The sequence below is a fragment of the Rhodamnia argentea genome, chromosome 4 (genome assembly GCF_020921035.1).
Source record: "Rhodamnia argentea isolate NSW1041297 chromosome 4, ASM2092103v1, whole genome shotgun sequence".
NCBI lineage: Eukaryota > Viridiplantae > Streptophyta > Magnoliopsida > Myrtales > Myrtaceae > Rhodamnia > Rhodamnia argentea.
In genome coordinates this window covers 21,573,152-21,807,560 of record NC_063153.1, presented here as the reverse complement: position 1 = coordinate 21,807,560, position 234,409 = coordinate 21,573,152, and the positions used below count along the sequence as shown (strand labels likewise).

Here is a 234,409-nt window from a genome sequence, read left to right as displayed (position 1 = left end):
TATCCGAAAATGAATATATATCTATGGGCGCAAATTGATTCAACCCATGGCTTTTAGTTCATTAATTACGTTTATCGTTCTATCAAGGTGTTAATATTTTAATTGCATTTAGCAAAATGGGCATCGGAAAAAAACAAAAATACATAATTAAAAAAAAAAAAAAAAAGAGGCAGGAAAAGAAATGTGAAAATCGGCACGTTTACAACGAGCCTGGAATTTTGGGCAGGCAAGCCCCTACTCATCAGCTTTGCTAATGACACGATTCGGGAAATCATTGCGAGTTGGACCGACACGTGTCGGTCTCTGGTTGGCGAGGGAAACGTGCTACCGGCAACTTGCGCCTTTTTTTATTTTTCTTTTTTTCTGTCTCTCGATTAATGAAATTCCCCAGCGGCTTGCGACGACTTGTCGTACTGTCCCCACCACGGACCAATCGCCCCCGCTGGCTTGACGCCGTTTCTTCCCGACGGCTCCTCGCCGGTGGGCCCGTCCGCCTCATTTGACTTTTGCCATGCTGCCCAGCGAGGAAAATGAAATATTTACGGCCCACCTACAAAAACTCGTGGCGGTGACGTGGCACGGAGAATTTAATCGAGCCGGGTTGATCCGATATAGAGTGAAGCTCGAGCTCGACTCGATTCACTAGTTCGATAATCGAAATTCGACTCTTCTCGATCGAGTATTAAGCTCGTTGGGATCCGTCGATCGCAATACGGTCATAGACAAGCTCGAGCTCAGCAAGCACGAAATATCTTGTGACTGTGAAATACTTTTTGGTAAAATAGCAAAAGTTTGATTAGCTCAATTGAGCTAAAGCGTTGGCAATCTCAAATTCGACTTTATTCCGTACACAAGCAATTCAACCTCGAACTCTCCTAGAAATCAACCGAGTTGATTCCAAAGTAATCATCAAACCATGTTCGAACTATCGGGTAATAGCTCAAGTTATTTTCACTATTAAGTTATGTTTCAAGAGAGAAAAAAAAAAGATAACCAAATATTCGTAATTGACAAGTAATAAGGCTTGAGCATTTAATTCGGGATTGAAGTGAACCAATGAATTCAACGAGAGTAGAACAATTCATAATATGTTGAAAGGTCATCAATAAAGATAAGAAGTAATCGAGATCGTGGTTGACCAATGAAGCCTATGGATGATCAGTTGTAGCGAATTTTGCTAATCGTTGGACATGAGAAAAGTGAGTGCCGTAGACTTTTAAATACCCTTCGGATCTTTCTTCCGACGATGTCACGATCAAGAGGGTCGCAACTCTCGATAGCGGCGATTACGATTGGGAGACCAATAATACCGTAAATTAGTCAAGTGCAGGAATTTTGTTTTTCAATTAAAAAAAATACATAGAGAAAGTGTCTACACAAATAAAACGAGCTCGACAACTCATCTGCAAAATCGTGAAAGTAAACATCGGGAAAGTCTAGATAGACTTTCATTTTATGCTTGTTGCTTAATCCGATGCCTTCAGCTCGCGCACCTCCTCTCGAACTTTACGGTCCATTCAAATATCGACACTCAAATCTCGAAATTTTTTTTAAGCTCGGAAGATAATTTAAATTTTGACGGTAAAGTAATTAGTATATATATTATATACCTTAATAGTCAAAACGTGCTTATCTACATCCAGGGGCATCATTGGAATTTAGACAAGGAGGGAGCGAGGGGGAGAGAGAGAGAGAGAGAGACTCGCCTTCCGTCAAGATGGAAGGCGTTAGCCAGGGACAGAGGAGGGGGAATCGACAAACGGCACGTGCTTTAAAAAAGAGCCACGAAAGACATGGGAAGCTGCCACGAACTTGTTCACCAGAAAATTAAGATTAGAAAAAAAATTATAAAAAAAAATGAAAAAGGAAAAGAAAAAAAAAATGTTGTCCCCCACATATTCCTCGTGCTTCATCTCAACCCCCCCCCCACCACTCGCGTTCCTGACCGTCGATCCCGATTTTCATTTAAAAAAAAAATACATATTCTTTTTCAATTAAAAAATAATTGTATATTGACTTTCGTGGTTAAATACAGCCCGAGCTTTCACGCCATGGGCTCTTCAAATGTCACATGCGCAGGAACAGACTCCGACCTCTCCAGAATCCCCCCGAGCGCGTCTTCTTCTTCTTCTTCTTCCTCCTCCTCCTCCTCCAATTCGGAATCGCCGCTGCGGTTCTGGACCTGCGGAGCTGTCTCTCGCCGCTAGCGGAGCATGTCGATCTCGCCGGAGCATTCGGATTCCGGCTCCTTCGCCGGCAAGAGCCAGGCCAGGCCGCTGGAGAAGTCCAGCTTCTCCCACACCTGCAGCTTGCTGAGCCAGTACCTGAAGGTGAAGGGCTCCCTCGCCGACCTCAACCTCGGCGTGTCGCCCAGCGCCGACGCATCCGGTAGGGTTCCCATTCGACCTGTCGCAGCTATTAATTAAGAGTAATCGACCAGTTTAAGGATGCCGGAAAGATATGATTGTGATTACTGTGGATCGACTTCATGCTAAAAAAGAAAAAAACAAAAAAAAATAACCTCATTGTGGCTAGACTGTGGATGCAACTGCTTGCAAGGGCCAAGGCTAGATCCGCCATAATCTCCTGCGATTTTTTGGACGTATTTCGTGGTTAATTTTGATTGCACTACGGTCAGAGAAACGTGCGAGTTAATTTCTCCTCGAGGCATTCCGAAATTGGACTTTCCTTTGTTTCTGCTTTGTGTGTGAGTGTTCTTGTCGAAATTCTGTTGCTGTAATTTCTGTTCTTTCTGAGACTAGATCCGATTGTAGATCTTGTACCGAAGGCCGCTACGTAATCGCATCTACATGGCCACCGTAGAAACATATGCTGCTTTGAGGTCTTAGAAATCTGTGTCTTTTTTCGTCGAACGAGGCGGAGAAATGATTTATTGGTCGAGGCTGATGTATAGGAACGTTACAGGTGCACCTGGGATGACCACCATGAATTTGTTCCCGATTAGCGAAGGCCGCGCTGATGTGGTCGCTCGAAACCCCGAATCTCGGAATGTTAAGTTCATGGATTTGTTCCCGCAGCAAGCTGGCTTTGGTTCCACCAAGGAAGACGTTTGTAAGATGAACAATTCCAGGTGGGCTCACTTTTCCTTCCCTGTTTACTGGAAGGAGGGTAGGTTTAGGTGGTTGTGCTTCTTACGGATGATGAATGACATGGTTAATTAACTTCTTAATTGCTGCGGGTGAAGCTTTGCTTTTGTAAGATTCTCATGGCAGAGTTCGATTAGGAGGGCTGCTGCGAAATATTGTTTCACCAATTGACTGGAATTTCTTGATAAATTTTGCAGCTTGAATAAGAAGGAACTTGAAACTGCACAGATGACTATTTTTTATGCTGGGCAAGTGATTGTCTTGAATGATTTTCCGGCGGATAAGGCAAAGGAAGTCATGCTTGCAGCTAGCGAGGCAAGTTCTCTGAGCCAACATGTGGCAGCGGCGGCGCCTAACTCAGCAAAGTCAAATCCTGCTTTTGCCCCTAACTCTGCCAAAAATCCAGTGGAATCCGGGATTGTAGTTTCTTCGAGTCCCATTCCGGTTCCTGCTCTTGGTGCAAATGCAATCCAAGAGCACATCCATTGCCCCACTGAGCCTCTCGCTTGTGGTAATTTTCCAACTAGTCTCTAGTAGATTGTAGATCTCTGTGTTGCAGAGTTACGACTATGCCTTTACGAACCTGTTTCTCACCTGGTCCATTTCTGTTATGGTTTTGCAGATTTACCAATTGCTAGGAGGGCTTCTCTGCACCGGTTCTTCGAGAAAAGAAAGAACAGGTAATATTCCAAGGCGATTATTCTGTCGCGGGTTCTTATTCTCCCTCATGTCGTACGTAGCATTTAGCGAATCCTTGTCATCTTGACGTGTTGGAAATGTTTTATGCGGAATCTGCTTAATGTTCTCGAGAGAACACATGCCGGGTGTCGGTAGTTAAGGAAAGAATCGGGGAAAAAGCTTGTGTTCAGTCTGGTCTCTGGTGTCCTGCAGCTTCTAAGCAAAGCGCGTCCGATCTTAGATTGTTACGTTCTATTCATTCAGACAATTGATCTCCTCGTTGAATTCCTGCAGGCTAACAGCAAGAGCACCGTACATGACGACCAGCTCAGGGTCAGCAGCAGCTCCTCCTAAGCCGGCGGGAACCGAGCCGTGGCTTGGCTTAGCTGCTCAACCCACGCAGTAGTCGGCACGAGCAGAAGAGATCAATCCCCAAAGTTCTTCTTTGGGGATATTCTTATCTTATAGATACAGATAGATCGGAAGATTAGCAAAGCCGCCTACCTTATCTCGTCCTTCTGCTTAGTAAAAGAATCTTTCTCACTCCATAGCTCAGCTGTATAGGGAGCCTGTCACTAAGGACCCTTTTAACTCTCTCTCTTGCTGCTAAATTTTTGCACTGCAAGACTCCATTCGATCTTCATCGGATGTAATCTTTCCTTCCCCTATTCGTGAATCTAATTTGCTGTGAAGAATCTGGTCTCTCGTTGCTGTCTCGAGCAGCAGCAGATTAAAGATCCTCTGTGTCTGTCCTAATTCAGCTTCGTGCGAGAGAAGAGAGATACGCCTTTCAGCTGCTTTTGAAAAGGGACCTAATCATGATTTACCCAAGAAAGGCAGACATTACTTAAATAAGAATTCAAGCGGAAAACTCAAGTTCATCCCATTTAATTAATTTAGAATCCCAAGTGTTTTTCCAAAGCACGCGTCTTTGAAGTTTGAACGCACGGGGGGGAGTGGCCGACACTCCATGGCTTCGGTCCACGTTACACGACAGAGTCGAGAGGTTAGGTGGCCTCGCGGGCATCTTCCCCCCAAAAAAAAAAAGGTTCGCTTACCAAAGTGGGGATCAAATCGTAATTTCATACCCCTCTCAAATTAAATAGTCGATGCGGATGCGAAAGCAAAAGCATCAAGTCCGATTTCGTTCACATTGTTCACGTCTCGGGACTTTATACTCAAAATTTCATATCTTCGTGGGCACGCCCGTCCAAACCGAACGTGCTGCGTCGGCAATCATTCGACCTTCACATGCCGTGTTCGGACGTGTTGGGGGCACGCTTTGATTTAATCCTATATTTCAAAGGGCTTGTAAAGATTCCTCTTTCGTTATGCATTAGTAAAGAAAAACTTGTACCTTTTCGAGTCTCCTTCCCTTCGCATAAAAAGTACATTTTTAGCTTAGCATTGCGTGTTTTTTCCTTTTTAAAAAAGGACCCACGTTTTTTCTTTTCAGAAATGGGAAGAATTAGGTGGGGGTCGTTCTTGTTTCTCTGTTTGGTCTTATGTGTTCGAGTCCCCTTTCCTTCGCATTAAAGCAAAAGCTTCGCATTGATTTTTTTTTTTTTTTTCAAAAGGGCCCACGTTTTGTCTTTTCAGAAATAGGAAAAATTAGGCGGGTGTCGTTCTCGATTCTATATTTGGTCTTCTGTGTCTACTGGCGAGCCCTACCACGCCAAGCTTGACCCATTCACGGGGTGGAGGGCAAGTGGGGTTTAGAGACAGGGGTGTGTAACCGTACCGGCTAGAATCGAGAATCGGTTTTCAATTTCAAATTTCAAATTTCAGGAATCGGTTTGAATAGGTCCAGTTTTGTGTTCCAAGTGAAGAACCATCCGAGAACTGGTTAACTGGTCTGGTTTTGGAACCGGTCTTAGTTACGGTAAAAACAATATAATTTCTCTAAGTTGAGTCCAACCCTATTTGGCCTCATTTATTTCTTTGTCGTTCTTTGTCGCCTCTCTCTTTATTCTTTGGAGCAATATTTTTTTTAGATGAATGCATAATGGAGACTAAAAATTTACTTTGATGAATAGGGAACGGAGTTTTGTAATTGATTTTTTATGTTACTGTTTGAACTTTTTATTGTTTATAATTGCACGCGGCTACGTATTTGCACTTTTCATCATTTAGAGTTATACATGACCACATGTTTGGTGGACAAGGATTTAAGTTAATCATCTATTACTTTGAGCCTTTTTGTCGCTATAAAAATTAAAAAAAAAAAGGTTCTCAAGTAGACCCTAAAATCGAACCCAAAAATATGGTAGGTTCAAAAACATGTTCCATAGAAACATAGTAGGTTTCGGGTTTCGTAAATTGAGATTCGGATATAACGGGTAAGTACCAAGTTCGGTACTTACCCACCCTAGAATCAATCGCCTCTTCTTAGAGGGGCCGGCGGTGTGGTTCGTTAGAAGCAAAGGACCTTGTGCGAGTGTATTCGGATTGGTTTGTCCAAGCTTCTCTCATCGTTTACGTGGAAAGAGAAGGTCCCAAGGCCGACTTATGTCTTTGATCACGGAAAATTTACTAAAAAAGTCATTAACTTATTGTCAATTCAGTCCTAAACATTTTATTTTGGCCAATTTACCTTTCAACAATTGGCTAATTCATTTTTCTAGCCAATTTTGGTTGAAAATAGTTGACATTAATGCGGATCGTCCTACTTGAAATGGTTAGTGTTGACGTTGACTGTTTTTGTAATTTTCTATGATTTTCTTAGCTTTTTATTTTATTTTTTATTCTCCTTTTTTTTAGTGTTGAAATGCTCAGAAGGTCTCGCCCGGGTAGGGCAAGGGCTGCCTCGCCTGTTGGAAAACAATCTTAGAAGATTACAAAAGTTATTCACATCAACGCCCGCCGTGCCACATAGGACGATTAACGTTCACGTCAAGCGACTTTCGGCCAAAATTGACTCAAATGACTCGATTAGCAAATTATCAAAAGTTTAAGACTAAATTGGTAAAAATGCAATAGGTTTAGGACTTTTTTGGTAATTTTCCCAATTGATCGTAGCACCCCTCGTGCATTTTTATTTTTCTCATAATGCATTACAACACGGTCAAGAATCGCAGAGAACATTTTCGTGTGTTGTATATGGTGTTGAGAAATTTCATCGGGAATAAAATGAACAATAGAATCGGGCTACGAGGCGTGATAGCACTTTATTTAAGGAATTATTTGCCCCCACAATGTTGCTAATGGTTACGGGCAAATATCTTCCTAGATACAACAAAGTCTCAAGCGAGATTATTAAGTAGCAATTTTAATAATTCTTCAAGAACTTCTAGGAAACAATAAAAAAAGAAGGCCGTATCTTTTTGAAATAAACGAAAATATTTTTTGAAAAGAAACAAAAATATAAAATGAAAAAGTGAAGTTTTGAAAAAATGAACAGAAAGTTGAATATGTAATGAGAATATAACAAACCTTTTTGCGTCCAAAAAGTAGTTAATTCTCACACAACTTTTGGTATTTGAAAAGAGTTTATTCGATCACACCTTTTCATTATTCGAAAACAATTTTTTTGATGCGAAAAGTGTTGAATTTGGTTTCAACTCTTCATGTCCAAAATTACTCACCCGCACGCGGGTATAGCAGGGGCCTAGTCCACTTGCCCATTTCAATTTTATTTTGAAAGTTTATATTGGCTTTATAATTAATGAAGAGACTTGCACTTTTCTTTTCATCCTATGTGGGATTGGAAGAGACAACTTTTTATTTGTTTTGCAAACAAACTTCAACATATAGTACTAAGTGATGATCGATCGGTCAAACGATAATTTTGAAGTGTTAGGGAACGAGATAGGTGCGGTTAAATTAAATTTTAAACGTCTGGTTCGTTAAGTGTCGGATGGATACTTTGGAACCTATACCGGGCTCCCTTCAAGTGATAGGGTTCATATGATAAAAAAACTCTCAAAATTAGATCAATTGAGAGACTTTATCGTCCAAAACTCAATCTTGATCTTGCCATCTCAGCCTCGTAACGTGTATTGAAAAATGGGTTTATTTATTGAAAAAAAAAGAGAAGATAAATAGGTGCTATCTTTTTAACTTTATTAGGTGCAAAGTCGGGTCGGTCCACTCTGGAATACAGTGGAACGTCTTGAAAATTGCAAGTTCACATGTCTGAGTAAAACCAACCCCGACCTTTTTATGCCTTGCACGACACTAGACAAGCCAAAGTCAACATCTTCGGGAAAAAATAATTAAAAAAAAACCAAAATATTCCCGCACGAAATGACCATTTAATTGGTTTTTTTAAAGTTAAAACACGAAATCTTGGATTAATTTAACTGTCCAAGTCATATCTCGGACCTTATCCTTGAATATCATGCGAATTGACACACGACTCATATTTCGATTATCCTAATACCTCAATTTACGGAGAGCAATTACAAGCCAAGTAATTTATCCAAAAATTCCAGGAGTTACTTAACTTAATACCCGTCCAATCTTAAGATTGCGTCCGGTCGTTTGGATTCGGATTGAGATATGATAATATAGGATATGAAGAGGTATGATGAGAGAGTTCCCTCAAAATTCCTAGAAATTGTAGAAAATCTCATTATATGTTCGATGCAGCCTGCGATAGGATTGGAAGTCTTTCGGAATACCATTGTCGTGTCCAGCTGCTCCGGCCTCAACCTCGATGCTCCTCGTAGTGCCCCAAGCTCACCATCACATCCATCGCCCTCTTGATCGGCTCCCTCGCGGTCACCATTGACTATGCAACCCTCGCGTGAGAGTCATAGCCCCCGTTTGCATCACAGAGATGGAGAGGTAGCGCTCGACAGGATCGATTAGGGTTGCCAATTGGTCGAACAAACTCGAGTAATTACTCATTCTCTTCTGTGTAGCCGATTCACAAGTCTCCAAAGTAATGAGCACCCAGATTAGGCTAAAATTCATGGATTGCTCATTGTCTTTTGTGTAGCCGATTAAGAGGATGTCGTCAAACACCGAACATGATAGTTTGTTATCTTACGCAAACTCAAATCCGAACCGCCAAACGTAGCTCAAATGCAGAAACTAGAAAGCCTCAAAAGCAAGCACAAAAGCAAATTTTCCTTCCTTCTGGATTATTTAGCCCAATCTTTTGGTCCAATTGAAAACGGTAGCGTGACTTTAGACCACGAAATCACGTGAGAACAATTTATCCACATGCTCCGAATTAGATGCAACGCAAACATAATTGACTCCACCTCGGCGGACGTCGGTTCTGTTTTTAAATAGATATTTATCGCGATAGGCAAAATTGGACCGATTATCGAGATAAGCCGCGAATTGCCTTGCGCATAATGTCTTTTAATTTGTCTGGTGAAAACCTTTTTTTCACTTTCACAAACTATCTAATCAAGTTCCTCCGACACCAGATCCGACCAAATCGAGCCGCCGCAGCGGTCGGACAACGAATCTGATAATGGATCGCTTCCCATGAAGCGATTATTCACTTGGCGAAGGATTTGTGTCTGGGCCGACCTTGTTCCTGCAAGGACTGGGCCTAAGGCTAAGGCCTTGTAAGGTCCATCAAATCAGGACCAGGCCCACTCTCAGGCTGAAGCTAGCACCTCCAAATTTGGGCATGGGCCAAAATTTTCGGGCTTGGGCTGGCTCACTCTTCAGCAACCTGGTCAATATGCCATCGTTACATCATATTTGTAAAAAAAAATTATAATATTTGTCTCGCAGAAATAAGCAAGTCAATATTTTTTTTTTTGAATAGTGATGTAAATGACCCTTAACTTTGACCTAAAGTGCAATGTAATTCATGAACTTTATTCCAATGTGTAATGTTGTCTCCGAACTTTTAATTTGTTCGATGTGACCCCCCAAATTTTGGTTTATGTTCAATCTAATCCTTGAATTGTAGGTGAATATTCAATGCGGTCCGTGAATTTTAATTAATGAAGAAAAACATTGCAAATTTTTGTATAGAGACCACATTGGATATTCCCATGTGGTTCAAGAACCAAATTGGATATGTACCAAACATTCAAAAACTACATTAGGTTAATTTAAAGTTTAGGAGAAACACTGCACATTGGATTAAAAATTTCGAGGATCACATCGAGCAAATAAAAAATTCATAAACCACATTTCGGATTAAGCTAAAGTTTAGGAATCATTTGCGTCATTTTTTCTTTTTTTCCTTACTTTAAAAAAAAGTGAGCCAATGGAAAATTACCTTCATTATCAGTAAATATTCATCCGTACATAGTCAATGCTTTAACTTTTTTTTTTAAGTGGTATGAGTAATTCGAATATTCTTCTTTTTTTAAGTTATTGATATCTTACTAACTACAACAGAGTTAAAATTTCATCGTCCCTTTTTCTCTATGGTCTCCAATTTGAGCGATTCCTTTCTTTGGATCCGTGTACACATTCAGATTCGATCACGAAAAGACGAATCATGAAATTTTGCTCCATAATTCATCACGCAACAATTCTTGCAAGGCTCGGTTTGTTTTCTATAGGATGAATCATTTGGAAAATACAAGTCAATTTAAAAAAAAAAATTCACCGTTTCCCAAACATGTTTAAAAATGAATTATTATTGATAATGAAATTATTTTTGATTAACTAATTATGTCTAAAATTTTTCAAACGATAATTGTTCGGAAAATATTAACGGACAAAAAGGCCATTAGAAACTTCTGCGCTAGCTCGAACTTCCCCCCTCCCACCTCTCTCTTTTTTATTTTTAATAAAATTTAAATTTATTTTGACAGGACTTAATGGAAATGAAAGGTCTGATAAGATCCGCGAGAGATAGCGACTTCACAGCTTTCTCTTCACTCCCTCTCTCTCTCTCTCTCTCTCTCTCTGGAATCCATCTCCTCCGAGGGTTTCATCTTCATCTTCATCTTCATTTCCTCTCTTTCTTCTCCTTTCTTTGTGATTTTCTTCTTCTTCTCCTCCTCCTCCTCCTCCTTTCCTCGGCTCGAGGCCCTAAAATCCCCGACAGGAGCTAAGCTATCTCCCCGTAACTCGAGCCGAAGATGCAGCAGCAGAGGCTGAGACAACAGGCGATGATGCAGCAGTCGCTGTACCCCCATCCCGGCCTCCTAGCTGCTCCCCAGGTTCCTCCCTTCTCTTCGATTTCCCTCGCCTCCGATTCGCGCTTCCTTTTTTTTTTTTTTCCTTCTTACCCCGGGTTTTCCTGCTCGACTCGGCCCTGCGATGTCGCGTCCTCTTTGTTTGATTTGCGGTTACCCGGAGCCCCGCTTTGGCGTGAGGATGGGCGTGTGTCGTCTCGTCGGTGTCGTGAAATGCGTTTGCTTAGGAGCTATGAAATGATGTTGTCGGAAACCATCCCGCTGCTCTTGATCATCCTCGCGGTCTTTATGTGATGGCCGTGCATTTGGTACCGATCGAGTTCATTTGCGAATCACGCGTTACGTATTCCGAGATTTTGATTTGGAATGCTTTTTGTTTTTTCCTTTTTGTGGCATCATTGGTTACTTATGTAATATTATCAGCGCCTCGAAGTTTAGATACATATATATCGTTTCTAATTCATTGGTAGTGATTAGAGAGTGAGCGTATGGATTGTTTCTGAGGGTGATGATAAAGCTGGTGTTTTTAATATTGAGGAAGTAAGGAAATCAATCTGCGATGGCGGATATCAGGATTTTAGTGCAATATATTGCCATAAATGGTAATGAAAGTGAGGAGGGCAAACATCCATTATTCACTAAGAGATACATATGGTTTGTGGGGGGACTTCGCACTTAAAAGTCTGGGAGTCTAGATCTTTTAAAATTTTTGGGTACTTTTTTTCCTTCTTGTTTTTTTACTTTTTCATTTTGCAGATAGAGCCTATCTTGAGTGGGAATCTGCCTCCTGGCTTTGATTCAAGTACATGCCGCAGTGTGTGAGTGCTGTATAGAAATTTTCTTTCCTATTTTTTTTAGTTTGTTTTATTTCTTCTTCTTTTTTGGTCTTGTTCTTAATATTTGTAGCTCTCCCTTTTCCTTTCACGCCTTTGGTGAGGAAAATGATCAGCCAAATTTGTTGTTTCCAAGAACGAACCATCGATTCAAGGGAGAGCAGCATCAACAGTCAGCTTATTTGCATACTGCAAATTGTTCCCACTGCAATCTTTGGGTCTTATCTATAGAAACTATTGTTTTATTGACAGTAACTTTGTCAGTTCAGTGGATCTCGCCAGCATACTATAGTCAACTTTTCTTGTTATCTTGAGTTTAACGCCTGTTGCTTTTTGTGATGAAATTCAGGTATGTGGGAAACATTCACCCTCAGGTTACAGACCTTCTTCTTCAAGAGGTTTTCTCTAATACTGGTTCCATTGAAGGATGTAAACTCATCCGGAAAGAAAAGGTCATTTTCGCCTTTCTGAGAATTGATTTAGGATCTTTTCAATTTTATAGAAAACTTTAATCGTCTTTTGTACCATAGCTTCGGGTACGGTCCATTTCATAGTACATGACTTCTTATTGGTTCTATAAATTCTTTCGGCACAGTTAAGCAGTCGATGTTAATCCTATTCTGATTGCTTTTGCTTATTAAACTTCCGGTGTATACAGTCGTCCTATGGATTTGTGGACTACTATGACCGGAGATCTGCTGCCCTTTCGATAGTGACTCTCAATGGAAGGCACTTGTAAGTAGAAAAGGTTGCACTATACTGCTTGACCTTTACATTATCCTGGATCCTAACACCATGTTCGCAGGTTTGGTCAACCTATCAAGGTTAATTGGGCATATGCTAGTAGCCAGAGGGAGGACACATCAGGTTTGTCGACATAAATGTGAAATACTCTTCTAATTGCTGCTCATTTTGCACAGACATATGCTGCTTTTTTGGTCGGGCTTCTAGATAATGGTTTTGGACCTTTCCACTCTTCAATGCAGGGCATTTTAATATTTTTGTTGGTGATCTAAGCCCAGAGGTTACAGACGCCACATTATATGCGTGTTTCTCTGTTTATTCTACTTGCTCGTAAGCTCCATTCTCCTTTTCCTTAATTAACTTCTGAACAGTTGTGCTGCAAGGATCTTATGATCATGATTGAACTAACTTGATCTGTGTATTAACACAGAGATGCTAGGGTCATGTGGGATCAGAAGACTGGACGTTCAAGGGGTTTTGGTTTTGTTTCATTCCGAAATCAACAGGTGCTGGAGCAGTTTAATTAAAGTACTTTTCTTTTTGTTTCTGGTTGCATTAGTCATTTTTTATGTACTGATGATGAATTTCTTTGAGCAGGACGCCCAGAGTGCAATAAACGATATGAATGGTATGGTCTTCATCTATGACACAGGATCTCTCTCAATATATGTACCACTGTTGAGATTGCATATTTGTTTTTAATTATGTGCGAGATATATTCCTCACAACTCGTGCGGTCATATTCACCTGCCTGTGGTCTAAGCTAGCTAACATATGCAAGCAAAAGCGACGAAGATTAACATGACCGATGCAGTATTATGAATGTATAGTGTGTTTGGGAAATTTTCACACGGGATGGGTAGTCAAGAGTCAGCTCGAGCATACAATGAATGCTTTTTTGTCTTCGTTCATCATTTTAGAACTGATTGGAATGGGATGGATTGGTTGATATTGAGTAAACAAGGAGATTGCTCAACAATGAAAAGCCGAGTGTGTTGATGCTTCTATGTCTGTTTGAAATCCATTTACTTGTTGATAGCTCCAAGTTCATAATTTTAGAGCTTGTTGCAGTGATATTTATTGGAGGCTTGCTTGTACTGCTCAGAGTCAATAGCTTCCTTTACTTCGGATTTGATTGTGAAGATGGTCGATTATTATCATCTTTCCCTTGTTTTCAATCTACTGACTAAACAAGTTTTTAAAACTTTCATGATAGTGTAACATTATCATTAGTTCATGTTGCCTGAACCTGCAACTTGTCTTTAATCTCTAGGGAAGTGGCTTGGAAGTCGACAGATCCGATGCAACTGGGCAACAAAAGGTGCTAATTCTGGTGAGGATAAGCAGAGTTCAGATGCCAAAAGTGTAGTGGAGCTAACAAGTGGAACATCAGGTGAAGTTAGTATGGATGCTGAACTTCAGTAACTTCTTGTGGTATTAATCTTGTTTATTTGACGTCCCATAAATCTGAAGCGATACCTAGCTAATGAATATAGATATAATTGGTGGTGCATGCTTGTTATACATGTTGACATTGTCTTCATTGCAGATGATGGTCAAGAGAGGACTAGTGATGATGCTCCGGAGAACAATCCCCAATACACAACCGTCTATGTTGGCAATCTTGCACCAGAGGCACGAATTTGCTTCTCCCTAGTTTTTGTAACCATGATATAGTTACTTTTTCTGTGCTTGATGTGAGGCATTTCAGAAAATGCATTAACTTTTTACTGAATAGCTTGCTATTTCCATGGTTTCTTTCTTTGATCAGTGAGCGAACAATAGCTCGGCTGTAAATTTAAACTTTGCAGCCTAACGTCTTCGCTGGCTGCATTTCATCGACAGTCACACCCATCTTCACCTGTTCTCACTAATAACTGGCTTGTATGGATTGATTCCTTTTATTTAGATACTTCATCTGCTTCTGTTATCTTGCAGGTTACTTCTGCTGACCTGCATCGACATTTTCATTCCCTCGGTGCTGGAGTTATAGAGGATGTACGGGTGCAACGTGATAAAGGTTTTGGTTTTGTTAGATACAGTACACACGGTGAAGCAGCGTTGGCTATTCAAATGGGCAATGCTCGTCTTCTCTGTGGTAAACCAATTAAGGTAGATTGTTATGGAAACTCTTTCTTATAGCAAGCTATAGGTGGTAAAATGTGGCTGGAAGTTTGATTGTCTACATGTGATTGGCTTGTTTTATTCACTATGTCCTGAGTTTTAAGCATCTAGATGGAAATGGCAAAATTTGTCAAAGTGGAATTGTTTTACCCGACTTAGATGCCTGGTGAAATGCCTGCGGGCATTCCTTTAGCACTCACAAAGCTTTTGGTAAAATGTTTTTGGAGTGGAATAACATGGCCAGAGAACCGGGCTTTGGTTGATGGTAATGAAATGGAATTCGTGAAAAGAGTTCAAATGCATTTTCTGGAAGGCTCTGTCTAAGGGTAGGGGACTGATTGAACAAAGCTAGTACCCTAAAAAAAATTAGGGCTTTTTTCTGCAGGATGCATCCTTCCTGGTTCTTTGTCTTGGAAATCCTGGAATCATCTTTTCAGTAGGAGTCTTTATGTGCCTGTTAAGTTTTGCCATCGCATTTATGTTAAAACAGGTCAAAGGAATGTGCGTGTTTCTTGTCTATACTTTGCTAAAGAGTGTTGGTGGTTACTGTAATGTGATGCCCATGCAGCGTCTTCACACTGATATGAAATCATAATATACTATGGATGTGCTCGTTTGTTTGCAGTGTTCGTGGGGTAGCAAACCTACGCCTCCGGGAACGAGTTCCACTCCTCTTCCGCCGCCAATGGCCCCTCAAATGCCTGGTTTCTCGGCTGCGGAGCTTGCTGCCTACGAGAGGCAGATGGCGCTGAGCAAAATGGCTAGCATGCAAGGCCTCATGCATCCGCAAGCACAGCACATGCTTAAGCAGGCAGCCATGGGAATGGGTGCTGCTGGAACTAGTCAAGCAATCTACGACGGTGGATACCAGAACATAGCAACTAGTCAGCAGCTTATGTACTATCAGTAACTATGGTGAGGTGGTCCTTTTTCCCCCTCTTTTTGTTATCATGTAGGGAGGAGGAATAAGCCTTGAAGAGCCGGGTGATTGATGTCGGACCGGCTTATTGTATGCATGTATGGTTAAACGGTGTGCTTTTCCTATACTCTGTTGTAAGACTCTTTTAACTTGATTTGCCTATTTGATGATTGGTTATGGGGCTTCTGTATTTATATTATGTAGAATTTCTTATGTGTCACGGCAAGACAAGGTAAAATAATTCGGCATCGTCTGAGGAGATGAAAGATGCTACTGCTCTAGACCACTTGGGGGGAAGGTGGAAGCAAAATATGATCATCATTGTGTGATTCTGATCCCTTTTAGTCGTGAAAACCCAACGGTTTAGGCTTATCAATACCCAACCTATTCGACCCAAAAAAAAAAAAAAAAAAAAGTGCCCAACCTGAAATGTGATTTTTGTGCGGTTATTGTTTCGGTCTCGGTTCGGTACGGGTATCACGGTAACCCAGATTGAACTGAACCGGTCCTCACGATGGTTTGTCTTTCGAAAATGCATTGAATGCTTGTGGTATGATAATGGAGATGACTGAACTGTTGTGGTTAGCACCGGCAAATTGTTATTATTCAAAGGTGTTATTTGTTTCGCGAAAAATAAATAATTTGGAGTTTTTTTTTTTAAATAATCGCTTGTAATGAAAAAATATTTCTGTCGTCCACAAAAATGTGTAGATATAATTTATTATCAACAATGAATATATTTTCATAAATGTTTCTGTTGTTCACAAGCCATTATTTTTTGAAATGTGTTTTTTAAATTATTTATTTTTTTATGACATAAACGGAGCCTTGCGTATCTGTGAGACTGTGGCGGTTAGAGATGAGCAAAGGTAGCAGGCTTATGATCCATCCTCCCGGCCATCTAAATGAGACCGCCTGTTAATTTCCGAATATCAATAATCTCCGTCTTAGGGCTCTTTAAGAAATTATAATTCTATAGTGTCACCAGGCGTAGAGGAGGAAGGTTTCGAAAAACATTCGAGAGTACCTAATATCATGCTTGATGATTTTCTCTTTTTCGTTTAAGGGTAATACGAACATTTTTTCGTGGCGATACTAGTGGCGATTGGCGAGGAATATTACGGAGTTATTAGACCGCTAGAAATCGAAAAGATTCCATATGAACTCACTAATACAAAAGAATTGGGATAATTACCAAAAAAAAATTCTAAACTTGTTAAACATGCACTAATCAACTTTTCAATTTGATTAATTTAGTTTTGGACTTTTTGATGATTTGCTGGTGGAGTCTCTTCCACCAATTTTAGCCAGAAATCGGTGACGTGGATGCTTTTTCTGTGGCATGGCTAGCACTAACACCAACAATTTCTATAATATGTTAATTTTTTTCTTTAAACTTTTCATTATATTTTCGATTTTCTTTTTATTTTTTTCATTGTGTTCAATGAGAGTAAAGGCCTGGGCTGGCCTTCATGGCCAGCAAGGGCCTGGATTGCGGTCTTGCTTACAGCCGGTGATGGCTATGGTGATGGTGGTGATCCTTGCAGGGGGTGGTAACCCTTGCTAGTAGCCGGCGAGGACTTCTAGGCCCTTGTCGGCCATAATGAAAATAGAAAGACAAAATAGAAAAGACAAAATAAAAGAATACATAATTTTTTAAAGAATTTTAGAAAATGTGAATCTCAACGCCGATCCCGCCACGTAGGAAGATTGGTGACCTTATCAATAATTTCCGGCCAAAACTGAATGGAATAACTACATTTGTAAATTGTCATAAGGTTTATGACTACATTGGCCAAATTGAAAATTCAAGATTAAATCGACATACATACATAAAGTTCTTGACTTTTTTGATAATTTTCCTTAAAATTTACAACTTTAATTTCAGTAAAGTAGTCATGTTAATTCTCAAAGATTACCTCACTTATTATGGGTTTATGATTAGGGTTGAGATTATGATTTAATCAAAGCTAAAAGGCGGAAGATAAGATCCTCCGAAGTTACATGGATCTTGAGAAAATCCATTGGCTTTGATTGATTCGCTTGTGTTGGTCAAATCCACGGTGGATAAAGTGGCATGATATGCGTGGGAGTGAGTAATCATCCCATGCAGTACTAGCCAATAAAAAACTTTTGGAATAGTTCGATTTTCTTAGCATAGGATGTGGGGGCCTAAATTTTCTACCCGATCAGGATTAGACATAATCGGGCCTTGATTAACAGTTCAAGCGACTCGGGGGTTAATTATTTTGTGCGGTGAATTGCTTAAGCTCACGTTTGGCACAGGAGCTTCTCGCCGCCATCATCCACCGCCTCCGCCCTTCATCATCTTCTGTTTTCCTCTTCGGCAACAACACCAAGCGAGGCCTTCAAGCCTTCGCCCTCTCGCCCGTGCGCTCCCTCGGTCCTGCAGTTCGTGGCCATCGAATCGTCCCAAGCTCCGAGCTCTAGGAGGCATCGTGTGAAGTCCCGAAATTTCGATATCTATAGGAAAAATTATAAATTCCAGCATGGATAATAAATTTGGATTTTGAAAATTTAAAGGACGATGATTGGTCGTTCGGGGACGTTTATAAAAAAAAGTCAAATTTGAATAGTCAAACGTTAACTCGTAATGTCGAGACTCTTCATGCGCAAATCCAATTTCATCTGAATCCTAAATGCCAAAATTTCATTTTTGTCCTCAGTCGGTTGAATCAAATAACCATCCGAGGTCCATTCGTTAAATTACCATTTTGCACTCGATTTTTATTCACAAAATACAGAGGAATTAATTTGAATCTAAGTGGGTCCCCTCCCTGTCACTTTTTCAGCCACTTGCTCCCCAAGTCTCCTTCTTTTTCTTTTCTTCTCTCTCTCTCATGCGAACAGACCCGACTCCATCTGCTACTGTTCTTCTTCTTCACTTTTCTTCTTCTTCATAGGTCTTCTGTTTGACAGCCCCCACCTCCTCTGCTCACACCCGACGCCGACAACCACCTCCGTCGCTCGAGCTCGTCGTCGCGCCTCGCCCGCCGACTGCCGCCGCTGTCCCTCTCGGCCTCAAGGCCACAACCCACCTGCAGTCGAGCCTCCCTGCATCGGCACCACCAGCTCGGCCGCGCCTTGCCTTCCGTTGCTCGAGACCAGCCGCGACGGCCAGCCACCCCCCAACCGTCACCTCCTCTGTCGGCTGCCAGCAGCCGCGACCTACAGCCTCGAGACCCACGAACCTCCACGCACGAGCCGAGCTCCAGTCATCGCCTCCGCCGCTCAGCGCCGCGCCAGCCTCCACCCCAACGACGTCGCGCCATCTTGGACCCGCGGGATCTCAAGGACCGAGAGCCAACGCGGCTCGTGCCGCCATCCTCCGTCCCCGACCACTTTCACAAGACCTCGCCACATCCCGACGACGTGCCCAGCTGACCCCCGGCTCTGTCCGACGCCTCTTGAAGCTACCTGGAGCCCCGACACCTCAAGATGGCTGCCATCCAGTGAACTCGAGACCACCCGACACCCTATCCGACTCCATCATCCCCTGTTCAGTGCAACCCGAAGCTGCTCAGCCTCCCCGATGCTTTTGCTCAGCCCCCGACGCCACTGTTTGGCCTTGGTTCACTGACCCGACACCCCCATGTCGTGAACAGTGCTGACCCGAGCTCCCCAACGTTCTCCGGAGCCACCACCATTCCCCGTAGCCCCAAAACCGAGCTGATCTTTTGCCGTTGTTGCCAGCTCACCACCAAACCCGAGCCTCCAGCCGCTGCCTGTGAGCTGGGAGCCCCATCCGAGGTCCGAAACCCCAACCTGTGAGTTTGAATCGGCTCTAATCGATGCTAGAACCATAACGCTGCGCCGATTCGAGGACCCGATGTGTGAATATCGTTGGTCGCCGCGGACTTGGTCTTGAACTCGTGTCGCCATCACGCCGGACTCTACATCGAATGCAAGAGTTGTGAGTTAACCGCTAAACTATAAATAGAGAATTAACTGCATTTAAGGATAGATTTAATATTATTAACTGTCAATTAGAATAATTAGCTGGGGCTGGATAATTTAATTATCTACGATTAAATTATTCATTTGAAATCGAGTTCGCTAAATATTTTAGGTAATATTAACTAGAATTTGGATTAATTAATCGAGTCGAATTAATTAAATATGGCTTGGTTGAATAATTAATTGTTAATTAATCATTAGATTATTATTATTGGGTAATTACTGCGTTATTATTGGATGATTTCCTAATGACTGTTGAGTACATGATTGATGTACATTTGACGATTGATCATCCCGTGTCTATATGCAAAGTCTAGTGGATAATATGTGTTTATGTGACCATGTGTGAGCTGAAATTTGAGCATGAAAATGGCTTGGAGCCAAATTTTGGGCACGATTGTTTGTGTATGTGCATTGAATTAAATGCAAAAATTTAAATTGGTTTGGTTATTTGGCGTGCTTGTGTGGTCACATAAGGGTTAACCCGATAAGCTCGTCTTGTGACGATCGGAACCACACGATTTATTGGATGCAGACAGTTCGTGATGCCGGACCGATCGGATGCCGGTTACGGCTTGTGACGGACCGACGCTCCTTACAAGAATGCTTGTTAGCCATGCCGTAATGACCGGAATCATACGGCTTAATAGTCGTTGTCGCCGAAAGAATGGGACGATGCCTGGCCATGCCAGTAGAGTACCAATCGACTAGTGTGCCATGCACCAATCGACAAGTGTGCCACACCTAATGGTCTCTAATAACCGGAACACCGTGCGGTGCATTGTTTATGCGAGTTGTGATAAGTGTTCTAGTTATTTGCCTTAGCCGTACGCAATTGATAGCATGTATACATATGAACTGTTCGTAGTGTGGACCAAGACAAGTTAAGTTTGCATGTGATTGAGGATTCACCGTGATATTGTACCTGGTCATGTGATAGTTATAGCGTGGTGTGAGTTGCACGCTATTAACCCGCCATCGATATTATCTTGCATGTTTAGGATGCCTTGAGCGAGTCAATGTCATACTCGAACTTAGGTATTGACTCACGAAGATTTTATATCTCACCCCGTTGTTGTTAACCATTTTTCGGGCCTTAGCTATGGAAAGTTGGAAGTGAGCGTGGCTTCTTTTTGAGTAGCATGGAGTAGTGTTAACCCTCAAACTTGAACTGGTATTTTTGTGAGAACTGTAGAAAGTGACCCGTAGATAGGGCTTGTGTATATGTATTTTACCGGTGTTAACAAGATAATTAAATAAAAATGATTTTTGGTTGATGTTGATTGATTTGACTTCCTACTGTTCTATCCCCGCTTTTAATTTATTGTTCGGAGAAATTACACGTTCCGTATATGTTAATAAAAGATAAAATAATGGATCAATGGCGTGCCCGGGACGTCATCCGTTTTTTACCCGAGGCGTTTTGGTAGGATTGTTACTGGCCCGGGGATCGGGGCATGACACATCGCGTCGTCCTCTCCCGCCCTCGCTCCGGTTCGTGGTCGAAGCAGTGGATGAGCTTGGATTGTGCGACGAGATTCGCGACGACCTCGATCCACACGAGGACTAAGGCTAGTAAAATTCTGACCCATCAACCGTCGGATTGTTGATTTCGATTGCGCGTCGCTTGTAATAGCTTTATTGTTACCTTGGCGAGTTGGGCGAGCAGATTCGATGGATTGACCGTCCAATTTGAGCGGCACAAATAAAAAAGGTTGCCAAGGGAGAGCAGGTTCGGTTTGAGCGTGCGGGGCGTTGGGTCATTGAATTGAGCGGCGAAGCGAGAACGATTATTCTGGTGGTGGCTCGGCCGTGAGTCCAAAGGGAGGGATTGGGTACCCTCGCGTCACACGGGTTGGACTTTCGAGCATGAACGATATCCTTGTTGCTCGAGCTTTCATTGTTCACGACTGAGATTCGGTAAAGCCGTTGCTAAGTAGTGAGATGTGCACGGCAAGTACGGCGGTTGAGAATCCCAAGGGTAGATTTCTGGTTGTTCGTTGAGGTTTTGGAGCTATATAGCCTTTCGAATGCCCAGTGTATCGTTAAACGTGGAATTATTGGTGCCTGGTTTGTCGTCTCCGGTTGTGGTTGAGATTGGCTTTCTCGCAGTTGACGTGTTAGAGATTTTACTTGCGGAGCTTCGGGGTCATTTTCGTTGGATTGGCTCTTTTCAGATTTTAGCTAGGCCATAAGGATGGTGGTGAAGAGTGCCGGGCATACCATGGCGGCATCGATGGAGTACTTCGACGAAGGTGGCAGCCGATCTCCTTTCGATGTTATCCCCATGTATCGGTTCATTTTTGTCTTTATTTCGGCCTTAAATGATGTAGCCCAATCCATTATTACATATAAAGGTAGGTATTTTATAAATTTGCTGAATAATCTTACTGCCCGAATGCTTGAATAGGTACTACAGGTTAGGAAATCCTATGAGTAAGGCCGTACCTCTTAGGCTTCATGATTGTCGATTGTTTTACATGCACTTGTATTTTTGCCCAGTCTTCCGTGTCCCCCATTATATGTAATGACATATGAAAATAGAATGCGATAAAAAAAAAAAAAGCGTTTAAGGAACGGTCACTCACAAGTTGGTACCAGAGCAAGAATATCGAGGGCCGCTCCTTACATATGATCCTCTGATATTTTTCGATATTCTTAATGAGTTTCTCTGAATTTGCTCCCCGAAAGGTTTGTACACAATTTGGCAACATGATAAGGACAAACTGTTCAAGGACCTTGACAAAATGCTTAAGATGATATTTCTGAAAACCTTCGGGAAGAAAGGCGGTAATGATTGTATGGACGGTCGCTAGGAAATTCAATAGCTATGGTATAGTTGTGAAGTTAAATACCATTATTACCATTTTAATTCCACTGGAAGATTGGTGATGCCGATTGTGAAGACATGAACATGACATTACGAAGAAATGGCCACTGATCAGATGGGAATTGAATTTCTTAATTCCACATTTGATCAAGCACACTTGGGGAGATCGCAAAAGGAAAACTTAAGTTCGTGCTCATCGACATATCTAGTTTTAAAAAAAAAAAAAAAAACATATGTAGTTGAACATTCGTTCACTCAATCATGGGTTAAAGAGGACATAATAACTACTTTACATCACATTAACTCTTCGGCAAGGGATTTTTTTTTTTTTTTAACATAGGTATGAGCTCAGTGAAAGGTTGCTACTACACCACAACACGCGCACCTTCTCTTTTGCTAGACCGATACCTATTCAGATGTGGGTCATCAATCAACTAATTATTGGAAATTCAATACGTTGCTAACTAAGAGTGAGCCTAAGTATCCAATTGAATCACGTTCACTCAAAATGTTGAGTCAACGAGTTATGGGTCAACTAGACATATTAATCGCTCCGCACCATGCCAGTTTTTTTATGTGAAACTTTTCCAATACAACTCACACATAAATCTCAGTAACGTTCTCCTTGAACACTTAATATCCTCATATCGGAAGCACGATAACGATATCGTCTGATTGTTATTGACAAAATTCAGAAGAACATCTTCAGCTCCGGGCAAAGTGACGTATTTTGAATCTTTGTGTCATCATATAAAGAGCAGTTCCTATGCAATCTGGAGAGTAAATAGAAACAAATAATCTGCGGCTGGACTTTTAATGCTGGTACGATGGTTTGGAGGGGGCCTGAAAGTGCCCCGTCGAATTTGGAAATGGAGTTACAAAACACATTTTTAGTATTCAGGGTCGTCCTCGAATTGTATCGATATACCATACTGGTAATCAAGAAAGTGAGTATTGAGTATTGAAGATGGGCGTATCGCTGATGTATTCATAATATGAAATTGGGGAGGGCTTCGGGGAGCATACCAAATTGCTTAGTTTGAGCAGCTGGAATTGGATGTCGATCTGATCTAATCGATCAGACATATTCCTTAACTTCTTGGCATCATATCGAGAATGAGTTGTTTCATGGATTTATGGGTGATAAAGGGTCGGGTCGAGCAAAGTCGGAATGCGGACATACGAGCGAAAGAGAAGTCTACATGAATCATTTCTCATCTTCATCGATACAAGAAATTTCGTAGAGATATTCCAGTCGATCACGGACAACCGTGGTTCAGAGTCGCCACTGTTTCGTTGCTCCGTACTGTGATCCCTCATGGAGCCGAGGCATCCATATTAAATAAAACAACACCAGCCCGCACGTCGAGTCATCGTGATCAAGGATTGCTTATTTATGTTTATTTGTTTTTCTGTTACAGAATCCTAAACTATAAGGATTGTCAATTTTCTATTTTACGTGGGATCCTAATTTGTAGGGGTTTGTTTCTACAGATATTTTAGTTAGTGGGATATGTTAGTGGGTTTTTGTTATTGCTATTCTGTTGCTATTTTCTTGCTAAGTGGTTTTGGATGTTATGCCTATTTAATAGGTTTTTTGATCCGATGAATAAAAAGTAACGTGAGATAGAGCAGAAACTCTCTCTACCGTCTTCTTCTCCAAAGCTTATCAAATTATTTTGTGGCCATTGAACCATTTTTTGTTGCTTGCTCGTTCAACAATCTGGTATCAAAGCCTTCTTCCGGGCGTTCGGTGAGCATCTCTGTTGTCAAGATGGGTGATCTTCAAGTCGTTGGCGGAATCAAGAAACTCAACAACTAGAGCTACAATTCTTGGTCCACTTGCATGATGTCTTATATGCGGGGCCGGGATTTGTGGGAGGTTGTGAATGGAAACGATGTGAGACAACCGGAGGCTAAAGATGCGAATGGGACATTGCGAAAATGGAAGATTAAAGCGGGCAAAGCCATGTTCGTTTTGAAGACGACGGTTGAAGAGGATGTGCTGGAGCATATACGAGATGTGGATACTCCCAAGGAAGCTTGGGATACATTTGCCAAGTTGTTCTCTAAGAAGAACGACACGAAGCTCCAACTTTTAGAAAGTGAGTTGTTGTCGGTGATGCAGCATGACATGACGGTCGCACAAGATTTTCACAAAGTGAAGACGCTATGCCAAGAGATCACCGAGTTGGATCCGGAGGCTCTTATTGGCGATACCAGGATGAAGCGAATCATCATCCATGGTTTGAAGCCAGAATTCAGGAGTTTTGTCGCTGCCATACAAGGATGGCAAATTTAGGCGTCGCTTGTCGAATTCGAAAATTTGCTAGCTGGTCAAGAAGCCTTAGCTAAGCAAATGGGAGGAGTCTCATTGAAGAATGAAGAAGAGGCACTCTATGCCTACAAAGGCAAGTGGGATTCTAAGCAGCATGCTTACGGTGGATCTAAAAAGAATGATGACAAGGTGAGAAGTCATCAAGGTGAAGGGAGCATTCGCTCATGGAAAGGTTCTAAGAACCGTGGCAATGGCCAAAAATTTGAAGGGAAGTGCTACAACCGCTAGAAGAAGGGTCATATGGCGAAGGATTGCTGGTCAAAAAAGAAGGCCGTCGAGAGTAATGCTGCTACTTCCAAAAGCGAAGAATGATGGGATGCCGAGGCTTTCCTTGCTGTAGATGAGGAGGAGTTAGCCCTTACGGCAACAACATTCAATCAAATCGATTATGAGAATGATTGGATCGTTGACTCAGGCTGCTCAAACCATATGACCGGTGATAAAGAGAAGCTGCAGAACTTGTCGTAGTACAAGGGAAGTCGGGTGGTGGTGACGGCGAATAATTCAAAGTTACCGATAGCTCATATTGGTAATACGGCCGTCTCTCCTCAATGTAGTGATGCCGAGGTGCCACTCCAAAATGTCTATCACGTTCCGTGTATGAAGAAAAATCTTCTCTCGGTAGCACAATTAACATCGTCCGGCCATTTTGTCCTATTTGGTCCACGAGATGTGAAAATATATCGAGACCTTGAGATTACGTAAGAGCCAAGAATGAAGGGACGAAGAACGGAGTCTGTCTATGTGATGTCTGCGGAAACTACATATGTGGACAAGACGAGAAGGAATGAGACGGCAGACTTGTGGCATATGCGGCTAAGTCACGTTAGCTATTCTAAGCTAGATGTGATGATGAAGAAGTCGATGTTGACGGGACTTCCACAACTTGAAGTGAGAACAGACAGTGTTTGTGCAGTCTGTCAATATGGAAAAGCGCACCAACCGCCGTACAAAGAGTCAAAATTCAAAGCAAATGAACCATTAGAGTTGATTCACTCTGATGTGTTCGGACCAATTAAGCAAGCTTCCATTAGTGGAATGAAGTATATGGTGACCTTCATTGACGACTTCTCAAGGTACGTATGGGTCTACTTTATGAAGGAAAAATCTGAAACTCTTTCAAAGTTCAAAGAGTTCGAGAAGGTAGCAAAAGCGGAGATTGATAAAAGAATCCGTTGTTTACGCACCGACAACGGGGGAGAGTACACCTCGGATGAATTCACAGATTTTCTTCGAGAGTACGTAATACACCATCAGTTCACATGTGCTAGTACTCCGCAGCAAAACGGGGTAGCGGAGAGAAAGAACAGGCATTTAGCAGAAGTATGTAGAAGTATGCTTCATGCGAAGAATGTTCAGGGGCGTTTTTGGGCGGAAGCAATGAAGACGACGGTTTTCGTAACCAAAAGGCTTCCTCAACAAAGGTTACGTTTCCTCTCACCTTTTGAAAAAATATGGAACATGAAGCCCGTTGTTGGTCATTTTCGAGTTTTTGGATGTGTATGCTATGTATTTGTACCCGATCACTTACGTAGCAAGATGGAGAAAAAGGTCATTAGGTGTATCTTCGTAGGATACGACAATCAAAGGAAAGGATGGCGATGTTGCGATCCAACAACTGGGAAGTGCTACACATCTCAGAATGTGGTGTTTGATGAAGCTTCCTCATGGTGGTCCTCAAATAAGGAAGTACTACCGGATTCGGATGTTTTTAAGGAAGTGTCGGGAATTTCTCAATTCCAGTTGAGTTCAAGTGAAACGTAAGTCGTAGATGATGATGTAGATGTTGCATAAGGCACAGCTCAAAATCCTTGGCAAACAGGTGTATACCAAAGACCAAGCGAAGAAGATGAGCCGAATGGAGCAGGTACACCAACTACACTTAGAAGATCAACAAGAGCCAGAAAGCCAAATCCCAAGTATGCCAATGTTGCCATTGTTGAAGAAGCGGATGCAAAAGAACCAGAGACATTTGAGGAAGTGTCTCAAAGTTCGGAGTTGATTAAAGCTATGGAAGAGGAAATTGCAGCATTAGAGCGAAATCGGACTTGGGAGCTCGCACCAAAGCCAAGAGATGTGAAGCCTATTTCTTGTAAATGGGTGTATAAGATAAAGTGCCGTACATATGGATTAGTAGAGAGGCACAAGGCTCATTTGGTAGCCCGAGGGTTCTCTCAACAATATGGACTAGACTATGATGAAACATTTAGTCCAGTTGCAAAGTTTACAACTGTAAGAGTCCTACTAGCGCTTGCAGCGAGCACAAGTTGGAACCCGTGGCACATGGACGTGAAGAATGCATTCTTGCATGGGGAGCTGGATCGGGAGATTTACATGAGTCAACAAATGGGCTTTCAGAGTCAAGATCATCTTGAGTATGTGTCTAAGCTCTGAAAGGCTCTCTATGGGTTGAAACAAGCACCAAGGGTCCGGTATGGTAAGATTGCTGAATTTCTTACTCATAGTGGTTATTCGGTGACATGTGCGGATTCTAGCTTGTTTGTCAAGGCTAAAGGAGGGAAGGTAGCTATTGTGCTGGTGTATGTGGATGATTTAATCATCACAAGAAATTGTGAAGAAGAAATTCTTCAAACCAAGAAGAATTTGTCAATTCGCTTTCGGATGAAAGAACTTGGATAGCTCAAGCATTTTCTTGGTTTAGAGGTTGACTATTCCGAGGAAGGAATATTTCTCCATCAGCAAAAGTATTCCAAAGATTTGTTGAAGAAATTTGCAATGCTTACATGTAAGCCAATCTCGACACCAATGGAGCCAAATGCTAAAATGTGTGCTCATGAAGGGAAAGATTTAGAAGATACTACCATGTACCTGCAATCGGTAGGTAGCCTTATCTACTTAACTTTAACAAGATTGGATATTTCTTTTGCAGTTGGTGTGATGAGTCGCTACATGCAAAATCCAAAAAAGACTCATTTGGAATCAGTTCGCCGAATCCCGAGATATGTGAAGAGCACACTTGGCTATGGCATTATGTATAAGAAAGGTGGAGCTTGCAGACTAGTTGGCTATTGCGATGCCGACTACGCGAGTGATCATGATACCCGACGCTCAACTATCGGGTATGCTTTCATGCTTGGGTCCGGAGTAATTTCCTGGTGTAGCAAAAGACAACCAACAGTGTCTTTGTCAACCACGAAGCAGAGTACCGAGCAAGCAGAAGAATGGCAGCTCAAGAAAGCACTTGGCTTATGCAATTATTGAAAGACCCGCATCAACCAACAAAGTTTGGTATTTCTTTATATTGTGACAACTTGTCGGCAATACGTTTAGCAGAGAATCCAGTTTTTCACGCAAGGACTAAGCATGTGGAGGTGCATTATCATTTTATCGGAGAAAAAGTCTTGCAAGGAGAAATTGACTTGGAGCATGTCGGAACGGAACATCAAGCTGCAGATTTGTTTACGAAAAGTTTGAGTAGCAATAAGTTCGAAAGTTTTCGTCATCAGCTCGGTTTGGTGAAAAGAGTGGAAGCTGGTGTTGAGGGGGAGTATTAAATAAAACAACACCAGCCTGCACGTCGAGTCATCGTGATCAAGGATTGCTTATTTATGTTTATTTGTTTTTCTATTACGTAATCCTAAACTATAAGGATTGTCAATTTTATGTTTTACGTGGGATCCTAATTTGTAGAGGTTTGTTTCTACAGATATTTTAGTTAGTGGGATATGTTAGTGGGTTTTTGTTATTGCTATTCTGTTGTTATTTTCTTGTTAAGTGATTTCGGATGTTATGCCTATTTAATAGGTTTTTTGATCTGATGAATAAAAAATAATGTGAGATAGAGCAGAAACTCTCCCTACCGTCTTCTTCTCCAAAGCTTATCAAATTATTTTGTGACCATTGAACCGTTTTTTGTTGCTTGCTCGTTCAACAATCCATGGCATATTTCCGGGGCCGTCAGCTTCTCGCCGCAACCAATACTACCGCCGGATTGTTCAATGAGATGATGATTAGCAGAAACATTATGCAGAGACCTCATCTTGGTTTATTATGAACGTAGAGTTATACAGCTTAATCCCATTCTTCTCGCATCACATGCCCTCACGGCTCATGTAGGCTATGAATATTCTCATCCGAGCAAAAATTTGTTTGGGTTCTTTTGTTCTTCTTCTTCTTCTTCTGTTTCTTTAACAAGAGTAAGCTGATTATATTCTCATATGTGTAAAGAGTAGCCGCAGCCGGATATGTGACTTCCTAAATCGCCAGAATGCTGGTCGAGAAGATCAGACCCTCGGAGTAGGGCGTTCCCGAGCGATCGGCAACTCTCGGAGCTTCCGATCGGCACTGTTCTTTACGTTCGTCCTTCATTATTTGCGTCGACCGGCACTCCGCGCTGCAGAACGCTTTCTCCCCTCTGCAATACGATTGCAATTCACATGAAAATGAATTTTAGTCAGCCTGATCGAATTCGCCTCCATAAGTAAAAAGGGTACTCGCTGAAATTCAGAGTGGATGACCATCTTTCTGAAAGGTCAGATTTTTGTACAGAGAAGTCAAGAGCAGGAAAAACAGGGGACTCCAATGTTGGGAGGTTCATGCAAATCCAGGATGTCAAGCAGGTCAATCAAATGCCAGAACTTGACTCACGGGTCAACAATACCCACACTAATTCAACTCTTCAAACTCATTGGAACTGTGTTGAAGATTCAATCTCTGATCATTTTCGTTCGTCCTTAGCGAAATTTGTTTCAGAACTCAGAGGACAGATCAGCGTTTCACACCCAGAGCAACTCTTGAGCCAAGATTGCCCAGAGCCGCCTCTGTAATGGATGAAACCCATGCCCAGAAAAGAGGAGGAAGAGAACCTCCGATGAAGATTGCGAATCAAACAAGGAAGGAAGGAATTTGCGATACCTGTACATGTATATGTCTTCGCCGTGGAGCTTCTTTCCACACAACTCACAAGAATTGAGGAAGTCCAAAGTCTGGAAAACTGGACCCTCCCCTCCTCCTCCTCCTCCTCCTCCTCCTCCGACGCCGCCCGCTGGTCTCATCGACTCACCGAGTCCCCCACCACTTTTGCGGCACCCGCCGTGACCTATCCCATCGCACTCGCCCTCCCCGTCATACACCATCGTGAACGACTGGTTCGGCCCATGGAAGGTCACGTAAGTGTAGTCCTCCATATCGTCGTCCACCGCCGCCCCCGCGCGGACTCCGGCCGCGGAGGGCCCAGCCCTCTTCGGGCCAGGTCGGGCCGAGCCCGGGCGGCAAGCACAGTTCTTGGGGAGCAACAAGATCTTGGCATCCCCGGGCTTCTCGAGAGCCGCAACGATCCCCAACCCAACCCCGCCGAGATCGTAGCACCTGGGTCCTCTCGGCGATTGAATCCTGAAGTTCAGCGGGCTCCTCGGGCTCGCCGCGGCGGCGGCGACGGCGGATTCCAGAAGCCCGGCGCTGCCGGAGACGAGCAGCTCCGACAGCTTACCGATCACCGACCGCGGCCTCTTGCCCAGCATGGTTCGAACCCGAAGGTTTTGAGGTTGGAAATGGAGGAGTCAGGAGTGGAGCGGAGTGTGACAGAGAGAGAGAGAGCGAGTGGGGGGTGGTCTGGAGAAATCCTCCCACTGAGTCGTGACTCGTGAGCTGACAGATCTCTCAGCAATTTATGACGGGGTGAGTCAATCTTATAACAATTGCCAATCTCTCTCGTTTTTTCCTTTTCTTTTCCTTTTTTTTTTAAATTACCAAAGTTGCAAAAAAGTCAGTTAAAAAAAAAAAAAAGCCTTGGGATTTGTCATGGAAAAAAGTGGGGAAATCGAAAATTGCAATCTTCGTTTACTTTTTCCTTTTCATTTAAGCATAATATATTATTCTTGCACTGCAAATATATTTTTCACTTTTTTTTTTCAAAAGAAATAGAACAGTCGGAAGCCTTTCCGACTGCTCGACCAATAACTCGTCGATTGTGTGAGATTTTCCCATTTCTGAGGTGCACACAATAATCATTAAAGCATTTAAGTTTTCGCTTGCACGAGTTATAAAAGAAAACACGCGAACGCAATGAATCCAAATTGAGTCCCAAATCAAAGAATGCGTAAGTGCTTGTGGATCGTTTATCGAACAATTAATCGAGGAAACTTTTACAATTTCCAATAAATCGACAGCCGCTCGGTGATTTTCGCAAAAAATGCTTTCGGGAATAAACCGCCGCATCATTTTGTTCTTTATTCACCATTTGAAATAAATAATTTTTAAAAAAATAAAAATAAACGGAGGGTGGTATGATAGTTCACCTACAAAATTTCATTGGTGGGGTTAGCTGAAAAAAAAAAAGAAAAAAAAGAAAAAATAATTAAATAATTAAATAAAAAAAATTCCGGCTTTATTAATTAATAAATATAATGGAGCGGTTGGACCAAAAGGCCCCCCCGAGCGAGAAATCAAATCTTTGCCCCTCAATTTCTCTATTCCATAATTCAGATTCCACCCCCGCACGCACCTATTATTATTAAGGGTCGCTTGTCAGTGGGCCCCACCCCCCCAACCCACAAGGAAAATAATTGTTTTCTTTGTTTTGATGGCGTCCTCACGTCCCCATCTGTGGGACCCGGTTCCCCTCGCCACATTTGCTGGCCCCCCTGGTGGAGGCCCACCGTGGGGTCGGGTGGGGAAAAAAGATTCCGAGCTCATCAGAGACGTTGGTCGCGGGTGGGGGGCCACGTGTCGACGATCTAAGCACGGTCGAGGGCCGAAATGATTGCTCCTCCCTGCCCCCACTAAGTAGTGGGGCCCCGCTCGGTAGACGTGGGGGTGGGCCCCCCGGTTCTTCAGGACATGGGGGCGGAAAGCGACGGTTTCTTTTGGACCCGGGCATGGGATCGTGGGCCCACCACCCAAGGGCGTTCCCTTATTTGGTGATGGCGCTTTTGTACCTATCATGGTTTTAACTTTTAATAATTTCAATCCTAATTCTCATTTTGACCAAAAAATAAAAAATAAAAAAAATCCCTATTCTCATTAAAGCACCTAATTTCGATGGACTAAGCGATATGTGCAAACGAAAAGGGCACTAAATACAGAATCCGGATAGCTTAAAATTGAGATTTTCTTAACACGCGTAACATTACTCAAATCAGACGGTCCAAATGAAAATGAACGACTTGATTTGAACCACGTTTGTGATTCAAAATTTTTCAAATCCCAAAAAAATTTCCGCCCATATTTTTTTTCCTCTCTTTCAACACATGACGTGGCTCAAATCGGGCCGTCTTCTTTTATTTGAACGGCCTAATTTGAGTAATGTCACGTATATCATGAAAATTCTAATGTTAGGCGATCCAAATATCTAAATACACGCTCTCGTGCTTTTTTTCCAAACAAGAAATTCGCTGGTAAAAAAAGCTATGGATGTCGAGGAAACTGACGACGAATGACCTAGAAAAATAAGGAGCGGGGGGCGGAGAGCCATTATTCCTTGTCTATGTCCGAAACGCGTTTAGTGTGGAGTCGAAAAACGAACGGTAGCGCTTCGAAACGTCGCGACTTTTATAGTGATTGAAGCGGACGTGTTGGAGCGATGGAGCCCAATGGCTTGGCGAAAGCCAAAGGAAAAAAAGGTGGATCGGCACTGATTGGCAAAAGAGAAAGTGACTTGAGGGCAAGAATAGCAATTTTGCATTTTGCCGGGTGACCCCTTTCTCTCTTTTTTTTTTTTTTTTGCCGCTTTTAGGGGGGCAACACTTTGTGCCTTCTTCACTTTTAGCGGGAAGCCAATGGCCCCCTCCTCCAATTTTGCCCCTCCTTAAACAGTCAATTGAAAGCAATGGCCTTTGTAAAACTCTCTCTCTCTCTCTCTCGGAATGCATACCCATCTCCATTTTGCTAAAAGTTTTAAATTTATTGCATTGATGTCGAATTTTCCTAAATTTTGACATTTTATTGGTGCCAGTTTCAGTTTTAAATCTTTTGCGTTCGTGACGCTTTAGTACATTTGGCCGGTTTTGGCTGAAAATTGCTAACGTGAACATCGGTATCCTATGTGGCAAGGGTGGCGCTAGCGTATTTTTAATGATTTTTTCAATTTTTTTTCTTCTTTTTATTTTTTGTACAATTTTTTTTTTTATTGAGGGTAGGCAACCCTTGTCGACCCTCAATAAAAGTATATAAAAATATCCATGTCATTACCAGTAGTGTCACGTGAGACGATCGGCATTCAAATCAGTAATTTTTGGTCAAAATTGGTCGAATGGACTTAATTGGCACAAATGTAAAAGGTTTAAGATTAAATTGACATCAATGCAATAGGTTTAAGACTTTTTTAATACTTTTTTTGAAAAAATCCAAAAGTTGAAAATCCAAGCTAATTCCAATTTTCTACGTAGCTAGGGTTTGATGCTCTACCGATATCATAACCATGATCTATTAGACTTTTCTCCGCATTACTTCTGTAATCCGTGAACAGTCATTAGTTATTGGATCGTAACATATACCGATCACTGTTACGATTTTTCTTTTTAAGGAATCACGATAAAAGACGTACGATTATGACCGATATGACGGATCACATCAAGGAATTGATCGCTCGAGAGAAATGAACAATGCCCTAGCACTATTACAAGACAATGTGCGGGACTCTACACGAACAACCGTGAAAGGTGCTTTACACGTTACAAGGCGAGCTAAAATTTTCATTTATGGCAAAAGTACAGTATCGGTCGATTTAAAGTTGGACAAGGCAGAATTTTCTTTAATTCACACGTGACATATATATTTGTTTTCCTACTCTTTTTTTTTCCATATTTGTTTTCCTACTTGCCTTGTCATCTTTTGCTTTAAAAATGACTTATAGTAGAAACGCTTCCTTTCCAAGATGTCCAAAAAAAAAAATGTATATATAAAAATATCCGACGTGAGTTTCTTATTCTTTTATTAGGAATTTACAATTAGATTTTTTTTTGGAGATGATTGGGTATATTAATTTTGGAGTGATTGAATATATGATAGATTTACACGTCGACTCCTAATTTATTGAAAATGTGTAAAATTAACCTTATGCGTGTCAAAATGAAGTGTCGGGATGCTGGACTCTCGTGTAGCTGGCGTGTCCGGATCGTTTGATCACATGTCGGATGTCTGACACATGTTGACCACTTGTCGATGTCGACGTTAGTCCGACACGACACGGGGTCCCCCCTCCCGGAGAATATCCGTGCAGCCTAAGCCATACATGTGGTAACCCATCACATGAGGAGCGAGGACCATTTTAAGGACACTACCCACCTATATGATAATAAAAATAAAAATAAAAATTCAACATATTCTGTGCAATAAATTAAAAACCGGGGGCCAGAATTATTATAGTTTTTTTTTTGGTCGGAATATTTATATAAATTCAGTTTCCTTAGGGAAAAAATCCAAAATCTGAGGTGTCGTGATGTTGATTGCGTATTTTTGAATTTTTATTTTATTTATTCCCGGATTAAAAAGTACTTGTAGTTGTATTGTAGTGGAAAAGGAAATCGGCTTCATCGCCAAACTTGTTGGGTGATTTCGACAATTGCACTAGACTCCAAGTTAATAAAACCATTTGGTCTATTTTTGGTTCAACCCACTTCGGCCAATTGATAGCCAAACTCATCTTATGTGCTGTATATACACACATACTTATCTCTTTATGTATACGTGCGTACGTACGTATGTATGTATTATTTGGAACTGTATATAGAGTTCTAAAATTTTTTTACGAAATGATGTTACTCGACGAATAATGGGAGATACGGATAGGAGTCGAAGTCCAAAACTAATTTGAGAAGTCGATGTCATTAGTTTTTATTTTTTTATTTTTGGTTGGTAGAAAATTTTTCGTTTCATTCGAAAGAGAAGTACATCGGATGCAAATAAATCCGAAAGATAAATCAACGTGGTACAACTTGCAAAGACTTGCTCATCCCGTAAAGACGCATCAAAGCATAATCGGCAGCCAATCTCCAAATCTCATATTAACATCGGTGATGAGCACACGCCAATGATTTCCTTCTCCACCGACTACGGCTTTGCCAAAAGATGGTGCGCGCCTAGATTCGGCGTCTCCAACACCATCGCCGTATGGAGACAGCGAGAACAACCCCCGACAGGTTGAAATGGAACTTACGACACATTGTGAATTTCAGATCTATTTCTATATTGGAATAGAAGATCACCCAAATCTAAATCTAACTCTAGATCGGAAGAGAAGACCTACAAAACAGGTACCAATTTACAGCTTTTAATTTCGAAGGAAAAGTTTCTTATGTTTCAAGATATTTTCCATTTCATTCTTAATAGCAAATGTGATAAAAAAAAAAAAAGTGACGCGCTTATATACGTAACAAACCTTCTCGTAGTTTGGATAAATAACACACGATGTCCAACATACATTCCGGAAACGCCCATGATCCAAAGTGTCTCCGTATGTACATTTACGAGTTCTTATACATGTATTTATGTATACAATTCATATGATTTGGTCATTCATTACGCGTTGCGGGGCACATTCTTAAGAAGGGGATGGATCGATAGACATAAAATTACGATCCGAAGTATAATGTTAGTTTCTTATTTTCGTTTTTCTAAGCATTTACCGCCGGATATGGTCGAGATATTTAAATGCTCTACGCAAAATATCGTATTCGCATCTTATTTATCAGGGTGATTTTCGTTACGGAAGGATCACACTTATAATTCCGTCGGACACGATTTCGAACATTGGATCGTCTGAAAATGAAAAAAAGGGAAAAGCTGAAGGGGAAAAGAAAAGTCAATTCGAAAATCATTTCAAGCCTGGAAATTTTGCTATGGTAGAATCGTACTCGTGGCCCATGGTCTTCGGCCCAAAGAATAAGCCCAAAAGGCTTTGTCATCCCCATATTATATCCTAAATCCAATCGTTAAATTCAACTACTTTTTTTTTGCCTTGTCCTTTTCTTTTGCCACTTTGTACTTCGCATCTAAGTTCTTATGTATATGTAGATACCCGTGAGACTATTGGATTTAGACTTGTCGATAAGCTGAGCTCTCATACCAGTATTGGGTGATCTTGAACTTCTTTCATCTCAAACGCTAGTTTCTTCACACTTATAAATCGACTACCGCTCTTTCCACGATCTATATGGGATAACCCCAACAACTACGCGATTCGATTGTGGTGTTTTTAATTTCGTTTCGGTACATGGTGAATAGGTTATTTGATTGTCGTGTTTTTAATTTCGTGCAAGGCAAAGTCTCGCGCGGTGAACAACTCTTGCAACAAAGAGGATGAAGATAAGATGGTGGTGATCGGGATGCACAAGGAAAGCCGAAAGATGATCGTAAAAAAATTCAAGCCGAATATACTGAATTGACATGAATATAAAATGTTTATAACTCAATTGCCCAAAAATTACAGTAGATTTACGAATTTTTTTTTTAAAATTTCAAGCATTGATTTTTGGTTTGCAATTGACAATTGGGGGGAGGGTTTGGATATCAAATCTAATTTAGCAACAAGTCCTTACATTAGAGGCAAGAAATATCTTAAACCGCATCGTTTAAAACATATTTTTCCATATCACCATTAACGAGTCAGACGATATAATATTAAAAAGTATGATTGTTAGGTAAGACAAATCGCGACACCACGTTATCATTGGTCGACCAAATGGAATGAATGGACATAATTACGAAAGGTCTACGACTCAATTGACGCTATTCGGACTTAGTCTACTTGTCACAGTCCAATTTAGCATGTCTTGGACCTAGTTCGCTTTCGAACTCAGTGATGTTTTCATATGTTTGGTGTTTGGCGCCAGATTTTTTTTTTTTTTTTTTGGAATCGTGTTCTCGGCCCATTATCATCGGCCGACGAACAAGCAAGGCTTTGTCATCATTTTATAGCCTAATCCTATCATTAAAATGCAATTATTTCTGTAAAAATGGGCAATGAGGCAATGATCACATTGATGTTAGAGTTTCCTTGTTTATTGCTTTTTTTTTAATTAGGAAAATTACCAAAACAATCTTAGACCTATTGCAATTATACTAATTTAGTCATTATTTTTTTTTTTTACAATTGAGTCTTAAACCTTCTGCATTTATGTCAATTCAGTCTATTTTGCCAATCGGCATCGATGTAGCCAATTTTTAACATTATTTTTAATTTTTACTTTAATTTTTTATTTGTTCTTCCTTTCTACTATTTGTGGTCGACAATGGTCGTTGGGCCTCGCCACCACTAGGCGAGGGCCACCGAAGCACGAGGACGAGGCCACGTGCGCCGGCGGCGGGCAAGAGCTTTGCAGCCCTGGCCAGCCACAAATAGAAGCAAAGAAGGAAGAACAAATAAAAAAATTAATTAAAAAATTTGAAAAGAATATTAAAAAATTAAAATACTATTAAAAATTAGCCACGTTAGTATCGATCGGCTAAATGGACTGAATTGATACAAATGTAAAAGGTTTATTACTCAATTGGTAAAAAAAACTTTATGACTAAATTGACATAATTACAATAGGTTTATGACTGTTTTGATAAAATTTTCTCTTTTTTATTTATTTATTTAAAGGAGAATTCTCCGTGACAATAACCTCTTGACCTTCTTCCAATTCACATAATTTTTCAAATCGAACTCGTGATCTTAAACTCTTCATATCTTCTTTTGCTTTTTTTTTTTTTGGTCAAAAAACTCTTCATACCTTAATGTTGCGAAGTTCTGGAGAAACGCATGTTCTAATCAACGTCTAATCTAACTTTCTAATTATTCATTGAAAAGCAAGAATAGTAGGCTAGTAATCCTATATGGATTTTTACCCATATGGAGAGTGGAGAACCACATTTGAGCCGAACAAAAACTTGTCTAAGTTTTGTTACCTCAACAAATTTTTTATTACTGCAAAACCACCTCTACTTAGTGCGAAGCAAATGAGGAAGCTTTAAAGGAAAAACGTTGACTTAATATACAATGTAATTCTTAAACTATTAATATGTTCATCGCGATCCCCCAACTTTGAATTTGTTCGATGAAGTCCCCCTGAACTTTTGGTACATGTTCAATCTAATCCCTGAACTATATGAAAATGTTCAACTTGTCCTTGAACTTGAATTAACGGAATGACAATATTGAGCATTTTCGTATAGTTCAAAGACTGCATCGAACATGTACCGAAGGCCTAGTTAGGGACCGCATAGAACAAATTAAAAGGTTAGGGGCAACATTGCACACCCGGGTTAAAGTTCATGGATCAAATTTGACGAATTAAAAGTTATAGGACCACACCGCACATTCGGCCAAAGTTCATTGGTGCAAAACTTTCCCAGGTTTTTTTCTTTTTCTTTTTCTTGGCTACACCTAAAAGCTCCTAAATAAAACAACGCAAAGAGAAATTCTTCTAGAAAAAGCTCCTATCGATACACATGTAAGTCAAATTTTCAGATAAGAAAGACTACTTCCTAAGTAACAACTAAACCCCAAAAAACGGATTTGAAATCGAAATGTGCAGTTAAAATCTGCAAAAAAAAAGGATTGAAATCGGATCCTCTAACCGCATTTCTCGGTTGCTAAGGATAAACCAAATATCTATCTATAAATTTGGCTATCTTCTGTTGAGGAAGGTGGTAGAAATTTGTTCAGACAACCACCCTAAAATCAACATATGTTCAAATAGAAGACCGAGTTCGAATTAGTGGAGGATTTGGTAATTAATCTCCATCCCTACAAGGCGGGCAGATCGTCTTTTCAGGGATATGAGATTTGAGATTAAACACTTTTGAATTCCTAAAACCATCGGCAAAGTTTTCGTGGAATCCCTTTTCTTTTACCCAGGAAAAAACTCGTCGACCGATAAATTTAAATAAGAAACCGCGTAGGAGTCTCTCAAACTTAATTTGCGCGTCAATACAATCAGGTCGTTCCGAGAGCTCGCTAATTCTTTCCCTTTTTCCTACTTTCCGAGAGTAAAATGCCATGCAAATTAAGCATTTCTTATCCCAAAAATGACGGTAATAATAACAATAATAACAACAACAATAACGATAATAGACAGACGAAATCTATCGGACGATATCGAGGATCAGTCATCCGGAAGGAACTGGATAAGGTTGTTCATTTTTCTCTACATGGAATGAAATATCCTCCCATGGTAATCTTTTTTCCATTACCGGATAAGATTTTCTTTTCTTTTCTTTTTTCTTTTTTTCCGAAAATGAGAACTAAACTGCTTATATAAGCACGAATTTCTCAACGAAAGAAGGTGTACTCTTCTTTTTGAAAAAAAATGGGGCCTCTGAAGACCATGCTCTCTCTTCCTACTCCGCTCCTCTTCCTCTTCGTCTTCCTCCTCCTCCATTCATTTGCATGCGCCGTGGACGTCTCCCACGACGGCAGAGCCATCACCATCGACGGCAAGAGGAGAGTTCTGCTGTCCGGCTCGATCCACTACCCCCGATCCACGGCTGAGGTGATGCCCGCCCCGGTCCTCTCGTCCGAGTTCCGCCGATTCATTCGCGTTAGCTTTTGGTTTATTTAGTTGTTATTTTTATTTTTATTTTGTGGGTGCAGATGTGGCCCGACTTGATCGGGAAAGCGAAGGAAGGGGGGCTGGACGCGATAGAGACGTACGTCTTCTGGGACGTCCACGAGCCAGCCCGCCGCCAGTACAACTTCGCCGGGAACCTGGACCTCGTGAGGTTCTTGAAGACCGTGCAGGACGCGGGTCTCTACGCGGTTCTCCGGATCGGACCTTACGTCTGCGCGGAATGGACTTACGGGTAAATCTCGATAAATCTCGATCTCACATGCCCGAGTGTCGGTGCATAGATAGATCCCTAATGTTCGGAGATTAAGGGCCTCGGATTTTTTTTTTCTTCCTCTTTTTCAACATAGTATTGATCATCTTATCGAGCGTAACTCTTTCTTTAGAGGATTCCCCGTATGGTTGCACAATCTGCCCGGTGTTGAGTTGCGAACTGCCAATGATGTTTACATGGTCAGTTTATGTTGTTTTTTTTTTTTTTTTTTCCTAATACAAATATTTTTCGACACAATTAATGTTTTTTAATTCTCATGTTAGTTAAAAAATGTTTTTTGCATCTCCATTTTCAGAACGAGATGAAGAACTTCACGAGTTTGATCGTGAACATGATGAAGCAGGAGAGTCTTTTCGCATCACAAGGAGGTCCCATCATCCTAGCTCAGGTTTGCATGGATTTTATTTTATTTTATTATTTTTTTCCAATTTTCTGAATTGGATATGAGTAATGTTGCTCGTAAATTATAAATTATTAAGCTAATGAAATCTCTCTCACTGTTTTTTTATTTTGGCTTGTCAAAATTTCATTAGATTGAGAACGAGTACGGCAATGTGATGTCTGCCTATGGAGATGCCGGGAAAGCTTATATCGATTGGTGCGCGAACATGGCCGTGTCGCAAAACATCGGCGTCCCGTGGATTATGTGCCAACAGAGCGATGCTCCACAGCCCATGGTAAAAACCACATTTTTACTTACATTTTGGCAACTTTCGCAAAAAAAAAAAATGGTAAAATATTTTCTAATTTTTTACTTATCTAGATGCCATATTCGCACTGATTTTCCCTATGATAAAGGCATGGCTCGGTTTAGTAGGAAGAATCAGCTCTAAAGCATTCCCTAGAATTTGCAAAAAAAAGGGATTACTTTGCCAAAAAAGCCAGATGCCATTATGTTGTAATACTTACCATCATTAGGCTTATTAGCTAGTTTAATGTATTGATTGTTTTGACATTTAAATTTTGTGTTTATTCCTTAATCTCAAACTTAAAAGGATGATTAAGGCTTTGTTCCATCGTAAAGGGGTTGGTGTTTTATTTGAGATTCATCTTGAATTATTAGCTCTTCCATATGTTTAATGGCTAGATCTCAGTGTCCTCTCAATTATATCGAGGATCGTGAATTTTCTGCGATTTATTCGATGAAATAAGACTCTTTAATTATCCTTTGGCTAATAATCTATGGTTTGTTCGATCAGATTAACACGTGTAATGGTTGGTACTGCGACCAATTCACTCCTAATAGCCCGGATAGCCCTAAAATGTGGACGGAAAATTGGACCGGCTGGTGAGTCTACTCGTCTCAATTAATTGGTTTTTTGCATTTTCTTGTCTTTAATTGAATAAAAATCTTATGTTTTCGCCATGTGATTTTTTAGGTTCAAGAATTGGGGCGGACCGGACCCACACAGGACGGCGGAGGACGTGGCTTTCGCCGTCGCTAGGTTTTTCCAAACCGGCGGCGCATTCCAAAATTACTACATGGTTAACCCTAATAAACGACCATTTACATAATTCTTTCTGTGTTTATAATCGGATTTTCACCTAAATTGTGTATTTTTCTCCCCCTCGCACATAAGTATCACGGCGGTACCAATTTCGGTAGGACGGCCGGGGGTCCATACATCACGACCTCTTACGACTACGACGCACCTCTCGACGAATACGGTAAGCATATTGTTAACTTGTAATTATAATTATCCGTGCAGCAGAATCAAATTAATCACTCACTAATCTTTTGTCTTCGAATCAAAATAAATTGCATTATTAGGTAATCTAAATCAGCCGAAGTGGGGTCATCTAAAAGAGCTTCATGCTATGCTGCACTCGGTCGAGAGCACTCTAACCAATGGCAACATTACCAACGTTGATCTTGGCAACTCAGTTTTTGTAAGATTAGCAGCTACTTTGTATATTAATTAATTGCTAAAACATACGTGTGTATATATTTATATATTGAAGCATCACTAATTTGTTTTAATCGCCGAAATTTAGGCCACGGTTTACGCGACGCCGGAGCAATCAACCTGCTTCCTGGGGAACACGAACGCGACTTCCGACGCCACCTTCGTCTTCGAGGGCAAGCAGTTCACGGTCCCCGCGTGGTCCGTCAGCATCCTCCCCGATTGCCAGAACGAAGGGTACAACACCGCGAAGGTGATTTAGCTCCCGAAAATGGAATCGATTTATGTACATGCATATGTATATTTATATTATACGGCCACAGTATTTTGTTGCAATTAATTTTGGCTTTCATTACGAAAACAAAAATTTCAGGTGAACGCACAAACTTCAGTGATGGTGAAGGAGCCAAACAAGGCCGAGAGCCAACCCGAGTCTTTGAGATGGACGTGGAGGCCGGAGATGGCGGATGAGCAGCTTGTGCTCGGGAAGGGACATGTTGCTGCCCATCGACTTGTGGACCAGAAAGATGCTGCCAATGACGCTAGTGACTATTTATGGTACATGACCAGGTAAATTGGTCAATTCTAATGTAATTCGAATTAGTTTTTCCGCCGCAACTTCCCCGAGGGCCGGTTCGATCGCGACGCTGCTCTTTGTCGTGACAGCGTTCACCTGAAAGACGATGACCCGATTTGGAGCGACAACATGACGCTCCGAGTGAATTGCACCGGCCAGATCCTTCATGCCTACGTCAACGGAAAATACCTCGGTAAAGCAAAATGTCGCGCGGGTTTTCTAACTGCTTCCTATCGATTTGGATATTAGTAATTTCCTCACTCTTTGACGAAACATTAGGTTCTCAATGGGCGAAATATGGAGTTTTCAACTACGTTTTCGAGCAGGATGTGAAGTTGAATCGGGGAAACAATCTGATCGCCTTGCTTAGTGTCACCATTGGACTCCAGGTACCATTCGTAGTCCGTGAACAACTTAATCTTATCAAACCCCGTGAATTCAAGTTTCAAACTCTTCCATTACGTGCTTTTAATCCCTAACGATTCACAATCCACTCGGAAACAGAACTACGGTCCGATGTTTGATCTGGTTCAAAACGGGATCCCCGGTCCGGTGGAGATCGAGGGAAGGAAAGGCGACGAGAGAGTGATCAAAGACCTGTCGGGTCACCTGTGGTCCTACAAGGTCGGGTTACACGGCATTAGCCACAAGCTCTTCAGCGTCGACTCAGACTCGGCGTCGGCCTCAAACTGGCAAAGCCAGGCCCTCCCCATCAACAGGACCATGACTTGGTACAAGGTATTAAAAAAAAAAATTCAATTGATCCCCAGTCATAACCCTTTTATTTTTTTTCTTTGCACACTTTAAGATTCAATTAATTGAGTTATTAATTGCTAATTATCTTGGTATAATAGACCACGTTCAAGGCTCCGCTAGGGACCGACCCGGTGGTGGTGGACTTGCAAGGGTTGGGCAAGGGCGAGGCCTGGGTCAACGGCAAGAGCATCGGTCGCTATTGGCCCAGCTACGACGCCGGTTTGGATGGTTGCAGCTCCGACCCTTGTGATTACCGTGGCCCTTATGACAATAACAAGTGCGTCTCCAAATGCGGTCAACCCACTCAAAGATGGTGAGGAAACGAAAATCCCCCAAAAATAAATAAATAATAATTTGCTTTCCTTTAATTTTAATTCCAAAGAGAACTTGTAATTAGGTACCATGTCCCGAGATCATTCATGGAAGAGGACGTGAACACGCTCGTGCTGTTCGAGGAATTCGGCGGCAACCCGTCCCTGGTGAACTTCCGGACGGTCACCGTCGGGACCGTCTGCGCCGACGCGTACGAGAAGAAGACCCTCGAGCTCGCGTGCCAGGGCCGCCCCATCTCCGCCGTCAAGTTCGCCAGCTTCGGCGACCCGCAAGGCGCGTGCGGGTCCTTCTCCAAGGGCAACTGCGAAGGGAGCAAGGACGCGGTGTCCATCCTCCAAAATGTAATTTCTTCCTTCCCTTCGCTTTTCACTCTAATCTTTGTTTTTCGCAAAATTTTAACTTGGATTCAAATGTGCGATATTTTTTCTAACATAACCATGTATAAAATGTTGGGAATCTTGTAGGCTTGTGTCGGCAAGCAGAGTTGTTCCATCGATGTCTCCGAAAATACCTTCGGGTCGACGACTTGCGGGTCCATCACCAAGAGGCTGGCCGTGGAGGTCACCTGCTAGCACTTTGGTTTTTAGTCTTTTTCCTTGGGAGTAAATGCCATCGTTAGTCTAGTCAATCACGTTGACTTCCCTGGTTTCTCTTCCTTCTTAGTCTAGTTTCTATATTATGTTCCCATCAGATTTCGAACTTACAATACTTGTCAGAGGAGACTAATGTCTCTCAGTGGTTAGGGTTTCGCGAGTAACTTTGGTAATTTTTCTTCTCTTATTCTCTCTTTTCATGTGCTCGTTCGATCCAGTGAATGATGCAACAATAATCCTTAATTTGAGAGAAAATCACCACGACCAATTTGAGGATAATACAGGTGCAACATATCCTGTCAACTTCAGCACTTTGCCTTCTTATTTGTCGTGGAAGGATAAAAAAGACAAAACCAAAAAGAAAATATTTTCCGTGGCTTTTCGACAGGACTGTTTTGATGATCGCTGTTGGAATCTTCAACATTGCAGAAACGAAAAGGAGTTTTCTTTGGATTTCATACAAACCAAAGCTGTACAACTGCTTCGTGTTATGTTGTGAAGAAAAGAAAAACTCAGGTAGGATTCAAATTGTATATGGCCCGAAAACTCCGTGTTCCGTCCTACAGTAGCATCCGTCCGTCGCGAACCCGCTTAAACCCCCTTCGCCGCCGCCGCCGCCGCCGCCGTTTGGAGCAGTCTGCAGAACATCCGGGGAGCGGCCACCGCAAGGCTCCACGTGGGAGCACGTCGAGGTCTCCGTCGCCGCCGAAGCCGCTCTATGGCCACGAGCATGCCTGGCAGCGGCCATCTGGACCTGGGAAGCCGAGACTCCTCCTCCTCCTCCTCCGGCGGCTGAGGAGGGGACCTCGGGCGGCACGTCAGGGAAGTTGAGGAGGGCGGACGGCCCCCGGAGGCAGAACACGGCGGCGTCGTAGGCCCTCGCCGCCTCCTCCGCGGTTGCGTAGGAGCCAAGCCAGATGCGGTCCCGGCTGTTGGGCTGCCGTATCTCCGCCACCCACTTCCCCCACTTCCGCATCCTCACTCCCTTGTAACGATGGTGATGAGCTCGCAACACGGCGTTAGACGCTCTGGAGCGGTCGTTCGTCTCCTTTGCTCCGCCGGTCCGTACCATGTCAACCCAAACGGAACGACCTCGCCGTCCGGTGTGGCAGCGCGACCCCTATATACAGAGATATGGAGGAGGCAGGAGAAGTTGGTGGGCGTTCGACGCGTGGCGGTTTCGGAGGGGGCAGCCGCAACTTGCTGGCGAGTCCACAGTAGAGTGACGGAGAGGCGACAGGTGGGTGGCCTGAGGGACCGCATGATGTCTACAGGAATCTTCGCCACGTGGCGTGATGCGATGTCTGGCTGCTAGTGAGAGGACACGCGGGACGCGGTCAATGGGAAGGTTCCAAGAGAGCGGTGCGTGCGACTTATTTTTATTTCCCGTCCGTTTTTAATGTTTCCCTAATTTTTTTAGGAAAGGTCAAAGCGGAGGTCTTGCTGTCAAACTTGTCCCACGCTGTCTTCGGCATAGACACGCGTGAAGGAAGGGACACGGAAGGAAGGAACAGGTGTGAAGTGCCAGTACGGTCTTCGTTGGTCAACTTTAGCCTTACTAGTTCTCTGAACGTCACATTCAACTAACCATTTCATTTAAAAAAAACTCAAAAAACCCCTAAATTTATTACAATTATGACAATACAATCCTAAACTTTTTTTTTTTTTACCGATTCAGTCATATTATAATTATGTCAATTAAGTCTATTCGCACTGATGTGGATGCCGGCCAACCGGCAATTCAATATTTTAATAATTTTTATAAATTTGCATGACTTTTTATTTTCTTTTCCTTTTCTAATTCAATTCTTTCTTCTTCCCTTTCCCTTCCCTGTTCTTCGGCTTCAACTTTCTTGTTCTTGTGCTTCTACACCACCAATTCAATGAATGAAGAAGAATCGAACCGGAAGGCCACCCACCATGCCACCGTCTATGACCACAACCTATCGTCTCTGCCTTCGCCCTGTCCCCGCACCTCCTTGCCGTAACCCCCTCCGCGGCCCCGTAATGGTTCTACATGTCGAGGGCCGCCGTGTCGATCCACATCACGCTCGGCTGCATGTTCGCCAGACCTCAATGACGCTTTCGCTGGCCTTGCCATGACCGGGCGAGGCTCGATCTCACCCCGCCCAACCATGGCGAGGCTTGACCTCACCAAATCTGGGCCGGCGAGGTCGCCCTTTGCTTGGCCATGGCAAGGCTCGATCTTGCCTGGCTCGACCCGACGATCTAGCGAGAGCCTCACCGATCTTCCTCGGGCCGGTCACCGCGACGACCGGCTAGAGGTAAAATGGGGAAGGGGAAGGGGAAGGTTGAACGGGGAAGGGGAAGACAAAGGGGAGGGGAGAGGAGGAAAACAGAAAAAGAAAAAAAAATGGAAAAAGGAAAAAAAATCATAAAAATTTACAAAAATTATTAAAATATTGAGGCGCCAATCGACCGGCCAAAATTCGCCTTAGAAACTGAATTTGCATAATTGCAAAAGATTTAGAACCAAATCGGTAAAAAAAGAAAAAAGTTTAAAACTAACTCGGCATAATTGCAGTAGATTTAAGGTTTTTTAAGTAATTTTCCCTCATTTCATTCATAAGAAATAAAAAGTACAATTTGGTTCGTTGACCCTTTTGTTTGCTTCCAACGAACTAATCAATCTTAATTAAAGAATGTCCAAGAATTGCATTAAAAGAATTGGACTTCCTCTCGACAAGTGCTTCGAAAGATGACCGTGCTAAAACTGGTCAACTCAAATGACAAAGCTGTTCAGATTTTGTTAAAAACTCCGACAACTTGTCCATAATCCCTTCAAAAATTCCATAAGAAGGAGTCTTGAACGGGAAGACCATCAAAATTCTCGTCGCCAAAACCCATGTTGGGCGCGGTGGTGGAGCCGAAATAGTCATTCGTCGTGAACTCGTCGTACCCCGGGTACAACCCGTAATCCGAGGCGTAATTACCCGAGCCCATGTTGCTCCTGACGAGATCCATAAACGGGCCGCCCATGCCCATGTCCATGTCCATGTCCACGCCCAAGTCGCAGTCCATCTGGACCGTCCCTTCCGACATAGAGGGGGAGGCCGACTCGGCCTGCAACTCCCTCGCCGCCGGCTGATACTCCGAGCTGAGGTCGCGGTTATTACTGTTCCTCCTCGGGGGCTCCGAAGCCGCGGCCGGCGCCGCCGAGTTGGCGAACCGGGCGGCGGCGACCTGGATCTCCGACGGGGTGAGGGAGCGGCCGCCGGCGATGTCCGGGGGGTCGTCGGGGAAGTTGAAGCGGGCGTTGCGGCCGCGGAGGCAGAACTGGGCAGCGTCGAACGCGCGGGCGGCCTTCTCGGCGGAGTCGTAGGAGCCGAGCCAGATGCGCTCGCGGCTGTTGGGGAGGCGTACCTCGGACACCCACTTTCCCCACTTGCGCTTGCGCACCCCCTTGTACTTGGAATCGCCCAAATCCACCGGCTTCTCGCTGCCAGCCCCAGCCGCCGCCGCCGCCGTCGTCTCTCTGGCCATCTCCGACATATACCTCAGAGCAATCGAACTCGGGAAAAGGTTCGAATTTCTTGGCTTTTTTTTCTGGATGGTTTTGCCTAATGGGTTGTCGATTTGGAGGATGAACGAGAGGAGTGAGGGAGGGAGCGAGCGAGGGAGTGAGTTTCTGATGGAGGATTTTGCGGCTGTGGGGGGGGTGTATATATAGGTGATGGTTCAGGACCTACAGGGACTGAGGATTTGGACCGGGGAAGATGGCAGCGAGTCAAACGGCGCGTTTTATTAATTATTATCCGAGTATTTTTAAAAACAGGGGGGCAGGGGGGGATGATGACGGCACCGGTGACGAAAGGAATAACGCGGGGAGAGAGTCGAGAGAGAAGCTCAGTAGAGCAAGTACAGAAAAATTAAGGAAGGAAAAGGGACCACGTGTGGTTTATTTTCCCCGTGCTGAAATTTGATAAGTTCCCTCAGCCAAAACGACAAATCTCAGGGTGCTTCTCGGTTGTGGGGGAGCATGGTTGTGGGCCCCCGGGGAGGGGGGGCGGGGCGGGCTTTTTCAAGGGTCCCTATTCAGTATTCTCCTGATGCGCTTAGAAAAAAGAGATTCGACAGAAATATCTTTCTAGCCAATAAAAAATATATTTTTTTTATTAAACTTTGATTCAGGAAAACTTAAGTCAGGAAAATCGTTTTTCGGATCTGGATTAGAAATTCTGCGATCGGGGCATGGAAATCGTAACGGTTGCTCTCAAGCTCTTGGCGGCTAGGCCGGAGTCCCCGGCGCCCGGGCCCGGGGGGCCAAACCTTGTAATATTGAGGTTGAGCCCCGAGTTCTCGATGCCCCGTGCCCTATCCATCGAAGCCGAAGATATTTGATTTTGATTTCATTCTTTTCTTTTCTTTTTCCTATTCTTTTTTGCTTTCTTTTTCCTTCTTTCTTTCCGTGTCACCGGGCTTTAGCGATGATTGACCGCAGACGCGGCCCGGCGAGGTTGGCCCTCGCTTGTGGCCGGTCGCCGAGGAAGAAGGTAAGGAAAAGGAAAAGGAAAAGAAAAGAAAAGAACAATTGCTAAAATATAAAAAAAAAATTGAAAAAAAAATGATTTTTATAAATTATAAAAACATACAGGTGAGCGCCACCCATGTCATGTAGGACGGCGGGATCCAGTCATCGATTTTCGACCATCGACACAAAAAAATTATATGGGATTTTTCTTTTTCCAATTCATTTTCAGGTCTTAGAAAAATATCGAAAAATATTATCATTTCCCTTAAAAAAACCGAAATTTTCCTTTTGAAAATCCCGTACTATTCGCAAAATAAGTAATAATTGTTTTGTCATCCCCACACGCACATCAATTCAACTCGAACTGAGACCAAAGGCAAAAAGACGTGGAAGCAGCAACGCTTTTTTGACTTCGATCGATCTGCAAACGCTGATAAGCACAGTCATCGAAGTCGTCGTTTTATATTTTCGCTTTCGATTTAGGTCTTAACCGGAAGAAGCTCCACGGATGCTTCTGAGTTAAAAACCGTGGAAGCGACCGGTCGTTTTTCAAGCGGCGTGGGAGAGTGGGGTGGGGCCATCAACACCGTCAGCATATCGATTCGACTCGTCATATCGTACCGTACATGGCACACGTCAGATAGAAGAGCCATAAAGCACAAAAAGCCTGACCCCACCAGCACCACCCTCTCTCTCAAACCTCCAACGAACGCGCTTGCTCTCTCCGAAACGACACCCCGCGGTCTCCCCAACCGCTGCCGAGGTTTTACTCAATCCGATGATCTGACCTTTTAAAAGATGGTTGCATGTCGAATTCATTGTATTTACGTCACGTGATTTTTGCCGGAAGGCTCCATCCGACCCCGTAAAAGATAAATGACTGGACAATCACGTAATTCTCTTCAGCCTAACTTGACATAATTCTTTTCCCCTTTCTCCGTCGTTGGCGACCGACCCGTGACGGAGGATGTCGATAATAGAGGTCCGTGACCTTAAAACTAAGGCGCAATCCCCCTAGATTCGTATGAGAGGATTGAGTCGTAATTGAGGGTGGGGGAGGGTAGTGTTTGTCCCGATGACGTCCGAGTTTGCGGTCTTGGTGTTCGGGTTGCTGGTGATCCAGTTCGATGATTATGTTGGTAGCCGAATGGGTTGCTAATGTTAATGAAGAAAAGTTGATAGCCACCCACATCGAATAGTGCTGTACGAGCATTATGCATAATCAATATTTTGAAAATCGGAACATTCCTTATTAACGACTATACTTAACAAGTATATGGAAGACACTTGTTAAAAAGATCAAATCAATAGAGGATTATAACCCAAACTTCTTTTATTTATTTATATAAGATGCCTGTAGAGAATTATCGAGAAATTACAACCTTTATTATTGTGTTACGCACTTCGATCGTATTCTATTAAAAAAGGATAAAAGTATCTCTCTTTTATGCAAATCATTTGTTGAACAACAGAATCCATGAAAAAGCTGCTAAGTGCAAGAAAAATATCAAGTCTCTCTCTCTCTATATATATTTTTTTTATGATTGCAATGTCGAACAGATTAAATTCCGAATCCACTTATTTTTTTTTTGGAAACCAATTCGATTAGAATGTGTAATAACATAATAAAACTATTATGTGCACTTGATCCACACACGCTTTATGTCTAAGCATTTTCGCGGATGCAAAATTATTTTTTTCGTCCATTCATACTTATAAGCCATACAGACGATTGCTTCAAAGAAAATGTCTATCAAATCATTCATTTTTCGCGAAACAAATACACCCGAGTGAAACCGCAAATTTTTTTTTTTTTTTTCTTTGTCCGACAAGTACCTTAAAACACAAAATTAATGTTAGCTTGTGAGCTTCCAATGGTCGGACATTAGTCAAATAGTGAGGAGCTCTTACGAACGTTTTTTTCAATTCAAACTTTGAAAATCAACACGATTGGGAGAACTCCCTGACGAGATTCGTGCACGTCTGTGCTTCTCAATTAATTTAACTTGTGCATGTTCCGTCCTCGGTCAGCATTTCATCCCTTCCTTCTTCTCTTTTTTTCCCCGTCTTTGAATAGTAGCGCCCATAGTTTTTTTTTTTTCGTGATTTTATAAAATTCAATCGGTCAAAACTCCTGACTGATAAAATTGGAAAATAGGCTGATCTTGAAACCTAGGAATTTCCAAAAATTTAATATGGTAAGCGAATGATGTAATGAAGGAGCGTAACTCTAATGACCCATCGACGTCAACCTCAGCCAAATCAGATCCGCTAATGCTTCCTCACTCGTCTTCTCCGTCCCACGCGCACGGTTCATTTCCAAGAGGGGAAAATTCTTAGTTTGGACTTCAGCCTAGGAACAGGATCGATCGCGGTGGTTATCCCATACGCGTCTCACAAAAATGTCTTTATTTCTTGCGCCCGATTCCCTAAAGAACCTTAAACTTGAATTTCAATATCAAACCTGCCATGAACCTTTTTTATTTATAGAATTGGAGTCCTGAATTTATCCGTGTTGACATAGCCGTCTAAGTTGCCGTTAGTTATCCGGCATTGCATCCGGGTGGAATGCCACAACATACAACATAAAAGAAAATAAAAAAGAAAAATTGAGAAAGAAAAAAGGAAAACCGAGAGAGAGAGAGAGAGAGAGAGAGAGAGAGAGGTTGCCATGGTCGCTCGAGCTTCTAGCTGGCGACGGCCATGGCCGATCGAGCTTCAGGCTAGCGGCAGGGCGGCCATGGCTGCTCAGCATGATGACAGAGCAGATCACGCTAGCGGATAGAGATAGGATCTTCAAACAAGTCAATATAGAGCAAAATTTGACGGTCCGAAAGCAAATTCTCCCCGCTCTTTCCTACTGATAAACAACCTACCTAAGCACAAGATGCAACCCAAATTGGAAAATTTCGATACCCAGAGCTGTCGGGATCTTCGGTGCCAAGAGGCGCATATGAGCGATCCTAATTCAAGAGCGACGTGCGAACCACCTTGCTCACCGGACCTGCATTCGAACGCGATGATGAGCTCGCTGGAACTCAGACACTCTTCGACGTCTCTCTGTACTTGCAGAAAATCCGAGTCCAATTTGGCGTCGCCATAAGCAGAAAAGCTGCCTAAGTCGAATCGGCAGTGCTTCGTGAACTCAATGGAGGAACTGGAAATCTGAAAGCGAGAGAGCTCGCAAAGATTCTTTTATGGTGAGATTGAGAATCATCGGCCAAATTTAATTGATCGATTGGAAAGAGAGTGAGGCGCGAATGAAAAGCTAACAATTGTACTTCAGCCGTCGTGATCAGCTGATGCCCGAAAGTGAATCGGTTCGGGAGAGTGAGGGCATTGCTCGTCACTTGGGGCGATATCCACCACCCATTCATGCAGGCGTTCACCATCTCCAAGCTGATCATGTGCTACACGAAATCTTAGCCAACGACCCACTTCGAGCGCCCTTGCCTACTTGGAAAGCTGGTTCATGGAATTGTTAAGGATAAAGCTTTCAAAAATTGGAGTTCGAGTTGAGTCGGGTATATGTTGGATCCAAGCCAGATTGAGTCCAAGTCACTAAAATTATATTGCATAAAGATAGGTCGATATGGGTTAAATGGGTCGATTTCGGTTGGCTCACTTTTTTATCTAGCCCAACCCGAACCGACATGTACAGCCCATTTGACGAGTCTACTTCCAGCCCGAACGGGCTCGGCCTATAGACGACGCCAAAATTGAGGACCAAGTTCGACACATATGTACCGTTTGTTAGGACTCGGGGCACAATCATAGCAAAGTAAAGCGTAAAATAGTGAGAAAGAGGAATTGAGACACGAGATTTTATCCTGGTTTACTCTTAAACTAGGGTTACGTCCAGCAGAGGACTCCACCATAATTAGCATATCGCATCTCTCGTTACATCCCTCGGTTGCAAGAGAAAAATAATATATATATATATATATATATATATATATATATAGTAATAGCTATTCATGAGCCCAATCCCAAGCTACCAAAAGAAAAATATGGACTTAAATCGTAAAATTTCTTGGTGTCCAGGAGGCGCCATCCCTTTGAGACCCCCGTTGGGGCGGCTCCTCCGGACCTCCACACGTATTTTTCTATCGTTGGAGAGTATGAGCTGCGCCCCAACACCATTGCATCTTCTAATTGGAATCCATATCCTAGAATCGATATTAATGAGGCTCATATTAGCAAGTGGCATGGCCCATGGGCCATGTCATGGTTCGTGCCCGTTTCAGAAGCTAGAGGCGAGGCAAGGGCAAAAGGGGACAACAAAACGAGGACCATTTCTCGATTCGTCCGGGCCATCCTTTGGATGGGCCGTGCTAATCTTTCTCTGTATTGCTCCAACTTTATCGGAAGCCTCTAGAGAGATAGCCTCATGAGATGACACGTCGGCTCGTATAGAGCTGTGTTTTTTTTTTTTTGTAATATGTGAGGCGAATGAGACAAATCGCTCGAGTTTTGTTATGCATACGTTTATTTTTAATCCATCCACATAAAGTACATTCTCCAGCCAATCAAAAGCGTAAGTCGCATTGTACATATAGTGAAAAAGAAGCACGAATTGTATCTGTATGTGCCAAACAATCTAGCACTAGCACTAAATTCGAATGGAAGTGTAAGCAGACATTGACAATATAGTTAAACATGACTAGGGGTGGGATACGATCATTCGATACTTACGCATGCAGAGGTCGGTCTTTTTTTTTTTAGACTTTCATGGCGTATCGTGCCGTTCTTGACAACCGATTGGAGAAACCTAAAATTAATATGCGATGTCGTGTCGGGAAATCATGTAGAACTTTGTTGATGGAGACGCGAATTGTAGCTCGACCTCAACTCATGTCCGCGCCACAGACCTAGATTGATCGGTAAAAGTGAATCATTTAGAATTGGATTACTTGGCGACTCGAGCTGGATGAGCTTGAGATCAAGTCTAAATTGTTATATAGACAACATCCATGATTAGATAATATTGAAATTTTTGTAATAGAAAATTGTTATCTAGGATCCGTTTGTTTCTTGGAAAATGAATGATTTAACAAATATTTATCAAAAAATGATCATTTGTATTGCTTATAAAAAATAAATGAGCAACTTTTTGTTCATCATCCAAAAAAATATTTAGAAAATTTATTATAGATGGTGTACATATTTTTTATTGACTAATTATTTTGAGCGATGCAAACAATCATTTTTAGAAAAATATTTTGTCAATTTTATTTTTTGCTAAACAAACAGATTTTAGATTTGCACCTTGTGTGAATAGCAAGACCAGAAGGGGAGAGTTACCAAAATAGTCATACATCCCATTGTTATCGTGCAAATTCGATCCTAAACTTTTTATTTATTTATTAATTGAGTCCTTAAGCCTTTTGCATTAGTTTCAATTTAGTCGATCCGGCCAATTTTAATAAAAAATCACTAATGTGGAGTGGTCGATGATGACATGAGAAATTTTAAATAATATTTAATATCTTTTTTAAATTTAATTTTTTTTTTTTTCTTTCTTTTTTTCTTCTCCTTTTTATCCTCCCGCCTGTCGCTAGCCGTTCCACGTCAGCAATTTCGTTAAAATTGACCGAATTAACTAAATTGGCTTAAGTTCAATATCTTTAGAACTTAATTGATAAAAAAATTATGACCGAATTGATATAATTATAATAGGGGAAAAATCCAAAAGGGCCTAAAGTCCTCTTATTTTTTCAATTGAGGGCCCAAAGTGAATTATGTTTCAAATAAGGGCCCAAAGTGAATTATGTTTCAAATAAGGGCCCAAAGTGACATAGTATGTTTTAATTAAGGGCCCGAAATGTTCATAATGTTTCAAAAAAGGGTCCGGCCCGAAGGGCATTTGCATAATTTCACATTTTAATTTTTTTATTGATTTTTTTTTCTTTTTCCCGATTAAAAAAAAAAAACTCATGCACGATCGGGAGGGTCGCCCCTCCCGCCTGTGGCCGCCGGCCCACCGTTGGTGGGGGGTCGGCGGGCTGGGTGAAGGCCGGCGGGGTCGCCAGCGACCCCGGCGACCCCGCCGGTCAAAGGCGAGGGCCAGAGCCGGGCCCTCTCCCGGATCTGGGTGAGGGCCGGCGGCGACCCCGCCGGCCTTCGCCCCTCCCGCCGACCCCCCAACTAGCGGTGGGCCGGCGGCCACGGGCGGGAGGGGCAGCCCTCCCGCCTGTGAATGTCCAATTTTCCTTTCTTTTTTTTGTGGTGAGAAAACAGAAAACAAAAAGAATAATAAAAAATAAAAAAATTAAATAAGTAAAAAGACTAAAATACCCTTAAATTAGGCTATTTTTTGAAATTTTATGATCATTTCAAGCCCTTATTTGAAACAAGATTCACTTGGGGCCCTTATTTGAAAAAATATGAGGACTTCGGGCCTTTTTTGAAACAAGATTTTTACTTGGGACCTTTATTTGAGAAAACATGAGGACTTCGTACCCTTTTTTGGATTTTTCCCTTATAATAAGTTTATGTCTATTTTGGTAATTTTACTGACAAGAAGGAAACGGTTTGTACGGATGGGCCACCCTCACTTAGTGGATCTGATTGTAGAGCACGCAAAATTACTCTGAGCGTCGCTGTAGATGGTCTTCCCCCCCAGTAGAAGCCAAAGCGAGCCCCTTTCAGTTTTCAGTTTTCGTAGTCGTCGTTTCTGGAGCGCCTACTCTCTCCACCTCCATCGGTGGTGCTTGAACGTCGCCATTTCGCGCTTCGTTTTCGATCACGCTCTCGCCACCGGCTCTCTCCACCGTACTTGCTGAGCTCACAATTTGACTTTTCTGTCTCCGATCGTGTCGCATCGACGTGACAACGATGTTATCGTTAGGGTTTCTTGTGTCTGCTTCTCTGTCGAGTCTTTCTCGCATTTCGACATAGGATCACTCGTGCTCTTCGCAACACTCGGTTTTGGTTTCAGTATCGTATCTATTGAGGTCGAGAGGTAGTTATTTAGGAGAAATTTGGGTTTTCTGGGAACGTGCCTCTGTGTGAGCAGATGGAGTGATTGCAGTTTGAGTGCTCATTGGGATCCAGTATCTTATCGCTGCTGAGCTAAGGTCGATTTTTGAGCTGCTGAATTTGTAGTGTCTCGAACAGTGTGGTGATTCCTTATGGAATCCGGTGAGGAGGTGGTGGAAATTGATAGCTTGGAAAAGGGTCTTTTGAGAGACCATGGGTCTGGAGAAATCGTGGAAAGTGAGGAGGACCCGATTCTGTACACGGCGACCTTCCGAGAAATGGAGGATAATTTCGTCAAGTACCAGACAGCTCAATGGGTTCTGTACTCGTTGCCTTTGGTTCTAGCTTGGGGCATTGGCTTGTTCATGTTGCTTTACTTGCCTGTTCGGAGATACATACTTCGGAAGGATATCCGTTCGAGGAAGCTCTATCTCACCCCAGATGCCATAGTGTACAAAGTAAGTATTTGATCCATGTTCGAGTTCTCGTCTGTTGGTAAATGATCATTGGCTAGTCGTCAATTGAGCATGCATCCTCTCTGTAGATATCACTGTTTTCATGCTTGGGTGTGACATGGCTTAGGAAGTCCATTTGTGCTTTCTTGGTTATGTTAACCTTCTAAGTTCCAAGCTCAAAAGCTGTGCATTATAGTCTCTTGAAATAAAGGGGCAGGTAGCTGTTGCCTATGGACTTTTTTCTGGATTAATTGGAAAAAGGATGCTTTTGACATTTAAATCTGAGTACCCTCTCATGTTCCTCACTGTTTTGCTTGTTCCATTTTGTCTTTGGCTCAGGTTACCAAACCGGTACCATTTCCATGTTGTGGAGTGTTAAAAAAGGAGAAGCATGTGCTTTTGCCTTCAGTAGCTGATGTTGTGATTGAACAAGGTAAATCCACTTGTAGTAACTTCCTGATTTTAATGCTGCGATAGTTTAAGGGGCTCTATATGCTTTGGCTCGTGTTCCAACTTATGCTCCAGTTTTCATTAATGAGGACTCACTTTATTTATATGAAAGTCCCACTAGTCCTTTTTGGACCTTCTACTTGCTATGTTGGGTTTTTTCTACTGTAGATGGCATGTTATTCACATTCTTAACACCAAAAACAAGAAAAGGAGAAAAAGGAATCGATGTTCACCTGCGTCATCTTTAATTATGCCATTAGCTCTATGAACTCAGTTCCTGAAAAGCTATCTTGCTATTGTTAAGGCTATCTGCAGTCCCTTTTTGGTGTATACTCTCTTAGAATAGAGAATGTTGGTGTGAGAAGGCCCCCAAGTGATGACGTTCAAATACAAGGCATTGCTAACCCTATTGCTTTCCGAAAGGTATACTTCGGGGTGAAGTTAAATTTACTATCGGTCAGTTTCAATTCCTGTGATTTCTAGTAAAATAAATCCTCGATGCCCTGAACAGGCTGTTCTAACACGTCTTTCAAGCTTGAGAGACGAAGCCTTTCCTAGACAAATCTCAACTATTGATGACGTACCCAACTTGAGACTGGGTCAGTCAGCTTTGGTAAGTTCAAATTTTCGCATGATTTACATCAAATCCACTTTTAGCTGTTTTGCCAGTTAACTTATGTAGGAAGCAGTACTTCATTTATCATTTTCTTAGGTGCTCGATGTAAGTTTACAATCCTATCACCTGTCAAGGGCATGTAGTTCGTTGAGGAAGTTTCCTGAAGTTGCAAATGACATCTAAACATAGTCGAAACTGTACGTGAATTCACTGACAAAACGATGTGCCTATTGCAGATGTCCCCATCGAAGTCCATCCGATATGATTCTTCCCCCTATTCAGGAGAGCATTTGTTGTTGCAAAAACTCGATGAAGTTGGAAGTTCTGTTAAAGTTAGTATTTCTTCTGTTTGATACATAGATACTTAAAAATCCCTACTTGCAATTTGATACATACATGTCATGGCAGAGACTTCAAACTTTGATCGAGGAACAACAATCTCAACCATCAGAATCTTTAGAATGAGGTAAGTGGCTTTCAGTTAAACCAATGAGGCGGTGATATGAAAGTGCATCTTATCTCCGCTCTTCTGGGGATATTTGAGCTGCCAAATATGGTACATAATGGATGTGGCAAATGCATTAATTGCATTTCTTGAAGTTGTGAATCCGATGAGCCCTTGGGTTTGACGGCTTTTTTCTCCAAGTCAATTCAAATGAAAATGCTACCTGCATTGACCTTAAATGGTTTTCCTCGGAAGTTTATGCTTTATATGACCATGTCTCTCTCGTCTTACATGGCCATCATGTCTCTCTGATGCCCTGTGAAAGGAATCTGGCTTATTCATGGATAAGATAGGAGTTCCACACTTTATTTGTGGCTTGTGCTGTAATTACAGTTTCCCTTAGGTTCCTGTGGTTAATTTTTTTTTTTTTCATCCGTGTAGTTATTTACTAGACAAGAGGCTCTAGCATCTCTTCATTCCTGTGGGGTTTCAATATTCAAGGTTTTCAAATTGCAGTTAAAATTTCTTTGGAGACGTCTCTCGTTGTTGGTGCAGTGAACATTTCATTCTTTTTTATTTTGGGGTTGAAATGCAATTAAGGATCACCATGGCTGACTGATATATTCATTATGAATTGAACAGAAAGCTTTCTGAAAAGAGTTGGTGGAGTATATTGAGAAATGGACTGAACTTCAAATAATCCATGGTACTCTTTTCCATTGAATGTAGTGGTGGTGGAATCTGAGTTGGAGAACTAAATTCAATTGCAACTAGTCGACTGAACAACATGAGCAATTGCTCATTGTAGCCAACCTCACCACCTCAGAGTAACCCCACGTGACCCTAACTTCACCTCACAATACTCACTGTCAACACACAATATGGGGCATATAAATCGAACTTATACTGCAGGGTAACGTGAAAAGCAGACTTTTTTTTAACGGTTTTAATAGCTGGGCTAGTAGAGTGACGGTGGTTAGAGATGATTGAACATGGAGAATTTCATGAGTAGCAATTGGTGGCTATGTGTGGCAATGATTACAAAGATGGGCAGCAGCAGCTGCAAATTTTAGGGGCGCGGTTGCCTTTTGGCATCTTTTAGCCAATTATGTGGCGATCACAAGCTCTGCTAGATTTATGAATGGTTCCAACTAGCTTTAACATGAAAAATGTCATGAATACAAGCAGTGTATTATTGTATTTGCTTTTGTCCTATGCACATGTTGGGCCTAATTGACTCCTGGTTTTTCTATGGTTTGTCCTTAGCAAGGCCATAGCGTCTTTCCTCTTTGAATCCCTTTCGTGAATGCAATGCAAAATGTAGCGTACACTGGAAAAGGGGAGTATGGATAAACCAAGTTGATGCATATTATGTTTTCATGCAGGATGCATAGCCAGGTCATTTCGTATCAGGTCGAGTTCTGCCTCGGATCAATCTGGCGCGATGAATTGTACTGCTGCAATGTTAGTTGGTCATGTTTGAGTTTTGAGATTTATTTATTGCTAGAAGGTCTTTCGTGTTCATTCTTTTTGTATGGTTTGCATGCACAATAGTGTTTTGGGCCCTCTCCATCTGTTAATGGTAGGTCTGCTCATGTATAGTGATTTGGTCTATCTTGTCTTGGTGTCCCTTGTCTGTATCCATGTTTGTTTCCCTGTTTGGACCTTCAAGGTTAACTGGGCCAACAGCAGTAAAGGGCGCTTGTTCATTTGTTCTTTTGTATATCCACGCCATTTTTCAGTGCTAGAGGAAGATTCCGTATCTATAAGCCATCATGTATTCATTGTTGCCGTCATTATCTCCTCCATTGTACTCTCATGGCTGGTGTGTCAACTATTCTGATGGTCTCATCTAGTTATGACGAAATGCATAGCGTTAAAGGCGACTATGGCATTATACAATTTCTCATATGGGCGTGCGTTGTATTACTCTCCAAGAGTCGTTTCTATATGATCATCTGAGGCTTGTCAAAGGTGTGGAGTACGTTTTTAATTCTTTATGGGCTTGGGCCAACATTAGGGGGATAGTAGTATAAATATTACTCTCAAGCTACTGCGTTATAAAGCAGAGACAAATAGTCTTTTATTTTCGAGAGCCACTTTTTATAGTCCTTGATCCTATAGTGGATTTTGCGTTTCCTCTCCCCATGGTTATTCTCCCCATGGTTATTCCCATAAGGATATCCACGTAAATCTTCGTGTTCGTTTTTTCTTTTCAGTTTTATATCGTTAATGTTATTATTAATTTTTTGCATTGGTCATAACAAAAGGGAACTGTGTTATAAGTTGCATTGAACAAGATTTCCTTCCCGGCAAGACTTGATTTTTGAAGGACGAAATTTGAAATAAAGGGAAGCGAAAAATACTTTTTTAAATGGATAACTGAATCCTCTTTTTTGGTAGAGGAGGTTGGTGCCAGAAAGGGATTAAACTTTACTATCGTGTATTATCAGAACTTGGACCTTCGAGTTCGAAAAGAATGCTTGTCGTTCCATCAAGGAATGTTCATCCGGATGGACGACGGATAGGGAATTGAGGTTCCACCACGAAAGGATGCGGAGCAGACGATGAGAAAGCGTTTGTTTATGTTACTTGTTCTTCGTTCTGCTCTTAAGAAACTCGAGTCTTTGAATTAGGAAATGGTTGGAGGACCCGAGGTGAGCTTTAAGCTCACCAGTCCTCTGGATGAAGAAATCGAACGCCTGTTCTACCATTTGCTTATGAAAGCTGAAATCAGCAATATGGTTGAGAAGATGGGAGTTTGGCGTACCAGCTTTGACTTCCCAAATCGTTTCCTCCAGGACACTCCGCGCTTGGATTGTGGAATTCCAAACGCCAAGCAGTTTCTGTCGTCTTACATTGTTTAATCGTTCGTGACTTTGTTTTTTAGTTTTAGATGGCTCCCTTCCACCAATCCAAACTTCCTGGTTAGGTAGTCATGCGCATTTCTTGCTGAATCCCCTCTCCGGAGCGTATCATGCTCCGAGTCGAGCGAGCAATCCGAAACTACGCCATCTTTTAATCTCCCCCTCGCGGCAAGGCACGATTCACTAAATACACGCGTATCGAACTCTTTAAACAAGCGAGCCGAGGCCGATTTTACATGAACCGCAAGTCCCTGCTCCATCCTTTTCCGCTACTCGGTAAAACTCTCCCTTTAAACGAGATGTTGCTGCTTTTTGGGAGCTCCACCTAATGTTTACTGCCATCATGCCGTATGTCCGACTTTAGGACATGCTCAATGCGGACGGAAGTATTCAATGCGAATTAACGTAGGCATGGAATAGTTGGGGTCCAAGCATGCACTGCTCCCCTTGTAGTTGTAGCAGTTACGTCCGGGCAAGTACGGTCCTCTGATTTGTAGGGTCGTAACTGATTCATTAAAGCCCCCTACCTCTCCAACCAAACCTCTTCTCTATTCCCGAGAGTTTCGTCTTCTTTCGATCTAGCCTAGGTTCCATTTATCTCGCGAAAAAATGAATGATTTATGAATCGTTTTTCTAAAAGTAAGAACTTGTATCGCTAAAAATAATTAGTCCGATAAAAAATATTTTCGTCTTCGAACTTCATGTCTAAAATATTTCCGTAAACGATGAAAATGAAAATAATTTTTTGCTTATTCATGATCGTAATCGATACAAACGATCATTTTTAGAGAAATATTTTTTGAATTATTCATTTTTTCGCGAAATAAACGGATCATTACTTTCGTAATTAACAAGCGAGACAAAAACAATCCCCAATTCTTCCATAATCCTTGTCGATATCGGAAAATGGAGTTCCTGTTCATCGTTATGTCGAAGCGTGCGAAGTTGGTTTGGATTATACCTTACCTGTGCAAGTTGACGGATCTAATATGGTGTAGTACAATAGATATTTGGGCATTACAGACCAAATTTTAATGTCTATCTACATCATCATACGTTTATACATGAGAAAATTTAATTCGGCCAGACTCAACAAGAATATGTAAGATGAGCTAGACCATTAGGTGATGAGTAGAGAGGAAATGTCATTTTTTGTCAGCGGGGTAGCCTGAAAATGCTAAATGCAGAAGACCAAACGACCCACAATTTTAATGCATTTGATACTCCGTTGGACAAAGCGAAAAGGTTTTTACAGGTGGCGTAGCCGCATGGCATTTGATACTACGTTGGACAAATCTCCTCGGCAGCTCCAAAACATCCGATGACAAAAATCTCCTTTTCTTCTAGAATATGAGTTTCTTCCCTGAGTCCGAGTTTCAGACGGGGGCGTGCAGGCCCGCCATCCACGAGCCTTCTGCTCCACACAGTGAGAAGAAGTATGTTGTCCCTATTAGGTTGTGTCCTTCCCCATAAGGCCTCACCTCAAGCGGTATGAGCGCCCCCTTGCTACCCATGTGGCGAGGCGCCGTCTTGGCCTTCCTCGCCTAGGATCGCTTTCCACACCGGCAGCGTTCGTGATCGGACTCCTCAATTGCGTATCGATCGAAAGGCAGGACGGCGTAGCACCCGACCAAGGGAGCGGCTATGTCTCGTGTGTCCCCACTCTATTCTTGACATCCTGAGGGCCTAGGGCTCTCTTGGTGTTGAACCGTTTACTCAATTATGAAACGAATTCAATTTCTTCGTGAGAAACGAAAATGGACGCATTACCTACCTCTAAAGTTACAATTAATGTTATAATCACTTTTCCGTGTAGCACGTCCAAGGACAAATAATTCAATGTTTGAGCCACTTGCTTGCCCTTTGGCTCGTCTTTAACTCGTCTTTAAGTGGGTCTGTGGGATTAGGAAGACATTCCATAGTTCTGATATTTACCTACCTAAAACGAGCATGAATAATCCTACCGACATTATGGAATATGTAAGATGCGACCGCAAAATCGAGTAGGTGATTCTACTTCGTGCGAGAGATAATAAAAAAAATCCTAAACCTATTATAGTTGTGCCAATTTAGTCACAAATATTTTGCATCCGTACCAATTCAATTCGGAGTTATTGATGTATATCCCGATACCGACGTGGGATAATTTTTGATAATATTTTATTACTCATCGATTGGTTTATTTGTTTTTATTTTATTTCTTTATTTTTTCTTCTCCTTCTTCCTCTAACTAATCTCCGGATTGGCGATCGGCTAGAGGCAAGGGCCGATGAGGGCGAGGTAGGGCTTCGCCAGATCCGGGCAAGGCCGACCTCGCTATGGCCAGAGAGGTCTCCCTTGCCTTTGGCCAGCCCCGATTCAGCCACGGGCCGGAGGAAGAAGGAGAAGAAAGAAAAGAAAAGAAAATAATATATAATATAATATAATATAATATAAAAATATTATTAGAATTGCCACGTCAAATAGTGCCGACCGGTGTCCACGTCGGCGCCAATTGATCAGAGTTGATTGTATGGATTGAATTGACACAAATACAAAAAGATTATGATTCAATTGACAAAAAAATTCCATTCTTGCATGAGATTATGCAAATTTATAACTAATGCATCGATGGTTGAGATATGTTGAGACACTGATGGAGGCGCCGAAAGCGACATATGATCCTTCACCCTCGTTTTTCATTGAGTAGACGTATCTTCCCCGAGGAACTATTTAAAGGTTAGGAGGCCGAAAAGAACACAAACGGAGCGGGGCGCCGAAACTCTAGTGCAATGGCTAAAGGGACAGCATTTGAGAAATCCTCGAGCGCCATCGAAATATGTCGCGGACTGCCTAGCTCAGGATCATTTGGTGGTTTTCTTGATATTAACCTAACCCAAAACGAGCACCCTTATAATATTCAAGAGGTGAAGCGATAGTCGTTGCTCTGATCGTTTCCGCTTTTTAGAAGGGGCGGTCACATGGTGTCCGGAAGACATGTCAAGATCTGGACGAGAACTATTTTCCTCAAACTTTGGTGCTGCTGGCTTCGATGCCGAATTAGGGAACGATGCCCGCGTTCGCGACCCTTTGCGCTGTCCTAACGATCTCGACAATTCCATGTGGTTTTGCCGCAAATTTCAAAGCGGAGGATATTCACAGGGAGAGGAGAGGGGGGCGGGTGGGGAGGAAGATGCTCCTAAAATGCCTTAAACAGGGGCCAAGAAATCGTCGGGGGCAAAGTTGGATTTTGTCCCTCGGAAGAAGGGGCAAAGTCAGCAATAATGAATGAACTTGCGATTACAACCCCCTAGATATCATCGTGCATCTAAGATTATATAAATTACGACAGGGTCAAAGCAGACGGTCTGCGTAGTCCATGGCGTAGTCCGTTCTGGGTTCTTTCTTGGAATCCTGCAATATCCTATTGGCCAGGACAGAGGTATCCTTAAATGTTTAGATGTATGGAAGCATCATTTCTTAGCTTTGTTTACTCCAACAAGTCAGAACACCAAACGAGAATATATTGGAGAGAGAGAGAGCGAGAGAGAGAGAGAGAGAGCATTTGCGTTCTCAGTTTCCCACATTGCAGAGATTGCCCAAAACTTGGGCTGTCGAACCGTTTCGCGGGTACAACGATCGAAAGAGAGTGAGAGAGACGCACAAGCAAAAGTAAAACGACACACTGGGAGTGAGATCAGAATCCAAATGCTCTCTCCTTCCTCTCTCATACGCACCCCGAACCCGTTCGTCGTCTTTTCATGAATTCGCATCCTTTACTTTGAGGCCCTGTGCATCACGCTCTCCCCAGCTTCGAAGGCTTCGCCTTTTTCTGGTTTTTGTTTCCCATCACCCTTTTCAGCTGGAGAGGAAAGATCGCTACTTTTTCGTTTTCTTTTCTTGTTCTTAAGCTCGTGATGGCGGCTTCAATGGCGGCCTCTCCGCTCTGCACGTGGCTGTTGGCGGCTTGCACGTCGGTCTCGTTCGAGAACGAGCTGAAAACGGACCCGTTTCAGTGCTCCAGGAGACTTCCCAAGAGGCTGAAAAGGAAGGTCCTTTCGACATGTTGTAGCGATACGAGCAATGCCCTGTCGCCCATTTCTGGATTGTTATCGTCTTTCTGTGGATCGAGCGTTCAAGGTCTCATGAGTTCGTGTTTGGCTTTCGAGCCTTGTAGCGATTCCTACAGATGTAATGGGCTCTCTTCTCTGTTTGGATCGAGAAATGTTGGCATAAATCGGAAGCAGAAGCGCACCAATCGAGCTCGCAACTCTGGTAAAGTTTTTTTGTTTCCTTTTTTTTTTCTTTTGATGTTAAAAGTACGATCTTAAATGATTATCGTGTTATTAGATAGTGTACCATTTGTTCCCTGCTTTGATCTTCATAGCGTATGGGCATCCGGCGTGGGTTTGTTTTCGGCCCTTGATGCGTTTTCGTTTGATTTTGATTTTTATATTCATTTGTGAGATGCCATGGGCTCGTTTTGTAAGCACCCATTTGGCTTATTCGATCGTCTTTCATTCGAAAGTGGACGCTTGACGTGATGTCGATGTGGTTTCCTTTGTCCGTTTGCTTTGTGAGAATTTGATCTGCCTTACGTGATGAGGAGGTAATATGCGAATCTGATTTTGATTGTGCTTCATGATTAGGCTGTAGAGAGGCATAAAAAAGTTGAGATGCGAATCTGGTTTTCGTAATCAAGAAAGACACTCCGAATGCGCCTATGTGCTTTGCCGGACAATGCAGTTAATCTTGTTCTTATGCTGGTTGGAGCACTATCTTGAAAATTTGACTTCTAGGGTCCAGCCTTTTGTATCTAGTTGTGACTCTAGTGTGGAGAAATCAATCACAAATATAGCCTGAAAAATTTGGAATTTGAAATCAAAAGAAACCCGTCTTGTTGTTCATTCTCGCACTAACTCTTTAGCTAATGAAAATGAAGTTTTCAAGAATTGGATGGGGACACACAGTACCAGTGTCTACAGTGAGATGCCGTCGAACAAGATTAGTTTTCCAGCATTGCGCTTAAAAAATAGAAAAATCTTCTCTAAGGATGATATTCCAATTGAATTTGGCAATTTGACTTGTTGCTCTAATTTAATCTTCTGATTCAAGCTTGATACAGCTGGTTACTGGTTTCGAGCAATAGTTACAGAAAACCTAGTCATTTGTCATTGTGCCAAGTGCTGTAACAGCAATGTGCCCAAGTTCGTGTTGTTTCTTTCGTTTGCTAATCACTTGGCAGTTGAGTCTGCCAAATAATCTTCTCTCTGTTGAAATATTCATGATATTGGCCAGTGCTGTAATGTGAACATGCTCAGAAAGTGATTACTATTTAGAACCACATCTCTTTGCTAGCGGGAAAAAAACTATGAAGACAACTTCCACCGATTTACTGGAGGAAAAACGAGCAGTGATTTGCCACATTTTGACTTGATGCACTTACGTTATATCCCTTAAAGAGATCTTATTCAATTTAAGTTGCCTTTTGTAGCTTCCATGTATGAAATTTATCTGGATTCAATTCTGTATCTTTATGAGTAATGCTGAAAGATGCTAGTGCTGGCGGTTGCATTACTACATTTGCGAGGTGCATCACTAGTGACGTGGTTATAAATGTAGGAGAAACCATGGCAGTGGCCCTGCAACCCGTTCAAAAAGTTTCAACGATGAAGAAACCTGTAATGAAGCAAAGGCGGGTAGTAGTGACTGGGATGGGTGTGGTAACTCCCCTAGGCCATGATCCCGACATTTTCTACAATAATTTGCTGGATGGTGTCAGCGGTATAAGTGAGATAGAGACATTTGACTGTGCTCAATTTCCAACGGTAGGTCTTGCCTTCACCTTCATCTAGTTTATCTAGTTTTCACCTGATGATAGTGAGGTATGTTTACCAGAGAATTGCTGGGGAGATCAAGTCTTTCTCAACAGATGGATGGGTTGCTCCAAAGCTCTCTAAGAGGATGGACAAATTCATGCTTTACATGCTCACTGCTGGCAAGAAAGCCTTAGCAGATGGTGGAATGACTGATGATGCTATGAAAAATCTAGACAAAGCTAAATGTGGGGTTCTCATTGGCTCTGCAATGGGTGGGATGAAGGTAACTTGATGCTTTTAGTCAACTTTTATGAAGTTAAGGATTGCATCTTCTAGCCACTGAGATTTTGAATAGGGTGGAAAATGGAAATAGTCCACTTATCTGCAGCTTAGACATCGTTGCCTGTCTGGAACTCTGAGTGACATTTCGGAGAAGCATGAAATAAAATGGAAGGATCTTTTTCCAGATGCAGCGGTTCACATTCTGATTGAGAGCTTTATTGAGAGCCCAATCAGATTATAGCTGGCCATGTTACTATGTCTGATTCGTCTATTCCTTGTGTTTGGTACCTTTTGAATGCACAGGTTTTCAATGATGCTATTGAAGCTTTAAGGATATCATACAAGAAAATGAATCCCTTTTGTATACCTTTTGCAACAACCAATATGGGTTCGGCCATGCTTGCAATGGACCTGGTCAGCCTAATTTTCAATATTTCATTTTCAAAGTGCATTTTGTTCCGGCTGATTTTTCTGATTATAATTTATTTATGAAACTGAAGGGATGGATGGGCCCTAATTACTCGATATCAACTGCTTGTGCTACAAGCAACTTTTGTATACTGAATGCTGCAAACCACATAATTAGAGGCGAAGCTGTAAGTTTTTTAAATCAAAAGTCGCTTTGTGATGAATCACTTAATTTGTCTTGGCCAATACTTGTTAAAATTCAAATAAAGTATAGCTATCCTTGTGGCTCAAACCGCATAATTTTCTGAATATTTTGGGATCTTGCAGAATGTGATGCTTTGCGGTGGCTCAGATTCAACAATTATTCCGATCGGTATAACTTGCCACCTCATCTTTGCCGCGTGTCTCCCGGAATCCATTAAAGGCTGCAGTGAGAGATCTTCTAACGTTTTAATTGTTGCTGCAGGTTTAGGGGGTTTTGTGGCATGCCGAGCGCTTTCGCAAAGAAATAGTGATCCTGCCAAAGCTTCAAGGCCATGGGACATTGTATAATCATCTAACAACTTGCTTTGTTTCCTCTGCGTTTTTCTTTCGTTTTCCATTCAGAGGATTTAGAAACGTCCACATAGATCTTTCTAGACCTTTTACAAGTAATAAATAAAGCTTTTATTTCTTTTTTTCGGAAGAAAATGCTAGGTATTGAATACTAAATTCTTCACTATGTGTCAGGTATTTTAGTCTGAAAATAATTTCACCAATTCAAGGAAAATAAAATTGAATATCTAGTTCTGAAATTTAATTAATGATATGGAGAAAACACATGTTATGAGCCTTGCGACCTTAACTTAATCGTTTCGTGAATGTATTGGAGCCGATGCGTCATCCCGATTAAAATGTGAGCATGGCTTTACAGAATCGTGATGGATTTGTCATGGGAGAAGGAGCTGGAGTTCTGCTCTTGGAGGAACTAGATCATGCCAAGGTACACATACAATTGGTTTCTCTCATTTATGCTTGTGGTCCTGGGGATTGCTGCTCAGTGCAATCCGGTATCTGGTGCTGCACCTGGTCGGTGTCCGATCTGTGGTGGGGCCCACGTGAGTACCATGTATCCGGCAATCACCAGGTGCATGGTGCACCGGTTGTGGGTTCACACCATGCACAAGCCTGGTCATGATTGCTTGGTGATTGTAGATGACATGTTAGTATTTCCTTGCAGAGAAGAGGTGCAAGCATTTATGCAGAGTTTCTAGGTGGAAGTTTCACGTCTGATGCTTATCACATGACTGAACCTCACCCTGATGGTAATTTTTCCTCGTAAAAACATGCCAATTCTTATTGTCTGGGTAGTGAAGTCTTGACAGTCACTGAAACTTTTTTAGTTGATTGTATCTCTCTTTTCTTCTATTTTCTTCCTCTGCTATCTTTGCTATAGACATTCTTTTCAGCATTGTGGGACCTTATCTTTGTTAATCTGACCAGTTTGTTGTGGGAGATAGATTGGAAGTTCTGATACCAAAATAGAGAAAGTAAGGCGGCCTTTCTAGTTGATCACTTTGTCCCGCTCTCTTTTTATACAAGAGGAATGAAGAGAATTGGTGTGATTTATCGGGTTTTTCCTTTTTGTTGTTTTGGTCCGAGTATTGTTTGAAGTGGGGTTCAACCAAGTCAAAGGGCTGTAGCCCAGTAGCATCATTCATGGTCATGGTCTTTGGCTAGAAAGCAGAGTACTTGTCCTGATTTTTTTGGGTTCCATCTATTTTCTTCTCGACAGTCAGTGCACATCTTATTCATTTACGGAATCAAAACGCTAACTCACAATCTGTTCTCTAAGCAGGGGTGGGCGTTACTCTCTGTATTGAGAAGGCCTTAGCTCAGGCTGGAGTGTCCAGGGAAGAAGTAAATTACATAAACGCCCATGCCACGTCTACTCCAGCTGGAGACCTCAAAGAGTACATAGCTCTTACCCATTGTTTTCGCGAAAACAGCAAGGTAATGCAGATGTGAATTCTCTGCTAATTCATGTCAAGGTGTATCTTTACCAAATTTTGGTGCCTTTAAGATTACCCCATTTATGCAGTTGAAAGTGAATTCCACTAAGTCCATGATTGGTCACCTACTTGGAGCAGCTGGTGCTGTGGAAGCTGTGGCAGTTGTACAGGTATTAGCCTTTTCACATTAACTGAAGCTATGCAAGATTCAACAGGAGAGCTTTAAAAGTGCCTCCTTGGAGGGTGTCAGATCTGATTAATGTCCTAGTTGTAGTAGATTGACCGTACATACAATGTCACTATTTCTCCGTGCTAAAGATGAGACTTATTGGACTGACCAGAATTTCATTCAGTCACAGCCTCATCGATTTTACTCTGGCTTTGAGCACGTATTTGTGTTGTCGATGCAGGCAATAAGAACCGGGTGGGTTCATCCCAATGTTAACTTGGAAAACCCAGATGAAGGAGTGGTACGCTTTCGTGTTTCCTGTACCCTACGCTGTTCGTCTCCAATGTTAATATTTTGGATATTGAGCATTAACTGTGAACATGAATTAGGATCCAAGCATGCTGGTTGGCCCAAAGAAAGAGAGATTAGATATCAAGGTGGCTTTGTCTAACTCATTTGGATTTGGCGGCCACAACTCATCGATACTATTCGCCCCGTACAGATGAATCGTCCTTGGCGGGCTTTTGGTATGCTTCTTCGCGCTAGATATTTCCAGTCTCTTTGGCCATTTGATAAGAGCTGCAAATATTTTGGGGGAAACAAATTAAACTTGATAGAGCAGGGGACTCTTACATTGGTCCAACTCTGATGCCTCTTTCCTCTTGTCGGATGGTTTTCAGATGGATGTTGGCATTATAGCATATGTGAAGATGTTAAGAGTTCACCTATAGGATGCCGAATGCTCAGTCATAAGGAAACCTCCTCGCGCTCTATAGATAGCTGTCATATACAAACGGAATTTTGCCGGACAGCACAATGGAGAGGAGAAGAATCCAAGGCCAAGACATGTTGCTAGTCACACTCGTTGCCAAAATTGTTATTGTGAATTGTTGCTAATCATCTGTAGCCACACTAGGGCATGCATGATGCAGCCAGGTACATCATGCTAACTTCTCGTCTTTCTTTCTATGTGGACATATATTGAAAGACTAGAATGTTGCAGAGATCGATTTCTCGCAAGTTATCATCCGACGATTCTCTCTTCGCTATTTTGGTTTTCTTCGGCTCCATCTGCTGTTCTGTTTCTTCTTTTTCAAATTTTCTTGCAAGTTGGTGAGTAGGAAGAATGATGCCACGCTTGAGGACATACGTGTTCTAGGGAAAATATGGACATAGGCGCGAAAATGAACAGAATGTATCTGCCACAAGGAAGGGATAAAGACACTTGTATTGTCAAAAGTTGTGTATGGAGATCACTTTATTGTCAAAAAGTTTCCGCCGCATCACTTTAGTACTAGGTCAGAGAGATAATGATTACTTTGGTGCCTTCGGCAAAATTTTCCGACTAAAATCGCCACGTGTCCTTAATAATTATTTTTTCATGTAAAATGACATTTAACAATAGTATTAAGTCCACGTGGACTTCTACATTTTAAAATAAATCAAAATCAAAATTAAAAATTAGTTAAAAATAAATTCATTTAAAATACAAATTGTATTTAACATAAAATTAAAAATAAGTTTAAAAAAAAACATTTCCGGTTATCGGGCGGCGAGGCCTTTCACAAGCACTCACTGTTGTCGCCCCTACCATCGCTAGCAATGATCGGCGGTGGTGAGGTATGGCCGCCGAGGGTCGCCGAGCCCCGGCCCTCGTTCAGGTCTTGTCGAGGGCCGGCAACCCCTCGCCCGATCCGGGTGAGGGCCACGACCCTCGCCTATGGTCGGGGCTCAATGACCCCACTCGGCCATACCCCACGATCGCCGGCCATTGCCGGCGACGGCGGCGACGAGAGCCGTGCAAGCCCTCACTGCCCGTTCTGCAACTTCTTTTTTGTTTTGAGTTTTTACTTTATTTTGTTAATTTTTGACAGAATTTTTCAGTTTATTTTAAATAAAATTCGTATTTTTTTTATTTTTTTCCAAATTTTAGATTTTTATTTTTAATATTCTTTTTTAAATTTGTATCTTTTTAAATTGCTAACTAGACCTTGCCAGAGCCATATTAGCATGAAATATTAATAAAATAATACTACATCAGATTTTTTATGGACTAAATCGGATGTGACACTAAAACGACCGTTTTTTCCAGGACTTGACAATTAAGTTATCCAAATGAAACTTTTGACGCCAAAGCAATCTCTATATACATCTTTTGGCACTAAAAGTGTCCTTTTTCCAAAAAAAGTCCGATGCGAAATCCGAAGTGAAAAAGATGTTCAAATCCCCAAGCAGCCCCTCAGGCCGCGTGCAACAAGTTCAAGTAGGGTTTTAGGGTCTTTCGCAATTTGAACATAAAGAAGGACAAATTCATTAGAGGGGACCAACATGGGCAAACCAAATGTTCCAGGATGCAGCTGACAGAAGCTGTACTACCAAAATTGCTCAGTCTGTTACATCTGTAATAATATTATATGTACAACAAAATTGCACCATAAACCAATTGGTCTATTGATTCTAGCGCCAGGCATCTCGCAATTTTCTACGCACTAATTCACACAATCACAAGCATCCAAATGTGTCCAATATGCTGGACATTGTCACAGTTTCTAATCACTTGCCTTTCTTTTTTCCTGCTTTATTTCCCTTCTTTTTGAATTTGGTGCTTTTAAGGGAGAGCGCGCTCGAGGCACTCTTTCCTTCAAGCATTTTCGTCATCTTCACGACGCTTGCCATTCCTCTCCTCGCTGCTGCCCGATGCTCTGGTCTCCGGCTCATCATCTTACGATCGAGAGGCCAGTAGGCATAGGGCTCAAGCTTGTCCTTCCTCTTCAAGTCTCCACGAGCTTTTTTACTAGCATACTCATTCCCTGTGTAAGCCCACCCCGATTGTGATGTCTTTCTACGCTTCTGGGTTTTCCTTGAAGAGTCCATGGAAAGATAACCACCAGCTTCACTCCTGGAATCTGAATCCGGGTGGGCTGCCGAGGACTTTGTTGATCCCTCTCCCTCGTGGATGACTAGACGACCTTCGGAGTCTATCTCTAGGTCATCATCTGACTCTGCCTTCCGTTTGCCTTGCTGAGATCCTCTAAGTGCTGACCTCATTTTCTGCCGATCAAGCAAATCTAGAGGTCCGTCCTCCAATTGGTCTATAAGGTCTTCTGGCAGGCTCTTGGCAGATCTATGCGATTTCTTGGACCTAGACAAATTGAGCATTTGTATGAGTCCAATAGTTGGATGATAGCTGGCTGTATGTCTTACAACATTAATTGAGCAGAACAAACTATGTAATTCATCGGACAGTCTAAAGAAGGCTCTTCAACAGTACAAGTAAAATGTCCATGAGGCAAATGGTTCCTATTTTTCAGCAAAATAAACATAGATCATCGAACAGTGTAACAGAAAGCTATTAAAAAAGATTAGTGAAATGAGATGTGCATGAATGAGCAAAAACTTTCTCCTGTCTGGCTCAAATATGCACAAGTTGCTAATATTTTGAGCAGAAATGTCCTGCCTTACTAAAACACGTGCATAAAATTTTTGCAGGAGTGCAGCATCAAGTACCCACCGTAATGAAGTAGCCTTTAACTTTAACAATGCGGAATCCCTGCTCCGTCTGCCAATATTTGTCTCACCGTCCATGTAATCAGTCTCACCATCCGTGCTTTCTTCATCACCAGAATCAGAAAATATCTTTGTATGATTCCATCTGCTAAGCCTGACGAGGGAGATAGAGGGAGCAGGATTAGCAGAATTAATAATTCCGATGGATGTGGTAAAACAATGTAAAGGGGGCAATTGATCTAGATCTGTACTAGATGTCTCAAAGGGGGCAACTGATCTAGATCTGTACTAGATGTCTCGTGCATCTCCATTTATGTTTGCAAATTTGTTGGACAAAAGCATGGTGATCATCAGCCAGAAAAAAAGAGGCATAAAGCTAGTCTGAGCTTGCTTGCTGCTTGCTTCAATCTTTCCAATTGCACATAGTTCAAAGCACGCATATATAATCAGCATCAGCATGAGAAAGAGAGGGCGGGAAGGACGGAGGGAGGGAGAGAGGGAAATTTTAAACATCCATAGTCATGTATAATTATAATTCATTTACTAGTCCAGCCTGATACGGTACGTCTTACATAACCCAAGCATCCTTTCCAGAATTAATTAGGGAAAAAACAATAAACTAGGATGTCCTTCAGAATTAGGCTTGAGGATTTTTTCGATTCGAAGGCCCTGGACAATTATGGGTATATCTTATTCCTCTCCTAGTCATGCTGCAGAGAGCAGAGGTCTGAACAAGAGTGCAGGATGATGCTCAACGGAAAGTCATATGAAAGCTGAACATAGGATGATTGCACATGCCTGTGCCCTCGCTTTTGAGAGTGTGTGTGTGTGTGCGAGAGAGAGAAAGAGAGAGAGAGAAACCAAACACATTTACATACTCTAAAGCATTAACTCTTGGGGATCGTGATCCAGAAGATGATTCATTCAGAAAGCGGCAAGATATGAAACAGACCTATGTAGTTAATCCCCCGCAAAAAAAGAAAAAAGAAAATGACAAGGGGAAAAGAAGAGTCATAGCAATCCTATGCGGTCATACGACACCCTTTTATCCAAGCAAAGTCAATACAGAAGTGACAATGTGACATGCAGAAAATGTAAACAGATAATCCACCAATCTGAATTTGTGAGCATTTGAGAGAGGGAGACAGACACCTGGATGTGGTGGCTTTTGACAAATGAGACCTACTTTCCTCCGAATTAGAAGCATGTTTCCTCTCCTTTCGCTCCTTGATCTACATTGGATAAATGGTTAGCAAAAATATCCGAGGAAACTTCATAGAATTCCACGCGAAGATGATAAAAGTACCTTTCTTATATTAGTAAGGAGTTTCATGTGTTCTTCAGGCATTACAGCCTTTACAGCATCCAAGCCACATTTCTTGACTAGCATTTCCAGGAGGACTTTAACCTATTGAAAAATAGTAAGCAGAAGAATCAAGCCTTGCCGTAATATCAGTTAATAGCTCAACCGCATGATGGGGCGAGATTTCCCCAGTATTGCAGTAATTAGATAGACACCAAACAATGATGCTGGATCTGACCATCAAATAGACAGCCAGAGACAAACTTATTCAATGATTCGACAGCGGAAAAGAAAAAGCAAAGGATGAAAAGGGAAAATTGAAGGGCTGAAAGAACTGCAGCAGGAAAAAGCAGCTGCAGCCCCATTATATATCCACAATTATATCCCTTATTAAGCAGCTACCTACATATGGAAGAACGAAAACATCTAGTTTGACATCAATGTGAAATTCATATTGACGTTTTTCGAAAGTCAAATTAATGATGGTAGCTCTTTAGTTAGGTAAAAACATTCCTCTGAACATGAAACTTTAACCTCTATAACACCAAGCAGCTTTAAGGAAAAAGGTTCCTAGCTTCAACAGATCAGAAGAACTCCAGAAATAGTAACACACTTCAGAAAAGAAGAAATCCTGCTTCTTCCAAGAAAATATAGAACAGAGGAAACATATGACTAAAGAACAACAAAAACGTTGCAGCATAAGACACAACTTAGTTTAAAGGAGATAATTCGAAACCTTGGACTTAAAATGATTTTTTGTGTTATCTTGCCACTTCAACAAGCCTTCCACCATACTCCCCAAGTGCATTTGCAACCAATCAACTTGAGATTTGGCAACCAGTACCTTCAGAAGACCTAAATTTGCCTGCATAAGTAAACGGACTCCATGAAGCGAATCACTTGCAATTACAGTAAACCAACATCCACACAAACATAGAACGGAGCTTACCTTAATTATTTCTCGGTTCTTTCTCTGAAGAAGAAGAAATGTGGAAGGAAGAACATTGAATGCAGTTGAGACAAGATCTGTGAACTCATAAGCCAAGCGAGCCAAGCCTTTCGCTGCAGCACTGATCATATGAGGAGTTTCACCTGCCAACCCTCCAGCTACCTGCTCCAATAGCATAGCTAAAGAGTAAGTACTAATCATTACTATGCCATGCTCAATTTTCAGAACCAATATTCCCAGACAGAAGGCAACATCAACAGAAGCTGGACATATAAAATGTGCCCAGAAAAGTGGCACTTAACACATATGTCAACTTAGAATGTCAGCAATCAATAACCAAATAGACCACAAACCATGTTAAAAAAATGAAGCAAGTCCTCCTTTCTTCCACCCTTTTCTTCATCACCACATGCATGCCCAATTTCCACAAGGATGTCATATGCCCTGTTTCTTGTCTTCTTATTAGCCTGTAAAGGCAAAATATAATCTAATAAGCATCTTATCAGGAACATGATGAAACTGATGAAAAAAAAGAACAGCAGATATATCGTATAGAGTAACAAAAGAAATAAACTTAGTCAACATAAAGTACCTCTTTCAGTGCTAATATTATCTCAGTTAAGAACGAACAAACGATCTCAGGTTTGGTTTTGTCTGAACCATCCTACAAACAAGGAAGACTTTTTAAGTATTTCAACCAACGAAAGGATAGCTATTCAAAGCATCAAGAAAGAGTCAATAAATCTCACTGCTTGATCATTTCTACCAATTATATCAAATGCAAATTCGTAACTTGTATAATTGTTTAGGATTCAGAAGTGAAGAAATCATTTTATACTTTGTTAATAACGTAATGGAACGAATTTCAAGTACTTCGTAGGACGCCTCCGTTTGCTAAGATGTGCTTCCACATTGTGAGCTTTAGTGCACTTGTCGTCGAATCCCCCTTCCAACAAGGTTTTGGGCAGGAGTATTGACGACAAGCTGTGCCTGAAGTTGTTCATGCACATCTTGAGGAGCTCTTCCTGAGTCAACTTCTAGGGACACTTACTTTCCAGTGTGATCAGTCGAAGTGATCTTAAAAGAGATTTATGTTATTAGTAAAGCGCTGCAACTGCTTTCTATCACCTTTTTGGACTTCGGGGACTTTACGGCAGAGTACTCGGAGGGACAAGGCATCTCGCAGTCCTTCCTGAAGCCAGAGTTTGCTCAACTCCAAATCCATCTATATAGATATTCTATTTCAATAGGTAAGAGGATAGTTGGGATTGGGAGAAGTAGTGATGGCGAGGATAGGAAGGTTACTTATAAGACTAGAAGGGATTTCAGAATTGGGGTTTTGAATAAAACGACCCGAAATGTTTGAATAGATTGGAAGAAGGTTTTATCATACGTAGTCAACGGAAGAGCTAGAGTTTCAACCTTAGAAAGATGGACTATAAGAAAGTACAAGCACTCAAGCCTATGCCGTTTTGCTGAAAAATGACATGTTGGTAGCACTTCAACCATAAGCTTCATCAACTCCTCGAGCTTCAATGAAAGAAACCTTTCATCATTCTGGAAAAACAGAAAACACAACAAAATTGTGAGTAACACAGCCAATATTTGTCAAATAAAAGCTAAACACCACAAAAACTCACAATTATCAAGCTAGGGAGTCATATTAAGTATTTCAAACAGGGCTCCTAATACCTTTCGTTTATAGATTCAAATAATATGCACAAAAGGAATTGTATTTTTATTTTCTAAGGCAGGTAAAAGAAGAGTCAGCCAATTAGGACTTGGAGTCTGGGTATGCATAAACTGTCTTGCTGCGAACGATGAATTCAATCCCGTCCCATTCCATGCATTATCAAACTTCATCATGATTCAATGGAAAGATGCAGATATAATCAATAGCACTGATGTGATCAAGACAGCACCAAATAGATAAGTACCTTAAGCATTACTGAAAGAACTTTGTACGACTTCTTCTGGATAACACTGTCTGCATCCTGCAATGAAGCCTCTAATTTTGTTACCTCGACTGGCAGCCTGTTGTTCGAATCATCTTGAGTAAAACAAGGAATAACATAACTAGGTAAATTCCTTGTCTAACCTGCAATGCTGGTTGTATAGCTTTAAACAGAACATCGACCTCTGCGACGTTCAGTCCAGGCAAAAGAGAAGCAGCCAAGTCAAATAGCTTTCCCCTGCACATATTGTGACCGAAAAGCTAATTTGTCAGTGAATCCAGCATCTGCATTCACTTTGGCTGAAAGATTACAGATGCATACTGGAAAAAGGAATAACATCAAACTGACGCAATTAAACACAAGATGTGAAAAATCACATGAACTAGAGTGAAGTGAAGGACGGACCGAAGAACAGAAGGTGAACTTTCATTGGATAAATCATCACTTCCCATGGAGTTTGGCTTTCTAGAATTGCGCACTTTCCCAGCTTCCAGAGTAACTTTCAGTAGCTTCTGCATTGTACTTTTATATAGCCTTGATATTACTGCTTTATCTGCTACTGAAGACAATGCAGCAATTGTAGACTGCACAGAGTGCAAATAAAGTCACTATCAAGTATCAACCCATCTAATGACAGTGCTAAACAACACACTGGTTTCAGAACAAAACTTGGCAAGCCTTGTCACGAATCTCATAGCACAGTTTTCATCAAATGCTAGAACCAGGACCATTTCTTTGGTAAATAGTGCACAAACATGCTTATCTCATACTATTTTTTACTAAAACCTCATTCAATGCACATGGAGGCACACAGTTCATTAGATCTAACTAAACAAGAAAAGTTATAGTACCTGTAAACAGCCACCGTCATCTTTTTTGGAATTCAGAAAGATTCCAGACAAAACTGACAGAAATTCACGAGCAGATGACCTCAACACACTCAAATTATCAGTGGCAACCTGCAGAGTGTAATGGGACACAGCTTTCTCTGCAGATATACCAAACTCAGTGCCTGAAGATTCATCATTTTCATTTAAAACCCTTTTATTCTGATCAATGAGTAGCTGCAGGCTGGAACATATTACACCACGAACATCAGGTTCTTCACGAAGGGCTCTGCATAATGCCTTCTCCAAGTATTTCAAACTTTCAGCTGTATCCACAGCATAGTTGCAAAACGATGGCAAGAGGGACCATAAAGAGTATACAAGGGCATCTGCACTTCTAGCTGAGAAGACTCTTCCTTCTAGCTCAAGCTGGCAAAAGTCATGTGTAACTAACAGAACAAATTGGAGGCAGCAATCTTTGAACTGAGCTCTAGCTCCATACCTTACGTGCTTTCTGTTTTATTAGACCAACTGAATCCAGAACTGAGTCCATGAAATAGCTCAAGTGGGCACCTACAGTGTACTGCTTCAAAACTGGGAAGAGCCAGACATTCACCTCAGATAGGTCATCAGACTCCAAGTTGAGGGGGAGAAGGCTTAAAAACATTTCAGGACCAAGGGCGACAACTGCCAATCCAACACATTCATGCAACTACACCACAACCGCATTTACAAGTCAACAGGCAAAAATCAGAATTAACAATACTTTGTTTGAACGCGAACAGAAGCGAGAATCAACCAAGTATAAAGCTCAAGTGGAAATCCTAAATACAATTCATTCCCATTAAATTCCGGAAGCACTGGACCGCTCACCAGCTCAAATCAGATTGCGAATATAAAATTGAACTGATAGTCGACTGCATACAGATTCACAAATAATTTACTGATATCTGCCCCACGTGCGCACACACACAAGGGAGGGGGGCGGGGGGAGCACAAGTAAATGTTCATGGGATGTGCATTTCCAGTTGAGAAAATTAAATTCCAAAAATATGCAAAATCAGATTATCACATTCGTTCCACAATCCTTTCAAAAAACCAATAACCCAACAGGTGAAAGGTGAAAGCTTGCCAAGGAAACTGAACGAGACTTTTGCTTAGAACACATAATTGCAACTAGCATAGAGAAGCATGCAACTCCCCAAAATATCAACATCCCCAAATGGAAGCGTAAGCTGAAACGCATCATGAAGGGACCTACATAATCTAGAAAGATTTCTGCCGAGTAACAACAGCAGTAACATAAAAACATACCTGTTTCCTGTAAGGAAAATCTTCATCAGGCAACTTCTGTAGGTCTCCCAAGCTCTTAAGCATTCCTCTCAGAAGATAAGAAGCATTATTTCCTGATAAAGAAAAGTTTTCGAATTTTGGGAAGCTTGTTTACAAGAAAAAATAACAACAGATCATGGGAGATGAGAGAGTTGACGAAACAAGTTTACCGCTGTACTGCTTAGAATAATCATAATTTTTAGGATTGTGGGACTAGAAAACTGCATCAACTTTAAATAATGCTAAGAAGTCACCCTGTTACAATTTATACAATTTTCAGCATATTAAATGATGACAAAGCCTCGGAAGATGACTATCTCGGTTCAGCTATAGAGAGAGAGAAAGAATACCTAATTTTTTCAAAGTAGCTGAAATAATTTGGAAGGCTACGTCCCAGACGGCACTAAAACGATAATCCAGCAAACTCTCAATAGTCACACAAATTCTTTCAATGCAAGTGGGTCCGGACTTTCTTGATTCTGCGTTTGCATGTATCTTGATCTGCTCCACTCCCTGATTGATCAAATCTTCATCGATGCAATAGTCTATGAGCCTCTTGAATGTTTCTGCTGAAGCAAATATGGCTTCCTCATGCTCGGATGGCAGAATCTCTACCAAAGCAGGGGGAAACATGAGATAGCATTCATTTTGTTACCTCTCACGAACAAAGAAACTAAGCACTGACTTAAACAAGAAAACCAAGACGTGTCAAAATGCAAATTGAGCTATTATATCTTCTGACTTAAAAGAGGAGGAGGAGCTATTGGGACTGATGACTCACCTCTAAGTGCATTGAATATCAGAGGGAGCTTAACAACACATATTTGCCTATTCAAGGAATAAACTTTTCTCATTCCAGCATCCAGTAAACGAGCAGTGAATGTCATGCCATCCACAGATGTTTCGCTTGCAGATACTAAATGAGCTAATGAGCATAATAAATCAAGCAGTGCTTCAGGAGACACTTCTGAAGTTGGATATAGACAAAGAGCACTCAAACCATCTGTTATGCGCCTTGTAACAAGGGGCTGGCGAAGTTCCAAAAGGGTTTTGAAGTACTTAAGAGTATTGCTTGTATACTTCAATGACATGAATGGTAGACACTCTTTCAAAGAGTCGAGAACATAAAGGACTTCCTGCGCTCCTCTAGATCCTTCTGTAGCATCTCCTTTTGATCCACCAGCAAGCAGTAGGAATCTTTCAAACATGCTTGTTACTCCTTCACTTGCAGGCACTACTGCTGGCGTCCCGTGAAAGCTTCGTAAAACATCCCGTAGACAGAGATGTGATTGCCTTCTTATCTGTTGAGTATCAGCAGGAAAAGTATTTTCATTACTTTAGCTTCATGTATCAAACATCATGCTCCATTTGAAAAATTCAAAATATCCATTTCTCGAAATGCTACCTACCATATGATGAGAAGTCTAAACTCTTAATTCTAGTAAAATCACCAAAAAGTAATTATAAAAAGAACAAATCAACAACAGTAAAAATTAATGATAACTGCCAAGGAATTGTTGCAGCAGGAACTATTAGAACTGCATTGATCTTTCTCAATCCCAAAACTGCAAATTAAAGAAATGAAAAAGACAACTATAGCAACAAATTGTATCCGCAAGCCAGTTCACACAGATAGAAAATATTAACCATCTCGATGAGACAACGTTCCTTCGATGAATAACCTCATTTTTCTCGTCGAAATCTACCCACTACCATCTTAAATCACCAATAGGTCATACAGAGGCCAAACAAAAATCACCTTAGGGTGAGATTCAGTCACAAAACCAAGCAAAACTCCGTACAATTGCGCCACGCTGGACCAATTCGCATCCTTAGAAACGTTCAACAAATGGGAAACGCACTTCAAGCCCGAACCCACCGCTCCAGGAGGCAAACAACCGCCGCGGACCACCCTGAGGACTAGCTCTGACACATACTGACTCCTCTTCCTCACGACGGAAGCAGAAACCTTAGGCAATAACAGGCAAAGTAGTGTCATCAGCGACTCAACGACATGACCCTGAGGATCGGGGCCAGGGGAGGCGGAGAGGAGCTTGTCGAGCGACGAGCAGGTGGCGCCGAAGTAGGCGATCGGAGTGCGAGGCAGGCATTGGTCCTTGAGCTCCTGGGACATGGCGCCAACCACGGCGCAGAGGTGCTGGTGGTCGTCCTGCGAGGAGCCGGCGAAGCGGGCGAGGATCGAGCAGCAGAAGTCGTCCTCGACGGCGGGGTCGTGGGGAGGTGGGGACGCCGCGTCGAACTCGATGCCCTCCATGGTTGGCGGAGAGGCGAACTCGAGCGTCGGGGGCAGCGGAGCTCGGACTTTAGTGGCGGATTGAGGGAAAAACCTTAGTCGGTGGGAGGGGGAGACGATGATGACTGAAAAGCTTAGGGTTTATCAAATGGGCTTGGGCAAAGGGTCGACCTACATTGCTAGGCCCAGTCTAGCTAAACGAGTCAGGAGGCCCAACTTTTTGCGGTTCTATCAATGGCATTTGGCAACTGTAGCGGGCCGGTCGGCCTGGCCCGTTTGTGGAGCTAGCCATGCTTGGGCACTGCCCGACATGCGATGCGACCCGTCGTGCCGTGCTTGGGCATGCCTATATTTTGGGTGGCCAACGAATATTGATCATGGGCCCGAAAAGTTTGAAAATAAACTGCCCAAAAGGCCCTTTGGGACACAAATAAACGGGAACAAATGGCATGTGTAGGGCCGAACCATCACGATCCAAGGGCCCATGGGACGATTTTCCAGCACTGGCCTCGAACTATCCTAGGCCAACGCGACACGGCCCATAGAAGTCTGGGCCGTGTTGAGTCCGGCCCATTTTACGCCATTAGTTGTCAAATCGGTTGTGCGGCCAGGACGACAGGCAATAAGAAACGAAAACTCGAGACGATACGACAAATATGACGATTTCACACAACCGCTCAAAACGGCCCTTCTAGAAATATCAGGATCCTCACGTGGTGAGAACTGAGAAGCGATAAGCTTTTTTCACGCCAAGCCGGCTATGTCACGTAGGACGACCGATGCTTATTAGGATGTCATATCAGCGATTTCTGCCAAAATTATTAAAAAAATTAACTTGACAAATTGTTAAAAGGTTTAGGATTTAATTGACAAATCATCAAAATATTTAAAATTATTAGTCAGCAATTAAAATGTTTAAGGCTGAATTGGTCGTCGTGCAATATATTTGGGACGTCATAGATGATTTTTCCCAAATAATCACACGAGCACGCGGGGGTTATATTTTCCCTCAATGAATACCGCAATTCGAGCTCAGAGATTTAAACCTAGAAAAGACGGATTGTAAACCGAGCGCGAATGGCTCGTACCAACCATAGAGAACCAAACACGAAACGGATATTCCGAAAGCCCAAACGAAGCGAAAGGTCAAAGATCCTCATCCCCTGCTCGAAAGCTAAGTCGAAAGTCCCATGTCCTGTCCGGCTGCTTAATTTTGAACCGTACGCAAACGAAAACGACAAGGGGGCAAATCCTGCAGTGACAACGGGATTTATGCTTCAATTACGATGGGCGACGTTGCTGAGAAATGCAAGGAAGGACAGAGACTGGACATCGGCCGAAGATTATCATGTGGGTGAGACTAATGACAAGCCTCGTGGTCCCTCAATCTCGTCTTGATGGCCGCCATTGCTTTGGTTTGGCGCCTCGTTTTCTGGCGTCCCCGTGAAAGAAGATGTAGCCCACAAATTTTCATAGTGATTGCGAGAGTGTGGATAACTGGCATTTTGGTGGACGAAGGATAGAGAGAGCGTGCATTGAGTGAGAATGCCCGAATGCCGAGTTCTACGTGGTGCAACGTCTCCAGTGCGAGACAAATCTCTGATGATCCCTTTTTGGGTACGCCTGTGTGGTTGCCCTCACATGGTGTGAGGGCATCGTGGAGATGAAAGTTGCATGGACCCAAATCCAAGTGAAATGGGTCGATCTTAGCCGTTAATCACGCAAGCTCTGCGTGAGTCGAGTTTTATGTGGGGCAACATTCCCATTGAGACAAAAACATTCAAAGGTTCCTTTTTGGGTACCCTCTATGGGTGTCCTCTGTCCTGTGAGCAATCCACATTAAATAGGTCAATCTTAGCCACTGATCAGAGTCATGTATGAGCTCGACTTATGAGATTTACCCAATCATCGATCTAGTCCAAACAAATTTTGTTTTTGGTACCATATAAGCTTTGCTCGTGCTCCATGGAAGCTCAATTTACGGTCAATAGCGGTGCGCTTAAGTAAAAGTAACGTCCTAATATCCCTTGTTTAGAAGCAGCAAGAGAGTTAGGTGGGCAACCTAAGTAGCTAATCTCATCAAAGCATGTGCAATGCAACAAAACACCGGCATCTTCCAAGCTACTGTTTGGCAAGAATTAGGAATTCGTGTCCGTCAAAACTGAATTCGACCATGTCGTATTAGTATAGTGTCGAAGCAAGTACATACCTATGTCTCTTGTTGATTGGATAAAGAAAAAATAACTGCACACCTTGAAGACGCCTTTTGTTGCACTTTCCAGATTCGAGGAATTTTCACGTTAAAAAGGAAAAAAAAATATATAGACAAAGAGAACGTTGTCGTACATTGTAAGTTGAGGACAATCTAATTAACATGGAAATGAGAGATAAGTGCACTAAAAATAAACTAATTTTCGCTATTTGGGCATCTGATAAGTAGTTTATGGACACTTTTTAAGTCAATAGACGATGAGCGATAAGTGCAACAAAAGTTATGGAAAAGCTTCTCCTCACCAATGCCAAATTACTAAAATGCAGCCTCGTTGGAAACGGTGCCGCGGCAAAAGTCGGAAATATTGCCATGACAACTCCGAGTCGGCCTGCTCGGATTGAGCAATTGGAAGAACTTGGTTTCATATGTGCGTGAATTGGCAAAAAGTTTTTGGAGCGAAATGAAATTTTCCAGTCATTTCGGGGGGGAGAAGGAACTGGGATTCCCAAACAAATGGGGGGTCCATCTGCAAAGGAACTAATCAGCAATCAACCAGGGAATATGCCGGGAAACATAGAATTCCCCGGAGCCAACAGACCAGACAGGTGGAGATCAGACCTTTTTCAAGCGAAAGCTTGACCAGAAAAGCAACCGCAAAGCAGTCAGTCCCCCTCCCAATAACAGCACATGCCTTCCTGTTCCCTGCGATCTCTGTAGCTACCTCCATCTCTGCGGACCATTTTTATGCTGTTGATGGAGACGTGGAAGAAGAATCTGAAGGTGGGTATGCGCGAGAATTCTCGGGGTAGAGTTTGGTTTTTCTTAGATAGGTGCCATGATTTTCTTGTTTTTTTGGTTTTTTCATCCAGACTGTTGACAAAATTCAATTTTTAATTGCGAAAGATCAGTTTAATCCTCGCCAAACAGTTCTTTGAATGATGGGTTCATCGACCTCCGATCTAACAACACGAACTCGAAGAGGATCGATCTGCTCATGCATGCCCAGGATCGAAGAGAGAAACTGTAAAATGAGAGAGCAAGAACAGAATCCGCAACTCGAGAGTATTGCATTCATGTCGCCTCTGGTTTTTGGCTGTTCTAACCAACAAAGCTATATACAATTACAACCTCAAACATCCCCGAAAAATAAAAATCCACAATCCTGAACCACCGAGCTATTATTGCACGAGCCACCGGCTACCGCAGCTTCTGACTCGACCACCTGCCACACCTACCACACCGTTCAGCGTGAGCCGTCCATCCTTTCGCTCCCGCATCTGCTCTCGTCCCACAGCCGCACCACGGCCCCGTTGATCACCCTCCTGTCCTGACACCGGTACCACGACATTTCCCCGTTCCTCGCCTTCAACACCCTCTCCCAGCTCTCCCACCACTCCCCTCCTCCGCAAGAATGGCCCTCCCCGGCTTCCTCCTCCTCCTCCACCTCCGCCTCCGCCCCCTCGCGCTCGCATCCGCTGTAATAGGCCGTGAACTTCCTCCTCCCTTTCGTCACTCCGTCTCTCAGATCGCTGCTGGGATAATCCGCCGACGTCGAGGTCGCGCTCGAATGGACGAGTGCGGCCGGTGCGGATTCCTCTGCGGCATCAGCCGGCCGCCGCTCCGGGATCGTCCCGCCCCCGTCAGACCTGCCGATAGCGCCGCCGTCGCCGCATGGCGGGGCGGGCTTGGGCTGGCGACGGCGGTGGACGGTGGAGGAGCCGGCGGCGACCCTGATGCTCCACATGCTGACGGCGGCGGTCACGACGGCCACCAGAGTCCAGAGGTTGTTGACCACCGTGAACAGCCCCAAGCCCACGTACTGGAACGCCAGCGCCTCGACCCTGAATTCAATGGCGTCGTTCATCGCTCTCTCTTTCTCGCTCGCCGAGTTCCCCGCGAGGTTGGTTTTTTTCTGTGTGTGTGAGTGGAGTGAAGATGATGATGATGATGATGATGAGCGATGAGCACGAGGTTCGTGTCGGAGGGGAGGCGGGTATTTAGACCGTGCAGAGGGGAGAAGGGGCGCGGGACGCGAGCCGTCGGATGGAGCAAGTGGGAAGGGACGATCTGATGGAAGATGTGGAGAATCGAGAGCACAGATGCTAAATGCGAAGGTAGATGCGTTGCGCGCAAGCTGTGATCTACAACCGGATGCGCCCGCGAGATCTTTAGGACACGTGTGATCCGGCGAGTGGTCCTTGGTGCTCGATGGCGGACGCACCTGATGCTGACTCCCCACAACCTACGAATGCGTCCAACATCAGATTCACTGTGTGCGTGCGTGCGTGGGGACGATGTTCATACGTACGAACAAACCGGAAATGGCGAACGGGGTGGGGCCCAGCCTTAATGATCAGTTTGCCTCCTCCGTAGCTGGACTAACTGGATCATGGATTTGAGGATAATATGGTAATTCAAGCACTTTGGACTCCGGAGACTTTCCGTTGACCTTTGCCGATTGATCGGATTGTAGATCTATTGTTTATAATATTTGCGTGTCGTCCCTTCGGCTGGATCGATCTAGGAATTTGAGCAATACTAGCCTCCTCACTAGAATTCTCTTCCTAACGGCCCCATTTGTTTGAACAAAAACTTTTTAACAAAATTGCTTTTCGTCTTTTGGATCTGGATGACGGAAAGCTAATGAATTTATGAAATATATATTTTTTATGGACCGAAAATAATAAGTTTAGATAGAAGGAAAACGGCTTCCTCTTCTAGCAAAAAAGAAAATCGTTTTTCCTAAATCACCAAACAAATGAAGACTAACCATTTTTCTTGAAAATGAATTCTACGTGAATTATTTTTCGTCATTATGAAATTTTTAGTGAAACAATCGCGCCTAAGAAAAAATAAGGTTTGCTTGGACCAATTAAGCAAATCGAGGTGTTAAGTGTTGTACGATTCGCGATTTAAAGTACCGCCCGTAGTCGGTATGTTGGTAACCATATATAGTCTTAACAAAACAGCTGTTAGTAAATATCCTTAATAGATGTGACGCAACATTTGTTAGGAGTACTCCTACAAATAAACTTAACCATTGATTGTGTAATTGGATTAAGAAACATAAACTTAAAGAAATTATGGAGCATTGTATAATAGAGTAGCTCATATGTTCAATAGGGCCCTCTTGATTATCTTAATGGATCTTAGTAGGTACTTATGTTTATCTTTTAATTGGTTGGGAATATGCGACGGAGTGCGAGGAAGAATCCCCCCCAGCCATCTAAAGCAAAACAAAAACTAAGTTTGTCATCTAGGATTAATCAACAGACGGCGCTAATGCTATCATCAAGCACGAGAAATAGTCTCGTCTTCGATTGCATCAACCCTTAACTTTAGCAATCTCTTACCTTCGTCCATACATTAAATGATTGCGGAGCAATGAATCATCCATCCCATTACGTTGTATCATTTTTTTTATATGAAGCGTTAGACTTCTTTCACTTGCCACATATATGAAATGTTCAATAAAACCCGAAAATATAAAGAAATGTTTCGCTGCGTTGCACGACGAAGGGAGCAAATATTCGGTGGCATCTTCCCACCACGTGATATATTTTTTTGTGCTTTTATCCAATTACAACTTGACACATATATATTGATGTGGAATTAAACATGAAAAAAATGAAAATATGCTCGAATTACCTTCTCTCTTTTCCTCCTTCTCCACCTTGTTAGTATTCGGTACATAACACAACTAAATAGAGCATAAAATCGAGAAAGAAAAATCAAGACACGGGATTTATCATGATTCTTCATTTAACTAGAGTTACATCCAACAAAAGATTCCACTGTAATTAGCATATTGCATATTTCTATTACATCACTCAAATTAAAGAGAAAATTGTCAAAAAAGTTCTAAATCTATTGCACTTTTACCAATTCAGTCATAAACATTTTGTATTTATGCTGATTCAGTTCTAAACCTTTTTTATATGCCAATTTAGTTCTTAATCTTTTGCGTTTGTGCCAATTTAATCCATTCGGCTAACTTTAGTCCGGCGATAGTGACGTGGATGTCGGCCGGTGCTGACGTGAATAATTCTTATTAATATTTTAATATTTTAAAATTATCTTTTATTTATTTTATTTTCTTCTCTTCCCTTTTTTTTTTCCTCCTTTCTTCTTCCTCTAGCAAGCAGGTTGCCGGTGGCGACCGGCACGGCCACCTCCATAGCCAACTCCAGAAGTAAATGAAAACTAACCAGTTTTCCTAAAATGACAACGTTTTCTGGTTTCATGAAGTTTTCGTGCGAGGGACAGCAAATAAGGCTTACTTGGGACAAATAAGCAAATGGAGGTACAAGTGCCGCAAGATTTGCGATCTAAAGTATCGCCCGTGATGTACGGATAGTTGGCATGGTAACCATGCAGTTTTAACAGAAACATTGTTAGCAGATATCCTCAATATATGGGCGACAACGTTTGTTAGGAGTACTCTGTAAATAAACTCAAATCATTGATGGTGTAATTGGATTAAGAAACACAAACTTAGGGAATTATTTGAGCATTGTTTGATAGAGCAGCTCATTTATTCAATGGGGTCCACTTGATTATCTTAATGGATCGTAGTACATACTTATGTTTATTTTTTAATTGGTTGGGAATATGCGATAGTCTCCGAGGAAGAATCCCCCTAGCCACCTAAAACAAAACAAAAACGAGGTTTTTGTCATCTAGGATTAATCAACAGACGGTGCTAATACCATCATCAAGCACGAGAGATGGTCCCGTCTTTGATTGCATCAACCCTTAATTTTAGCAATCTCTTACATTCGTCCATTACATTAAATGATTGCGCAGCTATGTATCATCAATCCCATGACATATGTCGATATAACTTGATTTTTTTTTTTTAATGAACCGTTGGATTTCTTTCACTTGCCACACATATGAAATGTTCAATAAAACCCCAAAATATATAAAAAAAATGTTTGCATTCCAACCCTTGGCTGCGTTACGAAGGGAGCAAATGTTTGGTGGTATCTTCCCACCACGTCATGAGTTAGTTGTCGTGATATATATTTTTTTGCTTTTATCCGATTACAACTTGACACATGTATATTAATGTGGAATTAAACATGAATAACTGAAAATATGCTTGGATCACCATCTCTTTCTTCCTCGTCTATCTTATTACGATTCTGCACACAACCACGGTGAAATAGAGCATAAAAGCAATAAAAAGAAATCGTCTACGCACCTCCGATATCCAACGTGCCAAACAATCCTCCCATGGGTGACACTAGCCTCATGCGTGCCAGTCACGTGCACCACCCCGCCGTAGACATCATCTCTACGTCACCTGCCACCTTAGTTGTTGATTGGAGTTGACCGAACGTTGACAAAATTTGACCGATCGTTGACTGGCTTTGACCGACGGTTGATCGACCACTGATGAGTTCCGTTAGATCGTCAAATTGGTTTAGAGACATTTTTCGATCGTTGCGACCCAATTAGGACTGGTTCTTAAGAGTTTTTTAATCGATTCCTAAGTAAATTGCATACAATGGACAAATTTGAAAGCATTGTGGCCCGACACGATCATATGGCATCCATTTGCTATCTATCATGACCTATCCAGCCGCCACTGCTGCAACCATGCAAGGTTCTCCCACTGGATTGTCTGTCACATTATTTCTTCGTGCCCTATTTCGAGAAACTTGTACTTCTAACTTCTCCATCCCTAGTATTTTGATATATATGTGGCCTTAGGTACTTCTGATTCATGTTTTTTTGACTCTGCATGTTGCAATCACTTGACTTCAAGTTCTTATATGTTTCAATTAAAATCCTTCACATCACGTGCACTTACTATTCACATAACGACTAATTTACAAATGATAGTCAGCCATACAAGAAACATTTCCACATCCACATTATCTTTGCCTGACATTCCCAAACTCTCGCATGATTTGATTTCGGACAATTGTGCGAACTTGGTTTTAAGATTCGTTTATCTTTTCATGGTTGTCATGTATAGAATCCACTAGTAGACAGACCATTGGAAAGGGCCGTAGAGTGGGATGCCTCTTTGAGCTTGTTTCCTTATATATTCCCAACTTTTCGCTGGTTATGCTGCCACAGTATCATCCGAAACTAGACATTCTTGGTTATTGCATATTTTTTTTTCCTTTTAGATTAATATCTTTGATTTCAAGTGGCCATTTAAATAATCTTAGCAATAAACATTTTGATTGCATGTCATGTCAGTTGGGAAAACATCATTCCTTACATTTGATCTTAGTGAATCTGCCTCTAATTCTCATTTTGAACCAATTCACTCTGGTATATTTGGGAACCATTTCCAACCCCCCACCATAGGAGGCTCTCACTATTTTGTAATCTTCGTGGATGATTGCTCTCGGTCTGCCTGTTTTTATCTTACTTGTGTCTATCGTGATTTTGTTGTCATGATAAAAACATAATTTTCTCAATATATCAAGGTTTTCGTACTGATAATGTCATAGAACATAGAGATAGTGAATTTCTTAGCATTCTCTCCCAAAACGTAACTATCATCCATTGTTCTTGTCTAGGTATTTTTAAACAGAATGGTCTAGTAGAATGTACATGTAGGCATATTTTAGATATTAAATGCACTCTTTTAGTCACCACGACACATCTATTTGATCGAGTTCTTGATCTTTTCTTTGAACTCCAATTGACTTCATTCAAGTTACCTTGAATTTGATGGGGGGTGGTGGAGATATATTTAGAATTACGATATAGGGTTAGGTTAACTGTGATTTACCTTAATGCAATCAAGTCTAATTGCCTTTTCTCCCCATACATACGGTCCTTGTACTCTTCTTTGAAATATACATAATATCACACTTTTGTCTATTCTACTACAAATCTCCACTTCAGATTAGAGCCACTGGTTCTCCTTTCCCGCATGTGTATTCACCCCCATTAGTCAAATTCCACGTGCCATAGTCGAATTCCACGTGGCCCATTTAATTCGGCTTGCCCGTGAGATGGAGTGCCGAAATATTGTCCAACATCATTTGACAGCTTATTGTATATGCTTTCTCTTTGTGTAGCCTCTTTCCACCTAACAATTTAAGTTTTTAGGTTAGACTTATCAACGTCCAACGTGTCGAATATATATCTTCCACATCGATAATGGACATCAATGTTTATTCCTAATAATCTATCTCCTTTTAGTTTCCAGAACGTCTCATCCCCCTCCACCCACGGCATTCGACGTTAACGGGGACGCTTCGAAGCTGGTGAATTTCACCCATCAGATGGACCGGCTTGATCAAGGGAAATTTGAGCTCACTTCTGCGTTGAGTCCAAGCTTTGAAGTTTGAACTGTCGACATTGAAATTGTCAACTCACGCCTCATCGGATCATCAATCTTCCAAGTAATGTCGAATCTGATACGTCTTCAATTGAATAATTTTGATGCGCTGTTTGCGTAGTAAATGGTTCGTAAAGACCCTAAATAAAAAAAAATTCCTGCAGATGAAAGCAGTTAAAGAACAAGACCAAGTAAAAGAAGACCATTTTTTTAATTAGACAAAACAAGTTCCTCGAAAAATCCGACGCCTGTTCTCAATTCCCATGAATGGGAATTCGAAACCTTTGAATCAAGAACGAGAGAGACTTTGACTTCAAAGCGGAACTTTTTGCGTTTGGACATGCATTACTGCCACGGTCGTTCAATATCTTTGTTCAAGGGCAAAGGAGTTGCTTGGGTTGACTTGAAAGTGCAAAGCTAACATTAACTAATTCTTCTGAACTGCGTCTCATTTTCTCGGATCTTTCCAATCGAAAGAAGCATGAAATCTCTGCAGATCGCTCCGTTTGCATGACCGTGTCCGCCCTCCCCTAATTCCACTCATATTCAGATTAGATTTCGCAGAACCGGGGTTTCCCAACATCAATAAGCTCCAGCTAAAAAATGGGGGGCGATCAGATTCCATGGTCATGAAAATTCGCTTTTCGTGATAGTATTTTCTTTGGGCTTTCTAGGTCAAGCGATGTGTCTTTCTAGTGTAATGTCTCATTAGGGTTTTGCACTTGACAAGGCAGTCTATGATAATTGAGTGATTGTGTCAAAATAGAAAGTGGAAATTTGGGATGGAGTTTCAGAGGCCAGATAGACTTAGCCTGGTTCAGAGGTTGAGATGAGATGAGATGAGACCCACCCGGGTCATCACTCATGCCGTGCGTGGTCCCTATAGTGATACCCCTTAAGTTCAAGGCGATTGATCTTTAGTTTCTCAGAGCCGCCGACCATATCTGGCAACCCGGCCGTTGCGATCATATGGCGCGAGTGGCAGACACAGAAATTGAAGTGTCAAATTCGGGGTCTAGTTAAAGTTAGGGCATCTCCAGTTCATCGTGGATGTCGGAGTCTTGGAAATACATACCATGGATTATCGCTATCTTGATTATGACAGGATATGAGGCATGGATCTCATCTTTGAAAATGTGGGAGTTTGACATCAGATTGATTGATTCAGTTAATTATGACAGAAACCTTCTTCAAGAACCACGATATTTGTGCTGAAATGGACCTTCCAGAAAATGGGACACATTGTTCGAAAGCAAATTCTCCAAAATTCCCGTACTTTGAACTCCCTAATGTTCTCCGACCAAAAAAAAAAAAAAACTCCCTAATGTTCGACCAAAAAAAAAAAAAAAGAACTCCCTAATGACGTTTTTGTCTCCCCTTCAGACACACTCGTTCGTTCATACGCATGAAGATTTGACGCTACGCGTCTGACTCAGTTCCACGCATTTCTGCTCCAACTCTGTATCCGCAAGAAGGAACATTGACAAAAAACTGTCTGTAAATTAGTTTTCAAAATAAGGTTACCTGGAACTGAACTTCGACCCACGAGTCTTGATCGTTATCAGACCTGTCGAACAAAGAATTTTTTGTACAGGGAGCTAGGAATGACGCCGTCACAGCGGTCAGTTTGTCTTTTCGTCTTTTTAGGTTTCTTGGTAGCTCTGAAATCTTCAAATTCTTGCTGATTAGTTCTTTGGTCCAATTCCAAGTCATCTCACAGAAAGATAGTTGTACATTCAGCAGAAACTCATTAAAAATTAACCTGTAACTTACCCGCTAAAGATTTAAATTTGCCTTTTTTATGTCTCTCGATCGGTGATTTACATTGTCAGCGATGACTAGGAAGAAGGGTTTCGAAAATTTTAATGTTTGTGTTATGGTTTTTTAATTGGTTTTTGAAGGAACATAGAACTCCTTCAACCGCCACTGCAATTTAGAGGAAACCTCGTTAATGACCGAAACTTCCTCTTCATGACGAGCCAACTTCAAACAACTGCTGTCCATAACCTAGAAAAAAAATTACTTTTTTCTTTTCCATACCCTAAATTATAGTTTGAATGTTATTTAAAATTACAAAAAAAGTTACTGCAGCTACCCTTCTTCTCTTCCATTGCATTGCATGATCTCGGGCTCGTCCACTTCCCGTGCTTTTAACGCTATCGCCTCTCAAAAACTAGAAAAAACAGATAATGCGAGTCAAAAGAGAGAGAAAATAAAAGTCACCATCTCATGCAAAAGTCTATAAAAGCCTGCATTTGCATGCATATGTATTCACCATCACCTTGCCAATAGCTTTCACAAGGCAATAGCAAAACCACCATCATAGACATTCCCCAACCTCTCTTTCTTGTCGGACTTCAAAAGCCGGTTCCGAGCATTCTTTCTGGCATGGACACCGTGCAAGACCCTACTGTCGTGAACCCGAGAATCGCCATCCTCGGCGCGGGCGTCAGCGGTTTAGCCGCGGCCAAACAACTCTCCCACTATGACCCGATTGTCTTTGAGGCCAGTGGCTCGATCGGGGGTGTCTGGAGACACTGCTCTTACAATTCCACCAAGCTTCAGTCCCTTCGCTGCGACTATGAGTTCTCGGATTTCCCCTGGCCAGACCGTGACAACGCAAGCTTCCCGTCTCATGCCCAGATCCTCGATTACTTGCATGCATATGCCACGCGCTTCGACCTGATGAAGCTCATCAGGTTTAACTCAAAAGTGGTGGAGGTTCGCTTCGTCGGTGATCAGAAGCCGACGGATAATTTGGCAGATTATGGTAGTTTGTTGCCCGGGCAGCCAGTTTGGGAGGTTGCCGTCCAACCTCATGAATCGGAGAATGTTCAGGTTTTCTATTCAAACTTCCTAGTTTAGGCCTCAAGCAAACTTTTCTCTTTCTGTAGTTTATTACAAAAAGCATAACGTTGAAAGCTGATGAACTGAAGGTTCTCCAGAACTGATTCTAAGTAAAATGGAGAAACTCTTGCTTAAGCTCGTGAAAGATTCATCTCCGAGTCCATTCATTTTACATTTCTCTCAAATATCATGTTTCCTATGCCATTTAATTCTTCATGCTGTTTTGATTTATGTCAGTGGCATTCTTTCGAGTTCCTGGTGATTTGCATCGGCAAATATGGGGACGTACCGAAGATCCCTAGTTTCCCACACCACAAAGGGCCGGAGATATTTCAGGGCCGAGTACTGCACTCCATCGACTACTCCAAGCTCGATCATGAAGCCGCGACCGAATTGCTCAAGGGCAAGAGAGTCGTCGTCGTCGGATACAAGAAATCAGGCATCGATTTAGCCATGGAGTGTGCAGAGGCAAATCAAGGTATAAAACTTATGACCTCTGCTGATATTTCCAAACATATTATCCATGGTTGCAGACATTGACTATCATGTCCATCATACCTTGCATATAGACTAGTAAAATCTACAAACGTCTAGGTTTTCATTTGGGATTCTGGAAAAAATCGATCACCCGCGAATTTAAAGAAACCCGCGCTTCTCGATACCGCGCTGTTGTGATTTCGATCTCCTTTGCATCATCCCTGTTCACTTTGTGCAACTAAATAAAACTTTCTTATATCAGTTTGTAAGTTTCCATAGTGTAAATCAACACTTGCATCTCTTGCATTGATCTTTGAAAAAGAAGAAAGGGGTTAATTTTCAAATGTTCAAAGGTCAAATCATGAACAAAGTGGTCTCATTCGGTTTTGGACTTCTTGACTTGCCCACATTCTCAACTCGTTCACAAACACGAAGCCCGCTTTGTCTTGCTCACCCAAAAAGCAAAAAGAAAGAAAAATAAAAAAACAGTTTTGACTTTGTATATACATGCAAGAAAATGGGAAAATACAGATTCTGAGGACACACGTGAAGAAAATTCTTATGTTGTCCGTTGGGAAGTCAATTTTTCTTGCAACATTCACTTACTCTTTTTTTTCCTCAAAATTTGTCAAAACCGGGATGTGTTGGGTTAAAATCATGCACATGCTTGACTTTTATCGGACAATGATCGAGGTAAGTCAACCGATTTGACTTTTTCCATTTGATGGAACCCAAGCGCAACACGAACATTGCGCGAGAGGAACAAGCAAAGTCAACCGAATTGACTCAAGCGGCAATGGCGGCGGGAAAATGACATGTTTCCTAAATAATCGATAACTCTTGTAATGAACCAAACACTAACCAATCAGGGTTAAAGTATTGAAGAATCCCGGGGAAATTGTTCAATCATTTCTAAAATTATTGTATAAATGTTAATTTAATTCTAAACATTTGAATCAGTTAATTCGATCTGAAATCTTTGTGCGAAATTCTATTGTAGTCCTTTCGGCCAATTTACTAGAGGACACGGACAAAAATTGGCTGAAAAGATTACATTGGAATTCCCCGCCAAAATTGGTAAAATCGAAAAGTTCAACATCGGATTGACGTTTCTACTATAAGTTTAGGATTGGTTGGGTACTTTTTTCTGAAGAGTTCCTATTCCTTGTATTTCCCTATATCCCTTGCATGTCTTAATATTGAAATTGACTACGACTAAACTATGACCGATTATGTTAACTTTGTCTCTCAAAGGTCTTAATGAAGTGAAATTTGAATATATGTTAAATTAGTCATTTCAGCTAGTTTAATTTAGTTAACTTTGGCTTGTTAGGACAATAATGTGCAACTTTTTTTTTTTTTTTTGGAACATTGTGAAAAGGACCAGAAGGCCAACCATGTACGATGATTGTGAGAACCATTCACTGGACCGTCCCACATTACTGGATCTGGGGCTTGCCTTTCTTCTTGTTCTACTCCACCAGGTCTTCTCAGTTCCTCCATGAAAAGCCTAACCAGACCTTCCTCAGGGCGTGTCTCTGCTTCCTTCTGTCTCCACTGGTGAGTTCATATATTGAAACTTTATAGCTGATTGAAAGTGATGCTTGATGCTGAGTTCTTGTGTTTTTTTTTTTTTTTTCCTTCAGAGGCGGGCGATATCGAAGTTCATTGAGTCCTACTTGCTGTGGAAGCTCCCGCTGAACAAGTACGGGCTGAAGCCGGATCACCCGTTCGAGGAGGACTACGCGTCTTGCCAGATGGCGATCATGCCGGAGAATTTCTTCTCCGAGGCCGACAAGGGGAGGATCATGTTCAGGAGGCCTGACAAATGGTGGTTCTGGGAAGGAGGGGTTGAATTCGACGATGGCAGTAGATTGGAGGCCGACGTCGTCGTTTTCGCGACAGGTTACGATGGGAAGAAGAAGCTCAAGTCCATAATGTCCGAACCGTTTCGGAGTCTGATGGAGTTCCCTTCCAGTATCATGCCCTTATACAGGTGATCCAATAGGCTTTCCTGCAGCAGCTAGCCGCGCGTATTCTCGACCTCTAGTGGCTTACGATTTCTTTACTATGTATCAGGGCGACTATCCATCCCTTGATTCCGAACATGGCATTCCTGGGATATGTGGAGAGCGTCTCGAACCTTCATTCCGCAGAGCTTCAGAGCAAATGGCTATCTCACCTGCTAGATGAGAAGTTCAGGCTCCCTGGTGTCGAGAACATGCTTGAACAGACAACTAAAGAGATCGAGGTGATGAAGAGGACGACCCGGTTTTACAAAAGGCACTGCATTTCGGTCTTCAGTATCAACCATGACGACGAAATATGCAGAGACATGGGGTGGAATGCGCTGAGGAAGAGGAACTGGTTGGCCGAGGCATTTAGTGCTTACACTAGTCAGGACTACGAAAAGGAAGAATGACTCGACAGCGAGCTCGTGATTGCAAAAAATCGGCGTCTCTGAAGGATTGTTTACATTCGTTTTTCATATGTCTTAGTACAGAATAAAAAGAAGCATCATAGCAAATGTTGTATTAGGCTTATCTGGATTGCATGTACTTACTACAAATCCGAATAAGAATTGATCAACACCTTGATCCGTACAAGACCGATTTAAGAATCGTATATCATGTCATTGAAGGGCCATATACAGTTTACATATGGAGCAACGGGAATAAAAACCAACAAGAGATCGGGAAGGACAAACTGTTGACATATTCATAATGGCCCGTCAGGCGCTTTGAAGGAACTTCAAGGTCTCATCAATGTGCTTCTCGGGTTGGAACTGGTTGTTGTAGATGAGCTGAACCACGCCGTTCTTGTCGAGTACATAAGTCTGTCTTCCGGGCAAGGCCCCGAATAGATCTGAGGGGACTCCCCACTCTTTCCTGACCTTATCCCCGACATCGCTGAGCAATGTGAATGGAAGTCTATACTTCTTGGCAAATGCCTGACAATAACAATGGAACTCAATGTCAGCTGCGACCGCAAATCTGAAGAGGAAACCAGTCGTCGAAGGAAACATCAATGAGAGCAAAAGACTAAATAACACTGAAGTTTTCTCAAGACATCATAAACCGGAAAAGAAACAATGGCACTTTGGTGCAATGCTGTTCCATTAATCATTTACCCCGAGAGACTTGCACAATCCTGACTAATCTATCGCTTGTTCCTACATCTTTCGGCATTAGTATTCCTAGAACTCAAATGATGCAAAACTTGATCGATTACAGCAGACAGAGGAACTTTGTCCATTACCTTATGCGAAGATGAGTCGTCCCCACTAATTCCAATCACCTCAGCTCCTGCTTTCTTGAACTTCTCATAAGAATCCCGGAAAGCGCAGGCCTGACAGAAATGGCATTCTTAGCAATTCCTATTCTTCGCAAACTCCCTTCACAGGGGAATGGCCCTGCGGTCGATTCAGCGAGGTCTAGTACAGACCGAATATCTAGTTTAACGGAGAAATTGCTCAATACATCTCTATATATCAATAGGTATTAGCTACACCATGCAAACTCAAAACATTGTACTCAATTCTTTCAAGGACAATGAAGCAATTGGCGCAGTCTAGCTTAGAGCACACTCATTTCACCATCATATTCGGCAAAGGAGAGAGAGAGACAAATGATTGTCAGCAGTGACACTCTGCAAAACCCCCTCGGGGACGAAGAAATTGCACATAAATGGGCAAAAGAAGCTACGTCTCGTCTCCAATTCTAACTGTCCAACAGGATTAACACTTGAAACTTCCAAAAGAAAAAAAAAACGAGACGCTGGAAGAATAGGCTGTTCATGTCACCTGCTTGGTGCAACCTGGTGTCTCATCAGCAGGGTAGAAATAGACAACCACAGGCTTGCCCTTGAACTTAGAGAGGTTCACGTTCTTGCCATCTTGATCCTTCAGCGTGAAGGACGGTGGGGCTTGGCCTTTGTTCACCTGCAAGAAGTTATCAGAAACAGAAACGAGAAGAAGTTAATCCCGCTTGGGTTGACCTCCTAATGCTCCAAAATCTCTGATTGCTGGACAATGTACCTTTGCAAAAATGGTGCTTTTGGCAGGGAACGAAGAAGGGATGGAGGGGGAGGAGGAATTGGAAAGCTTAAGGCCATGGAACTGAGACTCTGACGATCCGGGCAAGAATGCGGGATTGCGGGGAGATTGGGTTCTGTTCGTCTGAGGTGGGATCAGAGATGGGAGCGAGCGCCTCGGGAGCGAAAGCGTGGCCATCATTGAGATCAGAAACAAGAGCAAGGGAAGGAGAAAAAGCAGCCCAAAAAAAATTATGGAGAAGAAAGCTAAAAAGACGAGTTTTTTTGCTGCTGTGAGTCTCTGTTGGGACCAGCAAAAAATTCGTTCTTTGTTCGGGTTTTTGCTCGGTGGGAGAAAAGATAAGGTGGAGCGGAGCGGTCATTCATTGGCTTTTCCAAATGCGGTCATGGCGTGGACGATTGCTGGCCCTTCACGACTCAAACACCATCCGGCCTTCGTTCGGCGAGCGGGCTTCGACAGCGACTGGACCAGACCGGATCATAAGATGGAGACGACTTGCTCAGTAGATTGGTCGGGCTTGACCGGCCCAGTTAGGATGATGATAATGGTGCACGGTGAAGAGAGGGGCAGCAAAGTTATCAAATTTATTAAGTTCGAGTTTGGACATAAATTGATTTGCTGATCGAGTCTGGTCGCACTCGAGTTCATTTAAAACTTACTCGGATCGAGTTGAACTTGAGGATTCAGAAATTGGGTCGAGCTCAAATCTGAGTATCATGGACTCTTGTTCTACAGACTCGGTTTTTTCTTCTTTTTCCAGATAGTGGGAGGCAAAATCATTGGTAAAGGCAAAAGTCTACTAAAAATATTTTCATGGAAGCTTACAGACAAGACTTCAGACTCGGCCTAATGTGTCAAGAAATCCAAAGTTAAGCCTTTACAATGATGACATTCTCCTTCTCGTGATTTTGAGATTGTGGAGATAATAACAAACATAGAGTTACATATTCAAAGAGATCGAAAATAGAGCAAAAGCCAAACAAAAAAGAAAAGTCGAGACTCCGACGTTTATAATGTAAAACATATGTTTTTTTTTCCAAACAGGCTCTAAGATATGTATTAGGGTTTTAATTGTCTAAGGGTATTCAAGTTGTGACGGGATACGCGCTCGGCATCGAACAAAATTGACATCGGTATATAGGGATATGTGGCTAATCTATGTCGACATAATCTGGCACTAATTTACGAACTTTCTTTCTAATTGTGGATTTTGGTGTCGTGTCGTATCATAAGTATGCAGGGACTGAGTTAGACACAATGGATCAAAGCATACCTTATTGAACTTGAGGAGGATGACATTGTTGGTATTTAAGGGGCAAAAAAAATAAAAATAAAAGAGATCGAGGATCCAAAGCTAGTTTAACTCTTGAGGATAAGAGTTATATGCAAGTGTCACAGGCTCGGAGATTCCTTGGCTGCGGAACAGCCCGTGGGGCGCCCGACGAGTCGTTTAGGCCAGGCCGGCTCTTTTTCTCTAGTCGTCCATGGAACACTCAGGCGAATGTCTTTCTCATATTGGATCATACCACACCCAGCTTGACTCGGGCATCCTTTGTATCAAGTGATAGCAAACTACGTTAGGCACGACAACCGGTTTCGGCTCGCTATGGCCTCATTAGGAGAGCGGTATTAGCTCCCGACCAATTTGTACACGGGAGGCCAAACCCGCCTTCGGAGTTCCTAAGGAATGTATTTTATCTAATCCTAGAACTCCTAGCATAAACTGTCCCGACACCACTCTTAGAGACCCAGTTGTCTTTTCCCCTCTGCATCGCTCATTCACTATGTTTGCAAGGTTTACAAGTGTAGGAGGGCCCGATAGCACGGGTTGTTCGATCTCCCGCATTATTCGCGGGACACGAAACTCCTGGCCCGTGTTATTCTCCCCCACTCATTTTCACAACGCTATCATTGCAGTTTTTGTCGCTTCCTTGCGCCTTTTCCTACCATCAACTCTAATGGAGGCACGCGCTCGCCCAATAGAACTATTTTTCCCCAACATCGGTAGCTTCTTTTGTTTTTGTTTTGATGGCCATTCGGGTTTTGTGGGTTACTCCTGTGAATCAGTGTGGTGCTTTTGGCCAACTGCCTTTTTTATTTAGCAGCACCGTTTTTGTAGTCACTGTCGTTTTCATAATGTGGCGCTTTAGCCAACTACCTTTCTTGTTCAACAGCATTGTTTTTCTCCCTAATAGGCATTTTCTTTTCTCTCTTTTGTTTTAGCTAACCAATAGAGGGTTTTTCCTTGTTTAAACGTGGCGGAGGACCTATCTTAAGATTCGCCGAATTCGATCCAGGAACGTTTCCCATTTCAACGAGGAATCGGTTTCTTCCCGTGCCCCCATTGACATCCTAGAAGCAAGTCGAGAGCCGCACATTGTCCGAGCCTTTTCTTTTGTTTTTGTGTTGGCTCCGGCGATTCACTTTCCGCACTCGTAGGACCAGGAAGACCACGAGTTTCTCCCCACTCACGGACTTACTAGAGGGATTCCCGCTCTGATACCATTTGTCACAGGCTCGGAGATTCCTTGGCTACGGAACAGCCCGTGAGGTGCTTGGCGAGTCGTTCGAGCCAGGCCAACCCTTTTTCTCTAGTCGTCCATGAAACCCTCGGGTGAATGTCTTTCTCGTATCGAGTCATATCATGCCCGGCTTGACTCGGGCATCCTTTGTATTGAGCGATAGCATACTACATTAGGTACGGTAACTAGTTTCAGCCTGCCATGGTCTCATCGGGAGAGCGGCATCGGCTCCCAACCAATTTGTACACGGGAGGCCAAACCCGCCTTCAAAGCTCCTAAGGGATGTATTATATTTAATCCTAGAACTCCTAGCACAAACCATCCCGACACCACTCCTAGGGACCCAGTTGTTTCTTCCCCTCTACATCACTCATTCACTATGTTTGACACAAACAAGCACCACTTAAAGGTTTATGAGTGTGGGAGGGCCCGACAGCACCAGTCATTCGATCCCCGCATTGTTCAAGGGACACGAAACTCCCATCCCATGTCACAAGGTTGTTTCTTCCTTTTCAATTTGATGTTTCGTAAGTTTCTTGGAGCTTCCTACCGTGTCCTTCGAGCGATATTAGTCAATAAGACTCTCGGGGCTCCGGCATTTAGCTTTTCTCTCTAGAAATGCCTTCCCTCTGTAAAACTTTTGATAGATATATCGTGAAATCGAGATCAATTTAATCGAGAGATCGCGGAGACTAAAGTGTAATCGTAGTCGGTTGGTTCAATAAGAGAGTAGGAAACTATGTAATCCACTGGCTCTGTTCCTTTTTCTCATGCTGTCCTGCTGACTTTTGGCTAATAAAGCAAGGAATAAGTAGGTCCAACAGATATACAGGTGCATATTTTTTTTTCTGTCTAAGTCATTGTCAACTCTATGGATTCCTCGTTCTTGTTCCTTTCATCCGATCCATCAGACCTGGTTATCAGAAAAGATGATGAAGTTGTTGCAACTCCTCCTTGTCCAAGTGTTGGAATTGGATACTTGCACGCTAGCAATGAACGCAAGTTTCTTATCAAATGATGTAATCAAAGTCTGAAAAATCACGATCATCAACAGAGACAGGGAGCACCCGTCCGGGTAGTTAAGGAACTACTATCAGACGCAGCTACAAGACTATAAAATCCTTATTCATAAAGAATTACTTGTGTTGGTGGGTATTCCTGTCCGTGGTAAATGAGGGAATGTACATCCTATCTGCTCTGAGCTACTATGATGTGGACTTTATATGTTTTTTGGGTCTGCATCATAATTACAAAGAACAAAAAAAAAAAAAAAGTTGCACCTTGATGTTTCTAGGTCTGTTGTTCGACTCAGAAAAGCTCCTCGTGGAATTCGAAACGCGTAGATGTCCTGTGGCGCAGCTCGTGCGATAGCTTCTTTAATTCCTTTGCTAACACCAGCATCCTGCAGTAGAACACCCCTGCAATAGAAGACCCCCTTCTGGTCGGACATCATTGAACTTGTGACAGCTGCAGATTCGGTAAACACTGTAGAGTTTCATCATAATAAGTAGATGGACTTTGTTTTTCCTAGTATAGGGTTTTATTAAACAATTTATGCAAGATTTAAGATCGTTATATTTTAGTCCTTTTCATTATGTTCTGATGTAGACTTGGCCACAGAGTGCGGATCCGGGTGTCCTGCCTGTCTGAAAAAGGAGTCTTTTATTTGCAGTAAGTTACATATCAGCTATGTCAATTTGTAAGTCTTGTCTAGTTGTTGTCCATACCAGAAGGCTACTATGCTAAGCTCTCCCTGTATGATTTGGGGATTAATTACCAGCACCAACTGAAGCTAGTTTTCGTAATTTCGTAGCATCCGGGCTCTGAACTAGCGCTTTCTTGTCTTACACTTACCTCCTGTAGTGTATGGATGGTTTGAAGCTACTTTGATAAATACTTCTCTCCAGTTTGGTCTTCCAAAGTGTGTTCTTACCTGCAAGTATCGAATATCAGGATTGAGTTAGCAGCCTCACGTTTGAAGCAGTTCACTTCAACGAACAAGCTAAGAAAAGAGAAGGCATTCTATGTAGAGCGTCTGTAGATGAATTGTCTCTGTGGCCTGTTCATTGTTAAATTGTAGCATTTTTGTGTAGACTTCATATTATACCCGTGTGCCTGATAGGATGTCGAAACCGTGTTTGGCATGATTGAGAGCCTCGACCATGGTGAGTAGAGTTGACCTTGGATCACCCTCTTCATAGACACTGGTAAGGTAATTGTGGAGCTCGATTTGACCCTGCTCATACCGAAAGAGAGAGAAGACGTAGGGTCACTTAGCCCAGCTCATTTAGTTCCTTGTACACATGCACTGAACAGTCATGAGCAATGTTCAGAAGATCATACTTTGTGATCCATTTCCGCAACTTCATCCATTACCCCTTTGAAACACTCGAACGACCCGGATTCCCCAGTCACCCAGTAGAAATGAGCACTGGACAACCTCTGAGACTTCCTCTTGCCGCCTGGCGTCCGTTGGAAGATGTGAAACTGCTTGTGCTATCATCATCGGGCTTTTTTCCAAACCAAGATAAAAAAAAAATAATAATTACCAAATTAAATGTAAAAAAAATTTATTTACAAAATTAGGTGCCGCTCGGCGGTCTTAGAGACAGAGCGGTCCCAAAAAAGCAAAAAAAAATTTCCCGCTTGGCAGTTTGATTGCCAAGCGGACGGTTCGCACATTTTTTTAAAAAATTTTTATGCTTGCTCGGCAGTATATGACTGCCGAGCAAGCACTCAACCTTTTTTTTTTTTTTAATTTTTTTTTCTTTTTTAATCATTTTTAATTTATTTTTCTTATTTTCTTTTAATCATTTTTTTATTATTCAATTTGTTCTCTAGAATGGACAAAATATTAATGAAATTCTTATATTATACAATGGTCTGCATCAACGAGCGAGTGAATGAACGATCGAGGCCGCGGAACAAATGCTCGCTTGTTCGCTCGCTCGGTCCGCGGGGTCAAGGCTCGCTCGTTCGTTCGTTTGTTCGCTCCGCGGCCTCGATCGTTCGCTCGCTCGCTCCACGAGGTTGAGGCTCGCTCGTTCATTCGCTCCGCAGCCTCGATTGTTCACTTGCTCATCCTCAATTTTCAATTCGTAGCGAACTCTCTCCATCAAAGACCTTTCGGATTCAATTGGAAGGAGAGATCCCATGAGAAATCGATTTGCAACTCATCCTCATTGTCCGACATGGCCGCGCCGGTTCCTTCGCCCAAACTCATTCCTACAAATAACTCCAATTTACGAAAAGATGTGTTCCCGAGTGAGTCCACTCCATTGAGTACTAGGCATGGCAAGGAAACCACGACACGCAACGTAAATATGAGCGTTAAATTCATAAACATGGTGCATACGCTCTATTCTAATAGTCCTTTTCCTCACCCTATAATGAGACCAAGATGGCTTGGTTTACTCCTACACGGAATGTAAACATGAGCGAGCGAACGAATGATCGAGGCCGCAGAACGAACGAACGAGTGAGTGAATGAACAATCGAGGCCGCGGAGTGAACGAGCGAGCCTCAACCCCGCGAAGCGAGCGAACGAATGATCGAGGCCGCGGAACGAACGAACGAGTGAGTGAATGAACGATCGAGGCCGCGGAGTGAACGAGCGAGCCTCAACCCCGCGAAGCGAGCGAACGAATGATCGAGGCCGCGGAGCGAACAATCGAGCAAGCGAATGAACGATCGAGGCCGCAGAGCAAACAAGCAAGCGAACAAACGAACGAGCGAGCCTTGACCCCGCGGACCGAGCGAGAGAACGAACAAGTGGCCTTGATCGTTCGTTCGCTCGCTCATTAATACGTAACATTGTATTATATAGGAATTTCATTAATATTTTGTCCATTCCAGAGAACAAATTGAATAATAAAAAAATAATTAAAAGAAATTAAGAAAAAGAAATTAAAAAATGTTTTAAAAATAAAATAAAAAAAAATTTTAAAAAATGGTTGAGTTATTGCTTGGTAGTATGACTGCCGAGCAAGCATAAAAAATTTAAAAAAAAATATGTACATCGCCTTGCTCGGCAATCGACCGCCGAGTGGGAAACTTTTTTGCTTTTTTGGCCCGCTCGGCACTCACACTTCCGAGTGAGGGACCGCCAGGCCCCAAGATCGCCGAGCGGCACCCGATTTGGTAAATAAATTTTTTTTACACTTAATTTGGTAATTATTATTATTATTATTTTTTATCTTGGTTTGGAAAAAAAGCCCATCTTCTGATCTACTCGTCTCCGTGATTGAATGCTAATTCATTACAATAGCAAAACTTTAAATGTGTTTCCTAAATTTTAAGTCAATGGTATTCATATATTAGCAACCTACTGTACCGTTCACTCTTCTGCTCTTGCATTACTCAGAAGATCTCTAAGGATGCTTATGAAAGGGGTCGCACCAATGCCAAGCCCCACGAGGAGCAGGACGTCATAATTTCTGTAGTCCTGAGCTGGAGCTCCGTATGGACCATCGACGAGCAATTTGGGTTGGCTGCATAATGACATGACAGTTTTTTCAGTTAGCATTCCCTAGAATGGTCTCTATTTCGGAACTTAAGCCTGCCAGAAACGTAATTACCCTGTATGATTGACACGCCCGAGCAACGTGAATTTTGCTCGGCCAACAATACATGACAAGTCTTTGCCTTCAGCGAGAGCTTTCTTCAGCTCCTGTGTCTGATCACCGACTGTCCTGATGTGAACGCTAAGGTAGTCATCCCCGGGTGCTGAAGTGATTGAAAATGGGTGCCTGGAAGGTACCGGCGCTTAGCCTTCGATAGCGGAAATGCTGATGTTTGGAAAAGCTAGGAGATTGAGATGCATTTTGGACCTTCACCACTCGAAAGGGGAAATTGTCGGACACTGTAGGAAAATGTACTGCCCACTTCTGTACTTGAACCCTTGAGGCTTGGACATGATTATGCTACAGACATTCCCTGGCAGTGCCGAAACCTGTGGAGAGAGAGGGTAGCCCAAAAGAAATTAGCTTCTTGAAGGAGGATATTTCTTTTTCGGAAAAGCATATTCCTCCATGTATTTTGTGAAGATCCTGCATGATGACACTGATGCACTTTTTCTCAATCTTGCGTTACATTATGCTCATGTTGATTCTCAAATGCATCAAGATAAAGATGTAAAAGACATATAGCAAAAATGGGTATTACCTTCAATATTCGAACCGCGTAATGATTCGATCGGCATGCTCGTACGCTTCTCTCGACTATGTAGAGCAACAGTGGAATAGAGATGTACATCCATGTCTGAGGTGAGCATGGCATTGAATTAGTACCACTGGTGTAGAACACATGATGAACTTTGATCTCTTGACTTAACTACGGTGTATATGGTAAGCCGGATCGCTTACCGTTTTCCTGTACCCGCTGTGCGCAAAGTACGGAAAGGTTCCATGGATGAGCAGCAAAATGTAGACCACACCTAGCAGGTGATAGGAATACCAGAATGCATTGAAGCCTGTTCGGGACTATAAGTCAGCATTTGAAATGTTTAAGGCTGAATTGATCGCCGTACAATATGTTGAGGACTTCTTAGATGATTTTTCGCAAATAATCATACAAGCACATGGGGGTTATACTTTCCCTCGATGAATACCGCAATTCGAACTCGAGATATAAACCTAGAAAAGACAGATTGCAAAATGGAACACGAATGCCTCGTACCAACGTTAGAGAACCGGACGCGAAATGGATATTCCGAAAGACCAAACGAACCGAAAAGTCAAAGGTCCTCATCCCCTGCTCGAAAGCTAATCGAAAGTCCCATGTCCTGTCCGGCGCTCGATTTCGAACCAGACACAAATGAAAAGGACAAGGAAAGGGAAAATCCTGCAGTGACAACGGGATTTATGCTTTAATTACGATGGGCGATGTTGCCGAGAAATGCAAGTGAAGACAGAGACTGGACATTGGTCGAAGACTATCATGTGGGTGAGACTAATGACAAGCCCCGTGGTCCCTCAATCTCGTCTTGATGGCCGCCATTGCTTTGGTTTGGCCTCTCGTTTTGTGGAGTCCCGTGAAAGACGATGTAGCCCACAAAATGTTCATTGTGATTGCGACACGTTTTGGTGGGTGCAGGATAGAGAGAGTGTGCGTCGAGTGAAAATGGCCGAAAGCCGAGTTTTGCGTGGCGCCTACGTTTCCGGTGCGAGACAAATCTCTGCCTCGACCCAAATTCCACATGAAATATGTCCATCTCGGCCATTAACCACGAGAGTTCTGTAGAGTGAACAGTTACCTGAACCCAAATGCACATAAAACGGGTCAATCTCGGCCATTAATCACGCAAGTTTTGCGTGAGCTCAACTTACGAGATCCACATAACTGTGTCAAATCCATAGATTCAAGTCCAAATTATTTTTGGTTTTTCCGACCATGTAAGCTTTTGCTTGAGCTCCCTGGAAGCACAATTTAGCAGCAAGAGGGTTGGGTGGGCAACCTAAGTAGCTAGTCTAATCAAAGCATGCGCGATGCAACAAAGCACCGGCATCTTCCGAGCTACTGTTTGGCAAGAATTAGGAATTCACGTCCGTCAAAATTGCCTTCGACCTCGTCGTATTAGTATAGTGTCGGAGCAAGTACAATTGCCTATTTCTTTTGTTGATTGGATGAAGAAAAAAAATAACTGCACACGTTGAAGACGCCTTACGTTGCACTTTCCCTCGCCAAATATATTCAAGGATTTTTGGAGCGAAATGAAATTTTCCAGTCATTTCGGTGGGGGCAAACTGGGATTCCCAAACAAATAGGGGGGTCCATCTGCAAAGGAACTAATCAGCAATCGACCAAGGAATATGCCACGAAACAGAGTATTCCTCGGAGCCAAAAGACCAGACGGATGAAGATCAGACCTTTTCACGCGAAAGCTTGATCAGCAAAGCAGCCGCAAAGCAGTCAGTCCCCCTCTCAATAACAGCACATGCCTTCCTGTTCCCTACGATCTCTGTAGCTACCTCCATTTCTGCAGACCTTTTCTTATGCTGTTGAAGGCCAAGAAGAAGGATCTGATGGTGGGCATGCGCGAGAATTCTGGGGGGAGAGTTTGGTTTTCTTTAGATAGGTGTCATGATTTTCTTGGTTCTTTTCTGTTTTTTCATCCGGAGTGTTGACAAAATTCCATTTTTAATTTCGAAAGATCGGTTTGATCCTCAAAAAACAGTTCTTTGAATGGTGGGCTCATCGAACTCCGATCTAACAACACAAATTCAAAATGCCCATGATCGAAGAAAAACTGTTAAATGAGAGCAAGAACAGAAGCTGCAACTCGAGAGTATTGCATTCATGTCGTCTCTGATTTTTGGCTGATCTATAACACGAATTCAAAGAGGATCGATCTGCTCACACATGCCCAGGATCGAAGAGAGAAACTGTAAAATGAGAGAGCAAGAACAGAATCTGCAACTCGAGAGTATTGCATTCATGTCGTCTTTGGTTTTTTGGCTGTTCTTGTTGCGCGGAACAAGCGATCGAACAATAAATAGACAGAACAAGAAAATAAATCGGACACCGGATGTACGTGGTTCGGTCGTAGAGACCTACGTCCACGGGAAGAGTAGCAACGAATTCCACTATAGAACGAGCGATACACGGAGATTACAGACCACACTCGAGTCACTCAAACACTCACAGTGTTTCCCAAACCCCAATTACATCCAATAACGCACACAGTGTTTAGCCCTCAATTCCTAGCGATATTCTCGCAAAGGAATTAACACAAATCTAACCTCAAGATTTAATCGGCTTCGACACTTGAATTCTTGATGTAATTCCACGAACAAAACCCACGAATGAAACCCTTGCAGAGCACTCAATGAATGGCTCTTCCGGACTCTTTTTCAAGAGTCATCTCTAAAGAAAGCTTGAAGAGCATTTTATATTAAACCCACCACCAAAGAGTGTGCAGATTTCCACCGTGAAGATAGGGACAACAAAGTCTCAAACTTGGACTTTCTTACTCCTGCATGCAACTTTTTCAACAACCAAGAAAGCAAATCTCTTTTCTTCTTTGTCGTTGTCTTCAAGGAGTCCACTTTGAACCAAATATCCTCATTATTTGGCCAAAGTCAAAGATTGCACTTTTCCCTTTTCTCATCCTTTCACGTGAACACATATCCACCGGCAAATATATGTGCCAATCTTTTTTTCGTTCTTTCACGTGCTGGAGCATCCACACAATACATCGATCGGATTTCGTTCGAACTCAAAACTCGAGACATATATTTTAACAATCTCCACCTTGGCTCGACGTTTGAGCCATGTCACACTCGCTTCTCTATAATCCGAACATCATCTGCTACTCTCCCAACAACCCCAATGGGCTCAACCGCCACGTATATCATCCAAGTCCAAGCCGCGCTTGAATTTCGCCGTAATCGTGGACCTCATCAGAATACCAACTGAACATGCACCTTTAATCGCTCTTCAAGGACATTCTAACACAAACTCCTTAATCGCAGATAAAGCAAAACCACCGTTGCATCCATATCCGTCGGGAGATCGAACACGTACCTTATCAATATCGCCAGATACTGCAATCGTTGGCTCTATAGGCTCCACCTCGCTACAAGCACCATCTGTGTCGATTATCACGCTAGTACTCGCTACCTCGGGAGTTTCTGGTTGCAACCTATGAAGCACCGACACGCCAAACCCCCCGGCGTGTCGGTGTGGACACGCGTCCGGACACCGACACGCGTCCGACACGCCCCGACACGCGTTCGACACGTGGTCAACCCGTGTCAAAGATCCGACACCCGGTCAACGCCAGCGACACGCCGGGGACACGCGAGTCGGTGAGGAGAGAGGGCGGGGAAAAGCAGATCCGAAGGGCAGAGAACGGTAGGGGAGGGGGAAGAAGAGCGTCTCGGGCCATGAGAGAGATGAGGGAGGAAGCCGGCGACGCGCGGCCAGTGCTCGAGCAGGGAACGGCCTTCGTGTGCGCCGGAGCAGAGAGAGCGAACGAGCCGAAGGACAGAGGGAGAGAGCGCCGGAGGAGAGACGAGCAGCAAAATCATAGTGGTCGACGTCGGGGTTGGTTTAGGGGTACAGAGAGGAGTGACATAGAGGAAGGGGTGTGAGATCTTTTAAGGAAGTAAAGAGAGAGAGGGGTGGGGGGATATTTTCTCGCAGAGAGGAGAGAGGTGAAAAGTGTGAGATGTTTTCGGTGATGTTTTCAAAAAGTAAAGAGAGAGAAGAGGGGGAGACAGAGAAGAGAGAGAGGGAGAGAGAGAGAGGAGGAGAGAGGTGAGTCGTGTGTCAGAGATTTTTTCAAAAGTAAAGAGAGGAGGGGAGGAAACGTGAGAGAGGAGGGAAAGCGGGTAGACCACATATTACAAGATTTTTATTATTATTTATTTATTTTCTAGGCTGATTGAGATCAAATTACGAGAGTATTCATGGCATTAGCTTTGTTTTTATTATAAGAACTATTTTTGTAAATTTTTCATTTTATAAAAAATTATAAAAATAATAATATATCATACATATATAAAAATATATTTAATATACAACGTGTCCCCAACGTGTCGAAAATCTCTATTTTTTAGAAATGACGTGTCGACGTGTCGTGTCGCGTGTCCCGTATCGCTGTCGGTGCTACTTAGGTTGCAACTCCACCTCAAGCCGAACACCGTTCGGATCCGTATTTATACTGCCACAAACACTCCTACCCCGAAGTACTGGAGACTCGTCAAAGGTAACTTTTCCGTTGCAAACAAGTGAATTTATATTCGAGCACCACAACCGATAGCCCCGCTCACCTCGTGCATAGCCATGGAATATGCACCTTGCCCTCACATCGAGCTTACCATCACTTACTCGATAATAACACGGGCAATTAAACATTCTAAAATTAGAATAATCAGCAACGTTACTCGACCACACTTCTTCGGGAGTCCGAAATCCGATTGCGCTCGATGGAGATCTGTTCACCAGGTAGCTCGCCATACCAAGCGCATCCGCTAGAATTCTTCTAGCCATACCAGCACTAGAGATCATTTTTCGGGCCATCTCTAGTAATGTTCTGCTCATCAATTCCGCAACCGTTGTGGTTTATTGGCACTAGTGCGGTGTTTCACTATGCCATTTATCATGCAGAATTTATTTACCAGCTTTGAGCAAAACTCCATGCTACTGTCGGTTCGCACATGCTTGATCGACTTAGCAGTCTCCACCTCGATCAAAGCTCTCGACCGCGTATTCCCGACAACAAGATCAAACTTGTGCTTCGACACACTCACCAAGGTCTTCCTCGAGCAATCGTTAGACTCTCGAACGTATGTCGACGTCTCCGGAGCGAAACCCGTCAATGTCTCACCTTGAAGTTCATACAGGCCACCGTGCTTGATTCCTTTCATTATCACCAGGGCACCTCGAACAATCTTCATAACTCCACCTTGTGAAGAATACCCGCATCCAAATTGAATCTAGGGCACCCAAGGAAATTAAGTTCTTTTTCAATTCGAACGTATCTTACTTCAGTCAATGTCCTCACAATACCATCATGCATTCTGATTTTAACATCACCAACACCCACAACATCGCATTCGGCCGTTGTTCCCCAACCGCACTTTACTACTATCTCGTGCACCGATAAGTAGCAAACCAGCTTCTATTTGGTGTAGCATGAAAAGAACAACCGTAATCCATAATCCATCCGTCAAATGACGAATTCTCAATGACAGACAAGACACTATCGACACCATCAGAATTTTCTGCTACAAATGCAACATCATCCGTAGATTCAACTCTAATTCCCTTACCCGTTTCGTTTTTCAGCTTTAAGCAATTCCTTCTAAGATGCCCTCTCTTGCCACAATTCCAACAGACAAGACCGCTGATCCCTAGGACCGATCAAGGTCTATTCGAGTTCATACTACTTCTACTACCACGAGTATCAGTCCTTCCTCTATTTTCACCTACTAAAGCAGTAGATACATATTCGCCAGATTCTCTTCTACGGATGTCCTCACTTAGAATCAAATCTCGAATACCATCAAACGTCAAACTTGTTGACTCGGAGGAATTACTAACAGCAGTAACGGTAGTATTCCAACTATCGTGCAATGAGGATAATAGAATCAAATCACATACCTCATCTTCAAAGTCAATATCAACCGAACTCAATTGACTAACGATCACATTGAATTCATTGATATGATTAGCAACGGACGCACCTTCGCTCATCTTCAAATTAAACAGACGCCGCATCAAATAGACCTTGTTGATCACAGAGGGCTTCTCGTACATATCCGACATGGCTTTCATCAAACCCGCAGTGGTCTTCTCCTTGACGATATTAAACGCAACGTTACGAGCCAACGTCGCCCGAATAACACCCAACGCTCGTCTATCCAGCAATTCCCAATCGGCTTGCTTCATCGTCTCCGGTTTCTCCCCGGATAGGGGCAAGTGCGCTTCATCTCGATATAGATAATCCTCAATCCGCATCTTCCGAAACCAAAGTCCTTCCCCCTCAAATCGTCGATTTTCACTTTTACTTCTTTTGTCGCCATCGATTCACTTCAACTCGACAAGTCCGGCTCTGATACCAATTGTTGCGCGGAACAAGCGATCGAACAATAAATAGACGGAACAAGAAAATAAATCGGACACCGGATGTACGTGGTTCGGTCGTAGAGACCTACGTCCACGGGAAGAGTAGCAACGAATTCCACTATAGAACGAGCGATACACGGAGATTACGGACCACACTCGAGTCACTCAAACACTCACAGTGTTTCCCAAACCCCAATTACATCCAATAACGCACACAGTGTTTAGCCCTCAATTCCTAGCGATATTCTCGCAAAGGAATTAACACAAATCTAACCTCAAGATTTAATCGGCTTCGACATTTGAATTCTTGATGTAATTCCACGAACAAAACCCACGAATGAAACCCTTGCAGAGAACTCAATGAATGGCTCTTCTGGACTCTTTTTCAAGAGTCATCTCTAAAGAAAGCTTGAAGAGCATTTTATATTAAACCCACCACCAAAGAGTGTGCAGATTTCCACCGTGAAGATAGGGACAACAAAGTCTCAAACTTGGACTTTCTTACTCCTGCATGCAACTTTTTCAACAACCAAGAAAGCAAATCTCTTTTCTTCTTTGTCGTTGTCTTCAAGGAGTCCACTTTGAACCAAATATCCTCATTATTTGGCCAAAGTCAAAGATTGCACTTTTCCCTTTTCTCATCCTTTCACGTGAACACATATCCACCGGCAAATATATGTGCCAATCTTTTTTTCGTTCTTTCACGTGCTGGAGCATCCACACAATACATCGATCGGACTCGAGATATATATTTTAACAGTTCTAACCAACAAAGCTATATACAATTACAACCTCAAACATCCCCAAAAAATAAAAATCCACACCCCTGGTCCTGAACCACCGAGCTATTATTGCACGAGCCACCGGCTACAGCAGCTTCTTCTGACTCTACCCCCTACTACAACTACCACACCGCGCAGCGTGCGCCGTCCATCCTTCCGCTCCCGCATCTTTTCTCGTCCCACAGCCGCACCACGGCCCCGTTTATCACCCCTGTGTCCTGACACCGGTACCACGACATCTCCCCGTTCCTCACCTTCAACACCCTCTCCCAGCTCTCCCACCACTCTTCTCCCCCGCAAGAACTGCCCTCCCCGGCTTCCTCCTCCTCCTCCTTCACCTCCGCCGCCGCTGCCTCGCATCTGCCGTCTTCCTTGTAGTAGGTCGTGAACTTCCTCCTCCCTTTCGTCACTCCGTCGCCCAGACCGCTGCTGGGATAGTCCGCCGACGTCGAGGCCGCCGACGAATCGTCGACGGCCGCCGGCGCGGATTCCTCTTCGGCATCGGCCGGCCGCTGCTCCCGGCACCCATCCGACCTGCCGATCGAGCCACCGTCGCCGCACGGCGGGGAGGACCGGGGCTGGTGACGGCGGCGGACGGTGGAGGAGCCGGTGGCTGCCCTGATGCTCCACACGCTGACGGCGGCGGTCACGACGGCCACCAGCGTCCAGAGGTTGTTGACCACCGTGAACAGCCCCAAGCCCACGTACTGGAACGCGAGCGCCTCCACCCTGGATGCCATGGCGTCGTTCATCGCGTCTCTTTCTCTCCGGCCAAGCCCCCCGCGATGGCGTTTTTCTCTCTTGGGCGTGAGAGTGAGTGAAGACGGTGATGAGCGATGAGCACGAGGCTCGTGTGGGAGGGGAGGTGGGCATTTATAGGGTGCAGACGGGAGAAGTGGGGAGGGACGCGAGCCGTCGGATGGAGCAAGTGGGAGGAGGGATCTGATGGAAGATGCTGAGAATCAAGAGGCAAGATGCTAAATGCGAAGGTAGATGCGTTGTGCGCGAGTTGTGATCCATAACCAGATGCGCTGTGGGAGATCTTTAGGACGCGTGTGATCCGGCGAGTGGTCCCTGGGCCTCGATGGCGGACGCACCTGATGCTGGGCCCCCTACCTTCGAATGCGTCCAACATCATATTCACAGAGCGTGCGCGCGCGTGGGGGAGATGTGAGCGCGACGATGTTCATACGTACGAACAAACCGAAAATGGCGAACGGAACCGAGACTCTGACGATTTGGGCAAGAACGCAGGATTGCGGGGAGATTGGGCTCTGGGTGTCTGAGGCGGGATCAGAGATGGGAGCGAGCGCTTCGGGAGTGAAAGCGTGGCCATCATTGAGATCAGAAACAAGAGCAAGGGAAGGGAAAAAATCAGCCCAAAAAAAAATTATGGGGAAGAAAGCAAAAAAGACGAGTCTTTTGCTGCTGTGCGTCTCTGCTTGGGACCAGCAAAAAATTCGTTCTTTGTTCGGGTTTTTGCTTAGGTGGTGGGAGAAAAGATAAGGTGGAGCGGAGCGGTCGTTCGTCGGCTTTTCCAAATGCGTTCATGGCGTGGATGATTGCTGGCCCTTCACGACTCAAACACCATCCGGCCTTCGTTCCCGCGAGTGGGCTTCGACCTGAACAGTGACTGGACCAGACCGGATCATGAGATGGAGACGACTTGCTCAGTAGGTTGGTCGGGCTTGACCGGCCCAGTTAGGATGATGATAATGGTGCACGGCGAAGAGAGGGGCAGCAAAGTTATCAAATTTATTAAGTTCGAGTTTGGACATAAATTGATTTGCCGATCGAGTCTGGTCGAACTCGAGTTTCTTTAGAACTTGCTTGGATCGAGTTGAACTTGAGGATTCAGAAATTGGGTTGAGCTCGAATCTGAGTATCATGGACTCTTGTTCTACAGACTTGGTTTTTAATTCTTTTTCCTGATAGTGAGAGGCCAAATCCTTGGTAAAGGCGAAGGTCTGCTGAAAATATTTTCATGGAAGCTTACAGACAAGACTTCGGACTCGACCTAATGAGTCAACAAATCCAAAGTTAAGCCTTTACAATGATGACATTCTCCTTCTCGTGATTTTGAGATTGTGGAGATAATAACAAACATAGAGTTACATATTCAAAGAGATCGAAAACGGAGCAAAAGCCAAACAAAGAAGAAAAGTCGAGACTCCGACTTTTATCATGTAAAACATATGTTTTTTTTTCCAAATAGGCTCTGAGATATGTATTAGGGTTTTAATTGTCTAAGGGTATTCAAGTTGTGACCGAGTACGCGCTCAGAATCGAACAAAATTGACATCGGTATATAGGGATATGTGGCTAATCTATGTCGATATAATCTGGCACTAATTTACGAACTTTCTTTCTAATTGTGGATTTTGGTGTCGCATCGTATCATAAGTATGCAGGGACTGAGTTAGACACAATGGATCAAAGCATAACTTATTGAACTTGAGGAGGATGACATTGTTGGTATTTAAGGAGCAAAAAAAAAAAAAAAATATGAGATCGAGGATCCAAAGCTCGTTTAACTCTTGAGGATAAGAGTTATATGCAAGGTTGTTTCTTCCTTTTCAATTTGATGTTTCGTAAGTTTCATGGAGCTAGCTGCCGTGTCCTTCAAGCGATATTAGTCAGTAAAACTCTCGGGGCACCAGCATTTATCTTTTCTATCCGGAAATGCCTTCCCTCTGTAAAAATTTTGACAGATATATCGTGAAATCGAGATCAATTTAATCGAGAGATCACGGAGACTAAAGTGTAATCGGAGTCGGTTGGTTCAATCAGAGAGTAGGAAACTATGTAATCTACTGGCTCTGTTCCTTTTTCTCATGCTGTCCTGCTGACTTTTAGCTAATAAAGCAAGGAATAAGTAGGTCCAACAGACATACAGGTGCATATTTTTTTTCGAAGTCGTTGTCAACTCTATGGATTCCTCTTTCTTGTTCCTTTCATCCGATCCATCATACCTGGTTATTAAAAAGATGAAGTGGTTGCAACTCCTCTGTGTCCAAGTGTTGGAAATTGATTACTTGCACGCCAGCAATGAACGCAAGTTTCTTACAAAATGGTGTAATCGGAGTCTGAAAAATCATGCTTATCGACAGAGACATGGAGTCCTTGTCGGGGTAGTTAAGGAACTACTATCCGATGCAGCTACAAGAATATAAAAATTTGTCCTTGTTTCATGAAGAATTACTTGTGTTGGTGGGTATTCCTATCCATGGTAAATGAGGGAATATACATCCTATCTGCTCTGAGCTACTATGACGTGGACTTTATATGTTTCTCAGTCTGTATCATAATTACAAAGAACAAAAAAAAAAAAAATAAAGTTGCACCTTGATGCTTCTAGGTCTGTTGTTCAACTCAGAAAAGCTCCTTGTGGAATTCGAAACGCGTAGATGTCTTGTGGCTCAGCTCGTGCGATAGCTTCTTTAATTCCTTTGCTAACACCGGCATCCCGCAGTAGAACACCCCTGCAATAGAAGACCCCCTTCTGGTCAGACATCATTGAACTTGTGACAGCTGCAGATTCGGCAAACACTGTAGAGTTTCATCATAGACTTTGTTTTTCCTAGTATAGGGTTTTATTGAATAATTCACGCAAAATTTAAGATCGTCATATTTTAGTCCTTCTCATTATGTTCTGATGAAGACTTGGCCACAGAGTGTGGATCCGGGTGTCCTACCTGTTTGAAATAAGTGTCTCTTATTTGCAGATGTTACATCTCAGATATGTCAATTTGTAAGTCTTGTCTAGTTGTTGTCCATACCAGAAGGCTACTATGCTAAGCTCTCCCTGTATGATTTGGGGATTAATTACCAGCACTAACTGAAGCTAGTTTCCGTAATTTCATTGCATCTGGGCTCTGAACCAGTGCTTTCTTGTTTTACACATACCTACTGTAGTGTATGGATGCTTTGAAGCTACTTTGATAAATACTTCTCTCCAATTTGGTCTTCCAAAGTGTGTTCTTACCTGCAATTATCGAATATCAGAATTGAGTTAGCAGCCTCACGGTTGAAGCAGTTCACTTCAATGAACAAGCTAAGAAAAGAGAAAATGTTCTATGTATAGTTTCTCTAGATTAATTGTCTCAGTAGCCTGTTCATTGTTAAATTGTAGCGTTTTTGTGTAGACATCATATTATACCCGTGTGCCCGATAGGATGTCAAAACCATGTTTGGCATGATTGAGAGCCTGGACCATGGTGATTATAGTTGACCTTGCATCACCCTCTTCATAGACACTGGTAAGGTAATTATGAAGCTCGATTTGACCCTGCTCGTACCGAAAGAGAGAGAAGACATGGGGTCACTTAGCCCGCTCATTTAGTTCCTCGTACACATGCACTGAACAGTCATGAGCAATGTTCAGAAGATCTTACTTTGTGATCCATTTCCGCAACTTCATCCATTACCCCTTTGAACCACTCGAACGACCCGGATTCTCTAGTCACCCAGTAGAAATGAGCACTGGACGTCCTCTGTGACTTCCTTTTGCCACCTGGTGTCACGTTGGAAGATGTGAAACTGGTTGTGCTGTCATCTGATCTACTCGTCTCCGTGGTTGAATCCTAGTTCATTACAATAGCAAACTTCAAAATGTGTTCACTAAATTTTAAGTCATGTCATTCATATATTAGCAACCTACTGTACCGTTTGCTCTTCTGCTCTTGTATTACTCAGAAGATCTCTAAGGATGCTTATGAAAGGGGTTGCACCAATGCCAAGCCCCACGAGGAGCAGTACATCATAATTTCTGTAGTCCTGAGCTGGAGCTCCATATGGACCATCGACAAGCAATTTGGGTTGGCTGCATCAGGGCATGACAGTTAGTTCAGTTAGCATTACCTAGACTGGTCTCTATTTCGGAACTTGAGCCTGCCAGAAACGTAATTACCCTGTATGATTGATACACCCGAGCGATGTGAATTTTGCTCGGCCAATAATACATGACGAGTCTCTGCCTTCTGTGAAAGTTTTTTTCAGCTCCTGTGTCCAATCACCAACCGTCCTGATGTGAACACTAAGGTAGTCATCTCCGGGTGCTGAAGTGATTGAAAATGGGTGCCTGGAAGGTATCAGCGCTTAGCCTTTGATAGCGGAAATGCTGTTGTTGGAAAAGCTAGGAGATGAGATGAATTTTGGACTTTACCACTCGAAAGGGGAAATTGTCGGACACTGTAGGAAAATGTACTGCCCACTTCTGTACTTGAACCCTTGAGGCTTGGACATGATTATGCTAAAGACATTCCCTGGTAGTACTGAGACCTGTGGAGAACAAGCATAGCCAAAAGAAATTAGCTTCTTGAAGATAATTATTTTTTTCGAAAAAGCATATCTCTCATTGTATTTTCCCAAAGATCGTGCATGAAGACACGGACGCGCTCTTTTGCTGTGCATTATACTATTGGTCATGTTTTTTCTCTGTTGATTCTCAAATGCATCAAGATAAAAATGTCTTTTCCTTGATCAAACAATGAACAGTGGAAATGTAAAAGAAATAAAAAGAGGTATTACCTTCAATATTCGAACTGCGCCATGGTTTGATCGGCATGCTCGCACGCTTCTCTCAACTATGTAGAGCAACAGTGGAATAGAGATGTACATCCATGTCTGAGGTGAGCAAGGCATAGAATTAGTACCACTGCTGTAGAACACATGATGAACTTTGATGTCTTGACTTAACTACGGCGCATATGATGAGCCAGATCGCTTACAGTTTTCCTGTACCAGTCGTGCACCAAGTACAGAAAGGTTCCATGGATGAGCAGCAAAACATAGACCAATCCTAGCAGGTGATGGGAATACCAGAATGCATTGAAGCCTGTCAATCTGTTGAAAGGGGCAGGTAGCCTCACTAAGTTCCTCCTGAACCGGTGTGTCGCTAGGGTGAATGAGATAGCCATCAAAATCACCATAGCAATGCCCGTCACTCCTTCAACTCCAGATAAAAGGTCCTTGTATGTGGGCTTCCTGTCATTGAAGTCGGAGGATATGAGGGCAAACTTTTCTGGGGACGAGTTCACCAGGCGGGGAAAATCGCATGCCAGATGGTCTCCTGCGTGAAGGACGATCCCCATGACTATGGCACATGCAATTATCTGTGCATTGGGGAAAAAAGTGCTGGAGAGTCATTCCATTATCTCTTGCATGCACGAGATATTGTTAGTCTAAAACACAGTAGAGCTTAAAATAATCACTTGGATCAACTGTACTTCCTTCCTATCTTTGCCATGTTCATATGCACTTTAGCTCAGGCATGTTAGTGGAATTGCATTTCCTGGAAGTTGCAACCATGGAAATCTTTAGAATTACTTTCTTACATCTTCTACTTCTATTACTTGCCATAGTGAATTTCCCCCTCCATTCTTGGCAACGACTATGTTTGCAGACAATGCCAGTTTCATTCAGCCAGGAGCAAACGACTATGTTTGCAGACAATGCCAGTTTCATTCAGCCATGGATCAACTGTACTTCCTTCCTATCTTTGCCATGTTCATATGCACTTTAGCTCAGGCATGTTAGTGGAATTGCATTTCCTGGAAGTTGCAACCATGGAAATCTTTAGAATTACTTTCTTACATCTTCTACTTCTATTACTTGCCATAGTGAATTTCCCCCTCCATTCTTGGCAACGACTATGTTTGCAGACAATGCCAGTTTCATTCAGCCAGGAGCAATTGATATGATGTCGGGAACCATCATTTCAAAACTGTATGCATGATGTTTCTACTCCTCTCGCCAAATCTTTTACCTTGTGGAAGTTTATGTTGTCGTCGAAGGGAACGAACGGCCTGGCTCGAGTGGACCTGAGCCACGTCAGGGTGTTCCGGCAGACGGGCAGGAGGATTAGAGCCATGTTGAGCTTCAGAGTTTCTGCCGCCCCCTTGGCCGTCGCCAGGCAATAGCCCATGACGTGAAATGCAGCCATGTTCCTGTATTGGATGAACTTCCAAGTGAAGAGGCATCCCATCACTATCGCCCAAAGCAACAGAATCCAACCTCTTTGCCAGTTCTCCAGCACGAGGCATCGGAGGGAGCTGCTAATCCTCTGCACCGTGTCAGCTGGTCTAAACGAGCTCAGGTTTTGGCTCCAGCCAACGCTGGCGGTGCTGAGCGGTCGACTGTAGTTCATATAAGTGTCCTTTTGCAGAAGCAGAGTCTCCAGTTGCCACAACTGAAACAGAGTGCAGGTCATATTATATAAGCCTATCCGAAATGCGCCTCTTTTCACGGAGCAGAAGAGTGCTCCTAAGTTGAACAGACTATGTCATCTTTCGTTTTGCTTTCCTGCTTCAAGGTCTTTTACCTCGATATAGCCAATGTTTTCCGGGTCCAGTTCCTCCATGATCAGGCAGGCGTATTCCTCTGCTTGCTCTTTCAGCTTCGACAACTTGTTCGCGGATGCACTGAGCATTAGAAGCTGAAATTAAGACATCGATTCATTCTCTCTTAGCTACGACCGATCATTGCCTCACCAGCAAGCCGGGAGTACTACTCTTGCCTACATAGACAGGCGAAGAAGGACGACAAAACTCAAAAAGAAAATGGGGAAAGAGCAAGTCCTACCTCCTGTACTTCTTCCCTAGTGATTCTCCCATCTTCATTGCTGTCCGCCCTGGTAAAAGAACAAAGGATGCATTCCCATCAGGACTTTTTTATCAGGGCTTTCAGGATGTTTCGACAAGTTACATGAATTGTAAAGTAAAAATGAGGAGGTACAATATTCCTAGTTCGAACACCCCAAAATTACTAAGAATTTCTTTTTCACATTTAATGAAAATGTTCATTTCTCATGACCCGAGAAAATAGGAATACTCGATCAATTATCGATGACGAACGCCCTCAAAGTAGTGTGAAGCATCCCTCATAAGGAGTAGACTATTCAAATTTCACAAGACAATAGTAATTCTAGCAAGATCTTAATGACGACTGTTATTCTTAGTAATTATTTTTTTTTTTAATTTTCAACAGGTTGATTACACTAAAAAAAGAAAAGGGTACATTCAAAATCACAAAATTCACTACCAAAATCCTTGGCACAAAATATTTTTTTGCTCAAGTAAAGTGAATTAAAAGCTTCAGGACACTTTTCAACTTTTGTTTGTCAGATAATTAAAACACCGCGATCATCCCGAGAGATGACGGAGCTGGGCCCGCCGAACCTCGAGCGCCATCATGCGGCCGCGGGTGGGCCTGCCTAGGAGTCAGGATCCCCCGCCGTCAGATCGACAGAAAAGCACGGTCAACGAGGCATCGCTTCGATCCAGTCCAACGGAACGAAACGGGAAGACAAAATAAGAGGGGAGAGAGAGAGGGGAGAGCGGGGCCCCACATGTCGAAGAATATTTGAAGTCGCGCGTCGAAGCTCTGGTCGGAGATTTGGAGCCAGAAGTCGTGCAGCTCCTCCTTGGTGACCTTCCCCACCTGCTGCCGCCGCCGCCTCGCCAGCGCGTCGAACATCCCCACCGCGAACTCCTTCGAGTCCATCCCTGGTTTCAACACGCCCCGCCATGAACCGTCAACTTCGCAACCATAAAGGAGCGTCTTTTCCAGAACAAAACGATGGCAATTCCATTCGGCCTGAGACGCGAGACGATGGGTTTCGTGAACGTACCGATGCATTCGCCGAAGTCCTCGCGGGCCAGCAAGCCGTCCTTGGCGAGCCGGTGGAAGCGAGCTTCGACCTTGCGCCATAGCTCCTCGTTGTCCTTGGCGCCGAAATTGGCCCTGCTTATGAACCGGAGCCCCTTCAGCGCCCTCTGCGCGCTCGACCGGCTCCGGTCCAGCCTTGCCCTCGCCCTCCTGGCCTCCCTACCGGCCGCCGCCGTCGGGCCCTCCGCCTCCGACCCCGCCCGAGACGATCCGGACCTCAGCCACGGGAACTTCCTCCGGATCCTCGTCGTGATCGAAAGGTTCCTCTCCAGCGCCGCCGCTGTGGCTTGATCGGCGCTGCCGCCGGGGGGCGGCCGGTCGTGGTTGCTCGTCGGGGTGACGCTGCGGACGACGATGGCGTCGTCATCGAGCTCGAGGGTGACCTCGACGAGGTCCTGCTGCGAGTTCTGCCTCAGGTCGTCGAGGAACACGGGCAGCATTGCCCCGCCGACGGCGCCATATTCGGCGCTCCACCTACAGGAGGCGGCAGCAGCATGGTCGTCGTCATCGAAGTCCTCGGGCAGGTCGAACCCGCGGCTGTAGTTGGACCGCTTCGAACCGATGGAAGCGGATGATCTCATCTTCTGTCCTCCAGTTCGAACCCAACCGGCTTACTCTCTCTCTCTCTCTCTCTCTCTCTCAACTGCTGCACTTTAATTGTCTAGAGCGAGAGTGCGGGGGTGTGTGTGTCTCTCTCTCTAGAAACGTTGGAGGAGGAGAAGAAGGTGTACCCTTCTGGAGGTTTGTTCGATCACACGTTAGAGGAGGAGAGAGAGAGAGGGGCGGGGGGGAACAACCGATCTCTCCGCACGGGCGCGTGGGCGGACACGCGCGAATTCAACGCATAAAAATTTGCAGGATGTGCCAAAGTCGTGGGACGAATTTAAAATGCAGTTGGTGATTGGGTTTCGCTCATCATCATCATCATCGTCACCGTCGCCATTTTTACAGAGCTGGGGAAGCTCATGTTCAGAGGTGACAGCCGCGCGGCTCGCAAATAAACAAAAGCGCCACCTTCGAAAGGAGAGGGAGAGGAAGGTGTGTGTACTTGTAAGCGCTGGCTATGCCTCTGCGCCAGGAACAACGGCGAGGATTGCGCCACGTACCTGCTCGTCCATTTCTGAGAGAGAGAGAGAGAGAGAGAGAGAGAGAGAGAGAGAGAAAATGGTTCTTTTCTAGAGAGAGAATTGTTTCTGGTGAGAGAGAGAGAGAAGTGAGATAGGGTGGTTTAATATAGTCATGGAATGATGCTATAAAGGTAAAAGGTAGACAAGAAAGAAGACCAAAGACCAGTAGAGATAGAGAGAGAGAGAGAGAGCCTTGTCTGTGCAAGGTTGGTTGGAATTATGTGTTTCATTTTGCTTGCCCAATTTCCAATCTGATGATATGTCCGGCTTATTCTTTTAATTTGATGAAATCAAAAGTAATCAAAACGGGTCAATAAGCCGGATCTAGCCAATTCCCCTCCGTCGATCGGTGAGCGCTCGCGGTGTTCGTGGTTCGATTCGGATGCACTTTGCAATCGGTTCTTAGAAAAACCTCCGGTCCAATTCGCATCGATTCGATAACTGTCTTTGGATGACTGTAAAGAGTAACATATCGTGGGTCGCAAATTTTTGAAGAAGTGGATCCTCGTTATTTGTTAGAACAATATGTTAATCTTAAGTAGATTAACGATGGTCACATAATCATTTTTCTAAGAATTAATGCTCAAACCAAACCAATTAAGCAATAAGCTTTGGTTTGTCGTTGGTTTGGTTCGCTTTCAAACCATTAGCATGAAGTCGTTGTATAATTAAGAAATTTAACAGAATTTAAGCCGTTCGATGGAATCTAACAAAAGAAAAAGAAGAAGAAAGCACCTGATTGTACACGCCCGTTCAAAATAAAGGAACATAATTACAATTTTATCGAATTAATTGTGTATGATAGTAAGTAAGATACAACAGATGGCAGCATGCTCTTTCATCGGTATCATTCGAGACTAAAAATATATTAGGATTCGGCGCACAATCACAACGAAGTAAAGCGTAAATAGCGAGAGAAAAGGAAACCGAGACATAAGGTTTTATCCCGATTCAACCTTAAATTAATGCTACATCCAACAGAAGATTTCACTATAATTAGCACTTCGCACCTCTCATTACATAACTCAATTACAAGCGAAAAAAAGTATAGTTAGCACACTCCTCGTTGAACTAGAGCGGGACCCACATACCTTCCTGTCGATGGGAAATATGAACCACACTCCCAACAAAATAAAGCAATAATGGCTTGCTATTGAGAAGTAGAAATCTTTCATCTAATGATATGGAGCAATCCTAGATAAGAAAATCTCACTAGGTTCGTTTAAACTACAAATTTTTATTAGTCAAGAGGAAAGCAAATTTACCTATATAATCAATTTATCGGTTCGGTTCGGTTTTATCGGTTTTTCACAATTATACACCAAAAAACATAATAAAACAATAACATAAATACCCCAAACTAAAACTAAAACCAAATCACTAAACCCATAAATAGACCGACGTGATTCGGTTTGGTTCGGCTCGGCAGGTAGATTTCGTTTGGTGAAACAGTAGAGAGGATAAACTATCACTTTCTTCATAAGTTAATAGGGACGAAACTTGAGGTCAGGACGCTTGAGCCAAAACCCAAAATCTGTCTTCGCATCGACTTATCCGGCGCGCGATCGCATGAACGAACGCATCAGAAGATATCGTTGTCCGAACACTCCTAAACTATCTTCGTCGTTCGTAACACATGAAATCGGAAAATGCGTTAGACATCTTCATCGATGGCGACACCGGGGTAGATCGTGCGGCTCCGTTCGCCTAAATCGAGCGGAACTCGACCACTTTCACGGACCACCACCGCCATTTAGCTGCAAGATCACTCCTTCTAAGACATGTTTAACCCCTTGGGATGCGAATGATGACCATTCTCTTTTCGGACTGTATTTTTGTTTCCCGGACGAGTTTCTGAGAAGAGACATGCATTTGATGACGATACAAAATTTCTATTCCCGGAACGGATATTCGTTTAACAACGATATAAAATTTCTACGGTTTGGCGACCGGCAGAGGCAAACTTGGAAGCATCGACACTCTCCGAGAGACTCCGTGTCGTGTCTAACACTCTCCAACACTCCGATACTCTTCGACATGCGATCAACACATGATCGACACTCCAGACGCTCCAACGACATGCGAATTCAGCATCCCGACACGCCATTTCGATACACACAAGGTCAATTTTAAGCATTTTCACTAAATCATGGGTCAAAATATAAATGTATCAAAAATACACTTACGTCATATGCCCAACCACTCCAAAATTACTATACCCAAAAAAAAAAAAAAAAAAACTAATCTTCAATCACTAACGGAAGAAGAAGAAGAAGAAGAAATTCATCGTTGATATTTTCATATATATACATCATAATTTATCAGTAATATAAAAATATACATTAAATAAATAATGTGTCCCAACATTTCGATGTTCTCTAGTTTTTTTAAGAAGTGATGTGGAGACTTATCGTGTTGGTGCTACATAAGCGACAACCGGAGGCCGGAGACTAGCAATCGGCGGCTGGTGAACTACAACCGAGGATCAGAGATCGGTGGACAAGGCCGGGTGAATGGCAACCTGGGATCGGAGATCAATGAACGGTAGCCGGGGATTGGAGATCGGTGGCCTACGGACGGTTGCCGGGGATCGGGGACTAGAGACCGGCAACCGGTGGATGGCGGTGGGCGAACAATAGCGGAGGACCGAGGACCGAAGACAAGCGAACGGCTGTCGGGGACCGAAGATCGACGATTGGCAATCGGCGGCGGGCGAACGGCGGCCGGGGATAGAAGGACGGCGGCCAATGGCGGGGACGCGAGAGAGAGAGAGAGAAGAAGAAGTGAGCAACGAGAAAAATTCTTATTTTTGTTTCTATTCCAGAAATGGAAAAGTTAATTTATGTTCCAAACCTATTTATGGGCAAAAAATTTATCATAAAAATAGAAAAATGAAATTGCTTTATAAAATAAATTTATGTTCCAATCCCACTCCTCCGAAATAGAAAATGAGGAAAATAGAAGTGTTATCGTGCGCAGTCTAACCAACCTTGACTACACTCTTGAGGTATTTACTCATCCTTATTTATTCGTTGCTCGTGATTCCTTGACCTCTTCTCCCTTCTTGGAAGGTCAAGGGCTCCTCCATCTCCATCAAAGCTCAGGTTTTTCGACAAGGGTTCTACATAGTTAGAAAGGAAAACGTTGCAGCCGAGCGAATAGTTTTGCTTCTGAACACAAGACCTCCCCTCCCAACCATTCCCACCACCATAAATAAACAAACCAAACAAGAAAAATAACAACAGGATGCCAGTGGCCATCTGTTCATGGGCCGCACTCTCTCTTGCCGCCCCTCAGGGAAGACCATTTTACTACTTCAGCACGCAGAGAGTTGGTGGGAGCCTGGCCCCTCTGTTGCCAATTACAGAATTCAACTAATCTCGCTGAATGCCCAGATTAGCAACCCCGTTTTCATCTAATTACTTGGCTAAACGAAAGCACGCGCGGATAAATTCGCGTTCGGAAACGGTACGTGACCAGACTCGCCTCGGCATGAATCCGGAATAATCATGACCCTAATGAAATTCACGGGCTCCCGTGGCGTGCGGCGAGTGAGATCTTCGTCCTTACTTTCTTGCTGTCCTAGAATCAACAGCGTTAGGTGAGGGCCCGAGAGGTTGGTCAGAGAGACAGAGGGTGTCTTAACGCATTTTTGAGTATTCTATAAGATTAAGAATGTCTCGGACACATTACGTGTCGTTATCATGAACAACCACTGCAACCAGCACGATACATATGTACATATTCCCAGCGTTGTACTGGTTCTTTCGATCGAATCCTCGCCGGTAGTACAGATTGACCAACGAAGAGAAAAGAATTCAGAATTTATGCAACGGACAAGGGCTCCTTCTGGAAGGTCCACGACACCATTGTGCAGTACATCAACGATCTTTCTATGTGCTCTTGCTTTTGTCATGAGAGAATTATTCCCCCTTTCTCTTGACGATACCGAGCTTTCGCCTCGAGAGGGAAGCAACCGAAATTGATTTCCAATTTCCGCAGCCGAAATCGCAGCGTTCTGGTCCTGAACCTTCGTTTTCACGTTCACCAGCAAAGGATGAAGGAGATTAAACGGTTGTTTTCGCTTGTGCCGCTCGCTAACCGGAGGTGGTCGCTCGGGGGGGGGGCTCCGTAATTCTTGACGATCAGTGTTTTGTAACGCATGGTAAAAACGTGCAACTCTCATGCACGTAATAAGCGAGCCGGAGCTGTAGAGGGGGGCCGGCGGATGATCAACGTAAGAGGAGGGTTAGGTAATTACGTGGTCGGCATGTTTAATGAACCTATAAAATCAATTTGGAAGTGAAGTGTCGATTTGGGTTGGGAATTGAATGACGACCTTCCCGAGATAAAGCCACAACCACTTAGCTTGACCATGCCGCTCAATCATCAATCTACTACATTCTTAAATGATTTTTGCACTACTTAATCAGGTGACTCTGATTCCTTAATCTGAAGCATCATTAATGATGTTTTTCGTTAGGAAAAATAAAGGGGGAAAACTCTTTCTTATGTATAGGAGTAGTCAGCTGGATTTCTCGGCTTGTCGCAGCGAAATTTCGCAATAAAATCAGCCACGACTTGACGGAGCCGAGCAATCTCGATAACCCGTTTTTCAATCGCTCTTACTTAGATACTGATGAAAGTCCTGTAATAATACAAGATCATCCCCTACATAAGACCAACGTAGCCGTCCACAAGATGCGTCCAAAACGAAGGGGTCATGGTCACAATCTAAACGATTACCACTCGCCGTCTATTCCAATCTCTCTGTGCAGTTAATGATGACTGTTTCGTCGTCAAGTCCTGCTCTCACACGAAAAGAAGAAGAAGAACGGTGATGACTAGTGAGATCCATTTGACTAATGGTTGTCATCGTTTTCAAAAGAAGTCATGAGCGATGTGAGTGGGTTCTCGTCGGTAGAAGATAGAGAACATGCAAGTAAAAAGTTGGTACGCTGAGGTTCTTTTTTTGTCTTTAATGTCAAGTAAAGAATTGATGGGATTGCGAGGAATTTGGCGTGTTTTTCCTTCTTTTTCTCCAATTCAAGGGCCAACTTATCAAGACTTGCAATGCCATTGAAAGCCACGGCCTACGAGGAGGCAAGAGATGTTAGATTTGGAGAGGTAAAACTCCAACCGACTTCTTTAGACTTTTTGCGGAAAAGAACACTTTTGTGTGTGAACTCTCGAGTTCGATTTCGAGACGTGCATGGCTTGTTTTTCCCCAAACGTAATCAAACGGAAATAGGAGATATCTGTCTTGAAGAACAGAGCAATAATGGGGTAGGAATGATGTGAACGTCCTTTGTATTTTTCGTTGTTTTGTTCAAAATAAAGCATGTAAAGAGGGGGAACAACCAAAAAAAAGGAGTCAAGAGCAAGTCCTGCTTGATTGAAATCAGCAGAAATCCAGGTTTAATGACCGTGTCCGTGACAGAATATAGATGGATCAATTATAAGTTAAAGCGATGCGAATATACAAAGGAGAATGCAGTATGCCGCAGAATAGGTGTACGAGCTTGGTGAACCGTAGTGTCGTCTAGACTTGGGGAAAAAGAAAACCGGGTAGCCTGCAAGTTGATGAAGACATTGCCAATGACGAACACCATACATTCTTAAAGAGAAGTCCAGTCAAACTAGGAAAGTATAAAGATACGGCGTGTTGAAGTAGCATAAAACTCAATCACTTCTTCATTGTACGTAAATCATCGGTAGATACAACCATTACAACCCACAAATGCGAGATCACAAACCATTTAATACATGCACTGTCATTTGTTTCTTTTTAAGGTAAAGACGTAAAGATAGTGGACCCTCAGCAAAAGAATTCGGATAAAGCATTTATAGACATAAAGTCTATTAAAGCTCTAGCTTATCTTCAAATCACAATTACTTAAAAACCTAATCAGCACATACAGATGCCTCCGTATGCCTTGGGAGTGTATTCTACCCTCAGGGTTATCTATGCCTTACAAGTTAGGCTTATGCCTTGGGAGTGTACTCTACCCTCAGGGTTATCTATGCCTTACAAGTTAGGCAACAAGAAACCGCCTGGTTTTTCCATGTCGCGTGCAGATTGTTAGCGTACGTACTTGAGCTACAACGTGAATTCCTATCAAGTACAAAGAGAATGACCAAAAAGCAATTTTGTGTTGGTCCAGACACTTCGCACATCAAGATATGTACTGCAGAGTACTAACATGGTACTGTAGAACATAGAATGATTTCTTAAGCAACAATCTGCCGTTTAGGTTGAACTAACAAATCAACAATAAAGGAAACAGAGAGAGATGCACCCTAGGTGCCCAGCATTATCTTGTGACTAAGAATCAGAATCCAGAATCAATCGCCATGAGCAATCTTATGAGCAAATTCTTCACAATTAAGCATGTTAGTAGAAGGGTACATCAGTTGGATGTCATATCAATGCTATTGGCCAAAAACACATATTCCAATCTTGAGTTGCCAGGGAATGAAGCAGCCCAACAACTTCAAAAGACGAGGAAAGGCCCCAAAAAAAAAACTAGCTAGTAAGAATCTTCTAACAGTTGAAGCTTGGCAGCAAACAAAAAAAACATATGAAGTATAACATAAGGACACTGGGGGGACAAACTGACAGGCATTCTCACCATACATCATCGAATTCATCATCAATGACTGGACGATAATATGGCTCCACCACAAGAATAGATTAGCGACTTATACCAGGACATGTTCGACCAAGTAGACTAGGGGCCAGCTTAGAGAGTATGAAAAACAACCTATTTAGACAGATAAATCCAAGATAAATTGCTATATCCTCTATTCAAAGGGAAGCGTACTTGCTCTCCAACCATGATCCATCAGATAGAAGCGCTCCCATCAAGTCTAACACGAGCTAGCCAAAGCAATTTCCCCATTCCCAAGCTAGACAAGGGGAAAACCATAGTTTTAAAGCAATGCAACCTATTCCCCAAACCCCCCAAAAACAGACGAATCACACACGGATCGACAGAAGAAAAAATGTCCTCCTAAGTTGGTACTATGCAAATGAAGCCAAGAAATAGGCTCATTATCACGTATCTCAAGGCCCATGAAGCTTTTGGAGATGGGAACCATGAGTGGATTCTATGGCACATCTCCAGCCATTTTTACCATTTTACATAATAGATACCCATCAGGTGTGTCACCGACTCATATTAACATCATTTATCTTCAAATCCTTTGAAGAGGTGTCAAGACTAATAGCTAATAGTACTCCATTTAACTGCAGTATCCTGGCTCCTGTTTTTGGCCATATAGGAGGTCTCCCCCTATCAGCTTCAAGGATTTGCCCAAAGCAGCTACAACCAAAGATGAACGGATTGTCGGGATGGAAGAAGTGTTACTTATCTAAAGGTGAGAGAATTGCCATAACTCCAAAAGATTTCATCAAAAATGGCCCTGCAAGAAGGATATGGTCAGACAAATTAACAGCATGATGGTCCATTTATATATTGCATTTCTCCATCAAATGGGCATTGTATAAGAAGGGTAGCCAAGAGGGCAAGCTTTAGGCTATGGTCACTTCTCTATGTTCTGCATAGACCACACCACAGTGGTGGGTCTTAAAAGTAATAAATTAAAAGGGATACTCATGCGATGGTAAAGTTAAATTGGAAGTGATACTCATGGAAATGGGACATAAAATAATCATTGAGCAGGAAAGATCTGAGTCGGTTCTTCTTCCTGCATGTACCATGAAATCTACTTGTGGAGGCTGGGTATTGGCACGGCGGGTCATGCTATTCTCCCTAGAAGTTAGAAGACTTTATCTTTTACATGGCACGGGAGAAATACAAGTTGTCATATGTTCAAAGAATTAGAATTGGTAGACAATCGTTAACTTCATTGAAGCAACCCATAAATAACTTTCATGAAAAAAGAGAATGATACCCACAAATAAAAAGTAAAGGTTAGTCCACACATACAAGTTTATTCCAACTTTCGCTACTTAATAATGTGACCAAATGCAGTTTAACACACAGAGTAGCATCCGTTATGCGCTTGTAACAAGTTCTAGCAATGTACACACTGGATAAAAGTTCCAAAAGATAGTTATCAGAGACCATTGGAGCACCTAAGCCTTGGTCAATAGATGCTCCGTGCATGTCTAGATGAATTATCATTCCACCTATGATTTCCACTTAACAAACTAAAACTACTTGGGATTTCCACTCTCTCTGTCCACAAGAATGAAGGATTTCTTACCTTGTTAATTTATCATGACTAACAAGTTAGGCTCTAAATTGTGCGTCCTTACAGAAGGAGGAAATTCTTAGGACACATCCCTGTTATCATTCTTTCAGGTAGCACTGAGAAAAAGAAATAGAAAAAGTTTCTCAGCTTCGGACAGAGAAGATATGCATCGGATTGCTGAAAGGAGAACTACACCAGAAGAAGAGGTAGCTAAAGATCCGGTCCACAGAACAAACAAAACTTAGAATGTGTTTGGGATGGCCGTGGCTTTTAACGCATGTCAACTTTTGCTTTTATTGTTTCGACAATGCCCAATGCTTGATATTCAACACCTCAAATCTTTAAAATTAACATATATCAACCTTTAAAGTTATCCACAATTTATTTTTACAGTTTCTATGAATTAGAATAAGTTCTTACTACTAATATCTATAACACCTTACAGTTATCAACAATTCATTTTTACAGTTTCAATGGATTATTATTGCTTTGCTCAGATAGGTGCCCCCCCAAAAAAAAAAAAAAAAAAGAATCTCATATGCTGTGTCCTTTCATTTCTTTTGGGAACTCCCCCATTCCTATTCTTACCTCCTCAAGTACCATGCACATACAAACCATGATTTCCTTTTCCCAACTCGCCTTCTACTTGGGTTTTTAACAAGCCTTTCACATCGTCCGAAAAATGAAAGAAAGGCATAAATTTTTTTAGAACAACGAAGACTTGAAACTTCTCTTCATGTGAACAGAGTTAAAATCCTAGAGCTACAAAGCATACACATTGCCAAATGAACGATAAGCACATGGCCTCAGAAATAAGAAACAACAAATATCAATAATGAGGAAAGAGCACTTTTAAGGAAGACCAAATTTTATTTAGACTTCTTTCATATGAAAAACCTGGTTTGGATTTTACACCATGTGTATAGGGTAAAATGTAATCTGAAATCAATACATAAACAAAGAATAAGAGATTAGAAGTATACTCTGCCACAAAATTGGGATGATTGCATCCTTTACACTCAGAAAAAACTTTCAAAGTTATATCATGTCAATGAGGCTTTGGAACATATCCATCAACAGCAAAGTTTCGAGTGGCTGCTGGAATCGCCAAGCGCATTCCATCTAGTTCAGGTCTAGCAATCACTTGACAACCAAGGCGAGACCTGCAAAGACCCAAAAAAGACAAAATTTCACTTGTGCCCACATATTATTCAGCCCTGTGCATTCTGAACAGAAGCCGAGTGCCATTTCAAGGTTTGTGGCATATTGTCAACAAGCCATATATTATGGCTCAGAGAAGTTTCATTCCTACGCAAAATTGGATGGGACCCAAACCAAACAAAAGAGGGAGCACTCACGTTTCTGTAAGCCCGAAAGCTAAATCCAACATGTCATTTTCCTCATCAGTTGGATCATCCAGCTTATTATAGTAGTCCATGTCCTGTCGTGAGATTCGTAATTTTAGATGCTCTTGAGTCAGACTCAGAAGGCTAGTCAATTACGATGTTGCATTTCAGAAACATACCATCACAATGACATGACATGTTGAACATGCAAGTGAACCTTCACATGCTCCTGATATCCAAATAACAGCACAGAATCAGAAGAGAAGACAAAATTAGACTCAAGTTGCCACTGAAACTTAAGATTCATGATGCAATCCTATATTAACGGCAGACAGATACCCTAATCTGGTACATAAACATTCCGGGACATTCTATGATGCAATAGGGTTGAGAGGGCAACTCCTTAGAGAGAACTTAGCATTATTTGGAGAATAAGCCACAGATAAGATGATAGCAAAGCTGAAGAATGCATGACAATTGCTACAGAAGAATACAAGTACCTTCAAGTTCTATATCATTTTCATGAGCTGCTTCTAACATTGACATTCCAATGGGAACCTTGATTTGCTTTTCTTCACCATCCTTATCAACGAATGTCACAGATATCCTGCACAATACCCCCAAGTACACTACCATTAAAAGAAACCCTGAAGAGGGCCTAGCTCATAACTGGAGATAAACAATCTTCATGTTGGGTCATCCACAAGCCGCACTCATTTAGGATGACACGCTATATTAGCCTTCACCACAAAAATAATCTGCTAAGTTGACCATAACTACCTCAACAGCTCATGCAACCATATATATTGCATTTGCACCTTCTTTAATACCAAAAACAGAAGAAATATAACAACACGGAAAAAAAAAAAAAAAAAAAAAAAAAGAACTCACTTGTCTTTCTCTTCATCATGTCCCTCATGAGCATCATCAGCAGTGGTGACAGAACAAAAGAAACGCTTCTGAAGTAGGGCACCTTGGAACAGCTTGTCCTGTGACAGCCATTGAAGAAAAATTTAAAAAGGATTCTATCTGTGAAAATCATTATTGACAGAACGATCCTACTAAAAGAAAAGCTAGCAGAAAACAGAAAGAAATTTCAGGTGAAAGAGGAAAGCCAAAAAGTACGGGCGTACACTAGAGATAATATACCAACTGATGTAAAATTTCAGGAGCAAATACCATTTGAATGGCAGTAAAACATAATATGGACATCAAGCCAGCAGCAGAACAGGATCCACCCCCACAAACATTACGAAGCACACAACTGTGCTAAGAGTAAGCAACCATTACAGAAACTTTTGTCCACAGCAGTTCATCACATTTGAGAAACTATTACTTCTCCAAAGAACACATGGATGAACCTAGAAATAATTTCACACCTAAAGGTTATCAATCGTGATGATGCCATCCTCATCTAGACTTTGCTAATCGAAGGTCGAAGACATCAACAATAGCCGATAGATGTGGCATTGTTAAGAGGCAAACTCTGTTCTAAGAGACAAACTCTGTTAAGAACAGAGTTTTCCTTTCTATCATGCAGTTTAGAGCACTAAAGACAACATTCCCAACAAACAAATGTCAATCCGATGAAACATTACCAGATCCAGTTGAGACTTACCCAATTGAATAGAAAAAAGTCAACACCCAACAAAAAACAAGCTTCAAATCCCGAGCATAGATCAAGAGAAAGATATGAAGATCGACAAGCATTTCTTGTACAGAAAAAACCATCTTATGTGCTCACGCCAACAAAGGGACAGTTATTCTAGCTGAGCTGGCCCCATGATATGGAAAAAGTATATGGAATCGCTTCAAGGATTACCACTCATACATTATCTCTCTGGATTTCAACAAATCAAGACTAGACATTAAATAAATCTACACAGGAGAATCAATGACATCAAAGAAACGATATCATGAACTTAAGCCCAATGAATAACCTCGCTTCACAAAGAATCCAGCGCCACCCAACTATAAGGAAAGCAATGGCCACATAATTTTGGTGCTGAAAGTGGTGACCATATTACTTATAGAAGCCCATGCATTTCCATTTAATCTTAGTCTTGCTAAGATGGGCAACCAGAATATCTCGCAACACGGTCAATAACTTTTCCAAAGGCAAAGTATGAGCTGCATAAAACTGCAAACAGAGCATATGACCCGTAGGGCTATGCATTGCCGGATTCTCTCTAATAGTTTGTAGCTAAAGCTCGCTAATAGGGAAAATGGGGACATTTACATTTCAAAACAGCAACCACCTCATTGCAGAGCTGACCACGCCTCATGCAGTACTATCCTCCAAAGAATAAACAAGCAGGTACCAAAGCCTACTTAAGTTGTAACACTGCTTATATACCAACAGTTCGCTTCACTATCCAGTAGAACTTAAGAAAGCGGAGTGGAACACAAAAATATAGCCAAAATGGCACACTCGAAACTGGAAATCGACGACTCACTGTCCACTAACGAAGGATTACTAACCGAAGGCTGCATTGTAGGACTAGAATGTCTTCGCGGGACTAGTTGTCTTCTTACTAGGGATGTACTGGTGCCTGCCAAATAGAAAAACACAATCCAGCACGAACCGAATCAGCAATTCATCGAGCATGGTCAGCAGGAAAAAACTTAGCACGCGAATCTTCTGACGCCGAACGGACATCGTCAGAAGCTACCGAAGCGAACCGACATGGAAACCAAACCAAAAAGAGCATAAATCCCTAACCAAAAGAGGCACGAACCTCGTCGCGAGAGCTCTCTGACCGCGCGAGCTCCGATTCTGGATACTCTGGAGATTACCATACTCGCTGCAGCCTCACCGAGTCCTACCTGCGACGGAAAAAAACAGATAAAAGAGAGCGCGCGGGCAACGACGTTGGTAGAAACCAGCGACCGTGACCTCCGAAATGCGAGGACGAAAAGGCTCAGCGAGACCATGAACAGTAACGCTCGAGAGGAAAGGGAAGAGGACGGACTGACCTAGGAGATGGATGCGGCCGTCGACCTCGGCGTTGGATTTTCGGAGTCGCCAGAGAGGACGAGTCGTTCCCGAGGCTTCTGGCGGCGAGGCGTGTTACTGTTCGAAGCTCCTGAAAAAGAGGACGAGGCAAAAAAAAAAATCCAAAAGGAAACGTAAAAAGATAGCGTTACACCGAGATGGAGATGCGGGGTATCGAACCCCGTACCTCTCGCATGCAAAGCGAGCGCTCTACCATGTGAGCTACATCCCCAACGACTTGCCATCGCTTCCTAGTATTTAAATATAAACAGTTTTTCTGTGGTAGAGCCCGTGGCCCACTTAAGCTGGACTTGTTTTGTAATGTGCTTAACTTGTTGGTTTTTTTGACCGCTTCGAGTTTATTAGAATTTGCCAAAATATTTTGTGACGGCGGCTCGCGGAACATCCGGAAGAAGTAATCGATCGATCGAGCGGTTAATAGATTATCCAAGGAGTTCCGCTCCGCTTTCTCGGCCCGCGAAGTGCATTGTTGGAATTTTGATGATGCGATTGGAGATAAAGACCCGGAATAATCAGCAACACTTGAGCTCACAGTCGTGTCGGAGGATGAAAAGGGCTGCGAATCGGTCCCAGGGCCTCGCGATGCAAGGGAGACTTCTAGCGGAATAACGTGAAATTGGATGATCTTCATGGGGGCCGCAGTTTTCGTAGTTGGAGGTCGATCGATCTTTTTGTTGGTGGACTATAGGTATGGATGTCGCATACATGCACATTTGGCTAAAATTAAACGCGAAAAATGCCCGTCGTTTGTATCCTAATAATTAAAGACATAGTAAGAAGGGATGCTCGAAGAAAAATAGAGCTGATTATGTTCTTTAGGATTTTGTGCCGGAAGCTGGAGATGAGGAATATTGGGTGTAGAAAATAGAGAAGAAATTTAGTCCATTTATGTATCTAACCTAAATTCTTTGGGATAATTATCCAAAAAGCTCTAAACATATCATGCAAAGGCCAATTTAATTTTAAGCCTTTCAATCGTGTCAATTTCGTTCTAAAGTTTGATAATTTGCTAATTTAATCATAAAATGTTTAAATGTGCTAATTTAATCTTAAACCTTTCGAAGATTTGATGTTTTACTCCATAACATATTAGATGGATAAATGGCCGAAATGACTATACTGACGAATCGTAAAAAAGAATAGGACTAAATTTGGCAATTCGTTAAATATGTTTCGAATTAAATTGGCACAATTAAAATGTTTATGACTAAATTGACTGTCGTATAATAAGTTTAGGAATCTTTGGACGATTTTTCACAAAACGCAATGAGAGTGCGAACGTACATAAGTAAAATCCCTCCATAACATGCCGAATTCAACGTTTATGTGCAATGAGTGCTGCATGTGTGCAAATGATAGGAGAAAAAGGATTTTCAACAAATTATTATCTTTGGCTTTGTTTTTTTCATGCCGAAATTATTTTTATTCGGCTTTTGGAGGTAGGGGAGGGGAGGCAAAAATTCCAAGTCCGACGTGGACATGTACCGACAAAACACCGGGTGGGGCCCCCCACGCAAGAAGCGAAATCCGATTTAGAGACGGGGTGGGTGGGGATCGGGGCGACAGACAGACCACGTGGGCTGGTCTTCTTCTTCCGGGCCGTCTCGCCGCTGCGCTGACCGAGGGGAAGGGGCGCCTCCGCGGTGGAAAAGACCGAGATACCCCTCGGCCCTCACCTCTAAACCAAATGACAGAGACGTCGTGTCGGATGGACTTCGATTGCAACATCATTTCGTAGAAAAGCCGCAAAACGTGGCTGCATGCTCCATGCGATGTCTGGTTTGTCTTCTACGTCCGAGACAAAAAGCTTAGAGATGATGCCCTGAGGGGGCAATTTCAAAATATTGGTTCAAGCGCAAGTGGATATTAACCCAATTTTAGTCAAAATTCGCTGATGTGGACGCTGATTACCTCCGCTGGCCATTGATGAGGCTCGGCGATTGTTGGCGGAGGGAAAAGGCCAAAAAAGAAGAAGAGAAAATCAATCAAAAGTCCGGCATGGTCGACCCAATTGTGATCATTAGAAGTCGGGTGTTCCACATAGGACGGTCTGTATTCATGTCATCGATTTCTAACCACAATCAACCGAATGGACTCAGCAAAACGTGAAAAATTTCAAGGCTAGATTGGCAAAATTAAAAGGTTTAAGGTTGAAATGGTAAAAGAACAATAAGTTTAAAACTTTTTTGATAATTAAATTAAAAGTACCAACAAAATTAAAATCTCAAAAATAAAGAAACTTGCAAAAAGTATGTTCAGTCGTGTGGGGTTGGAAGAGTCTTGAAGTATACACAAATCTTAATTACGCCCCGCCAACTTATTTAAACTTTAGTCATGCGCACAACTTACGACCCCTATGGTAGTCTTGCACACGGTCGTGCAAAATAGTTTGCACTCTGAGATCGCGGATACTGGAAAACCGAGTAATCCCAAGCAATTGCTTAGGTCGTAAATGCGTCGTCATCTTCTCTCGAGGCCTAGGGACGAATCATCACACTTTGTGCTTTCTTTTGAGGCTGCCCCCAGAAGCACAGACCCACATGTCTTCCATAAAAACTAAATGAGTGTGCCACACCCGCCCGATGGAGATTACTCGAGCGCTCAAAGAATTTTGAGAACCCTATTTACGTGAGAAAGGAAAAATTAGAACATCGGGGTCTATGATACGGTCGAATCGATTGGTTCCATCACGATCTTAAAGGTAACCGTCACAAGTTAAAATTAGAGCCTAGAGTGTGATTTGTCGTACGCCAGCAAGTGACTGAAATGATGAATTGATAGCTCTTTTTCAAACTTCATGATGCTAACGGATTGAAGCGTAATTCGGAGAAAAGATTCGTGTAGTTGTCCTTATGATTGAAAAGGCAATGGACGTTAATGTCAACAATTACAATTAAGCAAACGTTGATAGAGCTACATAAACATGTCCGGTCCATATCGGTTTGCTGGAATCGGACGAAAAAAAATATTGCTGTCGGCTTTTGTGTTCCAAAACATATCTTCTTACATAGAGTTAGACCCTCTTCGGTTGGAGGGAAGAGATATACTCAGTTAATAATAAGTAAGTGTAATTATTATTGCGAAAAATTAACGATTCGAATAAGTATTTTTTTTTTCTAAAAATGATCGTTTGTATTACTTACAAATCTGAATAAAATGGTTAGATATGAATTATTATTAGTCGTTAATGAATATATTTTTCATTAACCATAAAAATATTTTTCATTTATTCAAATTTATAAATGACACAAACAGCCACTCTCAAAATAATATTTTCTGGATTATTTATTTTTCGCGAAACAAACGGGATCTATATGTTAACTAGTTCTAATACTTCCATTCTATGGGAAAGTATAATAGTTGGTATTTTTTGCTCATAAAAGGCAAATACATGGAATTATGAAATTAACTCTATCTTCGACCGAAGATAGCGCATACCTATTTCTTTTGGATCGAAGAAAGATCACTCGAACATGATTATGACTAGGTTTGGTAAAGCCGCTCAACGCTAATCGAGCGTTCACACGAAATCCCGCCCGATGACCGTGTCCCCACACGACGGGAATAGCTAAGGAAGGAACGCAACTCGGTCATTGAGTCAAGACGGGTCAAACCGAAAATGCACTTGAAAAGCCACCCTCGTCGGAGGAGGAGCGACCGGTGAGGGCACTGCCCAAACATAAACGTGCGCAAGGGATCGACATTATAGCCGGGTGTTACGGCACAAGTTCATGTCTTTCATGTACGATTTTAATAGCTCTCTGCCACCCAATCAGTAGGGTTAGGGCGACGTTTCCACTTTTCTTTTCTTATCCTTCTTACTTTAGAAGCACAAAATTTTTAGAAGGGTGTCAATGGCAGCTTGGAAACGCGTCGGGGTTGCAAAAGTTTGTGTATTTAATAGCTCTCTGCCTCTCTATCTCCTTGTCTTCCAAATCAACAACTACTATGATAAAAATAAATAAAAATTGGAAGTCTTCGAACACAAATCGCCACGAGAAAGATCAAGCTCCTTCTGAAACCGACAAGGCCATTGCTCCGGCATCTCCACCCACCTCATCATTAGCACAGTATCGCACCTTCTAAACACATTTTCTTGACCATCCCCGCCGGAAAGCAACTCGAAACTCCATTTTTCTATCCACCGCGTTCTTGTCCCCATTGCGTACTTTTTTTTTTTGGCTGTAGTCGTTGGTCGCCCGCGAGAAGATGCCTTCGATGTCGAAGCTTTTCGAAACATCGGTGACGAATTAAGGTCGCGGTCGCGGTCTTGCATAGATGGTCCGATGAATCGGCCGTGTAGAAACGACGGAATCGAACGGGTCGCTTTGGGTAGTTCATGGTTCGTGGATGACAGCGGATCCATCCCCAGCGACGTAGGCGCAAAATGGAAAGCTTTTGCTTCAATACCAACCACACATGGGAATCTACTTGAATTCTTTCTTTTGCTTTAAATCGCACGATACCGACTAGGGTTTTAACCATAATTTTTTTTTTAGTGATTGTGAGAGTAATTAGTGGGTTATAGATTCTTGGAGGAGTGAACTCACGGTAATTTTTAATTATTTGTTATTTCTTTTTGTGGTCCCGAACAGGCCATTAATCTCATGGTGGATCAAAGACAGTCGTATAATTTCTCTGTAAGTAAAGATTAAATCTTTCTTCCCCAGGCAATCCCAGTCCCTCCAGCTATCAAGGACCATGTGTATCGTAAATCGCGTATTCCGTTTATGATCTTCCGTTAGTCGGGCAAATTGCAAAGTACAAAAGGTTGTATGCATCGATCGAAGATCTTTATCGGGTTCATCTTAGGTCCGATAGTCCGTCGGATTCGTGTAAACTTTACCGTTGTCGTCGTTTTTGTTTTTTCAAGTATGAGGATGCCATGACACATGATGCGCTACTTGCTAAGTCGCCCGCCGTCGTAGATTACGGCTCGCGGTAAAATGATTGTGCGTCTCATGTATATCGACTTGTTCACACTCTTTTATGACGAGATAAATTATGATTTTACGTGTTATGGCACGAGTATTTTACTTAGGGACGATCGATTCCAGGGTGGATAGGTTCTAAACCTAGAACCGGGAACCTACCCTCTTGTAATCGGTTCTCAATTTTTGAAATCTGGAACCCACCTTGTTTTACCCGAAACCTATTTGGAACCTACCTTACTCGAGAGCCCATTTTTCTTTTGTTCCTTTTTATGGTTTTCTTTTTTTCAGCAAAATAAAATAAGTAGCAATGAAACGATTCAAAGTAAAATATGAATAACAAAATCACTATTTGCCAAAAGCAACATTCTCTAAGAGAAAAGGCGAAGGAGTGCTAACAAGTTGCTAAGTGGTGAATGCTAAAGTTAGATTTTATGTGAAAAACACATTAGGGTTTGGCTTTATAAGTCGTGAAGCTGGTTCCGAAATCGGTTTCATAACCGATTCAATTCCTGGGTGGATAATCACTTAGAACCAGGAACTTGTCCTGTTCCAACCGGTTTCGAAAATCTGGAACCTGTTCCCAGACCTAAAAACATGTGGTCTGGTCCGGTTCTCGGGTAAAACCGGTCCGGTCACACACTCCTAATTTTACTGATGGAGCACGAGTTTCGCGTGATTTGTGACCTCGGGGTCTTACTTTGCCCACATTTTGAGCGAAATAGGGACTCCGCGTGCGATTAAATCACGAATGCGAAATAAACATCACCTTGAATATAACTTAACAAGAGTACAATTACATATTAATCGCAATGAATCATCTCCTCACCAGCCATCCGGAATCTGAGATTAGCCGGAGTAAAAATAGGTTAATCCTGGCTCGCTGAGTTCACAAGCAACTCGCGAGCGGGTACGTTTCTCTATCAGTGTCTTAGTAAAACTTCTACACCCAGCTAATCACGTTATTACCCTCGAAAATAATATACAGGTGCATTATACGACGTCGTGTAGGGACCGACTCGGAAGGTGGCAGTGTCTGGACTCAGCAAGCGTAGAACTCGACGAGCTCGTCCATGGACTCGGGCTGAGGGTCGGCGTTCTCGAGCATCCACAGCAGGTGCTCAAACAGGACCACCTCGCAGGCTACGCTGACGGCCGTCTCGTCGGGGGCGCAGTCGGCTCCGGAGGAGGAGGAGGACCGCTCGACGAGCTCGCGGAAGAGGGGGTGGCGGAGGACAGCGGAGCGGATGAGGTAGCGGCGCCGGGACTTGCCGACGTAGACGGGGTGGAGGCCGGAAGGGGAGATGGCGGGGGAGGCGTCGCCGTCGTCGGAGACGGCAGAGATGTTGCTGCGGGGGCCGGAGGCGGCGCGGCTGCTGCCGCGGCCGAAGGAGTTCCACTTCTTGAGGACGGACTTGAGCTTGGTGAGCTTGCCACCTTTGGCCATGGATAGAGATTGGAGAGAGAGAGAGATGGGTTTTGGAGGGGGTGAGAGAGCAGGGTAGGTTCGAATATAAAGAGAGGGATCGAGGTGGGGAGATGTGTGTTGGTGCAAATAGTTTTTGGTGGGTCCCAATGGCACTCCCACGTCAGAGGGTCCCACACAAGTTTTTCTGAAGACAAACTGCCAAGACGGCAACTTTTTCTTTTTCCACCTTTTTTTTCCCTCCCTTTTTGGTGAATTAATTTCGCATACTATTATAAATAAGCTCGTTTTTACATGAGTAGATCACACCTAAATTCCCTTCATTGCTCACTCGCTCGAACTCGAATACGACATCATGGTCAGGATTTTCGAATTCGACAGATCGTTGCATTCCCTCTGTAATTCTTCGCACCAATTTACGGACTTAAAGATAATGTTTGTAACCAATTTCCCAAATAAAATTTCTTTAGTCAAAATTCTTACGTCAAGTTACATTGACACATTATCACATTCCTATAGATCCGCCGTCCCGTTATACCCTTAACCCTACAATTGCGATTCCAATGAACTAGTTCTTTTTTCTTTTTTACTTGGTGTTTCCAAAGTATATCCGCTCCGTCAACATAAATATGTGGCTCTGCATAAGCTGCAGCAAATTGCAATGCCACACGAATTTAAATAACAAATTCCCTCACTCAATTCTAAAGTCTTGAGATATATATATATATATATATATATATGTAGTGTTTTGCATTAGTGGCACGAGACGCTGAAAAGGACATTTGTCGCCCAAAGGGTAGGATTGACAATTTTGTCCATATTAGGCCTCCCACGTTCATGTACCCACCAGAAAGTTGGTGGTCACCAAAAGCGTGATGAGGAATCATCTCCTGGAAAATAACCCAAAAAAAAAAAAAAAACCCACCCATTTTTTAAAAAAAATTTATTCAACATTTTTTGCCCGCTATTTTATTCAATTGAAAAAAAAAAAAATTGCTGCCGATAGCGACGGGCATGTGCGTAGGTCTCTCTAGCTTATTATCCAATTACCCCCTTTTCTTGCAATTTCTTTATCGGGGGGCTAATGTAGTTTTTTAGATTATGTTGCTGCTATAGTTCTGACCGAATATAAAGTTAAAAGTTAATTTTATTAGCGGAGGCGAAAAGGGTTGTACGTGATTATTAATGTTTTTGTCTTGTATTGCTTCTAGAAATGTCAAATGCGACCAACCGGTGCTAACCACCTTGATTCGAAATAATTAGGGGGAGGATGGCGACAGTGTATCAATGAGTTCAATATGCGGGTCAATCAATTTCTTACCACTGTGGTAATCTAGTGGCATAGGGCTTACTCCTAAGCATTTTGGGGCCTTTCAATCACACCGATCGAATCGTTCAATCGCTCTCTGATCTCATAAAGCCTTGATTCGTCTGCGGCGTATATTCGATCGTGCCATGGAGTAAGATAACCCCGGCTCTAATTCCACTAGCACAGGCGATGGTGACAGGGTTCGGTTAAAATGAGGAGTCGTGACTCAAACCGAACATTCCATTACGAGCGTTGAAATTCTTATGGTAATAACCTGGGAGGTCGTTGGATCCGCCATTCCCACCCGTCTGTCCATAGAAAAAAATAGAGTAACCCATTTTGCCCAAATGAAGAGTCCGATTTCACGTTCCAGATTATGTAGGGTAGGTCTTAGGTATCAAAAATCGGGAAATCGGTTCCGACGGATGAGTTTCAGGTTACTATATTTCTCTCAATCTTGACAAGCGAGTAAATTAATTTTAAAACGAAGATCCTCTCAAATTCGGCATTAGCCCTTAACCTGATCACGTGTGTTGTTACTCCAAATAAAATGTAATAATGCACCTGACCCCATGCTTCATAGAAAATCACACATCAGACCCTATTCCAAAAATCTCAATCTTTCCATACATGCGTGCACATCGGATTGTGCTCAATTTTGATTGTTTAGCGAAAGTTGTGCTTTGTTCCCGTGTTCAATTTACAATGTGATTTCATGAAATTTATGTGCAACCATCCACGTTAATCGGATTAGATCTACTTTGTTTTCTCGTTCATTTTACAATATAATTCCGTGAAATGTTACGCACAATCCTCCATGTTAATCGACCGGATCTCGTGGGTATCTCATAATCCGATGATCGTGAATTTCATCGTTTCACAAAATCTATTTCTCTTGCCTCGACATAATGCTAATCGATCGGTTGTGCTAGTTACACGTCCACATCTACGTAAACGAAAAAATAACAAACGACACAAACGGGCCTTGAACTTTCGCTCGAAGCAGTAATGTGGTCTCCGAATATTAGCCCAATATGCAATGTCTTTTCCGAACTCTTAATTCATTTAATGTGATCTCCGAACTTTTCACAAAAGTTCAACTCAGGCGATGGACTGGATAGACAGAAATTCTTGGATGGAGACGCGATGTGGAGGTGACGAGGGGTGGGCATGTGACGCACACATGGACGCAGCCATGTTTCATGTATTTAACAACGTGCAATGTATCTGTTCTTCCCATAGCACGTGTCCTGCCCCATAGCATTCCCATGTGAGCCGTGCAAAACGGTCCAAAGATCGAACGCCGATAATCATTTTTCTCCTGCTTCTTAAGTCTCAACTGGGACATGGGATGTTGCCGTGGCGTGTTCATTTCTGCTACAAAAGCTTTATAATAATTGGGTTTAACGTTGTACAAAATTCTCTTTATAGGCTTGATATACGTGTCGCATTACATGCACATAGCAAAGATGCCAAAAAGGGAAAAAAACAAGGAAAGAAAGAAAACTAAAGAAAAACATTTAGAAACTTTTCCTCGTAAAATTAATCGAAAGTGTTGGAAATTTAGATAATGTTGTTGTTATATACCGAGAGCCGAACCGGCAAATAATATCAAGTAACAAGTGAATTTTGTCTTAGAATTCTGACAAGATGACAATATGACAAGATAACGGTAAAATACTAGGCATAAGATTTGATATGGGTCCCACAATGATTGCTAAATATTTTTTGCTATCTATGATACTTGCGATTGAGATTGCACCATTATACTATTGTATTGCCGGCTTCTTAAATACATTTGTTTTGCTTTCAAAATTTTCTTTTAAACCATCCACATATAACTTTAATGAAAATGGCCCAATAAAGTTGGTAAAAAAAAAAACAGTTAAAAATAAATTAAATACCCATTCTCGCCTCAAAACTATACTTAGTGAAAATCATCGATTGTCTTTGCATGGCAGGAACCAACTTCATCCTTGTCTCGTCTTCTCTTATCTTGGTTTTAAAGTATCGGAAGAACGGCAAGATTTTCATTCGTCTTCCGTGCATGAAAGCTAGTTAATTTATCGGAGATCCTCCGACCAGCGTGGTAGCCACACACGATGATCGTCCTAACCATTGAGGGGCCAATACCCAAAAAAAAAAATTAAATTTTAGCATCTGTTTCAATTATATCCAAAAAATTTTTGCCTTATAAAAAATCACAAACCTTTACTTTTATTCCAATTCTACCGACCTAATTAAAAAAAAAAACTCAACTTTAGCATATGTCATAATTATATCCAATTTTTTTATTTCATAAAAATTCCAAAATTTTACTTTTGTCCTATTTCTACCACCGTTAGTCTTCCATTCGTAATCATCTTTAGTTAATCCTACGTTGCATTTTCACATCGCTAATGATTTACATTTCAACAAAGGCGACATAGAAAAACCTCACAATTTCTCTTTTATTGTCTGCTTTCCCCGGGTATTGTAGAGAGATATAAAGCCACTCAAGACGGCGCGTTTCGAATTCTCCCGAAGACTCAACAACCCAATGAATGGTTAGACATAGAGATCTAATTAGTTGGATGAGCGATCTCAAATCTCGTCATATCTAACCTGCTGTTTTGAATTTTGAAGAATCGTTAGTAAATTCGGTGAGAAAATTCGAGTCACGTAGGGTTAACTAATGGTGATGATGGACGGAGGGCTAACGGTGGTAGAATCGATGCAAAAGTAAAAGTTTGAGATTTTTTATAAGACGAAAATAAGTTTTGGATATAATTGGGACATATGTTAAAGTTGATGTTTTTTTGGGTCTTAGGCCTATAGAATTTGGACAAACGTAAAAGTTAGGAATGTTTTATGAGACAAAAAAAGTTTTGGATATGATTTGAATAGATGCTAAACGTGGGGTTGAGCCGGTAGAATTTGAACCAAAGTAAAAATTAGGATTTTTTATAAGATAATTTTTTTTTATACCAATTGGGACATATGTTAAAATTGAGTTTTTTTTTTTTTTTCAACCCAACCATTGAGTGGGCCGAAAATGCTTTGTCAATTTTGTACTAAAATAAATCAAATGAATCAGAACAAATCTCTGCTCGACAGGCGGCGCTCTGTTTCCTCGGCCTCATAGTGATGATTTTCTTCTAAATTGGAAAAAGGAATTTAATTTAAAAAAGGTAGAACCCTCGATTAAATTCCTCCATTAGAAAATTAACCCTTCTCAGATGTGATGTCAAGGGGACCGGCTTGGCCTGCGGGGGTCGAGAGACGAGACAGTCCAGATGCCTTCGGGATCTCATCTCTGTCCAAATCATGCTGTCGCCCAGGATTTGTCAAAATCGAGGAACAGTCCCCGATCCGGAAACGATCCCATCACGTGCGAGATCCGTGCGTGCGTCGGTCGGAGTTACCTTGAACAGCTCCGGCAAGTGTTAGTCTTAATTCGCGCTTGATTAGCATCGTGGCCGCCGATTGAACATCGATATACGAACGCATGTACATTGTTAAATTGGGTAATAAAAAAAAAAAATGAGATCGAGACGGGTCGATCCGAGATTCGTCGGGATTGCGCGCATGTGGCTTTTGTCGTCGGAGGTGAGAGAGTTGTTCCGAACCTGGGGGACACGCGAGGGTCAAAATGGTTTTCTTCCCAATGTTGCAGGGCTAAAGCTTTTTTATTTTACGCCGAGGTCGCGTCGGGTCTTCTGCCATGGGGATCGGTCAAATTCTGGGGACGATTGACGATCCCACGTGAAGAGTTGGTTTGCTCTATTAGGGTGAAATCTGAACACACTTGTGGCTGTGGGAATATAACCTTTTCTCGGGGAAAGATTTGATGGTGTCTTTTTTCTTTATTATTATTAAGATGTGCGAAATTGACTCTTTGAAGAATCTTAACTCGATAATGATTTAGCCTATCCCGATCGACTTATGGCGCGCATGATAATACTTCTAGAAATGAATTTCTGCTCCGAAAGTGCTTACGGAGCAAAAATCCGTTTGATAATGCAACTTCCGGACCAGAAATTCGTTTGATTACGCAACGTTACGTTTCTACTTGTGAAGCAAATTTCTACTTTTAAAGTTATTTTTGAGCCAATTCCAAAAGTTAAAAAAAAATTACTTCCCTTTTAGAAGTAGAAATCTCTCAAAATCAATATTTCTCTCATTTCGACCTCTTTTCATTTTTAGCATCTCTCTCTCCCAACCACGCTTCCACCATCGCCGCCCACCGCCGACCTTCGCCGCTCTGCGACCCCCACTAGCAGCCACCCCTAGCCGACCACCGCCGATCGCCACCCATCGCCCACTGCCGACCTTTGCCCGCCGCCACAGCCTCGCCATCGCTAGCGGCCCATCGTCACAACCACTGTTGCCACCCACCGCTACCCCCTGCCAACAACCATTGACCTCTGCTGGCCGCTATAGGCCTCGTCAATCGCCGCCATCGCCAGCTGCCGACCACTGCTATACCACTGTCCCACACTAACCACCGCCGCCGCCGCCGAGTCACTGTCTCCGGCCATCGGAGTAAAAAAAATAACTAATAAATTTTTATTTTTAAAAAGTAAATATTTTTTTTTATAGAAATTTAAAAAATTAAAAACGAAGTAGAAAGTTTTTGGCCGCCGACAATAATTTTACGTAGAAGATTTTGTACTAATAATATTCCAGGAACAAAAAATTTCAACTCTTACCAAATGAATTTCTCTGATCAGAAATTAACTTTTGGAGCAGAACTAGAAAAATCAACTTCTGCTTCTAAGTATAAAGAGAAAAATCAACTTCTAATAGAAGTTAATTTCTGAAATAGAAGTATAACCATGCATGCCCTTAGTTATTCTCATCGAGATATCGGACTTCTCCGGTCGCGGATCATTGCGATCATGACAAATGGGTCTTGTGTGAGTTTACGAGCATTGGCGAACATAGACAACACAGAAAAATTGCAAAATGGCCTCCAAAAAAGTAAAACAGAGAGAGATGCTAGACAGACTTGCATGTCGAATGATGTGATTGACAGAACTGGTCGCGATGCATGAAAAGAACTTGCTCGTCTTTTTCCTTCTCCGGAAAGTGAAGATCGGGTTCGCGGAGTCCATGAATGGGTTTGTGACTTTTTGATGGGGGTTGGGCTTGATTGTTGGATCGGGTGCATGGAGAGGATGGGCCATGGCCATCAAAAGCCGTTGCTTTGGCTTAGCTTCCAAGCGCTCCATGAAGTAGGCCACGTCCATATTCATATTCATCGTCTCGCCGTTCGCCTTAGAAACTAGGGTTGTGATTCGGTCTTGGTCCAATTCGGGAATCGAAATGAATCGGTCGGCTATGGGCGGCTCTCGAGGAGTTCGGACTGGCTTCAAGATTTTTTATTTTTATTTTTTAAGTTTTATTTCGAAGCAAACTCTAATTAGTAATTTTTTCCCCTTTTCATCCTACAAAACACCCACTTGTGTAGGGAATAGAAAAAATAAAAAAAGAAAAAGAAGAAGAAATCATTGGTTGGTTTTAGGACCTACCTTGGTACCAAGTCGGTCCGATCCGGTTTCAAAATCTGGCGAGCCTGTTTCAGATTTCACAAATTGAGGGCCGATCTTGTATGGTCCAATTTCAGGATGAAAGTCAATTACTCATGTTAAAATTTGGATGAGAACGTGTAACACGTGCTAACCGATCTATATTTTCGATAAAGCAATAGAACAGGAGGATGAAATCAGGCAGCGAATGAACGGACGGAGAACATAGAAATCGCAACTTGTCACGGAACATTCAAATCGATCTATAATCACTCCACTTGTGGCTTTCGCCAACTCTAATGATTAAACGTGACGTGTCGTTTTTTGCAGTCTCATTGAATGCGGGTCATTAACGCGGGTCGAACTCTCAGACGTGGCGGCACCGGCCGTTCATCGCCAGAAGTACCGGGGTCCGGTGGGACCACGGTCCGCTTTGCTTTATCAAAGATTCGATCCCGTCCGCAAATGGACCTCGCTTTTTGTATTTTGAGCCTGCGACGTCGAACGCTCCACGTGGCGGGATTGGCTCGCGCATCGTTCTGGGGTACCGCGAATTCTGCATTGGATCAATCGTTGTCTCCCATTAATTTTTAGTATTTTAAATTTTATTGGTCCACGTCTCGGTTTGTTCTGGACTGGGAGAAAATGCTAGGCCTTTCCAGTGCTTCCACGCCTCACAAATTGGAGGCCCCCACCCGGTGGGCTCCACCACGTCCCCACCGAAAACCGTTGCTTCCGCACACATCACGGCCTCCCCAGTCCCCACCCGCACCACCGCCGTCTTCTCCGCCACCCTTCCGCGACTCTCTCTCTCTCTCTCTCTCCCTCTCAAAATCCGCCGCCTCGAGCTTCAAGCTTCTACACTCCACCATTCACTCGTCGCGCACGCGACCAGCTTTTGACTTCCCCGATGAACCACCTCCGCTCCCCGACCGCCCGTCCACCGCCCGCCACCGCCCTCCTCTGCCCCAAGCACCCCTTCCGAGTCCGCGAGTTCCGCGTCTACAAGCGTCGCAAGCTCAAGCCAGCCAGCCGCCGCCACCTGCCCCTCAGGGCCCAGCTCGGTGATTTCCATCTTCCCTTCGACGACCTTCTCCACGGCCTCGTGTCTCGGCTCTCTCCCGAGGTCCTCCTCCCCGGCGCCTTCGGCTTCGCCTCCGGCACCGCCTTCTCCATCGCTCGGCGGAAGGCCGGGCGGAGCAAGCGGGACCGGCGGTGCTCCGACGTCGGCGAGTGGATTCTCTTCTCCAGTCCGACGCCGTTCAACCGCTTCGTGCTGTTGAGGTGCCCGTCGATATCGTTCCAGGGGAGCGAGCTGCTGGAGGACGTGAATGAGAAGTTGGTGAAGGAGGATCGGCATTTCGTGAGGCTCGATAGCGGGAGGATGCAGGTGAGGGAAGGTGACGGTGCGCTGGAGGAGAAATTGGAGTATCAGAGAGTCTGCGTCGGGGCGGCAGACGGAGGTGTGATTTCGATCGATTGGCCGGCGAATTTGGATTTGAGGGAAGAGCATGGGTTGGATTCAACGCTGTTGCTGGTGCCAGGGACGGCGGAGGGGAGTATGGATGAGAATGTGAGGGCGTTTGTTTGTGAGGCGCTGCGGCATGGGTTTTTTCCGGTTGTGATGAACCCAAGGGGATGCGCTGGTTCGCCCCTTACGACGGCGAGGTAAGGCATTTCCTTGTTTCTTGGTAGATTGGGTTGATGTTGTTAGTTGGTTTGTTACTTTAGAGGAGATTGTTCTTTTGAATCTGCTAGACACATTTTGTATTGGTGTGAATAAAATAGTTTCCTATTGAGGACTATGAATATGCACTCAGTGTACGTAAGGAATCCATAGAATCACGTGGCGGACACTGGCATTTAGGATCTATTCGTGCCCATTTCCATGGTAGAATCTTGAGATAAGTTTCCTGGGTGAAGATGCTTAAGAGTTATAGCTACTTTGTCCGTTTTCAAGCAAAAGCAAGCTGATAGTAGGAACTCCTGTATACTTTTATTTTATGTAGGTTATTCACAGCTGCTGACAGCGATGATATCTGCACAGCTGTTCAGTTTATCAGTAAGGCGAGGCCTTGGACAACATTGATGGGGGTTGGGTGGGGTTTCGGGGCAAATATGCTGACAAAGTACCTCGCTGAGGTTGGGGAGAGGACACCTCTGGCAGCAGCAACATGCATAAACAACCCTTTTGATTTGGAGGAAGTGACAAGGTCCTCATCACATCATGTTGGCACGGATGAGAATCTCACCAGTGGGCTAGTAGACATTCTGCGTAGCAATAAGGTATCTCCGAGTCCCCACATTCTTCATCTTGGATGAGAGAGCTGCTATTTGCTGCAAATGCAATTCAAGTGATGTGACTTCTTCTGCAAGTTAGTTCTTTGCTATGAATAATTAACTGAATGGCGGTTTCATCCTTATCAGGAGCTCTTCCAAGGGAGAGCAAAAGGATTTAATGTGGAAAAGGCTTTGGTAGCAAAATCTGTGCGAGAATTTGAGAAAGCAATATCTATGGTATCTTATGGTTTTGAAGCAATAGAAGATTTTTATTCAAAGTCAAGCACACGAGACTCAGTAGGAAGCATGAAGATTCCCGTTCTCTTTATGCAGGTGCAGATCATTCTCTGTTAGCTCTTCTTTTAATTGAATGTGGAATTTTGACCCCGCACATTTGCGAAAGGGATAACCTTGCTCTGATACCATGTCAGAAAGTCCAACCCATAAGCTTAAGCTGATAGGTGGAGGAAAACCACATGAATATAAAAAGCATTTAGGACCCATTGTCAACCGATGTACTACTACTACTACTACTACTACTACTATAATAATAATAATAATAATAATAATAATAATAATAATAGAGAATAGTTTCTAAGTAATTTCTTTGAATGTGCCAAGTCACAGCCTTTTGGTTCCATAACCATCATATAACTTTCATTTGAAGGTTTTGGTGGACAATTTCACATGTTTTGGTCGAATGATATGTCCTTTGCTTTTGCTGCATGGTTGTCAGAAGAACTAGGTAGTGCTTACTGTCATTGAATTTGTTTATGTGACAGCTATAGTTGCTCACATGTCCAGTAAAATAGAGTTCATGGCACCACTATTGGCAACGACCCTGTTACATCTCATCAAATGTCTGTGCCTCACATTGATGTGTATGTGATGGTTAATTGATGTGAAACTGCAAAGAATCCTTATATAATGTTGTTAGAGTTTTGGTTCTTCTTTGTTAATGCAATTTGATTACAATGTTGGCATTGCTCTCCCTGCTCCCCCAAGAAGCGGGAATTGTAGAAAACTCTAATGATTTCAGATGTTTATCAGAGTGATGATGGAGAAGTGCCCCTTTTCTCTGTTCCACGCAGTAAGATAGCAGAAAATCCTTACACAAGCCTATTATTGTGTTCTTGTCTGCCATCTAGTGCTGCTGCTGACAGCAGATCTGCTCTATCTTGGTGCCGGCATCTTACAATCGAGGTAAAACCTCAGAATGAGAGAGATTTAAATTCATTTTGTTTGCTATGTTATTTAGAGAAGCCCTCTTGTTAATTGTGAGATTAATGTTGTATCTGATTTGGCTATACTTGTTTATTTTTCCTGATTTGTTAAGTGCGAAATTTGTCAATGTTGCTTTTATGACTGTATCTCGTCTTTTTCCTGAGATTGTTTTCTTCATATATGCCTGACAATAAGGTATTCAGAACCTATCAGAGTGTTTTGATTTGCCTATGCATAGAAATTGGGGTAAAGCAGTTTCTTAACTATGTGATAGGTATCTGACCCCAAAAAAAAAAAAAAAAACTGTGCGATAGGTAATAAGGTCCATTTTTTGAGATTGAGTTTTTTTAGCACTATTACTTTATTGCAAGAAAGGTTTCAAGTTCAGAGGTCTCTTTTTAAGCTCTTGTGATAGGTAATTAGTCTTTCATTTCACTGGAGCTTATGGGTTTAGGTTTGCAACAGGATGTACCTGTGGCCTCTACCTCCCTATATGAATTTCATTGTTTTGGGTTTACAATGGGGTAGTTCTCTGTCTGGCATAGTGTGCATTGATTGAGTTCTCTTTGTTCTTCCTTGCTTGTGGTCATTATGGTTTTAAAAATTTGAAGTGGAGAATTTTTCCTGGGATAAGTACTAGAGGTGAGGTTTTGTTGTTTAGATGGTCCTATGGATTGTTGCCTTCGGAGAGTGCTGGACAGCTCTTCGGTAGTTCTGATGAACTTTGAAGCCCACCCACAACTCCCATCCTCTTCTTTTTACCATCATGTAGAACCTTCAAAAGGACCCTCCTGCTTAGGCTCGGTCAAAATGCCACTTGAGATCGACTGGGGAGACGGGCCCTACTCAATCATCTGGGGGGAAAGCATTTCAGACATGTGGGAGGCTCTTCTGCCACTCCAAAAAATGATCTTCCTGATCTCGGTAAACTTTACAAGTGTGCTGAAGCCATCTTTGAGATGAAGGGAAAAAAATTGTAATGTTCGAATCAGTTCTGGTGGGGGTCGGTTATTGGATGGTGTGCCGGTTTTAAGAAATCAAAGAGTAGGTGCAGTATATTCAATGACTAAAACTCAACAACATTCTTCCTAATCTCTAGGGACAAGCTGGGGTACTTGAATTAGCAACCGACTCAAGCATGGTCCCAGCGTCTGGGGTTTCTTCCATGGATTAAGTAAGGTTATTCGGTTCCATCGGAATTCATATGTAGGTGGGCCTTGATTATACAAAACGGAATATCTACTCAAAATTCCCGTACGTATTGTGATCACAGATAAAGTAGAGTTTCTGGATATGGATCAGCCCCTATTCGTAAGGCAAGGTCTATATATGCCCTGATATAGACTTGGGGTCCACTTCGCCAGCTTGGTCTAGTATCTATCTATAAATAGGAATATCAGTGCAATTACTTAGTTATTCAACAATGGTAAGGTTGGCAATCACGTTAGTTTTTGGCTGGCTAGTCGCATCTTGCGCTACTTTGAGGATTTCTGCTAATGAGTACCCACCCTTGATGACACGCGACTTGTCCTCCTTTGTTAGGTGGGAACAGAGTATTCCCCAGCCCTTTACTACATCTCATGCCGCATTGACAACCCTAAGTCGGGGATGGAGGGAGAATCCTAAGCTTTTTGTTGAGCAGCGTTAGATCCACCTTCCCTACGATGATTTTTTTTTTCTTCGTATTTTAGTAAAGTCTGCTCTTCTTATACGGGGATGGTAATGTTGTTTTCGACTTGCCCATGTGTTTTGCATTTAAATATCTTGTCAGTAACCATCACTAAACTATTTGTCCAACATTTTCTTCTCTGAAGCATCTGAAAAGTGACCTACTTTGCAGATTATACTCTCAATTGTTGGTTGTAGTCTCTGGTATGCCATGATTAGTACTTTTGTCGGTACATTACTTGTTCAATGCTAAGTCTCATTCTTTTCTTCTTTCCTTCTTGTAAGTAATGGCATTCCCAATATTCTTGAATAAGTTTGAGCCTGTGATTTCTCAAGTCAAAATTTTCCACATGGTTCATGCAGTGGCTTGCGGCAGTGGAACTTGGGCTTCTGAAGGGTCGTCATCCTCTCTTGTCAGATATAGATGTGACCATAAACCCCTCAAAAGGCTTTCCTCTTGCGGAAGGGAAAACATCCAACAAGAGTGACAAAGTTAGCAAGTACTTTGAATTTACCAGAACAAATGGTTCAAATGGACATGCAATTGGTCCTAGAGATAAGATGCTTGAAGATTTTGGTGCTGGTTATGGCAATTTTCAATCTAGGCAGAGCCCCAGAAGAGAGTTAGACGGTGCTATGCATCAGAGCAGCACTCTTGATGGAGAGCTGGTCAAGGAGGAAGATTCTTCAACAGTTACAGAAAAAGGACAGGTGCTACAGTCAGCACAAGTAGTTATGAATATGCTTGATGTAACTATGCCTGGTATTCTAGCAGAAGAGGAGAAGAAGAAGGTAATGTTTAAGAGTCTGTTAGTTATCTTTAATTTGCTATTGTGGATCTGAAACTATGTAGTTATCTGGAAGACTTGTGGCTTAGCTCCAGATATGACACCCAGATAAGCATGCAGCGATCTTTTAAGTGGACATGATGGTTGCCCATCAAGTCTCCGAGTAGTGAAATTTAAGTATGCCTCTTGATGAAAGTGGAGATGGAAACTATTTTTCTTTGTTTAGGACGATGGATTTAGCTTTCTTGATCTATAACATTCCAAATGCAACAGTAGTAGTGCTTTTTTTTGGTGCTGATTTTTGGTTTGCATTATGCCAAATGATGATAGGATCTTTCAGTTTCTTTTTTGCAAATTTTCATCCAAACTGATTAATGTGTGTTACAAATTGAACTGGTCCTTTTTGTGCCAGAAAATGCTAAAATTCTGGTTATATGATCTAATAATTCTATTCATCCGCATTTATTTACTAGGAGCTGTCTCAAACTGTTCACATGATTACCTCTCTGTCGATTTATCCTTTGATCTAAAATGTCTAGGTCCTTACTGCCGTCAATCAAGGGGAGACTCTCATGAAGGCTTTGCAGGATGCTGTGCCAGAAGATGTTCGGGATAAGCTCACAACTGCTGTATCTGGAATTGTGCATACTCAAGGTTCTAACTTGAAACTGGATGGGATCCTTGACATCGGTAGCATTCCCAGTTTTTCATCTGGCATGAAGTCCCAGATTCAAGAAACTGAGAGTGGAATCTCAATTAAAGATGGCCTACATAAGGATACCTATTCTTCAGATCAAATGCATAAAAGTGATAACTTGGCCTTGGGAAATGCTTCTGATGACAATCAGCTGCAAAAAGAAAACCCTGCTACCTTAGAAGCAGAACATCACTCAACAGATAGATCAGTGAGCGTTAATGAAGATGATATCCAGAAAGATGCCAGGGACTTGGGTGATAATCATGATAATGCTGAATCTTTGAAAAATCCTAGAACAGATGACAAGAGTGTGGTTGCTGATTTGGCAACAAATGAGGAGTTTAACAGCCAGAAAAATGAAGAGAAGAGTGGGGACTCTTTAGCTGAACCAAGAAAGATAACATCAGCGAACAAGGCAGAAGAATTTCAATCGCCCTCTGGATCCCCTTCTGAGACCCAACAAATAGAAAATGATGATAGTGATCCTCAGAAAAGAGAAAATAAGAGCTTGCAGCCTGTTATGGAACAGAATAAGTCCAGCATTACCGGTTCCAGTTCCTCCACCTTCTCAGTTTCGGAAGCGCTAGATGCCTTAACAGGGATGGATGATTCCACCCAAGTGGCTGTCAACAGTGTTTTTGGTGTTTTGGAGGAAATGATTACTCAGTTGGAAGAGAGTTCAGATAGGAAAAATGAAGAGAACGACAAGGTTGGGGACGGCGAACTCGATTCGTTGTCCTCGAAACATGATCATGTCCATGAGAAGGCAACTGAACAGAAAAATGTAGATGCATGCAATCGCCAAGAGAAGACTGTTGCACAAAATAATGGAAAGAATGAATTTGAGGCTGAGAAGCCAGCTCAAGTGTTTGTAGATAGTAACCGGCTTTCTGAAGGAGAGGGCATATCTGACAACATAGATAAGCAGATTGGAAAAAGTCACGGTCAATTAGTCAACAGAAAACTTGTAGATAGTAGTCCGGAGCTTAGACGTGTAAATAATATTCCTTTGTACCCAAGACCCAATGCATACGGAGATTTTCTTCATGATGCATATTTTCGCAGCTATCTTCTTTCTAAGTACCCAACCAAGTCACTTGATAAGGATGCAACTACGGCCCTATTACTTGACTATATCCCAGAAGAGGGCCAATGGAAACTCTTGGAACAACCAGGAAGCAATGGATATTCTGCTGTTTTACTCACTAAGAAGAGACATCTTAATAATGAACTCCTTTGTTCGGGAGAAGAAAAGGGAACTATCGAACCCTCCTACACAATACTCGACACTGAAAAACAGAATCCAATTCAAGAAAACGAAATGATTGACAGGATGGATAAAAAGGCTGGTATTGATGATACTAGATCAACTGAGCTGATGGATTTTGTTAGAAAGATTATCCTTGATTGTTTGCAGGTTGAAGTTGATCGCAAGCACAACTTAGAAGATATGGAGGAATTGGAATCCAGTCTTGCCAGAGATTTTGATCATGTTGCTGATGCTGTGTGTCTAGTCGTTGACCATGAAAAGGAGCACGTTTTAGACTTGGAAACAAGAAAACATAGCATTGGTCAAGGTTCATTGAAGTTGGGCAGCCTTCAAGGAGAGCAAATAATTACTGCGATATCATCTGCTGTCCAGGAAACAAATTATTTGAGAAGAGTACTTCCAGTAGGTGTTATCGTAGGCTCTTGCCTAGCAGCTTTGAGAAAGTCTTTTGATGTGGCAACAACACAGGATAATGTCGAAATGAACACTGACCTTAGTCAAGCTCAAAAACTTGGGAATGTTACTCACGATGATTTTGATGAGAAAGACGTAATTCAATCACAAAAATTTGCAGAGATCAGTAGTACCAAGCTCAGCGCTACTGGTATTGATGAATCAGCCTTTAAGAAATTTGATCAAGATGCTCCGAGTGCTTCACTATGCAAAGGAGAGAGAGATAATGATGGGAAGAATGGGAACAACAACAAAGCTATGGCTGGCATGGTTGCTGCTGCTGCTCTGGGAACATCTGCTTTATTGGTGCAACATGTAATCCCTAATCCTTTGGTTAGTCCTTTGTTAATATTGTCCAGTTTTTTACATGGCAGCAATAATCCTTACTCTGCCTATCAATCTGGTTGTACTACCATGGCTTACTGCACTTTTTTGGCTGTAGATCTCCTATTGGCACATATCGCTTTTGATAGTTATTTTGCTCAATCGTTCTCTTAATTTGACAGCATGTCTGTCTACCATTCCACGTTTTCATTGTTCACTATGACAAATAACAGGATTGAAACAAGAGAAATTTCTTAAGCATCTCGTAGTGTGGAAGTGGTAGTATGAGATATTTTGCGTTACTTTGTTGTGCAAGGATGATGCTTTTTGTTGGTGCAGGAATTGGACAATTGCGACAGCATTGGAGATGGAGGAGCGCAGAAAAAGGAACTCGACAAACTTGATGATGCATCATCAGGAAAAGACGAGAATAACATAGTCACAAGCCTTGCAGAAAAAGCGATGTCTGTGGCTGGTCCTGTAGTTCCTACAAAAGATGGTGAAGTTGATCAAGAAAGGTGTTTTGTTATAGCATTTAACCTTTACCTTACTTCTTAGTCATTTTCCAATTAATATGTTAGCATTGTTGTCTTTTCTTTAGCTATATATACTAAACGTTTCTGGTTATGATTCCAGGCTGGTAGCTATGCTGGCGGATTTGGGTCAGAGGGGTGGAATGCTGAAGCTGGTTGGTAAAATTGCCTTGCTTTGGGGTGGCTTACGTGGTGCTATGAGTTTGACTGATAAACTCATATTGTTTCTGCGTATAGCGGAAAGACCACTATTTCAGAGGTAACAAGAGATCACCACCAAAATAATTAAAACTTCTTTTTTCAGATTTAATTGTCACTTAAATCATATGGTGTTGCTTATAAATTTTGCAAATTGTTGTGAAATTATTGTGGGACAAGATCAGCAAGAATGCCATAATTTTCGTGCGGCGCACACTTGAGTGTGATAACTTCTTTTTTTGCTTATTTAAATGCCATAAATTTTAAAAAATGATCATTTAAATGCCATTGGCGATTTGCCCCACCGGAAATCCAACGAGGAAGCCGGAAAAGCTGACGAGGACGCCATAAATCTGACATGGGCATTTTTTTTTAATTTTTTAATTTTTTTCCTTTTTTTTCTATGCCGACAAGGGTCACCGGCGACTCTTGTTGGCTTCAAAGGAATTGCCTAGTTTGGGCGAGGGCCGCCTTGCCCTCGGCTAGTGGGAAGGCCTTCGCCCGGTTTGGGCAAGGTCGCCGCGGCCGGCGAGGGTTGCTCGGTGACCTTCGCCTGCCCAAAAAACAAAAAACAAAAAACAAAGAAAATAAAAAGGAAAACAATGAGGAAAAAATGAAAAAATCAAAATAATATTAAAAATTCATGTGGCACTTTTATTTATTTTAAAAAATTCCTCGTCTAATGAAAATTAAGTAGAAAATCCGCATAAGTCGGTTTGCTGGAAATAGCACTCAAATGATCGATTTTACTCCGATGTGACATTTAAGTGAGCGAAAAAAAAATAATGGCACTCAAGTAAACACAAGACGAAAGTTATGGCGATCCTGCCGTTCTTGTCCCAATTATTGTCTATAAAAATATCAAAACTACCAGGACCTATGTCAAAATTCTTTAATTTAAATAAGCAAAAGGAAACATTTTAGTATTTTAAAATTGTTTATTTTCGTGTTCTTTTTTTTTATTATTCAAAATTTTTTCCATAAACAAAAAGCTCTTTCCGCGGCAAAGCATGGGTTCTTGTCCAGTTGAAATTAAAGTTGGGTGTGGCGGTGTTTCTTATCCATAAAAACTGATTTGTTGTCTGACAGGCAAAATAATCCATAGAACTTAGTCACATCCTCACCTTGTTTCCCATCTTGAACAGCTCCAGATAGATTTTTCGAGTAAGAGGTCTGTATTTTTTGACGCAAGGGTAACGAATGTGAAGGAATCATCAGATAATCTTCTCTGACCTGGAACAGATTTGCACATGACATGTGAAATCTTAGAACTCTTTCGAAAACACACGTTCTTCGTATCACTTTTTCTAGTTCCAGTAGTTTGAATAGGCTCCCAAGCCTATTATGCAATTTGCTATATATTCTGAACATTTTCTGCTGGGATATTCTTAGGATTGTGGGGTTCGTTGCCATGGTTCTTGTTCTCTGGTCGCCTGTTGTCGTTCCACTGTTTCCAACACTCGTGCGGAGCTGGATGTCGCATAGCTCCTCTGGAATTGCTGATTTTGCTTGCATTATTGGCCTTTACATTGCTGTTACGATACTTGTTATGTTATGGGGCAAGAGGATCCGTGGGCATGAATATCCCCTTAAGCAATATGGGCTGGATTTGATGTCAATGCAGAAGGTATGGATTCAATCAAGTTCATACGTTTGACAAATATAGACTGGATGTTAGTCAGGTGCATTACTTGTGCATTGCATGTCACATACCTTTGTCCCACTCCTGCACCTCTGTCTCTGTCTCTGTGGGTGCTTGTGGGATTCAGATATTCTCTATTTGTAGGGGAGGCGGCTCTTGCTACACACGCATTGTACTCTTTGTAGGTAAATATACTGAACAGGCATTGGCATCCAGTAATCTACTTCTTCAATTTATCAACTTTCAGAATAGTACTAGAAGTGATTTGTAGTAGTACATCTGGTGTTCTCATATATAAGCTGGAAATCTTTGTGGAACTTACTGATCATGGATCTTTTTAGAGCAACTAAAGAAGTTATCTAGTAATATCGTGAATTTCAAGATTCTTCAACAAAGCCATGTTCTATTTCTCACCTACGCAAAAATTTTAACCAAAACATTGCTTCCGCATCTAATTAAAATTTCAGGACCATGTCATAGGTTTATGTAGATGTAGTTGCAAAATATTTCTTGCATGGAGTCAAATTGAGCTTGATTGAGAGCTATCTGTAAAATGCTTGATGGAATCAGGAAATCTATACAATTAAAATGTTCAAGCGAGATTGAAAATAGCATCATTGATTTGACTTAGTGACTAAACGTTTACGATTCTGGTCCAGCAAATGCTTAGTACAATGTAAGAAGTTCTCTATTAGCTTGTTTTGCCTTTTTGTTGGAAAAGCGTCTGTTTATTGCTTTTTGTGGAGAGCAAACTGCAAAGCATTTCAATGCAAAATGTAGGCAATACCAGATGTTGAATAGATACAAACTGTAAAACAGATGCTTTTAAAAGGGAAATGAACATGAACAAAAACTACGCTGACAAGATGATTAGTGAGAGAACCAAATCTGAAAATAGTGTTTGCATGTGTGTGTGTGTGAGCGAGAGAGAGAGAGAGAGAGAACAGGGACAAAAGACAAAAGTGTAAACGCCACAATAAAAGCCATTAGACATATTTTAACAGTCACTAAACATTAGATTTGGCTTGCGTATGATTCGAAGCAAATTGTAATGAACTCAAGCTCCGTTTGAAAATCTAATGCAGCAAGTAGAACGTCACGAGCTTGAATAATATGGTCCAAGCAAGGCCAGCTGTTTGGTTTCGTTTTATTTGCCTTTAATACTGACCTGTGATTTATTGCAGTTCGTTCTCTTTATAAAATTCTTATGTGGTTCCGCACCGGCTTTAATTCATCATAGTTGCCATGCATGAGATGTTTCCGAGGGATTTCTTCTTCATGAGCTCATTTCAGCTTTTTGTTTGCAGATCCAAGCTTTTTTGAGGGGTTTGGTTGGGGGAATTTTGCTTGTTTTATCCATACAGTATGTTAATTCGTTATTAGGCTGCGTGAGTTTTTCTTGCCCTCCAAGTCTTCATTCATCGTCTTTAGATGCCATGACAAGGCTCAAGTCGTATGGGCAAATGCTCATCTTGGTCGGTCGAGGTGCTGTTACAGCAATTTCTGTTGCCGTTGTGGAAGAGTTGCTTTTCAGATCATGGTTAATTGAAGAAGTTACTGCTGATCTTGGATATCATCAGGGAGTTATTCTGTCGGGGCTTGCGTTCTCCCTGTTCCAGAGGTACATTGCTAAATTTAAGTCACGTTCCAACTCCTTTAACTCCGTTTTGTCCTTGGATTTTCTCATTAAGTTTTTCTGTTCTTCATTTGTTGCGGGAATATGTCTATGGGGGCCAGGAAAAACATGTTACTCGATATATGACAAGTAAATCTGTACTTGGTGACCACCCTTTTTATATTCTGAAGTACTTATGCAACACTGCCAACCTGTCCTTACTGAAATCTTGGTTCTGGATTGAACGTGTGTGGCAAATTTTTCGTTTTTTTACCAAGAGGAGTTTTCATAATAAACATTCTGACGATGAAGGCAAACCTATGACTGGCCAAACTTGCCATCTGGAAAGGCTTAGATCTGTTACTCGTGTCACCTTCTTTACCATCTACAATGAGGGCGAGGTCCTTTCTTCAAAGCTTGATCTCTATGCATGCCTCAACTGTTTCGCCCTTTTTCTTTTTGGTTAATGCATCTACTTTGAACCTGGTTCATCTTTCTGTCATGCACTTGATCAATTTGCTTCTGACCCTGATCCTCCCCTTGAGTCAAAACTATGACACTTTACTTATCCGCCGAATTTCAGGTCTCCATGGGCGATACCTGGGCTGTGGCTCTTATCACTATGCTTGTCTGGGCTTCGACATATCAGTGAAGGAAGCCTTGCTGTTCCAATCGGGCTCCGAGCCGGGATAATAGTCTCAAGTTACACTCTCCAATCAGGTGGCTTTTTGGTCCACAACCCCAACTTCCCGCTTTGGATAACTGGGACTCATCCTTTCCAACCATTTAGCGGGATAGTTGGCCTTACGTTCTCTTTGGTGTTGGCAATTATGCTCTATCCAAGAGAAGCCGCCATGAACAAGGAACTTATAAGGTCTATGCGGGAGTAGCTACCTGACTAGTGGGTGGGATGCACAATTTGGAGGGCATAATAGGACTCTCTGCATTCTGGGTAGACGCATCGATAGTCACGGGAGTTTGTTTTAGCCTCGGCCGGTTTTTTATCTTCTTTTACTCAAGGTGGTGTAGATAAAAATAGAATACGTCAGAACAGAAGGCAATTTTGACAGGGTGTGTTGTGTCGATGCAGATGTAAATAACGGAATCACATGAAATTGTACAGTATGAGCTCTCTCCACGTCCTGTTCTTTTGTATATATCGTCCTCTCTCTATACGTCGGATGTGTACAGCTGACCAGAACAGTACATACAGCCTATTCGGATAGACAAGTTTTCCTTCTGATTTTGTTGAAGTGGACTTACTTTGCACTTCTCATCTCAGTGTCTGCACTTATTTTTGGATCGTCTGTGCCCATCTATTCAATGAACTCTGGTCCTCTTGCTGCTCCAGTAACAAGACGTTTGGATCCACATTGCAAGCTTAGTAGCGTAGGAAAATTGGTTGAAACATTAACTTTCAAGGGTAAGACGGCAGGTAAATTGAGGGGACACCAGGGAAAAGGGAGGAAACTTTACTGAATTGACGGTCTGAAGAACCTAACCAACATACATTCACAGAAGAAAGGAGGACAAGAAAAAGAAGGAAAGCAATTGAAAAAGAACAGCAAAAGACAAGGCTCTCTTCCAGCCCAGTGCAATGGCAAATTATTGCTCAACTCTTTGAGAGGTTTTCGAGCTTCGTCTTGAGACTTGCCCTACGTTCATCTTTAACTCACTCAACGGCAAGGGGAACTGACTCGGCCTGTCAAGACAAGGAGCAGTGCGAATGTCAAAACAAAGGAGTCAAAATATGCGTGTGGATTGGCGTGCTCATGATTCGATGAAAAGCCGAGTCGCCTACCAATTTCCGATACTTGAGGGCATAGAACATTTCGAGGTAGCGGCGGCTCTCGAGGCGGTCGAGATTCGAGACGTGCTTCCAGAAGCCGTACACGGCCGTCAGGTTGAGCAGCCTCTCGGAGTAAATCTGCCATGTATACCTGCCAAAAGCAAAGCACCACATGTTATCCACTTCTTCCTTGAACAAGTTGAAATGTTCTCTTTCTCCCCATCGAAGACTGAACCTAACAAGAATTGCCGTCCTTACTTTTCCTGGATTCTCTGCATTGAAGCCTGTGAGATCTTGTCCCAGTGGCTTGGGTCCGCCTTGCACTTCTCGAAGAAGTCCACGAGGATCCTGGCTGCCTGATCCCCGTGATAAGGATCAATGTGGAATCCGGAATTGCCGTGCACGATGATCTCAGCAGGACCGCCGTTGCAAGTCGCGAACGTCGGCAATCCACATGTCATGGCCTCCACCACGGTCAGTCCGAATGCCTCGTAGAGAGCGGGCTGCACGAATGCTCCCTTTGTGTCACAGATGTACCGGTAGAGCTCTCCGTTCCTCACCCGGTTCATCTGGGAGGAGATCCACCTGAACTGGCCATTCAGCTTGTATGTCTCAATGAGCCTGTACATCTTCTTCATCTCGGCTTGCTCTTCCAAGTCCTTAGATTCCTTCCTCCGGTCACCACCAACCACAACCAAGTTGACCAGTTCTCTCAGGCGGGTGTTCTTTCCATACCACTCGACCAGCCCAGTCAAGTTCTTGACACGGTCCAGTCTTGCCATGGTGAACAAGATTGGCTTGTTCCGGTCCTTCAATATGCATCTGTTTTGACATTGACCAACACATCCCCGTCAGTTTTTGTTTTGAGTTTGAACATTAGCATTCAAAACACAGGATGCTAATTGTTGATCCAAGTCGGGTAAGGGAGAGGAAACAAACTCACAGGTGTTCCTCGTTCTCTACATCGCTGAAAAGAAGTTCTTCGATCTCGGCATGGAAAGATTTCAACCTCCGCTTCTCCTCCATGTAGGGGAAATAAATGCTCATATCGGCTCCTGGTGACACGATATTGAACTTGGGATCAAAAACATCAATGCCATGGACGACTCGGTACAGTCCGGGAAGCGTAAAAGCGGTGTGAGATTCATATTGACCGACCGTGTCCTTGCTGAAAACACATAAGTTATGCGAGCAGTTTAGCACATTGCGATGGATGGAGGAGCTTTTTGGCATGAATCCACATCTGAAAGAAAGATCAGTTACCTTCCAGCAATCTCCTGGAAGGTGCTCGTGATTATAAAATCCGTGTGGTTCATGGCTATGAGATCTGCTGTAAACTGGCAAGAGAAATGATATTTTTCCTCAAACTTTTTCCAGTAGATGTCAGATTCCGGGTATTTCGTCTTCTCAAGGGCGTGAGCTATTGTGCACTGCAAAATAAATCAGAATAAACTAATATTTAGCATTCAGTTCTGTAATTAAATCATAGTGCCACTATCTAGAGTAAAAGTAGGGGGGACAGACCTGTGTAACGCCCAACTTATGGGCCAGCAAAGAAGCAACAATGTTGCCATCACTGTAATTGCCAATGATCAAATCGGGCTTCCCTTGTAGTTCTCCAGCAATTTCATTGGCGACATCCTGATGAGAGAAGGTAAGGTTAGTCTTCTTATTACGAAAGATTGGAACGTTAACAAGAAATCCTCGCAGAGCATTATCTTAGGAGCTGATGTACCTCAGTGTAAGTTTCCAAGTAAGGCCACACTTCGAATCGTGAAATCCACTTGCGCACCATCCCTTTCTCCGTTCTAAAGGGAACTCGAAGAATGTGGGAGTATTCTGTTCCAAAAACCTTTTCAAGACGCTGGTTGCATGTGGTTCCTACTGCATCAGGAAGTAGACGAGTGATCTGCAGCCAAAAGGGCAGGACACAAAACAAACATAACGAGTTCGTTGCATTGGCCAGCCAAACTATTCCAATATCAGTTAGAAAGCAAGAACCTACAATGAGGATCCGAGGAGTAATATCCAGCCCTTGTTGTTTGATACGGTGAAGCATCTCACTCTCCAGTGCACGAACTTGGTCCAAGATGTACACAACCTACAAATTGAGCACAACTCATGATGACAAAATTGCATGTAGAAATACCGGCAAGAGACACTAAATCAAGATTTGAGACAACTAATGACCTGGCCACCGGTATCAGGATATCCAAGGACATCGTCTTGGGCAAAGTAACCGTGAGGCGACATGATAACAACATTAAAGACCATGGGGATTCTTCCCAAGAAATTCTGGAGGGTGCACGGATCAGGAGCCTCGAGTAGATCCAGCAGAAGCTGAATCATTTCGAGCACACGCTCGGCAGTGTCGCCCCAGCCCCTCTCCAGCCCGATTTCCTGGAACTTGTGCTCGAACTGAGAGTAAGGTGTCTCGGGTTTGAGGGTGGAGAGGTACTCCTCTGCCTTCCTCAGGACATGTTGGAGGGAGAAGACGTTTTGAATTCTCGTGTTCACCATCATGTTCTGCATCGCAGATCGGTAGAAATGAGCCATGAATTGTTTATGAAAAAAAAGGGATTCAGTCCATGGCATCTAAAATATGAGCAACTCTGAGTTGTCCTTTCAACTGTCATGAAGTTACGTGAATGTTGCGATGTTACCTTTGAGTTGTCATTTGCGCAATCTAGTTAATATAAGTAATTGATAGACGCGGCACATAAGAAATAGATCTGAGAAAGTGAGATTGAGTGTTATCAGCCCACCGGGTTACCTTTCCCTTGTAGCAATGAACTTGAAGGAACTCAAGCAGAGGGTGCAAGCTCTCCTTGTCATGGAAGAGCTTGGCTGAAAGGTGGCGGTTGAGGAACTCCACCCCATTACCAATGGACTTTGAAAGGGTTGGGCGAGGAAATTGGGCAGTGAATGGCTCAAAGTCCAATTCAAGCACAAAATTTCCATTCAAACTGCAATAGAGTAAGCAGCATTCATTTGCATATTATAGGTCTCATGATGTAATGCCATGGCCGCCAACAATTCACAAATTCAAGTAACCAACAGTCCTTAGGCCAAAAGCAAAGTTAGCGACAGCCCATGTGGTACTAAAAGCCAAAAAAGAAAATAAAGTAAGACTTACTTCCCATCGACAAGTTCTTCCTTGAAGTGAAGAAACTCGGTCACTCGCAACTCCTCGACAACAAGGGCATGGACATTTACCCTAATGTACTCCCACACACCGGGCCTGGGACGAACAGCAAGGGCAATCCATGGAGGCAAGACTATTGCTTCCTAAATGACCAAAGCATATCAATAGAACAATAAGAGAGATGTCAAATGGAAAAAGAAATATTTTTCATGAGAAATACAATCATATTAGAAGAGCCAATACCTGACTGGATCTCAAGATTTCTCCAAATGCTCCTTCGCCGAGCTTTTTCCTATGTTCCTCAGAGATTGCCTCAAACTCGGCAATAAGTTGATGATGCTGCAAGATACCCTTTCCTTTGGCTTCGACCCTACAGAGTAAAAGAACCTGTATACTGTCAGAAATTTAAATCTACAGCATCTTTGGTTCTTCCTGTCTAATTATCTTTGTACTGATCCTTTATTTTGTAAAGTAGCAAAGTGAAAGATGACTATAGAATTGCGCGCTCACTATAATATGTAATGTCCATCGGAGACAGTCACTACAAGGACCAGAAGTGATAACCTGGCGAGGAAAGCCAAAATGTCATTACGATGAGCCAAGAGGGTCTCATCCAATCGTTCACGGAGGCTGTGAACACGGGTAAGCAAGCGCTCTGCCATGTCTGAATCCTCTCAAGAACCTTAACACTGCAATACAGATGAAATGGTAGTATAAGAAACCAGGATCCAAAAAACCCAAAGCCTCTTCCCTATAAAACGAGAACATCAATCACCAGAGAGTCAAATCCTACCAGAACCGTAATCATTCAGTAATGCTGATGTATTGAAAATGCAGCACCAACCGCCATATGTTTTGGTACTTGATAATTATGTGGTCGAACTAATAACCATGAGTATATGACATTAATAGTGAGGACCACACTGGGACTCTGCCAGAGTACAATCTATATGAAAGAATTAGCTTTATGCATCGATGATAAAACCTTAACTGTCACATTGCACGAGATCTAGCAACCTTAAGTGTCTGGTAACAGGGGAAGCAGATCTGGTTCACTCATGGCATTAAACAAACCCTTATCATCTGTGAAGAAGCATACAAAGTCTTCACCTCAAGAAGAATTCCTAATATACCATGATAAGGAGGACCAAGACGGAATTTTTTCCAAAGAAAGCTGGAAATTCAACATAATGACACAACCATGCTTGGAAAAAATGTATCAACCAAAAATAGTCAATGTGATGATGCTGGTTTACTAGACCAAAGACAAAGAAAAAAAGACACGCGTTTATTCAGCAAAAGACATTAAAATTGTCCTCGGCAAGAGAGCAGATCACCTAATTGACTATAATATGAAAGAGAAGTGAGTTTACCCAGAGGGAGCTAAAAAGGAGAAAGATAAGTTTACAGATTCAGGGTATTTGAGCAATGTCTCAAAGATTTCCCACACAATCTGGATATATGGATGATTGATTAGCTACAGACCTTCAACACTCGGAGAAGAAACAACTCAGATCAGCCAGAAGGACAAAAATCACTACATTACGATTATTCCCCCAGAGATCAACTCTGGGTAATGCCAAAGTCAGAGTTCCAAATCTCGATGGTCCTCTAAAAGTTCAGATGGTCCCTCAAAGCCTGACCTTTTCTTCACCGAGCTGAAAGTTCAGATGGTCCTCTCTGAATTCTAACTGGTTTTGGGAGGGTTAACGAGAAGCAAATGCTGAACAGTGTGATGACTGATGATCATGACTATTTATCACAACTCGTGACCAAGACTTTCAGGTAGGCTACCAGCATTCTTGAGCCCTACTATCTTTTTTTTTTTTTTTTTTGGTAAGGAGAGCCCTACTATCTTTAAGTTTTAGTAAATCAAAACCTGGCCTTTTCTTCACCGATCAAGCAATCGAGATTCTATCTGTCCATGCAAAATGATCTCAGAGGTCACACGCGCATTTTTTTCCCGGTCTGTTCCACTTTTCTTTATGACAAGGCCAAACTGCAGTACAAAGCCAGAAACTTGCAATGCATGATGAGCTCAAAGATGTGAAGAATCTTTACCTCACAAAGCAGAAGAGGAAAGAGCAAAGATGGAACCCGACAGAGAGCGCAGATCTTGAGCAGCAAAACGAAGTAACGAAGGGGAAGGAGAGAAAATCAAATGGGGATGGCGAGAGAGCAAAGGAAAGACACCCCCTTTTATACACAAATTCTGGGGTTGCTCCGCTCTTGCTCAATTGCTTATCCTCTTCACTACCCCATTCCTCGTATGTAACGGTGCTTAGATTTTGAAAAAGAAAAGCCAAGAAATATTTGAAAAAGGAAGACAAGTAGAGGGTGTGCCTCTGTTTCCGTGAAAAAAACCATAATTACTGCCTTACCTTCCCGCGGTTTCATTGTTCCTTTCACAAAAACCGCCATCCATCAACAGTCAACACATGTCCCGGATTTGTCCATTTGGCCCCTCCTCTGTTTTACCTCCTTTATTCTATAGGCAACTCTTGATCCCTTTCATTTCTTGAGTGCCAAAACTCCTTTTTTCCAATATTTTTCGGTCATAATTTGTATATCGATACGCAACAACAACCCCGCCCCCCATTTATTTTTCACCGACGATAATTTGGCATTGTAATTGAGTCTCTGTACCTGAAAGGTTTCCCTCTTCTCTGACTGAGACAGGGTGCTCTGTTTCTTAGTCTCGTTCAAACGCAGCAAAGATCTCTAGCCACGCGCGGATCATACAAAGGTTTTAGGCATTCATTACCCCGACTGTCATATAGATAAAATCGGTCTGGAAGTCAAAAGGTTTTTTATCTAATGTTTCCGATCTGGTTTTGGATTGTCGGTTTTTCTGGCTTTAAGTAACTTTGAACTCCGACCCCAAAAAAAAAAAAAAGTTAACTTTGAACAAGCTTTTTTTTTTTTTAATGGCGAATTTAATGTTTCAACGAGACGGGTGAACATCATCAAGCGTAAGTAATTTCGTTTCTCGAACTATGTGTGATATGATTTCATCTCGCGTCTTCCTCGATCCATGATATCAATGGATAGGGAAATTATCCAAAAAATCTCAATTTGATCGTACTTTTTCCAATTCCGTCATAAAATATTTAATTTCGTCAATCGATTTAAACCTTTTCACATCTTTCCAATTTAATTTATTCATCCATTTTCATCGAAAATCGTGAATGTAAACGTTGATTGCCTTACGTGACACGGCCCTTTTTTACTTATTACTTCCCTTTCATTTTTGTTTTTACCCTTTTTTTTCCCCTTCGCACGTCACTGCCAAGGGCCGCCCTCACCGGCCTCAAGCAAGGGTTGCCCTCACTGGCCCCAATAAGGATCGTCCTTGTCCGAGTGGGCAACGACGCCCTTGCTTGGGTAGGTGAGGGCAACCCTTCGTCAAATCGGCGAGGGCGACCCTCGCTAGCCTAGGGTGGGCATCCCTCGTTCGAGGCCGGCGACCTCCATGGGCAATCAATGAGGCCTGGCAATGGAAAAAAGGGAAAAAAACAAAAGAAAACGAAAATAGAAAAATAACCTAATAAACTAGAAAAAATTCAAAAATCATTATAAATCATTTACGTCAAGACTGATCACATATGACAAATGGTGTCTCATCAGTAATTTCCTCTCAAAATTATCCCGATAAGCTCAATTGGCAAGACGTAAAAATGCATATAACTCAATTAATAAAATTAAAAAAGCTTAGGATTGATGTAAAAAAAAAAAAAGTACAACAAGTTTAGGATTTTTTGGACAATTTTCCCATCGGATCTCATTAGTTAGAAATTTACATAATTAAATGGGTTTCCCAAAAGAGAGATCCAATATGAGATGATATAATATAAGCTAATTAATAATACTTCTTATTCCACCGTAATATGTCACCGATTAGGTTTAACTTTAATCCATTTCTCTACATTTATTATTACGTCCATCCCATGAAAAGGGTGGCGGAATTTTTGGCGCCATCGACGTGGTCGAGTCTGTCACTTACCCGCACTTAACGCCCGCCACGTCAACTCTTGCGCAAGGGCACTTATGTCATTTTAACTTTTTCTAGTCAGAATTTTTTTTTTTTTTTGGTCGGATTTCTAGTCGGATGTCGTTAGGTAGAAAATTTCGGGAAGAGGGATCAACTCTCCGACAAGCTACCTGCCTTAATGCCCAATAAAAATAAAAATAAAAATAAATAAAAGGTTGTAATGATAATGGGTTGCTTTTAATGGATACCTAATTACTTGTAAAGCGACCAAATAAAAATAAATTTCAATTTTTCAATTTATTATTTCCGGAGTAATAGTAACTATCAATCGGCAGAAGTTTTTTATTTTTTTGATGACGTCACGGTCCGACGTGGCCTTACTGACCGGACAAAGCAGGGCCTTATCAATTAACTAATTAGTTTAATGTAGTTATCTTTTTTTTGGTCAGAGCAGAAGTTTAGTTAAGTTATTAGGTGGCATGAAATCCGATGATGGAGAGCAGCTGGTGGATTGGGAATCCAGCGGCTGGCGTTGCCGGTTTCTCGATTATTTTCTGGTTTTCTAATGCAAACTAGGGTTTTTTGTTTTTTGTTTTTTTTTTGTAGATAGCTTGATATTCCATGAAGTCTTTGCTAGCAAAATAGAGTCTGAGCAACTGAAAGAGCCCATAATTTTTTAAAGGAACAAATCCCATAATAACTTAAAATTATTTATATTTTATGGCCCATAACAGACTATTATTCTCACAATTAAGGGTTTAACGGTTCGGTTCGATTCGATTTTTCAAGAAAATCGAACCGGACTAAATTATTAGGGTACAAGCTCGAACTGAACCGAAATCTCGCCCTGAAGTGAATATGAACCGAACAAAAAAATCCGGTTTGGTTCTGTTTTGTTCAACTTGATTTTTTATTTTTTCTATTTTTCTTTCTTTTATTTTTTTTCTTTTTTGGTTCGGTCTAGGTGAGGGTCGTGCCCTTTTCCCAAAAAGGGAAAAAAATAAAAATAAAAAATTATACTTTTGGAGATCTTCGGTTGAATTTGATTAATCAAATCGAATTGAAATAATCGGACTGGAAAAAAAGGATTGTTATTTTTTAATTATTTGAATCAAAAATCATTGCTGAATAGAAATGCATGAAATTTTCAGTTCAATTCGATTATGTTTCGGTTCGATTTTCTAGTTCGGTTTTGACACCCCTACTCATAGTAGATTAAAAATATGTGGCTTGAGCATTTCTCTTTCCCACAAAATTTCACAGGCGATTCAATTTTCTTGACGATTCAGTTGGGGGTGCCGGGAATTCCCGTGTGGAATTTGAGAATCAAACGGCGGAAAAACCAGATTTACCAAAAAGAAAAAGGAAAAGTCGGATCTGCCAATCCAACTGGCATTCTGTACGTACGTGGATTGCTGCATTCTTAGGTTTGCCACCTAAGAGTAGTTGAATTCGGGAAAGTGGTCATGGCGGCCGGCTGACCCATTCGAAAATTCTGTACGAAATTGTCCACGTGGCCTTTTCTTTCGAAAAGGCTAAGGTTTTGCCCTAAAGAAGAAATTCCAAGTTGGTGTCCAAGATGTTTCCTCTTACAATGAGTTGAAGAGAGATTTGAGATAGAAGCGTCGTCTCGGTTGGTTGAGATGGGCTTTTGCTTGATCGACTGATGAGAGACAAGTTTTTGGGGTAGATCTAACTTTGCTCTGGTGATCTTTGATGGGATTTTTGATCATACGACGTCGTCAAATATAAGAAAATGATATTATAGCTCGTCGAAAGAGAAAAAGAGAACAAGTGGGGTTGTTCCATGCCATTTATGAATTGTGTAGGTTAAGCTCATCTCCATCGTCAATCATGTGGGCCCCATGACGAGACCTCGTAGTCAATGGTTGAGATGACATTGGTCTGCACGATTTAGAAATCATGCCGCAACTTCTCTGATTTCATGAAAGACATCTCAATGGTTAGAACCGTATCGACTAATAGATGAAGGCGATATGCTCCTGAACGACCCGAGATTAATATGTGATTAAGACCGATTAGTTTTGAATCCTTATCAACTCATATCATTAGGTTAATTATCAATTTTTCTAATTATAGTTAGCCGGTGGCATTATAATTTCATGATGTAAATTTAACAAGTATTCTTCGCAAAAAAAACCGTTCCATTTGTCCCATGCAAAGTTAATTACTAAAGAATAATATTCTAATTTTTCACAGTTTGGATCACTTAGAAGAATGAGTAAAAGAATATCTTTTGAGAGTTAATGAGAAATGTGTACCTAAAATAAAGGAGAATGACTTTTTATTTGAAAATCAGAAATCATTTTTCAGAATAGAACTTGACTTTCACCACAAGAAAGCCATCTCGGGTGCCGAGACCTAGTTCCATGGTTGATCGGACCTAGGACCAAGATGGCCCGACCCCGATCCCCATATCTAAATACCTTGCGTCCCAAACACACGACCCCGATTCTCGGGCTTCGGTCCTCGATCCTTTTCTCATAAGCACGTTTTGAAGTTTTTCAATAACAAACATCATCAGACAACTTCGTTTTTGAGATAAGTTCATTTTTCGCGAAACAACAACGAACCGTTCAACTTTTGTTCCAAGTGGCATAATCTTTTAGGTTCTTGCTACGACTAATGGAGGACTCCTCCATGGTCACATCCGCTTGAAGCACAAAAGAAATAAATGAATCCACCGCCAACCAAACTAGAGAGTGTCATTTGGGCCCGTGGGCCCAGAACCGGCCCGTTGACCGGGCCCACGGTTCCAACCCGGAACCAAAACCGTGGGAACCGGCCCGGAACCGCCGGTTCCGAACCGTGAAATGAAAAAAAAAAAAAAAGGGGCCCGTGGGGCAGAGAGCCGTTGGGCTCTACGCCCCCGGGTCCCGCCACCGCCCCCTTTGGGTCGTTGGGAAAATAAAAAAAAATAATTAAAAATAATTTTTGCCTATAAATACATATGCTCCCCCTTTCATTTTTATCACAAATTCTCTAAACAATCTCTCGAATTCTCTCCGAAATCCTCTCAAATAACTCAAATTCTCCCAATTCTCTCAATCCCGACTCAATTCTCTCAATCGGATTTCCGATCAATTCTCTCAAAAATGGCAAGTGGAAGCAGAAATGCTGACAAGGGCATGATGACTATTGGAGATTCCGAGTATCCCATTCCCGAATATGATCCTCGTGAGTATGCATGTTGGGAAGACGACGACGATAATATCAACTATGTCCCGATTTCGAACGTCGAGCACATCCCAACACAAGAAAGTCTTCATCCTCCCACCGGTGTCGAAGAAACGTCAACGGCAAATGAGCCGGAACGGAAGGGCCGAGATAATACATCCGACTTGTGGCTACACTTCGACAAGGTACGTGATGAAGGCGAAGGTAAGTATAATATAAAATGTAAATATTGTTCGCAGACATATAAATTTACGAAAGGAGACGGCTACGGAACATTCCGTTGGCATTTGACGTAAAAACATCCAACGCAAGCGGGGATCGACAATACACAATAACAAATTTCCGGGTACGCCACTTCTAATCATCATCGTTTATTTCGTTTTACTGATGCACTTTATAAACAAACATTAGCTGAATATGTTGCCCTTGATCATGCTCCGTTTAATGCTGGTGAAAATTTTAATATGAAGTATTTGATAAATACTGCGTTGGTTCCGCAAACGCCAATTATTCCAAAAAATACTCTTAAACGTGAAGTTTTTCATCTTTATAAAAAAGGAAAAAAATCTTTAGCAAAATTTTTTGCGGAATTCAATGGACATGTGCATATAGGTAGCGATATTTGGAGTGATCCTTGGCAAATTCATTCTTATATGGGTGTCACGTGTCATTGGATAGGTGACGATTAGACGATTCAAAAAAGACTTATTGCATTCCGAGTTTTTGATGAAAGACATTCGGCTCATAATATTTATAGAATAATTAGGCAAGTTTTAGAAGAATATAATTTAATAAATAAATTATTTTCAATTAGTTTTGATAATACCGCCGCAAATACCGCTTCTATTCCCGAATTAGAAAATATTTGCAAACCCACTTTTGGCGGACAGTTTTTTCACATTAGATGTACTTGTCATGTTTTAAATTTATGTGTACAAGATGGTTTACGAACTCTTGACACTTCTCTCGCCCCAATAAAGAGTGCAATTAAATTTTTATGGAATCGTCCCCATTGTATAAAATTATGGGGAAAATTTTGTAAACAAAATGGGAGAAGGGCAAGAAGATTTCCAAAAGATATTCCAACTCGTTTGAATTCTACGTACGAGTTGCTTCGGCAAACTTTTGAATATAAAAATTTATTATGTATGTTTATTTCACAAAATATTCCCGAAATTACTTTACTTCCTCAACATTGGGACGTTTGCAAGAAAATTTTAGATTTTTTGAAAATTTTTAATGATACTACTAAGACTTTATCTGGTATTTATTATCCTACTACGCATTTATTTTTAATAGAGTGTGTTAATATTGGTAGTGTTTTTAGTGAATATGAAAATGATATCGAATTAGGTCGAACTATTTTAGTAATGTAAGAAAAATGGTTGCATTATTATTTGCAAATTCCTCTTGTCTATTTAGTTGGTATTGTTTTTGATCCACGTATTAAATTAGACGGTTTACAAGATTATTTGAATGTGTATTATCATGATTGTTTACATTTGGAAGATTCAATAGATATTTCAAATATACTAGGAGATGTTAAAGAATCTATAGTAGCATTATATGGAGAATTTTGTAGTAGATATGGTTTAAGTGATTACGGATCTTTACAATCTCACGCCTCACGTAGCGAAGGTGGTAGTTCACTTAGTAGAGGGTATAATATGCTTAAGAGTAGGCAAAAAAAACAAAAAGGGGCAACGAGTAGTATTTCTGAATTAGAAAAATATTTAACCACTTGTTGACACTTAAAATAATCCAAGAGAGACTCGTGACAAGCATGTGAGGAAGCGATAATCAGCTACGGGAAGGAACACCGAAGCAAGGAACGTTTCAATCAGAAAGGTGCCACGTGTCGGGATAAATTCTGGCGCCACTTCCTTCTAGAACAAGAAAAGCGCGCGGAGGGAGGCCACGATCGAAGCGGTTGGCGGTAATCCCCACGAGGTAAACAGAAAAGGCGCGAAGACTAGGAAACCGTCATCCACGTGGCTTATGGAAAAGAGCAAAGCGTGGGGCCAAAGGAAGAAACCGCTCGGCGGTTACCAAAGAGCTTGCCTATAAATACCTCGCAATAGCAAGACACACACACACAACAAATCCAAAACACTTGCATTTTCAAACTAGCTCTTAGCTCTTAACCTTTAGCCTTTAGCCTAGCCTAGCTGTAGTTTTCGGATCCCCGTCGTCGATTCAATTCCGGCGAGTATCATATCCAGAGTTAGGTGTCGTCGATTAGATTCCGGCGTCTACTCATTAGGTTCAGCACCGTCGATTAAATTCCGGTGTTGCACCCTTCACCCATCTTGTCCAAGATTGTCGATTCAATTCCGGTATTGTGTCCTATAATTCCCCGTCCGATCATGTCGATTGAATTCCAGCATTGTGTCCTACATTATCTCCCGATCCTGTCGATTCAATTCCAGGGTCACGTCGAAGTCTGTCACATACTGTTACTATTGCACATTGGGCCGTCGAAGTTGTCGAAAGCCCGTTTGTAACGCGTCCTTTTGTGTAAATTTATTGCATTTGACATTCTCTCTCCAAAACCGACCCAGAACCCCTTTTCGGAAAACGAACGGATTAAGTTCGATAAAAGAGTCTCGCGTAAGCAACCTTCATTGGACCATAGTCAATCCGGGCTTAGAACCAATTACCAGCAAAGCCTTGTCGAGGGATTTTAACGCGCAACACCACTCAATTTGAGTTTCGTGATGCAGAACATAGTACTGATTTCGAAATCCTAAAGTGGTGGAAGAGTCACCAAATCGATTATCCAGTTCTCGCCCTCATCGCTCGTCAGATATTAGCAACCCTTTCTTCAACGGTTGCGGTTGAACAAACATTTAGTGCTGGAGGATTAATTTTGGACTCTCGCCGTTCAAGATTAAGCCCGGACTCTGTGGAAGCTCAAGTTTGTGTCGGCGATTGGACGATGGCGAAATATCGACACCAAGAGTTAGATCGTGAACACGAATTTTTTAGCGATGATGTTGGAGATACCACCGCCACGGGTACCACAACGGGTAGTGACGATTGACGATGAGGTAAGTTGGGGTTCTCAAAGGTAAAAGAACTACATGGGTTTTGATTCTTCTATCCCCAAGAAGATACGTAGGCGCTTAATGATAATTCATTAAGTTCAAGCCCATTCCTTCTCTCTTTTTTTTTTCCCCATATTTTATTACAATGTACAATTTAATTGTATTTTATAATTTATAATTTATTATGTTTATTTTATTATTTATTATTTTAAAAATTAATATTAAAAAAAGAATCGGAATGAACCGCCGGTTCCAAAGCGGAACCGGAACCGGAAGTATACACGGCCGGTTCCGGTTCCACCTTTCGTGGAACCGGGAACCGCCGATTCTCGAACCGGAACCGGCGGTTCCACCGAACCGGCCGTGTATAAACCAAACCCACTTAAAAAGTGGAAATTGCGAGAGGACATTGCCATCCTCGTATCGGTCATTCACCCCCAACACAAGTACGTGCTGACTTGCTGCAACATTATTGACAGTTGGATATTCTCCTTCAATAAAATTTTAACCACCCTCTATGAACTCATGAATGCACATGGAATCATGAATTTAAGATTCAGAATTTCTGAATATTTTGCGTGGATGATTGTTGAGGCGTCGTTCATACTTTCTATTGACAGGAAGGCATGGGATCCCGGGAGCGGCTCCCGAGACGCTAGATGATTATTATAGTTTGAGCCTGTAATTTACTGGTGGTTCGGACTTTGACCCTTGAATATATATTATGTGAATATATAATTTCATTCTCTCGTAATTGATTGCTGTGAAATTCACGACAAACTTAATACCGATCGCGTGTCTAATCTTAACACTAATCGCAGTGAAATTCACATCGAACTTTCGCAAACTTTGCTTGTAGCCGGTGGATATTACACAGCATATATTGGGTGGGGTTTGGTTTGGTGATCCGCCTAACCCCTTCAAGCCAAAGTCAAGATCAAACACTACCGCCCTCTCCCTCCTTCCAAAGCATGGTTGACCCCAGCAAATATGCATGCCGCGTTTAGAATTGCAGATGAATCTTTGCACACATCGACTTTGCGTGGATGATTGTTGAGGCGTCGTTCATACTTTCTATTGACAAGAAGGCATGGGATCCCGGGAGCGGCTCCCGAGACGCTAGATGATTATTATAGTTTGAGCCTGTAATTTACTGGTGGTTCGGACTTTGACCCTTGAATATATATTATGTGAATATATAATTTCATTCTCTCGTAATTGATTGCTGTGAAATTCACGACAAACTTAATACTGATCGCGTGTCTAATCTTAACACTAATCGCAGTGAAATTCACATCGAACTTTCGCAAACTTTGCCGACGCTGGTGGATATTACACAGCATATATTGGGTGGGGTTTGGTTTGGTGATCTGCCTAACCCCTTCAAGCCAAAGTCAAGATCAAACACTACCGCCCTCTCCCTCCTTCCAAAGCATGGTTGACCCCAGCAAATATGCATGCCGCGTTTAGAATTGCAGATGAATCTTTGCACACATCGACTTTGCGTGGATGATTGTTGAGGCGTCGTTCATACTTTCTATTGACAGGAAGGCATGGGATCCCGGGAGCGGCTCCCGAGACGCTAGATGATTATTATAGTTTGAGCCAGTAATTTCTTGGTGGTTCGGACTTTGACCCTTGAATATATATTATGTGAATATATAATTTCATTCTCTCGTAATTGATTGCTGTGAAATTCACGACAAACTTAATACCGATCGCGTGCCTAATCTTAACACTAATCGCAGTGAAATTCACATCGAACTTTCGCAAACTTTTGTGACGCTGGTGGATATTACACAACATATATTGGGTGGGGTTTGGTTTGGTGATCTGCCTAACCCCTTCAAGCCAAAGTCAAGATCAAACACTACCGCCCTCTCCCTCCTTCCAAAGCATGGTTGACCCCAGCAAATATGCATGCCGCGTTTAGAATTGCAGATGAATCTTTGCACACATCGACTTTGCGCTTGGAATGTTACGTGTGACTTTACAATGACTTTTTGGATGTGTTTGTATAATCTGTAATGCAAAATTTAAGGCCCCAAGCGAAGCGGTCTCTTTATAAATCTCCATGGTCTCGGATGGATGACCCGCCTTCGATCGAATCAGAAAGATGTACTTTGTCTAGCGTGAAAGCGAATCCGTGATGCCACCCGACCGTTATACCCCGATAATTTATGAATCTCGATAGTCCAGTGAGAGAGCTGACTCGTGCTTTCGCGTTTTAGTAATTAACAATGTTAACAGATGAAGTATATATTTGAATGACTAACCAAAGATTAATAAGTGATTAAGCCGATAATTTAACAGTTATTCCAGTCGCATGTCTCCAAAGAAGCAAACAAGGCCATGCGAAGTGGCCCCCCTAAATGTTCCTTCCATCCCATGGGAAGGTTAAAGCATACACTTTCCAAATTCCAACTGATTTTCTTCAGCTAGCAAAGATGATTAAAGCTACTTAAGCTTCGTTACTAGTCCTTTTTTTTAAATATTATCCTTAGCTTTCAACAACTCTGCCCTTCTCTTGGAATGGAAAGATTAAGAACTAAAGCGTAGAGTCATCAAGACCCACAAAAATTGTGACCCCCTATCGTTTTCTCCAAGTGCTCAAATTGGACCACGAATGCAACCCTCGATCGCAGTCGAATCTATAATTGAACTGTAGCTATCGGCCCAATCAGGAATCGCTGTAGCAATACGTCCTCTTGGATGTCCCGCAATCTGGCATGCTCCGTGTAATGGTTGCGCTTGCATCATCTGATAACGCGAATACGACAATCGAGGGAGTGATAATAACCCGATTGGAAAGAAGCAAGGTCAGGTCCGTCGAGAGGCAACTGGATAGAATAAACGCAACATTCCGTCTGCACCAAAAGCCATTGGAATGGTGTACGATTCAATTAGAATTAGAACAAAATTAGAGGGGTCGGTGCTTTCCATGTCGCTTCCCTTTTGTTAAGGAGAAGCTTTTCATGTATGCTTGTTACAGTGATGATCGCTTCTCTCGCACTCAAAGCATCCATCACTGGCATTTCTAAAAATACTTTGCAATCCTAGGGACAATAGTGAGAATAGACAATAAGTTCCAGTGAGATAATTTACCAACTCTAAATTTTTTAAATTGTCCAAAATATTTTGACGATTTGTCAATTTAGTCATTTTACCCAATTTTAGCTGGAAATTGATGACGTGGACGCGGAATTTTCTACATGGCAAGGTCGGTGACGTGGACAATTTTATAACTTTTCACAAAAATTTTGAATTTTTGTATATCTTTTGGTTTTTCTCTTTTTATTTTTTATTTTTTTATATCATCGTTTTTCTTCCCCAAAGGGCTGACCGGGGTGGCTGAAGCCTCGATGATCCCTACCGGTCCTTCGAAGGACGATACAAAAAGAAGAGAGTAGAAGTAAACAAAAATTAAAAATACATATAAAAAATTCATAACCTAAAAAAATTGCGAAAATTATTCATGTCAACGTTGGCCGTGCCACATGGAGTGCTGCGATCCCACGTCATCCATATCCAGTCAAAATTGGCCAAAAGGACTAAATTGACAAATATTTAGAAGGCTTATCGCCAAATTGACTAAATTGAAAGGTTTATGATTGAATTGGCTACCATATAATAGGTTTATGACTCTTTGAATAATTGTCGCTTCTTTATTTTGTGATCGGCATGAGGGAAATCTTAATATCTCGAAAACAACATAATTTTCTACGGAGTGCAATGTTTTTTTAATTAGTTTTAGATGTTTTAAAAATATGAAACTTCACAAATTTGACCGCAAGGACTATCCAGCGAAAATTGAGATATAAATCCATCGGTCTGAATTTTAGAGGATCTCGATATCCTCCATACATTGGTCTCTCGCGCACGTATCACAACATTTCGAACAATACCTAAAGGTAGAAATTGATTGTGTTCGTGAGCCTGTTTCTGGATCTCAACTTTATGGAAACAATGCTATCTCTGATACCATTAATTAATTCATGCGAAAATTTTCGAATTCTCTTACATAAATTTTCAAGAAAGACAACCATGAAAGTGTATGTGGTCTAGTCCTCTCGAGTCACATTGATCTTGTTCCCACTGTAATTAGCAAGTGGGATGCAGTTATTATGCTGTGACGCCCGCCAAATCATTAAAAGGATCCATGTGCATGCTCAAACACACAGCCTTTGAGGGCGCCGAAAATTTTGGAAGCTTTTCTTCAGTACATGAAGTCTTGCTCCACGGTTCCGTCGACGAGGTCCGCGATGGTGGCCTTGTCCTTGTCGAAGAAGAGGTCCTGGAGGTTGTGAGGCCCCACGGCCGACGGCGGCCCGTCCCACAGCGCCTTGGCGAACTGCTCGTGGATCTTCTCGGTCGGGTGGAACGAGTCCCACCAGACGTGATCCTCCGGGTTCTCGCACAGCTTGTACTCGGCCTCCTGTTTGCCTCCGCATGTGAAGACGCCGCTGTACGGTCCGGACCCGCAGCAAGCATTCACGCCGTCCTTGAAACCTGGAAAAACCATACAGTCATAGATGGTACTAGGATTAGGTAATTAAGACATGGGTGAACATAGTTTACTGAGATGAAACAAAAATCACAACGTGTATGTACCGTAATTAGAGGGGTTGCTCATCCGTTGGGCAAGCCACTCGAAGAAGTTGGAGTTGGAGTACTTGAAACCTTTGAAGATGTGTTGGAGGCTCAGGAGGATGCCGTTCACGGCATTGTTGTGTGCCTGAGCAAGACCCGAAGCGTCCTCAAAGCAGCCGCCGTCCCCGGCGTTGCTATTGGGGTTTGCCGCTCTAAGCGCCGGCAAACAACCCAGCGGACCCAAGCTTAGGAACCCAAATTTCCTCCCTCCCCTTTTGTATAGCTCCTGGACAGAACAAAAAAAACCCGAAATTGGAGGAGTTCAAATTAGCAATTTGGACATCTATGTGAGCTTGATCGAGTCAGTCGTGTCAAGGGTTGATCGATCAAGGTAATCCAGACGGCGTGACGACATTGAGCGCGCGGCCTATTGTTCGGAGGCATCTACGGTGTCGAAGAGCGAGGAGAAAGCTCACCTGGATCGCGTTTGTCAAGTTGCCGATGACCATGCCGACGAACTCTTCGGGCGGGTGAAGCTGCCTCGTCGCGGGGTTTCCCAAGTAGCCGCCCATGTAGTCGTTGCTTCCGATGCTGATGAAATAAACCGCTTCCGACACGATTTCTTGCGCCCTCATCTCGCCGAATTTCTCGAACAGTTTCTCTCTCACCTTGTCGAAATTCTTCAGTTGTGTTGGAAGATCAATCGCCTAACAACCGAACAAAAAGAGGGTTCGCTCATAAAATTTCAGAGAAATCATCGTTACCACAACATCCGGTTTAAATAAATATGTTTACTAAGAAATTTAACTCTTATGTGATGCGATTAACAACTTGAACAGATGTTCATTAGATTGTGAAATCCACATGGCTCAAATTAATGCGCACTTTGTACTTACTATTATTTGTAGGAAATAAATTGACAACATCATACTTTATAGAACATTCGAAAGTCAAAATTCCACGGTATGGTCGGATTTTTTTTTTTTTATAATCTATCAAAATGAAGTCGGAAATTTTTTATTTTGATAGATTCACACGCTTGTTTTTCTATTTTTTTCTCTCTCTCTCTCTGCTCTTTATTTTCTTAATATTTGTTTGGTTTTTTATTTTCATTTTTGATGACTCAACTTTATAAAACGATATCGCAGTTGACTTGCCAACTAAATTAGGTCGTGTTTGATTTGGCATTTGAGGAGGACCTTTGTATAAATGGAAAAAGGACTTTAAATTATATGGTTTTTTTTTTAAATACAAAGAATGCGTAATAAATTGTAATAGAAAAGTGCATTGAGAATAAACTCTGGTTTAAGTGTTGCTGGAAAAAAGAAATGCACTTATAAGCGACCTTGGTTATTCTTTAAATAAATAAATAAATAAATAAAACTTGAAACTCCAGCGGCGCTCAGGCAACAGGGTGAAAGTAGAATTTCGAAAGTTTAGCGAGAGCAAAATTAAAAAAACGCTCACAATCCAAAGTTGAGCGGGACCTGCATTGGGTTAAAAGCCTTTTCGAAAACTTCAAAAATGCTAGTAGTTCCCGAACGGGCTCCCAAAAATAGCTACAAAACATTTCTACATTTGCCCGAGGATCTTTAGAGCCGAACCAAACCCACCCTTAATAGATCGAAGCTATTATTATACACAAAGAAAGGCCAACCCCATCTCGTGACTATTATGCCCTCGTTATTGAGAGAAACTACAGTCAAGCCATTGTGGCTTGTGTTCTCCAGCACCCACCAACCATCCCACGCTTACTCTTATGACCACTCGCTTGTATTTCATCTGGGTCATCTCCCATTAGGCTTGGGACCCAACGACAAAGTAAAAAAGAGTGCTGACCTGTTCTTGATTGGTTTCCGGAAGAACTCCTCCGCCGCCGGAAGCGAAGTTAACGCCGCGGCTGTAATCCGCCGAGGGCTGCATGAACGGAGGAATCGCCGGCAAATTCGCGTACTCCGCTGCGAAGCAATCCCGAATCGAAATCAAAGAGTTTTTTTTTTTTCCTCCTCAAGGAAAAAGGAATGAAAAGAGGACAAGCTATATGCATGAACATAGGCTACGATATAGGGTACCTATGAAGTCCACGATGACGCGGCCGTTGGAGAACCGGCCAGTCGGCCCGCCGAAGAAGCTGGCCTGGCCGTAGGGCTTGTAGTCGGCGCGGTTCTCGGGGATGGTTTTGATGTAGTTGTTGTTGCCGGTGTCGACGGTGGAGTCCCCGAAGATGAAGAAAGCGGTGTCCGTAGTGTCCGCGGCATCTGTCTGATGGCTGGCCGTGCTTGCAGTTGCTTCCGATTCGAGGGCGGCGGCGGCGACGACCAAAAGCGAGAGAAGAAGAAGAAGAGGAGGAGGAGGGAATCGATGCGCCTTGAGATGAATTGGACTTGCCATTGTGCACCAAAAAGTCAGAAGCTGAAGTTGGTGTTGGGATTTTGGTTCTTTTATTACATGGGGGCTTGGAGCAGGTGTCGAATTCAACGTCATGTGATGTTTATTTATTTATTTTTGTAGATTTTTATATGCTTTTTTATTGAAGAATTTCTCGTAATAATCAACCTAAGTGGGGGACAATCTGCGTGTCTAGGGAAGTCCGTCCTTGATTGGATCAAGTAGCCGCCTCGGTTTGGTCCCTTGCCTCCCATGATCATCAATGGGGTCTTGAGAATATACCTCTCCTTCGAATTCATTTGAATTTGACCGAGTCAGTCCACCCCCCACATTGGACCGTTTTAGAACCGGTCCACCTCGGTTATTGTTCGCCCTAGTCTTATGTGATGATACTCCATGATGGGTTTGAAGACCCATTCCGATCTGCTCAACAAATGCCCGAATTGAACGTTGATCTTTTCTATAGATGCCTAGCCTGTAAGTTAGCATTCAAACTTGATCCTGGGCTTGACTTGTTCCATCAGGCCATCCATTTGAGCGCGAACACTTCCTCCGACCCGGGTGTCGCCGGCGATGAGGATGGCGATGGAGAAAGACAGTGGTGGAGAAGAAGAAGAAGAATGCAAAGGAGGGAAAAAGAAAAGGAGAAGAAATTGAATAGACAAAGAAGAAGGAAGTTTTTTTTCCCACACTCGGATAAAAGAAAATGATAAGATGATTTATATGGTTTTCTTTTTTCTTTTTCACTCAATCATTGTGACTTGCATTTTTGACTTCAAACAAAAACACGCGAAATGACGCTGTATTTAATGATATGTGCATCAGAAGTCCTAAAACTTGTCAAGAACCACGACTATGTTTGAAAGTTAAATAATTAGAACCAATGAGAAAACTCGGATTTGATGCGCCATCAGGCCGGCGGGGCTTGGGAGTTGAGAATCCGGTCCAGACTGTTCTACATCCCACCCAAACTCTTGACCAAGTGTCTGCTAATGGGCCATTACGGCCCGAGCCCACTAGTCTCTTTACTGCAGGCCCAAAAAGTAGCCCAAAGACTACTTTTGGGTGGGCCCAAACCAAAATCAAATACTAAAAGTGGCCGAAAATAGAAAAAGGGCCCAATAATACCCGTCCATAGACGGCCCATTAGGACCATGGATCTGGCCCCGCACGGCATGGGCCGACTACACTGCTGGCCTGGCACGGCCAGATAGAGTAAATGGGCCGCATCGTGTCAGGCCCGGCCCGTTTACCAACAATCGGGGGCAGTAAAGTAAATTACCACCGTTGCGATCTTCATCCTCTTCTTCCTCCTCCCCTCGTCGCGTTCTTGCCCTAGCGTAACAGAAAACTCTGCAAAATCTTCTCCGCACAGTCGTTGAGCCATGTCTTCCTCGAAGAAATACTACAAGGAGAAGATGGCGCGTCGAAAGTGAGTTTGAGCTCTCTATTTGCTCACCCATTCGTCTGCCACTTACTGATTTCCCCTTCTGGTTTCCCTGGGAAAACTACCTCGGAAATGGAAAGTTACGGAGCTCATCGTGTCTGCGACATGCAGGGAGGAGAAACCGGAGGAGCCAGAGCTGCCGAAGTACAGGGACCGCGCGAAGGAGCGTAGGGAAGATCAGAATCCGGATTATGAGCCTACCGAATTGGGCTCGTTCCATGCCGTTGCTCCGCCAGGCACCGTCGATCTCAGGTTAGCTCGTTTTCGCGTCTCGAATTCGATCATTGCGTCGGAATTCCATGTCGCTTTAGTTGCTGAGGATGATGAAATTTTCAGGTCGGCTGATGCGAATAAGCTTTCTATTGAGAAGAGCAAGTATCTCGGAGGTGATGTTGAGCACACGCACTTGGTCAAAGGTTTGGATTACGCCTTGCTTAACAAAGTCAGGAGTGAGATGGTTAAGAAACCTGAGGCTGGAGATGATGCTGATGCCAAGTCCAGGTAATTTTGTATTGATTTGCTGTGTACAATTTGGTACTCCGTATGTTTTTCTGCTTTAATTTCTGATAGTGTGCTCATTTTTTGTGAGGCCAACTATGAAAATGCCGAATTTTTTCTTTTTATTATTGGGGTGTCTACCATTGAACAATGTGAAGAAACGTTTCCTGCTCAGCTTAATCCTCGGCTTCAGCATTTTGGGACTTACAAATAGTTTGTTTTGACCAAAGTTAGTGACTTCATGACAGAGAAGCTAAAGAAGACCAGCAACTCTCATTCCGAACTGCAATGGCAAAGGTGCATTCTCTTTGAAGCTTCTGTGTCAATTGGAACTTATTGCCATAGTAAAATAGCACGTCTTCATGTGCTTGGTACTTAAGGTCTGCATCATTTAATTTGAATCTTTGCCTTTGCCTTCTCAGTCGATCTATCAATGGATTGTGAAGCCTCAAACCGTCATCAAGACAAATGAGATGTTTCTGCCTGGTCGAATGGCCTTCATTTATAACATGGTAAGTTGAACCTCTTTGATTTGACTATCTTGGTGAGTCGGTTGTCGTTCTTAGATAACAGTCTTGGAAATTCTAGCTTGTTGAAGAGCAGCTGTGTAAGTTGCCACCTGGATAAGACACTAAGGTTCATATTGCAGAGTGTATGTCCAATAAAAAACCATTGAATTATTATCTACTGTTTCTGATCTCTATCTCAAAGGCTGATAGGGCCTATTTAATCTGCAAATGTTCTTGTTCTTTTATTAGTCTTTGGGTTGCCTTTCCCTCTCCCTATTGGGCTTGCTAAGCCTTTGGGATAGGAGCTTAGGAGATTGATTTGTCTTGAGAAGTGTGAATTTGGTCTAATTGTGGAAAATATTACATATGCAAGACGTCATTTTACATGGTCCGGTGATACTTCTACTGGATTAGTTGTAGACATCAAGGATGAAGCAGGTAACACTACGATTGGTTGGCAGCAAAAGGAAGTGGTTTTTGCATTGCACGTCTGTATAGATTGACCAAGAAAACCATAAATTGGATAGGTGCCGACTTTGAAACGTTCTCTTATTTTGCTCCAGTTATTTGAAGATCTTGATGAGCATATTTTGTTGAATGTTTTATGTAGGAAAGTGGATACTCAAATGATATTCCAACGACCTTGCATAGAAGTAAAGCTGACTGTCCAGTGCCTGAGGTTTTTTCTCTCCCTTTTGAATCCCCTGGTTAGATTTTTTGCTTATCTGATGTGCAGCCATCTGATTGTCACCTTCATGTGTATTAGGAAATGGTGACTGTCAGTGTTGATGGTTCCGTACTGGATCGTATTGCCAAAATTATGTCGTATCTTCGCCTTGGGTCTTCTGGGAAGGTTCTTAAGAAGAAAAAGAAGGAAAAAGATGCAAGAGGTAATTGCAATCTGCGCTTTAGAATACGTTGTTGTTACAAAAGTGGCATAGATGGTTCTTTAATAATAGCAGGCTGTATTTTCTCCTCTCTGATCAGAGAAAAGATTATGTTAGCCCTCAGTTTATTGTGGTTTCCGAGATCTGGAATTGATAAATAGACCACTAAATTGTTGAGGTGCTTGCAATAGCTCTTTGTCCTGTTACACGTCATCCACCCTGCCCTCTCCTTTTGCTCATTTGAGTTTGACTACTTTTAGATTTTTTTTTTTTGGTTGAAGACCACTTTTAGATTAGAGTTGTATAATATTTTATTATATACCATACATAGGAATGCATACGAATGCTATTGCTTCAAAAACGGGTTAGTTGGGGAATTAAGTGCAGCAATCTGCAGGCCTTTTGCAAATATGTGCTTATCTGAGTTCATAATTTCAGTTCTAGAAGTCTTTGGTCATTTTCAATCTCTGTGATGGAAAATCAACTGCTCTTTCTCTTCCCTCTTTTTCTCTCAATAACAAATAAATAGGATGTTTCGATGCTGGAAGTTACTCAGTTCAGAAGATCAAGTAGGATTGCATTAGCTAAAAAAAGGAGACATGATGTGGTGAATTAGTAGGATTGGAAGAGTTCTGGGAACATGGATGCTAAATTATCACACTCATACTGGAGATATTTCACCTCCAGGGACCTTTCTTCCCTTGTCCGTAGTATTGATAACATATTAGGGAGACTTCTGTTCTCCTGTAATATGCTCTACTTTATTATTAATTTGATTATTTTGCTGGACTTATCTTTTGGCTTCTTTTGTTCAGTAGGAAAGATTTCAACTCTTGGTAATGGGTTTGAGGAGCACAAAACCAGGTCGGATAATGGAATGTCAAAAAACCAGACTGAAAAGGAGAGTTTGCCACCTCCTCCGCCCCCTCCAAGGAAAATTCATGTGGAGTCCATGGAGAAACAAGGACCTTCAGTTGCTAGAGAAGAGGAGGATGACATATTTGTTGGGGAAGGAGTCGATTATGCTGTTCCTGGTAAGGACCCAAATCAGAGCCCTCTTTCAGAGGATATGGAAGAATCTCCTCGAAATAGGGAAAAAGTCTCTTACTTCAGTGAGCCTGCTTACGGTCCAGTTCCACCTTCATTGCCTCCTCAAGAATGGCAAGAAATTGTAAGTGTAAATTTGCTGCTCGCACATGAGTAGTACTAGTAAATTTATTGTTATCTGACAGACTGACAATGGAAAATAATTTTATGTAGCAGCTGTTGTGTTTTTTTCGCCGTTGGTTAATCGTTCTGTGTTCTTTGGCCATGTGGTTTCAGAACGGTTACGATGCAACACAAGGACAAGCATTAGCTGCTGGTTACCAGGGAGAGTGGCAAGATTATCAGTATGCTGAGCAATTGGCCTACCAGGAACAGTACTTCCAGCCAAATATGCCTCCGTTCGATATACAAGCCAGTTTAAATGCGCATCAAGATCCACGGTTCATGACACAAGAGGAGAAGGATAGAGGTCTAGGATCCGTCTTCAAGCGAGATGATCAAAGGCTTCAACAATTGAGGGAGAAAGATGCACGAGAAAAAGATCCAAATTTCATCTCTGAGAGTTATTCTGAATGCTATCCTGGATATCAGGAGTACAACCGGGAGATTGTAGACAGTGATGACGAAGACGATTTGTCGAAAATGGATATGGGTGGACGAGTAAGTTGTTCTTTTTTCTGCCAAACAGCACTGAATTACTTTATTGCATTGGAGAACTCTTGGACCCTCTCTCTTCCAGATGGTTGTCTTTCACAAAAAGGCAAAAGGGTTCCAGGCTTTCTTCTCAATTCTATCTGGAATTGTAGCAAATTAGGCCTTTTCTGACCTTATCCCTTTCAAATCAAAGTAGCAATGATGTTCTTGTGTTGGAAGCATTTGTAGCTACTTATTATCATTTTGATCTGCTCTAAACAGGCAAAAGGGCGACTTCACCGCTGGGACTTTGAGACAGAAGATGAATGGGCAACATACAATGAGCAGAAGGAAGCAATGCCCAAGGCCGCATTTCAGTTTGGGGTAAAGATGCAAGATGGTAGGAAGACCCGAAAGCAAAATAAGGACCAGAAGCTCACGAACGAGCTGCACCAGATTAACAAGATACTTGCCAGAAAGAAGATGGAGAAGGGTGGCGAGTCAAATGACGATGGTGGTGGGCATTACGATGACGAACTAAAACCTGGCAAAAAGCTTCGAATATGACCGGGCAAGGTGAACGATAGTTTACAATATGCAGAGTGACAAGTCGTTTGTCGTATGTAAGCTTCAATGGTGCGATTTCGTAGAATCGAATAAAATCTATGTTGTTTTCTCTCTGGTAGTGGTTAAGAAAAAACCGGTATGATGAGAACCGTCTCGAGCATATATTACATGTCTTGTCCAAGACAGTCATAAAAACATGCCACGAACGAATCACCTGGGAAGGAGGCTAGAAGAATCAAATTGAACAAATAAAGAAAGATTCAATCTCGTTACAAAATCCCATTTTTCAGTATTTGTGTTGCCAAACCTTGACTTTTACTCTTCATAATCTCGTCATAACAGAGCGACACAAGTTGAGAAACTACAACTGGTTTATCGACTGGGTCCATTGGCAGGACAAGAGTTTATATTAAACCGGTGATGCCTAATTTATAATTGTAGCACCTAGTTGTTAGTCCAATCAATCTAATTGGGTACTTTCGGGTTCAGATCACTCACAGCTAATTGGCTGACGATGAATTTTCCTCTGAACAGGATTCATATGAGCAATGTTTCAGAAATCAGAAAAATACTATCCCCATACGGACCAATTCAGTCCCACAAAAAACAAGTTCCCGTGATTTATCTGCGTTTCAATCGGTTCAGTCTTCGACCACAAAAAAAAAAAAAAAAAAAAAGTCGGTTGTCCACCACAGTGGTACTTCTTATAGTCTGGTCGGAATTGAGCAAAACTATGGAAAAATGGAATAGTGAAGCCAAGACTTCATTGACAGATATAATCAATATAAAGTACAAAAGAAGAAGAGCTACATAAATAATCTAATTCAGGCAAGAATATGGGGCTTACATTCTACATTTCACATTTGAAGTTTCTAATCTCTAGATCATAACGAACGGGGAGAAAGATTTGGGGAGTGCGCTTCTTGTCGACGTTAAATACTGTAGGTGACAACAATGACAATATTATGGTACATATTACATTGTGCTTAATTAGGAGTCCTCTTCGGCACTGAGACTGCGACCCTCGACACGCCGTCAGTATCCGTTCACGGTTTTCTGAGACTTCTTTTTGAAATTTGATATGCTGCAATGCGGACAAATATACTCCAACCCATCTGTTTTTGCATAGTCCTGCCATTCATAACCATGAAGAGAATCCGCATTAGTAAATTTGACCAAACCTAAACCCCCCCCCTCAATGAACGTGCCAACAGGCGAGGATCGGCACAAAATGGAAAACATGCAGAGCAACTGCTCCTAAAATAATTAAAACTTCAGTGGTAGATGGCAGCTTAGAAACCTAGTCAATAGACTTAACCTAAGATATGTGCATTCTTGGTTTCCAATCTTGCAGCTAAGACATGTGCATTCTTGGTTTCCAATCTTATGCAGATGCTAATTCACTGAAAGAATTGGTGGGTTCATCTCGGGTATCCAGAGTAAGGAGAAAATAGATAGTTAATAGCGTAATAACCGATCTATGCAAAACATTTGTTTTTCTTTCCCAAGAGGAGGCACCAGGCAACTAATGTTTACATGTCTAACAAGCACAATTTTTTTTTTTTTAAACTCTTATAACTTCATATAAGGAGGCAGGCTAGGCAATTTTAAGATCTGAAAAAGAATTGCTTTAAGTTCATATAAGTCCAAAAGTCGATCAAGAAATCGAACCTTGAAGGCACCGAGCCCTTGCCGCCTATCACAGCCAAAGTGAGCCCACTCCCCACATATACCACAGTTAACCCAATCACCAGGTGCACTACTGTTGCATTGCAATACAAAGGTTTGTTAGCAAAGCATAAAATCACCTGTATTCATGCATGCACACAGAGAGAGAGAGAGAGAGAGGGAGAGAGGGAGAGACCTATGACACAAGAGGCAGCATTCTCCGTCTACATCATCATGTGCCAATTCATATTCCAAGAGATAAGTTTCATAATGCCTCTTAAGTGTATTCCCTACACCCTGCAAAAATGCAGTAAGGCAAGTAAACTCTCCATAATCAAGAGCACTCAGAGAGTCAGCATAAGCAAGTAGAATGTCATCATAGCACAGTGATTTATTCATATCAAACAGGAACATACAGTCATTCTATTGGTTAGCGTGTAATTGCGCATCTTAGAGAAAACTTGTCCTTTCCAATTGATGCCATTCCCAACGTGAAAGCCACCCCTTGAAACCACCTGTTATGCATTCAGACAAGCAACCTTTAGAAAATGGGGAAAAAAAGGTACAAATAAATTGGAGATAAATGAAACAACTTACCTCTCTATACAAGTTGAAAAGGTCAAGACGTTTCGCATTAAGAACAGCATCAGGAAATTCAGCAAATCCACCCTGAGGCACCAGACGGGTATGACCACGTAGAACAAGAAACTGCATCACGTCCCTGAGAAATTCCTCCTGCAAGCAAGAGAAGCATGGTCAGGGAACTGAACAGAAAAATAGTATTGGTGGGACACTTACAACAAAAAAAGTGACTGATCCAACCCATAAAAGCGTATAACTACGGCTCTTGCAATGGTAAGCAGCAGCAGCAAGTGACAAACCTCTGAACAGACTTGAATAGGCGCTCTGCCACAGCCGTGTTTCTTTAAAGGTAGGGGATTCAAAGATATGATCTGCTGAGCTTGGATAGAGCTCGAAAATGACTTCCTAGGAGCAGGTGGAGGAGTGTGTTTTATTGGAGCCACTGGAAGATTGGCTTTTACTTGGTCTCCATTGTATCTTTCCCATTCATGAGACTCAGAGAATGGTAGCATTTTGTGACGCCGAGTATGAGGGATTGGCTTCATTGCAGCGAAATGCAGTTTATTCCTGACAGAACCACCGTTCTCGCTCTCTGAACCAGCTGATTTTGGCGGTTTCGTTTCATGGCATGGTTCAGACCTCTTCCGACTAGGGGCCGGAGGTGTCAACCAACTAGGAGGTGTGGAAAGAACAAAGTCGTTAAGATGCAACTCTTTTCCCTGCCGGGCCCACAGGAACAGGAGGCGTTCTGCATCATCTCTTTCAAAAGAAGCTACAGAAACCCCTTGAATGCTGGCAATTCCCAGCATGACCAAACTGCGATATGTCACATCTGGAGCGAGCTGCCTCAAAACCTGGGGATGCATTATGTACAACAGTAGTAAGCATAGTGAAAAAGATGCATTAAAGACAACTCCAACATTCAAAGGGTGATTTGCTGCAATTTGTCTCTACAGGCAGTTAGTGGTTAAGATAGTGATTCTGCCCCTCACTTCCTATAAAATGCGAATATATAGTGGAGAAGCAAGCACAAAACTAAATATGACAAGGAGACAATAGTTAAAGTTTATCACAAATTCAACCAAGCACTTAACCAAATAATCTGGGATGTTAATTACTATGCCTTTCTGCTTGAGCCAATGAGTTACACCAGAATTTTGCAAAAAGAAGAGCTAAAAAGAGAGGCACCTGTGAAGCCCATGTAGGAACTTTCATGCAAACTTCAAAAACACTAGCTGCACAAGCTATCGAAGCAGATTTACGAGGCTCAGATGAAGCCAATTTGCTCTCCTCGCAACTGGGCAAGGCGTGGACTAGCTGACTGTTGTCAATAATTTCATTCTTTATATGATTCTCTAGAAACTGAAGACATGAAAATTGTGGAATCATAAAAATAACATAATTGACATAACCAACTTGAAAAAAATGAATCAATGCTTGGAATATAGCTGTGCTTGCCTGATCATTAAAACACGTCTGTGCACTACCAGATACTAACAGAGAAATGTGAGCAGACGTAGAGGTAGAAAAATCACATCTCATAGTCACTACACCACGAGAAAATGTTCCTGCCTGAAGAGGGGGTGGAGGCGCACTGCAATATGATAACCAGCAAGGTTACAATTATTTTCTGCTTAAACAACAATTCGATAAAAACATGTCTGGCATAACAAACTGTGTGAAATTAAATAAATAGTCCAACAGTGACCAAGGTCACCACTACAACCGCAAGGTTAGTTTGTTATAGCAATTAAAAGTATAGTTGCATATAAGATTGTAGATGGTTAGAAATATCCCAATACCTTGATCGGTTATGAAGTTTACTCCTCCGTATCTGAGTAATAAGAATGATAGAAATCAGTCCTAGGCACTATATACCACTATGTATATGTTTATGTATTTTCTCAAGGAAAAGACAGCAGAACAATCAACACAAAAGTATGATGCGCAGGGCCAAAGGGCCAAGGGACGCATTCCGTTCAAAATGTTTGCATAAGAGAACAATGCTTGTAAGTTTTCGTGTATACATACTTCTATTCTCAAAAGAGCATTCAGGCCATCCTCCAGAGATTCCAATATGCTACCATCCTGCAAAAACATCAGCAAATTTATTTCGCCATCGACAAGGTTTCAAACATGCAGTTAGAAAAATTAAAACCTACCAACACGCATGGCATCCCGCAAACTAGAAACCGCATGGTGACATCATCATCATATATCTTTATTTCAGGAACACTATCGGGTGATTCTTCTTCTCCTTGCGTATTAGCCTCAGGCAGAACAATGTCAATCTTGGGACGGTCCCCAAGAATAAGTGGTCTCTGCTTATGGCTAAGTTTTTGGCTATTGGCAGGCAAAATATCATTGTTATTTTCACAGTAGAGCCTGAATGATGCATCTGCAAGTTGGAATGCATCCCATACGTGGCTGCATGAACTGCAATTTATAGATATGCAATTAATCTTCGATTCAAAAGAACACCATATGCTACCATACAAACTAATATAATAAAAGATATCCCAAAGCTCAAGGAATGCAGCGTCTGCGGAAGACCAAAGATGCACAATCTTCTTTCTTGTGCATATTATATAGAACGTTATGATTAGCCCCCGCCATCTCAGTAAGGACAGAGCAAGCTTATCATTATACCCAGACTCACACACCCAAAAAAAAAGTAATAATACCAAAATAAGGTTGCAATAAAATCAAACTGTTTCACTCCCCAAAATTTAACTACGTACCTTTGCACCACCGAAAACAATGCTTGACGAAAATGAGAAGCCGCATAGCATGAAAATGTGCTTCTCCAGTATATGACATAAGGTACACCCTGCATATGAAAGCAACATATTTGACCCAATTCATACATAGGCACGCTGCCAAATACAATTTGTTTTAACTCTTAATTCCAGTTGAATATCCATGCTCAACAAACACCCATCCAAAACGTAACACCATTTTCTTCTCTATAACAGATAACAATATTTACTTTCCAATAAACAGTAAAATATAAAATTTTGGGGACCGTTATCACACCTTAGAGTGAAGTGCCTCTGCCAAATTTTCTCCACTAGGAATCTCTAGATAAACCTGGACAGAAATGGAAAATGGGAAGTATTCAGTGCTACAACATGACGAAATGAGAGAAAAAGAATAAGTAATTCCAAAAGCATGGTTTCAATCATGACAGAAAAAATACTACAATCCATTTCGCATGTATAAATCACCAGTGATACATGATAATACTATCAAGAGTCAACCACATCAATGACAAAGAACTCGTGTGTAATCTTGAAATTTTCACCGACACAAGTATTTCATGGTAAAGTTATTTCATCAGTAACAAGCAGCAGTCCCGACTTTTAACTCGTAGAGAAAACGTAGGGATCTATCACCTCGATGTAAGTAGATGAGAAAACTTCTAGCTGGAGCATCTAACTGATCCTAGCTCCATATAACAGAATAGGCAAGATGATAGTTCAATGTCCTCGCGAAGTACTGTGAATTTAATTCATGTTTCAACCAATGCACCTCTTTTTCAAATTCTAGAGTCAGATAATTAGAAGCCAAATGCAGATTAGAGCCTTCCCCATGTCAAAAAAGACGAAAACCAGGGACACAACAAATGCATGATGCTGCAAAGTAAAATCTTCGATAAGAGGCCCAAGCATGTGCACCATTACCCATCTTTCCAGCACCCTGTTATCGCAGTGCTATGCATCCTATCTGAACACACATCAAACAAACTAAAGAACAATGAGGTTTTGAGTGCCAAGCACAGAATGCTAAATGACTCACCGCGGAAGGCAAAGTAGACCCGAATAATGCACATAGGTCATCTGGTGTGGACAGGTAGGTATTCCTCCAAACCACAGATTCCAATTCTTCACCATCGTCATGCCGTTCGCCTCGCAAGTACAGGAAACTGGGCTCTAACGACTCCAAAGCTCGCCGGAACTCATCAGTACTTGGATTATTCAAACTAGTTACCTGCACAGCAGTACAATAATGCACTCAGATAACATAAACCTCTATGCCCAACATTAAAACCCACGATCTTCTGGTCAATGCAGCTCAGCAACAAAATTGAACACACCAAAGCAGTAATTAACATACCTCAAGACGCCCAGATGAAGTGAGCTCTGGAAAAGGGTATGTGGATTGATCCTCAGGAATCACATGCTTATGTTTATTATCAGAAACATCACCACAGAAAATAGCAAGAAGAGAGCAGCGATTCCTATGAGGACCTTTCACATGTAACATCATATATTCATACCAAACGCCCCTTCAAACTTCTCAGCCGCAAATCAGAATATCTTCAAGCTCGCCAATGAAGCAGCTCAACTTCGTCTTCGAGACAAGGCACCATTGCCTTCTCAGAAACGCCCAAATCAAACAGCTCCAAAATCCCTAAAATCACCCGTTTTCACATCGATTCCAGATTGAAACAGCAAATTACCCAAATCTTCGAATCGGGTTCAAAACTTCGAAAAATTACACCAACCCAGAAGAACAGAAGCCAACTATGATCGCCCGTGTAGCAGGAAATCTCCAGAAGGGGAAAAAACCAGGAATCTTGAGAGGAAAAAATCCAAAGCAGAACAAGGACTGTAGAATAAACTTGCCGAGATTGACGAATTAAGCAACAGAAGCCGAAGGGTTCATGGAGGAGATAAAGTCAAGGAAGAGTCTGGTTCGAAGAGGAAGCAATATCAGAAATCGACTCAATAGTAAAGTGAAGCAACCCTAATAGGGTCAAAATGTCGAAACAGAGAGAAATAAAAATCATGGAAAAGAATTTGCCTTCTTTAATAAAAATCCCTCTCACGCTTCCCTTTTCATTTCTCTCTGTCTCTCTCTCTCTCTTGCCTTGCCCAAATAAAAATCAAACCACAATCAATCAAAAGCCCACTCGGTAATCAGAAAGAAAGAATCAAAGCATTAAAGCATTTACAAAAAAATCGAAACTGCATAAACTCCTTTATGCGGTTCAGGCAAGTGTCAGTTTTTACTACAGTTTCCAATCCCAGTCGGGTCAAAACAAATCATAAGAAACAACGAAGTCTCGAACACCGCATCTGTCTCTCTCTCTCTCTCTTCTTCCAAACACGAACGAACCCAAGAATTTCATTGCAAAGAATATGCGATTAAAGAAGAGTTAAACTTCAACTGCTTTTCCATCTTCTTTTTTTCTTTTCCGTCCTTTTCCAATGGACAGATTTTCCAAAGCACGTAATTGGTGGTCGCGGTGGTGGTGGTGGATTAGTAGTAGTATGTCCACGTGATTTGGACAACAATCTGAAAGCAAACCCACCAAGAAACAACAACATGGTATCGTCTTCCGAAAGATGATGAGCATTAAAGTTCTTATTAACGTGCCATTTCTGTTCTGGGAATTTCTGGGCAGTCAATAAAACGCGAGATTCTTGAATATATCCTTTTGCGTAAAATTGATCTCTTCTTTTCTGTTCGACAACGATCTTCCAAGGCCGCTCCTTTCTTCTTCTTTTTTCTTTTTTTTTCTTTTTTTTTCTTTTCTGGGTTCTTTGGTTTTTCTTTTTGAAAATTTCCTTCTTTTTTTTGTCAAAAAATTTCGATTTTGTTTTCGGGCAATTTTTTTTTTTTTTTGGATGGTTTGAATGCCGAGATTAATTGCAATATGTCGTTTTGGGGATGTTCTTGTCTCCGAAGCATGTATCTGGGCCCACAGGTACTAGGTTGCCTGTGCTGACTAGGATTGACTATTCTGCTTATTTCTCTTCTCAACGTCCGTCAATAACCGGCTTCCTTTCTTAGGTCTTTTCCCAATTCTCGAGTTTGAAAAACCTCCCACTTTGATTTTTGTCCGATTTTCCAAAAAAAAAAATCCCAACTTGACATCCAATTCTAATTATGCCTTAGATTTTGTTTGAAAAACAAAAAAAACCCTAACTTCAAGTCCCGTCTAAATCGGTTCTAAACCTAAATTTCATAACTTTAAATCTAGTCTCAAATTAATCCCGAACCTTTTTTTGTCCAAAAAAGATTCATCAACTTTAATATAAGTCCCAAATCAATTCTCGTTAGCCCTCCGTCGAAAAATCATCAATAGTTATCTCTAACTTCCCTATATTTCATATAACGAAACAGTTTTGCCTTTTAGATAATTTTTCACAGCACATTATTGAGGTGGATTTGTTGCCAACGTGAAAATACCACATCAAACAATTAATTATGAATTTTTTTTATGGAGGGCTATTCAAGCGGATTTGAGAATAGATAAGTTGATTTTTTTTTTATAGACAAAAAAAAATTCAAGACAGATTTAGAATTGGACCTAACGAAAAGTTCGGGATTGGACCTAAAGTTGTAATTTTTTTTTTTAAAAAAAAGTTTAGATTTGAATTGAAACTAGAACTAAACTTGAATTTTTCTTAGAGAATTGGAACCTTTAATCTTTTGTTTATCTTGAATTTAGCCGGTCATTCTGATTTTTATATTATATGAAACGCTACAAACTTTTTGAATTACTAAATCGCACGTAATGTTTTCTGTAATTTTTCAAAACTTTTATCATCATCTTTAACTTCTAAAGGGAAAATCCTAAGAGTAACAATAAATAGGACATCAGGTTAAAAAAAAAACAATAAATAGGAAAGAATCTGCACCATATGTCCCCATGTTGGGGAACATGCCTCAGAGCCTTTTAGTTTAGGACATGTTATGCCTGTACTACCTAGAATTTGCACCTCTTCAAGCAGTTTTTTCCTAAAAACTTGGATTTACCAAAATTTTGTCTTAACTAATGTCCACTGAAGCATCCAAACTATTGGAGTCTTGATATTAAAAGTCAAGGTTTTTAGTTACCCATGTTTTATAATTTTCCCGTTTGGTCCATTTCGGTCAAATATCTCTCTCTCTCTCTCACACACACACACACACCTGAAAATTTGAAAAAAAATACACTGAAGATTCAAAGGTAAAATCGAGGGACTCCGTAAGCTTAGCAATGAAATCGACAGCGATTAAGATTTGGCTAGTACTGCTAGACTACCTTTGCCATCTGTTGGATAGTTCTAGCAAAACGACCAGCTTTACTAACACATTTGAAAAGCCGCTAAAGCCCTAGCAAAATTCAGACATATTTGACACGGGAAAATTATCAAACAAATTTTAAACATATTATATTTGTACCAATTCAATTCTAAACTTTTTGAATTTGGCCAATTTAGGAGCACATCTTTTTGAAGATTTGCTAATTCAATCATAAATATTTTAATTATGCCAATTTAGTTCTAAAACTTTTGACGATTTGCCTATTTAGTTCTAAAATTTTTGACGATTTACCAATCTAGTCTCAAACCTTTTGACGATTTACCAATTTAGTTCTTCTGATTAACTTTAATCTACCAATTTTAGTTGAAAATCGCTAATATGATGTTTTAGTTAGTACTGTGGGTCATCCTACATGGCACAATTCTTTCTGGCGTGGATAATCTTTTAAATTTTCTAAATTGTTTTATTTTATTTCCCTTCTAACCCTAGGCCGGTGACGTAGCCCGGTGACCCTCACCCGGATCCAGGCGAGAGTCACTCCCTCACCCATTGCCCAATCAGGGCTGTGGCCTAGCATTGTGAAAAAAAGAAAAGAAAAGAACAAATAAAATAAATTAAAAATTATCCACTTCAGTACCAAATATATCACGTAGGACAACCGACACTAACTAGACTATCACGTCAACGATTTCCGACCATAGTCCACCATAAATTGTAAATTGACAAATTATCAAAAGGTTTAAGATTAAATTAACCAAATTGAAAAGTTCATGACTAGTTCCATAAATTTATGACTTTTAGGTAATTTTCTGTGAAAATTCCACGTCAGAATGGTGAGGTATGTCCCGCTTGTGAAGGATGACCTTTCTATAAGAAAGAAAAGCGTAGCCTATTTCTGGACATGAGATTGCCGCTTATGAATATAGAACCGCACTAGAAAAAAAAAAAAAAGAGAATGAGAACCACATGATAGAATCTATCATCCGTCGTTCTGTATTTCTGCACTTGATGTCTGTCAAGTGTACATATACACATAAATGTTCGACAGAGGTGCCGTATAATGAGTCTATGATGCCAAAGCACGACTGGACAGTTACTCAAGAACCTGTTATGTCCAACTCAAGCAGAAACTTGAGCTGCAACCCTCAAAAGATATCAGCAGCAGCGCGGTTGGGGTGTGGTCGGAGAGAGGGCGAGAGACGAAGAGAGAAAAGCTGTTTTCTCTTGCAGACAGTCAATGGAAACGCAAGAACCTTTTTATGGTGCAAATGATAGCAGATACTCCAGAATGTTGTGCTTGCACCTCTACCCGCTCTGAAAAGAATGAAACGCAGTTATCTCTCACATCTCACATGATAAAATACCAAATTATTCTGTGTATCTCTATTTGGCATTCTTCTGCCGCTGATTTCTTACTTCCGAGATATCTTAAATAGTACTCTCTCGGACAAAAATTTTGGGAGGATACAATCGGGTAAACGTCTGGAGCTCCCTATAAATAACTATCCAGTTGTTCTTGAAGATCCTGAATCGAAACCATGTTTATGACACTTTGAATCTCCTCGGGCGAGTACTCCGCTCTCAGTAAGGACTGTACCTGCACATGGGCCTCGATTATATTTGTCCTGCGATGCAAATTTACTCATCTGAATCAGAGAGAAGAGTCTGCAAGTTGAAACAAGACTCAAATAGAAAATTCCAGATAGAAAGTACAAACTGGATAACTCTGTACTAAGGGTTATTATTCTATTTGCTAAAAAAACTGCTGATAGAAATATCACAATCAACACCATCCACCAATTCCAAGTAAAATTTCTCAACTTGTTCCTTTCAAACTTGAAAGCATATATATCATCACCAAAGCTTCAATCTTTTGCTGCATAATCCTAGGTGGTGGTGACAAGCATCAATTTCACCCAGATTACCAAATTCAGTTCTGGAACGAACACCAAGCCAAGGACAGATTTAAGCAGACTGACCCCAGGCTCTCTTTGGAATAGAGAAAATAATCCATGAGTGGCATTATAGATGATGAAAGCTGTTAACTTACTTTATTGGTTTGAAAAGTATTGTTCTTGTGGAGGGATTCTGTAAATAAAGCTTCATCTTAGTCATCACCCTAGGCAACTCTTCCTGTATAGCTGCACCTACCTGTTTCGCCAACAAAGATAAGAATGACGAACTCCACAAAATCTATCACACTAGCTTGCACTCTTAAGAAATTCTAGAGAAGACAGGTCACAGTATCAGGCAGTGGCTCCTCGTCATCATAGGCGTCTTCCATACTCATATGCAAATGAAAAAATAAACAAAAAAGGTCCACATAAGGCAAAAAATCTGCTGATTTGATTAATTCAAGGAACAACATTTACAGATAATGTTTTCCCAGTATATAAGAAGCTAAGTACTTAAGTACATACCTTTTGAACAAGTTCAGCCACCTTATCAGGGGTAGCGAATGCCTGTTCCTTAAGTGGTCTTGCCATAACAGATTCCACCTGCTGTTTCTGACTGCCAGAGGACAACGCAACCTTTACAGCTGTTACCTATATATGCAATATCATGAAGTCAATGCTGTATGTATTGCACTAGCCTTTAATGACACAGAAAATCACTATGCCTTCCTTGTTACAAATTGGCCATCTGAAAAAAATGTACTTTAGAACCAAAATAGACTCAATATTCGAGTTAGATTAGACAGAAAAAGTTGTAACCACATTCACAGCTCTGATTTTGAGCATTGTTGATTCTTTGAACTTCTCGTGCGATGCACATGAAAATGCTATATTTTTTTCTGCCTTCCCTTATGTTATGTGAATTCTACAAATATGTGGTGTATATTGAATATATTAGAAGGGAGATGAAGGAAGAATAACCTTGGCTGCAAAAGAAAGCATAGGATCAACTACTAGTTTAGTGACTGCCATAATAAACTCCTCGCAAGTGGTTTTCAGACTTCTCTCCAGATCCTGCAAGTAATTGATCAGGAATTTTCATCCGACTGACACCTGGGAAAGACGAAAAAATAAAGCAGCAAAAACTATAGCAGACAAAACTACACCATGAAAATACCAGACAATGGTATCATTTTTTCCCCTAAAGTGTGACAATATTATGTTAGGGGGTGAGCGCACAAAACCTCCCAGATCCTTCACTTTTTTTAATTTTAGCAGGGACAGCATTTTTGCACTTAAAACATAAGCCCACAAACAGGTACTTCTCCCTACCTAAGCCTACCAGGCTACCACCATAATTTAGCTCAAGTTGTAGCACAAGCTATCGAAGAAAGAGGTAAACTAAAGGAAACTGTACCTTCTTGGCATCTACTTGACTTTCCAAAACTCTGGGAGATAAAGTTCTCGCCAATGAAGTAGACCTTGACCAGTCAAACAACGAGGCTTGACCTCTAAGAATTCGTCTCAGATGTTCCTACACAAAAATGTCATGGGTTTCACTAGAGAAACAAAAAAAAAAAAAAAAAATGAAACCACTCGGAAAATTCTTCTAGATGGTTCGTCATAAAAGCTCTTCTGCATATAGAAAAACTTGCAGTTCAAAGAATGTCTATTGGTAGCCAGTAGCGAATGCATCTATGGAAAGTGCCAACCACCATCTATAGTTCTTTGCATTTTAAGCAACCCAAAACAGATCACTGCGTACAATAACAGTTTCAAAGGCTAAACATTTCCTACTCTGATAGGAAAATCGTGGAAGTCATATCGGCATGGTTTATGACGAGCGACGCTCCAGAAAGAAGCTGAAGTGGACCCAACCTCCATTTTTCAAGTACTAATAAATTTCCTTTCAGAGAAAACGGCCATATTCCCAAAAAAAGAAGCAAACATCTTCATAAAAAAGTTCCATAATCGCAAGGCTTTTTTCGGTTAGATTTCTATTGTAGTTTAACATTCAGAAAAAAAATTATGCAGGGATGGAAACTTAAAAATTTAGTATTTTTAGCATGAATATCGGCACTTCAACGATGATTCTAATTTGAAACCATTATCCCAAAAGTGACACTTTTCTTCTTTCCACTATAAATTGGTCTTAAGGAGATTACAAAATGTCCTTGCCGAAAGTCCTCACAATACATGTCAACATAAGCTACAACACAAAATGGATGGTAGTTAGAAGGTTAACCTATGAGCACGAGTTGAATCTGTACTCAGATGATTAACAGAAAGAAAGAAGCAACCTGATCGAACCATATTAGCCTATATTTTCAAAGGAACGTAACATAGAAAACACAAATTTCATTGTGGAGATGCATATTCTTCATGCCTTGTTTATGACTTCTTTCTTTCTTCATATAGGAAGCCAAAGACAGAATGACTTCTTTGATGTACACCATAGAAACTGAATTAAAGAAGTGAAGTATTACATCTCTAGTAACAGCAGCACTAAATGTTATTACAATCACCCATCTCAATGCAAAAATGTTACGATACTTGACCCATCTCAACTAAAAAAGGCTAGCATATACTAACCAGCAAATGAGAGAAATCAAGCTCCTTATGTGTGACGGAGAATTCAATATCAAAGGGGGAAATCTGGAAAAACAGAGTGAACAAACAACTTTACGCGACGCTTTCACATGTAGAATAGCATGACAGGAACAAAAGAAATACACAACCTGCTCCCTTAAAATAAGGAGATGTTTTATAAGGAAGAGCTGCCCATCCATTGCTGTCGATCTCTTTGCAATTAGTCTGCTTGCTTTCTGAGAAAAAAAGAAAGTTTGCATTTAGAAACTGAATATGAAGAAGCAGTTTAACTCATCAGAGCCAATAAACAGAAAAAGCTATTCTCACGCTACATGCCATTTAGAATGAACTGCAAAGTTCACGAAGAATTAAATTCTGTGAATCATCAGAAGCCTTTTGATTACCTGGATGGACAGAGAGCAAACTTCTACTGCTTCCTGATTAACAAATCACAAGTATTGATATTCAACAAAATAAATAAGACCAAATCACACAAGGACAAGTTGACTGGAAGTAAATGAAAAATAGTACCTGTGCTAAGCCAGTGAAAACAGCAGATTCTAGACAACGGTACAACCTTGAAAGGCATGATATAGTTTTCTCGAGAGGTGGGTACCAAGACTTATATACATCCGAGTTTTCATCAACCTAAGGTTTGATAAACCAATTGACAAAGAAGAATGGACTCAGCATTATCACCGACGTACAAATGTTTAAGAAACATTGCAAACATACTTGAATTCAAAAGGCAGAAAAGCACATGCCACCATTCATTGCTTTAGGTTTCAAACTCCTTACGGTATCATATATTCAGAAAATAAAAGCCTCATCCATCAGAAGCTTGCAAAAGTCATCCGAGTGATTTAGTATGTGGACCAGCAAGAAGAATAAGAGCAAATATGGCAGTCAGAGGCATTACTCTTGTAGTATCTGATTCCTTTTGGGCAGATCGCTCCAGCTTTGCAGGATAATCCAAGTCTTCGTCCAAAGGCACATAGTTTGCTATCTACAAAAGGGAAAAGGAAATTCACCAGCAGAAGTACATTGTAGACATTATTCTTATACATTAAAGAGATTGTATAAATGGAACGTGTTAATAATTTCCAACACGAAAGTTTAACCATAAATAAGGCCCGTATTGCAAAGAAGATTATCGTGAAGCACTAGAGCACACTCTGCTAATCACGCAGGAATGACAATAGAAGAAAAACAGTCTCTTACCCCTTCATAGTGGTGAGAAATGATAGCCGATGATTTTATCCTTTCAATAATAGCACCAAATTTTCTTTTAACATTGTCTAACTTCAATCTTTCCAAAAACCATTCCATCTTCCATAATCCCTTGCCTATAATAAAGACCCTTTCCTGCTTTAGAGCCTACATCCACTATACATAGACTAAAATAGTTCTTTATTACTCTAGTTATGTCTGGAAGATGACGAAATATAAACACTTCCAACATTTTAGTGATCCCGACTCATTCAAGGGCCTGGTCATGTTTCCCTAGTGGTGGCAGGTTCTTTCAGTATCTGCTCTACATAACTAGAGAAAACTTCTACTTTCAAGTGTGAACACTTTCAACTTCTCAATTAACTTCAACTATGTTCAGCTTTCCCTGTAAACAAGTGAAGCTTCCAGCATCCCAGATACCTCAACTTTCAAATGAGGTACTAAAAGAGAAACTAGCTTTGTGCAAAATGGGAAAAGTTACAAAACCAACAGATGTCAGCCTGCCTCATACGAGTTTCACGAATAAATTATCATGGATCACTTCCCGAGATCAGCCATATCAGACAATTCCAAACTAGGACCATAACAGAATAACAGGAGAGTGTAGCAGTGACAGCAGAAATCCAGGTAATTGCTTTTACTGCCTGATCTGTACCTCATCACGAATATGTGTTCGAGCACGAAAAGTTAGCCTCTCGTTAACATCTGCTAAAATTCTCTGTAATGTAGGGCGGAGCCCAGCTAACAGTTCACCTCGTCTACTGATCTGTTCACCCAGGACTTCAACTTTAAGGATGTCAACAAGCTCACATAGGAGATCGATATTGGTTTGGTGGATAAGTTTGGGGCGCAGTGTATCGTACAAATAAGTGGATCTGCATATAAATTAGCAGACAATAAATATATATTAGGAAATTAAATATATAAAAAGGCAGGAAGACAGATTGTAGATAGGTGTGTCATATAAAGCAATTTAAATACTTCCAAATGGGAGAAGTAATTGTACTAGAACTCAGAAAAACATGCACATGTCAGAAAAAACAAAAGAACGAAAGAGAAACCTAAGGCATCCAGCTGCACAAGCCAAAGACAACTCCTTCGTTGTCAACACCAGGAGCAAAAGGCCCATAGCTTTACAGCTACAAGTTCTTTCAATAGGACAATTTTCTTGCGGGGTCACAAAACAGACAGGTAAACTAGAAAAAATGACCTGGAAGCTGTCCAGTATAATGATGCAGAATATTGCCTGAAGTCCATAATTCTACATCAAGAGTTCTTCCTCAGGGTAATTCATCATAAAGTGACAAAACAGAGAGCAAAGCTGACAAGCAAGTACCTTACAGATCTGAAGAATGTTATGTAACAGAAACTATACTAACTATAAATGTCTATGCAGACAAACAAATTGAGCAAGAGGTTATCCTCAAAATAGAGGTGAAAATTGTAGGGTAAAACCATCCTCCAAAGAATTAGACACACTTTTTCCACATGTAGGGCCACCTCAAAAAAGGCAATCATGCTGCCAGTGTATAGGTATTAAGAAAATAAATCGAAGATTTTACTTTAGTTTTGCATTGATAGGACAACATCAATGATAGGGAAAACAATCACGAAAAGGTCTAAAACAACACTTACAGTGGATCTATCAATGGTGCCAAACTAGATACATCCTCCGCAGAAGATGGAAAAAAGTGATTAAAAAGCTGCTGCTCCAGCTGGCAGACCTGTATATGCCAATCTGAATGGATAAGTTTCTTTGGTGTTGCAACTACATCATACATCAAAGTACATGGACCCTAAGACATGCTCAAAGATGAAACTCCTAACGATGGAAAGGAATTGATAGAATAGTGTATATGGTACATATAAATGAACACTTGCTCCAGGCAATTTATACAAGGATCTCGCGAAGTCTCTACAGCATTTTAGCGGCACATACACAAAACAACTCATTAACCAACTTGCATGCAGACACTAAATAGCAAAGCCAAACCAGTTTGGTATCCAGTTAGCGAACTAGGACTACTGCCATTTAGAAAAGAGAACTGGGGTTACCATGTGAATGAAAGGTTTTATTGCTCTAAATACAAATCTAAAGTCGATCCTCATAAACTCATATCCTACGGTTACCATCTATAAAATCATCAACCTTCATATTGGAAGAGCCATAAAATTAGCTCTATACCAGCATTGTAGCCAGTTACTTGCATTATCGGCAGAAGAACTTCAAATGAGAGATTCAGGTGCTTCTCTACCTCCAGTAATTTTTAGTGACGCATGTCCTTTTCAGAGGAAACAATCAAGTTGAAAACAAAGTAACAGGAAAAAGAAAAATTACTTCTTGAATACAATTCAACCTAAGGCCATGAAAAAATATTAATGCACCCTTTCATTTGTTATAAGCTGTAATTCTTGTAATAAAAAACTCACGTATTCCTAAGGCCAACTATCAGAATTCAGCATCAGTCTTTAACATGTCATACAACTTATACCCGACCTTCAAAACCTCAAAACGTCAAGGTCCACTAGTATCAACTGTTTCATTATCCTTGTTATGGACTCCACAAGTTAACCTCAAAAATAGAGCACATGCTTCCGGACTCCCAAAGACATCCAAAAATATGGGGAATCACAACTTAGAACAGCATAGGGACCAACTATTTTACCTGAACAAGGTATGCACATCCAGATCTAGTTAGTGATGGCAAAGCCTCTTTTTTAGCAAATTCAGATATCCGTTGATGCACGATGCCCCTTATCTGTAAGGTAAAGAAAGCCATTTTAGCGACCACAATGAGAGAACATAAAAGTATGCAAATCAAACAAAGTAATGTGCTAACCAGAAAAAGCCGCTGCTCACAGTACAATCTGTGACATTCTGCCAGAATCTGAACATATTCTTTCCTTGATGATCTGCTTTCAATTTCCCCAAGCACGGGTTTTAGCTGAAAATATTTGCAATTGTGAGATCTAGCACTTGCCTCAAAAGAAATGGTATTAGAGCTGCCTTACATCAAATAGATCTCAAAAAGAGTTTTCTCTTTCTTCTTTTTGGCTAACCAATCTCGATAATAGTTTCATCAATAACAAAATTTCAACACCCTTTCTTTGAAAAAAGGGTTTATTCATTAAATAAAAAACTTGAATAGAGTTGGTCAAGGTTTATATATACTAATTGGTGTCAAAATTCCTCCTTTGGCTGCTACCTTGGTAACAGTCATATCCATACAAAATGTATATCTTTCAAAAAAGAAGCTGGTACCTCTGTCGCTGCTGCCTTGAAGCGCACGTATATAACCGATGCCTCCACACCCTCTGAAACAGCAGTGCCACTAGCGCTAGTACGGATTGCTGCCTGGACCTGATGAAGGATATGAAGCAACAAACATACTCTGTAATGTCTCATAGTGACAGTATCTAGTGTACTTAAGCACTCAGACTAGTCACCTGAGAAGAGGCACCCTTGAGAACTGTAAGTACATGAGAACGAATCATCCCAAGGGCTCTAGACTGTCAATTAATAAGAGTTAATTGTTACTAGCATAAAGAAACACAAAGACCAAAGGCTAAACTCGTAAGCACAACATAAAATTGCTCAGTACGGAACCCATCAATCACATAAAGTTTCTTTAAATTCAATGTTCATTTCTATACCTGGAGTTGACGAAATTTAACCAAATATACACCAGATTCTGCATACTGTGGGTTACTTTCAACATAACTGAAAGACCAAATAGAACAAATAATTAGAATGTCTTAAACTCAACAGTTGACCTTCATGAGCAGCTAGAGTGTGTTGGTTTGGCAACATGCTTATACTTGAGCAAATGTGGTGCATGTAATACTACAGGAGGATTATATGAATAGAGCACTAGCCAGAATGTCTTCAAATCAACAGCTGACCTTCATGAGTAGCTAGAGTTTCATGGATTGGGTAAACAAAAATCACATGCTTATGCTTGAGCAAATGCGGTGCATGTAATACTACAGGAGGATTATATCAAAAGGGGTCCACTCACGATATGCATTCGTCAATCCGTTTAAGAAGCGGGAGGAAGTTCTCATTGCCAACGTTCATATTTTGAGAGTGGAAATTGGTTGCTATCTGCACATGGATCAATAATTAGAAAGCAAAGGGAAGGAACAAATTATTCATTAAGCAAGTGATCTCAACATTTAACCTATAAAAGATATATCCATGTAGGCCAAATACTCCCTAGTACAAGGACAGAGATTTATATGACAAGGAAAACATCAGTGAGAGCTTCAGATAGTAGCAGGAAACTTACAAACTCAAAACAGCTATTTGGACATGAAGAAATTTGCTATGACGATACGAAAAGAAGTAAACGAAAAACCACTTCATCCAGAGTAGATACCAATCAAACCTTACATTCTCCAATTCATCAAAATAATTGAGTTTGCTCCGAAGTGCATCTGCAAACTCAATCAGCCTTTGCTTCTCTATTAACTGCAGCATGGTTAGGAAAATGACATATCAGAAGCAACTGACATGGAACACAACTAATTAATTTTTCCAATTAAATATAGCAGGGAGGGGGATGAGATCACTGCCTGGTGGGACTGAAACCCACACCCAGCACCCGGAGTAGAGTTGCTTCTAACAGCTGGGCTGACCCTTTAGCTCACAATTGAACTACGTATAGTGATACTAAAAATAATAATCCAATGTATCACTCTGTATAAGTCTCCTTCTACTTATTGATAACCGATGAAAAGACTTTCCTCCTTCGATACTCAAGTTCCAAGACAAATAGAAAAGGATATGCTAAAAAGGAAATTTTAATTAGATGTGAAAAAGTACAAAGCAAATACCTTGGCATCTTTGAACATCAAACATGTCGACAATAACAACAATATGTTCCTGTTTTGTACATCGGTGAAGCAACTAAAATTTCTGTTTAATCTGGCTAATATGCACTAGGTTGGTGAAACATCAAAACGAAAGGGAGCTAAATTTACCAGCCGGTCACATGCGTCATGCAGAGTTTTAGTCTTTGTAGCCACTGCTTGATGCTGCAGCTGAAGTTCATTGAACAAGTCCAAGGTACCATCAACCTACAGATATGAAACTAATTCTCGTCAAGATCCAAGCAAAGTGCGGCATCAACAGACGGAGGAAAGCAGTAAAGGAGGAGGAGGAGGAGAACTTATCACGCTTTAATAGGAAAAATAATAGCAATGATGATGGAGTACCTGTTGAAGAATAGCATCACACGTCTGTATTCGCTCAGTCAGCGTGTTAACGTATTGTTGATACTTCTCATCAGTCTACCAAGAAAATCAACGAGATGCAGTCAGCAAACACGCCAAAGTTTTCTTAGACCAAGCACAGCCTAGTAGAGAATAGAATAACCTCTGATTTCATAGCTGATTCCAGATCCGTAAACCATTTGTAGAACTGCAATTTGAACAAAAAAGTGAAAATGTAAGTAATTACGAGAACATGACCTAAGTTTTACATTATTGACGCTGGTTTAGTCATCAAAATCAAAAGAGGTCCTCATCGGCAACCATAAAAGGCATGGTAACAGCAGACTCCAAGGTCTCGTGTAGTTCATCCGACAATTCGATTACAAAAGGAATGAGAATCCTATTGCCAGAATTTTCATGCACACAAATCCGTGTTTAGATGAAGTTTCTACCGAAACATGGAAGTTCTAGGAATATAAATCTCATTCCTTGAGTAATGCACTTCGCTGGTGGACCAAACAGCATCTAAATGTTTGAGCAGCGAAAAATTTCAAATCTGACCTGATTTGTATTGACCAACACTGCTTCCACAGCCTCAGCTTCTCCAAAAGCGCTGTCCTGCTTGGACGCAGACAACCCACCGTCCAGACCAGAGATATTGTCTTGCGCCTAGTTCCACAAAGCCAGGCCAATTTGACACCAAAACATTCCATATCAAGAATCAGAGTCTCAAAAGACGAACTTACATCTAAGATAAAAGAATGAACTCGTCCAAAACATTTCATTTCAGCTCCACAAGCAATTCCAGACGAACAGATAGGGAGAGAGTTACCAAATTAACGGGAAATGGCCGCTCGGCAACCGCGTGAGACAGAGAGACAACCGACGCCTGTTGCTGCTCCGTCAACGGAGCACTCTACAACAAGCGAAACCCGTCAAAAACACTTGAAACTAGGACAAGCAACGAATCCTGGAATGTTCTTCACACAGATCCGGTCATAACACGACCTTCTAAGGAACAGGAAATCCAAAACCTAAGCTGCGGAATCGGAGATCGAATTGGATCTAACGGAACCGATCGAGCAACGAATCACGCAGTGCACGAGAAATAGAGGACGAGGATGGATGAGGAGGTGCACCTGTTCCCAAGTAGAAGCGAAGTTGTAGCCTTTGGAGATCGCGCCGGACTTGGGGAGAGAAGTAGGAGGGCTCGCCTTCGCAGCCATTGATGAACGCTCAGAGTATCAGCATCTGCATCGAATTGACGAGCAACGTACGGAACGACTGGATCGAGTCGGCGCTTCCTTTTTCAGACTCTTCAGTACGTTCGTGTTCGTCGGTGAGAGCCGGCGGAGAGGAGATGAAGAAGACGGAAGGAGAAACGAAACGGCACCGCTTCTGTGGTTATTAGTGACTTCATTACTTCTGTCATATTAAAAGGTACCTTTTTTTATTAATATTAAAATGTATGGTTAATATCATGAAAAACTCCAAACTAATACATTTACGATAAATTTACCTCAAATTATTTTTTCATCACAAAAAATTCAAACTAGTATACCCGTGAGAAATTTACCCAAAACTATTTTTTCGACCACCAAAAATTTCAAACTGATACATCTGTGACAAATTTATCTCAAGCTAATTTTTTTTACCATAAAAAATCTCAAATCGATACACATGTGACAAATTTACCCTTTGTTAGTTTCCGTTAAATTGAATTAATATCATGAAAAAACTTCAAGTTGATGCACATGTAACAAACACAGGATAAAACTCTAAACGTGTGCACCAACCAACTATTACGTATCATCCAACTTAGCAATGTGATGACAAAATTTAATGGAACTAACATACAGTAAATTTGCCACAGGTGCATCAGTTTAGGGTAAATTTATCAAGAGAATACCAATTTAGGATTTTTGGTGATAAAAAAAATAGTTTGGAGTAAATTTGTCACAAATGTATCAATTTAGGGTTTTTTGTAATATTAACCCTAAAATGTATTACAAATTAAAAACAATAAAGATATCGATGTTCTTGTTGGATTATGTCGGGGATCGCACCCAAGTTTAGTGACTGCCATTGTCATTGAAATCTACGTTGGGCTCCATTAGTTCCTCGAAAAATGAATAATTTGCATTGATCTCTTAGAAAAATGAATCGACGGAAAATACATTTATTCATGGGAAAATTTCAATTAAGGGCCTCAAGTGGCCTAATTTTTTTAAATAATGGCCCAAAATAGACTTTGTTTTAAATAAGGGCCTAAAGTACCCTTTTTGTTTCAAAAAAAGGGTTTGGCCGAAGGGTATTTCTGTCTTTTACTCTTTTTTACAAATTTTTTTTTTGCTTTCCTTTTCTTTTTATTTTTTCCTTTCCTTTTTTCTTTTTCCCCTCCCCTCACCCAGCCACGGTCCACCATTGACGTCCACCTGCAATCCTCCCAAAAAGAAGAGCATGGCTCGAGACAACACCCTCCTCCGAGGAAGAGCATGACGACCACCTTTTTCCTCAGAAGCAATGTCGCGAGCTGGTCAAGAGCAACCACGAGAGGTTCCAGAAACCTCGATTTTCATCTCGATGCTTCAATTCAAGCTGAGATTTTTCCCACGTTGATCAGCAGCAGAAGACTATTTCCAATTGTTCGACGATATAAGGGACTAAAGAATCGTGTTGAGTCGAACCAAAAACCAGAGTGATAATTTCGTTAAAACACGTGGACCTGCAACGTTGAAGACGACCCAATTGCTCAAACAAACGTACGTTGAGCCTCGTCTCGTGCCGACGGTCAATGGGTAGGCAATGAATCAAAAGGAGGAGGAAAGAGTTAGCAGAAAAAAAAAAAAAAAAAGGAAGGCTTTGAGATGAGATGGAAGTTGGGGGAGAGAGAGGTGGTGGGAAGTAAATAGTAAGAGGAAGAAGATAGATATACGGGCGCTGCAGGGGGAGAGCAAAACCAGGGCCATCTCGGATGGGCGCGTAGTCTTCCGCACGCGACGATCACCTTCCTCCTCCACCCTCCCATGTGTGCGTCGTCCTCCTGCTCCCCCTGCTCCTCCCGGTTCGGCGCCTTGAGCAGCATGCGGGTCCTGCATGTCAAGTAGTACGCCACCAGCATCGACAGCACCGCGACCACGCGCACGAGCACGAGCACGAGCATGGCCATCGCGACGCCGAGGAGCAGCTTCTCCAGTAGCGTGAGCTCGCCGTGGCCCTTGCTGTCATAGGCATTGCGGAGGATGTACGCAGCGAACCGCTTCTTGAGCTCGGCCAGGTTCTCCGGCGTCGGCCTCCGGCTCCGGCTTGAGGAGGGGTGGTCGTCCTTGTCGGCGGGTTAGTGGGGGAGAGGTCTTTGAGCTCGCTTTTCATGGCGGAGGGGAGATTCTGTTGACGCGGCGGGGGGCATTTCCATGGAATCGGAGCACCAGTGGCGGTGGTGCACTATGGAGGAGGAAGAGAGAAGTGCTTCGTCAATGGTGGACCGTGGCTGGCTGAGAGGAGAGGGGGGAAAAAGAAAAAGGAAAGGAAAAAATGAAAAGAAAAGGAAAGCAGAAAAAAAATAAAATTATAAAAAAGAGTAAAAGACATAAATATCCTTCAATCAGGCCATTTTTTGAAATAAAAAAAATACTTTAGGCCCTTATTTGAAACAAAGTCCACTTTGGACTCTTATTTGAAAAAATCATGCCACTTGAAACCCTTAATTGGAATTTTCCCTTTATTCATTTACGAAAATATTTAGATAGATTATCGTCAATAATCAAAACATTTTCTATTAATTTATTATTTCAATTGATACAAATAAATATTTTAAAAAATAAAATTTTAAATCATTTATTTTTCACAAACAAAATAATTGAGCCATAATAATAAATAAAAAAAAACACATGTTTATTGCCTTTCTTTTGCTTTGATCATGTGTGGACGATTCTGCCATTGTGTGTAAAATGGGAAAAAAAAATTCGTATGGCAAATTCTCAAAACCGCTTGATAACTGTCAAATCTCGTTACTAACAAAATGACGACCGGCAATTGCTTGATCACTCGAATGTAACGGGATCCTATTACTCACTAGCTATCAATGCAGCAAGAAAGGCAATGCAATGGCTTTCAATCTCAAAGAGCAAGTTTACACAAATGTGATGCTTGCAGAGGCATTTGACAGTTGAACAACGCCAAAAAATGCTTCATCATCATCATCATTGTCACAGCCCCTCCTAATCTGTTAACACCGAACTACGAGCGAGTGCTACGATTGCTTCCAGATCCAATGATGGAAAAAGAGTCGCCGATGAACGGATTTGGCCCAAACAAGCTTTCGGGAGGATGATTCAAAGGCAATCAGTCCTTGACATCAGTAACACCTTCTGGAGATATTTGGAACCGAGCTTCGGCCTCTGGCAGACAAGGTGAGCTGATCACTTTACAAATGCGCTCCTCTCCTCTTCCTTTCCGAAGAGCAAGCCTGATGCAACGACAGGTTAACCGATTACTTAAGAGAAGCGAGCACAGAAGAATGGATTACTAATTTCAAATTCTGAAAGATGCGTCAGCAAAGGAGGATATAGAGAACGAAGACCTTGTTGTCGAGGCATGCGCCATGATGTTGCCACCAATAGGCTTGATTTGAGGCCCAGCAAAGAGGGCAGAACCATCCACTTGCGCAACTACTTGGTTCGTGATCACAACAGCCACACCAAACTGCAGTCATGCGATCTATCAGAGGTCTATAAAGACTGTATACGGACCACATGCATCACAGGATGAAAGGTTTTCATGGACAATCCTCATTGCCTAAATGCATGTCACTGGAGAAATGAAAACTCAGGAGTCATGTTAGCACGGATCTCATAATACACAGAAATAGCACACGACCTCATCAGCCATTTTCTGAAGGCTTCTGAGGAACTTAGCGAGATGCATCTGCCTAGCGGACAGTTCTCCTCTCCCAGAGAAATCGGTTCTGTAAAGAGCCGTAGCGCTGTCCACAATCATAAGGGCAAATCTGGAGAATAGATCATTTATATGATTAGATCAGGTCCGACACTTTTACATTAAATATTAAATAAAATAAGCACATCAGACTAGGAACAAAAAGATAAAACTTCAAACATTGAAAGATCTACGCCCCAGCAAGGTCATAGAATGGAATCCCTAGACTGGTGCTATCCAGCCTCTGGCATCATATGGTAATGAAATGTACTCTTTAAGATATCACATCAGCTGGCTGCTTCTCTGACCTAGACTTCTGTATTACACCTAAAAAGGAACTTTCTTGTATTTAATCAGAAACAAGAAGTCAACAACAACTGTTAAGCAGTACCTGCAACCAATATTTTTCATTGTAGGTTTCCCTACCATTTTAATTGACCACATTGTTCTTCTAAAAGCCCAATGAAGCATCAGATCCAAAGAGAGCCAACTGACATATATACTTTTCTCTTTACTAAAAAGTTTCATAATCCATTGTTGTAATGACACTAGTAGCTCTGGTCTAGTTATCGAATTACAAGTCAGAAAGATAAGTTAGCACTTGAATCTTCAGAATTCTAACAGAAATGGGAAGGGTCCTAACAAAAACAAATAAAAAATAAACTGTCAGAATGCTGGCAACGACATTAGATACTACCTTGTTTCCACCATCATCGAAGCTGCTTCAAGCAAAAGCCTTGACTGATGATCAGTATTATAAGCTCTAGCGTAGGCAACATTCTCCAATACATCAGTTCCATTAAGTCCATACCTATGGTTCAAAAAATTAGATACAGGAGCAAAAAATAAGGGAAATGATTGTCACTAGATGCTTAAAGAAGCCTGGAGGATAATCTTATGCCCAGATGGTCTTCATACCTGTCTGCTATCTGTAATAGCCTCTGTGGCCTGAATGCACCTTCAGCATCGATATACATCGCCTTTCCCTCACCGCCTCCTTGATCTAATGGAAGCTGAGATACAAGTGCTTTTAAAAGTGTGGTATTGACAAAGCCGCATAACGTATGATGGGTAGTAGGTGAGAATGGACATTGAAAGCAATCCAAATAGCAAAATCTACAATAGTTGAAGGAATTGCATCAACCAAAGCTAGAATCTAGAGTAACTTTGGCTCTTATATAGATATAGAAAAATCTAGCCGTAAAAAGAGAGAAAAATCCATGTACCAACATATGCAGTATTATCTGTCAAATGGAGCTTCTTCTAGCATGAAGAATGCATGCAATGGGTGAAAAAACAGAAGAAGGTAACGTACTTGGCAAGTGACGCACAGGGTGTGACAGAGCTGAGTTTTTCCAGATCGAAACTCACCGTATATCTCGGTTATGGATCCTGTCTCAATACCTCCTGCCGAAGCATCGAGAAGCATCATCCCTTGGTTAGCATCCCTCAATTTAGCTCAAAAAGTAATCAGCTCATAGCATTATTAAAATCCATTGCTTTGAGCATCTACATGACTGAATAGGAAGTAATAGGATCACCTTCCAAGATCTTATCCAGCTCTCTTGATCCAGATGTGATCTGGATGATCTCAAGCCTCTGTGCATGTAGCTGGCTTGCGCTTGTGAAACCCAAAGGCACCAATTTAGAAGCTGCCCAAGACCAAAGTAACCAAACCACCATGTCGCATCAGATCCATCAGCAAGTAACTGTAAATCCGTGTATACAATTGAGAAGGCAACAAGCAAAAAAGAAAGCAACAACATGCCTGCTTCAATGATTTTGTCAACTTTGGCTTCACTGATTCCTTTAATTTGCAGCAGTTCCTTTCTGGGAGAGTAAACAACAGATTCAACCGTACAGAGTCCAGCATCTTTCAACTTCTTTACATCGACAGAAGCGATGCCTGACGCCTAGAACATAAGCACACAGTGTTGAACAATCAGAGCTAGACTTCATTGCACTTCTCGGGATACAATTCAAGAGATAATTGTTGAGGTGGCTTGTCATTTGTCAAACCTTCATGAAATAGGCAGATTCCACACATGCAAATTTCTTTCATACCACAGAATCAAGAGCCCAGGTAAACCAAAAAGCAGACACAACCAAGAAAAAACCAATGATTGCTGACAATACTACCTCACAGTTCAGCTATTTTCTGACTGATTAACTTGCAATTAAAAGAACATATGTTCCCCGTACAAGTTCAGCAGATTACACGATGCACCAGCAGAGGAATTGAGGAAATACACCCAAGAACAGTAGCAATGTTACTAGGGCTTAGTCATCAACAGGTTAAACTACAAGCCAAAACCAAGATCCAAGTTCCGCCATTCCCGTCAAAGAAACATCATACGAGCTTCAGCGTGAAAAATCACACCAACCCATCTTCCAAAAGACTCATATTTCCTTCATCTCTCAATAATAATAATAATAATAATAAACTATCGAGGGGAAACAGAACTCCAGCTCCCAAAACAGAACCCTTCGCTTGCACAATCGAAGGAGATAACATTTGGGGGCGACGACTGCGAACTCTTCCGGAACAACAATTGGCCTTTAGAATTTATGAATTTTCGAAACACCCAATTTGAGATTTTTGTACCTGAAGCTGCTCGACAGGGAATGGGCCGTGCTGGATTTCTTCGATTTGCTCGCCGTGCGCTTCCGCCGTCTTGGGGTTCCTCTGCTGCTCCATACCGACCGCGACCCGCCGTACACTCGACTCAAATGAGATCAAACCGAGGGTCTTCGCCTCCTCGAATGGAGACAAAGAAGAGCAGAGAGAGAGAGAGAGGATGCGATGGATAGTGGAGGGAGAGCAAATCTTTTATTGTGTTTTTCGGGTTTGACATCAAATGAATTACTGGCGCGAAAGTTTGTGTGGCGTATTGGGGACGATTTGAGGTCACGCTTTTTGTGGGCCTTTTCTGGGCCGACATTGCCTGTGTTGGGCCCAACCTGCATGCAATCCGCTCGCACAGAGATGACAGTGGGCCTAGAAACCCATATGTGATGGGTTTGAAGAAAGAGCTCACATTAGGGGTGTATATCGGTCCAGTCCAACTCAGGAACCGGACCGGCCGGTTCGGGGTGATTCCCACGAGAATCGGTCTGGTTTCCGATCCCTGGGGAGGGACCAGACGGTTCAGAGTACATATAATTTTTTATTTTTATAGCAGAAACCTAGAGCCATCAATATGGGTCAATGACCCATTTTTTACCCATATTTATACAAATGGCTTGTTATGGATTCTAAGTTTTTAAAGGGCCGAATGAAAATGGGTCCGAAATACTTAAGTTGAATCGGATGAATAAAAAATGGGTCACACATTTAAACTCATTTTCGATCCATGAGGGTAGCTTCCACGAGTTGCAAATGGGCGCATGGCCTCAAAGGCTCAACTTGCTTATTATTTTTTAAATTTTTTTTATTTTATAAGTGAATGAAAGAAATCAAAAAAGAAAAATAAAATTAAAAAATATTAAAACCAACTGTCCCGGCCGGTCACTGCCCTCCGCCGATAGCCACCTTCCACCGCCAATGTCCCCATTGGCCATGCGTTGCCATTCACGTAGACATCATTCGTTTTTCTTTTCTTTGCTCTCAAGTATTTAACTAAAATTTCTCTGGACAAAAAGCCCAAAAAAAAAAAAAACAACTGCAGTATATCAATTATCAAGAACTATGAAGAGGCGAAGGGCAAAGGGCGTGGGAGCTATCCACAAGCCCGCTAGATCATGATCATCGTCAGACAAAGAAGACGCTCAAGCTTGGGGATTTGCCGGAGCCAACCTAGCACAGCTGCGGAGGCTAAGGAGGAGGATGGCAAGAAGGTGAGGGTGGCGGGAGAAGGAGGAGGTGCGGTGGCAGCGGTGGCGGAGGGGTAGGAGGAGTGGGCATGGTGGACGTGGGAGTTGGCCGGTGAAGAAGCGGTATCGTTCAGGTCTGTTTGGTCGCCGTTCTGGGACGTGGGGTCGATGGGCGACAAAGCACACAACAAATGGGGTCCACCGCCATTGAATAAAAAATATTTTAAAATTTTTTTTTTTTAAATTCCAAAAAAATAATAAATAGGAAAAAATTTCACTAGATTTTTTATTACATGAAAGTATTTTAGTAATACCATTTTTATTTTATCTACAAATTTTTTTATTGTTTAATTTGCTTTTTTTATTTGGTGTGAAGTTTTTATCCGGTAACATATACATGTGAATGGCTTAAAATAGGTTAAATAAGTTATATAGATTTTCTTAGAATATTAGTGTGATTTGATAATATGGGTCAAAATGGGTCGGATCGGGTAAGTGTCGATTGTGGGTCGGGTCGGATATGGGTCATTGAATATGGGTCAAAACGGGTTAGACGAGTCAATATAGATCAGATCATATTTGACTCGACTCAAACCCGACCCGACCCACCCATGACACCTCAACAGAAACCATAAAGTGATATATATATATATATATATATATATATATATGTATACCGCTAGTTTCAATTGACAGGATTAGTTCTCTATTCTAGAGATTAGGAACCAACCCTTCCACTCCAATTTTCGATTCCAGAGTGGGAATCAACGCACGCTAAAACCGATCACTTGTTACTCAAATTCCTCAGTCTACTTCAACTTTTGCTCAAGTGATGGATGTGGCACGCTATAGTAGGCTATTAGTATCCAACCATGGGATGCATGAGATATTATGCCAAATATATTTTGAAGCATGTTAGTAAGAAGTACATTGTAATTAGCAGTTAATATTAAATTATGGTCATTTCAATTCAATATTATATCTCTCTAAGGCAATTAAAAACTTGAATAGATTATATTATAATTTAGACCCATCAAAGATATTCAAAATCACTGCAAGATTTGGTGATCGGCGGCCAATTGTGATTTAATGCTATGACAAATCCGTCTTTGTTGAACTCAACAAAGCGAGTCTCTATATGCCGTTTCAAGTTGACTCATTTAAAAGATTTATTTTCATGATCGGATTTTCATTTTTGTGTTGAAGTTACGTACCTCTCTTTCATGTGAATTAAAAAAAAATAACGCTGCAATTTCTACAACGTATTTAAAGAAGTTAACATAAATTCACGAGTCTCTCAACACCCAGTCGAGTCTTGTCACATCATTTTAGTTAGTAAGTAGGCTTCGCTGTTTTATGGAAAACAACTCCGACGAAAATGTTTTTTGGATTTTTTGGCGTTTGGTTCTTGAAAAATAAGCTAGTCAAGTGAAACATTTTTCACACATGGAAAAAACTCCTTCAAAAGTGTTTGCCTTTTTTTGAGTAAAAGAAAACATTTTCTTCATATATCCTTCATCGTTTCTTTCACATTTCCTTTATTTTTAATTATTTTTATTTATTTTCATTTTTATTTATTTTTGAAAAAATTCAAAAAATTTATTTTTTAATTTTTCTCATTTTAATTTTTTTCCTTTTTTTTTTTTTTCTATTCCCTTCTTCTTTGGCCAATCGTTGGGCTAGAGCGAGGCTAGGTGAACCATCAGCAGCCTTGATCGAGGCTTGAGCTCACTTGCGGCAGGTCGCCGGCCGTCTCTGTGGCTAGTAACAAGCAGAAAACATGAATGGAAAAAAAAACATAGAAAATAAAAATAATTAACAACTTGATTTTTAAAAAGATAAAAGATAAAATAAAAATGAAAAAAAATTATTAAAATGAGTGCACAGAGGAAAATCAAATCGGATTTTCCATACCAAACTAGGGAAAATAATTTCTAGTTCGTTCATGCTTCAACCAGGCGCCGAAAAATATTGTCGTTTTTTTGGAAAATGGTTTCCTGGAAAATATTTTTTAGAAACGCCACATTTTTCACAAAACAAACGAAGCCTTAGTAAAAGTTATTATTCCATAAAACACTCTCAAGTCATTTTTGTGAGGAAAGTAATTTGGTTTCATAATTTTCTCTCAGAGAATCCTACAGATTTTTCAAGTTTCCAACGAGAATCCACTTTTGCGGTTGATGTTCTCCAAGTTTAATCTTCACTCTTGAAAAGAAATTCCTATAATATTTAATAAGCAGATGCCACATGTAGTGAATTGCTAATACCGAATAGCAATAAAGTTTTTGGCCTCACCCCAAAATGTCCCCGTTTCACAACAAAAAAAAAAAAATGATTGTCGTATTTCTAGAATGCTTTGGTTGACCTTTTAATATAAAATTGATCTTTAATAAGTGTTGTTATTTTGATATGGTAAAAAGGTAAAACAATAAAATTTGCACTTTGTCCATGGCTCCCACTAAACTCCACCTACTCCAATTCTTCCAAAACTAAGCCTCCATTTGTTTCACGAAAAATAACTTTAAGGCTCCATTCGTTTCGAATTTTCTGGCATTGGGTTCACGAAAAATAAATGAGTCAAGGAAAATATTTTCCGTCGATGGAAAATATGCTTTCAAAGTGGGAAAATGATTTTCTCCTTTTGAGAAGAGGAAATCATTTTACTTCTTTTTTCCTCCATGGACACATTCATTTCTTTGTAATTATTTTCATTTCATTTTATTTTCTTTCTCCTTTCTTTATTTCTTTCTTTTCTTTTCTCCTTCTTCCTCCGCAGGCGTTTGCCTCGGCAATGGCCTACAGCTCAGCTATCGACCATGACGCAGGGCGGCGAGCTCAAGCCTCGCCAAATCTAGGAAATCTCAGGCTCAGCCGAGGCCGGTGACCAGCTGAAGAAGGGAAAAGAAAAAAATTAAAAATTAAAAATTTATTTTTTTTATAAAATTAAATAAAAATTATTAAAAGAAGTGCTCGGAAGAAAATCAAATCCGATTTTCCATAGCAAATGACGAAAAATATTTTTCGGATCTTTTTTAGATTTTAGCCGAGCGCATGAAAATGTTATCATTTCCTCGAAAATAGACTTATTGGAAAACATTTTCCAGAAACGTTACATCTTCTGCGAAATGAACGAAGTCTAGAAAATTTTTTTTTGTGAAAGGTCCTCAAAGCCGCGTTACCACCCGCTATGATTTCCAACCTAATCTATTTATGAAGGATAAAATAGGTGACACGTAGCTTTTAGTAAGAGTTTGTCCTTCAACGAAAGTTGGTTTGTTTGCGAAAGACCATGACATCTCTTAGGAAAATGAGGGACAACGAAATGTTTTAAAGATGAATGAAAGAACAATCACCAGAATTCTCATTCTCTCTCTCTCTCTCTCTCTCCCCCGCCCCCCCCCAAAAAACCCAAAAAAAAAAAAAAAAAGAATTGCACATCGTAAAAACCATCCAAAGACCCTGACTTAGCTCATGAGATCGAAACTGAGACTCAAGGTTGGATTCGGAACCTTGGCCCTCGGACTCGAGACTTGAACTCCTAGGATCCTGGCGGTCGAACCCAAGCCTTTAGTGCACAACAGCTTCGAAGGCGGGCTTGGGGTCATAGGTTGGGCACGAGAGATCTCGACTCGACCCCTCGGGGGCTCGGTTCGGCTCTAGATCATGGGATTGCGTCTCTAATGGCTGACCACCTAGTTCCGATCTCAAGGTCTCGAACTTGTGTCGGGCCAGCTTGTTTGGGTTCATGTTTGGTTACTAGAGATGGCAAAATAGGTGTAGGGTCATAAATAGGTTGTTAAAAACAAGTTAAATGGGTTATAAATTGGTTGCTTAGAAACTTAATGGGTTCTAAATGAGTTTTAAATATGTCATAAATAGGTTAATTAAAATAATTATCTTAAGTGAGTCAGAATTTTTTTAAAAAGCTATAAATATTTGTTGTAGCAATATATCCTGGATTTTAATATTGAAGTGTCTTAACAATATGAGTCGGGTTGGATATATGTCACTAAATTTATATAGCATGAAAACAGGTTCAATGGGTTAATATGGGTCGGACTATTTTCGAAACAATTTTCTCTAAACTGGATTTTAATATTGAAGTGTCTTAACAATATGAGTTGGGTCGGTATGTGTCACTAAATTTATATAGCATGAAAATGGGTCAAAACGGGTTAAATAGTGGGTCAATATGAATCGGATTGTTTTCGACCCAATTCAAATCGATCCAACCCATCCATTTGACGACTCTATTGTTACTCGAGCATCTTGATTTTCCTTTCATCTCAGATAATAAGGTGTAAACATAGCTAGTAAAGGCAATGGGGAAAGGATCATGCTTCAACTTAAAATCATCACTACTTGAGAAGAGCCAAGGAGTTCCAAATTTTCTATGTCCATTTCATTACTTGACTTCACTCGACATTTTCTTCTTGTCTACATGCCTTAGGAATAAAGTTGAGCGCGATGCTCTTCCCAGAGTCTTCGTCTTCTTTGCACTGAATCGACAATCCAAATCGACAAAACCTCATTTGAACGATTCAAACTCCTAAATAAATAAATGCTAGAAATTTCATCGTAACACTTGTCGGCCAGGACATGTCCCCATCAAGTCGCCCTTGGATTCGTCCTGATGAGCCCTCAAACCATTGAAAGCCGGATACAATCACTCTACAAAAGCGGGATACAAGAACTAGGAATAACAAACTTTTCGCAAACACAATTAGGGCAAGGCGCTTAGGGCGCGCATGGTAACACTTCTTCTTTAGAAATCATTTCTGAAGCAGAAGTTGATTTTTCTAGTTATGCTTCAGCAGTAGAAGTTGAATTTTTCAGTTTCTGCTTCTGAAGTTGATTTCTGATAAGAGAAAAATGTTTGATAACAGAATAAAATTTCTGCTTCTCGAACAGAAACTCGGTTAGTAACGGTTGAAAATTTTTACTTCTGAAATATTATCAACATAAAATATTCTATGAAAAATTATTGATTCTAACCTAAGATGCATGGATTGCCCGTACCTTTCCAATGGCAGCAGTTGTATTGCCAGTAGCGTCAAGGGAGTCCTCTCACGAATTTTGTGACTCATGCCAGCCATCTCAGCAATACCTCCAGCATTGTCGCCAATGGGACCATAAGCATCTATGGCCAACCCAGTGGCAATGGTATTAAGCATACCAAGGGCAGCCGCAGCAATTCTATGCATGGCAGCAAAACTGAAGCTCACAAAAATGCTAATGGCAATGGCAAAAATTGGGATAATAACAGATTTATATCCCAAGGCAAGGCAAAAAATAACATTGGAGAAAACCCTAACCTCTAGCAGATCTGAGTTGGGAATCTCTTGCCGAAGATTGAGGTCGAGCTTTGCGGTCGGGAGATTCAGCTTTGCGGTGGGTCACTCGTACAGAGAGGGAGCAAAGAGAGAGAGGTGCTCTCGTAACTTTTTGATGACGAGCAAAGAGAGAGAAGCGAACCCTTCAAGCGAAGATAGATGAGCGAACCCTCGAGTGAAGATAGATGAGCGAACCCTTTGCAGTCGACCTTCGCACAGAGGACAGATGAGTGAACTCTCGAGCGAAGAGAGAGACAGAGGACAGCCGTGAGAGACAGAGGAATATGGAAAGGAAGGGCTAAAGAATGACTTCTCATCGAGAAGTAACTTTTTTTTTACTTCTCAAAACTTCTCCAAAAATAGCTTCTAAAGTAAAAATTTATTTCAGAAGTAGAAATATACAATTACAAACCAAACAGATTTCTGTCTCAGAAATTACTTTACCAAATGGATTTCTGCTCCAGAAACACTTCTGAAACAGAATTGCTACCTTAGAAGTATTACCATGAGCGCCCTTAACTTCCAATATTCCTCTCTCTCTCTCTCTCTCTAGCCCCATCAAAACGACTCATAAAAGTCAAGATTCCTACGGTCTAAATCACTAATTATCAACGCCATTATCAGTGTTAGATTCCAAAACCGAATTGAATTGATGGGTCCAGAAAAAAAAAAAAAAAAAAAGCGAGGGGATGTGAAGTTGATCGAATGCTGCCTTCCACGAATCGTGCTCGCAGGAGGCTCTCGGCTGGTGGGTTGCTTTAAAAGTGGGATGTGAGGCGAGACATGCTATGGTGCTTTGGCTCGTGTCTCTTTGCTTCCCACTTGCACTCGTTTGACAGGGCGTAGGGACGGGCTGTTCCCATTGATGTTCTCTAATAGTCACCGTGATTCGTGATTCCCCTGAGTTTGCAAATGAAAAAATTGACGCAAATGGCCTTGAATTATAGTCTAATGTGTAATGTCGTCTCCCAACTTTTGATTTGTTCGATGTGATATCCGAACTCTCGTTTAGATGTTCGATATGATCCCTCGACTTTTAATTTGTTTGGTGTGGTCCCCGAACTTTAGTCCGATATTTAATGTGATCCCTAAATTTTTAATTTGTTCCGTGTGGTCCATAAACTTTGGTGTGATCCTTAAACTTTTATAACACTTTCATATATTCTAAGGACCGCATTGAACATTTGCCAATAGTTCTGAAATTCTGTTGAACAAGCTAAAAAGTCTAAGGACGATATTGCGTTTTGGGTCAAAGTTCAGGGATCGCATTACATAAATTAAAAGTGTATGGATGAAATCATCCGCTGGACTAAAGTCTAGTGTCCAGGGACCGTTTGCGCTATTATCCCTTTACAAATCAGATAAACCTTATGTTAAAATCTATTTGAATGTTCTAAGTACGAAAATCTACTTCCACCAGAGACCTTGCTATGTATCGCTTCTTTATCATCGCATATATATAATTAGGTCAAGTCAATGACTACTGTACAATTGCATGAGCAGCAAGCCAGCAAGTGACACCTTGACGCCTCTGTCGCGCTCCATTGTTATCAGCACTTCCAGGACCATGTGTGTGTCTATATATAGAGGTCAAGTCAATGACTACCGTGCTATTTGCATGAGCAGCAAGTGATACCTTGAAGCCTCCGTCGCTCTCCATTATTATCAGCATTTCCAGGACCATGTTGACCTCGACTTTTGTTGATAATCACTTAATTATGGAGTTGGGGTGGTCCAATTTTTGCATAGTTCAGGAGGCAAGAAGAACAGAAAGTGGTTATATGGCAATTTGATTCATTTATTTGCTAAGCGAGTTGAGGGGCATCGACTGATTATCGAGCCATGCAAACGAGAGAAAATTACCGAAAAAGTCATAAACATATTGTGTGGAGGCTACTTCAGTCCTAAACCTTTTGATTTTGCGAATTTAATTTGATTTATTAGGAACGAAGTACATATGAGAGAGAGAAGGGGGGGGCACGTGGCATGGGCCATGCAAATTGGAGTTTTTGAAGGAAACAAGAAGAAAAATACTTTTATGAGTATCATTCCTCGAATCCAATTAAGGGTGGAAATTTTCGGTTAAAAATCTAATGATTTTTTTATCGGGAGGCAAATAAGAATCCGAAAAGCTTCACATTCAAGATCTTTTGCTTCTGACCAAAAAAAAAAAATCTTATGCTCTCATATCATGTGAAGTTTCGTTAGGCCACGTTTAAACTGTTCTAGAAGCTTAAATTGTTATATAAATGTGCGATTTAACATTTAATCGCTCCAACAATGACAAACACACATGTCACTTATGATGTTCTCTTTTAAGAAAAGGAGGTACAACCAACTTCATTTAAGTTTGATCGAAGATTGATTTTGTTCGAAATGGATAATATTGCTATTCAAAAGAAAAGGAATATATATCTCATTTCAGAATACGCGAAATTTGTTAAGGTCAAACTTTGGTTGGGATTTTTTTTAATTTTTTTCCAACTCTCGACTAGTGACCCTCGCATCACTAGCCCAGAGTTGAAAAAAATATTAAAAATTCAGAAATTTTTAGAAATTTGTATAACTCGTTCATGTCAGCGATTTCAGGCCAAAATTAAGTGAAATAACTATATTGTCAAACCGTTAAAAGATTTAGTGCTAAATTAACAAAATTAAAAGGTTCGGGACCAAAAATGGAAAAATGCGTTTCTTTTTTATTAGATTATGAGCAACACTTGCCTCATTTGGTTCACTCCTGAGGGTCGATTGGCCTTCACGGTTGAACGCACAACTTAGTTCGAGTCACATGAGATCGTGGCTAGATATGGCGGACGGCTTACTCTTTTGTAAATCGAAAAATTGTTGGTTGGAGATTCATCGGTTAAAGGCCGTGGCAAATCGTTATTGGATTATTTAGATAAGAGAATTGCGCTCAAACATTAAACCAACATATCATTTGGTAAACTGAACTTTGTAATAAGTGGTAGTATCTCTAACATCATTAAAAACAAAAATTCCCCTCGTAAGTACCAAGTTATGCTCAAAAGATGTGTTTTTTAAGGACTTGATAATGAATGATATTTGCTTATTTTCAAGTGAAGCATATGATATACAAAAAGAATAGGTCATAAGGATCCGGCATGCGTATGTTTCGGGAAAAGTGAATTATTTAATATTTTCTAAGAAATGATCTCTCGCGTCACTTCCAAAAGGAATTAACAAAAGATTTATTTATTGTCCACAAAAATATTAAGACACACATTATTGTCAATAATAAAAATATTTTTTATTAATAAATTATCTCAAGTGAAATAAGTAATCATTTTTAATAAATAATTATCTAAATTATGCACATACCGCAAAGCAGACGGAGTCCTAATCGGAGTCAACTTTTCAATCACTCGTCCTGTCTTTTTTCAAATGGGATAATGGAGACACCATACCAGAATTGCTATGACCCCACCCACTTCTCCTTTTTCAAGCTCTAAACACAATTCATCAGAAATGCAATCAAAGCACCCACTTATGTTCTCATGCTAGGGTTTTGATTAGGCTCATGCCGTAAAAGCATCAGGTGGCCGTGGACAGAGTAGATGACCCCGAGAGAGAGCGCGACGGATCTGTTGCTGCCCGGACGCGATTGATCGTATCGTCGCTTATTCGGGCCATGCACGTGGTTCTAAATTCTTACAATTAGTGTTCCAATCTCCTTCGATGGTCCTTCCTGATCTTTCTGACACTTCAGTAATGGCTGAATTATTGATCTTGGGTGTTTCTTGTTTGTCTTCTGGACAATGGTTTAAGCATCATATTATTCTCCTATATCGTATGGTGGTGCTGACTTTGATATGGGTGTGGTGAGAGAGTTGATAGAGGGAAGGGTTCCTCTTACCCAAAAAAAAAAATTGAATTTTGGTCATTTGCTCTCATTACAATACTTTTCGTTTTTGGATACGACTCATTACTGTGTGCTTGAGGATTAGACTGTTCGATCCACCGACACCTTTTTGTAGTGGTATTATTTTGCCCCAGCATAGCTTTTTGCACAGAAATCAAAAGGTCGAAAGCTACAGCAGATTTGACTTGTGGTTTTGTATTATACGCTGTCTTAAATTACTTTGGTATCTATCTCCATTAGCTTTAACCAACCAAAGTAACGAGAAGATTGTCCAAACCCCCTGAAGCCTTATGGGCTGTTCTCTGCTCCGATTTTAACTTTGTACCCGCAATCGTTACCCGAGTACTGAGAAGAACTATCTTTTGACCAAAAAAAAAAACGAAAAACATACGTTGGTACTCGGTTAAGATCAGATAGGACATGCAAAATTCTTAAAAAGGGATCGATAAGGGAATTTGCTATGGACCATCTGTATGGTATATTTATATTGGTTAGGAATGCACAGTAAGAGTAATCGCCAAGTAGGAGCTCAAATTCGAACCTATCAATATATCAAATTGGATCCATCTTTATATATGAGCTCATTGAGGGTGCCATTGGGTTCGAATTTGCTACACCACAGCGTCCGCCGCTCGAAAATCGGGTTGGTCACTAGATTCCTTCGTTACTTCACTTGAGAGTTCGCCAAGAGAGAGTTCGGTCATAGCCTGTCAACATATCAGTTGGATCAACTTTTACTTAAAAGTTTAAGCGAATGAGTTATGAGCAATCAAATATATTAACTATTCAACATCATACCAATTATCCGATGTGAGACTTTTCTAACACAACTCACATGTCCATTCAACAATATTATAGTACTGTTATTTCGAACTGTTATCTTTGAGTTGCCACGTAAGATTGTAAATTGTTCGAATCGACCTCTACTCACTGCAAAAGAAATATTTGATGCCACCTAAGTGAATATTGGGCAAATAAGCAAATAATGTAACTCATAATCTGTATTTATATAGGCAAAATTGAATTTTTTTCAATGATTATGTGACATTAACGGAGCGTGAAATTTTACTTTTGCCATTTGAATATAATGAAAGGTACATGAGACAACTATCTGTAGTTAAAGGAATACTAAATCTGATCGGGGCTTTCATTAGAACCTTAAGTTCCCGATTGACCAAAATAAAACCCAAAGCATTCAACTCACCCACGACCAAGACGATAAGTCATGTTTATGCGATTATCCCGATGTTTTTCATCTATTATTTTTTTTACACTCGCTTATCACGACAAATCAATCTGTATATTACGTATAAAACATGCAATTGGCGGTGCAATTGGTGGCGGCACTTTTAGATTCCATCATCGCGATCCTAAATAACATCAATTCATTTCTAAATCAACTTGACAAACGACTCGCAGCCGTAATAAATTTGTCATTTTCGCGAGGATATAGTTCGCTTTCCATTTATTAGTTGCCGGGCATAATTGTAATAATCCCCGCCTGCATGACATGTTTGACCGCAAAGTTCTTTCTATAGAGTTTAGATTGTTGCATGTATGTAAGTCCATATGCTCAAGAGATTACCTCAATCCTAGGGTTGGCAATGGGGCAAAAGGTGGATTGTTGGACGAGGACGAAATACAAATGGACAAAAAACTTCATGCCCGTGACGAAATAAATTGAGTAATTTTATTGTGAATATCGTTTAGGATAAATTTAAGCAAGAATAGAAAGAACAGGCAAAAATCCAAGAGAAAGAGGGCATGTTGTGGCGTTCATTACTCAAAACAAAAGAAGAGCAACATGATTATAGCGTTTTGACACAACAATTAAATTCAGCAAAAAAAAAAAAACCAAAGAACCTGCAATTTTTGTGGTTTTATTAGGAAATAGTTTATCATATTACACTTTGCTCAATTACACCATCTTCGAGCATACCATTTTCTGTTCTCAACCAACTAAGCTTAACAAGTGCCGTTGTTGCACTGTGTTGGGAGGGCTATTTAACACTGATTACTCGTGTCACACATCTTTACAATATCGGGTTGCCCCGAAACATAATTTTTGTAACATAATCACATGAAGCTTTTCTTCACTAGAGGCCAGAGGTGAAGGCGACACCGGTTGAAGGCAGCCATGAATTCCCAGAAATCAAGCTCTGAACGGTGAATTTCATAGCTTCTTGAGCCCCAATCACATGGAAACCAGGCCAGTTGACCCTCTCTGAGATCCCAGCACCAGGTCCCTGGTTTGCATACTCGGCAAAATAGAGTGTCCTGAGCACTGAACTTCCGTAGCCCGGCCACTGAACCCAGCCCTGAGGAGCAACTCCACCATCGATGGTGGATTGCATGACCACTGCCCTAGAATAGTACTTCCATGGCCTCCCCAGGTAGGTACTGCCCGAGCCGGCGCCGGAGGTGATGCGGCAGCCCTGGACCGAGAACCCGGTGTTCTGGCCTGGGTCCGAGCGGCCGTTGGCAAGGATCACTGTAAAGGCCTTGTTCCCTGGCTTCCGCACCACCAGCTCACAGTTCTGGAAGACGGCGGCTGCGTTCCCGAAGATGAAATCCACAGTGCCGTAGATGTCGCACTCGCGGTAGAACTGGCGGAGCACGTGCGCATACAGCGTGTCCTGGTAGCCCGCGATGCTGCACCTATAGAATGCCGAGCGATCGGAGGCCACGGTTAGGGCGACGGCCTGATCACCCTGGGGTCCCGCCGTGTTTTGGAACCCGATGTCTCGGGCTATGAATCCATCGCCGGTGATTGCTATAAAATCGATGGAGTGGAAGATTGTTATCTTTGAGTGTGAGAAATCAACTGAGTCGATCTACAAATTTTCGATAGTAATGCAACCGATTCAGGAAGTAAAATAATCGGGTTGTTTACTCATCGGCCTTTCTTTACCATGGGAATAATAGCTCTAAACTTTTAGATGTTGTTTGTTTGGAGTGACCTTTAATGTAGATATTTACTATTTTTTAAACGTCACAATTCTCACAGTTTAACTTTTATTCTACATCATGCGCACTAAAAACGTCTTACATATAATTATCGGCACTTAAAAATTCAATAAAAATTTCCCAATTTTTTAATTTAATTTCTTAATTGTCAAATTTATTGAACGAAAGTAAAGAAAAAAATTATTTCGAAATTTATTGTTTGCTTTTTAATTTTAGCCTTTCGAATTTTCGTCGGACACCTCAAATTTCTAAGGAAAAGATTGATGTCAACATCTAAATAAATGATTCAATGCTTAAATTATCTTAGTTAAAATGGCTATTTCTTATCTTGCCGTGCTAAACTCGTTTTTGAATTTCCCATTAAAGTAATTTTCTCTTGAAATTTACGGTGTGTTTAATTGTCACTTATTGAATATTATAGGTGTTAAACATTATTCTTAGCTTCGTTTGTTTCGCGAAAAAAAGAATAATTTGAGAAATATTTTTCAAAAAATGGTGGCTTATATGCTTGAAATAATTTACCAATAGTTTACTAGTTTACTGGACATGATACATATATTTCTATACGTGCTTATGCATGTATGTAGAGAGAGAGAGTGAGAGAGAGAACTGAACGTAGAAGAGCCGGTCAAAGAAGCACCCCCAGCGGCACTATCGTCACCGGTGATGATCGTAGAATACTTCCCGTCCCCGATCAATGTGATTCCGTCCTTGTTGGCGTGGATTTTTTCCTTGTAAACACCCGCCTTCACGTAGATCACGAACCGGCCACCCGAAGCGGCCTGGATCGCCTCCGAGACGGTCCTGTAATTGCCCGTGCCATCCTTCGCGACCACAGCGTTCGCCTCCACTGCCGCTGCGCCCTCCAGCAACCTCCTATCTCTCTTTGACATCCAGCTCGGAAAGCCCCGCATTTCGCCAGGGTTCCTGTTCCCGTCGGTCTTCGCTGGTTTTTGTCTGCGATTGATCTGATTGACGAGGGCTAGAGCGTTGCTGGTGAGCTGAGCGAGATAGTCCATCTTCCGTGACAAACTAGTCGCGAGGTCGCTCGAGAGATCGTGAGGACGGAGGCCCCGGGCCGAGTCTTTGCACGATTCTTGAAGAGTCATCGCTGCACTGAGCCATGTCTGGACGTCCCCCTTGTTCTTCGCTGGCTCCTTGAGGGCTTCAAGCGACTTCTCGAGCCTCTTGAGAGAGAGGGCCATGGTGTCTTCACAGAGGTCTGGATGAACAGGGGAAGAGGATTCACGTGAACATAAGAAAGTTTTAGGGAATCTTCCAGCGTAAAAATCTAACAACACTTTCAGTTATTTCTGATTACACGATCTCCCAATCAATAAGTGCTTTATACAAAACACGTAGTGATAATACGTGGATCTACGGTTGAAATTATACCGTCCCTGACAATCATGAAGCATTTCCCAAGTTTTAAAGTGTTACTCATATTGATAGATAAAAGACCTGTGACAGCTTTTGCATGTTGAGCTTCTTGGGTCTGGAAGAGGGAGGCGATCTGGGCGAAGTAGGAAGAAGGAAGCTTGGTCTCGAGGATGGTCTTGTTGACGAGAGCAGAGAGGAGGTCCACCGAACCCGACCTGGCCAACGTCCGGACACACAGGGCCGGGTATCTGGTGAACCCACATTGCTCCTGCACATGCCTCGAATGTTCCTGTCCATGGACGGGGGCGCCTGCCCGCGACATGGAGGCCCCTCCATGCACCAGCATGCACGCCACCACCCACAGCACCGTCCACCCTCCTCTCATAGTCCCCATGAGAGAGAGAGAGAGAGAGAGAGAGAGAGAGAGAGAGAGAGAGATTTGGAGAGGAGAATGAAGTTGATTGAGTTTTTGAGGAACTCTTATGAGCACTTGACAAGACGAGGGGTGGTACTTATAGCGAAGGAATCAAGATTCTTACCCCGTTACGAGTGTTTTAATCAAAAGAAGAGAACACAACGATTATCTAAAAAGTGCGTCCCGATAAATAAAAATTTACATGATTGCAACTATCGAGCCTAGGCAATCACATAGTCAAGAAGGAGATTACATATTCAAAAATGTCTTTTTTATATTTCGAGCCTCTGTTGGCTTGAGCGGACTTGGACGGACCATCGGGCGACTATCGAGTCCAAATTAACCGAGAGTGGTGGATATAAATCATGCACAAAAGAAAATGCGCAACTATAGTCTATGGATCAAGACTATTCACATATGTGTCGGAGATACGCATTTATTACGGCCTCAATTGAGAATTAATTGATGAGGTAACCGAGACGATCAAATCCTTGAATGAAGGAAAATGATCGTGTACATTCTAGGAAAATAGAATTAGTATAGTTTCTTTCCTTTTCCTCAGCTATGATGTCATATTATAAATAGCCTCTTTGTACAATGCGTTTTCATATAGAAAAAGATACTCAGATTACGGTTTTTTTTAAATCAATTCTTTACTTCGTTACACAATGAGCTCTAGAAGGATTTTTTTTTTTTTTTTTTTTTTGGGCCCCACTCTCACAAGTAGAACAAGCATTTTCAGTGTCGGTTCAGGGGTCTATTCTCATAAGCCATGACAAGGGAGCGCATCTCAGATGACAGATGTGCATGAGCATGACACTCGATTCCACACGTGGGCCCCGCACGTGTTTGGAAACCCAACGCGGTACCGTTTGTACATACGGAGGCTCCTTTCTCTTTTGGTCCTCCTGTTGTGGGTCAATTCCTCTTTTGGTCCTATGACCGAATATTTTGCGTACTTGATCTTACACTTGCATAAAAATTGTAAGTCTCGCATGATAGGGTTTAAACTTGGTTTTCTTGTACAATTTGATCCTACGAGATTGTGATCAAGGTAATACGTACGAGTAATCTTTCGTGTCAAAGGGTTCGTTAAAAGGAACGATCACTCGCGCTCGATCTATTCCGATAAAATGAGGATTTCAAAGGTAAATACCCTATGGTTTTCTACTATACTTTAACTAAAGTACGCCATAACGGAATCTTTTCGAGAGGGAAAACTTAGGCCTTTAGATATTGCTATGCGAAAAGGCCCGTGCTTTCTTCCATCTTCGATTGAAGAGGCCTTCAGATCTTTGATTTATAAATCTGAACACAATCACCATCTTATAATCGGTTCTTAAGTGTGAGCGGTGCACATAACGCCCAACCTGCCGGTTAGGAGACGTTGGTTGGAGGAAATTTCCACGCATTAGATATGATGTAACATTCACAGGACGAGAATGACCGAGCACCTTCTGCTCTTACTTATGTTCTCCCCATCAAACTACTAGGCATCCAAACCCTATATCTCACATGAATTTTGGGGAGAGAATCCATGTATTGCACACGCGGTTGTCCAGCAGCTTAAATAACGCTACTAGTGAAAAAGCTTTCGTTGCACTCAACAAATGAATTCGAGATATGCAGCATAGCAATGAAATGAGATCAACTCCTGAAAATCGATCTTTCCCATCGCATAAAAAAACGAGGTATAAATTCTTATCAATGCTTACTTTTTTGAAAGCGACTCCACTTGGCAGAGAATCGTCTCGAGAATAGTCCTAGAATTTGTCATTTGTGGAGATGCTTAATATTACCTCAATTGCTGAAGTTTCCAATCGCGCGCCGTGTTGAAGACGGAGTGCTTGTTTAGGTCATGTCTAGGGGAAGGTGTGGTCCTGTTCTTGCTTTTGGATGGACCCGGTTTCATTTTCCATGTCAAATCTCATGCAAATTAGCCTTCGCGGAGTCTAAACTTCCTCGTCCGCAAATTATCCTCGTCCGCAAATTATCGATGTACCAGTATTTCCTTTCTACTGAAATTTTGGACATTGACTTTCTCGATCGACCCGTTTGGCAAACCCTTATAAGAGACTATACATAGTGGAAATCGCATCGAACATAAAAACTCACGCATTTATCTGGGTAAAACGATAGTGTTACCATATATAAGCTCTATGTTAACCCCAGCCGTCCAACCATTTATCAAACCGTGCCCATGAGGACTAAAGGTAAGCATCATTCTATGGTAGAACTAGGAAATGGAGAATCAAACCGGTGGAAACCGGTCAGGGTTCCAAATTCTAAGATATGTAGAATAAGTTCCAGGTTCTTAAAATTGGAGAATCAATTCCGACGGACAAGTTCCATGTACCTTGGGATCCCAAACAAGTTTTTGTGTTTTTCTTGTTTTATATCTTCACGCGATCGTGCGGTGCGTCCAATGGTGAGTGTGTAATCTAGAACCACCAATCCGAGCTTCCATTTCTAGCAATATTCATGACAACGGATTTTACTTTGTTAATATTTCATGTTCTTTGTCCATCTAAATTTGAGTTGTGGTCAGTAAATTGTAAACGAGACGATTCACCGCAATTGTTCAATTAAGAATATAGGTGGAACCTGGAGCCGATCCTAGAAATCATGACAGGGTAGATTTCAAGATATGTAGGATAAGTTCCAAGTTCTAAAAATTGGAGAACTAGTTCCAACAGATAGGTTCCAAGTTTCAGATTGAACCTCGACCGATCCTGGAACGGCTCTCCCTAATGAGGACCATAACCCTGTAATTACCTCATGAGAGCATTCTCCGTTCTCCAAATTCAAATCAATATAAACCCTCGAATCGGCGATCATCATCCTTCATACATGAAAGTTGTTCTCTCTCGCTATCCGTAGGGATTGGAAGTCCACTAGCGTGAAAACGATTACGTTACGAAGCTACATTCAGCGCAAGGAGAGACGAACTGCACAGAGAGGAGGGAAAGCAAGATGGCCATGGTTCGATGAAGTGGATCCTCGTATGTTCTTTAGGAGTTGGAAACCTATGAGGTTCATGAAGAAGGGAAGAGAAGGCAAAGGCCAAGAGAAA

General features: G+C 41.8%; 24 protein-coding genes, 3 long non-coding RNA genes and 2 other non-coding genes across 47 annotated transcripts; 10 read left to right on the top strand and 19 right to left on the bottom strand.

Moving 5' to 3' along the window:
• The first annotated feature begins 2,079 nt into the window (after positions 1-2,079).
• On the top strand, positions 2,080-4,499 carry LOC115740988 (protein TIFY 10A-like). The gene is made up of 5 exons (XM_030674671.2): positions 2,080-2,388; positions 2,926-3,091; positions 3,305-3,618; positions 3,730-3,787; positions 4,080-4,499. The coding sequence occupies exons 1-5, from the start codon at positions 2,214-2,216 to the stop codon at positions 4,189-4,191; spliced, it is 825 nt and encodes a 274-aa protein (XP_030530531.1). The 5' UTR covers positions 2,080-2,213; the 3' UTR covers positions 4,192-4,499.
• On the top strand, positions 2,116-15,668 carry LOC115740996 (oligouridylate-binding protein 1-like). Its single transcript, XM_030674681.2, has 13 exons — positions 2,116-2,136; positions 10,693-10,873; positions 11,606-11,667; positions 12,032-12,134; positions 12,341-12,417; positions 12,488-12,549; positions 12,669-12,756; positions 12,857-12,932; positions 13,024-13,054; positions 13,700-13,819; positions 13,976-14,061; positions 14,365-14,538; positions 15,176-15,668. Exons 2-13 carry the CDS (start codon positions 10,793-10,795, stop codon positions 15,458-15,460), a joined length of 1,245 nt encoding a protein of 414 aa, XP_030530541.1. The 5' UTR covers positions 2,116-2,136; positions 10,693-10,792; the 3' UTR covers positions 15,461-15,668.
• On the top strand, positions 4,814-23,608 carry LOC125314569. Its single transcript, XR_007198040.1, has 3 exons — positions 4,814-4,833; positions 17,017-17,019; positions 23,427-23,608. It is a non-coding gene; the product is annotated as an uncharacterized LOC125314569 (long non-coding RNA).
• A 4,990-nt stretch (positions 23,609-28,598) lies between these two features.
• On the bottom strand, positions 28,599-30,246 carry LOC115740997 (FCS-Like Zinc finger 14-like). 2 transcript variants are annotated; one of them, XM_030674682.2, is made up of 3 exons: positions 30,179-30,246; positions 29,491-30,135; positions 28,599-28,990 (listed from the first exon to the last, which is right to left on the bottom strand). In XM_030674682.2, exons 2-3 carry the CDS (start codon positions 30,093-30,095, stop codon positions 28,831-28,833), a joined length of 765 nt encoding a protein of 254 aa, XP_030530542.1. In that variant the 5' UTR covers positions 30,096-30,135; positions 30,179-30,246; the 3' UTR covers positions 28,599-28,830. The 2 variants fall into 2 exon arrangements, with proteins under 2 accessions (XP_030530542.1, XP_048133068.1); XM_048277111.1 differs by lacking the exon at positions 30,179-30,246 and having other exon boundaries at positions 29,491-30,169.
• An 8,620-nt stretch (positions 30,247-38,866) lies between these two features.
• LOC115740993 (beta-galactosidase 15-like) lies at positions 38,867-43,911 on the top strand. Of its 2 annotated transcripts, XM_048277754.1 has the most exons (18): positions 38,867-39,047; positions 39,149-39,357; positions 39,509-39,575; positions 39,692-39,784; positions 39,930-40,073; positions 40,596-40,684; positions 40,776-40,881; positions 40,977-41,064; positions 41,168-41,286; positions 41,392-41,553; positions 41,674-41,870; positions 41,967-42,070; positions 42,157-42,266; positions 42,382-42,615; positions 42,732-42,946; positions 43,031-43,307; positions 43,431-43,533; positions 43,586-43,911. In XM_048277754.1, the coding sequence occupies exons 1-18, from the start codon at positions 38,883-38,885 to the stop codon at positions 43,588-43,590; spliced, it is 2,487 nt and encodes an 828-aa protein (XP_048133711.1). In that variant the 5' UTR covers positions 38,867-38,882; the 3' UTR covers positions 43,591-43,911. The 2 variants fall into 2 exon arrangements, with proteins under 2 accessions (XP_048133711.1, XP_030530540.2); XM_030674680.2 differs by lacking the exon at positions 43,586-43,911 and having other exon boundaries at positions 43,431-43,538.
• Positions 43,912-43,955: 44 nt separating this feature from the next.
• On the bottom strand, positions 43,956-44,857 carry LOC115741057 (ethylene-responsive transcription factor RAP2-1-like). The gene has a single exon (XM_030674764.2). The coding sequence runs from the start codon at positions 44,629-44,631 to the stop codon at positions 44,083-44,085; it is 549 nt and encodes a 182-aa protein (XP_030530624.1). The 5' UTR covers positions 44,632-44,857; the 3' UTR covers positions 43,956-44,082.
• A 1,504-nt stretch (positions 44,858-46,361) lies between these two features.
• LOC115741021 (ethylene-responsive transcription factor ERF017-like) lies at positions 46,362-47,195 on the bottom strand. Its single transcript, XM_030674716.2, has one exon. It carries the CDS (start codon positions 47,070-47,072, stop codon positions 46,362-46,364), a length of 711 nt encoding a protein of 236 aa, XP_030530576.1. The 5' UTR covers positions 47,073-47,195.
• A 5,137-nt stretch (positions 47,196-52,332) lies between these two features.
• On the bottom strand, positions 52,333-52,438 carry LOC115741146. The gene has a single exon (XR_004015440.1). It is a non-coding gene; the product is annotated as a U6 spliceosomal RNA (small nuclear RNA).
• Positions 52,439-54,598: 2,160 nt separating this feature from the next.
• On the top strand, positions 54,599-58,743 carry LOC115740952. 2 transcript variants are annotated; one of them, XM_030674614.2, is made up of 8 exons: positions 54,599-54,829; positions 55,156-55,490; positions 55,827-55,920; positions 56,242-56,360; positions 56,449-56,550; positions 56,790-56,885; positions 56,962-57,019; positions 58,384-58,743. In XM_030674614.2, the coding sequence occupies exons 2-7, from the start codon at positions 55,185-55,187 to the stop codon at positions 57,016-57,018; spliced, it is 774 nt and encodes a 257-aa protein (XP_030530474.1). In that variant the 5' UTR covers positions 54,599-54,829; positions 55,156-55,184; the 3' UTR covers position 57,019; positions 58,384-58,743. The 2 variants fall into 2 exon arrangements, with proteins under 2 accessions (XP_030530474.1, XP_030530476.1); XM_030674616.2 differs by having other exon boundaries at positions 54,599-54,833; positions 55,160-55,490.
• Positions 58,744-63,091: 4,348 nt separating this feature from the next.
• Positions 63,092-81,270, top strand: LOC115740951 (3-oxoacyl-[acyl-carrier-protein] synthase II, chloroplastic-like). Of its 4 annotated transcripts, none has more exons than XM_030674612.2 (14): positions 63,105-64,119; positions 65,467-65,672; positions 65,743-65,946; positions 66,249-66,359; positions 66,446-66,541; positions 66,681-66,726; positions 66,820-66,899; positions 67,267-67,335; positions 67,573-67,657; positions 68,191-68,345; positions 68,434-68,514; positions 68,755-68,814; positions 68,903-69,040; positions 81,260-81,270. In XM_030674612.2, the coding sequence occupies exons 1-13, from the start codon at positions 63,762-63,764 to the stop codon at positions 69,017-69,019; spliced, it is 1,668 nt and encodes a 555-aa protein (XP_030530472.1). In that variant the 5' UTR covers positions 63,105-63,761; the 3' UTR covers positions 69,020-69,040; positions 81,260-81,270. The 4 variants fall into 4 exon arrangements, with proteins under 4 accessions (XP_030530473.1, XP_030530472.1, XP_030530468.1 ...); XM_030674608.2 differs by lacking the exon at positions 81,260-81,270 and adding an exon at positions 69,131-69,573; XM_030674607.2 differs by lacking the exon at positions 81,260-81,270 and having other exon boundaries at positions 63,106-64,119; positions 68,903-69,573.
• LOC115740949 (RRP12-like protein) lies at positions 70,778-80,764 on the bottom strand. 3 transcript variants are annotated; one of them, XM_030674602.2, is made up of 18 exons: positions 80,146-80,764; positions 79,168-79,687; positions 78,737-78,997; positions 78,369-78,460; positions 77,557-77,766; positions 77,079-77,483; positions 76,633-76,811; positions 76,371-76,464; positions 76,210-76,266; positions 75,695-75,829; positions 74,865-74,936; positions 74,626-74,739; positions 74,273-74,434; positions 74,060-74,188; positions 73,327-73,428; positions 73,173-73,252; positions 72,025-72,174; positions 70,778-71,655 (listed from the first exon to the last, which is right to left on the bottom strand). In XM_030674602.2, the coding sequence occupies exons 1-18, from the start codon at positions 80,659-80,661 to the stop codon at positions 71,067-71,069; spliced, it is 3,867 nt and encodes a 1,288-aa protein (XP_030530462.1). In that variant the 5' UTR covers positions 80,662-80,764; the 3' UTR covers positions 70,778-71,066. The 3 variants fall into 3 exon arrangements, with proteins under 3 accessions (XP_030530462.1, XP_030530464.1, XP_030530465.1); XM_030674604.2 differs by having other exon boundaries at positions 72,025-72,165; XM_030674605.2 differs by lacking the exon at positions 74,865-74,936.
• Positions 81,271-83,903: 2,633 nt separating the features above from the next.
• LOC115741016 lies at positions 83,904-84,819 on the bottom strand. The gene has a single exon (XM_030674707.2). It carries the CDS (start codon positions 84,714-84,716, stop codon positions 84,096-84,098), a length of 621 nt encoding a protein of 206 aa, XP_030530567.1. The 5' UTR covers positions 84,717-84,819; the 3' UTR covers positions 83,904-84,095.
• A 7,733-nt stretch (positions 84,820-92,552) lies between these two features.
• On the top strand, positions 92,553-95,949 carry LOC115740924 (probable flavin-containing monooxygenase 1). Its single transcript, XM_030674574.2, has 5 exons — positions 92,553-93,002; positions 93,249-93,489; positions 94,870-95,048; positions 95,135-95,484; positions 95,568-95,949. Exons 1-5 carry the CDS (start codon positions 92,553-92,555, stop codon positions 95,908-95,910), a joined length of 1,563 nt encoding a protein of 520 aa, XP_030530434.1. The 3' UTR covers positions 95,911-95,949.
• Positions 95,950-95,989: 40 nt separating this feature from the next.
• LOC115741014 (peroxiredoxin Q, chloroplastic) lies at positions 95,990-97,826 on the bottom strand. The gene is made up of 4 exons (XM_030674704.2): positions 97,525-97,826; positions 97,291-97,428; positions 96,747-96,836; positions 95,990-96,438 (listed from the first exon to the last, which is right to left on the bottom strand). The coding sequence occupies exons 1-4, from the start codon at positions 97,720-97,722 to the stop codon at positions 96,220-96,222; spliced, it is 645 nt and encodes a 214-aa protein (XP_030530564.1). The 5' UTR covers positions 97,723-97,826; the 3' UTR covers positions 95,990-96,219.
• Positions 97,827-100,893: 3,067 nt separating this feature from the next.
• LOC115741013 (respiratory burst oxidase homolog protein E) lies at positions 100,894-122,264 on the bottom strand. Of its 4 annotated transcripts, none has more exons than XM_048277534.1 (14): positions 121,047-122,262; positions 120,765-120,921; positions 119,999-120,047; positions 119,739-119,852; positions 119,184-119,606; positions 118,147-118,530; positions 117,947-118,042; positions 117,582-117,697; positions 117,327-117,497; positions 117,083-117,239; positions 116,812-117,000; positions 102,172-102,300; positions 101,919-101,997; positions 100,894-101,482 (listed from the first exon to the last, which is right to left on the bottom strand). In XM_048277534.1, exons 1-14 carry the CDS (start codon positions 121,663-121,665, stop codon positions 101,373-101,375), a joined length of 2,793 nt encoding a protein of 930 aa, XP_048133491.1. In that variant the 5' UTR covers positions 121,666-122,262; the 3' UTR covers positions 100,894-101,372. The 4 variants fall into 4 exon arrangements, 3 of the variants coding, with proteins under 3 accessions (XP_048133491.1, XP_048133492.1, XP_030530562.2); XM_030674702.2 differs by lacking the exons at positions 100,894-101,482; positions 101,919-101,997; positions 102,172-102,300 and adding exons at positions 115,544-115,899; positions 116,324-116,402; positions 116,577-116,705 and having other exon boundaries at positions 121,047-122,256; XR_004015418.2 differs by lacking the exons at positions 100,894-101,482; positions 101,919-101,997; positions 102,172-102,300 and adding an exon at positions 116,577-116,705 and having other exon boundaries at positions 117,078-117,239; positions 121,047-122,263.
• LOC125314677 lies at positions 104,970-105,441 on the bottom strand. The gene is made up of 3 exons (XR_007198117.1): positions 105,428-105,441; positions 105,228-105,323; positions 104,970-105,015 (listed from the first exon to the last, which is right to left on the bottom strand). It is a non-coding gene; the product is annotated as an uncharacterized LOC125314677 (long non-coding RNA).
• On the top strand, positions 107,382-112,449 carry LOC125314676. The gene is made up of 2 exons (XR_007198116.1): positions 107,382-107,521; positions 112,396-112,449. It is a non-coding gene; the product is annotated as an uncharacterized LOC125314676 (long non-coding RNA).
• On the bottom strand, positions 107,476-113,502 carry LOC115741015. The gene is made up of 2 exons (XM_030674706.2): positions 112,394-113,502; positions 107,476-107,519 (listed from the first exon to the last, which is right to left on the bottom strand). Exon 1 carries the CDS (start codon positions 113,167-113,169, stop codon positions 112,540-112,542), a length of 630 nt encoding a protein of 209 aa, XP_030530566.2. The 5' UTR covers positions 113,170-113,502; the 3' UTR covers positions 107,476-107,519; positions 112,394-112,539.
• Positions 122,265-130,119: 7,855 nt separating the features above from the next.
• On the bottom strand, positions 130,120-134,902 carry LOC115741087 (2Fe-2S ferredoxin-like). 4 transcript variants are annotated; one of them, XR_004015431.2, is made up of 9 exons: positions 134,814-134,902; positions 134,516-134,778; positions 134,259-134,329; positions 132,669-132,766; positions 132,278-132,384; positions 131,957-132,006; positions 131,790-131,872; positions 131,415-131,594; positions 130,120-130,547 (listed from the first exon to the last, which is right to left on the bottom strand). XR_004015431.2 is itself a non-coding variant. In XM_030674803.2 (8 exons), the coding sequence occupies exons 2-8, from the start codon at positions 134,709-134,711 to the stop codon at positions 131,480-131,482; spliced, it is 720 nt and encodes a 239-aa protein (XP_030530663.1). In that variant the 5' UTR covers positions 134,712-134,778; positions 134,814-134,902; the 3' UTR covers positions 131,282-131,479. The 4 variants fall into 4 exon arrangements, 3 of the variants coding, with proteins under 3 accessions (XP_030530663.1, XP_030530664.1, XP_048133882.1); XM_030674803.2 differs by lacking the exon at positions 130,120-130,547 and having other exon boundaries at positions 131,282-131,594; XM_030674804.2 differs by lacking the exon at positions 130,120-130,547 and having other exon boundaries at positions 131,282-131,594; positions 134,516-134,602; positions 134,756-134,889.
• A 29-nt stretch (positions 134,903-134,931) lies between these two features.
• Positions 134,932-135,004, bottom strand: TRNAA-UGC. The gene has a single exon. It is a non-coding gene; the product is annotated as a tRNA-Ala (tRNA).
• Positions 135,005-140,507: 5,503 nt separating this feature from the next.
• LOC115741054 (auxin-responsive protein SAUR78) lies at positions 140,508-159,983 on the bottom strand. The gene is made up of 2 exons (XM_030674760.2): positions 159,974-159,983; positions 140,508-141,197 (listed from the first exon to the last, which is right to left on the bottom strand). Exon 2 carries the CDS (start codon positions 141,169-141,171, stop codon positions 140,767-140,769), a length of 405 nt encoding a protein of 134 aa, XP_030530620.1. The 5' UTR covers positions 141,172-141,197; positions 159,974-159,983; the 3' UTR covers positions 140,508-140,766.
• LOC115740979 lies at positions 148,737-161,914 on the top strand. Of its 2 annotated transcripts, XM_030674659.2 has the most exons (11): positions 148,739-149,637; positions 149,979-150,255; positions 150,397-150,582; positions 151,300-151,452; positions 153,505-153,933; positions 154,469-156,664; positions 157,013-157,191; positions 157,310-157,465; positions 158,797-159,031; positions 160,354-160,667; positions 161,245-161,914. In XM_030674659.2, the coding sequence occupies exons 1-11, from the start codon at positions 148,880-148,882 to the stop codon at positions 161,549-161,551; spliced, it is 5,190 nt and encodes a 1,729-aa protein (XP_030530519.2). In that variant the 5' UTR covers positions 148,739-148,879; the 3' UTR covers positions 161,552-161,914. The 2 variants fall into 2 exon arrangements, with proteins under 2 accessions (XP_048133158.1, XP_030530519.2); XM_048277201.1 differs by lacking the exons at positions 158,797-159,031; positions 160,354-160,667; positions 161,245-161,914 and adding an exon at positions 158,494-158,555 and having other exon boundaries at positions 148,737-149,637.
• Positions 161,915-162,116: 202 nt separating this feature from the next.
• On the bottom strand, positions 162,117-167,964 carry LOC115740980 (sucrose synthase). Of its 3 annotated transcripts, XM_048277202.1 has the most exons (16): positions 167,657-167,964; positions 167,443-167,513; positions 167,390-167,404; positions 166,160-166,284; positions 165,839-165,965; positions 165,587-165,738; positions 165,224-165,416; positions 164,641-164,976; positions 164,456-164,551; positions 164,186-164,359; positions 163,975-164,091; positions 163,714-163,880; positions 163,394-163,618; positions 162,709-163,272; positions 162,463-162,601; positions 162,117-162,363 (listed from the first exon to the last, which is right to left on the bottom strand). In XM_048277202.1, exons 4-16 carry the CDS (start codon positions 166,255-166,257, stop codon positions 162,334-162,336), a joined length of 2,418 nt encoding a protein of 805 aa, XP_048133159.1. In that variant the 5' UTR covers positions 166,258-166,284; positions 167,390-167,404; positions 167,443-167,513; positions 167,657-167,964; the 3' UTR covers positions 162,117-162,333. The 3 variants fall into 3 exon arrangements, 2 of the variants coding, with proteins under 2 accessions (XP_048133159.1, XP_030530521.1); XR_007198060.1 differs by lacking the exons at positions 167,390-167,404; positions 167,443-167,513 and having other exon boundaries at positions 162,117-162,213; positions 162,261-162,363; XM_030674661.2 differs by lacking the exons at positions 167,390-167,404; positions 167,443-167,513.
• An 11,823-nt stretch (positions 167,965-179,787) lies between these two features.
• Positions 179,788-182,861, bottom strand: LOC115740985 (GDSL esterase/lipase 5-like). Its single transcript, XM_030674669.2, has 5 exons — positions 182,494-182,861; positions 182,261-182,379; positions 180,898-181,128; positions 180,443-180,707; positions 179,788-180,340 (listed from the first exon to the last, which is right to left on the bottom strand). The coding sequence occupies exons 1-5, from the start codon at positions 182,810-182,812 to the stop codon at positions 180,048-180,050; spliced, it is 1,227 nt and encodes a 408-aa protein (XP_030530529.1). The 5' UTR covers positions 182,813-182,861; the 3' UTR covers positions 179,788-180,047.
• A 1,227-nt stretch (positions 182,862-184,088) lies between these two features.
• Positions 184,089-188,508, top strand: LOC115740983 (suppressor of mec-8 and unc-52 protein homolog 2). 2 transcript variants are annotated; one of them, XM_030674668.2, is made up of 10 exons: positions 184,089-184,241; positions 184,368-184,508; positions 184,593-184,757; positions 185,003-185,051; positions 185,177-185,266; positions 185,874-185,942; positions 186,030-186,153; positions 186,969-187,321; positions 187,474-187,857; positions 188,113-188,508. In XM_030674668.2, the coding sequence occupies exons 1-10, from the start codon at positions 184,195-184,197 to the stop codon at positions 188,395-188,397; spliced, it is 1,707 nt and encodes a 568-aa protein (XP_030530528.1). In that variant the 5' UTR covers positions 184,089-184,194; the 3' UTR covers positions 188,398-188,508. The 2 variants fall into 2 exon arrangements, with proteins under 2 accessions (XP_030530528.1, XP_030530527.1); XM_030674667.2 differs by having other exon boundaries at positions 186,966-187,321.
• A 627-nt stretch (positions 188,509-189,135) lies between these two features.
• Positions 189,136-195,621, bottom strand: LOC115740982 (AT-rich interactive domain-containing protein 4). Its single transcript, XM_030674666.2, has 15 exons — positions 194,764-195,621; positions 194,446-194,637; positions 193,684-193,737; positions 193,389-193,477; positions 192,810-193,083; positions 192,679-192,735; positions 192,450-192,481; positions 192,106-192,241; positions 191,836-192,009; positions 190,947-191,501; positions 190,663-190,800; positions 190,482-190,580; positions 190,262-190,362; positions 190,069-190,159; positions 189,136-189,528 (listed from the first exon to the last, which is right to left on the bottom strand). The coding sequence occupies exons 1-15, from the start codon at positions 194,914-194,916 to the stop codon at positions 189,433-189,435; spliced, it is 2,241 nt and encodes a 746-aa protein (XP_030530526.1). The 5' UTR covers positions 194,917-195,621; the 3' UTR covers positions 189,136-189,432.
• A 3,031-nt stretch (positions 195,622-198,652) lies between these two features.
• LOC115740981 (conserved oligomeric Golgi complex subunit 3) lies at positions 198,653-209,965 on the bottom strand. Its single transcript, XM_030674664.2, has 25 exons — positions 209,753-209,965; positions 209,446-209,529; positions 209,175-209,282; positions 208,777-208,821; positions 208,617-208,691; positions 208,383-208,478; positions 207,793-207,870; positions 207,419-207,504; positions 207,054-207,120; positions 206,847-206,909; positions 206,662-206,760; positions 206,240-206,344; positions 206,066-206,158; positions 205,035-205,123; positions 204,055-204,274; positions 203,089-203,175; positions 202,701-202,817; positions 202,574-202,606; positions 202,319-202,405; positions 202,173-202,235; positions 200,998-201,114; positions 200,562-200,654; positions 200,106-200,231; positions 199,736-199,836; positions 198,653-199,310 (listed from the first exon to the last, which is right to left on the bottom strand). The coding sequence occupies exons 1-25, from the start codon at positions 209,837-209,839 to the stop codon at positions 199,178-199,180; spliced, it is 2,352 nt and encodes a 783-aa protein (XP_030530524.1). The 5' UTR covers positions 209,840-209,965; the 3' UTR covers positions 198,653-199,177.
• A 2,660-nt stretch (positions 209,966-212,625) lies between these two features.
• LOC115741056 (DNA repair protein RAD51 homolog) lies at positions 212,626-216,417 on the bottom strand. Its single transcript, XM_030674762.2, has 9 exons — positions 216,154-216,417; positions 215,317-215,461; positions 215,090-215,200; positions 214,864-214,955; positions 214,467-214,561; positions 214,246-214,359; positions 213,492-213,621; positions 213,196-213,317; positions 212,626-213,081 (listed from the first exon to the last, which is right to left on the bottom strand). Exons 1-9 carry the CDS (start codon positions 216,244-216,246, stop codon positions 212,958-212,960), a joined length of 1,026 nt encoding a protein of 341 aa, XP_030530622.1. The 5' UTR covers positions 216,247-216,417; the 3' UTR covers positions 212,626-212,957.
• A 12,062-nt stretch (positions 216,418-228,479) lies between these two features.
• Positions 228,480-231,406, bottom strand: LOC115741055 (pectinesterase). Its single transcript, XM_030674761.2, has 3 exons — positions 231,003-231,406; positions 230,152-230,763; positions 228,480-229,347 (listed from the first exon to the last, which is right to left on the bottom strand). Exons 1-3 carry the CDS (start codon positions 231,313-231,315, stop codon positions 228,671-228,673), a joined length of 1,602 nt encoding a protein of 533 aa, XP_030530621.1. The 5' UTR covers positions 231,316-231,406; the 3' UTR covers positions 228,480-228,670.
• Between the last annotated feature and the right edge of the window lie 3,003 nt (positions 231,407-234,409).

Excerpts from the sequence above, each read along its gene's own strand:
- LOC115741057 (XM_030674764.2), bottom strand. The coding sequence starts at position 44,631 with ATGGTACGGACCGGCGGAGCAAAGGAGACGAACGACCGCTCCAGAGCG.
- LOC115740982 (XM_030674666.2), bottom strand. The coding sequence starts at position 194,916 with ATGATGTTACATGTGAAAGGTCCTCATAGGAATCGCTGCTCTCTTCTT. Across the intron at positions 193,478-193,683 it reads CAGAGGCACTTCACTCTAAG|GGTGTACCTTATGTCATATA; the intron begins GTGTGATAACGG and ends TTTCATATGCAG. Across the intron at positions 190,801-190,946 it reads CTATTCAAGTCTGTTCAGAG|GAGGAATTTCTCAGGGACGT; the intron begins GTTTGTCACTTG and ends TCTTGCTTGCAG.
- LOC115740979 (XM_030674659.2), top strand. The coding sequence starts at position 148,880 with ATGAACCACCTCCGCTCCCCGACCGCCCGTCCACCGCCCGCCACCGCC. Across the intron at positions 153,934-154,468 it reads CAGAAGAGGAGAAGAAGAAG|GTCCTTACTGCCGTCAATCA; the intron begins GTAATGTTTAAG and ends TAAAATGTCTAG. Across the intron at positions 156,665-157,012 it reads CTGCTTTATTGGTGCAACAT|GAATTGGACAATTGCGACAG; the intron begins GTAATCCCTAAT and ends TTGTTGGTGCAG.
- LOC115741021 (XM_030674716.2), bottom strand. The coding sequence starts at position 47,072 with ATGTCGGAGATGGCCAGAGAGACGACGGCGGCGGCGGCGGCTGGGGCT.
- LOC115741054 (XM_030674760.2), bottom strand. The coding sequence starts at position 141,171 with ATGGCCAAAGGTGGCAAGCTCACCAAGCTCAAGTCCGTCCTCAAGAAG.
- LOC115740980 (XM_048277202.1), bottom strand. The coding sequence starts at position 166,257 with ATGGCAGAGCGCTTGCTTACCCGTGTTCACAGCCTCCGTGAACGATTG. Across the intron at positions 165,966-166,159 it reads ATTTTGGCTTTCCTCGCCAG|GGTCGAAGCCAAAGGAAAGG; the intron begins GTTATCACTTCT and ends TTTACTCTGTAG. Across the intron at positions 163,619-163,713 it reads TTCCAGGAGATTGCTGGAAG|CAAGGACACGGTCGGTCAAT; the intron begins GTAACTGATCTT and ends ATGTGTTTTCAG.
- LOC115741087 (XM_030674803.2), bottom strand. The coding sequence starts at position 134,711 with ATGGTCTCGCTGAGCCTTTTCGTCCTCGCATTTCGGAGGTCACGGTCG. Across the intron at positions 132,767-134,258 it reads GTCCTACAATGCAGCCTTCG|GACAAGCTGTTCCAAGGTGC; the intron begins GTTAGTAATCCT and ends TGGCTGTCACAG. Across the intron at positions 132,007-132,277 it reads AAATGATATAGAACTTGAAG|GAGCATGTGAAGGTTCACTT; the intron begins GTACTTGTATTC and ends TTTGGATATCAG.
- LOC115741016 (XM_030674707.2), bottom strand. The coding sequence starts at position 84,716 with ATGAACGACGCCATTGAATTCAGGGTCGAGGCGCTGGCGTTCCAGTAC.
- LOC115741015 (XM_030674706.2), bottom strand. The coding sequence starts at position 113,169 with ATGAACGACGCCATGGCATCCAGGGTGGAGGCGCTCGCGTTCCAGTAC.
- LOC115741056 (XM_030674762.2), bottom strand. The coding sequence starts at position 216,246 with ATGGAGCAGCAGAGGAACCCCAAGACGGCGGAAGCGCACGGCGAGCAA. Across the intron at positions 214,956-215,089 it reads GCTGGATAAGATCTTGGAAG|GAGGTATTGAGACAGGATCC; the intron begins GTGATCCTATTA and ends ATGCTTCGGCAG. Across the intron at positions 213,082-213,195 it reads GCGCATGCCTCGACAACAAG|GCTTGCTCTTCGGAAAGGAA; the intron begins GTCTTCGTTCTC and ends TCGTTGCATCAG.
- LOC115741055 (XM_030674761.2), bottom strand. The coding sequence starts at position 231,315 with ATGGGGACTATGAGAGGAGGGTGGACGGTGCTGTGGGTGGTGGCGTGC. Across the intron at positions 230,764-231,002 it reads ACATGCAAAAGCTGTCACAG|ACCTCTGTGAAGACACCATG; the intron begins GTCTTTTATCTA and ends CTGTTCATCCAG. Across the intron at positions 229,348-230,151 it reads GACCGGCTCTTCTACGTTCA|CAATCACCGGCGATGGATTC; the intron begins GTTCTCTCTCTC and ends TCGATTTTATAG.
- LOC115741013 (XM_048277534.1), bottom strand. The coding sequence starts at position 121,665 with ATGAGATCATCCGCTTCCATCGGTTCGAAGCGGTCCAACTACAGCCGC. Across the intron at positions 120,048-120,764 it reads CTTCAAATATTCTTCGACAT|GGCGGACAGCAATGAAGATG; the intron begins GTGGGGCCCCGC and ends TTCTTTTACCAG. Across the intron at positions 117,001-117,082 it reads CAAGAGCAGAAGAGCAAACG|GATTCAACCACGGAGACGAG; the intron begins GTACAGTAGGTT and ends GTAATGAACTAG.
- LOC115740951 (XM_030674612.2), top strand. The coding sequence starts at position 63,762 with ATGGCGGCTTCAATGGCGGCCTCTCCGCTCTGCACGTGGCTGTTGGCG. Across the intron at positions 65,673-65,742 it reads ACTGTGCTCAATTTCCAACG|AGAATTGCTGGGGAGATCAA; the intron begins GTAGGTCTTGCC and ends TATGTTTACCAG. Across the intron at positions 66,727-66,819 it reads TTCAACAATTATTCCGATCG|GTTTAGGGGGTTTTGTGGCA; the intron begins GTATAACTTGCC and ends TTGTTGCTGCAG.
- LOC115740997 (XM_030674682.2), bottom strand. The coding sequence starts at position 30,095 with ATGCTGGGCAAGAGGCCGCGGTCGGTGATCGGTAAGCTGTCGGAGCTG. Across the intron at positions 28,991-29,490 it reads GAAGACATATACATGTACAG|AGGGGAGAAAGCGTTCTGCA; the intron begins GTATCGCAAATT and ends ATCGTATTGCAG.
- LOC115741014 (XM_030674704.2), bottom strand. The coding sequence starts at position 97,722 with ATGATGGCCACGCTTTCGCTCCCGAGGCGCTCGCTCCCATCTCTGATC. Across the intron at positions 96,837-97,290 it reads CACCAGGTTGCACCAAGCAG|GCCTGCGCTTTCCGGGATTC; the intron begins GTGACATGAACA and ends CATTTCTGTCAG. Across the intron at positions 96,439-96,746 it reads ACGACTCATCTTCGCATAAG|GCATTTGCCAAGAAGTATAG; the intron begins GTAATGGACAAA and ends TGTTATTGTCAG.
- LOC115740952 (XM_030674614.2), top strand. The coding sequence starts at position 55,185 with ATGGAATCCGGTGAGGAGGTGGTGGAAATTGATAGCTTGGAAAAGGGT. Across the intron at positions 55,491-55,826 it reads CAGATGCCATAGTGTACAAA|GTTACCAAACCGGTACCATT; the intron begins GTAAGTATTTGA and ends TCTTTGGCTCAG. Across the intron at positions 56,886-56,961 it reads AAGTTGGAAGTTCTGTTAAA|AGACTTCAAACTTTGATCGA; the intron begins GTTAGTATTTCT and ends ATGTCATGGCAG.
- LOC115740924 (XM_030674574.2), top strand. The coding sequence starts at position 92,553 with ATGGACACCGTGCAAGACCCTACTGTCGTGAACCCGAGAATCGCCATC. Across the intron at positions 93,003-93,248 it reads ATGAATCGGAGAATGTTCAG|TGGCATTCTTTCGAGTTCCT; the intron begins GTTTTCTATTCA and ends GATTTATGTCAG. Across the intron at positions 95,485-95,567 it reads AGTATCATGCCCTTATACAG|GGCGACTATCCATCCCTTGA; the intron begins GTGATCCAATAG and ends ACTATGTATCAG.
- LOC115740983 (XM_030674667.2), top strand. The coding sequence starts at position 184,195 with ATGTCTTCCTCGAAGAAATACTACAAGGAGAAGATGGCGCGTCGAAA. Across the intron at positions 184,242-184,367 it reads GAGAAGATGGCGCGTCGAAA|GGAGGAGAAACCGGAGGAGC; the intron begins GTGAGTTTGAGC and ends TGCGACATGCAG. Across the intron at positions 184,758-185,002 it reads GATGCTGATGCCAAGTCCAG|AGAAGCTAAAGAAGACCAGC; the intron begins GTAATTTTGTAT and ends ACTTCATGACAG.
- LOC115740949 (XM_030674602.2), bottom strand. The coding sequence starts at position 80,661 with ATGGAGGGCATCGAGTTCGACGCGGCGTCCCCACCTCCCCACGACCCC. Across the intron at positions 79,688-80,145 it reads TGACTGAATCTCACCCTAAG|ATAAGAAGGCAATCACATCT; the intron begins GTGATTTTTGTT and ends GATACTCAACAG. Across the intron at positions 74,435-74,625 it reads TGCTTCATTTTTTTAACATG|GTAGCTGGAGGGTTGGCAGG; the intron begins GTTTGTGGTCTA and ends CTATTGGAGCAG.
- LOC115740985 (XM_030674669.2), bottom strand. The coding sequence starts at position 182,812 with ATGGCAAGTCCAATTCATCTCAAGGCGCATCGATTCCCTCCTCCTCCT. Across the intron at positions 182,380-182,493 it reads CGTCATCGTGGACTTCATAG|CGGAGTACGCGAATTTGCCG; the intron begins GTACCCTATATC and ends ATTGCTTCGCAG. Across the intron at positions 181,129-182,260 it reads CGGAAACCAATCAAGAACAG|GCGATTGATCTTCCAACACA; the intron begins GTCAGCACTCTT and ends TTCGGTTGTTAG.
- LOC115740988 (XM_030674671.2), top strand. The coding sequence starts at position 2,214 with ATGTCGATCTCGCCGGAGCATTCGGATTCCGGCTCCTTCGCCGGCAAG. Across the intron at positions 3,092-3,304 it reads TGTAAGATGAACAATTCCAG|CTTGAATAAGAAGGAACTTG; the intron begins GTGGGCTCACTT and ends TAAATTTTGCAG. Across the intron at positions 3,788-4,079 it reads TTCGAGAAAAGAAAGAACAG|GCTAACAGCAAGAGCACCGT; the intron begins GTAATATTCCAA and ends GAATTCCTGCAG.
- LOC115740996 (XM_030674681.2), top strand. The coding sequence starts at position 10,793 with ATGCAGCAGCAGAGGCTGAGACAACAGGCGATGATGCAGCAGTCGCTG. Across the intron at positions 12,757-12,856 it reads TCTGTTTATTCTACTTGCTC|AGATGCTAGGGTCATGTGGG; the intron begins GTAAGCTCCATT and ends GTATTAACACAG. Across the intron at positions 13,055-13,699 it reads TGCAATAAACGATATGAATG|GGAAGTGGCTTGGAAGTCGA; the intron begins GTATGGTCTTCA and ends TTTAATCTCTAG.
- LOC115740981 (XM_030674664.2), bottom strand. The coding sequence starts at position 209,839 with ATGGCTGCGAAGGCGAGCCCTCCTACTTCTCTCCCCAAGTCCGGCGCG. Across the intron at positions 209,530-209,752 it reads TCGCTTCTACTTGGGAACAG|AGTGCTCCGTTGACGGAGCA; the intron begins GTGCACCTCCTC and ends CGCTTGTTGTAG. Across the intron at positions 200,655-200,997 it reads GTCAAGTAGATGCCAAGAAG|GATCTGGAGAGAAGTCTGAA; the intron begins GTACAGTTTCCT and ends AATTACTTGCAG.
- LOC115740993 (XM_048277754.1), top strand. The coding sequence starts at position 38,883 with ATGCTCTCTCTTCCTACTCCGCTCCTCTTCCTCTTCGTCTTCCTCCTC. Across the intron at positions 40,685-40,775 it reads ACGGAAAATTGGACCGGCTG|GTTCAAGAATTGGGGCGGAC; the intron begins GTGAGTCTACTC and ends GTGATTTTTTAG. Across the intron at positions 42,947-43,030 it reads GGTCAACCCACTCAAAGATG|GTACCATGTCCCGAGATCAT; the intron begins GTGAGGAAACGA and ends ACTTGTAATTAG.